General features: G+C 42.2%; 5 protein-coding genes and 1 long non-coding RNA gene across 22 annotated transcripts; 3 read left to right on the forward strand and 3 right to left on the reverse strand.

Annotated features, from left to right (window-relative positions):
- Positions 1-10,060: 10,060 nt before the first annotated feature.
- THAP12 (THAP domain containing 12) lies at positions 10,061-33,128 on the reverse strand. Of its 3 annotated transcripts, none has more exons than XM_077867112.1 (5): positions 32,909-33,128; positions 22,204-22,324; positions 18,703-18,810; positions 14,504-14,540; positions 10,061-12,990 (listed from the first exon to the last, which is right to left on the reverse strand). In XM_077867112.1, exons 1-5 carry the CDS (start codon positions 32,995-32,997, stop codon positions 11,057-11,059), a joined length of 2,289 nt encoding a protein of 762 aa, XP_077723238.1. In that variant the 5' UTR covers positions 32,998-33,128; the 3' UTR covers positions 10,061-11,056. The 3 variants fall into 3 exon arrangements, with proteins under 3 accessions (XP_077723238.1, XP_077723240.1, XP_077723239.1); XM_077867114.1 differs by lacking the exon at positions 32,909-33,128 and adding an exon at positions 30,986-31,003; XM_077867113.1 differs by lacking the exon at positions 18,703-18,810.
- Positions 33,129-33,207: 79 nt separating this feature from the next.
- On the forward strand, positions 33,208-40,680 carry GVQW3 (GVQW motif containing 3). 6 transcript variants are annotated; one of them, XM_077867118.1, is made up of 4 exons: positions 33,208-33,548; positions 33,648-35,060; positions 36,613-36,719; positions 37,936-40,680. In XM_077867118.1, the coding sequence occupies exon 2, from the start codon at positions 34,003-34,005 to the stop codon at positions 34,627-34,629; it is 627 nt and encodes a 208-aa protein (XP_077723244.1). In that variant the 5' UTR covers positions 33,208-33,548; positions 33,648-34,002; the 3' UTR covers positions 34,630-35,060; positions 36,613-36,719; positions 37,936-40,680. The 6 variants fall into 6 exon arrangements, with proteins under 6 accessions (XP_077723244.1, XP_077723245.1, XP_077723241.1 ...); XM_077867119.1 differs by having other exon boundaries at positions 33,661-35,060; XM_077867115.1 differs by having other exon boundaries at positions 33,208-35,060.
- On the forward strand, positions 36,611-178,853 carry EMSY (EMSY transcriptional repressor, BRCA2 interacting). Of its 5 annotated transcripts, none has more exons than XM_077867106.1 (22): positions 36,611-36,719; positions 90,465-90,573; positions 95,782-95,881; positions 97,560-97,634; positions 98,990-99,031; positions 102,521-102,696; positions 104,355-104,507; positions 106,881-107,140; positions 115,499-115,775; positions 128,222-128,476; positions 142,418-142,567; positions 145,134-145,304; positions 152,719-152,855; positions 155,227-155,400; positions 156,799-156,997; positions 163,090-163,254; positions 164,955-165,110; positions 166,357-166,398; positions 168,677-168,828; positions 170,704-171,267; positions 172,228-172,728; positions 176,813-178,853. In XM_077867106.1, exons 1-22 carry the CDS (start codon positions 36,651-36,653, stop codon positions 177,005-177,007), a joined length of 4,122 nt encoding a protein of 1,373 aa, XP_077723232.1. In that variant the 5' UTR covers positions 36,611-36,650; the 3' UTR covers positions 177,008-178,853. The 5 variants fall into 5 exon arrangements, with proteins under 5 accessions (XP_077723232.1, XP_077723234.1, XP_077723233.1 ...); XM_077867109.1 differs by lacking the exon at positions 36,611-36,719 and adding an exon at positions 88,345-88,726 and having other exon boundaries at positions 168,629-168,828; XM_077867111.1 differs by lacking the exon at positions 36,611-36,719 and adding an exon at positions 89,615-89,636 and having other exon boundaries at positions 168,629-168,828.
- On the reverse strand, positions 43,862-89,200 carry LOC144294928 (uncharacterized). Its single transcript, XM_077867121.1, has 4 exons — positions 87,905-89,200; positions 63,820-63,903; positions 54,755-63,229; positions 43,862-48,676 (listed from the first exon to the last, which is right to left on the reverse strand). Exon 1 carries the CDS (start codon positions 88,830-88,832, stop codon positions 88,272-88,274), a length of 561 nt encoding a protein of 186 aa, XP_077723247.1. The 5' UTR covers positions 88,833-89,200; the 3' UTR covers positions 43,862-48,676; positions 54,755-63,229; positions 63,820-63,903; positions 87,905-88,271.
- Positions 178,854-209,129: 30,276 nt separating the features above from the next.
- On the forward strand, positions 209,130-216,458 carry LOC144294929 (uncharacterized). Its single transcript, XR_013362271.1, has 4 exons — positions 209,130-214,112; positions 215,057-215,161; positions 215,767-216,002; positions 216,093-216,458. It is a non-coding gene; the product is annotated as an uncharacterized LOC144294929 (long non-coding RNA).
- Positions 216,459-259,544: 43,086 nt separating this feature from the next.
- Positions 259,545-278,948, reverse strand: LRRC32 (leucine rich repeat containing 32). Of its 6 annotated transcripts, XR_013362273.1 has the most exons (4): positions 274,753-274,965; positions 274,000-274,087; positions 267,566-270,388; positions 259,545-261,286 (listed from the first exon to the last, which is right to left on the reverse strand). XR_013362273.1 is itself a non-coding variant. In XM_077867123.1 (3 exons), the coding sequence occupies exons 2-3, from the start codon at positions 274,081-274,083 to the stop codon at positions 268,484-268,486; spliced, it is 1,989 nt and encodes a 662-aa protein (XP_077723249.1). In that variant the 5' UTR covers positions 274,084-274,087; positions 278,818-278,948; the 3' UTR covers positions 266,402-268,483. The 6 variants fall into 6 exon arrangements, 5 of the variants coding, with proteins under 5 accessions (XP_077723249.1, XP_077723251.1, XP_077723252.1 ...); XM_077867123.1 differs by lacking the exons at positions 259,545-261,286; positions 274,753-274,965 and adding an exon at positions 278,818-278,948 and having other exon boundaries at positions 266,402-270,388; XM_077867125.1 differs by lacking the exon at positions 259,545-261,286 and having other exon boundaries at positions 266,402-270,388; positions 274,851-274,981.
- Between the last annotated feature and the right edge of the window lie 9,410 nt (positions 278,949-288,358).

The raw sequence follows: 288,358 nt of genomic DNA on the forward strand, positions 1-288,358 counted from the left end.
GGTTATGTGGTAAAACAGGAACATGAATATCGGTCTCAAGGTCTATATAACGAACTTTTTGGGGTCGTATTTATTTTGAAGTGACATATTCAGTATTTTCTCACTTCTAAGATACACATTTTCCCCACAACAACTAATGGTTTTGAAACCGAGATGCACCTTAAAACCAATGTGTGTTTATAGTGGAGTTTTTTTTTTTATTATTATTCTCCTAAAAGCTGCTACTTAATTAAAAGTGTGTCTCATAACTAATAGCCTCTTAGAATTGAGCATTGAGGGCTGGAGCTATGAATGTGGGAGACACTAATGGAGTCAGAATGGGAAGGGAGAGAAGAGCAGTGGCCTCCCTGTCTGGGAGGACACCTGGTCTGCTGCCCTGGCTGTCCACCCAAACTCTGCATCCCTCCCTGCTGACCCCTGTCCAGCCTTCAGGACCTACCTCACACCACACTCCTCCAAGAAGTCTTTTCAGGTCCTTTGGTATGAAGCTCATTCTTCCCTAATTTCATCTAGAAGCGTGTTTTCTATCAGAGCATTTCAGTGACATGATAGCATAAATAGCAGACTATTTTCTCCTTAATCATGAAGATATTAGCAGGGTACCTGGGTGGCTCAATCAGTGAAGCATCTGCCTTTGGTTCAGGTCATGATTCCAGAGTCCTGGGATGGAGCCCCAGGTCAGGCTCCCTGTTCAGCTGGGAGTCTGCTTCTCCCCTTCCATCGGCCCCTTACTCCTGCTAATGCGCTCTCTCTTGCTCACTCTCTCAAATAAATAAATAAAATCTTTTAGAAAATCATGGAGATAGTAGTATCCTTGCTTTACAGATGAAAAGACTGAGGCCCAGATGGGGGCAACAACTTGCCTAACCTCTCTCTTAAGGGCAAAGAAGAGAAATTAATCTCCAGGTTCTTATCATCATCAGTACTTCCTGCTTGTTCTGGGGTAGTTTCCCATAACCAGCAGTCAGGTTAGCCAAGCCTTCCCTCAGACAAAGTGGCATTCCAAGCCATGTTGAGGTTTGCCCGTGACTGCACAATGAACAGAGTCAGGAAGATGAAATGGTTTACCCAATGCCATACAGCTCCCAAGCAGCAGTACTGACTGGTTGTCCTCACACCAAACCTCTGCTTCTTATAGCTGGTTTGTCCAACCCTGCCCTTTCTCTTCCTCTGATGCTTTCAGGTCCCAGCCCAGCCTGCCTCTACTCTCATCAGCAGAAAAGAGATGGCAATCTCATCCAGACCTCCCCAAGGAAATGAGCACCCATCTCCCTGCTCTCATTGATGTCACAGGGGTTGTGGTCTGGACCCTCTGGCGTAGCCCATCATTGCTCTAGCTCTTCTAGAGCTGGACTCAAATCCCTCATTTAGCAGAGTGATGTGCATGGGACCCCTTGCCCAAACACCAGACTGAGTAAGAGAGTCACAGAACTAGAGGAGTCATGAAGTTGAGTCTCAGTGGTTTTTGGGACTTTTGGCAAGTCAATTAGGGATGATACCACCATTTTCACAGGTTTTAAGGAAAACTGAGATGACACAACATCTGTGAAGACCCTTGGTACATTCTCGAGTGCTGTGGTGGAGTTGAGACTAGCTGCATAGTGTTTTGTAGAGACACAGGTTCTGGCTTGGGATGGACATGGACCATGTGACTGCAGACAAATGATTTCCTTGAAATTCAGTTCTCTCGTGGGGATAATGTATCAACTTCATCAAAATGTGAGTCTTAAATGAGATTATATACATAAAGTGCCTCATAACAGTGCTTGGCATAAGGAGGCATTAAGTATTAAATTCCTTTCTAAGTATCATATGAAGCATAGCAGAAATCATTACCTTAATTCTATTATTTAAGCAAACTGATAAATCTCATACTATGGGTAGAGACTTAAATCTTGAATGAGCACTGAGATCGCTTATGATTTTAAAGCACAAGCAGCCTCCTTCGTGCTTAATCATCTAGCACCCAGGGAGTCTGCAAAACTGGAAAAGGAACTGCAGCCTGGAGGAAAATGCCACTATATAATGGAGGTAATTTAAAAATGCACATTTTGGGATTCCTGAGTGGTTCAGTGGTTGAGCCTCTGCCTTCAGCTCAGGGCGTGATCCTGGGGTCCTGGGATCAAGTCCCACATTGGGCTCCTTGCAGGGAGCCTGCTTCTCCCTCTGCCTGTGTCTCTGCCTCTGTGTGTTCCTCTTTTTTTTTTTTTTTAATTTTTATTTATTTACGATAGTTACACAGAGAGAGAGCTAGAGAGAGGCAGAGACACAGGCAGAGGGAGAAGCAGGCTCCATGCACCGGGAGCCCGACGTGGGATTCGATCCCGGGTCTCCAGGATCGCGCCCTGGGCCAAAGGCAGGCGCTAAACCGCTGCGCCACCCAGGGATCCCTCTGTGTGTTCCTCATGAATAAATAAATAAAACCTTCAAAAAATAAAAATAAAAGTACACATCTTTTCACCATACTGTTCCAGGTCTGCTCCTTCCCCTTCTCTATAAAAAGGTTGGAGCCGAGACACAAGCAGGTTCTGAAGGGGGTAGTGAAAATTATATGGGTTGTGGTTTGAGAAGGGAAGGAAGAGAAGAAAAAACAAAGCAGAAATTACTTGACTTGGAAAGGAAGGGGTAAGACGGGTGATAAATAAGAGGGTATATATGGCAGGGGAGAGTGGGGAGTCACATGCCAAGGTTATTATTGTGGCAGGGCCTGGTGGGGACCAAACGGATCATGTCTCAAGACTTGGGAGACTACACAAATCACAGATGTTATTAATTATGATTAACAGTGACCAATGTGGAGTTTGCTTTTTATTAGTTCAACTATGTTCTCTCATTTTCTAAACATGCCCAGAAACTGCAGGCTGGACTCTGCCACATACATCTATACACCTATGAAAGACTCTGCTCCTATGGCAGTTCACAAAGGCAAGAGGTCTAGGCTTAGTATCTCTTGGGAGTATGCCCGGACCAGGGGGTGATGGCTAATTCCTGAGCAGGAATTTCAATGGTTTTCAGAGATTGGACAGCTCCACATACCTTTCCATCTTCATCTCCAGTTGCTTTTCCCTCCTCTTAATCCTCTAGCCACTCCAAATTTCCCATTGGTCCTAGAACACATCATTTGCCCATTCCCTCAACAAAAACGAAGCACTTATTACATGCCAGGCACTGTTTCAGGCAGTGGAAGACAATTGCAGTGAGCACGACAAGGTCTCAGCCCTTAGAGAACTTACATACAAGTAATGCAAAGACCAATCATTTCTAGTAAAGGTAGGCTACTTTTTTTTTTTTTAAGATTTTATTTATTTATTCATGAGAGACACAGAGAGAGGCAGAGACACATGCAGAGGAAGAAGCAGGCTCCCTGCAGGGATCCCAGAACTCTGGGATCATGCCCTGAGCCAAAAGGCAGATGCTCAATCACTGAGCCACTCAGGTGTCCCAGTAGGCTACTTTTTTTTTTTTTTTTAAAGATTTTATTTATTCATGAGAGACACACAGAGAGAGACAGAGACATAGGCAGAGGGAGAAGCAGGCTCCACACAGGGAGCCCAAAGTGGGACTCGATTCTGGGTCTCCAGGATCAGGCCCTGGGCTGAAGGCGGTGCTAAACCACTGAAACACCCGGGCTGCCCTAATCATTAGTATTTTGATGTGCTTTCCTCCAAGTCTTTTCATATACATTCTTAAAAAGGTAGGTATTTCCACTCTGAGGAGCAAACTGGTCTACCAGAATCAGTTGGTCAGTGTTTGAATCCTACTCCACCACTGAATGGCCCTGGACAAGTCACTTTTGCATCCATAAAATGAGGATACCAAGAGCTACTGCACCAGGTTATGGTGAACCTAATAACTGATGCATACGAAGTACTTCACAGGACATAGTACATAGTAGGTGCTTGACATACAGCAGCTGCTATTACTACAAGGAAGTTTAAATCCCACAAGATGCAGTTATAAGGAAAGCTTTCAACTTTTCATTTTTTAGGAAAAAGACTTTGCAAATCCATTATCTAACCACATGTCCTCTTCTAAAAAATCATACCAAGAATAGGAATTGCCAAATAAGATGTAAGCAATACCAAACACTTTCAAGACCAAATTTTATGGTAACACAAACCAGAAATGTGCCAAGAACTAACCCCAGACCCTAGCCTGCTTGATAAATCTCTCGCCTATAAAGCTGACATACTTGTAGGATTACCGTTTACATTAGTAAATTTAAAGGGTGGACATTGCTCACCTGCCAAGAAATGATTCCTTCAGGCTTTCCATCTTCAGTTATGTCTGTGTGGTATGACAAAGCACAACACTGTTGGGACACTTCTGTCCTCCCTTGGCCTCCGCCACCACTGAGTGGTGTAATCCTGAGCAAGATGTCCTGTCCAGTTCTCTGTAAAATGAGAGGTTGTCTATATAGTTTCCAAAACTCCTTCCGACTATAAAACTCTACTGCCATGCAGATTTTACAGTTTAATATGTGTAATACTGGTTAGAGGAAGAAATATTATACATCTTAATCAGATATCTTGAAACCTTAAATAGGATACTGAATATCACAATGATCACTTACTCTTTTTTTGGGGGGGAAGTGAATAACATTATTACAGTTGACCACCCTTGAACAATAGAGATTTGAATTGTATAGGTCCACTTAGAAGTGAATTTTTTTCAATGAATATATTGGAAATTTTTTTGGAGATCTGTGGCAATTTGAAAAAATTCAGATGAACTGTATAACTTAGAAATACCAAAAAACTCCCCCCAATAAAATTAGGTATTATTGTAAGAGTATAGTATATAATAACATATAACATACAAAAAATGTTAATCAGCTCTTTACGCTATCACTAAGGCTTCTGGCCAACAGGAGGCCATTGATAAAGGGGTTTTATTTTGTTGATAAAGTTTTTGAAGTCAAAAGTTATACATGATTTTCAAATGGGCAGAGGACTCAGTGCCGCTAATCCCTGCATTGTTCGAGGGTCAGCTGTATATAGTTATATTTCTTTTTTTTTTTTTAAGATTTTATTTATTTATTCATGAGAGACAAAGACACAGGCAGAGGGAGAAGCAGGCTCCATGCAGGGAGCCCAACGTGGGACTGGATCCTGGGTCTCCAGGATCACACCCTGGGCTGAAGGCAGCGCTGAACCACTGAGCCACCCGGGCTGCCCTATAGGTATATTTCTAATCCTAAGATAACAAGTCATGTTTTCATTGAGAAGGAAGAGACTAGCAAAAAAACATTTAGAGTCATGAAGTCCCACATACAATTTTCAAAGGTAGATCTACTCTTAGCAAATGTCAATTTCTCAGGGGCTTCAAACCTGTTCCAACTGGACTTACTGGCAATTATTGGTAAATATCACTTAGTTTTATATACCATCATCAATTAAATGAAGCAATACCTGGGGAAACAAATATTGCTGTTTTTTATAGGTTTCTGCAAAGGCTGTTGTCTACTCTCTACTTAGCTCTATTCTTAGCTCCAAATGGAAAGACATGTAGAAACCACACAGATTCTCACAGGGCTTACATCTATGAAGAGCCAGGCAAGCCTGGGAGCACATGTAAGGGCTACTTGACTCAGATTTCAAGGATAGAGAGCCTCCAGAAAAGTGACAGCTACGCTGAGGACTGGAGGGCAAACAGCAAGGGTGTAAGGGTGATGATTGGAGACAAGAACGGGTCTCACATTTTGCAGTCCAGGCGTACCTGGGGGCAGGGGAGATCACCCCTCTAGTCTGCTCCACTCACACCATGAGGTTTCCTCTAGCTAGAGTGACCACAAGTACTGGTTTGCTCTGGATAGTCCCAGTTTATCTGTTGTTCTGGCCTAACGATTAAAAGTGCTTCCCGAGACGCCTGGGTGGCTTAGCGGTTGAGTGTGTCTGCCTTCGGCTCAGGGTGTGATCCCGGGTCCTGGGATTGAGTCCCTGTGAGGAGCCTGCTTCTCCCTCTATGTCTCTGTCTATCTCATGAATAAATAAAATCTTAAAAATAAAAAGTAAATAAAAGTGCTTCCTTACACTCTCACAAGTACCCTCGTTGGGATGACCTTATACCAATACCCTACCTTTCACTCAGTTCCTGGCAGATCCTGACTTGCTGATCTGGCTTCCCCAGGACTTGGCTCACCAAAGTATGGGCTCAATCTTATCTACCCTTGCATCCATGGCATGGGCTCCATCTCATTCATCTTTATGACACCTAGCTACATGCCTGGGCTAAATAGATTGACCATTACAGCTATTCAAGACAATATTTGAAACTAGCATGAAAAGCAAATACAAGGAACAAATTAGATTCATAAGTCTTTATGTCATGCTAAAATCCTGGTTCCAACTATCACTAGCTATACAACCTGCTCATCCTTACATTTTCACCTGAACAAAGAGGGAAGATATTATCTTTTTCACAAGGTGGGTAATTTTAAATGAGACAATTCCTGGTAAAGTACTTTAGCACAGGACCTAGCATGTAGTGAGCACTGTTAGCAGCAGCTACCACAAACAGTGATCACTCCTCCTCTTGCTACCACAACTGTTTTTGCTCTAAGAAAATCAAACCAACGCCTAACAAACATCCAGCAGGGACTCAGTAAGTGCACACTAAATGAATGCTTGGTCTCATACTTGGTGCTGGCTACAGACCAGATTCTTGGATTACAAGACACATTAATCAAAATTACAGTTTCTAAGTCACAGGGACTTGTAACTCCCCTTAGTCCAGTATTAAGAACAATTATACAAAGCCCACCTCATACCCATTAAGTAAAGAAGCACAGAACATAGCAGCACCATTGGGCCATATTTCAGATATGTTAACAGCATTTAAACCTTATCCTTGTTGTAACTATGCCTTCTTTTAAAAGCTACTCTTCTAGAAACATGCCAACTCAGATATCTGGAGCCATCTCTACTCTCTTTGAACTGTCAGCCTCTCAAGTTTTAAGTGATTAATGTGTATATAGAAAATTAGGAAGGCTTCAGATTGAGTCAATAGTAGTTTTCTTGATCCCCAATTACAATATCCTCTTTGCAATATATCCCCGTTGAACATTTGGAATGAATTAAGACTTTAAACTTCCAGATGTTTAAACTACTACTGTAAATTCAAACTCATTAAAAAGGGCAGATTTACTACCTCTACTTAGTTTTGAAGTCTGTTGTTCACCCTGTCCAAATAATTTATGAAACCAAATACAGTGGCAGGTAGTGTATTCTATTTATATAGTATTCACAGTACGAAATAAATGGCATTTAAAAAAGTCTGGAAATTAACTGCCATTTTAACCAACCTATAGATCACACTTATTGTTGTTTCTAAGCTAGTAATTGTTTCCTGAAACTGATCTAGTAGAGATTTTTATGCTAATCTGTACTAAAAATTACTTTGCTTTTTCTGGCCACAAAAAGCTGGCTACAGAGGAGCATTTGATTACAGCAAAAAGACAGCTGCACTCACTCTCGTGAAATAAATGGACCTGGATCTACAGCCCTTTGTGGTAGTGTCTTGGCAGCCAAACAAAGGTGGCAGCATTTCTACACCCAGTTCGTGAAGTCTCAGAAGTTTCGGGCTTTTTTTTTTTTTTTTCCCCCAAGAATCCACGTCGACTATAATGAGCACATTTTAGAGATGCTGTGCTGAAAGCTGGCAATGGATAAAGCAGGAACATAAAAGGAGCCTATTCCTAAAGCAAATATTTCTTTTATAAACCATAAGAATGAAGTGGCTTTCATAATCAATTTTAAGATTGAAGGATTGAAGTACCTGGCTCTGGCATTTATTAGCTATATAATTTGAGGCAATTCATTTACCTCTGTGAGCTTGATTTCTCAACTGAAAAATGAGGATAATAGTTGCTTGAGTTAGAGAACTTGAATGATATATTCAAAGCCCTCTGTAAGCTCTAAAGTATCATATAAATATTAATAAACACTGCAAGTACAATTTTCCTGTTTTATGAATCACTCACTTTAAATAGAACTTTAAAAGTAGCTGTCCCTAAAATGAAATAAAAACCAGATCCAATTAAGTTACTGCAGAGGAACTGGCCTCAAGAGAGGTCTCTTTCAACTCAATGAATTATTATTTACCTCAAGGTTTTTGTTAAGAATTAAATAAAAATTACACAAAATTACTAATAAAGCATTTGTTCTCATTTATTTTTAAGAAAACAAATCCTACACTAGGCTTCAACTGTGTAACTTTTTTCCCCTCAAAAATGACAGTGGATATGTCAAAAGCAAAAATTTCTCCGATTTCCTAAGTCTTAATTAAATCTATTTTCTAGTATATTTGCAAACTGTTTAGATTTAATATAAATTTTTTTTTAAGCACAGGCTTTTATGGATACCCTACACGTCCTCTTTTAATTTTAGAATATTTGATCCACTTAACTCTGTGTCATTACAAATAAGTACAACTGTAGTCCTATGAACCAACTCAGGAACATAAACTCCAGTGAGTAAGAAAGTGCATCTGCTATTGCCAGCACTTAAACCTGGCACCCATCTAATATTTGTGGAATAAATAGTCACAATGCCTACCACTTTCTATCTAATCTTGTAATAACGACAATCTCTGTTTTGTGTGTGGGGAGACCACCAATGATTCAATCTATCTTCAAACATCAGTTTGTGAAAATAACTTAAATTATGGTTTGGGGGCTTTTAACAAATTCTCCTATTAATTTAGAGGACATACACAGATTATAAAAACAAATGATGGGCATTTGTTTAACCAATGCTAGTTGCAGGACTGTTTTGCATACATTATTATGATGGACAGCAAACAGAGCTGTATTCTGCAGCTCCTCTCATCAAGACGAGGAGTCTGTTTCCTCATCCCTTGAATCTGGGCCAGCCTTATGACTTGCTTTGACCAAAAGAATGTGGTAAAAGTAGTGTTCTGTGAGTTCTTGAGCTCAGGCTTTGATGCTATTGCCTCTGCCTTCTTGATACTCTGAGACCACTATGCCCTAAGCCCAAGATATAAAAGACCACATGGAGAGGGCCAGCTGTTCCACCCAGCCCCCAGCCAATCTGCCAGCTGAATGCAGAGTGCCCACATGAGACTAGAAAAAGAACCAAGCCACAAAACTGAGAAATGATAAATATTTTTTAAGTCACTAAGTTTTGGGATGTTGTTAAGCAGTCATAGGTAATCGATGATGAATTATCTACCCTTTCACAGCACAACCATAAGTGGGGTTTTTTATAGCTGAGGAAACATACCTAGGTTAAATAATCTACCAAGGTCACACCATTTTTTTTTTCCAGTAGATTCCATGCCCAGCACAGAGTTCAATGTAGGGCTTAAATTCATGACTCTGACATCAAGACCTGAGCTGACATCAAGAGTCGGTCGCTCAACTCAAGAGTTGGTTGCTCAACTCAGAATCCCAACCCACTTAGCCCCCCACCTAGGCTCCCCAAGTGTCCTAAGAACTAGAAGCAGGTATTAGAAGGCCAGCTCTGTCTCCTTCATTGTCATCCTGCCACCATGAACCTGATCAGTTCTTTCTGCCAAAGACAGAGGCACTTCTTAGAGCTCTGGCTATAAGATAAACTCTGTTATCTTTTTTATAATGTACATGGGTAATGTGTCCTGATTTGACATATCTGCCAGCCTTGTCCATGATAGGGAAACGCACTGCCGGCTATCATTAAGGCCTGCACTTTGCAAATGCACCCTATTCTGTCTTCAGAAACTCAAGTTAACACTAACATATCCCACATAAAATAATTCAACGACATCTCTGCAACTACATTAATTCATCTACATTTTAGTCATCAACAATTATACAAATCCTGAAAACCTGTAATGGGGTCATATAGCACACATTTAAAAATATCAGTTAGAGAAACCTTATGATTTAGTAATTTCTTAACTGTCTTTTATATACTCCAAGTAGTAAACCATATGACCACCCACTCCACCAAATGCCCCCCCCCCCAAAAAAAACCTATCTTCAATTGTGAAGGTGATATTTTTGAAAAAAGAATTTACCATGAGTCCATTTTGTCTCTCACCAAAAATAATGTACCTGAACTTTAAACAAAATTCACATTTTATTTAGGTTGAAATAAACTATACAAAATTGATTTTCTTCACCAAAAATAACAGCAATATTTTCTGTATTATTCCTAGATAACCATGAAAAACTTATTTTTGTAGGTTTTCCAGGTTTTGTTTATAAATCAAGACGAGGCAGTAGATATAGTCATGGAAAAAGACAGAGGAAAACAGACAAATCAGTTGTCAGTATCCATGGCCTCTGATCCTGTCTTGACCATGAACAGAGGTGTTCAACATACACCTGCTAAAAAGCTTACGAAGACATAGATGTTCAACATATACTTGCTAAACAGCTCATGAGGATGTAGGCTCAACAAAGGAATGTAAACAGCAACAACCCAATGTGGAACAATGGCAGGTTCTCTCATTCAAACTTTAAGTATAACTTGTTCCTTCAAGTTCATTTGATAAAGACAAAATCTACACAGAAATCTTTGCTTGGCAAGCTCACTTTTCTCTCTGTCTGGTAACTCCCTTAACTCCATTATAGATTTTTAACATACTAAAACCCCTACTATTCAAAGGTCACTCATGAGCTTCATTGTAACATTTTACAAAATGTACTCCTTCTTCCAACACCTCTTCAAAATCTATTTTCTCCTAAGAACTGATAGTTCAAATACCCGACAATTGGATCCAGTGATAATAAATGTTATGTCTAAAATGACTTAACTAAAACAATTCCCAAGTGCTATTAGCAGAGATCCCGTAGAAGTGTAATGTGGCACTTTCAATGCTATCTTCTGGAAGAACAGTTATGTCTCCAAAGCACAGGAGTTCAATCAGGGGCCATTTTAAATAGGCAGATTATCAATGGCTAATGTACTTAATGAGAGGTCAATAAGTCAAGATATTCAGTGATTAAGTGGCCGACATACACCTGACAGTTTTTCTTTCTGTAAGATGTTTCAAATTTCTTACAGAGTTTTCCAAATATCAAACATAAGAGAAAGCCTACTTTTAAAGTCTCTTAGGTATTTTCAATGGTTTCTGAGTTATCTGTAGGAAGCTCTGACTTAGTTGTATAGAGTTTGATATATGTGTCTACCATTAAATCCAGATCATGTTTTATATCAAAATTTATGTTAAGCAAAGCCAAGTTACTTGACCTTTGGTCTGTCAAAGTGTTCCTCAGGTATGCTTTGAGACGCTTTCGCCCATTTTCATAGCGTTCATTCTCAACCTTCATCACAGGAAGAATACATAGGACTTTGAGCAATGCATAAACATTAGGAAAAAACTTGATGTCTGGTAGATGTAGGGCTTCATAAATGGTGGATGGAAGCTCTATATCTTTCCCTCTGTGTTTCCACTTGATTCTCCAGCAATGCAGCTCAGCTGAGAGTGTGTCAGGATTGGGCAGGTCACTTCTGTACATGTCAGCATGGTGCTCCTCCGATGTATTAAATTTGAGCTGTCCCATGACAGAGGGTACAAGAGATAAGCATTTAAGAGCTTTGAGGTGCTGTTCTGAGAATATATCTTTCAGTTCCTGAATAATGTGTTCCACTGTTGGAACACTTAGAGTTTCTTTATAGTAACTTTCAGAGGTGAGCTGAGATTCCAGGTTACCTTGCTGCGCTCTGCGGAATTTGCCAGGGAGTTTCATCTGAATATCTAGTTTAGTTGCCAAATTTGTGGCTTCTTCGAACCAAAATTCATGATAAACTTCAATATTTTCCATCACTTCATTTAGAGAATGCAGCACTGCAGTCAAGCTACTGGCTGCAAAGAAGACATCAGAGGTTTGCCCCTGGAGATTTTTCCCAAAGGCTCTTGTAAAAGATAGAACATTCTTAAGGACAACAATGGTAACAATGAAATCAAAATCTGTTACTGCACTACAGAGTACAAAAGCTCGACCAGCTATATAGTTATTCCATCTAATATTTGTATCACTATTTATACCATCTAAACATAGAACAAGTGCTTGTAGGAGATCCACTAAAATTTCAAAAGCATCATGCCTGCCTGTCCACTGAGAATGGCAGATTTCTTTCAGTTCTTTACCCTTTTCCTCATTATTCTGAAAAAGGACAGAAATTACATTGTCAAGCTCCAAAAGCAGTTGTGGAGATCGATGGAAGAACGAACAAACTTCCTCAATTGTTCCTAATGCAACAGATACTCCCACAACAGGCACTGATTTTGCCAACCACATGTTTAAGGCACAGGAAGAACAAAGTGTGTAGACAGCTTGGGGATATTTCTCTAAAAGTCTAGAAGCAACAATTTTCATTTTGGAAGAAAATCCACTAGATACAATGTAAGCCTGACCACGACAATATTCCATATTTAACCCCCACTTCTCAGTTATTGTAGTGTGAAATTTCACAGCCAAAATTTCCGCATCGGCTTCGTAAGGCAGGAAGCCCAAAAATTCCTCTCTCAGGTTATGAGATTCATCAACAAACCTCACCAACACAGGCAAGTGTTCTTCCCCTGCTATGTCCACTACATCATCAGTGATGATGGAAAAGAAGTGAGAATCTCTCACTTCCCTGAGGGTTTCTTCCCGGATGCAGCTCTCACAGATTTCTAGCATCTGTTTCTGTTGTGTTTTTGAGCAGAACAATGTGTTAACTGCTGTTGTCTCAAAACGCTTTCTTAGAACCTCTTCACCAGAATTTATCCGGCACTCCAGCAGTGCTTGAAAGTTATCAGGAGTAAAGAGACCCTCTGGGATTTCATCAGTTTCATGCCCATCCAGAGGTATGTTTTGTTTTCCCATAAGAATCAAAATTTCAAATAAAGATTTTAGGTATTCTTTGTTTTCTTTCTCTTCGAGAGTCAAAGGTAAAATGTCTTCATCCTGTTCTTCACCCCCTTCTTCTGCACTGGGGTTCTGAGCATTGCTGTTGTTTATTTCTTTATGTTTGGGTTCCTGTTCAGAAGTTTCATCAACTAGAAAACAGAGAACTGATTTTATAAACAGGCTCATGAAGAAACATACAAACAAAAAATTATATTTTTGATTGGTTAAATATTTAAAATTCACAAACTCATCCATTCAACATTCACAAGACACATACTGGATCACAGACTTGGATATAGAGGTTAAAATAAGACACATTCTAGTGGAGGAGACAAAGACTGTATACAAATATATTTTAGTCCTACACGTAAATGCTGTTAATAAAGAAATGATAAGCTTAACAAGGCACATCACATAAAACATATACAAAGCAGTAACAGTCTGAGCTCTTAGAAAAAAGAAAAGAGAACTAATATTTATTGAGGCACAGTGTTGGCAATTTATATGGATCACATTACTCCCTCTACAGGCAGGTGCTATCAACCCCATTTGACAAATTGAGGAAAGTAAATAATTGCCCAAGGTCACAGGTGTAGTTAGAAGGATGAAGGTAAAATTCAAATCCAAGCCTGTCTGACTCTAAGGCCCATGCTGATGCAGTTTCTGTGAAATTAAGCTACAGTTTTATATGGGAGAGAAGAGTTACACAAGCCAAAAAAACATAAAGTATATTTGGGCAATTTTTAGGGCAACATTGACTACTAGAATTATCAGCCTAATCTCTTTGTATTTGGATAGGAAAACCGAGGCATTGCCCTGCCCACTGTCATACACACAATCCTGGACCCTGCCTGTGGTCCCTTTTAGGTTCATTTTCTAAACATCGTGGGATATTAGAAGTTCCAATAACAAAGTGAGTATAACTGCCCAAATCAGGCACTCTGCTTCAAACCACTCTACTTCTGCACAAAATACTCTTCCTCCTTTGCCCAACTCCAGGTCTCCTCATATAACAGAGGGGGAAAATAATAGTAATTACTCTAGGCATACTGTGAGAAGTCAATTAAGTAAAGCACTTAGAATAAAGACAGTACAACACAGTTATGTTAATGATAGTAATAATAATAGCAACACAGTAGTAGTAGGAGACAAAGAAGGAGAAATAACAGTAACCACTGACAAGAACAAAAATGACTTCTAGTCCTCATTCTCAGGTGACAGAGGTCAGACATCAGTACCTACAGAAAGACTTCTGGCTCCTACCCTCTATGGGGCTAAGTGTTCCCATAACATGTATTCCTTAAAAAGGTATCTAGAACTTAATATGCACCGCACATTGGGTGGACAAAAATTCTGCTCTTGTCGTTACTGTGGACTCCCCTTCTCTACATTAGGACACTCTGTGTGCCACACTGAGAACCTACCACACTGAGAACACAGCCCTAGTGGGGAGAAGCAAAGTGTATGGCACAATAGCACTCAATCAAGAAACTAAACTAACACTTCAGTCTCAGACAATTCTAGACCATGAGACAATGCCTACTACACTCTTACATCATTCTCACGGTAGGTTTTGGATATAAAACTTATTTATTTGTTCTTACCAGGTCAAGGCCTTTTTAAAAGGCATTCAGAAGTTGAGTCATTAACACTATCACTTACTTTTTTTCTGTTTCAGTGTCCGGATTTCATCTTCACTCTAAATGATAAGAAAAAAAAAACAAAAAACACCTTTAAGAAAGCAACTCTAATTCATCACTATAGATTCATAAGTAAAAAGCATATCTTGATTCAAATTTAATCCCTTTAAGAGCATAAATTCCTTCTAAAGAAAACATTCTTTAAACAGAGATGACAGAAAAGCCAGAACTACAATTTACCTAATAACTCCAAGCTCATGATAAAATACTAGAGGGGAAGGAATACATTGTTTAACTTACTTTATACCTAAATCATCATCATTTTGGGTTATAAGTGTTTGCTGGCTAATAAAAGGCATGAAAGTATAAGATGGGCATTCCAAGGGTCACAAATCATGTCCCTCTCAATCCAATACTGGGGCACGCCATGTAGGGGAGAGTTGTTGGATCCCAGAACCTAACACAAGAGCTATGAGAAATCCCTAGGAAGCAGAGAGTAACACAGAGCCAGTATGGAAAAGAAATGGATGCACACAGCAGCAGAGGGCCAAGTACATACCTACAGGGGTCCTACAGTCCTACAGGACTGAGGAAGAACTTTCCAGTTGTGTCCTTTTATCTCCCTCTGACCCCTCACAATGCTTAAATCACAACCCACCCCATTACTATTCTAGGGCAGAGAAGCAGCAAAACCAGTGACAGCTGGAGTTAGCAGGGTACCTGGTAGGCAATATGGGAACAAGATACTGCTGACAAGAAACGTCAGTAGGCTAGCCAATCTGGAACATTCCCTCCTAATCGTGTGAGCTGCAATAGCAAGGATAGTGGACCTGCAACAGTATGTCTGTAGTAAGGCATGTGAGTTGGGGCAGAATACAGGGAAACGAGAGCGACAGAGTGGTAAGTGGCCCAGCGCCTCACCCCTACTACATATTATTAAGAATGCTGATGTGGAAGACTGTTGTGGAGTGTCAGCACTCATCTATGAGAAATACCAGAAAAACAAACAGAGGGAAAGAAATGTATGAAGAAATAAAAACTGTGGATTTCTCAGAACTTAAAGATATGAGAGATGTGAGTCCAGATAATTAAACCATTTAGACATACTTAACACAAATGTCAAATATAGAGAAAAAAATAAAGACTTTGAGGGAAAAAGCAGATCATCTCAAAAAAGAACAAGAATTGGGCTGGCATCAGACTTCAATAGCGGTAACAGATGCAAAAAGTAGAAAAGCATAAGTATCACATAGACTATATATATCCTCTATGTATCACTTAATAACAAGACTCCAAATAAAAACAATATATATTTTTTAAGATTATATTTATTTATTCATGAGAGACCCAGAGAGAGAGAGAGAGGTAGAGACACAGGCAGAGGGAGAAGCAGGCTCCATGCAGGGAGCCCGATGTGGGACTTGATCCCAGGACTCCAGGCTCACACCAAGCCAAAAGCAGCCACTTAACTGCTAAGCCACCCAGGCGTCCCTACAATATGGTTTTTAAAAATAAACTAATACCTGGAAACTAAAAACAAAAATAATCCTATGTTAAAGAACTAGGGGAATTATAAAACACTCCTGGCTAATCAATGAAAGCTCTCTATGATTGTGGGATACAGCTAAAACACACTGAGCCTTGAATACACATAAATATGAGCTGAACATTCAAGAAGCCAGAAAAAGAGCAAAAAGTAAATCTCCTACATCAAAAAGAAACCAATAGCCCACAAGTGCAGCAATCACTGATAAAAGTAACTACTATTTCTTTGCAAACACTATTAAAACCTTAGTTTCAGAAAAAAAAAACCAAGCATTCCAAAATCCTACATGCAGTTCATAAACTCTTGAAAATAAAACTTAAGAAGAGAAAAACAATAAATAAATCAAAATGGCAATCAAAACATTCCCTCATCTACCCCAAGCCTTCTGATGGTTTTATGGTTTAACTTTCAAGAGCAGATAGTATATACCTTATACAAGTATTTTTAGAAAAATTGAGAGGACAAAAAGGAAAGTTATCCAACTAATTTTATAATAGAATCTTGGTATCATAACTGGATAAGAGGATACACAAAAAGAAAATTACAGGACAACACTTAAAATTATAAATGCAAAATCTTAAATATTAACCAACTAAATCAAAGAGAGATACTGCAATCAATTAGGGTTCATCACAGGAACACAAGGATGATTCAACAGCAGAAAATCCATCAATGTTATTCACTGCCTTAAAAAAGAAGTCAACTTCTCTACTCAACAGATGCAGTGAAAGCTTCTAAGTTCAATGAGTCGTGATAAAAATTCTGAACATTAGGACTAAAAGAGAATGAAAGAAATCTCTTTAACTTGATAAAACTATCTAACAATATCAACAAATGTCACACTTAATGCAACAAGGCAAATGAACCAGCTGTGACATTCCTGGGACTGTTCAACACATTAGGGGATTGACTAAACAGTAACACAGGCAACAGGAAAATTTTAAATTATGAGAACTGGAAGAAGAGGCAAATGTGGAGGATGATACAATCAACTACATAGAAAACTTGGTGAACTATTAGGATGAATGAAAAGGGGACTTCAAAATTGCCAGAAACAATCTCAACCAGAATACATAATCTATACCAACAATAACCATAGTGAATTTAGGAAGTAATTTAAGGAAGATATACATATTGTCCTCATTTATTTATCTGTTCATTCATGAGAGATACAGAGAGAGAGGCAGAGGGATAGATAGGCTCCATGCAGGGAGCCCACTGTGGAACTCATCCCGGGGCCCCAAGATCACACCCTGAGCTGAAGGCAGACACTCAACCACTGAACCACCCAGGCATCCCTATTGTTATCTTTTAAAGAACTGCAGCAAAAATCCTGAAGTTTTTTTAGATTTTTGATTTTGTACACTCCTAAAAGTATTTTTATTTTATTTTAAAGATTTTATTTATCTGAGACAGAGTCAGCACGAGCAGGGAGAGGGACAAAGGGAGAGGGAGGAACAGACTCCCCACTGAGCAGTGATTCCCAGGACCCTCCAGTCATGACCTACTGTAGGCAGACACTTAACCCACTGAAACACCCAGGTGCCTCTAAAAGTATTTTAATCATGTTTTCAAAGAATGAATATTCAGTTTTGTCAATGACTGTTATTACCTGATAGCTGTTTTCTTGTTTATGGATAGAACTAATTAATATTGCAAAAATGGTAATTCAAAGCATTCATGATGAAAATCCCCATACAATTTCTATAACTTGACAAAAGAATTCTCAAATTCCTCTGGAAGAATAAGGTCCACAAATAGCTAAGACAACTTTGAAAAAGAACAGTTATTAAATCACTATATTTGAAAGTAATCTTACTTATTATAAAGCTATGGTAATAAAGACATACAAACTATAAATGGATCAAAGATCTAAATATGAAAGGTAAATATAGTAACAGAAAAGATGAGAAAATTAGATAAATGTTGTCTTAAGAAAGCACACAGTAGATAGACTGAAATGACAAATATTAAATACATTAGCATGGATACCAAAAGGAGGAGAGGAAATGGGAATGGGAATAGTGGGAAGGGGAAGAAAAATAAGGGTCTTGATGGTGGCAACGATGACAGAATGTCACAGACTAAGGAGTCTCAGTAATTTAATGTTGTTCACCTAACATCAACAAAATACAGGTAGGTTTCAATCATTACAACTAAAGAGTATCAAAGGAATATAAAAACATGCATAAATGATGTCATATACAGAGATTTAAAAGCTTTTTCTAACCCTGCCAGTACTTAATAGTGATAGAACTGTTCCCTTTAGATAAAAGTATCCACGTCTTAACTTTTATACTTTCCCTTTCTTTATCCCTTTGTGCTGAATTCTGGAAATATCCCTCAGCTCCACTTTCCTTACTACAAAAGAAAAGGTAGTGTTTTTTGTTATTTTTTTTTTTCCTCCCCAGGAAAGGAATGTACTAGTGGTTTCATGCTGACAGCACACTTTGGCCCAAGTCAATGAGTATCAACAGGCTAAATTTGAGAAAGATTTTCCAATTTAAATACTAAACTAATCATCTTACATCCATGCTACTTCAATAACCACAGCATTCACCTCCCGTGTTACCTTTGAAATAGAGAGTAACTTGGGTTCAATTTAACATTAGTGCCTCTATATTTGATTTCATAGTATTACAGGAATTGGGAAAGCCAAAAGCACATTGACATACCAATTCTTTTATTCGTTTTCTGTGTCTACTATGTGGATTGTTCAAATGACTGGTAAGATCAAATATTGTTGGTATTGCATTATCACGAAGAACTGTCCTATAAGGACTCTGAAAAAGAAAAATGTGTTAATTCAGAGACAGTCTGCAAAAATATATTACACGTAAAGAAAATGCTATGTTAATGACTTCCCTGTACTCCTTCAACTCTAGCTCTAAAGTGTAGAGACTTATAGAATGATGATGTCAGTCTAGATAAGCTTATTATTTCTAACTCTTTTTTTTTTTTTTTTTTTTTTTTGCATTTTTGCCCTTCTGGTAATCTTACTATTTTAAATTAAGGAATGGAATTGATGGTAGGCACAGAAAATTAAATGTATTTGCATTTTGCATATATACTTCTAATTCATCCTCCCAGCAACTCCATCTGTTCTGCCCTTCCATGAGCCACCAAATCTACAGCAGACACAAAAGTTTATCAATCTATCTTTATGTGTTCTTAATAATTCTTTTCTTCTTTACCTGCTGTTCACTCTACTTTCACTATTGTTACTAAGAAGCATCAAGGTACAGTGAAATAATATTGGACTGAGTGGGACACAGGAGACCTAGGAACTAGTCCAAACTCTACCAGTTACTCACTAGGAGATCCTGGCTGAATACTTTTTTCCCTTTTTGGACCTCAGTTTCCTCTTCTGAATGAAATTCAAGTATTGAACCAGACCAGTATTTCCCAAAATGAAATTATTCACATGCTAATGATAATGCTTGCGTACCATCACCCGCACTTTTACATAATCTACTCATTTTTAAGTTAGCATTAAACTATAAAATGATTTTGATGAGTTACTTATATTTTTAACACATACTGTAAAACTCCCAAGATAAAAATTGATTCTCGTGCCACTTGAATCCATTTATATCATGATATGCATAATCGGACTTTTGCAAACATCGAATAGGTATTTCTAATTCTAATGTTTTTATCACTGAAGGATGACCATTCTCTATTCTAATTCCTGTTAACCTAATCCAACCTGGCCAGAAGCTGGATGCATACTTAGATGTTGACAGTCTTCAACAGCCAACCCAGAGGTCAGATAGGGACAAGAGGTTTATTAACAGGAAGAGCAACAGATGAGTAACTGCATACATTCCCCCCAGCGAGTGCAAAGAAACAGTGCCCTTAATTTCTTCACATGTCTGCATTGACAAAGACAAAACATTCTTTTTAAAAAGCTTTCTCAGGAGCAGTGATTGTTTCAAAGCTGACTATTAAAGCATGTTCATATGCCAAACAAAAATAACAACTCCTATGTTTTTTCACCCAGGAAAGGAAGGTTAGGATGATATGAAGAAACATATATAACTAAAGGGAACACACTATCGCGGGTCTTATCTAAAGAGTTGCTAAACACATTTGGGAAGTACTTCTATTCAGATTCAATATTTTCTAGTTCAACCCCACACCTCACAGAAAACACAAAGAAGAAAACAACTTTTTTAAAAAAAATCTATTTCTTAATGACACTCAGCTTCCAGTGCTGAGTCTGGAAGTCCAAGCATCCTGAGTCTACTATGAAGTTTGAATCGGAGATTGATTAGGCATACAACCACTGAAGGGAGCAAAAACTATACTATACCCCAAACATCTCATCTTCCCCATTTAGCAAATGTCACAACATACACAGTCAACTCTTGATATCTTACCAATTTATTCAACAAGGAGAGGAGGGATAAAATGTTCCCAATGAATTTCTTAAATTCAAATCAAATTAATTTGCTATATAAAAAGCAAAGCTATCACAAACCAAAAGATAGAACATGAATTAAAACATGTTGCTTTTCATAAATATTTACTTATAAGTTTATATGCCAAAAAGAACTATATTCAGTTTATGTGCATGATCGTTTTAACTCAGTATCAAGATTTAATCTTTAACTGCTGAACTGAAGTTTGAGCATAAAGCAGTGATGTTACTCTACCATCAAAGATTCTATTAGGCTTTGGTTGAACTAACTATGAATGTCTACTGATGAGACCTTCAACAGCAAACTAATGAAGCCAAAACTCTCAAACATTTGGATATAGATATCATATAAGCCAGCAATAGCAGTAAAAAAAAAATTTACTACTACATGAAGAAGTTCTACACGTGTAGAAAGAACATTTTCTCGTATTTGTGTTAATTTATTCAAGACTGAAGAAACGTGGAGATTTAAAAAACAGTTCTTCTTTCTGTCCTATGCTCTGACTAAACATGAATATGAGTAAACTATAATTTTATATTTCTCACATTAATCTTACTGGAATTATCTATTTAAGAGACTATATCTATTACTAAAATAAAAATGTATATGGCTTGTATTTTAAAATAATAATTTGGGATATTTTTACTTAATGTCAAGAACATAAAAGTAGTTTGCCTTTTAAATACAAGAAATCCCTTATTTTGGTTGATCATTATTACCCTCTTACACAGCAAGGCAAAAATATCCCTCAAATATTTGTGATTAAACTGTTGAACCGGAATTGGCTCACCTCCCAATGACTTCACAAGTATCTGCTTCAATTAATTTTGAGAAATAAAATAACCCAATCATTCTTTAGTTTTCTGATGCCTCTGCAAAATGTATCTGAAAAAAATATCAAAATACATTGCTGCATAACAATATATAGTGTATCTTCAAATCAAGTTTATGTCTATCTCAATATCTGAGATGATACATCAGTTATACCTAAACAAGAATATATTATTTAACAAAACTGTCTTCCTAACTAGTTTCTAAAGTGTTTCAGATCTGCTTTATTTCAATCAAATCTGCCTTATTTGTGTCTCCTATAAGTCACAGCAATAACAGAATCACAGAGGGTTAAAAATGTTAGATCTCAGGAATTACCTCGTTTAATATCCTTATTAGTATCTGGGGCCCAGAAAGGGAAAGTGACTTGGCCAAACTCACATAGTTGACAGCAGTAAGGCTAGAGATCCAGGTTTTGAAATGAAATTGCAAATTATTGATGGAAAATTTTTTTCATATTAATTATATGATTTGCTTCTTGTTGTAACTTGCACATAAAAATTAAGGGTTGATTCTAACAGTACACATGAAAACATGAAAACAAAAAGCTCCATTTCTCAATGAAGATTTCACTTATAAAAAAAGCTCTGGAGAAGCTGCTCCAAGTAAAAACAAACTCTACCTTAAACACTTTAATAATCATCCAAAATTCTCTGAAGGCTGAATAAGAAATGTAAAAATGGCAACCCCTGGTGAGTAGGAATAGGGCATCAGAAACGGGGGTTAAAAAAAAAATCCCAGGTTTTGAAGAACAAAATAGATACTATTCAGTTCCAAATTTGTATTCATTTAAAAAAAAAAGTGGTGGAAAAAAAAAAAGTGGTGGGGTGCAAGGATACATTCAAACATTAATAAAGTTTTACAATTTCCAAACAGATACTGAGATAGAAAACAAAGAATCGAAGCTCTTCTATTACTTACAGTTCTACAGATCATAGAGGTCTCAAAGTGTTTGGCACATAATCGATAATGTTTATTTAGTTGATCAGGTGTTTTATCTTCTAAATCTGCTCTCCTACAATTCTCCACCCATTTCTGGCATCTATAAATAAATCAAAATGCAATTATGAAATATGAGCTTAACATTTATATTCAGCTATAAGACAAATATATATTCCAGGCAATGGATTCCTGCTCCCCTCTCCTTGCAGAATATAATTTGGAGAAGCTGATTGATAACAAAATGAGAGCTAGAAAATCATTCAGTACATTCAATTATAGACAAGATTAAGAAGTAACTTGCTCAGAGTCATGCACAAAATCAGCAGTAAAACTAGAATTTAAACCCGAGTCTTTCAATTCCCAGGACATCTTAGCACCAAAAAAGGACTCAATTATCAGTAGTTCAAGCAAAAAGTTGCAGAACCATGAGACCCACAGCCTAACATTCCCTTCAGGATTTCAACTTAAACAAGGATATAAAACAAGTCATTGCAAAAAAAATCAGTAAACAGATGTTCTATAAATCATTAGAGTTTCCTTTAAAAAACAAAAAAGATTTTATTTATTCATGAGAGAGACAGAGAGAAAGAGGCAGAGACACAGGCAAAGGGAGAAACAGGCTCCATGTTTTGGAGCCCGATGTGGGACTTGATCCAGGGACCTCAGGATCACACCCTGGGCCAAAGGCAGGCACTAAACCACTGAGCCACCCAGGGATCCCTCATTAGTTTCCTATAGGAGCATGATGCTTGTGTTCATCTGCCTTATTATGAACATGATTTATTATCTACAATATGTACAGACTAGATTGCAAGCTCCATGGCTGCAGGAATTGTACCTATACAACTTAGTAACAGAAGGTGTTGAAGATAGTGAATAAAACAAAGTCCATGCCCTCTTGGTGTTTACATATCTGCAGAAAAACAATAATGACAACGAGGATAATGTGTACTAAACACTTAGTATGAACCAGACACCATTCTAAGTCCTTTCCAACAGGGGTACATTATTCCCCTTATGCAGATAAAGAAATGAAGGCACAGAAATGTTAATTTGCTAAAGTTTACAACTAGATCTTTCCTTCATTCCTCAAAGTTCTAGGAATAAAAATTGTCACAAGTCACAAATTTGAAGACATCCACGTTATAATCACATCATAGTATATTATGTCTCAATATCACAGTTTACTCTTCCACACACATACACTCTGATACTTAATTCTCTCCACTCTCAATACGTAAAACCATGGTGAAATGATTATCTAACTGAAATTAAAACCACACCTAAATTGTACAGCATTTCATTCAACCAAGAAGTATTACTGCACAGTAATGATATCAAATGTCCATATTTTAATGTTTTCATAGAGTTGTGCAATATGATTTCATAAGCATTTCATGTTTCAACATCCAAATATTTGGTACAGAAACTGTCTGTCTCACTATAAAATAACTGGCCATACTGCTACAGCTAAGTTTGGCTTTTAATTCTTAGATCTCTGAACACCTTCCATACAGAATACTACTGTCTGTGTTATGTGTTATGTCTAAACTAAGTGGATACAGCTTTCTGATACCACAAGCATTCAGATTCAATCAAGAATAGATTGGGCAGGGGCACCTGGATGGCTCAATCTGTTAAGCATCTGCCCTCAGCTAAGGTCATGATCCCAGGGTCCTGGGTTCCAGCTCTCCATCGGGCTCCAGGGTAGGTGGGGAGCCTGCTTCTCCTTCTGCTCCTCCCCCTGCTCATGCTCTCAAGCTCACTCTTGCACTTGCTCACTCACTCTCAAATAAAGCCCAAATAACTACACATCTATGTCTTCATATCAAATACCTAGAAGTAAATCTAGTGAAAGATGTGCAAAACCCTCTAACTGAAAAACATTTTAAATAACTTAAATAAATGGAGAGATATACAAGTTCATGAACTGGTATACTAAATTCTAAATATATCAATTCTCCTCAAATTGATTTACTCATTCAATCAAAATCCCAAAAAGTTTGTGTGTGTGTGTGTGTGTGTGTGTGTGTGTGTGTGTGAGAGAGAGAGAGAGAGAGAGAGAGAGAGAAATGACAAGATAATTCTAAAACTTTTTATACAGAAATTCAAAAGGCCAAGAATAGTCTATATAATCTTGGGGCAAAAAAAGTTGAAAGACTTACACTATCAAATATTAAGACTTATAATATAAAGTTTAGTAAGACAGTGTGGTATTGGCACAGGATAAAATAATGAAACAAAATGGAGAGCTGAGGATACTTAAGACAAAGGTAGCACTGTGCAGCAGTGAGGACAAAAGTTTTTTTCAACAAATAGTGCTAAGTCAATTTGACGGCCATATGAAAAAAAATTAATCTTGACTCCTACTTTCACAACATATGCACAAAAATAAATACCAAGTGCACTATAGATCTATGGAAAGTAAAATAATAAGCTTCTAAAAATAACACAGGAGACTAACTCCATTATGTTGGCATAGACAAAGACATTTTAAAGAAGGCAACAGAAAGCGCAAACTCTAAAGCAAAAGATGAATTAATTTCACTACTTTGAAGTTTGTAACTTTTCTCCATTAAAAGTAGCCATTGAAGAGTGAAATAGCAACCTACAACTTTCAATAGTGAAAACTTTGAACTTTCAATAGTGAAATAGCAAAATGGAAGAATGTATCTGCAATACATATATCCAACAATAGACTCATATCCTAAATACATGTTTTGGATACGTATTGGCTATGTCTCATTAGCCAATAAATCAGACAATCCAGTATAAAAATGGGCCTCAGATGTGATCAAGCAACTTACAATAAAAAGGTTATCCAGATGGACAATACACATGAAAAAAAGTTCATGAAAAAAAAGGGCTCAATCTCATTAGTCATCAGGGAAGTACTAATTAAAACCATAACAAAATATTACTACATACCTTCAAGAATGATTACAATGTAAAAGAGAGAATACCAAATGTTGATGAGAAAGTGGCACTCTTGGGAATGGGAATGAATGAACTAGCTAGCTCTCACAAACATAATGCTGAGTAAAATGAGCCAGGAGTACATCTATGATGCCTTTTATATGAAGAGAATGCTTTTAAGTACATACATAATTATCTCTCAAACTGACCACTGTCTCCCCTTTCCTAGCTCTCCCTGTCATTGTTCTGTGCCCTATACCCCAGACTCTGTACCCTTTCCTCTTAGCAGAATGAAATGACTCTGAATCCTTCTAACTTCCAAACTGGTCTTGGCCCTTCCCTACTAGCCCCTTTTCCATGCTGAGGAGTAAATGTTTTAAAAAGCTAATTTCAGAATGTTTTGCCCACTTACGGTCCTTTGGTAGCTTCTCACAACTCTTAGAATGAAGAAATAATTCCTCACCTGTCATAAGATCCTGAACAATTTGGACCTTGTCTACCCTTCGATCTTCATATCAAACCACCCTTCTAGTCCCTTTGCCCCTTTACATGCCATACTTCAGTTTCATGAAGTCACTGCAATCACTTTTATCTTCTATGCTGTTTATTCAGCCTAGTATCCTCTTTTTTTCTTGCTTCCTTTGCTAAGGAAAGCCTATGCAAAGATCAACCTTCAGATCTTAATTTAAATGTTATTTCTTGAAGGAAACTTCCTGATTCAGATGTGTATACATATGTATATGAGTATGTATACATGCACACACAGGAAGGATTTCCCTTCCTCTCTGTATATGGTCTCTCAACATCCTTTATTTATCCTACTATATTATTACCATCAGTATAAACACGCCTAATATCTCCTATCTAAAAAATTCTGTTAATCTGGATTCTCTGCATAGCAAGACTAGTTATTTTTCACATTATCTCCATTTTCTTTTTTGTGTGTATTTTTTTAATTGGAGTTCGATTCGCCAACATATAACACCCAGTGCTCATCCCATCAAGTGCCCCCCTCAGTGCCCATCACCCAGTCACCCCATCCCCTCATCCACCTCCCCTTCCACTGCCCCTTATTCGTTTCCCAGAGTTAGGAGTCTCTCATGTTCTGTCATCCTCTCTGATATTTCCCACTCTCCTTTCCCCTTTAATCCCTTTCACTATTTTTCATACAATGTTGGTCCTTCTCCGATTGACTTATTTCACTCGGCATAATACCCTCCAGTTCTATCCACTGTCCAGTTCTATCCAACTGTCTCCATTTTCTTATCTCACATTCTTTCATCAATTCCAAGGAGGCTTCTGCTTTATCTCTTTTCCACTGAAACTGCTCAAGATTATGAATGACTTCCATCTGACCAAATCCAATGGTCACTTTCTATCCTCATCTTAATCACCCTTTCAGTACTCCATTGTTTTTTATTTTTCCCTTTGATGGTTTCCTACTTGCAGCATTTCCAAAAACATATTTCAAGGAACAGTGGTCAACTGTTCCATTAAAATGAAATAAAGTTTCATGGTCAAAAAGTTTGGGTAATACTACATATTTTACCCTGTTCTTGGGGTTTAGGTATTTCTGTGGGACTTTGACCACATTAGTTAATTGTCATCTGAAAGCACAGACTATCACAAAACCTATTGTGAAGATTAAATGAAATAATGTAAATAAGATATGCAGAACAGTGCCTGGCATATAGAATATGAAGTATTCTCTAAGAAATATTATTGCAACTCACAGCATTGGCTACAGGATTAAATGAGATATGAAAGCACTTTAAGATCATATTTTATAGAGGTGATTCTCAAACTTCACACTCTCTTTACACTCTTATTGAGGACCCAAAGAGCTTTTGTTTAGCAGTATTTATCCTTATAGCAATTAAAACCAAGTACATTTAAAAAATGTTTATTAATTCATTAAAAATCACAATCCCATTATATGTTAACATAGATAATATTTTAGTGAAAATTTATGCATTTTCCAAAATAAGAAACATTTAGTGAAAAGAATGGAACTGTTTTCTACCTCTGCAAATCTTTTTAATGTCTAACTTAAAGAGAAGATTGCTAGATTCTCATACCTGCTTTTGTATTTAATCTGTTGCCATATGTGGCTTTGGTTAGAGTATATGAAGAAAATCTGGCCTTAAGCTGCTATGCAATTTAAAAAGTAATTACAATATTTCTCTCTTACCCAAATTACTATGGATATTCTTCTTTAATACTACACCAAAACTCCACAAGTGTTGGTTACTTAAAGATGAATTGTGACGTGGAATTTGAAACCAGACCAATAAGCTTTTTCACTCTATTACACTGAAATTCATTGGTGTATCTTACACTCAGAATAGAGCTTTTATTTGTGCATGTGTTTGTAAAATTATGAATTGGTCAATTTGGAAAATATTAGTTCAGTCAGTTATGCAAATCACCATTATGCAATTTAAGAAGTCACATTTATCAATATCACCATCAATCCCATCAGGAAAGTCTTAAGAGAGTTGTCAAGCTCAAAGTGGTGCATATGAGTTTTTCAAAATTCTAATTTTTGCTTGAATGTCAATTTTCCCTTGAAGTAGCAGGCTTTCATTCATTTCTGAGAAAATGTCTACCAAACACTGGCATGTATATAATCAAACTTAGAGAATTTTAGAAAATACACCAGACAACTTAATCAGAGCAATGATGTTACCATGTTATGGAGCTCTCAGAAACTCCAGTGCACACTCCTGAAAGAATGAATACAAAAAAGCAAATAATGTCAGAGTTATCATGAAATAGTTTTTACCTCGTAGACTCCTTAGAAGGGTCACAAGTGCCCCCAAACCCACTTTTACATTTTACAAGGCAGAGTACATTAATTCTCAATTAACTTTGATTAAACTGCCAAAAGAATCTTAGAACACCTTACTACCTCAGGAATGAGTTAGAACTAATAACCTGAGAAGGAAGAAGAGGGCTTCAATTGTCCAACTTACCCTAATAGGAGCAATTCTTTAGCTCTACTTGTACCTCACTTCATCTGGGGATGAGCTCCACCATGAGCTACCCCCAGGCCTTGAGATTAGTCAGACCATCCTGGGGCCATCCAGATTTAGGCAGGTTTTTTTCTTTTCACTTTTTTTTTTAATTTTTTTATTTATTTATGATAGTCACACAGAGAGAGAGAGAGGCAGAGACACAGGCAGAGGGAGAAGCAGGCTCCATGCACTGGGAGCCCGACGTGGGATTCGATCCCGGGTCTCCAGGACCGCGCCTTGGGCCAAAGGCAGGCGCCAAACCGCTGCACCACCCAGGGATCCCTCTTTTCACTTTAATATTAGGTGAACTGATTCGATTATTTTATAGGTTTTTTTGTTTTGTTTTGTTTTTAAAGGGGGGAAATGCCTGAGTGGCTCAGCAGTTTTGCACCTGCCTTTGGTCCAGGGCATGATCCTGGAGTCCTGGGATCGAGTCCTGCATTGGGCTCCCTGCATGGAGCCTGCTTCTCTCTCTGCCTGTGTCTCTGCCTCTCTCTCTCTTCGTGTCTCTCATGAATAAATAAATAAAATCTTTGGGCAGCCCGAGTGGCTTAGTGGTTTAGCGCCACCTTCAGCCCAGGGCGTGATCCTGGAGACCCAGGATCGAGTCCCATGCCAGGCTCCCTGCAAGGAACCTGCTTCTCCCTCTTCCTGTGTCTCTCTCTCTCTCTCTGCAAAGAGCCTGCTTCTCCCTCTGCCTGTGCCTCTCTCTCTCTCCGTGTCTCTCATGAATAAATAAATAAAATCTTTTAAAAAAATAATAGATAAAAGGCATAGCATAGGGAATTTGGTCAATTGGTACTGCAAAAGCACTGTATGGTGACAGATGGTAGCTACACTTTTGGTGAGCATAGCATAATGTAAAGACTTACTGAATCACTACATTGCATGCCTGAAACTAATATTCAACATTATGTGTCAAGTGTACCTCAATTAAAAGAAAACCATAAACATTAATTTAAAAAGGTAAATAGCACATTAATGCCACTTTTTCTAAACCAATAATAGATAGCATATTTTGAAATTCCACACTGTGCCCTTTATTTTAAATTACTTCAAATAGCTGTTCATAAAAGTGTCCATGCATTTATAAATATAACAAAAAGTGTACTATTTAATAGCATTAAATATATTTATCTTTATTTTTAGTTTTAACAGTAGTTAACTTTTCAAGAACAGATTGGCAATGTCATCTTTTATCAACCTTCCCTACAACTCATTTACAGAAAAAAAATATAATTAATAACCCTAAAAATGCTGTTATTAATTTAATACACACTTCTGAAAACAACTACTTTCTTATACTTAACTCTGGGCACAGTAAAGAAGAAACTATAAAATACAAAAGAATTTGAAATCCTTAGTTGGAGAAGATTTGGTTTGGATAAAAAGTTAGGATCCTGAAAATATTATATTAACTAAAACAAACCAGACATAAAGGACAATTGTATGATTCCATTTACATGAAGTACACAGAATACACAAATTCATGGAGACTGAAAGTAGGTGGGACAGGGTCGGGGGGAGGGAAGGAGTTACTGCTTAATGGTTACAGTTTTTGCTTGGGGTAATGAAAAAGCTTTAGAAATGGATAGTGGTGATGGCTGTACAACATTGTGAATGTAATTAATGCCAATGAATTACATATTTAAAAATGGTATAATGGCAAATTTTATGTTATATGTTTTACCAAAATGTTTAATGCAATATATACTGAATATACAATAATACTGTATAATGTATATTAAAGTGCACTAAATATACATTCTAAATGGGTGAATTGTATGATATGTGAATTACACCTCAATAAAGATGTTTAAAAGAGTTAAAAATAGAAGTTCATAATTTGGTCTTAAAGTATTCAAAGGACTCTGACAGAAAATAGAACAGATTTGCTCAGTGTGACTGTAGGAACAAAACTAGGACCTCCAAAGCATAATTTATAGGGAGGCATATTTCCACTTAATACAAGGAAGAAACAACAGCCAAAGCTGTCCAAATCTTGAAGTGTCCCTTCACAAAACAGAATAGTCATTAGAGGTGTTTCAGCAAAGGCCCTATCAGGAATGCAGAGGGCCCCTAAAGGGTCTGTAAATACCTTGATAGTGGAATGCAAAATTGTGTCTCTGTCTTTTCTCAAGTAACGTCCTTATGTTAGATTCTCAAAGGGGACAGACTGCACTAGATCTAAAAACTCCTTCCAAATTTGAGACTGTACACCCCTATTGGCCATACTCCCCCTCTAAAAAGTGTAATGAAAAGAGTATTCGCTATAGTTTATCAACACAAATGACCTGTGGTCCAGAATCAACTAATGTTGTCCTCATTATGCAAGTGAAATATACTCTCAAGACTGCCCTTGGGCTAAAATTTGGGTAAAAAGAAGATTATGCTTAAAGGGTTAAGGCCCAGTCAGATTCAGGTGCTCACCTTCTCTGCTCCCACAGCTATTCCTCACTCTTCTGAGCTAGCTCTTCCTCACCTCCCTGAACTTTAAACACCAGGAATGCCTCAGGGCTCAATCACCAGACATACACTGTTTTATTTACCCCAGAGCATGACTTTAGATGTCCTCTATAATCTGAGAACATCCATATTTACAATCTAGTCTGAATGTCTCTAAATTCCCATCTTTTTATGGTTTTAGTTCAAGCCCCTCAAACTTCACGTCCCAAACCAAATTTTTAACATGTCTCCACCAAATCTGCTCCTCCCAGTCTTCCAAAGCTCAGTAACAAAGGCTCAAGCTAAAAAATCTTGAGTCATTCTGGACTTCCCTTTTTCTTACAACTTACATCTAAACCACTAACAAATCCTGTTGGCTTCACCTTCAAAACATATCTCAAGGGGCGCCTGGGTGGCTCAGCGGTTGAGCGTCTGCCTTTGGCTCAGGGTGTGATCCTGGAGTCCCAGGATCGAGTCCCACATCAGGATCCTTGTATGGAGCCTGTTTCTCCCTCTGCTTGTGTCTCTGCCTCTCTCTCTGTCATGAATAAATAAATAAAATCTTTTTTTTAAAAAAGTATCTCAAACAGAAGCTTACCACCTCCTCCTCTACTAACCTGGATTACTGCAATTGCCTTAAAAAAAAAAAAAAAAAAAAAAGATTTTATTGAGCCAGGGTGGCTCAGCAGTTTAGTGCTGCCTTCAGCCCAGGGCAGAATCCTGGAGACCTGGGATTGAGTCCCACGTCGGGCTCCCTGCATGGAGCCTGCTTCTCCCTCTGCCTGTGTCTCTGCCTCTCTCTCTCTCTCTCTCTGTGTCTCTCATGAATAAATGAATAAAATCTTTTAAAAAATAAATATAGTCAGTCTGCTCTAAACCCTTGTATGACTTTGTGTCTCACTGAGAATAAAGGCCACAGTGCTTTGCACGGCCTACAATGTCCTACACAATTTGCCCCTACCATACGAATAAACACACGCTTTTCTGGTCTCATTTTTTCCCTTCTCCCTTCCTTCCTTAAACCAGCTCCACCGTCCATGGACTTCTGGCTGTACCTGTTAACATGCATGCCTTGACTTCCCATTTACTGTTTCCACAGACTGGAACACGTTTCCCCTAGATATCTCCATGGTTGGCCCGCTCAACGACTTCTGGTTTTTGCTCAAATTCACCTTAGTGGGGCCTTCTCTGATCACCCTATTTAAAATAGCAATTGTGCCTCCCCTGCTACTCCTTATTCCTCCAGCCTGCAACATTTGCCTTTTTTCCACAGTATTTACCACATGACATACTGTATATACATATTTGTCTGTCTTCCTCCACTAGGATATAAACTTCAGGAGCAGGTACTTTAATTTGTTCATCTGTGCACTAGTGCTTAGAGCAATGCCTAGCGTATAGTAGGCCTCCAATAAATATTTGTGAAACTAAAAAAAATTTGTGGAATATAGGATGCTATATTACAATCGCCTTCTACATCTGTCTCAACAGACTGTGAGCTCTCTGCAGGCAGCAACTCTGTCTCAATTCACGTCTGAATTTCTGACTCCTAACACTAGTGTGTGCACACAGTCAGTACTGGTTTGAAACGAACGAATCAACAAGAGACCGAGGAAAATTCTTCAGACTTCCCGCAGTCCCTACTCTGTCACTCTTTAAAAATAAGTCAGGGCGTGTGGGTTCCCTCTCAAAGAAGAGGGCTCAGTATCAATTCCCACCCCACGCCTCCCACCCTACCCTCCGTTATCCACCCCCCCCCCCCCCGTTAACCAAGTGAGACAATGAATAACGGTCAGAGCCATAATTTGAACCAGGAACATCAAGTCCGCTGTAGGAAGTTAACTGTGACTTGACGAGATCAAAGGTGACCAGACTAAAAAAGCAACCCTGTTGCAGAGGTGGCAGCAAGGAGAGGGAAGGGCCCCGGTGGCCCCGATCACAGAATCCAAGTCCCTCTTTTGACAGCTGAGGAAACTGAAGCCTAGAGAGCGGAGCGGCCCGCCCGAGGTCACCAGCACCCGACCCGGGGCGAACCGGCTCACCTCGCCCGCGCGCCGCCCCAGCTGCCCCTTGGTTCGGGTGGTGCCCGCCGCGCCGAGCCCCCGCCGGCGCACGTGCTCCGAGGGCCCCGGGCGCCCACCGGCCCGCGGCGCAAGGCCTGTGGCCCCCCTCGGGCCGAAGCCGGGGTCGACGACCGCGGCCCACTCCCCCCGCAGCCCCGCAGCCCCGCAGCCCCGCAGCCGGCGGCTGGCAGCGCGCGCCTCGGGGGTGGGCCCGGGGCTGCCGGCTCCGCGCCCGCCGCGTACCTGGCCGGGTCCCGCGGGAACCTGAAGAAGGCCAGGTCCGACTGCGTGCTCTTCCTCGTGCAGTTGGGGGCAGCGCAGAAGTTCGGCATCGTCGCCCACCCGCCGGCCGGCCCAGCCCTCCCCTCCCCGCCTCCTCAGGGCAGCCCGCCCGCCCGTCGGGGCCGGGGAGGGGAGCCAGGCCGGCCGGCCGGCTCGGCCAGGCCGGCGCGCCGGGGGGAGGGGCGGCGGGCGAGAAGCCGCGAGGGGCAGGAGGGGCGCCGCGGTCCGAGGCCGGGCTGGGGACGCGGCTCCACAGTGCTGTGAGCGGCCGGGAGGATTTACCGCCGCCGCCGCCGCAGCTGCCGCTGGTGCACCTCCCGCCCGCCCGGGACGCTGCCGCCTCCTTCCCACAATGCACCCTGGCGCCCGGGGGTGCCCTCTCTTCCCTCAGCCTTCCTCCCCCGCCCCTCCTTTCCGCCGACTTCTCCACAGGCGGGCACGCGCAAAGAAGCGCGCCGGCCCGGGTGTGGCGAGGCGGAGGCTGGGCCTGGCGCGGGCTGCCGCAGTGCGCCTGCGCGCAGCCTACCCCGCGAGGAGTGGACACTGCGCATGCGGGCGTGTCTCCTGGGACTCCGGAGCGGCCGAGCCCCCGGTACCTTCGGTAGGTTTGGCGTGCGCGGGTTTCTGCAGATCTGGGGAGAGCTTGCGCGGAGTATCACCGGCGTCTCTCTCCTTGCTTGCTTCCGTTGCCACCACTTAGGCCTCTGTTGCAGAAATCGCCATAGGCGCTGAAGGGCCGCGGGATCAGGGAAGACCTTGCTGACTTGATTTGCACACTCTCCGCAGACCTGCGTGCGCAAGTTGAACAGAGACGTGCGGGAGATTGTATTTCCGCCAGCTTTGCAGCTACTCCTTGGCCCCATTAGTTTCTCAGGACGGGTCTCCCCAGCCTCGCCCGGAAGCTGAGGGGCGAAAACTCAGGGAAGCAATTACTCTTCCCTGGTGAGGCTTCTGGAGGAGCATTGATAGCGACATGATTCCGCCTGCGGCCCCGTAGAGATTGGTTCCTCTGTCTTCCCCTTACAGTCGTGGTCTTTCAACTTTCCTGTGTCAGAATGAGTGACCGCTATCTAGAACAAAGGATTAGTATCAAATTTTGCGTGAAGTTGAACAAGTCTGCGAGTGAGACCCACCACCTTTTGAAAGAAGCTTATGGGGACGAAGTCATGTCAAGGGCCCGAGTTTTCGACTGGCATAAAAGATTTAAAGAAGGGCGGGAAGATGTTCGAGATGACGCCCGAAGTGGTCGTCCAGTCACCCATCGGACAGATGAAAATATCCAGAAAGTCAAGGACTTGGTTTGTTCAAACAGGCGGCTGACGGTGAGGATGATCGCCGAAGAGTTAAATTTAGATAAAGAAACCGTTAGACTCATTCTGAAAGAAAACTTGAATATGAGGAAAGTTTCTGCAAAAGTTATGTCAGGTATTTTGAAAGAGGAACCTAAACCTCGGAGATTTGACTTTCGGTCTGATCTTTCAAAGGAAAGTAGGAAGAATAGCTCGTGTGTAAGGAAAAAGACAAGTTCTGACACGTGGACTCATCCTCAGTGTGAAGCTGGTGGGGAACTAACCCTGCCCGTACCTCATCCCCAGAACCACTACCCTGCCAGCCAGCTTCTGCAGGCTTCGTCAGCAAGCCTTCCCACCAGGACAGCTCAGGATTGGTTCACACCCTGGTGAAAGGAATGTGAGGTAGCTGAGCCTGAGCTAGAAAGCTGCCTCAGGGTTAGGCACCTTCATACGCTACTCATGCTACTCATCCGTTTTCAGCCTTTACTGCTCTTTCTCGACATTGTATGGCCCTCCTCGTTACTCTTGCTGGACTACTGGGCCATCTTCCAATTTTGAGGAACTTTTGGCTGTTGACTTAGGATACTTGCTTGTTCTCAGTTTCTTTTGCTTAACAAGTTTGGATCTCCTCACTGCCCAAATCTTAGCTTGTTGCGGCTGTCCCTGTTCCTGTGTTCTCGACATTCTGCCTCAGGGGATCATACTATTGAAAGGTGGGAACAGGACCTCCCAGAGTCCTTCTGTGCCCAAGAAGGCATATTCTTGGGAGGACCCCAAAAGAAGACCTACAATCCCAGCCTGCTTCACAGGCCGGACCTGAGGTATGGTACAGAAGGCAGTGGCATGCTGACCTAGTGAGCAATGCTAAGGGCATATCTAGCCCAAATGACTCGGTGGGAACTCCTCAGTACTTAGGGGTTGGCCACCTATACTAACCTTCTCACAGATCTATCTCTTACAGAAGAGCTGGATTTGTTTCATGAATCCTGTGCTCTTGACCCCACCATTTGGGTATCCCCTCTGCTGAAGAGGAGGATTTGGTCCTAGAAAATAGAAGCCGGGGGACTCAGGCCCAGGCTGTGATGTGTGAGGCGGGAAACTAGGTGATACTCCAGACTCTGAATTAAGGGAGCCTGCTTTCTATGCACTGATTCCCACACAGCTTCCTGTTTTTAGTAACTAATGCCAACACTGTCAGGTGGTTTTTGAGCACCTGCAGTTTTTAGAACACTGCTGGGTATTGACAGTGTAAAGGTATAAAACAGGATCACCAAGGGCTGGGTGACGTGCAGGTGAGATGATTCCTGAACTGGATCCATAAGGAAAGGTGAGACAGGAGGGTAGGAAATTAGAGAAAGCTTCCCAAGCAAGGGGAATAGTATGAGGCTTTGAACCTGCATCAGTATGAAAGTGATGGCACTGTTGGCTGAAATAGCAAAGTCTGGAGGAAGATAATGCTGTTGCAGAAGATGAACAATTTGGGATGATTTGCTTTTTCTCCTCTCTCCTAACTATGCCATTGATTTATAAATTGCTCCCCTTTAATCTGTGGATAGGTTTATAAATAGCTCACTTATTTGATTATGTAGTTTTCCCATCAACACCCGCCCCCCTCAAAAAAAAAAAAAAAAAAAAACCCATCTCTGCAAGTTCAAACTCCTTTATCTCTTTCTGCCTCCCTGCCAGGACTTATGGAATGGAACTTTCCCCAAGTGGATTCCAAGTAATACCACATAGACTGGAAACATCTCAGAAATGCCTAATGGAGGGGCAGTGGAAGGATGGGTAGAAATAGCATTTCACAGGATTAGCCAATGTCTGTTTTATCAAAGGGTTTTTCATGTAATGGCTACTATTAGTTAACTATTAAATTAGTAAACCATATTGGTTGATAGAAGCCCAACACTTATTTAACAACGCAGTTGTGTTTAGTTCTCTTCTTTCACTATCTCTATTCCTTTCAAAAAATGACAGGTTCCCTATTAATACCTGTCAATTTTGAGGTACCCTAAAACCTAGACCTTATCCCACAAATAAAAGATCTTGTGCAAGAAAACAGCTTATAGACTTCCACCTACTTAGCCATCTGTAGACATTCCGTTTCAGGACCATTAACATCTTCCACATCAGATGAGGCTCTCATTCCCCACAAGCACTTGCCACCAGGGACACTGCACTTCGGGAACAAAGCCCCCATAGCTGGCCATTGCAACTTGGTGGCGGAACCTCATATTAATTCTTGCTAGGCTCAGTGATGATTGTTGGAGAATTGTATGCTCCTCGGCCAGGGCCAGGATCCTACAACACTATCTCTAAGCCTTATCTCCAACCTGAGAGAACTTACTTCTGGACTTATTCCTGTCCTGTGAACAGGGCTGGAGTGAGCCTTCCAAAGATGCTGGACCAAGACCATGCTGGAGCATAGGGTACCAGAAGCATTGTTGGCCCAGACAGGGTTTGGACACAGCAACTGGAAGCAGGTAATTAAGAATGTGAATTCAAATTGTTACAAGTAGCTATAATAATGAAAAGGACTTAATTTTTTACTTTAGATCATGTGCTGAGTACTAGTCAGTTCAAACCACAGTGCTATTAAAACCCATTGCCCATTTGCAAGACTTCTCAGAAAATATTAAATGAAATGATAATAGACCCTATTATGATGGCTCAGATTTGAGGAAGTAAAATTTCTGCCCTAACACTCATCCACAGCAAACTACCCATGTGTGTCTGCTCAGATTCACTAAACCCCAGGCCAGAGCACGATCTAAGAATATCCCTAGATGGGACAGTTCTCATAAAACAGTACCCCTTATGTACACACTCACCAAATCTGTTTTATTGCTGATACAAAATTTACCCTGAACTGTATCTTGCACTTCCACCTGCCCCACAGGTTTCTTGAGCTCCTGATCCTGTAGTCTCAAGAACCTACCTGTCATCATGTCCCAGGCTCTTGTCTTGGCTTTTCTCATACACCTCTGTTTATTCCCCATCAGTTTGTCTTTCTTCTCTGTTACACAGGTGCTTTGTTTTCTGGTTCAGGATCACACCTCCCTCCCTTCTGGTCAAGATTTTCCATTCAACTTACAACTCTCTCTAATTTTTGGATCCTTTTTCCAGCTCTCCACTTCAGCCCTATAGTCTTGAGCAGGAAAATTGGCCACAAGTTGCTTTCCTATCCTCAAGAAGTAGGGTGGGAGGACATGGAGGGATGTATGCTTGTTTTTGTTTTATCTAAGAGATATACTGGGAAGAAGAAAAGCTCCCTCCCACCCTTAGCCACTCCCCAGAGGCAACCAGTGTAACAAGTTTCTTAAGGAGGCAATTTAGTTATCTCTGGCATTAAGGCGTTGTGAAAGTATTTCAGAAATACAGTATCGAAATCCCATTTTCTCAGGGTAAGCTCCACCTAAATGTAGAAGATGAAGCCTGGCTCTCAGTAAGACATCAGGAAGAGAGCTGGCCTTGACTGTAATTCTCAAGCTCAACACACAGTTAATGAATCTCTTTGGCTTTCAAGCTGATTGTCCTCTACATCCCATTCTGGTTCAAAATCCACATGGAATGTTATATTCCACAGCTGAAAGTCTAGGAGAATAGATACTTTCCAGGGCAGATCATCCCAACAGTGATTTTATCTCATTCTTTCTCTGCCTATCACCTCTCCCTACCTTGCCTTCCCCTGCCCCACAGGTAACGAGCAAAAACAGAATGAAATATTCACCAATCTTTGATTTCAAAAAACATCTGAATTCTGCCCCTGGCTCTGAATCCTCATTGAAAGATTATTGTTTGGGAAAGCTCTGGCCTGCTTTCCAGAGCTTTCTTTTCAGATCCATTTCTTAGAGTTCAGATTTGCCAGTGGAGATGCCTAGATCAATCTGGGTACCAACTGAGTTGAGGACATCTAGTAAAGGACAGTGGGTACTGTTGGGGAACTGTCGGTCTCTGCATCACATACACTGCCCAGCCAGCCTGCTGTTTGGAGACCACTTTGTCAGCAAGTCTCACGAGGCTCCTTGGGATTGGGTCTCACCAGGGTCTCATGTAGCTCAATTAGCAAGAGGTTCCTTTACTGCTGGAACAAAAGGTTCATTTGCTGCTGGGACTATATATACAACCTGCGTTCTCCAACTGCTTCTTGGTTGGATAAGACTTTTCAGATTTTACCAGGCTTTACACACCATCCAAGGCAATTGTATTTATTTGCTTTAGTCTCTACCTTATCAGATTCTTGTGAATACTGTCCCAGTTGCATCACCCTTCTCTCAGTATTAATAACTAGAAATAAAAAATCTATAGTAGGAAAGTTCACTACCTCCAAGGACTCTTGGGTCTAGCGAAGGGGTCAACTTTTTCTGTAGAGGAAATGTCTTAGGATTTGTGGGCCATATAGCCTGTGTTTAACTGCTCAGCATTGCAAAAGCAGACCTAACTAATACAGAAACACATAAACATGGCTATGTCCTAATAAAACTTTATTTATGGATACTGGAATTTGAATTTCATATGGTTTTCACATGTTACAAAATACTATTTTGATTTTGTTTGATTGTTTAAAAACTTGAAAAGCCATTCTTAGATTTCTTAGCTTATACACCAGAGAAAAACAGATGGTGGGCCAGGTTTGGCCCATGGACCATAGTTTGCCTACCCTTTGTCCAATGTATATAAAGTGTGTATATAAAATGACAGATGATTGACCCCTTCCCATCAATAACGTTGTTAATGTCGTATTGATGCAGCAGTGTCTGACAGTTTACAAATGGAAATTGTGGAATATTGAAGGGAATCTTTACAATGCCAGGAGAGTGAACTAGAACTGAATGATTAACTAGTTAATTTCAACCGTATTGACTAAAAATGAGATAAACACAGATTAATATCTATATTATGCCCTTATAATATCTCAGAAACAGTTTGGGCCATACTGCAAATAGTTCTAAGTTGCAACCATGGTATTTATAATCTAGCCAGTCAAATTTCCCTTGAATCCAGGAGTGATTAACTCCTATAGCTGCTGAAAAAATGCATCTGAAAGAAGTCTGTGTTAATTCAACACGTTTTTATCAAGTGACTTTATGTGCCAGACACTGTCCTATGTGCTGGGGTGCAGCAATGGACCAAACAGACACAGGCCTTAGATCTGACAGTCTGCAATCTAATTATGTCATTATTCTTCATTTTTATAGAACTCCTCTTCCATGTGCTCACACTAACTCATTGTTCATTGAATACCCGGCAACAGGTCTGACCTTTGCCAGAGACCTCTGTGCTGCGGTCATGAAGCCTCTCCAACTGCATGAATAATTTGAGGACTATATGTTCCACTTAAATTTTATTATCCTTTAGACAGATCTGTATTGGTAGAAAAAACGCTGGCAGTGTTGGAAGTGTAAATTGGCAACAGCTTTCTGAAAAGCAATTTGGCAGTATCTATCAGGAGGTTTAAAAATGTTTATATCTTTTGATCCTCTAATTTTGCTTCTGGGACTCTTTCCTAAAGAAATAGTCTAAAATGTGGGCAGAATTTATGCTTAACAATCCAGAAGTCCAACTGTAGAAAATTGGCTAAATAAATTACAGTATGACCATACAATAGACTATTATGTAGTCATTATAATTAATGTTTATGAATAGTTAAAAGAGCATGGCAAAATGCTTATAATGTTAAATGAAAAGAGTGGTACACAGGATAGTATATATAAATCCAAAGATGTTTCTTTTTAAATGACTGAAACAGGTATGCTGACTCTGGGTGGTTGGGGTATAAGTGTTTTTTTAAAATTTTTTTGCTTCTTCTCTTTTAAAAATTTCTCCAAAATATTACCACTTTTACTATCAGAATAAAATGGTAGCACCAAAAGGTGTCAATGGAGACAGGCCAAACCTCTAGTTTGGTCCATGAACAATAAACTGGCTAGGTGGACACGGAAGCATTATGATACTGAATTGGTAGCAAGAGTGGGACAGAAGGGGAAAGGGCCTGCCAAGGAGAAGGCGAGTGACCAGAATCCCTACAGAAAAACCAAGGTGAGAGAAGTTAACCATGAGTGGCATGTTCCTGTGGCATAATCTTAGGTAAATAAAAGAACACATAAATCGAGTATGTTCTGACAATGGGAAAGGATATGGAATACTCTCCCAAGCAAAATTAACCTCATTCTTGTATTCTTTCATACAAAGTGAATATTCTCAAGATGGATTTTATCACAGTTGATTCTCTGAAGAATCCTTGAGCCTCCCATATCATTTTTTTAAGGATAGGAATGGCTTTTGATGTGCCAAGCTCTACCTCCTCCCACACTAGGACATTCAAGCAACACGGATGTACATGGGAATATTTGGTATTCCACACTGATAATTCCACAGCATGTCATTAGTCATCCTAATGTTGTAACTTGCAAAAATAAAGTTTGCAAATGTTATTTTGATGAATCTGGAATTGCTGTGCTTTTTACTGTCTGAAAAGTAATCACATCTGAAGACTAATCATGTTATGGGATTTTAAAGTGAGATATGATTTAGATAATGCCTATCCATAGATGAAATTGTTGTTATGTTGGGAAAACTTGTCCTTCATTGTTGCTTTAGCAAAGTGTTTATCATTTAAATGCCAATTTTATCTCTTTGGCAAAACTTCAAATTTTCAAATGAGTATGTAAATCTTTTATAGGCATATATAGATTTGTCAAGTTGAGAGAATTCTTCAAGATCAAAGTGTAAGTCTCTTGGTCTGTAGAAAGAACAGAAGAGTGAGAGTGGGTGTTGGTACTGTCTCCTCAACCCTTGAAGCACTCCAGTTTACTCATCTGTAAAAGGAGGATAGTAACACTTGTCTCGTAGATTTATTCGTTGTATTGGTTCAAGAAATATTTGACTGCTTCTGTATATCTGACACTGTTCTAGACACTGAGAATAGAGCAATAAATGAGGCAAAAGAATAGTCCTCATCCTGAGCATACATTTAAGTGGGGGAGACAGACAAGAGCAAGAATATAGCCTGTTAGTGATTATTAGAGGTGAGGCTTACTTTAAATAATGTAGATGGCACCTAGCACAAAACCTGGCATGTATGTAGTAAAGGACTCAATAGATAGTGATTTCCTTTGCTTTGTCAGTCTTCCTAATGGCTCTTGAATCTCTCTACAAAATGGCAATAATCAGCAAAAAGCCTGACCATTGCCTTCTAGCTCTTGCCAGTTAATAAGGCCTAAACCTATTTTTCCTTAAGAAGACAAATAATTCTTACAGTTGTGTTTTGTACTTCCTGCATGGCAGATTAATCAGGGTGGTGCCTAAACACTGTTGATAGATGGCCTTTTCGGAAGCCAGTTGGCAGGGGTCTTGGCCTGGGGCTAGATGGCAGGTGTTAGGTCCACAAAGACAAATGCATGGTGTCATTGCTGTTTAGGCAGAACAGATGCAGAAACTGTAATGGCTGTTTCTGTTAAAGATGTGTGTCCTGTTCCCAAAGCTGGTGAACTGGGCAAAGTTTGCATTTTTATGGGCGGCCAAGGCATTGACAGAAAGCCAGGAAAAAGAGGGTTTAATGCTTTATGGTATGTTTATATTTCTGCCCCTTTGTGGGAATTTTGCAAGGTTCAGGAATGTTGGGAAACAGCAGCCGATAGTTCACCCCTAGGGTTCAGGTATTTCACCAGACCCATTTCTCTGCCTCATCTTCCTCCAGGAACATCCAGTGGACTTTCATGCACTGAATTCCTTCTTCAGGTCTGAGCCTGCGTGAAGCACAGAGGGTTGGGCCCTTGCCCTTAGGCTGTGCCCAGCCTCATGGCATAGGAAAAGGGCCAGAGGTAGAGAGACCGCTAAGAATGGGCTCCCACCTTAGACTGTCCATCTTTCCCAAAAAATAGCTGTAAGTAACAAAATTTTATAAAGAATTTGGGACAGGAAAAAAAAAGAATAATAATTTGGGACAGAAAGTTAGAATGATCACACATAGGGTGATTGTGGAAATGAGAAAGTAGAGGTATAAAAAGGCAAAACACAGAGAGCAATGGTAACTGGCCTGCTGGTTATTACTATCCCCAAGATGCGGTGTGAAATTTTACCTTTCAGAAGAAACTGGATGTCAGGCTGTGGGCTAGTATCCCTGTACCTTGCTTTAAGAACCTAATAAGTGAAAATTCAGAATTACAACTCAGCTTAGATGAGGAAATTGGCCCAGGGAGGTTGAGTGATTTTTCTTGAATCACACATCTAGCTAGTGGTGGAGCCAGGATAATAAGGCTGAATTTCACTCAGCCCAGTGAGTTTTTTTCCATTACTCCACTGGTAATAATTGCCTTTACTAATGTGTACATTGGTAAGATATCTTTAAAACAGCACTCAACCTCACATTTGATAAATATGATTTACCAACAGTTGATTTACATGCAATTTTTAGGAAACATATTTATAGCATAGAAGTAGGACAAAGGCTTTTCCAAGCTTCCTTGGGGGTATCCAGGCCCTCTGGTCCTCCTTCCAGAGGTGTATATTCATAAGTAGATGCTGGCATTCTGTCATTCATTTTTTCCAGATGTCCTTCCCAAGTGGTAGGTTAGGTTTTATGTTTTTAATATTTCTCATATATATTTTTAAAATCTGGGCACATAAATCCTAATGAAGTTCTCAACTATCTCCTCTCTCAAATCAAATTCCCAGATATGTTTATATTTATGACACGGTGTCTGAAGGCATGAATGCTATCACATCATTAGGGTTTATATTCCCAAGCCATAGACTTATGTTTCTAGATGTTCTGAAAATTCTTTACACTTCACTTGTAAATGCCACTATACTGTGCCATGACATTTCCATAGTAACACATATTTCAAACAGGAAAACAGAGGAAGCCCAAGAAAAGGGAAGTAGGCTTCAAATGAAAAAAAAAAAAATCATTAAAAACAATAGAATACATCAGATGGGGAAGAGAGGTGTAAATTCTGGTTTGGTGTGCTCTAAGAACAGAATGTCCTGCAGACCCACCTTAGGGACATGCAGTAGCCACCACCCAAGTGGCCTAATCATGGAATCAAACTTCTTGGACCCTCACATTCAGTGAGGTCCATGTCATTACCTGAACATTTCTTCGTATTCCTTACTGCAACCAGATTGAAGTGGTTACCCACCTATCACCTCACTGTCCTGAAGCCCATCCCGTACACTGCTGCACATGTGCTGTATGGTTTAGAGTTTGCTGAAAATGAGGCTTTTGGAATCAAGCTTTTTGAGCTTCCTTAGGTCACACCCTCTGTGTGCAATCCCTCACTGCTGCCATCTGCAAGCAAATTCCTACTCGGCACTCAAGACTTAACCTTACCATTGCTGTTCTCTACAATGGCAAACCGGCCACCCTCAGTGTACATACACACTCTTAAGTCAAAGAAACTTTAACACTTAATTGAACTTAATTGTTTGCAGAATGTTTTTTCTCCCTCAACAGCCTATGAACTCAAAAGTGAAGACCATATCTGATTATTCTCTGTATTCCTTACATCCAGAATAAAGCTTGCCTACATTGTTCAATAAATGTTTGAGAGATGAATAAAAGAATAGACTTTTATGGTAATTTTTTTATTGTGGCAAACTTCATATAACAAAATTCACCATTTTAACCATTTTAAAGTGTACATTTCAGTGACAGTGTATTCACAGTGTTGTACAGTCACACCACTGTCTACTTCTAGAATATTTTCATCACTCCGAAAGGAAATCTCATGTCCATTAAGCAGATACTCCCCATTCACCTATTACCCCAAGCCCCTGGCAACCACTAATCAACTTTCTGTCTCTACAGATTTGCTTAGTCTGAATTTTTAATACAAAAGTAATCATGTAATACATGGCCTATGTGTCTGGCTTCCTTCAATTAGCATAGTATTTTCAAGATTCATCCATGTTGTAGCATGGATAAGTATGTCATTCCTTTTTATGGCTAAATAATATTCTATTGTATTGATATAACACATTTTGTTGATCCATTCATCTGTCAATATACATTTGTGTTTCTACCTTTTGACTATTATGAATAGTGTTGATATAAATGTGTATGTGTACATATTTTTGTTTGAACATCTGTGTTTAATTCTCCTGGGTACATACCTACGAATGGAATTGCTTGGTTATATGGTTATTCTGTGTTTAACTTATTGAGGAATTTTTTGCCAATTTTACATTCTCAGCAGCAATGTATGAAGTGAGGGTCCACGTTCTCCATGTTTTTGTCACCAATTACTATTTTCTCTTGATATATATATATATATATATCTCCATCCTAGTGAATGTGAAGTAGAATGTCTTCGTGGTTTTGATTTGCATTTCCCTAATAACTAATGATGTCAAGCATGTTGTGGTGACCTTTCTGGCCTTGTGTATATCTTTGGAGAGGTATCTCTTATACACGCTGTTTGCCCACTTTTTATTTGGGTTGTCTTTGTTGTTGAGCTGAAAGAGCTCTTTATATATTCTGGATACTAGACCTTTATCTGATGTATGATTTTGCAAATATTTTCTGCCATTCTGTGGATTGTCTTTTCATTTTCTTGATAGTGTCCTTTGATACAGAAAAGTTTTAATTTTGAGGAAGTCCAATTTATTTATTTGTATTTTTTTTGGTTGCTTTGTGCTAAGAAACTAGTGCCAGATTCAAAGTCATAAAGATCCCTATGTTTTCTCCCCAAAATTTTATAGTTTTAGCTATTATATTTAGATCTTTGATCCATTTTGAGTTTGTTTTTGTATATGGTATGAGATAAGTGCCCTACTTCATTCTTCTGCATGTTGATCTCCAGTTATTCCTGCACCATTTATTGAAGAGATTCTTCTTTTCCCATTGTCACATCTGTTTTTGAAAGATATTTTCAAATTGTAAGTTGAAATTTTTTTTTCTGTACCTTGAAGTTTTTGCTTCAATGTTCTGGCTTACATTATTTCTGTTGTAACTCTTATTTTTGTTTCTCTATATGTACTGTTTACTCTTTTGCTGCTCTTAAGACTTCTTCTGTATTACTAACTTTAGCAATTTGATTTTATATGCCCTGGTATAGTATTTTTTGTGTTTCTTGTGCTTGGGGCTCATTGAGCTTCTTAGATTTGTAGGCCTGAACTTTTCATGAAAGTTGGAAAATTTATGGACATTATTTCTTCAAATATTTTCTCTGTCCTTCCCTCCTTTATTGACTCCAATTACCTGTATAGTAGGCCACTTGACGTTGTCCCACAGCTCACTGATACTCTGGTCAATTTTTTTCCTTTTCTTCTCTTTCTTTTCGTTTCTATTGCTGTATCCCCAAATTTACTAATGCTTTCTTCTGAAATGTCTACTCTATTTTAATCTCATTTTGCATATTCTTCATCTCAAATACAGTGGTTTCCATCTCAAAAAAAATGAGTTTTTAAAACATATTTTTTATTTTGGAATAATTTTAGATTTACAGAAAATTTGTAAAAGATAGTACTGAGCATTCCCAAATGCCCCTCATCCAGTTTTAGTTTCTCCCAATGTTATCTTACTGTGGTGCATGTATTTATACCAAAACTAAGATACCAACTTATGTGCATGACTATTAATGAAACCCCACACTTTGTACAGATTTCAAAAGCTTTTCCAATAATGTCTTTTTTTATGTTCCAGGAATCTATAAGATATCAGACCTCATTTACTTGTTATATCTTGTTAGTCTCTTCTGACTCATGACGATTTCTTAGTCTTACCTTGTTTTTCATGACCTTGAATTTTTTTTTAAGATTTATTTGTTTATTTGTCAGAGAGAGAAAGAGCACAAGCAAGGAAAATGGCAGGCAGAGGGAGAGAGGAAAAGCAGGCTCCCTGCTGAGCAGAGAGCCTGATGCAGGGCTCGATCCCAGGACCCTGGGATCATGACCTAAGCTAAAGGCGGATGCTTAACAGACTGAGCCACCCAGATACCCTATGAGTTTGTTTTAAGGAGCACTAGTCATATATGTTATAGAGTATCCCTTAATTCGGGTTTGTCTGATGTTTTTCTCATGATTAGACTGGGGTTACGGGTTTTAAGAAAGAAGAAAAGGTAAAGTGTTCTTGTTATTGTATCAAGTTAGGGGACACATGATACCCACATGACATCATGGGTGACCATCACTTTAATCATTTGATTAAGGTAGTTTTGATAGATTTTTCTACTGTGAAGACCATTTTTCCCTTTCCATACTCTATTCTTTGGAAGCAAGTCACCCAGTTCACCCCACCTCAAGGGAAGGGGAATGATTAAGTTCCATCCACTTCCTGCAAAGAGAGAGTATCTGCATGTTATTTGGAATTCTGTATGGAATAACTACCTTTCTCCCCATTTTATTTATTCAGTCAGTTATTGATATCATTTTGGATGTGTGTATATTTATTTGCCATTTTGCATTATACCCCAAAGCTATATTATTTACTTTGTTGCTCATATTGTTCCAGTTTTGGCCATTGGATGCTCTTTCAGGTTGGCTTCTTTGTCTCTTCAACGTATTCCCATTCTTTTGTTTTTGAACACTTCTTCCTTTCTTTCTAGTACTGCTGCATGCTCCAGAATCATCTTGTATTTTCCTGTTCTAGATCTGCAGTCAAAACATTTCTTCAAAGAACTCCGTTTCCTTTCATTGGAGAATGGTATTTAGAAACCAAGATATGGGCAGTGAGTGTGTTTGTTGCTATTGTGACTTTGATGATTTTTGCATCTTCTATGTCTCTAACAATCTTTTCTAAGCTTTTTGATCACATGGAATACAGTTGTTACTGTTTTAATATTTTTAGCTATCCATTCTACCTATCTTGATCAGTTTCAGTTGAACAATTTTGAACTTTTGGAAATAGCTTTTGGCTATTACCTTTAAATATTAGGTAGAGGGACGCCTGGGTGGCACAGTGGTTGAGCTTAATGCCTTCAGCTCAGGGCATTATCCCAGAGTTCCAGGACCGAGTCCCATATCGGGCTCCTTGCATGAAGCCTGCTTCTCCTGTCTCTGCCTCTTTCTCTGCCTCTGTGTCTCTCATGAATGATAAATAAAATCTTTATTAAAAATTTTTTAAAAATAAACATTAGGTAGAACCAGAGCAACATTAGTCTAGGGCTAAATGTGCCTCACTATTGTGGCAAAGCTCATCTAATGCCTTGTGAAATATACCTCCCCCTCTGAATGTTGAGAATAGGAACTGGACCTGGGTAATCTTTGGGAATTGTTCCTTCTGCTTCCTTTGGATGGTTCTCTCTGGTCTCAGGTATTTTCCTCACATGCATGCTGAAGACTAAAGGGGGAACCTCAGCAGATAGCCAGAGCTTTCTTTTTGTGCGGCTTTCTTCTCTTTGGCACTCTTCCCTGCCACCTTGACCTCCCCAGACTCGTAGCTCCATCTCTTCAACTCAGGAAAACTGCTGGGTTCCACCTGGGTTTACTCTCTCAGCATTATAGCCTAGAAACCCTCTCTAGGAGGTAAGTAGGGACAACCATAGGGTTCATCTCACTTGTTCTCTGTGTCTCAGGGATCACTGTTTTAAGTTGCTTGATATCCAATGCCTTAAAAATCACTGTTTCATATGTTTTGTCCAGATTTGTAGCTGCTTTGAGTAGGGAGGTAAGTATAGTCCCTATTACTACATCTTGGCCAGAAGCCGTAATATAAACATAGGAAATTAATAGAGCCAGGGGCTATGATTAGCACACCCGCATGCATATATAAGACTTAAAGAGGTAATGTTGTATCATGGTTAAGAATATAGACTCTGGAACCAAATTGCCTGGGTACACATTCTGGCTTACCATCTTACTGCCTGTATACTCTGGGTCAATTATATAACCTTTCTGGGCCTCAATTTCATCATTTTAAAATGGGGCCTATAATGGTCATATTTCATTGGCATGAGAGGGGATTAAATAGATTAAAATATATAAAACATTTGGAGCAGTGCTTGGTTCAAAATGAATATTCAATAAATATGAGTTATTTATATACTTGTTAAAAGCAGCCAACAAGGATGCCTGGGTGGCTCAGTTGGTTAAGCCACTACCTTTGGGGTCCTGGGATCAAGCTCTGCATTGGGCTCCTTACTCAGCAGGGAGCCTACTTCTCCCTCTGCCTGCTTGTGCTCTCTCTCTCTGTCAAATAAATAAATAAAATCTTTAAAAAGAAAAAAGTGGCCAGCAAATTTGACTGCGAGCTTCCTAATGACCCTAACAAAGTGGAAATATCAGTTACCTGATTCAGTGTCCATAAAATATATACAAATTGGTTGGACATGGCTGGCCCTGGTGGCTCAGCGGTTTAGAGCCACCTTCAGCCCAGGATGTGAACCTGGAGTCCCAGGATCAAGTCCCACGTTGGGTTTCCTGCTTGGAACCTGCTTCTCCTTCTGCCTGTGCCTGTGCCTCTTTCTCTCTGTGTCTCTCATGGATAAATAAATAAAATCTTAAAAAAAAACAAACAAATTGGTTGGACAGGAGAAATACATATTTCATACTATTTCCCCTCAAGATTCCTCATAAATAGAATACCGTATGTGCCTAGAATGATATACCAGCCAGAGTTTCCTAGGATTTTGTCCCTCCAAATAGCCAATAACTTCACACTAGAGCTCAGTGTAGTAAAAGTGCTTCCACTGTGCCTGAAGTATCACAAAACCTTTAGTCTGGCTTAATCCAAAGATAAAATTTATAGCATCAAAATGAAACGACTGAACCACATGTCATTTGGGCAATTCTCCATAGACAGAGAGGGGGTCAATTAGGAGACAATTATAGTGGTTCAGGGAAGAGGCAACTAAAGCCTGAGCCAAGAACTAGCTAAGGATGAAGAAAGGGGATTGGCACAGAACCAACCCACTGTACTGTGAGAATCCACAAATTCTGGCAATTGACTCAGTGTGCAGCAACAGGGAGATGGAACTTTCGAAGCTAGGAGTGTGTGTATGGAAAGATGCAAAGGAAAAGTTTGACTATTATGTTCTTCAAACCTTCTATAGCCTTACAAATATTTCGTCAGCTTAATCAGCTACTGAGGGAGAGGTGTTAAAAATTCTCTCTATGTGGATTTGTCCATTTCTCTTCATAATCTTCATAATGTTTGGAGGCAGTGTTTCTAGTTGGTACAGAGAGGTTCTGGATCATATCTTCCTGATGAACTGTCCCTTTTGTCACTAAAGTATATGACTGTATCTCTAATAATGCTTTTTGCCTTAAAATCTATTATTATTGCAATTACTTCCCTTAGTGTTTACCCAGTGTATTTCCCCCCAGCCTTTTAACATTTCTGGGTCACTACTTTATGAATGTATTCTTTAAATCAACATATAGCTGGAAAAAAAAAAAACAACATATAGCTGGATTTTTTAAAAAATCTGAGAATCTTTGCCTTTTCTGAGTCATGTTTCTATTTCTCATTATGATGATATATTGGGAATTTTCTCCATTGTTTTGTTTTGTTTACCATGTGCTTGCTTTATGCTTTTGTCCTGCCATCTTTGGGTTAGTTGTTTTCTTAACTCTCTTTTTATTCTCGTGAGTGGTCTGGAAGTTATACATTCTAATTCTGTTTCTTCAGTGGGTATTCTTACATTATTAACATGCATACTTAACATTTTTAAATTACCACTATCTCTAGCTCATTGTGAAGATTCCAGGATCCTTAGAATTATTTAGTTCTGGTCTCCACCCCCTTCTATCTTCCAAGTAATTTGAGTTTTAGTGTTTTAGTTCTAACCTACTTTTAAACACCCTCCCCTCCCCATCAGATGATTTAACAGTCAGTATTTATTTAGATTTACAAGCCAGTCTATTGATTTCTTTGCCTACTTTTCTTTGGTCCCTTTTCTTTGTTGAAATATAATTCATGAGGCACCTGGGTGACACAGTCAGTTAAGCATCTGACTCTTGGTTTCAGCTCAGATCTGATCTCAGGATTATGAGATCAAGCTCCGCATCCAGCTCCACTCTCAGCACAGAGTCTGCTTGAGTTTCTCTCTCCCTCTCTCTCTGTCCTTACTCCACCCCCACCCTCGTTCTCTCTCTCTCTGTCTCTCTCAAATAAATAAATCTTAGGGGCCCCTGGGTGGCTCAGTTGGTTAAGCATCTGCCTTTGGCTCAGGTCATGATCCTGGGTCCTAGGATTGAGCTCCGTGTCGGGCTCCCTGCTCAGCAGAGCGTCTGCTTCTCTCTCTCTCTCCTCCTGCTCATGCTCTCTCTCTCTTTCTCTCTCAAATAAATAAATACAATCTTAAAAAAACAACAACAACAACAACAGTTTTTAGGGGCGCCTGGGTGGCTCAATCAGTTAAGCATCTCCCTTCAGCTCAGTCATGATCCCAGGGTCTGGGATGAAGCCCCACATCAGGCTCCCAGCTCAGTAGGAAGTCTGCTTCTCTCTCTCTCCCCCTCTGCTTTGCTCTCTCTCTTTCTCCCCCCACTCTTTTTTTTTTTTTAGATTTTATTTATTCATGAGAGACACAGAGAGAGAGAGAGAGAGGCAGAGACACAGGCAGAGGGAGAAGCAGGCTCCATTCAGGGAGCCAGACGTGGGACTCGATCCTGGGTCTCCAGGATCATGCCCTGGGCTGCAGGCAGCGCTAAACCGCTGTGCCACCAGGGCTGCCCATCCCCCCACTCTTTTTAAAAGATTTTATTTATTTATTTGAGAGGGAGAAGCAGACTCCCCTGCTGAACAGGGAACCCAATGTGGAGCTTGACTCCAGGACCCTGAGATCATGACTTGAGCCAAAGGCAGATGCTTAACCAGTTGAGCCATCCAGGTGCCCCCATCTCTCTCTCTTTTAAATAAATAAATGAAAATTTAAAAATCTTCAAAAAAAAAGTAAAAGATAAAGGTTTTAAAAATAAATCTTTAAAATATATATTTGTAATTCACAATGAAATTCACCCTCTTTAAGTGTACAATTCTGTCATTTTTAGTATATTTACAAAACTGTGCAGCCATCATGACTATCTGATTTTAGAACATTTTCACCATCCCCAAAAGAAATCCCATATCTATTACCAGTCATTCCCCATCCCCTCCTATCCCCCCCAGCCCTAGGCAAGCACTAAACTACTTTCTGAGTCTATGGGTTTGCCTATTCTAGAAATTTCGTATAAATTGAATCATAGAATATATGGCTTTTCATGTCTGGCATCTTTCATGTAGCATGATGTTTTCAAGATTCATCTATGTTGTGGCATGTATCAGTACTTCATTCTTTTTGATGCCTGAATACTATTCCATTGTGTGGATAAACCACATTTTACTTACTAATCATTAGTTGATGGACATTTGTTTCCACCCTTTGGCTATTATGTATAATGCTCCTATGAACTTTTGTTTACAACTTTTGTGGGCATATGTTTTCATTTCTCTTGGATATATATATAGGAGTAGATATAGGAATATTTCTTATATTCAGTAGTGTGCTGATAGATATTGAACAACCAGCTCTTATGTCATAGGGGGTAAAGGGAGCCCTGATTTGTAGCGCCTGTTGATCTGTGGAGTGTAAGTGCTCAAATTGCCGATGTGACATCACTGAAATATGGAGATGGAAAGAAATGCACAGTAACACACCCTTCTGTAGTGCTTCTACTACACAGATATGGATATGAATTACCTCAAGAGCATAGATAATAGCAACACTGTAGTAAAATAATTAAGAAGTGATAGGTTGTGAGGGTTTTTTTAAACCTTTTTTTAAAAAAATAATTCATTTAATTGTAAGTTTATATAACTGAATGCTTAATAATGACCATGTTTAACAACCAATTCTCAAAATTGCTGAAATTTTAGCAGTCGGCTCTCTGGGTTGATGGGAGCTGGCTGTGGCCCTGACCTCACTTGTATCGTGGTCCTTGTAACTTCTTTCTGGACTGAATTTTCTTCCTAAAGTATATCCACTAGTGCTCTTTTCAGCAAGAGTTTGTGTGAGGTAAACTCATTGGCTTTGCTTGTCTGAAAATGTCTGAAAATCTGGCTCTCACTTATGAATTGAACTCTGTATAGAATTCTATGTTGAGATTTATTTTCTTTCCACACTTTGAAAATATTATACTCCTGTCTTTTGGTTTCCATTGTTGCTGATGAGAAGGCTGCTGTCATTGTAGTTAACACCTCCTTTTGGTAATCTGTCCCTGTTCACTGAAAGCTTTTATTTTTTTTCTTGTGGTTTTACATTTCACTGGGGTATGAATGGGTTAGGGGGAACCCAGATATTTGGTCAAACTTTATCTTGGGTGTGTCTGTGATAGTGATTGGGGATGAAACATAGCAGATTGCCCCCCCCCTCCCCCCCTCCCCCCCCCCCTCAAGTGGGTGGCTCTTATCTGATCAGGTCTGACTAGAACAAAAAGGCTGACTCTCCCAATAGGTAAGAAAGAACTCTTCCTGCCTAGCTGTTTGTGTTGAGACATTGGCCCTTTCTGGCCTCTAGATTCAAACTGAAACATCAGCTTCTCTTGGGTCTCAAGCCTGCTAGCTTCCAGACTGGAACTTACACCACTGGCTCTCCTGGTTCTCGGGCCTTCAAACTCAGACTAGAACTATACAATGAGGTCTCATGGGTCTCCAGCTTGCCAACTGCAAATCTTGGGACTTGTCAGCGGCTGTAGCTGTGTAAGCCAATTCCTTATAATGAATTTATGTGTGTATGTGTGTGTGTGCATATGCATATGCATATACACATACACATATACATATCTACACACACATATATTGGTTCTTTTTCTCTGGAGAGCCCTTACTAATACAGCCACAATATTTTTAATAATGACTTTCTACCATTCCCTCCATTAAATCTTTCTGGAATTCCTATTAGATACATGTTTTATTTTCTCTTTTTATCCTTCATATCTCTTAAACTCTTATTCAGGTCTTCTATCCCTTTCTAGTTGTACTCCATTTTGGGTGATTTCCTCAAATCTCTCTTCTGATTCCCTCTTCAGCTAGACCTGATACGTAGTTTAACTCACCCTTTGAGTTTTTAAGTTCAGGGGCTGTTTTTCATTTCTGGAAGTTCTATGTGGATCTCTTTGAAATCTCCCCCACTCTTTCTCTCATACTATTCTGTTTTTTTGTTTTGTTTTGTTTTTTTAATGCCTCTATTCCTTCCCTTATCTCTATTTTAATCATCTGAATTCATAGCCTCTTTGAGATGGTTCTGTTTTTACCCTTTTTCTATCTAGTTTGTTGTGTGTTTTGACGTTCCATTTTTATCATTTCTTTCCACATGTGGCTTGTTACATTTTGTGACCATCTTCCTTGGTTGTTTTTCCTAGTGGCTTCCTCAAGCCCTGGATTGTTAAGCATCCTTACAGGGCTGTTTTGAATACAACTTTAGCCCTAACCTAAGAATTTTAATAGGTCTTACTTCAGCCCTAACCTAAGAATTTTAATGATCTGGGCCAATTTTTATGTTAATTTATCTCAGTAGATGCCTGTCCAAATGGGCAAAGTAAATTTAGACCCCCAAATGCACTTGGCAAAGATTAGAGTTTTTATTTCTCACGAGTGTTATTTTTCCCCACCTAAGTCCTCCTCAGACATCAAGCTTCCTTGCAGCTTCTCTAAAGCTGGGGTACGGTTTTCCCAGTCTCCTTTTCACAGATGAAGGTGGAGCTTCCAATGTCAGGGCTTTTTGCAGGGGGCTCTGTTCCAGCTTCCTCACCTGGCTGGGACTGAAGCCCCATCTCCTATTTGGTGTGTAGTGGAACCTTAGCCTGCAGCTCTCAGGATCTATAGCTAAGTGTGAAATCCCTGTGTGCTGCTAAGGCACATCCCCTGTATCCCTGTTCTGGCTTTGAGTTTTCATTTCTTTTTCATTTCTGACATTTGGGGATTTCTCTTTACATTTTTCAAATTTGGTAGTAAAAATAAAACATTTCTGTTATCATTCACCCAGCATCTCTATGTGTCTGTAGCAGAAGGTGGGATGGGAAACCTATCTGTATTAGCAGAGTTGGTCATGTTTCTGGAAGTTGCCAGATCAAAAGCAATAATTCTGTGAGGAAGACATTTATTGTTTCCAATGGAAAAATATGAAAAGTAAAGCTCAGAACCATTGTCTAAATTGCCAAAGCCATAAAAACTGTTTAAGTGGGGAAACAGGTTTTGTGTTCAGTCTGTCCACAAATCCCATGCAAGACATCTAGTCATCTAAAAGGTAGCCTGGTACCTCCATTGTTAGCTTTTATGGACAATTCACCCATGGCATTTTGCTGAAGCAAACCTCTAGATAAGATTCCTCCTGCTACCTAGGTAAGGCTGTTTGGGAGAGAAGAGGAGGAAGTAGAAAGCAAGCTGTGGAAGCTGGACTCTTTTAAACCTGAGAGCCACTGGTAGGAGCATTTGGCTGGGAGGGTGTGTAAGCCAAAACGCATTTCCCCCACCATCCAGATGTATCCTCAACCTTCCTTGTGCAGTACACAGTGAAGGGGACATACAAGGATCCTGCACATTGTTTTTTGCTTGCCACTGGAAGCAGAAGGCAGCCCAGGTCATGGCAAGACTCACCTGTAAGTTCTGCTGGGTTTCCGTGATGTCTCAGCAGAGACCAGCATTCCATGAACCTCTTTCCCTGTGCATCTTACACGGAGGCCCTGAGTAGGTGCCCTGCAAAGGTGTGGTAGATTGATGGAGATTGGTTCAGGTCTAAAGAAAAAGAAGATACTTCAAGTACGTATAATAGAGGGGCCTTAAAGAGATGGATTGGTTACACAGATAATGGGATGGGAGACAGAGAGGCATTCCAGAACTTAGGAAGAGCAGGAAAGCCTGCCTCCCGTCAGGCAAAGGGACAGAGTGGGGGGCATTGTCACCAGGAGCCAGATGAAGAGAAACTTGAACCTTAGCAGGTCTGTCCGTGAGAGCAGGAGCCATGGACACGTGGACAATAAGTAGCCATAAATGCTAAAAATATTTTTTTAAAAGAGTGTAAATAGAAACCCTTTATTGAGCATCTATTATGTATGGACACTTTTTATGGATATGCATTGGAATATTTCTAGCTGCAAGTAACGATGGTGAGCAATGACTTAAACCAATAGGTAATTTTCTAACAATACCAAGAATTTCAGAGGGGCTCCTTTGTCCTTTCCATCTTGATTACAATATGACTGTAATGCTCAGCCTCATCCCCAAGTTCAAGATAGTGCAGATTCAGCAGTCCTGTTTCATCAGGAAAGCAGAAGCTCCCCCAATAACTCCTAGCAGAGTTCTACCTAAATCTCATTTGCCAGAACAGGACACATGACCACCCCTAACAACAATGGAGAGGTGGTGGGAGGTAGCATAGGAAAAATGGCTTCTGGATGGCCAACAAAAAGATATGCTGCACACATATAAAACACAGTCCTTGACACAGAGGGAAAGTGCCCAATACATTTCTCCTAACAGTCCTATGAAGTCAGATCTTTTACAAGTGATACCTAACACACAGCTGGTAACAGGCAGAGCTAGGCCTCAGACCCAGTTCTTTCTGACTGCCTTCTGAGGGCTCTTTCCATTACCACACCATCTGCTCCCTCCTGTACTAAACTGGCCCTAAGCTCTTGGTCTTGGAGACATGTCAGGCCCAAGCAGGCTTGATGAAGAGAAAAGGTGGAAAGGGATCAGTTCTAACATAAAAGTTGGCACCTAATCCTGGGGCTGTACACAGAGTAACCATGAAGTCATGAGAAGTGGTTCCATCATTACACATGCTAAACTCATGCCTCTGCTGTGTGCACAGCCACTTTGGAACAGTCACACTGGGAGGTTCGGCACTTGTGCTGACAGTGCCACCACTGCCCAGAACTCTGGTGGGACTCCCCTATGCAAGTCATGAAAAGACCTCTATCATTACTATAAAATTAGACTTCATTTCCGACCGCAACTCCAGCTGCAGCTCCTCATTTCATTTACCATGAGTTCCAAATGACTTATGACTATTGCCAAAAGTGAAAAAAGTCATTCTCCAAAGACAGAACTGTACTGCAATTTATTTTTTTATTTTTATTTTTTAATTTTTATTTATGATAGAGAGAGAGGCAGAGACTTAGGCAGAGAGAGAAGCAGGCTCCATGCCCTGGGAGCCCGACGTGGGATTCGATCCCGGGTCTCCAGGATCGCGCCCTGGGCCAAAGGCAGGCGCCAAACCGCTGTGCCACCCAGGGATCCCTGCAATTTGGATGCAAAAGCACAAGTTATCTGCTTTGCAGGCAATTTTCAAATCAAATTACAGAAATGTTTAAAGTAGCTGAAGCACTGTTGCAATAAATATGCCCTCTCAGCTTGATATCTTGGAAGAAGACAACTCTGAATTGGCCGTATAATTTCTGCTGTGTTTAAGAAAAATTATTCACCTTAGGAGCATTGTAAGACCACTGGACTTGGTAAAGATACCAATGGGATAATACCTAATGCAGGTCAGGGCACTGGGACATGGGCCCACTCCTGTATTGGTGGGATTGTAAATGGTATCACCTTCTCAGAGCAATTTGGCAGCAAGCAGCAAGAACCTTTAAAGAGTTTAAACCAGTTAACCTAGAAATTCCCTTTCTAGGCATTTTTCTTAGGGAAATAGTCAAAGATGCAGACGAAGATTTACATATACAGTGATTCATTTTATTTGCAAAATAGTAAAAAGAAATAACTAACCCAAATGTCCCACAATGGGGAAATTGTCAGGTAAGTTGTACTACATTCATTAAAGGAAATAATTTAGTCATTTAAAATGTTGTTTTTAAAGAATCATCAATGATGTTTAAAGATGTTCACATTAGAATAGGTGATATAATAAAACTGTAAAACTACATACATTATATAGACCCATTTTTACTTTCTATATGCTAAAAAAAGGGCTCAAGATATACTCAAAATATTATCAATGCTGGAGTGCCTGGGTGGCTCAGATGGTTGGGTGTCTAACTCTTGATCTCAACGCATCTTGACCTCAGGATCATGAGCTCAAGCCCCACACTGGGCTCCATGCTGGTTGTGGAGCCTACTTTAAAAAAGAAAAGAAAATTTAAAGTCATCTATAATTTTATCACCCAGATAAAAGCCCTGGTAACTCTTTAAAGTAGATTCCAAACCCAGTGTGGAGCCCAATGTGGGGCTGGAACTTACAACCCTGATATCAAGACTTGAGCCAAGATCAAGATTGGACACCCAACCAACTAGGCTACCCAGGTATCCTTAAATTTTCTTCATTTTACTTTTATATAACAGTTTTTTATCATTAACTATAAGTATTAATTTTATAATTAGAAAAATATGTATAATGAAAATTACTTTTTAAGACAGAAAGAAATGGGTTTTACTAGGAGAGAAGAGATCTGCCCCTGAGGAGCTGATGGTTTAATGGAGGAAATGAGACATGTACACAAATAAATTTATTACAAGGTAGTTAGGGGTATAATAGAGGTTTTATAAAGTGTGGAGGGAAGGATTAGCTCTGCCTGGGAGAGTTGAAGTTTGGTGAAAAGAGGTAACATTTGTACAGGGTCTTGAAGGATGAATAGGAGTTCTCTAGGGCTTTGTAAATTGTTAAGCACTGTGTAAGTGTAAGTTAGTTTTTGGCTGTTATTATTACTGTCAAAGCTTACCTCATATAAAGCTCTCTTTCTTGTCTCTTTCCCATGCTCCCTGAAGCCCAGGATCCCTGGGACAGGAAGCAGCAGCAGTTAAACAGTCACACATCAGTGCTCCAGCAAGTGAACTGAGGTGCATCCAACTAAGGAGCAGATCCAGGACCAGGGGACATAAAATTATCTGGGAGCAGGGCCAGGAAGGTGCTAGTGGGTAAACAGTTCCCCCTTATTTGCCACCCTGTGGAAAGGCTGGCTTTGCTTGGGGCCTCCACCCTGAGTAATGGGACTATCTCCACCTGGGGGATGGTAAAAACCAAGAATGAGCATCACACATCAGCCTATGATTTACATTGGCAGGAAATGGCGTGTCAGATGCCCTTACAGTTTCCAGACAGGGTGGAGTGGAAAGTAGGGATGTGGGTGAGGGGACCAGGAAAGGTGGCAAGAGATGATATGTTTGCAAGAAATCTTTAAAAGCTCAATGTTGGAAAGGATTTGTAAATTATCTTATTTAATCCTGCTGATCCTTTTCCCGATATTCCCATCCCTTTGTCACCCTTCTCTGCCCTTTAAGGTGCAGCTCAGAGGCCACCTATTCTGTTACCTCCTCCCTCAATTCCTCTGGGGTATGCTTCAGGCATAATTCATTGTTCAACTTTATGAGAGAAAACTTCAGTGCCCACTGTGCACCACCCACTGTGCTTATAGTTCCTTGATTGCAGTGTGCACTCCTGTGTTTCCTTTTGTTTATTTATGCAACCAACATATATTCAACACCTACACTATGCCAGGCAATGTTCTAGATGTTGTAATAGAGTGGAGAAAAAGACAGCCAAGATCTCATGTTCTCAAGGACCTGTCATTCTAGTGGGGGAGACATACAATAAACAAAGGAACAAATAAGAAAATATCAGGTCAAGAAGGAGGCAGCTTTGGGAATATCTGAGGGAAGAACTTTCTATACAAAGAAAGCAGCTGATTCCAAGATCCAAGGGGATAACCTTTGCTTGCTCTAGGAACAAAAAGACAGAAATTGGCATTGTGTATGAAATACTTTCTCTTGCTTTATCTACAACTGAAAATCTTATCTTTTAGGACTTGCTCAAGCATCACCTGCTTAGGCAAATCTATCCTGATTTCCTCAGGTCAAAGTCACTGTCCCCTTTCTTCCCCATTGTCACTGAGTATACTTCTGGTCAGCATACTTGTAATGATTTGCCATTCCTTCCATACTATAGCATTGCCACTCTCCCAGGGACCTCAGTTGCATCAAGGGCAGAGTTTCCTATCTAAATGGAGCCTCGCACAGAGTCTGTGATCAGTAAACATTTATTTGTTCCTCGAATATATGAGCTCTCACATGGCACTCTATCAGAACCACCCTGGTGACACTTACTCAGAAAAAGCAACCACTTATTGATCAGTGCCAGGCGATATGCTGTGGATTTGCAACTTTGTTCCTATAAGCCTCAAGACCGGCATGTACAGTAATTGTTACTACTCTCATTTTGTAGTTAAAACTCAGAGAATCAGAATGAGTTCTGAGGTGGCTCAGTAATGAGAATCAAAGCTAGGAGTTGAACCCAAGTCCTCTCGATGCCAAATCCCAAGACTTCACCTTCTGTGTGATGTATTCCCCATGCATTAGTTCGTCTGTGGACCTGTCCTCTCTTTTCTTCTAGATAACCATTCCCTTGACAGAAGCTTCTGTACTTTACTCCCTTCTCTGTTCTTCCTGACACCAGAACAGTGTTTTGTATTTAGTAAATACTATGTGTCTCAAATCTCCAGGAAAAGAAGGAAGGTATAAATGAATGTTTCACCCAAAGCCAATCAGCCTCTAATACCAATTCATAGGACGGTGATGGGCTGGAGGCAGAGACATTTCTGAGGGGAGGGGCTTTCCCAGATACCTCTGCGCCCATCTGGGAAAGCTGAGTGTGCTGTCTCTGTACTAAAGCACTCGTTTCTTAGAAATCACACCTTTTGCTCAGTCATACATCTCGGCGGGCAGGCAGGGGTGCAGAGAGGAACATGCATGGCTTCCAGTGAGTTGGGAAAATGAGGTTAGATTTCGATTCAGATAGTTATTTGTGTTTTCTGGGTCTGCACGGTCAATAAATTTTCAACGAGCAGTGATTCTGTTCCTCATCTTTCACTGCTTTATGGGACTTCAGGGAATGAAAGCATAACATCCTGCTTTCCCATAAGTTCTCTGGCTGCTACCCTGGCACCAATTAAAGACATGTCTATGCAATTAATCAAAACCAATCTGGAAGCACTCTGGCGCTGCTCCTCTGATGTGCTGCCTGTTCCACATACAGTAGTTCCTCAGCTGCCCTGATGGAGCCAGGCACATAGGAGCTTTTGATGAACTGGCCGTGCCGGCCCCAAGTGTTAACTATGTCATCTGACATGACTAATGAGGCTCCCAACTTGATCCGTGTGAGCAGAGCAGCCCTGCTGTCTGGAGGAGGCTCAGTCTCTGCAGCCAGCCTGGGAAGAGGCTGCAATGTGCAGGGTACACACTCCATCATGTCAGCTGGAGGCCTGGAGGCCTCTAGTGTCGGAGCTGGGAGTCGTCCACAGGGAAGGTGGTGGACACTGTGGGCCAGGCTCTGTGCTGGGTACTGGTGGGAATGTGACCCCATTTAAACTTCTAGCTCAGCCTCCTCATTTTACAGACATGGAAACTAAGATCCAGCAAACGTGTGGGGTTTTGTGGGAAAGAAACGTGTGGGCTTTTGTGGGAAAGAAAAAGAATAGGCATGGCCCTTACCTTTGAAGAGTTAAGCCCTAGATAACTATGCCTGAGGGTAACAACTGCTAATATATCTTATCAAGGTTTAAGCCACGGGTTTCCTTCTGCCAGTGTTTATCTAGAGGAGGAGAGCCTGTGTCCTTGTCACCTCTATGGTATCAAGAGCATGGGGTTGGAATCAACAGATCCTAGCTCTACTTTGAGTTGGTGGAATCTTGACCAAATCACTTCATTTTTCTGAGCCTTGATTTTCTGGACTATAACATAGGGACAAGCCAAATGCTGCCACCCAGCCTACTTCCTAGAGTCCTGGTGAGACCCAGCAGAGTTAATGGGTGTGAAAGTGTAAGTAAGCATCTCTACATGTGTTAGCTTTTATTTATTTATTTATTTATTTATTTATTTATTTTTAAGATTTATTTATTTATGATAGAGAGAGAGAGGCAGAGACACAGGAGGAATGAGAAGCAGGCTCCATGCCAGGAGCCCGACGTGGGACTCGATCCCGGGACTCCAGGATCACTCCCTGGGCCAAAGGCAGGTGCTAAACCGCTGAGCCACCCAGGGATCCCTGTGTTAGTTTTTATATGTATTATTACTTTAGAATCCCTGGCTGAAATCTCTGGAATATGGATCCACAGATAGCTTTAACTCTCTTCCTCTTCCTGCCCCTTTCAAAATGCACAGGAAAGAAATGGTTATAAAACAAGTTGGTCATCTGTCTACCATCTCAGCAGCCTTCCCAGAGAGTCCATGACATAGAAAGCAGAAGAACTCAACCATAGTAATTTAATGTCATTCCACACATAGATTGAACACCTACCATGTGCCAGAGGTCGGCCATGCTGTATGAGGAGTCAGAGTTAGATAAGACAGGTTCCTTGGCACCTTGAGAGGCTCACCATTTAGTGGGAGAAACAGAATGGATATGATTAACTATAACATGCTACAGAAAAATACAATGGCCATAGGAAAGATACAAATCAAGTGCTGTGGGACCCAGAGGATGGAATGATTCATTCCCCAAAAGGAAACTGGGGAGTTTCATCAAGGAAGTGGTATGAAAGGATGGGCAGCTCTGTCAAAAAGCATAAGAAAGGGCACTCCAGACTGAGGGAAGAGCACAGGCAAATGCATGATATGTGAAAGGAATGGTGGTCTAGAAGTCTCAGTGAAATCAAGTGAAGTATGGGGTGTGAGCATGAACAAAAGCAGAATCATTGGGCCCTAGCTCTGAGACCCAGTCATGGATGTTACTATCTCACTGTTCCTTTTGGTGGCTGGGGCCACCTTGGCCTCTGTCCCTCAATCAGAAAGAATCTCTTACTAACCCTTCCTCCAGCAAGTTTGAACCTAACCCCCAGCAGGAAAGCCCACAGCAAAGGAACATGGAACCGCAACAACCATCAGAGACAAAGAGGCTGGGGCCGGAAAGCTCTGGTCACAGCCACCCTCCCTCAGCTCCAGGGAAAGCTCCACCTGGGATGTAGCAATGACACCAACATCTGGAGCATGACGGCAAAGACCCAAAGCCCCTTGGCGTGAGTCACATGCTAAGTTGCTCTCCTTTCCTCCCGTGAGTCACATGCTAAGTTGCTCTCCTTTCCTCCTTGGTCCAGAAGAAGCCAGCTTCTTCTTTTAGAAGTGCTATTGTCAGAATGGCTTGGAAGGCTTGGAGCTGCAGCTGGACTTTAAGGCATGGCCATGGGCCCACCCCAGAGGCTCATATTTTCCCAGTCTTTCCAGTTTTCACTGTAAATTGGGTTTTATTGTGCAAATAATATGACGATAAGAACAGAAACCCCAAAAATAAGAGAAAGAGGAAAGAGCACCCACTCACACGTTATCCATTTCCATTTCTCCTTGCCCTTTCCTGCTGGTGTCAGTAGTGGAAATTTTTTCTCTTGGCTGCTTTCATCACTGATACAATTACCTATTCTATTTTTATGCTCAACATTGTATCACACAGCTTTTTCCATTTTGCTAATTATTGCCAACCCCTGGTGTCCACACAGACTTAATCTGGTTTCCCCAAGATGGGAGAAAGATGGCCAGGGCATGTAAAAGCGATGCCCCATAGATAATGTTGTCACTGACAACTGACATCATGGTGTAGACGAAAAACATTGACTGCTTTCTCATCACATAGATTGGAATCTCAGCCCTTTACCTCAAAGCCAGATGGACTGAGCAGATCACTGCATCTCTTTGAGCCTCAGGTCCTTGTCTATAAAATGGGGATGGTATTTAGTATCACCTCATAGGATTGCTGTGAGGGTGTAATGAGATACCAAAAAGGAAATGCCCAATGAATGGTAGCTCCCCTTCCCGTGCCCTTGCTGGGGCTGACTGAGGGTCCACTCTGCTTCTACCCTTTCTCTCTTGCCCACATTGGACCTTTCTTACCTCTCCCGGGCCCAGCAGGCCTCCTGAGCTAGCCCATCTAAATTCTGACAGACATACTGGTCTGCATATTATTGATTGGGTAAATGTACCATCTCTTACTTAAATATTCTCCTTTGATGGAAACATTGGTTGTTTTCCAAATTTTTCACTATTTCCAATAATGATGCAATAAATATCTTAACGAATATCACTCACTTGATCCTTTATAAAAAGTAGTCCCTTAGGAACAATCTCTAGGAATCAGGATCCCTAGAACAGAGGTTAGAATCATTTTAATGGCTTCTGACATGTATTTCCAAATTATTGTTCATAAGGTTTGTGCCTTTTACTCTGCCACCAGCTCAAGGGAAAGGACCAGTTGGATTGCATTATAGGTTCTTGCGCTTTTCACAGACTGTTGGTCCTGCTTTATTTCCCACTATTTTCTCCCCCTCAACATGTCTCCCATACTGCAGCCACATGGGATGACTCACTCCCCTGCCCCCCGCCAAATTATTCTCCCATGCTTTTGTGCCTTTGTACTTCCTATTATCCTCCATCACCCTTGCGAGAGAATACAACATGCCTTCTCACCACACAACTCACCCTTTATGGAACTGGAAGCTTTTATACTATCTGCAAGACCTAGCTTAAATACCCCCTTTTTCTCTGAACTAGTTCCAATTCCTCCAAGCAGAGTTAGTCACTCTTGCAGTATGTGGTGCCTTGAAGGACCTTTGGCATTCATCCAAGTGCTCACCAAGAAACAGTCATTCCCTAACCCTAACTATATGCCCTAATCTATGTGATTCCCTTATCTCACTTACTGCACCAGCAGTTACCAAGTTATGTCAACTCACAATGTAATCATAATGTTGGATCCACATATCTCATTGCCATCACCATTGGCCATAACTGCTGATCAGGATTCCTGCAACAGTCTCCTAGAAGTTAAAAAAAAAAAAAAAGTAATATGTACATGGTTCAAAAGTCAAATTTTCTCTAATGTTTATAATAAAAGACTGTAGATTCCTGTCCCATGTGTCCCCCCACCAAGCCCTGCACCTCAGAGTCAACTAGCCAGTTTTACTTCTTCCAGATTTTTGTATTTACTTCCATTCTCCAAATAATATACCTATACTGCTGCTTTGTGATTTTTAAGTTCAGACATTACCTGCTCACTTTGAGCAATGGAAGATTTCTCTAACACCATTTCTCTATCCTATCTTCTGATATAATCGTATCACAATTTTTGGTTAAATCATATGGTATTTACATATCATGACCAGAAATATCATTAAAAATACTTGCCCTCTGAGATGCCAGCTTTCCTCCAGGACTGTTGTCTCTCCTAGTGAGGTCTGAGCCTGTTGGAGGAAGGCAGAACACTTGGGGACAGGGGATGATGTGTAGGAGGTGGGGCAGGCCAGCCATTGGCTGGCAGTCTGATGACTCCGGATGGCTCCCACATGGGGCTGGCTCCCTGGGCCCAGGGAGGTATAGCAAGTAGGGCTGAGGTAAACCTTCTTGGAAAACAAAGAGAGTGCCCAGGAGGAGCTGGAGACTACTTATTGGCACAAGCACTGACTGACCCAAAGAGATGCTGGCCTCCCAGCAGGTTTCTGGAGGCCCTGGCTATGCCAGGTATTGTCTCTAGTTGCTGGATCCTGGGAAGGTTCAGGGAGTTCTAAGACAGGGAGTTAGGATGATTGGAGCTATAGCAGTGGGGTTCTCAGGGAGCTTGGGATAATTATTATTTACTAACCAGTTCAGAAAGATGTCAACAACTCATGAAGTCTAAAATATCCAATATGCCCTGTTGTCCTGATTATGACTGTGTAAATATTATTCACAACCAAGCCATGTAGAGCTTTGTGATTATATCTCCATTTTTGTTAATATTTTGGTTTTTCATAGAGTTAATAATTGCCTTGCTGTTTTCTTTTGCTTAGTTTCAATACACTTATTACTAAATCATCTCCCAAACTCTTTGATAGAATAATATGATGGCCAAATCCATCAAGTAATTTCTTGTTTCCAACTTTATCCCAGGCACTGTACTAAGCATTGGGGATGCAACTGTGAACAAGAAAGACATGGTTCCTACTTTCACTGAATTTATAGCCTAGCAAGGGATCAGGTATAAGTAATTATTCTTGTTTTAAGTGTCACAATGGGAGAAGAATGGGTTCTATGGGAACACATAGCAGAAATGTCTCACCTAGTTGAAGAGATAGGAAAGATTTCAGACCTGAAAAATGACTAGAAACTAATCATTCAGACAACATACATTTACTGAATTTCTCTTACATGCCAGAACCTGTTCTAAATGCTGAGAACGCAGCACCAGACAACACAAACAAGGGCCCTGCCTTCCTTGAGCTTACATTCTAGTGAAACAAGACAGATAATAAATATAGAAGATAATTTTCAATAGAAACAAGGACTATATAATAAACAGGGTGGCTTGAAAGGGAATGTCAGAAAGATTAAGCTATTTTAGGCAGATTGGCAAAGTCATGGAAAGTCTCTCTGAGGAGGTAACATCTGACCTGATATTTGAAGGATGAGAATAGCCAACTATGTGAAGAGTAAGGAAAGGCATGTTCCAGGCAGAGGGAATAGTATCTGCAAGAGTGGAGGAGGAGCAAGAGCATAAGATGTCAGAACAGAATTGAAAGTAGTTCCAGGGGCAGCCCAGGTGGCTCAGCGGTTTAGCGCCGCCTTCAGCCCAGGGCCTGATCCTGGAGACCCAGGATTGAGTACCACGGCAGGCTCCCTGCATGGAGCCTGCTTCTTCCTCTGCCTGTGTCTCTGCCTCTCTCTCTCTGTCTCTCATGAATAAATGAATAAAATCTTTGAAAAAAAAAAAAAGTAGGTCCATATGGCTGGGACATACAGAGTAGGGGGAAGTTGCTAGAAATAAGAATGGATGTAAGCTACAGGGCAGGAATCCTGCCACCCTTAATAATATCATTATTGATTAAAAAAAAATCCCTTCTCTGCAGTTATTTGTCTGTCTTAAGATACATTCCCACCCTTTTTGCTTTCCATAGTATTATAAGACATATGGACACTTGCAAATTACATTTTTTTTAGATGCTCTTGCCAGATGGAAGGTGTTGGCAGGAGACTGAAGGGGTGTGGAGAGAAGAAGCCATTGTTTAGTTCTGCTTTTTTATGGTGTGTCCAGCAGCAGCAGCAGCAGCAGCAGCAGCAGCAGCAGCACCCCTAACAGATCAGTACCTACTATTCGCCAGCCTTTACCCAGGGTGGCAGCACCTTTTTAAGATCCTTTTTTCTCTTCTAATTCTTCTAAGCCGTTCCTTCCTTAGACTACTCCCATGTGCCCAACATCTCTGTAAACAAGTGCCTGCTTTAAATCCTTTTAGGTTTCAGATAATCTAGAGTAGTACTGTTCTATAGCATGTTCTGTGATGACAGAAATATACTGATGTACTGTCAAATACAGTGATCTACTAACCATATATAGCTTCTAAGCTCTTAAAATGTGGCTAGTGTGACTGAGGAACTGACTTTTTAATTCATTTAATTTTAATAATTTAACGGAAATAGCCACAAATAGCTCATGGCTACCACCCTGGGCAGCACAGATCTTGAATGATTTGTTTTTTATTTCATGGAACACTGGCTGATATAGTGGTTGATATGGAAGGTGGTTGTGGAAAATTGACCCTCAAAGAGAGAACTCTGGAATTGTTATGTGATTTGAATGGGCTTGAATTCAGCAATGACCTCATTGCCAGTAAAAAACAGGATACTGTGCCACAGAAGAGCCCCTACCTCATGGAAGATGGCAAGGAGTAACAGGACTCTATGTTGGCTTGCCACACTGTATAGGTGCTGAAAGTAAGGAAACAAGATTCAGCAGATTGGAGAAACACAGTTTATTTCACAGCACTGCCAATAGCAGGGGCAACAGCATGGTACAACTGGGCTCCTTGCCCTCAAGTCCCATGGGACAATGCATTGGGCCCAGATGGCAGCCGCCCATGCAATGCAGTTGCACCATAGCTGAGGAACCCTCTGCCAAGGGCTCAGAACCTTTTATAGCAAGCAGCCAACAAGCCAGTCTTCTTCTTCTGGGGAGTTAATAGTTGTACAGTGGTCATGTTTTGACCACCTGGACCTACTTAATTGCCTTTGAGACTAGTTATGGAAATGACTCAGGGACTTACATGTTAGGTCTTACAGTTTGGCACACTCAACAAAGATGTATAGGGACATTTGGGATCCCTGGTGGACTGCCTCTTCCAATAATTAGTAATCCATGGCATGCAATGGCAAAAGAGTTACTTAGAAGCTATACCTGTGAATTCCTGGGATGAAATGCCTATCAAAAAGCAAGTCTTGGGCAGCCTGGGTGGCTCAGCAGTTTAGCACCGCCTTTGGCCCAGGGTGTGATCCTGGAGACCCAGGATCGAGTCCCATGTCGGTCTCCCTGCATGGGGCTTGCTTCTCCCTCTGCCTGTGTCTCTGCCTCTTTCTCTCTGTGTGTCTCTCATGAATAAATAAATAAATAAATATATTTTTTAAAGCAAGTCTTTGGGAGATCAAGTTGTTGCTGAAATGGACTTTTATGGTAAGAACTGTGACTACAAGGATTTTGAGATGGGTTGACTGCTTCTGACTGCAGTGGAGGGCTTATTGGAAGAAAATTACAAGCTCAGATTTCTAAAGTTTCAGTTCTATACATATTCTGAGAGCCTAAGAACTTCTATGCACATTCTGAGAACCTAAGAGCTTCTACTACGGCTCTAAGGTAATTTTTTATGTATTATAGCTTCAGGACTAATATAACTGAAAATCACATCCAACCTTAGAAACTGTGGCTGTAGAATTATGTTAGAATTCACAAGTTCCCAGGTTTCTTAGATGAAAGTTAAGGCATGAATGGGGAGGAGTGGGACCTTGGGACTTGGAATGGAGACATTTGGTTGGATGTAGACAAATAGGAGAATCTGAATACCTAAATCCTTGAGATCCAGAGAAGTAGAAAAGAAGCTTACGGGTCTTTTTTTCTATCTATCTAATTTCTTGAAAAAGCATGTAAGTATATCAAGTTTTTTAAAAAAATCCTTACATACAGAAGTATGTATGTGAAGTGGAGGGGGGGCGGTAAGAAAGAAAGGGAGAGCACAGAACACACTTGTGCATAAAGGCACCTATACTCCACTAAGCCCATTCAGCACCCCTATGTTTGAAGATAGAATATAAAAACTCAAAGCTCATTCCAAATCAAATGAATCTAGGGATCCTACATCCTCCAAATCACTTTGACTCTGTGTCTGTTAGTATGCTAAAGGCAGGGAAAGTCCATGTGGAAACACAAAATTCTCAATCATAAATCTGACAATCTTAGAAGCATTCATAGCCTCTAGCCAAGTCCAATTCCAGTCTTCCTCTTGGGGGCCTACAGTTCCCTCTCCCATTTGTCCCACACTTTTATTGTTTGTTTATTGAAATGCTCCACTTGCTGAAAGTCTCCCAAGGAAGTTAAGTCATCATGTTATTTTGTTGTGATTAGGATTCTGGGGGTGCAGAGGGAGGGTGGGTGAATGATTCTGTGGTGCCATTGAGGTCCATACAACACCCATGACAACTTCATTGGAAATTGCAGAACTCCCCTTCATTGATAAGACTTCAGTTTAATGATAACACTTTAACACCCTACTCCTCTGAAGATAGAGTAATGAACAAGTTGCAGGACCCTGCCCTCTATTCATGGTCTTATAGTCTAGTGGTAAAAATAAAAGTAAAAGACAGTTACAATCCAGCAATGATCGAAATGTAATGGAAGAAATAAGTACCAGATGCTTCAGGATCACTTGAGCTGTGGACAGGAGGTAGAGAAAGAGATGTTTTCCTGAACCCCATCCTGAAGGATGAGGAGGGGTTTTCAGGCAGGGATGGGAGTAGGGCTGGCATTGATCCTGGCAGAGGAAGTAACAAGTGCAAAGACTTGGAAAGGATAGACAGTGTGGTCTGTCCAGGAATGGCAGGTCATTCCAGGTGACTAGTGGTCAGAATCTGAATCTGAAGGGAATGTGATGAAAGATGAGGGTGCATAGGAGAGCAGGGCCACCTGTTCTGAAAGAGTTTAAGTGCATAAGTGACATGGTCAGCTTTCTCTATCAGAAATGTCATTCTGGAGGGTGACCTTGGGACACAGAAACTAGTCAGGAGGCTGCTGCATTACTCCAAGAGATGTTTGGGCGGGGTGAGGGGGGGAGGTTCTAAAACAGGATGGTGATAGTAGGAAGAGAGAACCCTGTAACAGTTTTAGGGTAATTTAAAAGGTAGAGTTGACAGACCTTATTAACCTATTAGATATGACGAGTGAGGGAGAGGGAAGAGTCAAGAGTGAGCTCAAGTATATGGCTGGCTAGCTGGATGTACTCCTAAGTATGAACCAATGAGAGGTTCAGGCAAGTGCTCTAGAAGCTCGGAGGCTACAGAGACCAGCTGGGAGGGATGTGGGAAGTGTGATCAGTGAGGGTCTCTGACTTCAGAGAGGAGATTAAATGTGTGGATTAAGAGAGAAAGATGAGCCAGTGGAAGAGTATGGGGCTTTGGAACCAGAGATACATGGGTTTAAATCTCTGCTCTGTCACTAATTTGCTGTGTGATTTGGACCAAGTTCTTATTCTCTGAACTTCAGTATTATCATGTGTAAAAATTAGGATACGGCTAATTTCTACCTCTACTGGGAAAACTTAATTTGTAAAAGTGTAAGCTTTGGATCTATGTTAATTAACAGTGTCTTGAAGTGCTGTGTGCACAAATTCACCTTCTATAATCAATTGGCAAATAGTTGTTGAGTAACTACAGGAACACAGCCACCATTTACCATTGTACATAGCTATCATCTAATTAAACCCTTACCAAAACTCTATGAAACAGATATATTATCATCTCTATTTTATAGGTGAGGAAAATGATATTCCAAGAGAGATAAAGAGATTTGCCTAAGGTCACACTGGTGGTAGAGCTGGGATGGGAACCTGGATCCGACAAAGCTATAGTCCTAGGTGGTGTGGAGATGCAAAGGAGACTATAGATGGTTCCTGACCATCAATCTCCCATCCTAAGTTGAGGACTCAAAGGCCAAGAAGTGACATCTACTTTTGGATGAATTGTTGGTTCTAGGCCATCAAATCCTTGTAGTAGGGAAGGCAGGATTGCCTTAGTGCCCTCTAAGGGCAAGAGCACCAAGAGAGTGGGCACTTTAGCAGGAATCGTTGATTACTAGGTTTCTTGAAACCAAGGAATTATTGGACGGGGGCAACCATTCCGAATCTGTGACAGTTTAGGATCACAGATTGATATTCATAACCACAAGTATGGAACATTAAATATTAACTGCTTCTAGTACTCATGCTTTTGGCCTTTTCAGACTGAGGTTAACCCTAGGAATCTCTGCTCTTTGTTGGAGACCTCAGACTGCTGCCCAGTACTCTGGCAATAATTATATACAATTATAATAAATAGTCATCTATTACTAAGCACCTAAGGCTTTACATATGTCACCTCATTTAATTGTATAACTGGCCAACAAATGAGATAATCCTATTCCCATTTTACAGATGAGGAATTGAGGCTCTAGGAGATACATGATTTGAGTAAGTTCACACAGTAAGAATTAATAACAATAGCTAACATATATTTAATGCTTACCATGTGCCAGATTCCAAGTTGCAGTAGACTGTTGGTTACCCACCCAGCAACCATCCCATCTTTCTGCTCACAGAATCCTAATTTTGTTCAGATATCCATCCTTCATGAAAAGGGTCTCTATCTCCAATGTGACTGTGCAAGCCAATCGTTGTGATCTATTCCCTCTTGTCTGTGATTACCAGCTCCAGCAGGCTTATGGAGCTGGGCTTGCGACTCAGCTCCAGCCAAAGATATGGGAGGGCCACCAGTGAGAAAGTAGCATATGTAAAGACTTTGAGGGGAGAGACAAGGGAAATGTTTTCTCACTCTTAAAAAAACATGAAAAAGGGGTGCCTGAGTGGCTCAGTTAAATGACCAACTCTTGATCTCTGCTCAGATCTTGATCTCAGAATGTGAGTTCAAGCTCTGCACTGGCCTCCACCTTGGTCATGGAGCATGCTTTTTTTTTTTTTTAGTTTTATTTATTTATTCATGAGAGACACAGAGAGAAAGAGAGGCAGAGACACAGACAGAGGGAGAAGCAGGCCTCATTCAGGGAGCCCGACGTGGGACTGGATCCCGGGTCTCCAGCATCACACCCTGGGCTGAAGGCGGCACTAAACCGCTGAGCCACCTGGGCTGCCCTACTTTTAATAAATACAAAAGAGATGACCCTCTCTGTTGCATATTATAGTGTCTGGATGTGATGCCTGGAACTGTGGCAGTCATCTTATGACTATAAGGAAATCTAACTTAGGAGAGCCTACAAACTAAGGTTGGTTAGAAGAGTATAAAGATAGAATAAATTTAGATACTTACTGAATGAACCAATCCTGAAGCTTCCCTACTTCTGGACTTCTTGTTACATGAGATAATAAATTTTCCTTATTATTTCAACATTTTGAATTCTTATTTGTTATTTGCAGCTGAAGACATTCTAGCTGATACCCATGTACTTTGCCACTTAATTGTCAGCAAAATCAATGTGAATGGTGTTATTGTCCCTATTTTACATATAAGAAAGTGAACTCATAGAGAAGTTGGGTAATTTATCTCAAGTCACAGAGATAGGAAATGGCAGAATAGTATTTGAACCTGGTTATAACTCCAGAGCCAGAGTTCTTAATTAGGTCATATTAAACAAGACAATGGGGCAGCCCCGGTGGTTTAGTGGTTTAGCGCCGCCTTCAGCCTGGGGCCTGATCCTGGAGACCAGGGATCCAGTCTCACATCAGGCTCCCTGCATGGAGCCTGCTTCTCCCTCTGCTGTGTCTCTGCCTCTCTCCCTCTCTCTCTCTCTCTCTCTCTGTCTCCTGAATAAATAAATCAAATCCTAAACAAACAAACAAACAAGACAATGAAAACAGAATCTGGTCTGGCTGGCTCCAAAGGCCATGCTTTTCCTCCACAGTACATAGCCTTCCAGTTTCTGGAAAGAAATTCTCAGAAACTTGACTCCATAATGTATGGCATTTAAAATATGATGGCCCTCATTAGAATGAGTAGAGGCAGCCACAGGATGTAGGGCAGGGTGATTGCAAGTGAGAAGGGTACAGACTCATGAGTTGGCTCGACCTGGGTCCCCTTGTTACCAGTGGACTGGACCTTTCTTGCCATTGGGGCTTGAGAACATCTGTTGAAATGGACAGCCTGGCTCCCCAATGAGACACAACTGGTGCTTCTGTACATGAAATTCCTCTCTTGCCCTAGGTATTTAGTTCCACCTGAATGGACCTAATTACTTTTTCAACTGCACCAATGGAAAATTGCTTGGCACTAGCCTCTGGCAAGGATGTCAAGAAGAGATTCCTATCACCAAATGCAGGGCTGGACAAAATGACAGCTAAGATCTATTCCTTTGCTGAAAGGTCTAGGATTCCATGAGAGGTATCAGGAAGCTCTTTTTTGAATCTACAAAAAAAAAAAAAAGGGGATCCCTGGGTGGCGCAGCGGTTTGGCGCCTGCCTTTGGCCCAGGGCGCGATCCTGGAAACCCCGGATCGAATCCCACGTCAGGCTCCCGGTGCATGGAGCCTGCTTCTGCCTCTGCCTATGTCTCTGCCTCTCTCTCTCTCTCTCTCTATGTGACTATCATAAATAAATAAAATTAAAAAGAAAAAAAAATATGGTGGGAAGGAGGAACACAATTCAAAGAAGTACTTCTGAGCATATCACATGTACTAGGCCCTGCCTAGGACATGGTGATATAGAGGAACATACATGATCCCTCACATCTAATCTCAGTCTAGCAAGAAGGCTGAGGCATATAATTAAAATGAAGAGACTATGCCTGGAGTTTAACAAGAAAAGCACAATGGGTGGCAGGAACTTCAAGCAAGAAGAGGTGACATGTGACTGGAGCCATTAGGAACATGGAAGGTGGCCTTGAGATGAGATCTGTAGAATGGGTAGGCTTTGGACAGGTGGAAATGATCAGGGAGGAAGGAAGAGAAGAACCAAGGCAAGACAACTCCATGTCTGCAGAGAATGGCAAGTATCATTCTGACTGGAGTATTTGGAGTTTCTAGTGGGAGACAGGCCCAGAAAAAGCATTTGAGGTCTTCCTGGGAAAGGTCCAAAATGCCAGGGCAGGTGACTTGGTTTGAATTTGATGGGAAATGAGGCGCCAATGAAAGCTTTTTATCAGAAGTATAACATATTTAGCATTATGCTTCAATATATATTAATTAATGCAGCAGGTACGAGCAGAATTTATGTGGGAAAAGATGGGAATGGAGAGTTCAATTTGAAGACTCTGGGAATCCCTTCTCCCTGACCACCTCATGAAGGCACTGCTTGCCAACTAGCAGAGCCCAAATGTCTGGCATAGTACAAAAAGGCAGCTTCAATGGCTTGCAAAGAAACTCACACCTCACTCTGAGGGTTCCTGCCTGGCTTGAAACTCACACATGTCATGGTGTACACAGCAGAGGTGCTGACAGAGCCAGAGGATGGGGATCAGTTACACAGGGAGACAAGGTAAGACTGCCAGAGCCGAGCTACAGAAAATCATCACTGAAAACAAGAGGCCCCAAAGGAGCCTAAGGCAGTCTCTTCTCACTCAGCCAGCTGCAAGGAGCTCAGAACTCAGAGCAGGAGTTCCAGGTTCTCAGAAGGCTAGAGGCTGTACCTACATGGGAGTGCCGTGCAGTTACGTAGAATGTGAGGACCAAGGCAGTGTGGGGGTGGGGGTGGGGGGGAGTTCTAAAGTAACCCTCTAAGAAGCTGGGCCAGTTCTGCATGATTATTGGAAGCACCTTAGTCTTTTGGCTCTGGACCTGGAAGGGAGAGTTGCACTGCATTTCCTCCATGTTGTCACTGGCTGCAGAGAACTCCTGCCATTAGCTGCTTTTGGACCATAGACAAACTTTTTTCTGAGTCCCCTCAATTTCTTTCTACTTGATTCATCACCTATTTGAGGCTCTGAGAGTCAGCACTGGCGTCTCTTTGACAAGCTCTAGCCAGATATGTACATGTCTCCTACAACACCCTCTTTAAGACTAACACTATTGGCACATTCCTTCTTGATGGTCTGTGAAACACGGCAAGGTTTTATGAAAAGTACAAGGGCCCCATGAAGTCATCATTCTATGTAGCAAACCTTGTAGGTAACTAATAAATCAGTGAAGAGGACTGAGTTTAAGTGAAAGTTGCAGTCCTCAGATACATTTGTTACTTCACTTCCACAAGAAACATGCTAATCCCAATTTTTGGAATGCCTGGCTCTTGTGTCTAAACTCCACTTCCCCCACTTTTCACAGAGCCAAGAGTGCAAGTATGATAACCAAATAGTGTGGTGGAGACAAGCCAGTTACAAAGCACATATGGTGGGGTCCTTGGCTGGCTCAGTTGGTAGCACATGCAATTCTTGATCTCCGGGTTGTGGGTTCAACCTCCACATTGGGCCTAGAGTTACTTTTTAAAAAGTAAACTTTTAAAAAATGATTTATTTTTTAAGCAATCTCTATACCCAGTGTGGGGCTTGAACCTATAACCCTGAGACCAAGAGTTACATGTTCTACCGACTAAGCTAATCAGGTCCCTAAAATATCCACTCTTTAAAAAACAACAACGAAATAAAACAAAGCATGCATGGCATCTAATAAGGATGAACAACTCTCAGCTCATATGAGAGTGAGAGCCCAGTATGGCCAGATCTTCTGATTTTTTTTTTTAAAGATTTTATTTATTTATTCATGAGAGACACACACAGAGAGAGAGGCAGAGAGAGAGGCAGAGACACAGGCAGAGGGAGAAGCAGGCTCCATGCAGGGAGCCTGACATGGAACTTGATCCCAGGCCTCCAGGATCAGGCCCTGGGCCGAAGGCGGCCCTAAACCACTGAGCCACCCGGGCTGCCCTCTTCTGATTTTTTTAATAGACACTGGAAATCTAGAATTTCATGTGAAATCTCCCAATTTTACAATGTTGGTTCCTCTCCCTCCACTTCTCAATTGTGCTTACATGCTTTTCCTACCATATCAGTGCACCTGTAGCCTCCCAGACCCTGTCTCTCCTTTCTTCACACCTCTGCATTGCTGGGTTCTGTCTTCAATACATGTCCCTCCCTTTCTCTACCTGGGAATCTCTTAAGCAATTTCTCAAGACTCGGATCAATGTATACTTCCTTCTCTTTGTAAGATTAGGTGCTCTTCATTCTTTCTATGCTCCCACAGTACCCTGAACATACCTCAGCAGACCTCTTACCACCCTGTCCTAGAATTGCCGGTTTCCTTGTCTGTTTTTCACCAGCTGGAGAACTCCCCAAGATCAGGAACTTTCATGGTCTCTGACCTGAGAACCTCAGGTAGGATGGTGGGAAATATGCCCAGAAAAGGAAAGTAGTTTAATCAAAGGGGAAATTAAAAATTCAAAAAGACAGAAAGCCAGGGGCCTGAACATTTAAAGTGATAGGTCCAAGAGGTGGTAGTAGGTGATAAACATAAGACAAGCCCAAGAGCCAAGATTCAGGATGATTAAAACAGGTTGGTAAGTGGACTGATTTAAGATAGAAGCTATGGATGAAGTCAGGGTGTCTGGAGCCTGTTTATAGAGGTCACTGAATGTGATAGGGACAGAGGAGTGTCTCACTGCCTTAATATCTTAGTATTGGGCTCCACTGTTGTTAGTTTGATAGTCTGGTGAGTTTCTCTTCTCCATTTCAAGGATTCATCCTCAACCAGCATTTATTGAGCATCTTATTCTGTGTCAGGCACCATTAGACACCCTAACTATAGAGCAGAATCAGATATAATCCCTGTGCTTAAGCCTGTGGTCTGGTGCAGGAAATGGACAGACACATAAGTAGATAATGACAAGAAAACAAAGTAGTTGCTACAACTGAGATAAGCACAGGGGGCTCTACAGTAACACAGGAGAAGGATTCCTGATCCATTAAGGTCTGGAAATGGTAAGTTACCTGATGTCATACATTTAGGGGAGAGGGCAGAGTCAGGATTAGAACCCAGGCCTGGGGCAGCCTGGGTGGCTCAGCGGTTTAGCACTGCCTTCAACCAAGGGTGTGATCCTGGGGACCTGGAATCAAGTCCCATGTCGGGCTCCCTGCATGGAGCCTGCTTCTCCCTCTGCCTTTGTCTCTGCCTCTCTCTGCCTCTCTCTCTGTGTGTCTCTCATGAGTAAAATTGAAAGAAAGAAAGAAAGAAAGAAAGAAAGAAAGAAAGAAAGAAAGAAAGAAAGAAAGAAAGAAAGAAAGAAAAACTCAGGCCTGTCAGACTTAAAAGCCCATTATTTTTCCATTGTAGAAATTGGGAGAAGACAGAAATGACTTTATGATGATGGGGAAATTTACATGTGCCGGCTTGGTTACACGGCAAACTGCATGGCTTTAGGTTACAGTTGGTTTAAAAAGATAGTTGAGATCTGGGAAGCAGAAATAAATCAGCAGCCATTGATCACTGAAGTCATGGACAGATGTGGAGATTCCAGCAAGTTCCAGCTTGTCTTCACTATCCTCCACTCCACACCCAACTCTTCCTAACTGCTAACTCTGCTTGTCAATAGAAACTCTAAGCTCACCACCAGACCCTGGCTGTGGACCACAGCTCTCTCCTGTAGACTTCTCTGTCAGCTTCCCCTTCACAGCCACCCTGCCAGCTGGGTGTGCCTGATTTAGGAATTGACTGGTTGTTGACTCCCCTAACTGCCCCCCTTTCAGGCCCTCCCACAATTGTATAAATCCTAATTTCTATAATAAATCCCTTATCCCACAACTCATAGCAATTCTACTTCCTTAGCTGAATGCTGACTAAATACTGCGCTTTTCCCAAAGATGAAAATAATTGATTGGAGAGAAGAATAGATTAAGTTTAGAAGTGTAGCTTTACCAGTATCTCCGTAACTCTAATGCCCCTGCACTTAGAAGTTCAGTAAACTTTGTTGAATTTTTAGGTTGCTTCTGGTTCTTCATTGATACAAATATCATTGCATAGAATAGTTTCTGGGGAAGAGATTTCTGTTGTTTTTTGTTCTTGCTTCTTTCATTCGTTCCCTAAGATTAATGCAAGGGTATGGAGTCACTTATGGCTCAGGCTCTGAAAGTCTAACCCAGGACATTATCTGTTGTGTTGGCTGTGTGTTCTTCATCTCCAGGGGTATAAGAGATTTTCCTTTGGCTTCAATTCCCCTCTCTCTCCCTCACTTTTGTCCCTTGCAAAAACAGAGAAAAACTTCACTCCTGTGGATTTTCTCCAAAGGAAGTATTTCACACTCTAATCAAATCAGCCAACAAAGATATATTGGGTTACCCTTAGGGGAATGCTCTTCTGGCCTGGCTGGGTTGGAAGTGGGAGAAACAAAGACATCTGGAAGTGGAAGACAGACAGCAATCAACTTTGAACCACTTAATTGCAGGGGAATTTCCTCCTTGCTACTTAGACCATTCAGCACTTGTTGGGAGAAGACATGTTACATGCTCACTTTGCCTCCTGGAAAGCTGGGTTAAATGTTGTTTCAATTAGACAACCATTTATGGAATGTCTGCCCTAAACTAGTCCCTCTGCTAATTGCTGGAAATATTGCTGAGGTGTTTTCAGCCAAAGTGGGAGGGAAACACAAGTTATAGCACAAGTCAACCTATAATAAGTGCTAGAAAAGAGACATGAGCAAAGCACTATGGAACAGAGGAGGGAGCAATTATATCTGAGTATATAACTGGTGGTGGGAAGGGGGAAAGAAGTGTTACAGAATGTATAGGCAGAGGGAAGCAACATTTTTTTAAAAGATGTTATTTATTTATTTTAGAGAGAGAAAAGGGGGTAAAGGGGGAGGGAGAAGGATAAACAGACTCCACACTCAGTGCGCCTGACATGGGCTGGATCCTATGACCCTAAGATCATGACCTGGGCCAAAACCAAGTGTCAGCTGCCCAACCGACTAAGCCACCCAGGTGCCCTGGGAGACAACATATTTTAAGCACAGACCTGAGGGCACCTGGGTGGCTCAGTGGTGGAGTGTCTGCCTTTGGCTCAGGTTGTGATTCCAGAGTCCTGGGTTTGAATGCTGCATCAGGCCCCCTGCAGGGAGCCTGCTTCTCCCTCTGCCTATGTCTCTGTCTGTCTGTCTCTCATGAATAAATAAAATCCTAAAAAAATAGCACAGACCTGGGTTTCATGGGAGAAGGGTAAGGAGGGGAGAGGGCTAATAGTCTCTGATTACCTATCCTGTGCTGCTCACTGAGCTAAGACTGTACTTATGTTATTACATTAACCTTTTCCAAAACTCATCTGGAAAAAACTGAGGTACAAAGAACTGAGGTAACTTGCTCAAGAACTTGAAAGAGGTAGAACTGGGATTCAAACCCAGATCTATTTGACTTCCAAGAACATTCCTTGCTCTGATCTGTGGCTGAATTATTTTCAAAAGACATTTGAGATGGACTGTAAAGAAAGAAGATTTTAATAGGCTTCAAAAGGCCAGAGGGTGCAAGAAGGGATGGCATAAAAGCATTCCAAAGGAAGGATGGGAGAACTGTCTCAGAGCAGGACATGAAGGTGCAAGGTTTGTCTGGAGAAGCTTAGGCCATCTGGAGTGACTGTGGAAAGACACTTCCACATGCCCATACCACTGTCTTTTCAGGTTCCACATGTCATCCAGTAGTTAGTTCACTCAATAGTACTAGAGATTCGGAACTCAATCTCTGTTCTTGAAAGTCTCCAATCAGTCTGGTAAGATGATTGGAGACGGCCTTGTATGCTCCAGCTTAGGTGTGTGTGTGTGTGGGGGGGGGGCACATCCTACAGCAGTATTATTTGGACCATTTCTTTCCCACAATTTCTCAACAAATACATTCCCCAGGCTTTCCATAAGCAGCGTTCCTTTATTACCTTTGCCTTTAGCAAGGCTTGGATTTGAACTACTGGCCTTGACGTGACAAGTTTAAAGCTCATAGCGTCTCAGCAAGTATCCTTTCAACCTGAGAGACTTCATCTGCTCTTCCACGAGCTCCCTTAGAAAATAATGATCAATCCTAGAGTTGCAAGGAAAAGATCTTCATTGGAACTGACAAGAAAGTGGACACCTTGTACCATTTCTCTGCAGACTTCACAGACTTCAACACTTCTTGAAAGAGAATATGGTTCCCAAGCCTTTTGCTCATCTGGCTGGAGTATAGTTTTAAAAAAATGCATTTCATCTCTGGCAAATCACCGCAAAACGTCATAAACAGCTGGAAACTCTCTGAGGTGAAGACAAGTTGGATATTATGTTTGGATTTATAGCCCCCTCCTCCATGATAGCTGATTTCCATTTCCGACAGGCTTATTATTTCCATCTTTATGAAATATCTTGGATCTCACCTTGCATAATTACTGATTATCAACAGCTCCTCACCTGAGGCGCCTTAGCATTTGGGTGAACCTGAAATTCTTTTTTCAAAAATACATACTAGAGAAAACTCAATATGTGATATTATGTCTTTATTTCTATTTTCATTTGCAATTCCCTTTGGTTTTCAAATGATCAAGTCATTAATCAGTGTCAAACACCATCCAGAGCACAGACAGTATTTTTGCCACTTGGGTTCGAATAAGGATTAAATGGCAGTAACTTGTGTTACTCAGTCTGGTGCTCTCTCATTACTGTGGTAATCACAGACCAAAAAACCTTGAGGGTATTCACAAGGTCTCAGGAGCCATCTAAGGTTTTTTAGCCAAAGGTATATATTACAATCTTCGGAAATTTGATAGAGCTCCCTAAATTAGGCTAAGTACTTCCAGTTGAGGACCACTAAGAGTCCAGCATCCTTCATTTTACTCCTTGATGTTGCCATTCTGTGTGTCCCTTTAAGCTTCCAATCTTTGCTTCTTATTTCCTCTGCTGTGGTACTCTTGATACTCTCTCCTTCTTCTCTGCCTGGTAAAATCCTGCCCACTCAAGAGGCCCAACCCAAATGCTACCTCTGCTATGAAGCCTTCTGTGATGAAAACATAAAATATTTTTCTCCCTGACCCTACAGCACTTCCTAAACACCTTTATGAACATTCTGTCTTTTCGTGTTCTTCTATGATATACAGATCTATCTGCAGGTGTCCAACCTCCCCATTCAACTGTGAGCTCTAGGATGATAACCATGTTATCTTACTCATCTTCATATCTTCCTATCTCCAAGGCCTGGCATGGGGCCCAACACTCATTCAATGAATAAATGAAGAGGTTGATACCCAAAAGTATGGACATTGGTCCATTTAATTTAGTCAGATCTGGACTTCCTCAGTTATTCGTTGACTGAGTTGCTTCCAAAAAAAGATGTGCAAGGATCCGCAAGGCAAGGACCTAAAAGGCCCTGATATTAGTTTCTAACATCCTTTTAAAGAACATAACTTTCCCAAAAAGTGGTAATTGCTCCTTTACTTTGAATTAATAATGTAAGGCCAGATATCAACTTGAACTTGAGGATCTGTTTTCAGGAAAACAGACAATCTCACAAAAATCTGTATCTTTACTGATTGGTTCAATCAGTGTAGGAAATGTTGGCTTGAAAATCACGAGACCTGTCCTTGGTTCCTATGTGACTTTATGTAAGTTACTTTGTCTGGGTCTGGTATCTCTTCTGTAAAATGGGGCATTAAACTGAGTATCTCTGAGGTTTCTACTCTAAGGGTCTATGACCTTAATCAGAATCATTAGTAAACTGAGGTAGCAGTTTCTTTATTTTGGTTCTACTCCGTAGTATTTAGGAGAATGGGGTATTCCTATTAAGAGGCTAAGAAATTTTACAAAATCCGTTATTAAATCCTAACAATGACATAAATGACCTAAGAGGAAACTTGAAAAATAAAGGAAAAAGAATCAACCATAGTACTACACTCTAATAAGTTATTGTTTGGCATGTTTTCTTCCATTTTTTTCGTATTTACATGTGTCTTTTTACATAAGTATATGTATATACATGTAAGTACATGCTTTTTCCACTTATCATAAGCATATTTCTTGATATTAACTATTTGTAATTTTCATTTTATTTTTTTTAATCTTTTTTTAAAATTTTTATTTATTTATGATAGTCACAGAGAGAGAGAGAGAGAGAGAGGGGCAGAGACACAGGCAGAGGGAGAAGCAGGCTCCATGCACTGGGAGCCTGACGTGGGATTCGATCCCGGGTCTCCAGGATCGCGCCCTGGGTCAAAGGCAGGCGCCAAACCGCTGCGCCACCCAGGGATACCTGTAATTTTCATTTTAAATGACCACATACTGAGTAGATAAGTGGGATATACAAGTACTCTTCTATTGTAAGATAATTAGGTTGTCAATTTTTTGATAGCATTGCAATTAAAATCTCTGTAAATATAACTTTTCTCATATTTTGGATTATTCCCACAAATGGTAATCTTGTATCAAAGGGTATGAACACTTTTATGACTCACACAGTGCTCTGCCTTATTTTAGTAAGCATCTGTGATTTTGCTGTGTAGTACCCTATTTTTCCTAAGGGAAACCAAGCCCACCCCCACCCTACTTCATGTACTTTGAAATAACTATCACCCAGCTTCTTCTTTCCAGAGATTAACATGTGGATAACGCCTGGCAAGTCAGGGCATTACATTTCCCTGGCCATATTTTAAGGGTGGGCATGTGACCAGGATGGAATCAACAGCAACAGACCAAGACTTTTAAGATTGTTGGAAGAGATGGCATGTGATTTTCTGCTGAGGCTACAAGCAGGGAGGATAAAAGCCTGGAACCACTAAGATTCAACACATGGAACCTGAGAATGAAGCCAACACAATAGAAGAGAAAGCTGAGGGCTGGAGATACTCTAGATTCAATAATACCTATAGCCAGAACTACTCTAAGACTTAGTTTTAAGTAAAGTGAACCAAACGTTTTCACTGTCCCTTAAACATTTTATCTATCCATTCTTTCATTCGACACACACTTTTAGTTGTTTTTTTCCGGGGGTGTCTGGGTGGCTTAGTTGGTTAAGCGTCTGCCTCTGGCTCAGGTCATGATCCCAGGGTCCTGGGATCGAGCCCTGAATCGGGTTCCCTTCTCTCCTTCTCTTGCTCCCCCTGCTTGTGCTATCAAATAAAATCTTTTTTAAAAAATCTTTTTTACTTATGTTTTTATTAAGTAATAAACTTTATTTTTGAGAGCACTTTTAGGTTCACAGTGAAACTGTGTAAAAAGTCCTAACACACCTTCAGCCCTACCCTGGCCCCTCCACTCACCCTCCCCCGCCATAATTTCCCTATCAACATCCCACACAGAGTAGTACCTTTGTTACAATTGATGAACCTACACTGAGGTGTCATTACCAACCAAAGTTCATAGGTTACCTAAGTGTTCACTCCTGGTAGTGTACATTCTACAGGTTTTGACAGATGTGTAATGACACATATTACCATTATAGTAATTTTAATTTTACTGAGGTATAAACTACATGAAGGATATGTAATCTTGAAAAACTTTTACCTAGGCATATTTATTCATATAGCCTCTCCCCAGATCAGGATATAGAACATTCATAGTTCCGTGGTTCCTACATGTTCTATCCAAGTAGTTGCTCCTCTAAAGTTATTTACTATTCAGACTTCTTTTAGAAAACTTAGTTGCTTAGTTCATAAAACTTAGTTGTTTCATAAAATAAAGTTGCTTTTGAACTTTATATATAAAAGGAATCTCACAGTAGGACTGCAACCACTTAGCCTCTTAACAACCCAATGCTGCTGTGGCAATATGAAGAGACTTTGGGGCCTGGAGTGGGCAGGGGAGGAATGAGTGTGTTTTGCATGTGAGGATATAAACTGTTGTGAACAGAGGGCTGACTATGGCAGATGAGGTTTTTAAAAAATGGCCACAACAGTATTTCCGGTTCTAGGTGTTCTTTCGAAACTCTACCACTCTTCCATTAGGAAATGGAATCTATTTACCTTCCCCTTGAGCCTGGGTAGGCTTGACTGTTCCAAGAGTATGGCAGAAATAATGATGTGACTTCCACAGAATCATTCAATTTTGACTTCTATAAAGTCAAAAATAAAATTTTTTATCATAAAAATTTCCATTGTTTTCTTTTGTCACTTTCTTTTCAGTCACTTGCTCTTGGAATTTGGCCACATGTTGCAAGGAAGCCTAGGCCACATGCAGATGCCACATACAGATGGTTCTTCTGATAATCCCAACAAAGATTCCAGGCTACATCTATTGCTGGTCATATGAATGAGACCTCAAGTGATTCTAGATCTTAGGTGTCAAGCTGCCCCAGTAGATGCCAAAGGAGTGGAGATGAACTGTCTCCACTAAGCCTTATCAAAATGAAGATTTGGGAGTGAAATAAATTGTTTAAGTTACAGAATGGTTTGTTATGCAACCACAGATAACCAGAACTCTGTAATATTTGTGTGTTCTTGGTAAGTCTTGTAGTGATAGCTGACATTGTACAAATTACTTTTCTCTCAAGGTCCTGGTTTCCTCAGCTATGAAATGGATAATGATTACTATCTCATGGGAATGTTGGGAGGTTTAAATGAGGTAATGCACACAAGGTGCTCTTTTTATAAATGCTACTTAGTATTATTTCAGCTTACTTCCATCAAGTTGTTCTAGATTTGCTGCTTTGTACAAATCCCTAAAACCTAATTTTTGTCCACACACAAATGGGCAGGCACAACTGCTCTAACCCCTCACTCTCTTTAAGGGAGCCACCTACCATGTTGTGAGGATGCTCAAGCAGCATTATAGAGAGGTCCACTAAGAAACAGACCTCTTCCCTTGCTAAGGTGCCAATCATGTGAAGGAACTACCTGGTAAGCCAATCCTTTAGCCCTAGTTGGTCTTCAGATGACAGCTGCCCCAGCTGACATCATGCCTGCAACCACTTAGATTCCTAACCAGAAGCACCCAGCTAACTTGATTCCAATTAGAAACTGCAAAACCTGTATGAAATGAAAAAAAAAAAAAAAAAAAAAAGACAAAACAAACCGTTATTATTGTTTTAAGCCAAGGTTTGGGATAATTTATTATGCGCCAATACTTAACTAATAGCTATATCAACATGGGAAGGGATGTAGGAGAGGAACTGATCCAAGGTTGAGGGCTGTTTTAGGGTCTTTATGGAAGGACAGAGATGGCTGAACTGCCAATGAGACTGAGTTTGAAATAAATGATCACAGGGCCCAACTTAGAAAGGGAAGAGAGTAAAGCTGGAGGAGGGGAATAAACCTGGGACCGGTAGACTATAAACTACAGATTTCACTGAAGTTGAAGAACAGGTTTGGTGAGGATAAAGGAGTAAAAAAAATACTGGAATAAAAGGAGGTCTTGTTTAGAAGGTGGAATACCTTGGTTACTGATTTCAGAGGTGGAACAGTTCTGGAGAACAAAGTACAGGATATGATCAAAGAAATGGGTGGTAGAAGGGCAGTGCTGGGGGAACGTTTTGTTTTGTTTTGTTTTACCTTTTTGTTGAGGACAAAGGCAGAGGGGATACAACATAAACTAATGATAGCAGGCAGTTAAAAAGCTTCTAAGATCCCATCATCCCCAGAGAGATGGAATGAAGTTGGAATGGAGTTTGCATAGCTTGATAGTAAAAGCCTCAATGCAGAGGCAGCTGGTCTGGAAGTTGTAGTTAACAAGGTGAAGAGAATGTCAGCCTTTACTTCTGGTTCAAGATACAGAAGATGGAGACAGAACTTCATTAGAAAGGGCTTCAAGTGAAGCAGTTTACTTTAGAACAATATCGGATTTTAGGCAAGATAAAGAAGTGCTGGCAGTGCTCTGGGAAAATATTAGATATGGGAAGGAAATTTCTTTGTGTTGTCATGAGTTTGCTTGTAAAAAAGTCGGAACTTTATTCTGTTGGCAACTGGGAACCACTGAAAAGTTTTATGCAGGTTACTGGCATTGTGAGCTTTGTATTTTAGAAAGCTCACCCTCACAGCAGTGGAAATACGGTAGATGTACGAGGCAAGGAGTGTAGAAAAGTTCTATTGGAGGAAGAGGGTTGGGGAAAAGGTCAGCTCCACACAGGTGACAAGGCCTCATCATCAGCCCACTGAAACAATGGGGCTGGCTATTCAGGAAGCAAGAAACTACAGAATTTAATGGGTAGTGAGGGAAAGGAGTTATCACAGTTGACAAGGCAGTGTCCAGATATTTCATCTCCTTTCTGAAGCTATTCCAGATTGTTCAAAGCATTTTGGATCTTCTATGAAATCTTGATATGTAATTGCCAGTCCCCCTCCCCCCGTTTATTTTCCTTCTTTCTTTTCTGTCCCCCAAATCTACTTATCTTGATCTATTATTTTATATTCTACTTATATTACTAATTTATTTTTTTGGTTTTGCTATTCTCATTTTTAGTACATACCTTGGCTATACCATTGTGGTAATACAACTTTCCGAAGGTAAGAATCTAAGGGCAGTGTGGTACAGTGGAAAGAGCAGCCTGTAAATCAAAAGGGCTGGTTGCCAGTCCCAGTCCTGTCGTGAAGTTCCCGTATGATTCCAGTTAATTCATTTGACGTCTTTAGATCTGTTTTTTCATGTTGAAAATGAATATCTAAGGTATTATCCATCTTGACTTTCCTACCTGTACAATATTATAGGGAATTTAACAGATGTTTTCATGATAATTGTGAAATTCACCTTCTACAACACAGCACCACAAAATTAGAATGGTGGATGGTAAGCATCTTGAAGAAGTCTGTTTCCAGAAACCTGCTTAACCTGGTTGGTCAATAGAGGAATAAAGTTTGAGACAAATATCGTACTCCAATACATTTTTCCAGAGTATAGGCAGTTATACTTATGTCTAGTAGGACAGTAAGTCTTAGGTTTTCTTTTTTGAAAGTGGAAGATGGCTCTCATTTATCACACGTTTCCTGGACTCAAAGTGCCTTACCTAAAATCATGGCACTGATACTCAGTAGCTTGTTACCTTAGGTAAACTACCTAATCTCTCTGTGCCTCAGTTTCTCCATCCATAAAATGGGAATAGTATATCTCATAAAGCTATTGTGGAGATTAAGCACAGTAATGTATAAAGCAGCACCTGGAATAGAGAAAGCCCTCGATGAGTGTTAACTATTATTTTTATGTACTAGTCACTGGAGTGTAAAGACCTCTCCTTAAAGAGCTTTGTCTAGTCAGGAAGATTTTTGAACAAATGACCAAAACCTAAATGTTCTGAATTCTGTCATAAAATGTGTAGAAGTAGAGGCAGGAGTCTTATGCTAGAGGGAAGGTCAAGGGTAGGAGAAGTTCTTGAGAGTAAAGTTTTTGTTTTTTTTTTTTAAAGATTTATTTATTTATTCATGAGAGATACAGAGAGAGAGAGAGAGGCAGAGACACAGGCAGAGGGAGAAGCAGGCTCTACGCAGGGAGCCTGACATGGGACTCAATCCCGGGTCTTCAGGATCACGCCCTGGGCTGAAGGCGCTAAACCACTGAGCTACCCAGGCTGCCCGAGAGCTTTTTAGAAATACAGAATTTTAGGTCCGACTCCGATGTACTCAATCAAAATTTGCATTTTTAACAAGATCCTCAGTTCCTAATGAATATGAAAGTTTGAGAACCACTGGTCTAGAGCATCAAGCTGCTTAGGTTTAAGTCCTGGCTTTACCATTTATTTATAATGTGTGACTCTAGGCAAGCTATTTAACCTCCTTCCCATGCCTTGGTTTTCTCATTTTTAATTAGACATAATAAGTTTCTACCTCATAAAATTTTAAGGACTGAATGAATTAATATGTGAGATGCTTATAATACTTGGCTCCAGGTAAGCAGAGTAAGCTATAATTCTTGACTTACATACTACCTTTTATGTTCAGGGTCAGTTTTATAAGCAGCTTGTCTTTCCATTTCTACTCCATTGCCTGTCACCTTGACATCTGTTGTAGAGGAAGACACTTGGAAGCTACAAGACCTGGGGTTATAAAGTCCAGCTCCCTTCAATTCCTAGCTTTGTGAAACTGGGTGAGTTCTTCAATTTGTGTTTTCCACGTTCATAGTGTGTGTGAGTTGGCAGGGAGGGGGTGGGGAATATATCTAAATCATACCTACTTCACTGAGATGCTGTGAAGCTCAAATAAAAAAATGTACGTTAAACTACAAAATCTTCTGTTAAATTTTCTTTTACCATCTTTCCAAAAGTTAACTAATTGACCTGAAAACAGGTGGCACCTAAATTTAGTGGGAAATAGATTAAGAGAATGCATTGTTAAGATCAAAGAGGGAGACAAGGGCCTGGGGTTAACTGTCCCACTTCATGACTTTCCGAAGGTGCAGGCTTGGGTTTCAACAGTAACAATTTTCTAGGACCTCAACAGAGTATTTTTTAAGCTAATGGGCAAATGGTAATAAACTTACATGCTGTTATTTATTTTCTCTTTCTAATCTATAGCTCCATTCAAGAATATGACCAGTCTCAGACGTTTGCACAGTGGTCCACAATTTACAAATAACGTTTTTCTACGTTGTGTATCACAACATCACTATAGGGTAGTATTAACCCCATTTTACATGAAAATTTTGTTATCAGAAAGCATAGTAAAAACCCTCCTTTACTTGGGCGTTGTTTTTTTTTTTTTTAAAACCAGATCCGATATTTCCAAAAGTACACAATTTAAGAGGAAGGGCAATCACAAAACTTGGATTGATTCTTCCACAATACCGAACGCTGGCTTCGATTTTATGGCCCCTTTTCTCGTATGTAAAACAGGGGCAATACCTTCTTCACACATTTGTTCTGTGATTCAGTAAGAACAAAGGCTGAAGGGGGAACCTACCACGTCGCAGGGCCTCTAATAAATACCTTCTCCTCTGGCCTTTGGCAGCTAAAGCACGAGATACCACTATCATTCCCACTTCACACGTGGAGAAACCCGAAGCGGAGAACGCTCGGGTTCGCCTTCTCCACTGGCATCTCCGCTACCCTCAGACTGGGTTCGCCAATTGCGACGTCCGCTAAGTCGGTTCCTGCAGTGTGGATTCTCTCTCCTTGAGTTGCGCCTGGTGGAGGCTGGAGGCCGCTGACAATTGCTCCCATGACTCTGAGGAATCCGATCCTAATCCTCAACTGCACTTCAGGGACAAAGCTGCTTTTCTACCGTCCCTAACCTCCTCTCAGGGTAAAGGTCGCCGCAAAGCGTCAGCTCCAGCTACCGACGCCATTTTGGCCTCTACGTGTGACGCCACACGTAGCAGAGAGCGCAGCCGATTGGTTGGGAGACGGCAGCCGGCGGAGAGGCGCGCAAAGCCTGAGAGGAGGGTATGGAGGAGAAGCCTAGGAAACTACAATCCCGGCCTTCCTTGCGCCTGCGACAGCACACCGAGAGCGAAAGAGGAGGGAGCTTGGGTTCGGACCACAACTCCCAGCACCTCCCGCGATATCTCCTCTTTCCTTTCAAAACGCGGAGGAAAAGGGGGACCGGGAGAATGGAGGCCTTCTGGAGTCTGTTCTCCGAAAGGCGGGAAAGGCGAACTACACCTCCCGACTGGCAGCGCGCGGCTGCGCCTGCGCCCTGATGCCTGTCGCCATCTTGCCCCTTCTGAGGCACCGCAAACAAACCCAATTCCTGGTGTTCCCTAGTCTTGGCGGAGGAGCCTTTTAGATGAGCCCCGAAAGGCCGGGCAGGTGGGTGACTCTCAGACAAGGCGCTGGGAAGAGCTGGCAGGTTAGCCAGGCTGGAGGACCGCCGGGCTAAGCATTTGGTCCCCCGGGTTGGGACGCCCAGCCCCATCCTCCGTTGTCTCCTAACGGGATCGTGGGGCTCCCTGAGGTGTGCTGAGGGGGACTCTGGAAGGCCTGGCGCTGGGATCCTGGGGGTCCGGCTCCGGGAGCCTCCCGGCGAGTCTCGGTCCTCTGCCTGGCTGTCCGCGCGCCTACTTTCTCTCCGTTGCCCTCTCGGCTGAGGGGGGAGTGGGGCGCTGATGCCGGCCGGGGCCCCTGACACCGGCTGCTGGCCCTGCCGGGCTTGGGTAGGGGGCTTGACATCGGGGTCGGCGCCGAGGGGCGCGGGTGAGGAGGGTGGGCGGGCTGCTCTTGTTGTGGTGCTGCTGGAGAGTGCGTGTTTGGGGAGGGGGCGGGGCGGGCTTGCCTCCTTGACACTTGAGCGGGGGCAGGATTACCCGAGCTCCCGGCTCCGGAGCGGGCTCCCGCTGCTGCCGCCCGGATTCCCGGGGCGCCGCGGCCCCGCGGTGGGGTGCGCTGGCGGGGACGCGTCGGGATGCCGTGACGTGGTGCTCGCTTCGGGCGGTCGCCGGCCGCCTCCGAGATCCTGTCGGGAGGCGGGGACTGGCTGTGGAGGGAGCGGATTCCTTTGGCTCTGCCCCTTCCTCCTCCTCCCCACCCCTTTTCTTTATGTCATCCTGCTGGCCGGGGCGCGCAGTCCAGTTCTCCGAGCTCTGGGTTGGTCCGTAGCTGAGAGGACTATGGGAAGTCGGAGGAGGGGGGGATCAGCTCCGGGCTCCGAGTTAGCAGCTCCAGTGCCTGCCGCGGGATATAGCAGTGATTACGGTTCGCTGCCTGACTCCTCGACTAGACAGTGAGCTCCCTCATTCGTTCGCTCGTTCATTCATTCATTCATTCATTCACTCGCTCACTCACTCATTCACTTTACTCACTCTTCTCTGTCTTCATTCATCTACTTAACAAATATTTACGGTGGATCTACTGTGTGCTAAGCAGGTATTGTGCAAGCGCCCAGCGCTGTTGTCTTTTCATCCTCTAGACCAATTCCCAGTACGAAGGAAGTTCCTGACATCTAAACTTTTGGTAAATGATTGTTTAGTGACTACAGGGTGTAAATTCATCGTTCATTGTTTTAAGACTTGAGAAGAAAGTTTTTTGTTAGGTTCCATTAGTCCATCTAACGCGCTAGGAACTTTATATATTTTACCTCTTGTAACTTCTAAGTGAGAGAGCTGACGCAAATGAAGTACCTTGGCGCAGGTCACACAGGGAATAGCACCTATTTTTTAAACAACCTGCCAGCCACTATAAGAACTTCAAATACTTTTCTATAAGCCTTATAACAGATTGGATGATAATACCTCTGTTTTACAGGTGTGGAAAATTTTTGCTCAGATAGGCCACTTTTCCAGGATCACCCAGCCAGTGAGTTGAAAGCTGAAACTAGAAACTGGAGGTGTCTAACTCTAAAGCCTGTGCCCTTTCCACTATCCTGTGCTGGAATAATAAGTTCTGGAATGGTTGTTTAGTTCTTCCTTTGTCAGAAGTTGAAAAGTGAGGTGGTGAAATAGAATTGTGAGATATTTTTACTGGTTTTACTTCTTAGTGTGTAGATCTCCAGGTAAGTGGCATTTTTAATGTACTTTGGTAATTTGATTTTTGTTTCATTTTGTTTTGGTAGGGAAGACAAGCTCTTTGGGGCTACCAAAAAGAAGCAGCAATGCCTGTTGTGTGGCCAACCCTTTTGGATCTCAGCAGGGATGAATGCAAAAGGATTCTTAGAAAATTGGGTACGGTTTGCATTTTTTATGTTTTATGCCTTTCTGTGATAACTTTTCCATTTTTGTTTTTGTCATGGCTGTTTGCCTGGATGTTATATCTCATGCTGCACTAGAAATTATTTAGAGGTGTACTTCCTATCGTACTCCTTGTTATTTCCCTAGTGCCTTGCATAGTGCTTTGTACTTAGTAGGTGCATGGACCATAGTTATAAAAATAGTAGCTAAGAGTTCTTGAGGGGTATTGGGCTATTCTGAGTTCTTTTCATTCAATATCTTATTTAATCGTCACTCAAATGGGAAAGGTAGGGGTTTTTTGTGTGTTTTCCGTTTTACAGATGACAAAACTGAAGCTTAGAACCCAAGGTGCTGCTGATAGTAGTTCATGGAGTCAGGATTGTAACCCAGGAAATATGATTCCAGTCTCACTTTAACATACTTTTAGCCTTCATGAATGTATGTATGAATTAAATACTGTTTCTGAATTCTAAGTAAATATTAACCATGTTGACTTTCCTGAATTGTATTTACTATCAGTAATAAAACACGCTTTATGTTTATAATTAATTATTTTGAGCTCCTTTTCCTTTAGAGCAACCTTTCTCAACTTGTACTTTAAGGGAGAGAATTAAGCACTAATGCTAGGCCTAATCCATTGTATGTAATGAACTAACTTCTTTTTATGCATATAGGATGGGAATAGTTTTGTCTATTCTTGGGAAAATTGAGAGAGTTACTGAAGTCATGTTTTATATTCTGTGGTTCAAATGAGGAACTTTGGTTGAGATCTAATACTTTAGACTATAAGATCCAAGAAGGACCTTGCTGTCTTCTTTATCACTATAGTCCCAGGCTAGCACATAGAGGGTGCTCAGTAAAGGAAAAAATAGTTTGAAAAAGAACACTAAATGTTTTGGAAGTCGATATGAATTATTGGAATATTTATGATTTTGGAGGGGAAAGTGTGGGCGTTGAATTCAGAGGGACCTGGGGTCTTGGTCTTGTCACTCATGACCCACAAGATCAAGGACAGTGTATTTAATCTTCTTAAATCTATTGTCACTTTTGTAAAAGATGCATAATAATATCTGCCTCATAAGTTTGTTATGTGGATTAATTGTATATAAAAGGGGTCTACTGCAGTACTTGACATCAGAGGGTATAGTGTTTTTAGAGCAGTTACTTTCAGACATTTATTTATTTGCAGGTGAATCTTCAAAGGAAATCCTGGTTGGGAATTCTTTTCTGTAAATCTGAAGTGTAGCTGCTGTAGCTGCGTTGGTCCTGTCTGCTAGTAACATTTACCCTTTTTATTTCCCCTCAGGCCACTAGGAGGATTTTATTTTAAACTATTTCTTACCATTGTATTGTAGGATGTTTAGAGAGCTTTTTTGGACAATCCCTCCATTATTATTTTTTTCCTTTAATCTTATATCCAAACTTTTAGTACTAATTCAAGGATGATTTTCTACACACTTACATGAAATTGCTATAGCTTTCTAGCTACCATTTTTAAAGTTGGACTGTTATTTACTTCATAGCTAAAATAATTGCAAATGAACAGATTGCAGCTACAGTAGATTGGATTAGAATTTCTGGGCTTTTGGGACCTTGAGTCAAGAGATTACCTTTAAATATAAAATTGGTAACCTTTAAGTCTAAATTTATCCTTCACTTTAGCCAGAGCTGTGTGGATAATGTTGCTAGAGAGCTGTTTCTATACAAAAGAAAACAGCCTTCCTACAGGGTAATGTCATCTTCTATGACCCTTCACTTTGGGAGGTGAGCCTTGATAGTGATTTGCAGAAGGACTTCCTCCCCACCCGTTGGCTCATTATCATAACAATGAAACTTTTGAATTGCCTTCAAACACTGGTTTTAGGTCCAAAGTTTAGAGAAAGTACTGTCTTTAAGGATTAATTTAAAATATTTTAAGAATTAAATTTGTTCTTTTAAAAATAGTTATAAATCATTTAACAAAAATGCTAAACATTTACATTTTACATGAGTATAAAGACTCTTTTTTTAACAATATAATGAACATACCAGTGATAGATAAATGCTTTCCTCCTTCTATCCTGCCTTTCCCCTAACTTATTTTTTAAAAACCATTCTGGAGCTACAACTCCAGCATGCGACTTCATGCTTCATGTACTATAGTATAAATGAAGTGCTGATTTTTTTTTTTTTTTTTTTTTTTAATGGATGGGTTGAGGACTTTGTATAGTGGCTTGGCAAATCTTTTTGTTTTCTGTGGTGTTTGCTTGTATCTCTTATTAAATTGTTATTTATGTGTCATTAAACACTATAAGAGAATGGTACCAGAAATACCAGAAATTCAATTAAGTTTGATATTTGTCAGGATCTGAGGATACCCTACAAAATGGAAATCAAATGTGAAGGAGGTTGGGCAGCCAGCCAGTAAAGGTTCTTTACAACAAGTGAATTTCTGGAGAAGGTGGGAAGTGCCTGGGGTTGTATGATATTGGTAACTGTGGTCTGAGTCCATTTTGTGTGAGGTTACCACTGCTTACTTTTGTCCATGACCTCTTAATTAGACTTGGAATGAGACTTGAAATGTCAAAAACCTTTGCCACATTTCTTTGGTTAATTTCCCTCTTTTTGAAGTAGTATCTTGATCACCATAAATTGCATAGGCCAAAAGTGAACTTTTTCTTTTTCTTCATACAGCTTTCTCTATCTGACCTCTCCATTTATTTTTATGGTATTGCCCTTCTCCTAAATATCTCGCACACTACAAAACCTGATTCCTTTCCTTGTGCTGTTTCTGCAGTCAACCACTGAGTCCTATAAATACAACTTTTTAGCCTGGAATTAGGCTTCTTTTGGCCCCAAACAACTTTTCCATTTTCATCCTTCTTGATTCCTGTGTATGTGTCTCTTGGATTTTAACTACCTTGAGAATAGGGACTTTGTTTTGTTCATGTGATATTCTGCATGGTACCTTGTAGTAGTAGTAAAGTGCAGCTGAGTTTGGTTTGAGTTAGTGACTATCCAAATACTTTCCCAAAAGTAAAACTCTAGTCACTGACTGTTACTGGAAAGTTGATGTCTATTTGAGAAGTTATTTGCTCTTTTACTCTTTTCCTTTTGCATATTTGCATTTTTTCTCCTGCTTGCTTAGAGCACACTTTCTGATTAAAGCTTATACTTCTAGACTGGATGATGTGTTTCTCCTCTATGCTTTTACCACTATATTATAAACTGTATCATCATTGTTAGATGACTTGTTTCACTGTAGCTTTATTCAGAGTTAACTCCATGAAGGCAGGATTTAGCATACTATCTGGTACATATATAATAGGACTCAGTACTGATTTGTTAAATAAAATATTCTGTAAATGAGGCATTAATTTTTAGTATAGTGATTTCTTAGTTGGTTACCCCCAGTGTCTTTCTGAACTCTACTTTGGGTCCTGATAAAAGCTAAAATATATGTGTTTTCTGGTACTAGGTATTTCCTTTATTACTCAGAGCAGGAAAGCTTTGTCCTTCCAGAGAGACCCCATGAAACATCTACATGGTCTTCAGGATACATTGAATATGCAGCATGTTTACACATGGGATAATTCAGTTGGATTAGACATTTCTGCTTAATAGTCAGCTCACTTTTTTTTTTTGACTCTTAGAATTGTGAATAACATGAACTGAATGAGGCTACTAGTTTATTATTGGTGTACCTAGGATGCAGATATGCCTGCCTTCATTATTTGTATGTCAGACATTGGGAAATGCCAAATACTAGTATCAACTTGAATTGACTAAGAAGGTAACTAGTTTGGACACTTATTTCCTATCATTGTAATTTGCTTGGATATACCTGTCTCATAGTGTTAATGGCTTAAGACAACTATTTTTTCTTTTGATTCTGTGGTTGCTGGTTTTGCCTGAACTCTCTCATGTGGCTGTACCACTAAGCTGGTAGTTTAGCTAGTTGAGGCTCAGCTCTGATGGGCCTCTCTCCATGTGGCTTTTCATCCTGAGCTTCTTCACAGCTTGGTAATCTCAAGGTTCCAAGAGAGCATGGCCCTGTGTGCAAATGTTAGTGAACTTCTGTTTGTATCATGTATGCTGATGTTCCACTGGCCAAGGCAAGTCACATGCCAAGCCCAGAGTTAGTGTGGGAAGGGACTGTATAAAAGTAATACCAAAAAAAAAAAAAAAAAAAAACCACACAATTCCCAAGGAGTGCAGGCATGGTTCATTGGGAGCCAGTGAGGACTTTTTGGTTTTATATGTATATATATTTTTAAAGATTTTATTTATTTATTCATGAGAGACAGAGAGAGAGAGAGGCAGAGACACAGGCAGAGAGAGAAGCAGGCTCCATGCAGGAAGCCCAATGTGGGACTTGATCCTGGGACTCCAATATTATCCCCTGAGCCAAAGACAGATGCTCAACCACTGAGCCATCCAGGCGTCCCTGGTTTTTATTTTAACCAGTGTTGGAAACTGTTTCATTTCATAATGATTGTTGCTGTGGAAAGATAGTGAAACTGTCTGGTACAGGGGTTCAGTATATTATATCTGGCTTGCTATGAGAGCAGGTCATGTTCCCTAACTTCTCTTGGTCATTTCAATAGTAGATGCAGATGATCTTAAATCTGGAATGTCTCTCCTAGATAAAGAAATTAAGGTTCAGGGATAAGAAAGGACTTGCCCAAGGTCACACAACTATTAAGTGGTGGTACTGAATCTGGTTATTTGACTCTTATTCTAGGAGTTTTTCTGTTGTACAGTACTTGTGGTATTTTCAACCCAAGGAGGGAGGTAGAAGGTAGTTTGAGTGCTAGGCAGGGCTAAAGAATTATCTCAAGGATTGGTCAGTGTAGATACCGGTCAGTAAAGCTAAAAATTTCTCTTATTGGCCTTGTATCACTGGGAGCCTGTTTCCAGTTGTTGGTAGCATCTGAGTTAAACATTCTTCAGTGATAAGGTATGAGACAAAATATTTGCCATTGATTTTTCTACTTAAACAATTTTATATATATGACTCCTGGGAGGCAATAAAAAACAAGATATCCAATTATAAAAGCCACATTTCAATCAGTGCTCTTAGATAACATTTTTGAGAGGAAATTTTAAAATTTTGTATATTTATTGATTTCTAGGTTTTTTTTGCCCTGAACTTTCACTATATGTAGCGACAGTATTAAAATATTGAAGGCCTATCTTGATAAAATAATTTTCTTCTTCTAGAATTGGAGGCATATGCTGGAGTTATCAGTGCACTTCGGGCACAGGGAGATCTCACCAAGGAAAAGAAAGATCTTCTTGGAGAACTCTCAAAAGTTCTTAGGTAAATTATCATAAAAGTTTGTGAGATGTGACTCTAGAAATTCATTTTGAGGGGTGTTAGTACTTTTCATTCTCAAATTGAAGACAGAGGTGTTCACGTTGTTGGTACTTAGATATCCTATCCCAGTTGCGTGCTTTGTTACAGAAAGTTATATAATTTATCATTTATTCTGTAGTCAAAGCGTTTAATGCAGGTTATTTTAGGTTTGGGTCACCTGAGAAGGGGAGGTATTTTTGAAGGAAAGAAGAGCTAGTAGCAACAAGATCTAAAGACCTGGAGTGGCCCAGTGGCATTTGTTGGGAGGGAAGAAGGAGATGCTAGGAAGTTGTTGTCTTAGAAATGGGCGGTTTTTATATAGTCATAGCCTTGAGAATAATATATCCCCTTAGCTTCCTGCCAGAGTGGCAATTGAATCTGTTAAAAAAATTCTAGTGAATGGGATTCTTTGATACCTTGTCTTGATCCATTCTAACATCTTGAGCTTTCTCAGAAAATGTTCTGATTTAACTGAGGTTTCCTTTCTACATTTAAAACCATTTTGTCCTATTCTTTTTTTAAATGAAAATAGGGAAGAATCTTTTCCTATATTTGGTTGACATTAATATGGGGATATTATTAAGTCAAATTCTTACTCTTATTGTCTTCATATTTAATAACTTATATATTTTTTGTTTGTTGTTTCTTTCTTTTTCTTTTTTTTTTCTTAATTTAATTTATTCATGAGAGACAGAGAGAGAGAGGCAGAGACACAGGCAGAGGGAGAAGCAGGCTCCATGCAGGGAGCCGGATGTGGGACTCAATCCTGGGACTTCAGGATCATGCCTTGAACAGAAGGCAGACACTCAACCACTGAGCCACCCAGGCGTCCCTTGTTTGTTGTTTCTATTTCCTCATAAATCTGCTTTCCAGCCCCTTAAGTATTTTAGTTGATAATACTGATTTAGCATAAGCAGTAAAGATTACAATTTGAAGAGTGGTATTCATTTTGAGTATTTATGAGTGGAATGAGTATAGCCTTTTTTCACTTGTTTAGTATTAACTTTACATGTATTTAAATAGGAGCAATGTAAGCACATTTTTACTGTAATGGTAACATAGTGTAATGTAGAAGACATACAGCTGAAAGCGGAGGTGTTAAGTATAAGAGAGTAATGTCCCAGTGTCAAATTTCATAGCGTATAGCCACAGGAAATAGATTATCTTGCCACTTTTGTTTCTTTATTATATTCACTGAACATAAAATTATAGACTCTTAAGCTTTAGAAAAGACTTTAGAAGACTTTCTTCCAAATGCCAAAATCCTCTTAGTAGTCATGATTAAGAGTCATTCAGTGGTTGTTTGCATATTTAGATAACAGGAACCTCTGCTAATCTTGAACATGGTCTGACATTTCTGAGTTTTGGAAGTAGTGGCTTGATATCAAGCTGATATGTCTTCCTGTGATTTTTAATTTGCAACTAATTCTCTCTGCAGTTACACAAAATCAGTATGAACTCTTTTCTATGATTTTGGTTTAAAGCATCTGAAGATATATGTTAGGCACCTGTCTATTTCTTTTCACAAATCAGTCTTGTCCCCCCTCCTCCCCAAGCAGAATGTTGACTTAAACATTTAGTAAAAGTATAGAAAAGAGCTGCCTGCTTGGCAGAGTTCTATAATGGCTATTTTTTTTCATAGCATCTCAACAGAGCGCCACCGTGCTGAAGTTCGGAGAGCAGTAAACGATGAACGGTTAACAACAATTGCACATAAGTAAGCCATTAGTCATACAACCCCTGATTTTTTATGACATAGTATAACGTAGTTTTGAAACAGTCTTCCTGTTGTATAGCAGATTCCTGAGACTTTTATCTTAGGAGTAATATTTCTATACTCAGGGATCCTGACCATAGAGGTGTTAACTGTTTATTCAGTTGGTTATGTTTTTGCATTTGGTTAGGCAAGCTTTAAGTACTCAGGTCAAATCCCGTTACAATGTAATCTCTGCATAAAAGGCCACCACAATTTAGCAGATGATTCACTTTTTAAAGTTCAGTGATAAAGTAGTAGGCTCCACTAATTTGACAGCCCCTTAGAGGTTCTTTGTAATGGTATTTGGTATGTATATTGCTTTATAAATAGGCATTATAAATTTTTTATGACTAATATTTCATGTTTTTTGAGATTCAGTAAAAGATAATATATGTTCTGCTTTTAAGAAATATGAATATATCTTAATTTGCTTTTAAAAAGCCAATAAAATAAAATTATGAAGGATTCTTATCAAATTGTTTTTAGATCATTATAACTATTTGACAGATGGGGTGGAGGGTGGTGAAGGACTAAGGGCAGGGATAAAACATTAGTAGAGGATGTATGGAGAGAGTGCCTCCTAAAGAATAGAAAGGAACAACAACAACAAAAAAGAATAGAAAGGAACAGAAATTGTCCTTAAATGTTAATGAAAGATGACAGGAACGTATCATAAAAATAATATACATTACAGTATAACTCATTTGTTTTTTATTTTTATGTTTTAATGTGAAATAAAACTAAAGGAAAAAAATTTAATGCATTTCCATAATGTGATAAATAGTGCATTTAAACCAATTGGCAGTATTTGAATTGACCCTGTAGACATTAGCTTCAAGTTGTGCTTCACTGTTCCTCATTTTATTTAACTTATAAAATGGGGTGCTACCTTTTTAACTGCGTAGTTTGAAAGTTTAGACATTTGAATTTTGAGATTTTTCAGTGATAGGTATGTATGCGCTGTAGGAGTTTGGAATTTTTCCACTACAGACATTAAGTATTTAGTTGTCAGGCCTACATGGTTGAAACATTCAAATGTTAATGTGTTCCTTCTTTAATTTGCTCTAAACTTTTGAATTGGGATGCTCTAAAAATAATAACTGAACCTATATTCTAATTTGAGAAGGTAATAAGAAACTTATGTGCTAGATAATAAAGTAGTAAACAATAGCTTACATTCAGAGGCACTTAGAGACAAAGTACCTTAAAAGCATTGGAAAAATATTGTGGGGCAATTAGTTGTAAGTTGATGCATCAGTTTCATACTTAAAGGATAACACTTATTTAGTCTCCTTTTCCTTTTTTCCCCTTTAAAGAATGAATTTATCCTTATATTTGGGTGAAAGACCAAGTTACAGGTATGCAAATAGGTTATTATTATTTCAGGCTTTTTCTTGTATTATTTCAAAATTGAAGCTCTCAATTATTCAGGGGCACATATTCCCATTTACAAATTAACCGTGCCCTCTGCTTTTCCTTCTCTTCCCCTCCTCCCCCTCCTAATACTGCCCACCCTTTAGCCATTTTGCTGCTTGGGAGTACCTCTAGTCAGAGGGTGGGAAGGGAGAGGAGGTGAAAATTTTAATTAGTCATTTTACTATTTACTTGTTAGTTGTCCTGGAAATGGTTTGGTGGAAGAATTTAAAAGCATTTGCCAAAGTATTTTTGGATAATATGTGGATTTCTTTAATCTGTTTGACCTCTCCCTTTCCCTCCTCTCTCTATTAGCATGGATAATTGAGAGTTGGCTTTTATCTGCCTGTGTTTCCTTTTTTTCTCTCCTTTCTGATTTCCTTACTACATGAATTTAATTTTCTGAAGAGTTTACTTCAGCATATAATTTTAAAAGCTTCTTAGGTCTTCCTATACTCCTGTTTTAATATTTTATGCTGTGGTTTTAGTTTGACTAGGTGTCGTATTTTACTTGTTGAGCCCAGGGTTCGGTGAGTGTGGAATGATGAGGAAGGCATAATCCTGTATTCTCTACATCTCCTCCGCCCTCTTTCCCTCAGAAATAGCAACAGAACCTAGATCCAAAGATTATAGGAGGGCTTCATACTCTGAGCCTGAAAAAAGCGACTGGAGCCAAGTAGGAATGCATCTGAACTGACTGCATTCCCTTTCTCCTTTCCCTTCCCTCCCCCACTCAAAATAGCAGCTTAGGCCAGAAGGAATGTGGTTGAAAGGTGAAGAGAAAGCGGAGAAGATTGAGCACAAAGGAGGTGGAAACAAAAGGAGCTGGGTGTCTGGGATCAAAGAAAAGCCTTGCTTATGGCTTGAAGCATAACACGTGTTTATTATTCGGCACCAGACCATTTATTAAGTTTGATACTTGAATCCAGTTTCAGAACATCTCAGAATATTATAATATTAAAACCTGAAATATCAAGGGACTTCAGAGTTTTTAATTGTGCCACTCTTGCCAGCATTGTCTCTAGCGTTCAAAGAAAGTGGCTATCTGGAATTACTGTTGTCTTAATTCCTTCCCCATAAGCCAAACATTCATAGTTTACTGTGTGAGTTTCTATACGAGGGTAAAAATTTTTTGCCGCTGCGCTGCATACCAAAGGATGTGAGGGCCAAGGTTGTTTCATTAGGATCATGTTAGGTTTCTCAGGAAAGGGGCTGGAGCAAGGTTTCTACCCTCCCTTGCCATATTTAATCTAAATATATTGAAACTTAGATATTCCAGGGAAGCCCTGGACTAAGATGTTTACAAAAATCTGTAAAATTCAGTTTAGATGATTTGTGCAACTAATGCATATTTACATCCTCATTACTAAGCAAAAAGGAATTTTTGATCTAATTCTAACATAATTTCTCACTCACTTAAAAAAAGTTTGAGCATGTTTGCATGAGTAGAAATTTGGAAGATTTACAGATCTTTTTGAAAGTTGCAGTTGTGTCTTTTGCACTGCAAATTCTGTCTTATCAATAGCAAATATTCATGTGTTTCAAATTATTAATCTTCCATAATTTCTGCCACCATTTAAACAATGCACCAGGTAAGTGTAGACATCACTCTACTTATGTGTAAACTCTCACATAGCAAATTTACTGGTGATATTCTAATAAAATGATAGCAAAATAGGCGTAAGCCAAGAAAACACTAAATAGCTTTTAGAATTTTTTTCTTCAACAATTAGCCGTAGCCTAATTCTGTTTCTCTTTTCTTGTTTATACCATTCTCTGTTCCAGAACTAGTGTCAAATTGGAGATTATGTAATAAGAAATTTGTAGAGTTAATTGGGGTTTTAGGAACTACTCTTTCCCTTGTCTTAGGTAGGACTGGTTAAACAGTTTGCAGATTTCTTGTAGTAACCTAACTAGATTCATCAACTTTTAGAAATTACTTTTTGAATTGAACGTAAATCCTTCTCACATTGTAAAGTAATTTATTTGTTCCATTCAGCTAAAGTTGATAATCGTTAGACAAGTGTCCAATTAGTATAAATCAAAGGCAAATGTTAGACATAAAACTCTTTTGAAAAATTTTATACTTCCTACTTGTAATGTGGCAAATAATGTCAGTAGTATGATGTATACATGTTGAAGGAAACATGTATGGTCACACAGTGGCTGTGTGACCTTAGGGAATTTATTTAACCTCTCAGTGACTCAGTTTCTCCATCCACAAAATGGAGATAATATTACCGATTTCATAGGATTATTGAATTATGAATTAATACATAGAAAATGTTTAAAACAGTGCCTGACCTAGAAAAAGTGCTTAGTTGATGTTAACTACCGTCATCATCATTATCGTTATTCCATTTTCCACTAACGAGGGGTTTTGTGTACACTAACTATAAAGAGTCAGTGGACATTAAGAGTCTTAAGCTCTAGATTGGGTTGTAGAATCTTTGGTTTGGAAAAGAAGCAGAAATATTTCTGATTTAGTAATGAGATTGACTAATTGGTTCTGGGTAAATTTTAAGCTTTGACACTTATCATTAGGAAAAGTGATACTGCCATTTGTGGAACCAAATCAAGAGAAGGGACACAATTGTCTTTTCATATTTCAACCATATTTCAGTTGGATTCCTGTGATAAAATTTGCCCAAGAAGTTGAGTAGAGAAACAGAATAGTGTCTGCTTAGGGGGGGATAATTCAATGGCCTCACTTCTTAGAGTGAAGAGTGGTATAAGTAAAATTAAAGTTGTGGCAGGTTTCTTCCAGTGACTTCAAATCAGTCTGTTTTTTAACATGAAAGATACTAATATAACACACTGTCAGTGACACATGCAGTGATATAAAAGACCCTCTTCTATCCCTCCGTACTTAGTCTCCCTCGTTTACTGCCTCAGTTTCCCTTGTTTGAAAGCCTTAGAACCTCTGGCCATGCAGGCAGTTAGATCATTTTTGCAAAGGTTCAGTGAATTTTATCCTTAATTATTAAGGAGAATCTAATTTTATTTTTTTTATTTATTTGTTTATTTTTTTTAAGGAGAATCTAATTTTGAAAGTTACAAGTACTTTTTACCTTTTTAGTTGAATTACAAAATTAAGTTCTAAAAGTTAGTAGATGTACTAGTTTTCATTAGCAATGCCAGATTTAAACTAATGAAAATGTCAATATTTAGAAGGCATAGGAAAATTTTTCATAGTTTCAATTGTGTTAATGATAAGATTCAGATTATAAAATAAAATGTGTAAGAACTTAAGTGTGTGTGAAATCCCTTGAATTCTGATAATCATAATTTTGATTTTGCTTGCTTAAAATAAAGCCTCTCCTACTCACTCAGGATACTTTTTATAATTTAAAAAGTTATATTTGCTTGAGAAAATAGTTGATTCATTCTTAGTGATTGAGAACCCTTGTAGCAGCATTTTCTTTTTTGTTTAGTATGTCTGGACCTAATAGCTCTTCAGAATGGTCCATTGAAGGTCGTCGCTTGGTTCCACTGATGCCCCGGTTGGTTCCCCAAACTGCCTTCACTGTAACAGCTAATGCTGTTGCCAATGCAGCTATCCAGCACAATGCATCTCTTCCGGTGCCTGCAGAAACAGGAAGTAAGGAAGGTGAGTAGAAAACTACTTCTGTGTATAGAGATGACTTTTCTCAGATTCTTCAAGACAAGGTGTTCTGTTTTTCATTGTTTTTAATCCCAGTGTATGAAGGTTGCAAACCACAGTGAGCAACTCTTATTCTGACATTAGAAACTGCCAAGTTTTTAGTCTCAGGCAAAACTAAATCTCCCTGTTGTTCAAAGTGTGAATTCTATTCATCACAAAATTGCAAAAAGCCTTCTTGGAATGAATCTTTTGTATGAATATATCTTGTTAGAAGTGGATAAAAGGCCTTAATGGGTGACATGGAAGATAAATGATAGAATTTAGCTGCTGGAGAAAGATGCCTAACTGATTACTTAGACAATAAAGCTCTGTTTTTATCTTCTGGAATCAATGGTATATTGTATTTTTCTGTTCTAGTCAATGTTCTGAATCTGTTAGACTACCTGGCAGAAGAGAAGACTTTCTTCTTATTTAATCTAGTAATTGACACATGCTTTAAAAATTCTTGAATTCTCTTGAGGTCACTAAGAGTGGTATTAAACTTGAAAGCGCATATTTGGATTGATGCTAGTAGCTTGGTTTAGTGTTGCTTGAAAATAACCCTGAAGATAAGGCAATTTTCAGATTACTTTGGGGAATTGTTTCTTGACTAGCCATGGGTCTTGGGGTAGAATGAGACACTTCATGCATGCCAGGCTCTGTTTTAGGCTGAAGGAAGCTATATTTTGAGCTATTGGTACAGGTACCAATGTACAAACTTGGCCTCCACTGAGTTCCTGTTTTCTTTGTTGTAGGAGAGATATCTTTCTTCTCTTCCTGCTTTCACCTTTTCTATCCACCAACTCTCTGGTGGAGTGAAGAGTATAGGATTTCTAATAGTCAGATCTGTGTTCCTGAGTCCTAGTTAGCCATTTCTTAGCTATGTGACCTCCATCAGCTCTTAGCTTCTGTGAACATTAGGTTCCTCATCTTTAAAATGAGGATGTGGTATTGTAAGAATTAGTGATAATATATAGAAAGCATTTAGCATAGTGCACGGTACTCAGTAAATGGTGCCTTGTGAACTATTCTTGCTTCTTGCTGTTACTCAAGAAATTGACATATGTGTCATTACGTTAGTAGATTGTTGCACTGCTTGAATGACAAGTGATTCGTAAGTTGTTTTATGATAAAGTTACCTTGCTGTGGTTCCCCCCTAGTAGCCAAGTTGGAAATTGCCATGGTTAGGGAAAAATTATGCATCACTCCATCATTGGTTCTGCTATCACTATTAAAAGAGACTACAAATATGTACCTTTTGTCTAACTCCTGCCATGAATGAAAATTTTTTATTTTTCTCAGTATAGTTTTACTTATTTTTTAATTTTTAAATTTTTTCTCAGTATAGTTTTAAACTTGATTTTTTTGTAACTGTGCTCTTCTCCATTGGCAATGTTACCTGTAGATCAGCTATTAAATACTTGAGGAAAACCCAGTGAAGTGATGATTTTCAGGAAGGGTTATTAATACCTTTTAACTTAATGGACCTAATACATAGTAATGGCCTCTAACTTCTGATCACATGAAAATGTTAAAATTGGCCTGCAATAAGAAAATTATTTTTCTGTATATGCGTGGACAGTTTTGGTGAAAGTTAACAGCAAACTTTTTTATCGTTCCTTCAGTAGTGGTTTGCTATTCCTACACAAGTACCACGTCAACCCCAACCTCTACCCCTGTTCCAAGTGGCAGCATAGCAACGGTTAAGTCTCCAAGACCTGCCAGTCCTGCCTCCAATGTAGTTGTCTTGCCAAGTGGAAGTACTGTTTATGTCAAAAGTAAGTGATATTCTCAGTGTTATCAGGGCCTCTTGGCTAAATGCTGCAGCATAGGCTCTGATTAGATCTGCCTTCCTGGATTAAATCATCGGTCCACTGGCTATTAGCAGTGGTTAGTTTTTGAAGGTTGTAAATTCCTTTCTTTACCCGTGACTAGGTATATATTGCTTTTTAATCAGTTCTGGGGGTTGAGAAATTACTTCTTTTTTGTTCTCCTTGGGAAATCTTCCTTGAACAGTGCTATTCTTCAAGTATTCGCTTGTTTTGATTGTCATGGAATAGAAATGTAAATGGAAACTGAAGAAATGTGCTTATGTGATTTATTTAGTGTTTACTTCTATAATTGTAACCTTTGTAATGTTTTTTTAAAATTATTTATATAGCATATCATCCGACTGTTAGATTCAGTGATACATTCTAGAGAGTCCATCTTTTGTATTTCTAGTTGATTGTAAGCCTATGAAGTTTCTTTGCGGTTATTAGCTCCTTGAGTCTATTCTGTGAAGCAGTTTCATGTCCAGGTCATTTTTTGGTTTTAGTTTCTGTTATATCAATACTATTCTGCCTTTGTTATCAGCTGGAGATTATTAGTATTTGATTTTCATTTTTTCTCAGTATAGTTATAGACTTGATTTCTTTGTAACATTTAGAGGTAGAGCTTGCTGTTTTAGGAGTGATTTTAGGTCATTGTCAGCCTTATTTAAATTAGTCTAATAATTGAAGGTATAAGGAGTTATATTTTATTAACAATTCCATAAGTCATGCTGTGTATTTTTTTTTTGTCTGCTCTATAGAGATTTCCTATGTATGTTGTAAGGTTTTATGTTCTTCATTTGATTTAAGAAAAAAACAGTCTACAAAAACAGTTGAGGCTTTAGTTCATAAAGATTGGGATCTATCTGGAACTATTAAGTTTATATCTGATTTCTGTAGGAGTAAGAGATTTATTTTTTTAGTTCTCTTTTTTTTTTAAGTTTATTATTATTGTTTTTAGTAATCTCTACACCCAACATGGGGCTTGAACTCATGACCCTGAGACCAAGAGTTGTGTGCTCTTCTGACTGAGCCAACCAGGCGCCTCGTGATCTATTTTTTGATCATTTTTAAAACATTGAAAGTGAATCCCAAACCCGAGGAAACCTTTTCACATAATATGTAGTTTGAAACAATAGGAAATTTACTGCTTTATTCTCAGGAGTCAGACAGGCAACACTAGTTTGGGATATAATCATTCATTAATCTAGCTTCATATGTGCAAGGCACTATACCAGGGAAACAAACCGATAAGTCTTAGTCATTGCCCTCTGGGAGCCATAATAATGGAAGATGTGCAGACCAACAGCCACATTGCCATGGGGTAAGTGATACAGAAGGGAATATACAAAGTGCTTAAGCTCAGAGGAGATGTGGATTAGTTTTGCTTAGCAGAGTAAGAGAGAGCTTCACTAAGATGACTTGCAGGATGATGAAGAGTTCGTTGATGGTAGGCAGTATTCCCCAAAGAACAATAGCATATGGAGACTCTGGATGGATAGAATGTAGTAAGGTGGCTTTAGGGAATGGTGAGCAGTACAGTATACTAGCATTATAGAGGTGCACAAGGTTGGGTGGAACAGGGTATAGTTAACCCATGAGCAATGTGGGGCTTAGGGCTCTGACTCCCTGTGCTGTTGAAAATCTGCATATATAACTTGACTTCTCAAAAATTTAACTACTAATAGTCTATAGTGGACCAGAAGTCTTGCTGATAACATAAACGGTCGACTAACACATATTTTGTATATGTATTATATACTGTATTCTTAGAATAAAGTAAGCTAGAGAAAAGAAAGTGTCATTCAAAAAGTCATAAGGAAGAGGAAAGAGAAACATTTAAAGTAATGTACTATGTTTATCAAAAAATATGCACATATTAGTGTACCTGTGTACTTCTAACCTGTGTTTGTAGGTCAACTATATTGTGTTCTTGGAAAGCTGTAGAACCTCAAATGATGTAATGATTTAAGTGCCTCGCCTTTAGGGAGATAAAAACTACTTAAGGACTTAAGGCAAGGAGGCATTGACACAATTAGATATGAGATTCTGTAACTGGCAGTAAAATGGAGGTGGTAAAGTAGACTGATTGGAAGCATGGACACCTTTTAGGATGTTACTAAAATACAGGCAGGAGATAAGAAGGCCTGACATAGCTACAGGATTAAAGGAGGAAAGGCATTCAGAGAAAACTTCTGAGGGAGAATTGATAGGACTTACTGTTTGGGCATGAGGCAAAGGGACAGGTCAAGGATGACTGGTGACACAAAGATTTAAAATGAAGTCTAAAATGCAGGGTTAGATTGTGATAAATACAACAAAGTTGTCCTTGCCTTTCAGGTGTTAGCTGTTCGGATGAAGATGAAAAACCCAGAAAACGAAGGCGAACAAATTCTTCTAGCTCCTCCCCCGTTGTCCTAAAGGAAGTTCCAAAGGCTGTCGTTCCGGTCTCAAAGACTATCACTGTGCCTGTGAGTGGCAGTCCCAAGATGAGCAACATCATGCAGAGCATTGCCAACTCCTTACCACCCCACATGTCTCCTGTGAAAATAACTTTCACCAAACCATCAACACAGACAACAAACACAACAACACAGAAGGTATGTGCAGGAGGGAGTCTCTGTCTGCCAATCGCTATTTCCATCTCTTTCAGTCAATATGATTCACATTTAACAAACATGGACTGAGTACTTACTATGTGCTTGGCATTATGCTGGGAATGTTCAGGTCTCTTGCTTTAATTCTGCACAGAAAGCTTTGGGATAAGTATTACTAATTCACTTTTTACAGATAAGGCTCAGAAATGCCAAATGACTTGCCTAATGTCACACAGCAAGCAGATCTTATACTTTTAAGACTTTTGTTCTATTTTATTATTATAATGCCATTTGGAAAAAAATTAAAATACAAGATTTTTTTTTAACCTGTAAATGGATAACTTTACCTTTAGGAACTGAGTTTTTACTTTGCCAGAGTAACAAAGTTGTCAGAAGTGAGTATTTTACAGAAGAAAGGACAGGTACGATTAAATAATTATTGTTGCCTTTTTTTATTCTTTGTATGCTATCATTAGTTCTTTCCTAAATTCTTCTCAGTGTGTTCAAATCATCAGTATTCTGTCAGTTTTATGTTATTAGAACCCTAACTTTTCCCACTAATCTGATGCCGATCACACCCCAGGCTTGTTGCACACCTGTATCTCTGGGATCTCCCTTCATCGTCCTTCTGATATTCCTCCTTCGTTTATTTACACATTTGCTGGAACATCCCTGGTAGCTTCTTGGTGTATGGGTGGATAGAAGGTAAATTTTTTGAAACTTCATGTGGTGGACTGAAAATATCTTTATTTTACTCTCCCACTTTCTTGATGGTTTGGCTAGATAAAGTATTTTTTAGGTTGGAGGTTAATTTTCCCTGAGAATTTTAAAGATACTGGTCCATTAACTGTTGGCTTCAATATTCCTTTTGAGAAGCCCAATGCCATTTTAATTTCTTCTTTTTCTCTTTGAAAACTCTTGGTAACAACTTTCAGAGTTCAGAAATTTCAAGATAGTTTTTCTTGGTGTGGGTCTTTATTTTATACACTGGGTTGCACATTCAGTGGCCCCTTTCACTCTAGACACTCATGTCCTTCAGTTCTGGGAAATTTCTTCAGTTGTTTCCTAAGTTTTTCTCTGTTCTCTCGTTTTGGATCAACTAGGATGTTGAACTGCCTGGATTAATCCTTTTGCTTTCTTATCTTTTCTTACTCCCATTTCTTACTCCTATTTTTTCCATTTCCATTTGCTTTTTCTTTCGGCTATGATGTAGTAGTTAAAAGCCTGGAGTTTTGGAACTAGACTTCTGCATTTGAATCCCAGTTTTTACCACTTACTAGTTTTGTGACTGGGAAAACTAAATTCTGGAATTGAATTTTCTCATTTGAAAAACAGGGAAAACAATCTATAAGGTTTAGGGGTATATGTAAATGAGGTAATAAATATAAAACTTAGACTAGAGCCTAGCACATAGTAAATGCTCTGTAAGTATTATTTTCTTTGTTCTTTAGTGTTACCTTCACTACTTTTCTGGATTTGTCATTTTTGCTATCATACTTTAAATTTCTAGTAACTCTTTCTTGATCTCTGAAAGTTACTGTTTTTTAAAAAACGGCATCCTGTTCTTTTCATAAAATCACTATATTCTGATGATATTCTTGACTTTTTTTTATTCTTTCATGTTTTCTCTCTTACTTTTAAGTTCCTTTTATCTGTTTTGATCTCTGTTTCATTTCCAAGTTTTCTTAAACACTACCTATCTGCTTCTATATGAATGTGGGCACTAAAAGCTGACAAAGCTGTATATATAGGGTGGGACATGTTGGCTAGTGACTTTCATTGTAGCTTGACCTAGCTGGGCTGTTTGGTTGAGAAAAACCCACTGCCTCTTTACCTCTACCAGTTATCACTCTTATTAGGGCTTTCTCATGGACTGGTCAGATTTCCTCAGAGAAGAATTTTTAGTTTCCTGTCTCAAGTAGTTAGCAGTCTGTCAGTATTTGAGGAGTATATGGAATAGGCTGGATAGTCTCACCATTCAGTATGTAGACTTCTCTTAACCCGTTTGTAGTAATAATGCTCAGCTCTCTCAGCCCAGTGTTATCACATTCCCTTGGACTCCATCTTTCCCTCAAAGAGAATAAATTCCTACTCTTCCTTTAGGATGGGGGAGGGTAGCTGTGGATCTAAACACTGCTTAAATAGATTGTCAACTGATGTTCTTCTCTCTAGTGCCACTTTTATTTCTACTTAAGACATAGCTTGTGCTCTCAATTCCTGAGTCTTCCTGGGGTTCTCTGGTTTCCACTTTTGAGGTTATGCTTAATTGGTTACTACTTGTCTATTTTCTAGTTTACTAAACTTCACAGCTGTTGCCTTCTTTTCATTTTGACCATATGAGTTTATATGCCTCTTCCCCTTTAAAAAAATATCTTCATAACATTTTAGAGGGATTTGAGGGAAGGAATGGAGGTACATTCTTATCTTCAGCAGGTCATCTTTTTAAATTTTTGAAAAAACATACTTTATTTATTTATTCATGAGAGACACAGACAGAGAGAGGCAGAGACTCAGGCAGAGGGAGAAGCAGGCTCCACACAGGGAGCCTGATGTGGGACTCAATCCTGGCACTCCGGGATCGCGGCCTGAGCCAAAGACACGTTCAACTGCTGAGCCACCCAGGCATCCCTTCAGCAGGTCATCTTTCCCACCTTTGAACCCTTAGATACACAATAACTTTCATTTAAAAACCTTCTTGAGTTTTGGAAAGATGTCATTATTATAATTCATGAAAAATTATTTTCTTAGTAAACTATAAGTGGTAATGATCTGATCTGTGGAAAATAATTCTATTTTCAGTTTTAGGATGAAGCATTGATGGTATAGTATTAAAATCAGGCAAGAATTTTTGTAGTCGGAGAGGCCTGGGTTGGAGCCCCCACTTTTCCAGTATGACCTGACATAAATTAGTTTCTCCAAATCTGTTTTCCCATCTGTGAGATGAGACTAATGCCAGTCTTAAAAAGTTAAAGGATTAAATGAGACTGGGTATTTCAAAGTACAGCAGTAAGTATATACTCAAAAAAATGTTAGCTCCCTTTCCTTGCCAGTATTTTATATAAGGCAGTGTTTTATTTATTTGTGCTGTTTAGAATGAGCTTCTTCCAAAATGAATTCTTCAGTTAACTGAATCTTATACCCCTTAATATATAGAAATTGATGATTTTTGCTGACTTTTTAAATGGTACATGGAACGTGGTTTTTGCATTTGTATTTGATGACTCCAAGGTAATCCTTTTGAGTATCACTTTTCATATGTTATAATATAGTTAATTGCTTTCTGGACTAGCCCTATATTAAATGTTATCAGCCTGCTATACTCTATGAGTTTATAAGTCTACTATAATTTTTAACTGCCTGTTTTTTTTACTGGGACTTATTTTACATGTAATTTTTCTATCTTCCCCTTTCTCATCTACTCTTTTATTTGGTATTTGAGAACTAGTGTAGCAAAGTTATAGCTAAAAGAGTACCTATCTCCCATCTATGTCTCTCTGTTCCCTTACTCATTTTATTTTTATTATCCTTATTACTGGTTAATATCATATTTAAATATTTATTCATTTCCTTTTTCTCCTATAGAGTATATGTTGCTGAGGGTAGAGACTTTATTTTATTCATCCCTGTATTTCCTAGTATTTAGAATAGTTCATGACATAATAGAAGGTGTTAATTAATGTTTGTTGAATGAATGAACGAATGAAAAAAATGAATAAATAGATCTGATTCCACTTCTGGCTCTGCCACCTCTCTTGAGCCTCAGTTTCCTTATAAAATACTTCCTAGAGTTATCAGGATAATTATATGAGATGATTCATGAAAAGTACTTAACATAGTGGGTATGATGAATACTTAGTAAATGCCACCTAACATTATTAACTTTCAAATCTTCTTTGGTAGGCATATATAAAAATATTTGTAAAAGATAGAAGGTTCACCTGTGAGTGAAGTTGGCGATTTTTTTTTTGTTTGTTTCAGTGACTTTATCGTATATTTATTTTTGTTTTTGTTTTTTCGGAATTGCCAATTGAGAATGGATAGTTGAGATTGTCAGACATATAATGCTTATAAGAGGATGTATTTATCTCCGAGGTTATATGAACCATACCAGGAGATGTCAAGCTCAGAACATTAGATTTATCCTACTATACCTAAAAAAAAAAAAAAAAAAAAACATTTAAAGCAAATTAAATAAAAAATAAGACTCATTCATTCCACAAATATTTACTGAGTATCTACTGTGTTCCAGAGGCAAATCTATACTATTTTATTTCATGTATACCCAGTGACATTGGTTTTGTTAATTCTTGGACAAACTGAGTATGGTAGCACTAATAGATTTTCTTTGGGATTTTTATTTGTTTTTTTGTTTTCCTTCTGGGTAATTGCATTTCTTTGAAATCTCTGTAAGGCTGTTTTCATTATTGCATTCACCTTGGATTTCTCACAAATCCTATTTAAGTCAACTTAGGAATTAATTTTAGGCAAAGTGACTTTTTACACTGAATATAATTATGGATTTGTGGACTTGATATAAATTCAAATAGGTCATATATTTCAGGGTAGACAAATTTCCACCTATGTTAATGTGGTGCCTTCATTTTAAGTTTAACATTGGTACAGCACTTATATGAACAAAGCAACAAAATATAGCTTAATGCTTTCATGTGCTTGATTGATATTTTTCATTTTATCCTTAGGGTGCAAGTCCCAGCACTCTTAAGGAGTTTTTGTGAGTGCTAGAAGGTCAGTAATTTGAATTATGGCCTGAATAAACACTGTTTGGTTCACTTGGTTTCAAAATCCCTTTATTTCCCCTATTGTAATTCATTAACTTTAAAGTACAAGTAAATTTTCTTTAAGGTGGATCTCTAACTTTGGATAACCCCTTTCCAGATCAGATATCAAACATACAGACTGAAATCTGAAAATATATTTTATCAAAAAAAAAAAAAAAAAGAAAATATATTTTATCATTTGTATCTGTAGCCTAAAACATCCTCTTAGAGACTTCTAGATTTATTTTGTTGAAATTTTGTCTTAATTTTAGAAGTCTACATGGATACTCTAGTTTTAACATTTGAAATATTTGACACAAGTGTGAATGCTTCCCCTTCCCTTGCCCATGGCAGACATTGTTAATTAACTGTGGCATGCTTTCCTGCCAAGTCTTGGTGAATCCTTATCTGCCACAGAGCCCTTTTAAACACTGCTCCAGGAAGCTATTACTGTGAGTTCAGAATTGGCAAATGTGAAACCTAATTACCATTACCACTATAATTGGTTTGACTGTGGTAGTAGCTATAAGTTGGATTCTCAGAGGTATCAGAATTTGGGAAAAATATATGTAACATTCTTTAATGAAACAAAAATAGAATATATTAACTATATTTCCAGATTGAATTGATCTATAACACCTTTACTGATATCTTTTTAACATTAAGTAATAGTAAACTAATGACTACTGTTTGTTGACTTCCAAGTATTGACCACCTGCTATGTGCCTAGCACTATGTTAGATGCTTCACATCATTATCTCATTCAATCCTTGTAATGATTTGCAAGGTAGGTATTATTATCCCTATTTTACAGATGAAAATTGGAGTCCAGAGATTTTAACATGTCCAGGGCTTGCCATTTGTCAGTGGCTGAAGCAGAATTAAGCTCAGGTTCAGTGGACTTTTAGCTTCTGGTCTTGTTACCTTATTGGCCTACTGCTTCTCAGTTTATATGATGGCTTATGATTTTTTTTGTAATAATGCTGTATAGGTATTTGCTGATTGAATCTATCTAGAAGTATGCTGGTCAACTCTATGAAGGTGTTTGCTGGCCAAGACTTAGATCTGTCTCTTGACTTGTCAAATAATTAACAAACTGCTTAAAGTAGCGGATATGTAGTTAAATTTTACAATTCTCCACGACACTGCAAATATATAATAAAATGATATAGCCCAAATTTCTTTGAGATGTTGGTACTGAGTGCGGACATTCTCAGTAAATTTTGACTGGCTGATTAAATATCAGGCCTTTAGGACTAATGTGAAAACGAAAGAGAATTTCTCCCTTAATTTTTTTGGATTTTTCAAAACAATTTTCTGCCCTACGTAGGTAGAGGTAATTTTGGTGAAAGAAGAAAAAGACATTCTGCTCTGTTTTGGGTATCACCATACCACCATTATACTCATCCAGAATTAAACTGTGGTACTGTAGGTTTGTAAATGATTTTTGTGTTCTTACCTGTAAAATGGGGATAATAATAGTGTCTGTGTCATAAGATTTGGGGGAGATTTTAATTAGCCAATACACATTAACTCTAGTTCATCTTGATTATGGTATTTTTCTTAGGCCTATTATTTCCCTACATCAACAAGTCCTGTTGACTCTATGTCTTAAAAGAATCTGCATGGGATTACTTCTCTTTATTTCCACTACTAACACCCCAGTCCAAGCAGGCTGTATCATTTCTTGCCTGCTCTACTGCAGTAGTTTCTTTACTAGTCTCACTGCTTCCATTCTTGCAACTCACTACATAGAAGCTAGAATGATCTTTTAAAATATAAATCAAGTTTTGTTGTTTCCCCACTTAAAATCTTCCTATGGCTCCCTATTGTACTTAGTATAAAATTTAAATCCTTTACTCTGGCTTATAAATTTGATCTGGCCTCTCCTTGCTCTGCATGCTTTTTGCTACACCGGCTTTCTTTCTGATTTTAAAAACATCAAGCTGATTCCAACTTTAGGTCCTTTTCTCCGTCCTGTTCTGTTCTCATCTGAAATGGTTTGTCTCCTTGCCTTCTACACTTTCTTACAGGTTAACTTTGAAGTCTCTTTCTTGCTTCTTTTTCCCCCTCCATTCCCTGTATCAAGCTATGAATAAATCCTGTTGGTTTTACCTTTAAGTATATTCAGAACCTGTTTACTTTTCACCACTTCTGCTGTACAAACACTTTACTCATGATCATCTCTGCTTGCTTTAATCCAGGAGCATCCTAGTGTGTCTGTTTCTACTACCTCTGCCCTACTGTACTTTTCATCTAGCAGATAGAGTAATGCTTTTTAGGAAATATTTTTTAGAACAGTTTTAGATTTAAAGAAAAATTGAGAAGACAGTACAGAGAATTCTCATATACCCTATACTCAGTTTCTGCCATTCTTAACCAGTTATATTACTATGGTACTTTGTTATAATTAATGAACTCATTGATGCATTAAGGTCAACTAAAATTTGTGGTTTATTTAGATTTCTTTACCTAATGTCTTTCTCTGTTCCAGGATACCCGTTACACTTGTTATGTCTTCTTAAGTTCTTGGCTGCTGAAGTTTCTCAAGACTTCTCTTGTGTTTGGCAGTTTTAAAGAATATTGGTCAAATGTTTTGTAGAATGCACCACTATTGGAATTTGTCTGATGTTTTTTTTCATGGTTAGACTAAGATTTGGGGTTTTCAGAAGGAAGACCACAGAGATAAAGTGCCGTTTTTATCATATCCAGGGTATACAGTACCACTAACGTGATCTTACATCATCTAGTCCCCCATTACTTCCTTGATTCTGGCTCCTTGCCACTTTCTATGTCATAAATTCCAATCCCATTCATTAGGTCCTTGAAGTTTATTGAAGATACCAAGCTTGCTTCTGCCTCAGGGCCTTTTTTTTTTTTTTTTTTTTTTTTTTTTTGCTTCTTTCTGTAGCATTAGATGCACTTCCTCAAGGTGGCAGCATGGTTCACACCCCTGCTTCTAGTTTCTGCTCAACTGTTAAACCTTACCAGAGAGATTTTCATTAAACACTGTATAGAAAATAACATAGTACTCCCAATATTCTTTATTTCCTACCCTGCTTTATTGTCTCTTCAATTTATCTCTGTATGACATATATTTACTTTTCTAATTTATTATTTCCTTCCCCACCAATAGAATTTAGCTCCATGAAAGTATGAACTTTGTCTACTTTGTTCATTCCACTATCCCCAGCATCTAGAACCATGCCTGGCACATAGTAGATGCTCAACAAATATTTACAAAAGAATGATTATCCAAATTACTTTCTATAAATATTGTGTTCATTATACTCCCTAAGCAGTATATTGAAATGTTTATTTCACTGCATCTTATACAGCATTGAATGTTGTTTTTAAAAATGTTTGGTTGGTAAAAGTTGTTTCTTTTAAGTACATTTTGATAATTATTAGTAAGGGAAAGCTTACATATATTTTTAGTTATGGTTTTCTTTTGATGAATTGTTTCTTCATATTTCATAAGCTATTTTGGATTATATATGAGTCTATTATGTAGACTATTTTATATATGTAGCTATTAGTAGTATAGTGGGTACATGAAAATAACTTACTTTTCCTTCTTTAGGTTATTATAGTGACCACATCACCAAGTTCAACCTTCGTGCCCAACATTCTCTCCAAATCCCATAACTATGCAGCAGTCACTAAGCTTGTACCAACATCAGTCATTGCTTCCACAACCCAGAAGCCACCAGTGGTTATAACTGCTTCACAGTCCTCCCTGGTCAGTAGTAGCAGCAGTGGCAGCAGCAGTTCTACACCATCACCTATTCCTAATACAGTTGCAGTAACAGCTGTGGTATCTTCCACACCATCTGTGGTCATGTCAACAGTAGCACAAGGTGAGTAGTGATCCATTATGTAATTCTGTATGTGTGGTATATGGGAATTTTGAAAAAACAAAAACAAACAAACAAAAAAACCCATGTGCGTGTATTTTTCTGCTTTGGGTATGAAGATCCCTGCTTTTATACCAGAAATTACCACTTTCCTTCCGCCAGTTTGAGAATGTCAAGAAAATAGGTTACTCAATTTTCTTATATTAATTTACATGCTTACTCCAAGATTTTTTTTCCAATTGCATAGTACCTAGTCACTTAGGCAATTAGTATTCACAAAATGTATGTTAACTCTTCTCATAGCAAATTTCAAAGGCATAGGTAAATATCTTGAATATAATGAAGATTTTATTTATTTATTTTAAAAGATTTTTTATTATTTTTAAGTAATTTTTACACCAATGTGGGGCTTGAACATATAACCCTGAGATCAAGAGTCACATGCTCTATTGACTGAGCCTCTCAGGCACCCCCCTGAAGTTCTTAAATGAGGAACTTGAAATTAAAATGGACCTTTGAGCAACGTAGGGTTTAGGGGCAATGATCCCTGGCACAGTTGAAAATCCACATACAACTTTTGACTCCCTCAGAACTTAACTGCTAATAACCTACTTTTGACTGGAAGTCTTACCAATAATATTTGATACATTTTGTATGCTCTATCCATCATATACTGTATTCGTACAATCAAGTAAGCTAGAGAAGGAAAATGTTATTAAAATTATAAGAAAGAGAAAATACATTTCTCATACTGTACTGTATTTATTGTAAACATCTGTGTATCAGTGGGCCCCTGCAGTTCTGTGTTGTTAAGAGTCAACCATATTTTACTCAAGGTTCTTCAGGAGGAACATTACATATACAGCCTCTTCAGAATAAGGTACCCAGTGATAAGTGGGAGGAGAAAGAGGAGGATTTCAAGGACATGTCATTTGCCTTTTCTTCAGTTTCCCTAAGTTTTTCTGTATCGGTGGATGAAGGGAGATGTTAAGAGGAACTAAGTCTGAACTGAAGGACAATTGCTGCTTAATAGCAGAAGAAAGGAAACGTGGAAATCTCAATTCCATGTAAGCCTCAAATCAGTTCAGGTCTCTTTCATATCCTTGTGTTCCTCCCTATGAAGGGCAAATAGCACACTGTCAGCAATCTTCTTCTTAGTGTCGGTGAGTCTTAAGATGAGGATGTGAGAGAAGCATGTACTGAACAGAAATCATACGCATGGTTGGAGTCTATCAAAGGGAGCATAGAGACAACCTAGAACAGGACTTAGTATTAGTTTTCATTGAATTTTATTTGAATAGTACATAACTTAAGATAGAGTGGGACTTGAAAATATCCTAGTTTATGAACTAGTAGTGAATACAAGCACAAGAATAGGAAAACCACGTATTTTTCATAATTTGGTTTAATAATGTTTAGTATGTTCTCTATAACTATGTAGGCAAGGAGGAGGCTACGTAGATGCGATGCAGTCAGTATTCCTTTACTCTATAGCCCTAATGCTAGAATGTAAAAGCATCTGTCATTATTTCCTGGCTCTTATACCTATTTAATGTCTCAATGAATGATAGGAAAATAGCAGGCTTGAAATTTTCTTTTATTTGTTACTTTAATTTTTAAAAAACATTCTAAACTTTCTATTTGCACAGCAGTAAAGTATAGTTTACTTTAGTGTTATTAAAAATAGAAATAATTTTTATACAGAAAGTCTGTTGAAAATGTTGATTGCAAACATGATCCAAATTCACCATTTTAAAATTTGAAGGTGGGAGAAGGAAGGACTACCTCTCTTCTTACCTGAGTGACCCCTGTATCAGAACTGTTATCCACTGATAATCATTTTTCCCTTCCAGTACTCATCATACAGTTTGTTGAAGTTTTATTGAACTATTAGAAAGATTATTACTGTTCTTCCAAAGGAAGATATTATTTGAGATAAAAGGGTATTCTCTTGGCTACTAATGAAATATCTTTAGGCAAAATGAATATTCCATTCTTCTCTTTTTCACACTATTTTTTCTAGGTATCTTCTGAAACTCTGGTAATTTTGGACTTCCCTATTTTTTCCTTTGCTTCTTAGCATCCTGTATCTTTTTGAGCTTCAAGTCGTTATAGTGGAACTGAACAAGATATCTCAGGGGTTTCTTGAAAATTCACTGGAATTCAATAGAGCATGAGAACTATAAAAATAAACTCGTGGGTAGCCTGGGTGGCTCAGTGGTTTAGTGCCGCCTTCAGCCCAGGGCCTGATCCTGGAGACCCGGGATTGAGTCCCATGTCAGGCTCCCTGCATGGAGCCTGCTTCTCCTTCTGCCTGTGTCTCTGCCTCTCTTTCTCTCTCTCTCTCTCCCTCTCTCTCTCGCTGTCTCATGAATAAATAAATAAAAATCTTAAAAAAAAAAAAAAAAAACTTGTAATGCAGATACTCAGGGAAACAATAGGATTCTTTTGAGTCTTTGAGATATTTTATGTAGCTATTATTAGTGCTAAAAAATTAAGGCAATTCCTTTTAAAAAAAGGTAAATGTTAGTGGAAGTGGTAATCTACAGACCAGAGTTTTCATTCGGACTGTAGGGCTTCTGTAGCAGCTTTTGTGTGGCTAGCTGGGGAACAGGGACATTCAGTGTCTGCCTCTGTTGGGGACTAGAGACAGGCTGTTTTAGAGTTAATGTATCTGTCTCTGGTTATTCTTGTAGGGGTAGCTGGTGATAGAGGGGAAAGAGTCTTTTTTTTTTTTTTTTAAGATTTATTTATTTATTAATGAGAGACAACAGAGAGAGAGAGACAGAGACATAGGCAGAGGGAGATGCAGGCTCCTCACAGGGAGCTCGAAGCGGGACTTGATCCCAGATCCCAGGATCACGCCTGAAGGCAGATGCTCAACTGCTGAGCCACCCACGCGTCCCGGGAAAGAGTCTTAATACCAGTAACTTGGTAGGTGATTCCATGTTAATAGGTGTAGAGATGGTTCCAAAGGTATAGAGTTAGGGCAGGGGGGATTGTGTATAGTTGGCTCATCCTGTGGGAAGGAAAAAGAACCTCTTAATATTTCAAATATGGGAATTCTTAAAATTCTGATTAGAATAGTTATTTTGACTTTGTCATCTCAAAGTTTAAAGGATGATTTAATACATTTTTTATTATGGAAGATTCCAATCATATATAAGTAGAGAGACCAGTAAAATAAAACCTTATGTGCCCATTGCCCAGCTTAAGATATGGGCAATATATGGTCAGTCTTATTTCATCTATACATACTATTTCCATCCACACACCTTTAACCTATAATGTTTGGTAGCAGATCCCAAATACTATATAATTTCATCTATAAATACCTTATTATGTATCCTTAGAAAAAAGATCATAACTCACAATGCCACTATCATTAGAATTTTTAGCAATACTTTCTTGATGTAATAAAATACACAGATCCTATCCAAGTTTCCTTAAAAAACCATAAAAAAAATTCTTATGCCATAAAAAAAAATGCCATAAAAAATTCTTTTAATTGGGATCCAAAGTCCACACATTGATATAGTTATGTCTTTTTACTTAAGTCTCTCTTCCTTTTTTTTTCCCTTGGCAATTTATTTGTTGAAGAAATCCGTCATTTTTCATGAGTTTCTTATAATCTAGATTTTACTGATTTTTATACTGATAGTGTGGTTTAACAAGTTCTCCTATTCCATGTAGTTCCATAAAACTGGTAGTTAAATCAGGAAGCTTGATCAGATTTAAGTCTGACTGTTTTTGGAGATAGGGGATTGAACTTTTCAAAAAAATTTTACTTACTAGAGAGAGAGAAAGCATAAGCAGGGGGAGGGGCAGAGAGAGAGAGAGGGAGAGGGACAAACCCACTGCCCCCTGGATGGAGCTCAATTCCAGGACCCTGAGATCATGACCTCATCCAAAGTCAGACACTTAACCAGCTGAGCTACCCAGTGCCCTGGGATTGAACATTTTGTAGGTAGTATTGTGTACTTCCTGTTGCACACCTTAGGAGGCACATAATGTCTGATTTGTCACTTTAATGATACTAACATTGATCAGTAGGTACAAGTATTACCAACTTTTTTTTTTTTTTAATAAAGATTTTATTTATTTATTCCTGAGAAACAGAGAGATAAAGAGGAGGGAAAGAGAGGCAGAGGAAGAAGCAGACTCCATGCAGGGAGCCCAACATGGGACTCGATCCTGGGTCTCCAGGATCATGCCCTGGGCTGAAGGCAGTGCTAAACCGCTGAGCCACCCAAGGCTGCCCTACCAACTGTTTTTTTTTTTTTTTTTTTTTTTTCCTGTACCAACTGTTTTAATAGCTGTTGGTAGTCTTTGCCTAGGTCATTATTTTGTTAGTAGTTGCAAAATAAATTTTATCTTTATTTTCTTTATTTATTAGGTGGAATTCTTAAAGAAGAACTTTCCCTTATTACCATTAGTTACTCTGAGGTATAGTTCATATAGAAAAAGCAGGATAAATGCCTCAGTGTTTCTATTTATATGTTTTTAGATAATGAGTTGGTTCAGTGACCAGTGAAATTTTTATTCTCCATATTATTAAGATTTTTGGTATCTGTTAATCTATTGCAGATACTCTCTTGGTGCTCAAATTTTCCCATACATTCCACTGGGGGTCTCTTGAAGCTGGCTCCTAAATTCTTTTGACAAAACCACATTAATCCTTAATAGTCCTTATCTTGTGATACGACAGAATGTTCTGGATTCGTCTTACAGATTTTCTGCTCTGACATCTTAGTGAGAAATGGTGCTTAAATATCACAATTTCTGGGTACTCTGGGGATTGTCATTATTACTGGATTGGTCATTGTTTCTAAATCTTTTCTGTGGACAGAACTATAGTCCTTTTTTTTTTTTTTAAGGAAGAAATACATCATCAGTTCATACTGATATTATCAATTCCAATTTAGAATTTTGGCGTTTTACTTCTTTGTTTTTCTGTTTGTATAATGTATCTTTGTTCTCCTTATACTGAAAATCCTGGTTTCTAACAATTAATAAAGTTATGTATTTGATTTATCCTATAACATAATAGTTTCAGAATAACAAAACTAATATGACTAACAATATGATTATTGAATAGAATTTAAGAGTTTATTATAGTTCTTAAGGTATTCTCACTAAGGAAAATAGTCAAACTACTGTTTTTTTTTTTAAGATTTATTTATTTATTCATGAGAGATACAGAGAGAGAGAGAGGCAGAGACACAGGCAGAGGGAGAAGCAGGCTCCCCATAGGGAGCTCGATGTGGGACTTGATCCTGCATCCTGGGATCATGCCCTGAGCCTAAGGCAGATGCTCAACTGTGGGGCCATTCAGGCGTCCCAAAACTATTGTATTTTAAAGTCACCTGAAATAACTTCTTTCCCTGTAGTTAAGCTCTAATTTGGTATGCAGTTAGGTTACTTTGCGTAATTCTGTTGTTTCTACTGATTGCAATTTCAAAAATTTTTACTTAATGTATAATTTATAATTGCATAATGTATAATAAAAGTTCATTTTCCAAAGTCAAATCAACAAAACAAAATGTGTTCTGTGAAGTCTATCTTTGATTTGCAATTCTTATACCCTCTTTAGTTTTTCCCTGATTGGTAACCATTTTTTTTCCTTTAATTAGTTTTCTATTTATCCTTCCATTTTTTAAAATATGTAAGCACACATGTGTAAATATTATATATTTTCTTTGTTTGATAAAAGGTAACCTACACATATATATTGTGCACTTTAGTGTTAGGAAGAGATAATTTTTTTTTTTAAGATTTTATTTATTCATGAGAGACACAGGGAGAGAGAGGCAGAGACACAGGCAGAGGGAGAAGCAGGCTCCACACAGGGAGCCTGACATCGTACTCAATCCCGGGTCTCCAGGATCAGACCCTGGGCTGAAGGCAGCGCTAAACCGCTGAGCCAACCTGGGCTCCCCTGGAAGAGATAATTTTTAATTAGGTGTTTGTAAGTCTGGTGCTAGGAGTACAAAAAAAGTGATAGTTGAAATGTGTTTTATATGTATAGAGGGAAATAGTTTATTAGATGACTGCTTTGTATTTGATTCTTCCCCGATTTCCCTTATATATTGTATAGCCTTTATTACCTCTTAAATCTGTGCAACTCTTCTTGTTCCTCATAAGCCAAATAATACGCTGTTGTTCATTACACAGGTTGATTACCATGATGTTTGTATTTTTTATTCTATCTATTTCTCAGATAAATCCTTTTGCCATTGTCTTTTCTCATATTTTGGTGAGAGAAATTTTCTTTCATCTCATTCTTCTAATATTCTTTTGTGGACTTCATGAATTATTTACCCAATACTACAGTGAAATGTCTTCCACTGACCTTTATTTTCCCTCCTTGACCCCACTTCATCTGAGTAACATACTACTTTCAATTATATCCACTACTCCTGTTCTCTTCAGTGTATTGATTTTCTGTAGGCTCTCCCTGAATGCAGTTCTCATTTTCCACTTCTGTTTCATGAAATCCTTTGCTTATGAAATCCCCCAACCCTGTCAATTCAAGTGTGGTCCTTATTTAGCATCTAAATTTTTTAAAACATGAAAGTATTAAGAGATTAAATAATTATGGAGAACAAAAGCCCATCAGTAATCCTACCACTGTATCACAATTAGCACTTTCCATTTTATGTATTAATTTCTTTTTACCCATGTGAATAAGTTTTTTATTTCTTTGGAATAAAAAAAACCCATATTGCATTTAGTATTATACTTTTTTCATATAACATTCTTCTATTTTTCTAAATTACCCTAATTATTTTCAATGCTATTTAATATTTTTATTACTATTGCAGTTTATTAAATTATTCTCTTAGTATTGTGTATTTAGAGTATTTACGATTTTGATATTATAGATTTATGTATAGCAAACATCTTTGTGAGTTTAATTGAACCCTCTCTTTTCTTAGAACCAGCTTTCAGGAACAGGATTACCAAGTCAGGGTGTTGGAATTTCTTTTTTTTTTTTTTTTTTAAGATTTTATTTATTTATTCATGAGAGACACAGAGAAAGAGAGAGGCAGAAACACAGAGGGAGAAGCAGGCTCCATGCAGGGAGCCTGGGACTCCATCCCAGCTCTCCAGGATCATGCCCTGGGCTGAAGGTGGCGCCAAACCGCTAAGCCACCCAGGCTGCCCACGTTGGAATTTTTTATAGAGGTTGCTAAATATATATTTTAGCTCCCTGAACTTTATCATCTTAGAATATCTTACTAGTTTGTCCCCACCATCAAATCTTTGTTCCTCTGATTTATAGAAATTGGGTGGAGGGAGTATAATTTCTAGGATTAAAAAAAATTTTGAATGGCATACTGTTTAACCAGACAGTTGTTTAATATCTGTTTGTTTCTTTTAATCTCTATGAATACAAGACAAAACACAGGTAATATTCTTATAATTACCTATCTTCTTTCCCTTCAGTTATATGACTGTTTTGTTTGTTAGTTTGTTTGTTTGTTTTAATGTGTTTTAGGCTTCATTCTTTCTTTGGGGCTTGTGTTAAAACTCCCAAGTAGTTCATGTTTTTTTTTCGGAATTACCAGTGTAGCCAGAACTGTATTTTAAATTTCTCCAAATATGGCCTATTCTGTTTGCCTTCAGTGGTATTCATTGTAGCCTATTTATTCTTTTGGCATTCAGATGTTTAATTGTTACAGAGCCCTGGGTTATTAATCTGTAAATTGAATTGCAAAATTCAATAAGCAATTGAATGACTTTACATAAATCTGACAGAGCTATTGGTTTTTAATAAGAAAATTTATTATCTACTAAAACTGAAAGTCCAGAAGCAGAGAAATTCCAGTTAAGTTATATAGTAGCTCACTGGAGCCATCAAGTTTCTTTTTACCTTTCTTCTCTGCTTTCCTTGGTGTGTCAGCTCTTTTCTCAGTAGCTCACACCTTGACTGCAGGATGAGTACAACAATTTCATACATCACATCCAGATATGACAGTGGGGACAGGAAAAAGAGACAGTCCCTTTTTGTGAGTCTCTCAGGAAAGAGAAAACCTTTCCCAGAAGTCCCTAGGAGATTTCCCTTATATCTGTTGGCCACAACTGTGTCACACACCTTAGCCTAAAAATAGTTCCTGGTAAGAGGAATGGAACCATCATGACTGCCTTTGATCAATTAGAAATTGCTCTCTAGGGCTGGCCCCAGGCCAGTCCCTCCATAAAATAAATGGCAGTATCCAGGAAGGTGGATCCTTCTGAGGGGAGAAAACCCCTTCTGGGTTTTTGTTAGAAAGGACAAAAGGCAGAGGAGAAAGAAAATTAATCAGGCAACCAAGAATATATACAATATTAGATTATTTAATAAATGGTTTTAGAACAATTGACTTTTTATTTGGTCTTATACATGCCAGTGAGATTAAATAGGTTGATAGAATCTTCAACTATAATTGTGGCCTTGTGCATTTTTCTTTTCAACACTGTCAGTTTTGTCTCATGTCTTTTGATCTCTGTTATTAGGTGCATGCAGATTTAGGATTGTTGTCTTTTTTTTTTTTTTTTTTTTTTAAGATTTTGTATATTTGAAAGAGAGAGACAGAGAGCACAAGTAGGGAAGAGAGAGAAAAGTAGGTTCCCCACAGAGCAGGGAGCCAGAAGTGGGACTCAATCCCAGGACACTGGGATCATGACCTGAACCAAAGGCAGATGCTTAACCATCCGAGTGCCTCAGGATTATTGTCTTTTTTAAGAAAATTGTTATTATTGAAGTATGGTTGACTTTTGTATCTTCTTGATGAAATCACCTCCTTTTTGTAAAGCATTGCTCTTTTTCTCTGGTAATACTTCTAGTTTTTTTTTTTTTTTTTTTTTTTTTTTAAAGATTTATTTATTTATTCATGATAGACATAGAGAGAGAGAGAGGCAGAGACACAGGAGGAGGGAGAAGCAGGCTCCATGCACCGGGAGCCTGACGTGGGATTCGATCCCGGGTCTCCAGGATCGCGCCCTGGGCCAAAGGCAGGCACCAAACCGCTGCGCCACCCAGGGATCCCTTTTTTTTTTTTTTTTTTTTTTTTTTAAAGTATACTTCTAGTTTTAATATCTTCTTTTCTGATACTAATGTAGCCATCCAACTTTCTTATACTGTTTGCACTATATATCTTGTTTCATCATTTTACTTTTAACCTGCCTGCCCTTTGTGTTTAAAATGCATCTCTTTGGTTGCATGGCTAGATTATTTATTTATTCATAAAGACACAGAGAGAGAGAGAGAGAGAGAGAGGCAGAGACACAGGCAGAGGGAGAAGCAGGCACCATGCAGAGAGCCTGACGTGGGACTTGATCCAGGGTCTCCAGGATCACGCCCTAGGCTGCAGGTGGCGCTAAACTGCTGCGCCACCGGGGCTGCCCTTTTTAATACTTTATAACTAGTTGCTCTAGAGTTGGGTCTCAGCCTCCATGTTATGGATGTTTTGGGCCAGAATAATTCTGTGCCATGAGAGGCTAACCTGCACATTATAGGATGTTTAACAGCAGTTCTGATCTCTGCCTACTAGATACTGGTAGCCATAGGCTCTGTCATGACAATGAAAAATATCTCCAGTAGTTGCCACCTATGGAGGTTAGGAGTAAGGTGCCCTAGAACTCAGCTCTAGAGCTTACATTATACATTTTTAATTTATAGTAGTCTGTCTTGAAGTAATAATACCACTTCCCATATTGTGTTAGAATCTTAGAATAAGTACACTGCTATTTTCTCTCTCTCATCCTGTACTATGGTTGTCTTGCTTTTTAATTCTATATGTTGTAACCCCACATTGCATTGCTATTTTTGCTTTAAACAATTTTCTTTTAAAGATAGAACAAAAGAGGAGTAGAAAGTCTTTTATATTTACCAAGCTCTCATCTTGTAGTTTTCCTAGTCTAGCCCTGGGATCAGTCATTTTTCAGACGAACCCTGATTCCTTTTAGTGGAAAGTAAGAATTAGCTAGAATCTGGGTGCTAGATATGCTACTGCTATGTTACATTTGTGTGTATATATATGCATGCACACACATGTACATCTATACACACTCATATTTATATTTGTATTCTGTATGTCAAAAACTGTGGGTTCCTACTGATATATCTAATTTCAATTAAACAACTCTAATTTTCTCTTTTTCCTTCATTGACAGTGAAAAACCTAAATTCCATTATCTTTCATATAGTTACTTATCAGTTCCCTACAATGCAACTAATCATTTGTTGTTGCTGTTGCCGCCACCTTCATGCAGATGCCTTCTTCACTCAGGCTCTGACATCCTGCAGACTCCTCCATCACCCCACCAGTTTCTGACACCCTCCTCACATCACCCTATTGCATGGATGCTAGTCTCACCCTCCTTAGCTTTGACACCCATGGCAGGCTGCCCTCCCACCAAGAAGGTCTTCTCACTTAGTTTGGATTCTGATACTACCTTAGCCATTTCTTCCAGTGGATACTCTGCTCAAGTTTTGAGACTCTGTTAGGTGGCTTATGGTCATGGAACTCTTACTTGGGCTCTAACTCTATATGCATGCTGTCCCCTGAGTTTCTCCACCATGGACACCCCTCCTCATCTTACTCTGATTCCTGTGCTAGCCCAGTTTCTGCAGTGGGCTCTGACATTTCATGCTAAGCCACTCTTCTGCTTAGCTGCCTGGTTGCTTATCTTGCTTTGCATCAGCTGACAGCTTTAGTGCTGAATTGTTGGGGAAACAAAAGGCAAAAGGAAGAGGACCTTTTACTGGTTAAAACAAAAATAGCCTTCATTACTATTTGTAATAATAGATTTGGACAATTATTTGATTATCTTCTCTTGAAACCCTTCTGAAGGTAGGGACTGTTTCATGGATACAGTATAGGTTCCCAAGGATCTAGCATAAAGTATATGCTCAGGAAATTTTTACTAAATGAACAAATACTCAGGTTAAGTACTTCAGTCAGATCATACCACTGTTAATGTGTTTATGTGTTGAAGGCATGACTTGAACCTAGTTCTGATTCTAAAGTTACCTGACTGCTTTTACATCAGATACTTTTACTATAAAAACCTACATGGAGAACAGAGGGAATTTCCCATGTGCACAATTTATCTCAGTTAATACAGGAGTTCATTATAAATTCAGTATAAAGGTGAAAACTTTTAAATAGTTTAAAAATAATATCTTTCCCTTGTAAAAAACTTTATACTCATTGAGTCATAAAATGTTGGTGCATAACGGGGCTCCTGAGATAATCTAGTTCAGCACAACTTAGCAGTATAACACACACATGTCACTAAAATACGAGTATTTGCAGAGGGGTAGGGTTGGGTGAGGTGAGAGAATCTTTAGGGCATGGAGAATTCAACAGGTGAAGGCACTGAGGCCCTGGGCATCAAATGAATTCTTAAAGTTTCTTTTCCGTGTTTATAATTCTCCAGAAACATTTTATGTAGGAATGTGATACTTAAAATTTTTTGTTAAAAAATAATAAAATAAAATTTTTTCTATAGTACAATGTAATTGTCATAATGGGGGTGTGGAAGTAGAAGGTGTGAAATAGCCTAAGAATTTAACAGGCTATTAATTTATAAGTCTCATTTTGGCAGTGGCTCAAAAAGTTGATGAGTTACATTTCAGGTTGTTAGGAAAATTAAATCATTTACAGATAAATAGTTTGTGTTGTTGAAGAATTATAAGAAAATTACCAATAAAATATCTGGGAGAGGGAAGAATTTCTCTCAAATTCATTCATCTTTAGTGGAAGTTACTGGTACTCCTTACCTAGTGCTAGTATTAGCATTGCCCTGAGAAGCAATGTCTTAATACCTTATGTCATCAGAATTGTTTTGCTGTAGATGTATTGAGTATGCCCACTTGTAATTTTCCACGGATTACTTAATGACCCAGTTAGTGTTCTCAAGAAATGACTTTAAGTTATAGATCATTAGAAATGAAATCTAAAAAAATTATTTTGCCATGCTGAATAGTTCAAAAGATGAATGTTTCAATGTGAAATATTTTCTCATGCCTTGTTTAAATTGACTTCTTGGAACCTGAAAAGTAATATTTTAAAAAATGGATTTCCAAATAAGATTCAAAATTTAGTGTGCTTTGTTCTTACATTATTCACATTAAACCTATAATTCCTAACAGGAAATTCATTGAGAGACATATCCTTCCTGATATTTTATCTCTTCCCTCTGTTTTCCAAGGGAAAATCAATTTTTTTGAGTATGAAAGCAATCATGCCTCCTTTGCAAAGTTTGAGGACTGTATATCAGATATATAAAATACCACATATTATTTTTTTTAAAAAAACACCACATATTATATATGACATTTAACAGGTGCTCAATCATTGGTTCTATTGATTTACCTAGTCTTTATCATCATCTATAAGAAGTAGCGTTAAAGTATGCTTTACTATTAAATAAATTCTTTTCCTCTTACTCTTCTGCAGGAGTATCTACATCAGCGATCAAAATGGCATCAACCAGACTTCCTTCTCCTAAAAGTTTAGTGGGTGCCCCAACTCAGATTCTTGCACAGTTTCCTAAGCAGCATCAACAGTCTCCTAAACAGCAGTTACATCAAGTGCAGCAACAGACCCAGCAACAGGTGGCTCAGCCTGCTCCAGTATCTCATCAGCAACAGCCTCAGCAATCTCCTTTGCCACCTGGTATCAAGCCTACTATTCAAATCAAACAGGAGTCAGGTAACTGGAAAATGTTTACAAGATGTAATTCTTTCCCATTCACTACTTCTCTGAAGACTGTGAGTATATATGGATATACAGTTTCCTCAAGCAACAGAGTTTCAATTCCAAAATATATTTTGAGAGCCTCCTGTTGGACATACGTATATAGAAAGAACTGGAATTTTGGAATAGAAATGAGAGAAAAAAGCAATTTGCTCAGCAGGAGCAGTTATTTTTAGTGAATCCTCCAGGGAGATAAGGAAGCTAAGGAAGCAAACACAGGTTTTAGAATTATACTCTGGACAGATTGGGGTTATAGAAAGTAGGTGGTTGAAAAATTATTCTGGAGAGTTTTGTGTTAGAATGCTATATTATGAACTTGGCATAAAACTGTATGGGCAGAGGTGCTAAGATTATAGGACACTGTATACAATGATGGAGTTTGTGGAATAACAATTTAGAAGTTTATTGAAAACATCTGAGTGGCTCAGTTGGTTCAGTGTCTGCCATCATCAGGTCATGATCCTGTGGTCCTGGGACCAAGCCCCACTTTGGGCTTCCTGCTCAGCGGGCAGCCTGCTTCTTTCTCTCTCTCTGCAGTTCCTTCTGCTTTATGCACTTGCTCTCTCTCTCACCTTCTCTCTGTCAAATAAATAAATAAACATAATCTTTAAAAAAAGTCATCTTCAGCTTCTGAGGAAGCAGGACACTCAGTGGAAGCTATTCATAAAAGTATTGAATAGAAAAGCAGGTAGGATGGGGTTTCAAACACAAGGTAATTTAAAAGACTCTTAATATACTTAATATCTTTAAGAAATAAAAATGGATTTTTTCTTCCTTCAATGAATATGAACTTTTATTGGTGATAAAAGAAGCATTTGGAAGATGGTGATATTTTCAGCTTTGTTTGGTTTTGTTTTTTGATAGAAACATTTTATTTAGTTTTTGAGAAACGATTGACATATAACATTGTATTACTTATAGATGTACAACATAATGATTTATTTATATATTTCAAAATGATTACAGTAAGCTTAGTTAACATCCAGTATCACACATAGTCACACTTTTTTTTTCTTATAATGAGAATATTTAAGATTTATTCTGTAAGCCACTTTCTGATATAGTATTGTTAACTATAGTCACCATACTGGTGTGTTACGTTCTCAAGATTTATTCGTTTTGTAGCTGGAATGTTATACCTTTTGACCACCTTTACCCATTTTGGCCAGTCCTCCACCCTCGGCCTCTCACAGCTACCAATATTCTTTGTATTTGTGAATCCTTTTTTTATTTGTTTTTTTAGATTCTACATGTAAGTGAGATTATACAGTATGTGTCTTTGTCTGTCTTACTTATTTCACTTAACAGAAAGCCCTCAAGGTCCATCCATGTTACTGGAAATGCCAGGATTTCTTTCTTTCTTGCAGTTTTTTTTTTTTTTTTTTTTAAGATTTTATTTATTCATGAGAGACACAGAGAGAGAGGCAGAGACACAGGCAGAGGGAGAAGCAGGCTCCATGCAGGGAGCCCGACATGGGACTTGATCCCGGGTCTCCAGGATCACGCCCTGGGCTCAAGGCGGCGCTAAACTGCTGAGCCACCCGGGCTGCCCCATTTTTGCGGTTTTTATTTTAACTTGTTACTTAACATACAGTGTTATATTAGTTTCAGGTGTATAATACAGTGATTCTATAATTCCCTTGTATCACTGGGTAGCTCATCACAAGTACACTCCTTAATCACCATTACCTGTTTAACCCATCTCCCCATCCCCCTCCCCTCTGGTAACCATCAGTTTGTTCTCTGTAGTTAAGAGTCTGTTTCTTTTTCTTTTTTTCTTTTTTTTTTTAATTTAAAGATTTATTTATTTATTCATGAGAGACACAGACTGAAAGAGAGAAGCAGAGACATAGGCAGAGGGAGAAGCAGGCTCTTTGAAGAGAGCCCAATGCGGGACTCAATCCCGGATTCTGGTTTCATGACCTGAGCCAAAGGCAGGCACCCAACTGGGAGCCACCCAGGCATCCTTAAGAGTCTGTTTCTTAGTTTCTCTCTCTCTCTCTCTCTCTTTTTCCCTTTGCTTATTTGTTTTGTTTCTTAAATTTCCACATTTCAGTGAACCTACAGTATTTGTCTTTCTCCAACTGACTTTGTTTAGCATTATATTCTCTAGCTCCCTTCATGTTGTTCTAAATGACAAGATTTCATCTTTCATTATGGCCAAATAATATTCGTGTGTATGTGTGTGTGTGTGTATCACATCTTCCTTATTCATTCATCTATCTATAGACACCTTGGCTGCTTCCATAGTTTAGCTATTGAAAATAATGCTGCAGTAAACACCAGGGGTACCTTTATCACTTCAAATCAGTCGAGATTGTTGCATCATAGGGTAGTTCTGTTTTTAACTTTTTGAGAATCCTTGTAACCTCCATACTGTCTTCCATGGTGGTTGCACCAGTTTGCATTGCCACCAACAGTGCATGAGGCTTCCTTTTTCTTCACATTCTTGCCAACACCTGTTGTTTCTTGTGGTTTTGATGTTAGCCATTCTGACAGGTGTGAGGTGATATCTCATTGTAGTTTGGATTTGCATTTCCTTGAGGATAGGTGATGATGAGCATCTTTTCATATGCCTGTTGGCCATCTGGATGTCATCTTTGGAGGAGTATTTGTTCATGTCTTCTGCCCATTTTTTAAATTGGATTATTTGTTTTTTGGGTGTTGAGTTTTATAAGTTCTTTATATAATTTGGATATTAACCCTTTATCAGATATGTCATTTGCAAATATCTTCTCCCATTCCGTAGGTTGCCTTTTAGTTTTATTGATGTTTCCTTCACTATTTAGAAGCTTTTTCTTTTGACGTAATTCCCAAGTTTATTTTTGCTTATTGTTTCCTTTGCCTCAGAAGACATGTCTGGAAAAAAGTTGCTAGAGGCAATGTCAGAAAAGTTACTGTTTTCCCTTCTAGGATTTTTATAGTTTCAGGTCTCACATTTAGGTTTGTAATCCATTTGAATTTATTTTTGTGTATAGAAAATGATCCAGTTTCTCTCCTTCTCTCCCTCTCCCTCTCTCTCTCCCTCCCTCTTTTTTTTTTCTTTTTTTAAAGATTTTATTCATTCATTCATGAGAGACAGAGAGAGAGACGCAGAGACACAGGCAGAGGGAGGAGCAGGCTCCATGCAGGGAGCTCGACATGGGACTCGATCCTGGATCTCCAGAATCAGGCCCTGGGCCAAAGGCGGCACTAAACCGCTGAGCTACCTGGGCTGCCGTCTCTCTTTTTTTTTTTTTTAAGATTTTATTTATTTGAGATAGAGCCAGTGAGAGACAGAGCATAAGCAGAGGGACAGAGGGAGAAGCAGGTTCCCCACTGAGCAGGGGGCCTGACATGGGGCTCCGTCTCAGAACTCTGGAATCATGACCTGAGCTGAAGGTAGATGGTAAACCAACTGAGCCACCCAGTTGCCCCAAAGTAGTCCAGTTTCATTCTTTTGCATGTTAATGTCCAGTTTTCCCAATACCATTTTTTCAAGAGAGTTTTTCCCATAGGATATTCTTTCCTGTGTTGTCAAAGGTTAATTAACCAACTAATTGTGAGTTTATTTTTGGATTTTTTTGTTCTGTTCCATTGATTTACATGTCTGTTTTTATGCCAGTTCCATACTGCTTTGATAACTATAGCTTTGTGATATAACTTGAAGTCTGGGGGATCCCTGGGTAGCTCAGCGGTTTGGTGCTTGCCTTTGGCCCAGGGCGTGATCCTGGAGTCCCAGGATCGAGTCCCGCGTCGGGCTCCCGGCATGGGGCCTGCTTCTCCCTCTGCCTGTGTCTCTGCCTCTCTCTCTCTCTCTCTCTCTCTCTCTCTGTGTGTCTATCATAAATAAATAAATAAATCTTTAAAAAAAATAACTTGAAGTCTGGAATTGTAATGCCTCCAGCTTTGCTTTTCTTTTTCAAGATTGCTTTGGCTATTTGGGGCCTTTTGATTCCATACCAATTTTAAGAGTTCTAACACTGTGGAAAATGCTAGTGGTATTTTGCTAGGGATTGCATTAATTGTGTAGAATACTTTGGGTAGTATAGACGTTTTAACAATATTTTTTCTTTCAATCCATGAACATAGAATATCTTCCCATTTCTTTGTGTCATCTTCAATTTCTTTGATTAGCGTTTTACTGTATTCAGAGTACAGCTTTCAAAATACAGCTCTTTTACCTCTTTGGTTTTATTCCTCATTGCTTTGGGGGCAACTATAAATGGGATTGTTTTCTTAATTTCTTTTTTGCAGGTTCATTATTGGTGTATAGAAATGCAACAGATTTCTGTACATTGATTTTGTATCTTGTGAATTTACTGACTTTATTTATTAGTTCTAGCAGGTTTTTTTTTTTAGTCTTCCAGGTTTACTATATAGTGTCATGTCATCTGCCAATAGTTAAAGTTTGACTTCTTCCTTACCAATTTAGATGCCTTTTTTTCTTTTTGTTCTCTGATTGCTGTGGCTAGGACTTCCAGTGATAAAAGTGGTGAGGGTAGACATCCTTGTCTTGTTCCTGAACTTAGTGGGAAAGCTCTCAGATTTTCCCCATTGAGAATGATCTTTTCTGTGGGTTTTTCATAGATGGCCTTTATTATATTGAGGTATGTTCCCTCTAAATGTACTTTGTTGAAGGCTTTTATCATGAATGATTGTTGTACTTAAATGCTTTTTCTGCATCTACTGAAATGATTATATGGTTCTTCTTTCTCTTATTCATGTGATGTATCACGTTGATTTACAACTGTTGAATCACCCTTGCAAACCAGGAGCAAATCATGCTTGGATGGTGGTGAATGATTTTGTTAATATGTTATTGGATTCAGTTTGCTAGTATGTCGTTGAAGATTTTTGCATCTGTGTTCATTAGAAATATTGGCCTATAGTAGTTTTTTTTTTTCTGATATCTTTACAGTTTTGTTATTAGGGTAATGCTTGTCTTATCCCAAAAATGAATTTTTAATCATCTCTTGAACAGCAGGGGTGGGAGATACTAAAAAATTTCTAGTGAGCAAGGTATGGTTAATTATACAAAATCTAATATGACTATTAAAACCTGTATGATATTATATATTCATTGTGTTGTTTGAATTCTTTTTTTAAGGTTTTATTTAGTCATGAGAGACTCATGAATAATAAATAACAATAATAACAATAACAATAATAAGCAGGCTCTATGTAGGAGCCTGATGTGGGACTTGAGGAACTCAGGGAAGAAGACGCTCAACTGCTGAGCCACCCAGGCATCCTTGGATTCTCTTTTACTCTGTGTGAAAATACTTATAAAAGCTTTTCTAGATTGACTGAAAACCTCAGTTTTCTAACCTTATTATTCCCATACATCTTAAGTTCCTCAGTTGTAGAGTCTCGTTTCATGACTACTTTAAGAACTCTAGCCATCATAGTTATAGGAGGAATATGTTATTAATAAAATCCCAATAATAGCTCTAGGTTTTTCTCTCACAGTAGATTTTGATTCAGTCTTGTTTATCAGTTTTTCTTTTTTAGAAAGCATTTAAATTCGGGCAGCCTGGGTGGCTCAGCAGTTTAGTGCCTGCCTTCGGCCCAGGGCGGGATCCTGGTGTCCGGGGATCAAGTCTGGCATCAGGCTTCCTGCATGGAGCCTGCTTTTCCCTCTGCCTGTGTCTCTGCCTCTCTCTCTCTGTCTCTCATGAATAAATAAATTAAAAAAAATTTTTTTTAATTAAAAAAATTTAAATTCAATTAATTAACATATACTATATTATTGGTTTCGGAGGTAGAGGTCACTGAATCATCAGTTGCATATAATACCCAGTGCTCATTACATCACATGCCCTCCTTAATGTCCATCACATTGTTATCTCATTCCCCTACCTCTTTCCCCTCCAGCAACCCTCAGTTTGTTTCCTATGATTAAGAGTCTCTTATAGTTTCTCTCCCTCTCTGATTTTTTAAAAAATATTTTATTTATTTATGAGAGACACACACGGAGAAAGAGAGAGAGAGAGGCAGAGGGAGACACAGACTCCATGCAGGGAGCCCGACATGGAATTCGATCCTGGGTCTCCAGGATCACGCCCTGGGCTGAAGGCAGCGCTAAACCACTGAGCCACCAGGGCTGCCCTCCCTCTCTGATTTTGTCTTGTTTAATTTTCCTCTTTTCCCCTATGTGCCTCTGTTTTGTTTCTTAAATTCACAGATGAGTGAGATCATATGATAATTGTCTTTCTGTGATTGACTTAATTTCATTTGGCATAATACCCTCTAGTTCCATCCACATCATTGCAAATGGCAAGACTTCATTTTATTCTTGATGGCTGAGTAGTATTCCATATCTATATATCTGTATCTGTATATATATCTATACACACACACACACATACACCACATCTTTATCCATTTATCTCTCAGTGAACATCTGGGCTCTTTCCATAGTTTGGCTATTGTGGACATTGCTGCTATAAATATTGGGGTACAGGTGTCCCTTTGAATCACTACATTTGTATCTTTGGGTTAATCCCTAGTAGTGCAATTGCTGGGTCATAGGGTAGCTCTATTTTCAACTTTTTGAGGAACCTCCATACTGGTTTCCATAGTGGCTGTACCAGTTTGCATTCCTACCAACAGCACTAGAGGGTTCCCTTTTCTCCACATCCTTGCCAACATCTGTCATTTCCTGACTTGTTCATTTTAGCCATTCTGAGGTAGTGTGAGGTAGTATCTCATTGTGGTTTTGATAGTATTTCCCTGATGCTAAGTGATGTGGAGCATTTTTTCATGTGTCTGTTGGCCATTTGTATGTCTTTGGAGAAATGTCTCTTCATGTCTTCCGCCCATTTCTTGATTGGATTATTTGTTCTTTGGGTTTCAATTTGATAAATTCTTTATAGATTTAGGATACTAGCCCTTTATCTGATGCGTCATTTGCAGATATCTTCTCCCATTCTGTAGGTTGCTTTTGGTTTTGTCAACTGTTTCCGTTGCTGTGCAAAAGCTTTTTATCTTCATGAAGTCCCAGTGGTTAATTTTTGTCTTTTCTCCATGTTTTATTTTCATTTCATTTCATTTCATATGAAATGAGTTTGAACAACTATTATATGTTTCAGAACCCTTGTATTTCATTTTTTGTGTTCAGTTTTATTCATCGTCCATATTTCTACTGTGATATTTTTCTCATCAGTTTCTGAGAATTTTATTTTATTTATTTAATTTTTTTAAAAAGATTTTATTTGTTTACTCATGAGAGATACAGAGAGAAATGCAGAGACATAAGCAGAGGGAGAAGTAGGCTCCTTGTGGGGAGCCTGATGCGGGACTTGATCCCAGAAACCCAGGGATCATGACCTGAGCGGAAGGCAGACGTTCAACCACTGAGACACCCAGGCATCCCGAGAATTTTATTATATCAGGATAATTGGCAAGCCCTTTGTGCAAATCTCATGATTTGCAGAGATTTTCTTCCCAGTTTGTTTGTTGTTGACTTTATTTACGGGGACTTATAATATGTTGATTTTTTTATCGCTATATAGTTGAATTTATCAGTGTAGTCTTTAATGCTTCTAGATTTTTAGTCACAATTCACATTTTTTACATTTAAATATTTTGCAGTTTATCCCAGTATGAGGTATTGATAATGAATTGAAAGTCTTGAGAAATTGATTTGTAATTTTTTGTGTACAGTCTTTGTCAAGCTTTAGTTTAATATTATATGTGCTTTCAATAAAGAATTGTAATGTTTTCTTCTTTTAAGATACTTGGAATTTTTTTTTAAAAAAGCTTTATTGAGATATAATTTACATACCATTCACATAACCCATACAAAGTGTATATAGTACAGTAGAGTTTCGTATATTCACAGATATGTGTGACCTTCAACCACAGTTGATTTTAGAACATTTCACCACTTCGAAAAGTAACCCTGAGACCTTTAATTCTCATTCTCTATACCCTGTGACAGCCTCTCTAGCCCTAGGCAACCACTGATCTACTTTTTGTCTCTGGATTTCTATATTCTGGATTTTCATATGAATGGTCTCATATAATATGTGGTCTTTTGTGACTGGTTTCTTTCACTTAACAATGTTTTCAAAATTCATACATGTATTAGTACTTCATTCCTTTTTATGGCCAAATAATATTTCACATTTCGTTCATACATTTGTTCATTGATCTACATTTGGGTTTTTTCTACCTGTTGGCTTTTATGAGTATATTTTGTGGAAAGCATTCATGTGTAAGTTTTAGGTATTCAGTTCTCTTGTATATATACTTTGGAGTGGAATTGCTCAGTTGTATGGTAACTATGTATAATTGTTTGAGAAACTACTAGACTGTTTTCCAAAATGATGGTACCATTTTACATCTCCATTAGTGTATGGGGTTCTAATTTCTCTGCATTCTTTCTAACGTTTGTTACTCTCTGACTTTTTGATTCTAGCCCTCCTCATTTGTGTGAAATGGTATTTCATTATGGTTTTGATTTGCATTTCTCTGATAACTAAGGATGTCAAGCATCTTTTCCTGTGCTTATTGGCCCTTTTTATATCCTCCTTGGAGAAATATTTATTTATATCCTTTGTCTACTTTTAAATTGGATGTCTTTTTATCACTGAGTTGTAAAATTTTTTTTTAGTTTCTATGTTTTAGATATTAAACCCTTATTAAATACATGATATGCACATATTTCCTGCTATTCTTTTGGTTGTCTTTTCACTTTCTTGATGATGTCCCGTTACAAAAGTTTTTAATTTTGGTGATGTCCAATTTATTTTTTTCTGATGTTGCTTGTGCTTTTGATATCATATTTAAGAATATTTTTACCAAATCCCTAATCATAAAGATTTATCTCTATGTGTTTTTTTAAGTGTTTGATAGTTTTACCTCTTAAAAATTTAGGTCTTTTATCTATTTTGAGTTAATTTTGTTATGATGTGAAGTAAACTTCCCATTTAATTCTTTTGCATATGGCTATCCATTTGTTCCGGTGTGATTTGTTGAAAAGACTACTATTCCCCCCATTGAATGGTCTTGGCACCTTGTTGAAAATCAGTTGACTGCATGTGTGGATTTGTTTCTGTATTCTAAGTTCTATTCAATTAATTTGTATGTCTGTCCATATGCCAATGCCACATTGTTTTGGTTACCATTGATTTGTAGTATGTTTTGAAACCAGGAAGTGTAATTACTATTATCTTGTTCTATTTTTTAAAGATTGTTTTGACTATTTGAGTCCCTTTCATTTTCATATGAATTTTGGAATCAGCTTATTAATTTCTGTAAAGAAGTCAACTGAGATTCCAATAGGAATTGCATTGAATCTGTAGGTCAGTTTAGGGGTATTGCCATTTTAATAATGTTAAATCTTTTGATCCATGAATATGAGATATTTTCCCATTTATTTAGATCTTTAATTTGTTTCAACAGTGTTGTGTGGTTTCTAGAGTATAAATGTTACACTTTATTTTATTTTATTTTATTTTATGATAGTCACACAGAGAGAGAGAGGCAGAGACACAGGCAGAGGGAGAAGCAGGCTCCATGCACTGGGAGCCCGACGTGGGATTTGATCCCGGGTCTCCAGGATCACTCCCTGGGCCAAAGGCAGGCGCCAAACCGCTGCGCCACCCAGGGATCCCAAATGTTACACTTCTTTTGTTAAATTTATTCCTAAGTATTTTTAAAAACTGTTTGATACATTTCTTGGTATCATTTTTTAAAAAATTGTATTTATTTATTCAGGAGAGACACAGAGAAAGGGGCAGAGACATAGAGAGAGAAGCAGGCTCCTCACAGGGAACCTGATGTGGGACTTGATCCTCAGACCCAGGATTACAACCTGAGCTGAAAGCAGATGCTCTACTGCTGAGCCACCCAGGCGTCCCCTAAGTATTTTTTTGAAGCTACTGTAAATGAAATTATTAATTTCATTTTTTGGATTGTTGCTAATTTATACAATTACAACTTATTTGTAAAAATTTTTTTGCAACTGATTTTTGTGTTGATTTGATAGCCTGTACCTTTGCTGAACTCATTTTTTAGTTCTGATAGTTTTAGGTGAATTTCTTAGGATTTTCTATATTTAAAAAAAAAGATCATGTCATCTGCAAATAGAGATGATTTCTGCTGTTATAGTCTGGATGCCATGTATATATTTTTCTTGCCTAATTTTCTCAGTAGAGCCTCTAGAAAAATATTGAGTATAACTTTCAAGAGTGAACATCATTGTTTTCTCCCTTGTTCCTTCTTTTCATAGAATTTCCTTTAGCATCTATTGTAAGGCAACACATTGTTACTAGCAACAAATTCCTTTCTTTTTCTTTTTCTTTTTTTTAATTCCTTTCTTTTTAATCTGATAAAGTCTTTATTTTGCCTGCATTTCTAAAAGATAGCATTGCTGGATATTGGAGTCTTGGTTGACAGATTTTTCCTTTGAACACTTGGAATAGCTATCTTAATGCCTGTTAAACTCCACAGTTTCTGCTGAGAAGTCAGTTATTAACCTTACTGCAGTTCCTTTATATAAGTGATAAATTGGTTTTTTTCTTGTTACTTTCAAGATTTTTTCCATTGCTTTTGACTTTTAGTATTTTTAGTATGATGTATCAGTAGATCTCTTTGTGTTTCTTCTTTTTTTTTTTTTTTTAAGATTTTATTTATTTAATTCATGAGAGACAGAGAGAGGCAGAGACATAGGCAGAGGGAGAAACAGGCTCCCTCTGGGGAGCCTGATGCAGGAATGGATCCCAGGACCCTGGAGCCAAAGGCAGTCGCTCAACCACTGAGCCACCCAAGTGCCCTCTTTGCATTTATTCTGTTTGGAGTTTATAGAGCTTCCTAGATGTAGAAGTTACTGCTTTTCAATAAATTTAGGACATTTTCAGCAGTTTCTTTTGACTATTTCTTCTCTTTTTATGCTGTTCTTTTGGTCGTTCTGTTACGTATGTGTTTGGGCACTTAAGTAGTGTTCCAAATTTCTCTGAGGTTCTGTTCATTTTCCTTCATTCCTTTTTCTCTTAACATTTTCCAGCTTGCATACTCTCAGTTGCTCTATTTTCACATTTGTTGTTTTGTTTTTTCCTGCCAGCTCAAATCTACTCTTGAGCTCTTCTAGTGAATTTTTTTTATTGCATTTATTTTACTTTTTAACTCCAGATTTTCCCTTTGGCTCTTTTTTTTTTTTTTAATTACTACTGCTTTATTTAATATTCTCTACTTGATGCAACTTTATTGTCATAACCTCTTTTACTTCTGTAATCATGCTTTCCTGTACTTCTGTGAACATATTTATAATGGCTACTTTGAAGTATTTTGTTGTTAAATCTGACATGTATTTGCTCTAATAGGGAATTTCTCTTGCCTGCATTTTTTTCCCGTCTATGGGTCATATTTTCCTGTTGTTGTTTTTTGCACACCTCCATGTATTTTATTGGAATTGGACATTTTAGATATCTGTATTAATATTTTACTTAGTTTACTTATTTTTTTTAAGGTAGGCTCCATGCCCAACATGGTGCTTAAACTCACAATCCTAAGATTGATAGTCACATGCTCTACCAACTAAGCCAGTCAGGCGCCCCTTGATATTTTAGATATTAGACATTATATATTGTTATATATAAGTTGCTCTACAAACTAGTCCAAATTTTGTCTTCTTTGAAGGAATGTTTCAGAGGTATATTTGTTCCCACCACAGGAGGATTCCTCTCAGCTTCCTTGTACTCAGTTCTCTCCTGTGAGCCATCTGGCCATTGTCTTGAATGTCTTTTCATTAAATCCATAAATCTTCTTCCATTTGCCTTTCATCCTCTACTATTCTTGAGAGCTTGGATTTCTCCATGCTCCATTAAAAATGAAGTCAGTTCCTTTGGGAAGAGAGTACAAACTATCTGTTTTATTACCTGTTTCTACTCTTAAACAGCTCTGGAGGTCTGGGTATAAGGTCAGTGGCAAGCTTCTCTCTGAAGAACACCCCTGCCCTAGAAGCTGAACACTCAATAAAGGCGGGTGTGGGAGGGTGGGCAGCAGCCTGATAGCCTCTTGGCTTGCTACTGCTAGTGGTAGAGCCACCACCTCACAAACCAGGGCAGTGGTGACCAGGACTCCAGTTTTTTGATAGCATTGTGCCCAAAGTATACCCTTTGTTTCACAAGTTGGGGGCTTGGCAGAAGACGGGAATACCCATTTCTTGACATTACTTGCCTGGGACTTAGCAATATGTTCTAGGGGTAGGATGAGGTAAGCTCAAGCCCTGCTGCTCCTCAGAAGAAAGCCCTCCAACAAGGAGCTGGAATAAGAGGAAACCTTGTGTTTTTGACTACAGCAGTCTGGAGAGGAGTCTTTGCCTTCACTCATAGTGGGTAAGGAGGGACAAGTTTTGGCTTAAATATCACAGATCTCTCCTTTCTTACTGAATTTTTCTACATTTTCTTGAATAGGTATTTCTTCATTTGTCCTTGGGACTATTTCCAGAACTTTTCATTAGTTATCATTTTATTAGTTCCATTTGGGTTAGCAGATTAGCAAAGTTCCTCATGCTCTCTTGTCAGAAATTGATCTCTGGAATGATTTTTATTTTTAATTGAGATATAGTTGACATATAACATTGTATTAGTTTTAGATGTACAACGTAATGATTTGATATATGTATATATTAAAAATAATCACCCAAACAAGTTTAGTTTACATTTATCACCACACAGTTACAATTTTTTTTTCTGGTGATGAGAACTTTAAAGAAGAATGGTTTTATATACATTGAACTTATCTTTTTACAAGACTTTAGAATTGTTCTGTGAAACTATCTGGACCTGCTATTTATTGGTGAAGGGGGAGGAGTTTTTTAAAATTTATTTTAAGGCAATTCTTGTCTTTTCTAAAGTCTGTTTTGATAACTAATATTTTTCTAGAAAATTATTTATTAGATCGAAATTTTCAACTTATTTGTATAGGACTGAACAAAGTAATTTCCTGATTTCATTCAGTTTTTTCTGTCGTGGTTATTTGGGGGTACTTCTTTTTATATGTTTTAAGTATTGTAATACTAGAAAAAGATTTTTTTCTACAACTTTACTGGTTATGATTTATTATAACCAGAGTTTCTTTATCTCTGCAATAATAGTATTTTGTTGAATTCTTGCTATATTTTAGACACTTTACAATTTTGATTTATTTAATCTTTATAACAACCCAAGAACATATATACTGATAGCATCTTTATTTTATGGATGAGAAAACTGAGTTATAGAGATAATAATTTGCCCAGTTCTGCCTTGGTGAAGATCATAATTTAACTTCTTGGTTGGCTATAAGAAATTTAAAGTTATTTAAGGTTGTTAAATAAATAGATTTATTTATTTCCTAATGTGTCACCTAAATCACTATAGAAAAAATTAATATAATTTTTAGTTTATGACAATATACTCTATCCCATGGATTATTTCAATGAAGTTAGTGGTGGAAAAGTATTAGCAAAAATTTCCTTCCTCAGTTAACAATTGTTAGTACTTAAATTTGTAGTTAGCATGAGAGATTCATTTTATTTTTTATTTTATTTTTTAGAAAGATTTCTTTTAAATTGGTAATTTACATTTGGAAAGTCAATGAACAATTATAACATTTAAATAAAAATTTTAAAAAATGTGAAGAAAATCACATCACTAATTTGGTTTGAAAGCTCTTATATGTTGTGATCAGAGACAAAAAATATTTTTTAAATAAATGCTTAATAGTTTCTGTAATATCCTTAATTATATTCTTGAATGAAAGAAATTAGGAAAGAGGAATTTGAGGAATAAAAATTGCATTTCATTAAGTAAAAAGTTTCTTAGGCAAGATTGAGTAAATATGTATAACTACTGCCCTCTTCGGTTGGTATGAAGAACATGTTTTTTAAATTAATCTGTACTGAGATTTCTCTCTCTTCTTTCAAAGGTGTTAAAATCATCACACAACAAGTTCAACCAAGTAAAATCTTACCCAAACCAGTGACAGCAACTCTGCCCACCAGTAGCAATTCCCCTATTATGGTGGTTAGTAGTAATGGTGCAATTATGACAACTAAACTAGTAACCACTCCTACTGGTAAGTTTTCTTGAGCATCAGTCCATTCATTCATCATTTTTCATTGAGTAATTTCTTTGTAAGAACATTGTGCTTGACACTGGAGATACAGAGATTAATGAGACAGTTCTTTAAGAGCCTTTCTTGTCTCTCCTGTTTACCCCCAACTAAAATTAGCTTTCTCTTATTATTGTCATGGTCTTCTTTTCCTTTATAGCACATACTACAGTTTCTAATTACTTCACTCCTTGTTTGTTGACTTAATGTAGTTCACCTTATTAGACCATTAGCTGCATGATAAAAGGACTGTCTCTGTTTTATTCACTGTATATACGTAGAGCTGGTCTGGAAGTAGGTGTTTAGTCAGGATTTGTTGAGAGACTGAAAACACTTTCCCAGCCCAAAAAGACTGCACTCTTAAAAGGCTAAAAGTCTGTACTACACCGCAGTGTAGTAAGCATTACTCAGACCGAAAGAAGCACAGGATGCCATTTTGCCCAGAAATGAGAACAGCCAGGCTATCCCCAAGGAAGTGACAGTGTAGAACATTTTAAATAGTGTCACTGTTTGTGTCCTTGAGCAGGTTACTAATCCCTGTAAATCTTGTCCCTTGTCTATTTAAATGGGATAGCAATACCTGTACCATAAAGTTATTGTAAGTATTAGAGGAAATCAGGTATGTAAAGCCCCTAGCAGACTGCTCAATAGCTATTATTACTAATAAATACTAGAATTAGCCATTACTATTATTTTAAATTTGTATAGCTCTTAACCAGAGTTTTTGAGAAGGGCTAGCATTTAGAGATAGAATCTAAATAGTGTAAAATGATACCTGTCTCAGGTTTATAAAGCTATCATTTATTGGCTAGGATGTAAAGGTCTCTTCAGACATTACACTTTAATCTCCCTTAGGGTTTAATATAATATCTCCACTTTTAGCTGCAAAACAGAGACTTCCGTTAAGCAACTTGCCAAAGTCATGCAGCTAATAAAAAGAAGATCTGGGATTTGAACCCCAATCTGTTTGACTCTAAGACCTGTGCTCTCTTTTTTTCGTTTTAATTGTGATAAAATAGAACATGAAATTTACCATTTTAAGTGTATAGTTCATTGACAGTGCATTCATGTTATTTTGTAACCATCATCACCATTTGGCTTCAGAACCTTTTCATCCTCCCAAACTGAAATTCTATACATTAAACATTAACTCTGCATTACTACCTTCTCCTAGTCCCTGACAACCAGGATTCTACTTGCTGTCTCTGCAAAGCCTATACTTCAAAAATAGTTATTCTTGCATTACATTTATCATACTCCCCTCACCCCCAAAACTTTTTTTTCCATTTAATACAAAGAGTGTAGTGTTATTTATATATGATTTTTTATCTTAGGGAAAGGTAGTGAAAAATAATAATGTGTCTGTCCCTGTGTATCTATGTTAGAAAAAGTGTTTCTATTTTTAAAATAAAAGTTTAAGTGGAAAATTTTTTGTTAAAATTCAGCTGATTCACATTATGTTTGTAGCATGTTTATTACTTTGTTGTACTAGGTTTGCACTAGGATTCAGATATATGTTGGTAACCAATTTAAATTAATTCTACCTAATGTTCTTCCCCTCCTTTTTTTGGGTTGTGATTGTGTTTAGCAATTTTTAAATACCTTGCTAAAAGCATTTTTGCAGGGAGGGGGTTGTTGAAAACAATTATCACACTATTCTAATTATCATGAAAAAATGTGTTCCTGTTGAAGAAGGTGTTATCTTAGTCATCTTCATTCTTCCCCAGGCTAGTAGTTCTTAGTGTAGAAATAGTGTTTCTGAGTTACCAGATTTGTAGGAAACTACGACAGGCTCATCTGGTTAGTTTTTGATTGCTGTGGGAAAAGAAGAAAGTCCTTGGAATAGTGGGGAAGAGTGTAAAATCCTTTGAGACACATGAAGAAAAATATTCTGACGGGTCAGTTAGAGTTGAAGAAATACGTAAATAGTGAACTTTTTAGGCTAAAAGAAATATTCCTGGCAACTCTTGGCAACTTCAACTTTAATCTCTAGTAAAATGATGGAATAACTCTTAAAAGATGGAATTATATTTAGAGAGTAGCAGAGTACAAAATAGCAAAAGTTTATAATATTTTAAGCAAACAATATTACTTTATTTGCTGAGTGCTGACATTGGGTTTGGCCTTGAGACAGCAAAAAACAGATGCAGAGACCTTAAAATCTATAACAGAAATATCTAAAATGCTCTGGCAGGAAAGATGATTAAATTTAAGTTTCTTTTGGCATAGAACTAGTGGAAGAAGGGTAGTGGAAGAAAGGAACATAGTTATACTTTTTCTTGGGGTTAGTAATTTGATGCAACACATCACAAAATTTTATGTGTAAAATTAATTCAAATTGACTTGGCTGTAGTTCGTGCTATGTACATTGAAAACTGGCTGTAAATTGTCACTTAATGTCTTGACACCCTGAAATTCCATTTTCAAGTTAAAGCAATGCATATTATATTGAATTATAGCTATACTGTATAAATTGTCATTCTTCTATAAGTAATGACAAGTTTTTCTTTTGGCTTTTCCCTTTTTATAGGCACACAGGCAACCTATACCCGGCCAACAGTGAGCCCATCCATAGGTCGGATGGCTGCAACCCCTGGAGCTGCAACCTATGTGAAAACTACCAGTGGTAGCATCATTACCGTAGTACCCAAGTCATTAGCTACCTTGGGGGGCAAGATAATTAGCAGTAATATAGTTTCTGGTAGGTATATCTGAAATATGTTAAAGCTATAGATAACCAGTAAGAGGGCAAAACATTTCACTTTCAAAGGATTCTGTTTGATCTCAGTTTTCTGCTTAGAAATCCGGAGCTTTTTTTTTTAGTCCTAATGTTTAGTGATTAAGTCTAGCTTTTTAAATTTCTAGTATTAAATTTTCACACATTAAACTTTTGATAGTTTTAAAATAGAACATTAGGTTGTTTTTCATCAGAATGGAAATACTATGATTTATATTTGTATAGAGATTTTTCATTTACAAGGTATTCTCCTGTTAGTCCTTTCAGAACTGTTAAATCTGAATAGTTGGTATCACCCCCAATTGACAGATACAGATAGATTTGAGTTTAGAGAGATGAAATTGACTTATCCAAGATCACACAAATTAGAGGAAGAAAGAACTTGGATTTATTCATCTAAATCTGTTTGAGGGACCATATCTCATCATTTCAATTACTAATGTCACTTTAGCTTATTAAAAATAAAAATATTTGAATATCTTTATTTTCTTTTCACCATTATGGATTACTTACTTTAAAGAAATATTTTGTAGGGCAGCTGGATGGCTCAGCAGTTTAGTGCCGCCTTCAGCCCAGGGCGTGATCCTGGAGACCCGGGATCGAGTCCCACATCGGGCTTCCTGCATGGAGCCTGCTTCTCCCTCTGCCTGTGTCTCTGCCTCTCTCTGTCTCTCTCTGGGTCTCTCATGAATGAATAAATAAAACCAATAAATAAATAAATAAATAAATAAATATTACAGTAGTGAAAGCTAATATTTATTGGTATTTTGGAACTTTACTTGATTTTTATCTGCTCATTAATTCCTGCAGTATTTGGACTGTGGACCCCAAAGTGGAATGTTAACATAGTATATCTTTTCATTGTTAGTTTTTTTTTTTTTTTTAAGATTTTATTTATTTATTCACAACAGACACAGAGACAGGCAGAGACCTAGGCAGAGGAAGAAGCAGGCTCCATGCAGGGAGCCTGATGTGGGACTCGATCTTGGGACTCTAGGATCACACCCTAAGCAGAAGGCAGATACTCAACTGCTGAGCCACTCAGGCATCCCTCATTATTAATTTTTAATTAAAATGTTGTAAATAATCTCTCATCAGGTAAGGCCTGTGGACTTTAAGTGTCTGCTGTTTTTTGTAGACTAGCCATATTTTGTATGCTGCAGGTGAGTTGTTCTAACATTTTAAAGTGAAGGGATTAGGGGATCCCTGGGTGGCTCAGCGGTTTAGCGCCACCTTCAGCCCAGAGCGTGATCAGGTCCCACATCGGGCTCCCTGCATGGAGCCTGCTTCTCCCTCTGCCTGTGTCTGCCTCTCTCTCTCTCTGTGTCTCTCATGAATAAATAAATAAAACCTATAAAAATAAGAAAGAGAGAAAGAAAGGAAAGAAAAGAAAGAAAAGGGATGAAAGTTTCTGGCACTATATGTTGCTGATAACTTGGGGAGTCAAAACAAAACAGGGCATAGTACTGGTATTTAAAGCTGCGAATATTGGCTCTATTTTTAAGTATAAGTGAGAAAATCCACTGTTTACCAAACTGATGAGGGTGAACTTAGTAGGGGAGGAATCCTTGTATCCCAGCTTAAGAGGATTTTTAAAATAACACAGTGAAAACTTAAATTATGATTTATTACTGACAGTATCTTAATAGTATAGAGCACATTCTCAAACATTTTTCAAAAAGTGACCATTCTTCATTGGTATGTGGTTTTTATCACCGTAATGGTTTTTCTTTATTTATATATGAATTCATAGTAACCTTACAACTTGAAGGAATGTCTAGATGTCATGAGGCTACTGTTTTCAGACCTTCTTTATGATTTAGCTGTTTTGTACCAGATTAGAACAGTACAGTAAGCAAGCACATTTTCTTTACAAGCAGAGAGGTAGTGAGGTATATACCCTATACATGTATTTTATCTACCTTTGTATGTAAATAAAAACAACTCATGGTTAGCTGCATAGTTACATATTTCAAGTATATTGAGTATACATGAGAAGAATTCTTAAAGTTTTCTGGCACTGTAGGATGTACTTGGCACAAAGTTGAAGCAATGCTATTTGTTGCATGGAGCTTGTTTTGTGTCTACCTTTGCTTCACTGACACTTTTATTTTAAGGAATCTATCATTTCTGATTGCTCTAAACTGATCCTTATGTTACATGTCAATATTCTGTATAAAGACAGTTCTCTTATTTTATAATGTTTTTGTTATTTCATGATAGTGGGATTACAGGTTAGTTTATTAGCAGTTTTCGGTCCCTGTTTATCTATTCATAGTGTACTGGTAGGCCAGGTTGGATGAATTTGGATAATCCATAATAGATGCTAGGTTCTAGAGTGTGCCTAACCTACTGCCCTATCCCTTGAACAAAAATGAAATGCTTTTCCTAAAAGATATCCAGACATCTAGTTGTAAGAATAGGATTTAAAAAGAAAAACGATACTTTTCCCCTCATTGTGGGTAATTTGGAAATTACAAAAAGGTACAAAGAAAATATAAAAACATACAATTTTTACCATCCAGAGATACATGTTAAAATTTAAGGGTATATGTTTGTTATTCTTTTTTTCTATTCATTTTTTTGGTTATAAATGTGTGTATTTTTAAAATTGCATTGAGATCAGTATAATCATCTTTTACCCTTTTTTCTTAGAATAATATTATTTTCCTATTCTTATAAACATATCTTATTACCTCCTCTGCCCTCATTTAATGGTTATACAATATTTCCTTATATAGTGCACCATAATTTAGCCATTTTCTCATTGTTGAATGTTTTAGGCTGCTTCCAATTTTTTTTGTCATTATAAATAATCTTGGAATGAACATCATTATACATAAATGATTATGTGAAGTTCTTACTTCCTTTCCTCTAGAAAGCAAGGTCATGCTTCTAAAGTGCTTTCTAGAAAGGTCAAGTTTTTCTTCCTGTTAGAATAAGCAACTAGGGATGTCTGGGTGACTCAGCGGTGGGGCATCTGCCTTTTGGCTCAGGGCATGGGACAGGGGATCGAGTCTCGCATCAGGCTCCCTGCGAGGAGCCTGCTTCTCCCTCTGCCTATATCTCTGCCTCTCTTTCTATGTCTCTCATGTATAAATAAAATCTTTTTTTAAAAAAGGGTAAGCAACTAAATGGGATTATGACCATTTTTACAGTTATTTAACTCTTTAGCATCAGATATTTACTTATATGTGTATATAGAGAGAAACATATCAGATACGTAAGGTTTTTGTGATCTTTATTGAGGGTTGGTTAAGGAACCATGCCTATTATGTGCAGAAGATTGGATCCTTCAGAGATGAACTTAGTATCTTCACTCTAAGGGCATTATGAGAACATGTGACAGTGGCAAGATTTGATTTTGATTTTTTTTTTTAAGATTGTATTTATTTATTCATGAGAGACACAAAGAGAGAGAAGCAGAGACATAGAGAGAGAACAGGCTCCATGCAGAGAGCTCCATGTGGGACTCGATCCTGGGACTCCAGGATCATGCCCTGGGCCAAAGGCAGGTGCTCAACCACTGAGCCACCCAGGCTTCCCGATTTTCTTGATTCTTAGTGCAGTGTTCAGGTAAGGCACTAGTGTTTATCTGTCTTTTCCATTCATTCATTCATTTGCTCATTCTTTGAGCAAAGGAACATAAAACATTACCCAAGAGACCAAATTTTTAGGGTGATATAAAAAAAATCTCTGAATAGTACAATCTGGGCCAATAAATTAGTTTCTATAAGCCATCCTACCATAAATGCTCAATTTTTACAGGAATCTTAAATAGAAATCCCTGGAATGCATCCAGTATCATAGGCCATGATCCAAATGTGATAGTTAATTTCCATCCATTGTGTTTTAACTCTTTATAATTGAAGATTGTATATACAGTATGATCTCTGATATCCTATGAGCCAGATTTTCGGCTGGGTGCTATGATACATATGGATGTACATGGGTGCATTCTCTGTCCTAAAGAATGCCAAACAGGGCAGCCCAGGTGGCTCAGCGGTTTAGCGCCACCTTCAGCCCAGGGCGTGATCCTGGAGACCCAGGATCGAGTCCCATGTCAGGCTTCCTGCAGGAGCCTGCTCCTCCCTCTGTGTCTCTGCCTCTCTTGGTCTCCCTGTCTCTTGTGAATAAATAAATAAAATCTTAAAAAAGAAGGCTAAACAAATGAACTTCTATACATTCTATTGTAGCATGAGAACTATAGACTGACTACTGTGAAAGTGTAGAGGAAGACCTTACATTTTTATTTTTTTTAATATTCATTTTATTTATTTTTATATTTTATATTTTTATACTTATATATTTATATATATGTACACATATTTTTATATATTTAATTATATATATTTTAATGTATTTATTTTTAAGAATTTATTTGACAGCATAAACGGGGAAAGGCAGAGGGAGAGGGAGAAAGGCTCCCCCCTGAGCAGAGAGTCTGATGCAGGGCTTAGTTAGTCCCAGGGCCCTGGGGTCAATGACCTGAGCCAAAGGCAGAAGTTTAACTGGCTGAGCCACACAGGCAGCCCTCATTTATTTATTTTGGAGAGACAGAGAGTGGACATGCCCACAAGAAGGGGGAGGGGCAGAGGGAGAAGGACCTGAGCTGAAACCATTATGACCTGAGCAGAAACCAATAGTCTTATGCTCAAATGACTGAACCACCTAGGCACCCCCAGAGGAAGATTTTTTTTTTAAATGAGTAACACTTGTTTCATCAATACAACATAGTTATCAACTGAAATATAGAAACATGCTCATTGGAATTTCAGACTTTTATAACTTGATAATAGTCATAAACTATTCCATTTTAATATGACACTGTACTCACTTTTCCTTGTGTTATTCCTGTTTTATTCTATTTTCTCCCCATCCCTGATCCTGCATTTTGTTAAGCTGGTGAACTTGATTTGCAGATGTTTCATAAATTGGCAGATCCCCGTAATGGAAAGGATTAGACAGTGATTTAGATACAAATATAATTCACTTTATGTTAAGCAAGTTTTTTCCAAAAAAGTGGTCCTACTTTGGTTAAACCTTGGTTACCATTTCCTTGAGGTAATTTTTAATGCTTACTTTCTGAAAACACTTTTAATTAACCAAATGTTTGGTGAGGCTGTATTGTTGAAGGAGTCATCATAATTAGTCATATGTGGATGTGGGGGATTGGAGTTAATTAAGAGTTGAAGTTGATACATATGAATGATGAGCAGTGTGGTTTTTGTGGCTCTTAACAGCTTACTATTCAAAAACTATAAAGAAAGGGAAAAACTTTGTGAAGCTGGTGTGTGGGTAAAAATGTGTTTTTATGTAACCTGACTGTTACCTTGGACTGACAAGACATTAGTTGATGGCAAATATAAAGATATATAAAGTAATAAGTAATAAGATTGCCAAAAATTGACCAGAATATTCTATTCTTAGTGCAACTTTATTTCTAAAACTTTAGCAAGGAATGCTGTTTTTCTAGTAGAAAAGAATAAAATTTTGTTTAATTTTTCTTCTTGGGAACATATTAATCAGTCATATTTTTAAATGAGTACCTGTTCTGTGTTTAGTCATTTGATAAATAATACACAAGCCCTATGGAAGAAAAGTATTAACTTGCCTGTTTTCATAGGCAGAGGAAATCACAGGCACAGAAGTAGCATTAGGACTCGTATGCTCAACAACCAATGTGGAAACCCAACACATTGAAGGAGAGGTATATATTGATAATCCTGAAAATTAAAGTCTGGCAGAACCTGGAAACCGAAGAGGAATTTGGGCTCTGTGTGACAAGTAATAGGAAGCCCCAGTGAAGAAGTTACTTGTTAGACTAGAGTATGTGGTGATGTATATTATAGAATAGGAACAAGTAAGATCAAAATGGTAGATTAAGGGTCAAGTCATATAGGATTTTGAAACTTAAGAGGGAAAGTTAGAACTAGATAAAATAGGGATTAGGAAGGTTTTTTTGTTTTGTTTCGTTTTAAAGTAATCTCTACATCCAGCATAGGGCTTGAATTTACAACCCCAAGAGTCCCATGCTCTACCAGCTGAGTCAGCCAGTTGCCCTGGGAAGGTTTTTGACCAATTTCACATGTTCTGGATTCTTGACGTAATTAAAAAAAATTTTTTAAGGATGTTTGATATAACAGAAGCATGAGATCTATTTGTATGATAGAGAAACTTGAAATAAGGAGAAAATGTGAAAGCCAAAAGAGATGATGGTTGGTGTGTTGAGTTGACATTGATAACATTTTGAAGAAAGACATACGTTGGTGATAAACTGAGTTTGTTCACATATTCATTAGCAACTATTACTGAATAATTGCCATATGGTTTGTGCTAAGCACTGAGGAATTAGGGATACAAAAAGATAAGAATTTTGAGCTCAAGGGGCTTTCATTTTGTTGGGTGTTATAGAGATCAAAAACAAGGCAAGATTTGCACCAGGATTTCTAATTGTGACAATCAGAAGAATATAGGGTACATGTTTGATAGGTATAAGAGAAGCAGATTGTGGAAGGATGTGGGGAAGAGAGTACGATAATATATCTGGATCAGTAGGTAGAGATCTACTAAATAGATCTTAATTGCTGAAAATATAAATTTATTTATATAAGTATATAAATTGGACTTTTATCCTCAGACTCTTCAGAGAGCTGCAGGTTACAAGAGCATGTATTTAATATGTGCCTTGGTCTATGCGTAGTTTTTTTAAATCACATAAACATAAATGGCTTATTTTCATAAATTTTCTCTCAAGTCTAATGTTACATGAATGTTAATAAGTTATTTACCTTTTTAAAAAATGTTTTTAAAGATTTTATTTATTTATTTATGAGAGACACAGAGAGAAAGAGGCAGAGACCAGGCAGAGGGAGAAGCAGGCTCCACGCAGGGAGCCTGATGTGGGACTCGATCCCGAGTCTCCAGGATCACGCCCTGGGCTGAACGCGGCACTAAACCGCTGAGCCACCGGAGCTGCCCTAATGTCCTTTTTTGAAGAGTTTTCCCATCACACTAGTCAAATAAATACAATACTGGGTTTGGGGAAGCATTTATCATGGAATGTAGATTTAGATTTGTTCCAGTTAACTAGTCCAGAGAGGAATATTGACAGAGATACTGATAGTGATATTTTTAGATTCTGATTTTGGTGTGCAAATTCCAAAAAGATAACTACTATAAAAGTCAATTCTTAATATTCTCTCATTCTAGGACAACTTCTACTTACTGTTCCCAGCCTTCATTTTCATCCTCATGACAACCTTAATGTCATCTCGGGATGACATTGACTACGTGTATTAATTATGTACAGCATAAACAAATAACCAAATATCACTAGTCCTTAACTCAGGCCTCCTTTTCTTCCCCCTTCTCTAAGGAACAACTACCAAAATCACTACAATCCCAATGACTTCCAAGCCCAATGTGATTGTTGTGCAAAAGACTACAGGAAAAGGAACGACCATTCAAGGCCTCCCGGGCAAAAACGTTGTCACAACATTGCTAAATGCTGGAGTAAGTAAGAGCTTGTACTGCAGACTCAGCAAATCCACTGAGAATTTTAAAGACCAGCTATACAAATATTTGCCTAAGGACTTCAGAACCCCACAATGGCCTGTATGGCTTGGTTTACCACTACTGTGATGTAATAACTGTTAAAACACCACCAGCTGATGGCATTTTTCATAGTAATTTCTAAAACATGTTGCTCATAGCGAGGTTGCTTATGACCTTGATGTAGATGCTTAGTTTGGTCCAAATGGAAGAGTCCACTGGCTTAACTACAGGGGGACCTTTTATAGTTTTATAGAAGACAGTTTTATTCCTGCTTCTGGCCAGTAGACACAAGCCCAGTCTGGGCAAAAAGAAATATTTGGGATGAAGAAAATTAATTGACAGGGATTTACTCTCATTTTTACCTCTTTAGGCTTGTAAAAAGAAATAATAACCATTTATAGTTGTGAAGGCAGTTATGCAGAGGTTGGAGTTAGATAAACTTGGGCTTTGTCTCTTAACATCGTAGTTGTTTGACCTTGGCAAATTTATTCAACTTCTGACATCCTTAGTTTCCTCATTTATAAGTTGGGGATGATGATCTTCACCAGTAAATTTGTCCAGTAACTGATAGCTGTTTTGAAAGTGCTTAGAACGGTGCCTGGCACATAGGAAGTCCTCAATAAATAGTTTTTCTCTTACTGTTACTATTCTTGGTAGTTTTAGGCTTGGTAATGTCCCCACTTTGCTAGAAAAGAAAAATGCTATACTTCAATGTAGTAGATCTCTAGTAGCTTCCTAGGTGTCACAATCTATAATGTTGGAATTAGATCTTTTCATCATGTGGGAGAACATAGCCTGAGTTCACTTGGTAAGCCAAAAGTAAAGCCTGGATTAGAATTCAGATTTTGAGAACCCTCTTATAGTCTGGTTTACAGTTTCATAGAATTTGATATGTAAAAAGGGTGCCATGCACCCGAAGTCCTGTGGTCACATACATTGAAGGGTCATGTGTGAATTCTAACCTCTAGGTATATCTAATAGCAACAGTTTAACACAGGAAATGATAGTAAAACAAGCAGATTAGAGTGTAAGACTACACATATACATATATATGCCTGTACTCAACAGCTTGCTTACCTGGGCATGTTTACACGCATGCAACAGAAGAGCTTCTTCAAAAAATAGCCTGCTAGTTGGTTTTGATAGGCTTTGAATGGGTCATTATAGTTGGACAGGGCCCATGAAGCTATTTGATAGAGAGGCATGCCCACTTGCAAACTAGTGACTCTTGGCAAATGAATTAGAGCTCCTTCCAAAGCTGCTACTGTGAAGAGTGTATTTGTATTAAAATAAGTAATAACATGATTGACAGATACTTCAAATCTCCCTTAGATAATCTCCCTTACAGCAGATTTTTGTTATCCTATTTAGCTCTAAATTCATAGAGCTCACCAGGGTATTTTGTTTTTACTGTCTGCTAAGTTTAGATGGCCATACATTTAGATGATGATGACTAAAAGTTAAAAATTAATAAGGTGAAAATTTTTCTTTTCAGTTTTATAGATTTTAACTTTTAAAAATTAATAATTTATTAAAATCACTGTCCTTGAATTTAAGTAAGCTCAAGTATTGGCTCCATGAATAACCAGAAGGTGATACTTAGGAATAAAGCAGACAGAAGTATAAAAAAATGGTGAAAAGTTAATGAGCTTAAGCTATCTAGCTAATAAACTAAAGTGATATTAGTAATATACTAATAATAAAATGTGGGAAATGCCCTAGGTTTGTTTTTTTGTGTCTTCCCATATAGCCTCAGAATGTTAGTAACTACTGATTTCATCTCTTGCCTATGCTTTTTTACATAGACATTCTGCTGTGTGTCTTTATAATTTCATATTTGAAGAGCTTAGCTTATTTGTTTCTATGCATTTAGCTATCTGTATGATGCACAGTAATTTTTCTTTTACATAAATGTCTATTTTGGGTAAATTAGAAAATAAAGGTAATGTTAGAGGAGACATATAATCCCAACTCTTAGAGATAGCTATTGTTAGCATTTTATTATGTATTCTTTTATAATTTCCTGACTATTTTCATATGTATTCTATGAGTGGGATGTGTGTAAGTATCTTATGTGAGATAATTTTTAAAATTCACTTGTCAGGAAATAACTAATGCCTCCTTTGGACTGAAAGTTGGGCAGATGACTTTTAGAACTCTCTCAACGAAGTCTAGGATTTTTGATCACCCTGGAAAAATTGTACTTTGCTATTTAATTTACAGTCCTTTCCCCATTATCCTAGTAAAACCTTGCTGTGGTTTTTCAGTAAAAGGATAATTTTTAGCATTTAAACATATAAATCTCATATATTCACTGACTTTAATTTAGGGAGAAAAAACTATTCAGACGGTGCCAACAGGAGCAAAGCCAGCTATTATCACTGCTACAAGACCCATCACCAAAATGATTGTAACTCAGCCAAAAGGAATAGGTTCTACAGTTCAACCAGCAGCTAAAATCATCCCGACAAAAATTGTTTATGGACAGCAAGGGAAAACACAGGTATGCTCTAAGATATGGTGATTTTTCTTGGCTCTGATTTATTTTATTTTATTTTTTAAAAGATTTTATTTATTTATTCATGAGAGACACAGAGAGAAGCAGAGGGAGAAGCAGGCTCTGTGCAAGGAGCCCGATGTGGAATTCGATCCTGGGACTCCAGGATCATGCCATGGGCCAAAGGCAGGCGCTAAACCGCTGAGCCACCCAGGCAGGCGCTAAAACCGCTGAGCCACCCCAATATATTGTAAATGCCTAAAATTCCACGTTAGAAATTTGAATGAGAACAGTAATCTTTAAAAAATCATATTGTTAAGAATAATGGCCAAATGTGCATAATCATCTGTTTTCAAAACCTGTATTTATCTCTTGTACTGTTTTGTTTTGTTTGATATCTAAATATTTATGCCATGTCATAAGCAAAGATTCCGAGGAAAAGAACCCCCTTGGAATAAAATTTGCTGAAGGGATATATTATTTGAGAAGTAGGTGGTTGAGGGAGAGTGGTAGTTACTCAGAATCTCTCAGAGAAAAGTATTTTTAATAAGCTAATATGGCCTTTGAAAACACTTTATTTTTTTTAAAAGATTTTATTTATTTATTCATGAGAGACACAGAGAGAGGCAGAGACACAGGCAGAGAGAGAGGCAGAGACACAGGCAGTTAGGCTCTATGCAGGGAGTCTGATGTGGGACTCGATCCCGGGTCACCAGGATCACACCCTGGGCCGCAGGTGGCACTAAACCGCTGAGCCACCCAGGCTGCCCTCGATACTGCTTCTAATAATAGTTGTCTAAGTCAGTGTTTCTCTGGCAATTTTGTCAAAGATGACTTAGGTCCCAACCATGTTTACTTTGTGCAGGTATCTCAATTAGTAATTTCATTTGGTTGCTAATGAAAAGAAATCTGAAGAAGAGTGGCTTTCACAAATTAGGATTTTATTTTTTATTATGTTAATAATAGTATGTTAATTATTTTATTATGTTAGTAAATGTTTAGAGGGAGGAAATTCTGGACTGTTATTGTGGCATTGGGAATCCAGGCTCCTTGTATCTTTCATTCTGCAATCTTTACTGTGTGGCTGTCCTTCTACTGCAGAGCCTACAGATTGTAAAATGACTTCTGAGGTCATTATAGGCAAGAAAAAACAGGGGCAGAGCCTTTTGTCAAAATTATGGCTGTTGCAGTCTGACATGTACCACTTAAAGTGTTGTATGTGGCTTGACTCTAATTTGTTCATATATCGAATTAGTCTTTGATGAACAATGTAGTACCCAGAGCATAATAAATGTGCAGAATGCTACTTCCCTTGTCAGGAAAATGTTAGTTCATGATGAGAAGTTTAGCATTTTTAAAAGTGCTCTAAAATTTAAACTGGGTATATTTATGCTTTTCTTCTAGGTTCTTATTAAACCCAAACCAGTGACATTTCAAGCCACAGTTGTTAGTGAACAAACAAGGCAGCTGGTCACAGAAACATTACAGCAAGCATCTAGAGTGGCAGAAGCTGGTAATTCATCTATTCAAGAGGGAAAAGAAGACCCACAGAGTTATACAGATAGTAGTTCTTCTTCTACAGAGTCCTCCCAAAGTTCCCAAGGTAAGATCCACTTTACTTCTGATTGATGTGTTTACTACTGACATAGTGCCCTAGTTCCAAAATAGTTGAATATAGGGGTTTCAAACAAACATATATGCTTTGATTTGTCAGTTCTTTTGATTTTATTTTCTGATATGTAATCAGTGAACTTAAGTTTTGTTTTTGGTAAGACTTTACCATTCTTTCTGGCATGGCATATGCTCATCAAATAATCGGTAACCTTTAGATGCTGATTTTGACAGGTAGGTGTTAACAGACTTGAAGAGTGCTGTGATTCTTCTTGTTTCCTTTTGGGTAAGTAGGAGAAGTATGCAAGAAAGTGAATGTATCTTTTGAATGGTTACCGTTGAACCTTGAGAAAGAATCAGGGTGGCCAGAGGTGGGCCATACATGGGCTGTAGGTAGAATGACCATACATTGCAGTTTGCAGAGGACGACAAGTCCTGGTTTATATCTGTTCTAGCATAATTATTAATAACATTCCTCTTCACTCTCAAAGGTATCCCAATTTAGATTATTTTGTATGGTTGTCCTAATTATAAGGAAGGAGCTATTGAAGCCGGACTCCATAAAGAAAAGCTCTTTTTCTTCCATGCTGTTTTAATTATGTTCACCTAGGAAGTCTATTGAAATAAATTCTTAATCGTAAGCTTTGAGACCTACAAATCTCGTACTCCTATCAATTACCTTGACCATACTTATTGTCACCTGGTAGGTATATTTATTCCTATGCTTGCTTATATGCTCCGATGCATCTAATAAGCAAAGCTGTTTATCTCCCCTGATCATTCCTCACTGATTCCATCCTCTCTCCTCACGTTCCCATTATTCTCTCTAGAGTACATTCCGAACACCTTCACTTTTCTAATGCTGATTCTTCATCTTGTGCACTTTTATTATTTTAATTGTTTAGCAGAGTCTTCCCAGATTAGTGGGAAGTTCAGATTGCTTACATGGTTCAAATTGCTGATTATTCCATTAATTCAATTTGGTAGTTATTTGTTAGTTTATACAATGTACTAAGGATTATGCTAGGCCCTGTAAATGTTGAATAAAATACAGTTCTTGTTAAAATCTAGAATAGAGAATTAAAAAATAAACGTACATCTTCAGTATGAGTATAATAAGTTTATTAGTAACGAAGAAAAATGCCAAAGGCTAGAAATTCCCACTCCAGTGAGGAGAGTTATGATAAGAAAACTTTTCATGAAAGAGATAGCATTTGAAGTGGTCTTTGGAAACTCACCAATTAAAACTAAATAAAAATGTTGATTTTAACAAACAATATGACACTCATTTTAGAGAGTGGATAGTTTTCTTCAGTATAGTATCAGTGATAGTAATATTTTCTGGATCAGTTTGCTGAGAAGATTCATTTTATCATTCTGTATTGATTATGAATCCGTCTTTGTACTAGTTACAGTGAAGTGATGCTGATTCTCTATTTCATTTGAGCTTTATTAATGATTTGTTATTTAAAGATTCCATTCTTCAACACGTCAGCTGCATTTTCCTCTTTTATTTTTATAAGTCTCTGGTTCCTTGAATAATACACACTCCTTTTTTTCTCTTGAGATATATTTTTATAGAGAACAGGTAAACAACTCAGCTTATGAATTTATGCTAAAAGAGGTAGATGTTCTTATATCCACCATCTGGGGTTATCTTTTAAAATTGCTAGTCTTTTCCTAAGGGAACTATAAGCCAATCTTACTTCCCAAACATGCCATTTCATTAGGCGGTCTTAGGTTTTCATTCTAAGAATGGGACAAAAGTTTGGCTATTTTTGGAAGTGATTGAGTTTAAGGTTTTCTCCTTTTCAATCTGTTATTATACATGGCTTCATCTATTTTTATTTATCTTGTATCATTACATATTTCTTTTAAAAGTATTCTGTAATACGGAGAAAGTTAACAATTCAGAATAGGTATATCTAGATTATAAAGCCAGTTTTTATAATCTGCATCTCCCACCCCATATGCTTTGTATACCTTCTTATTCTCACAAAGACTGGGAATATATATGCTATGATTTAAAGAGAAAAGGATAAGATTTTGGTCAGTTTAAGATCATGCTGGTTTCTGAATTATATGAGGGTCATACCTATAGGGAATGTAAACTCTACGTAGCTCATTTCTCCTTTATATTGCCTCTGTAGTTTTTGCCCCTCCCCTATCTTTAGTAACTTTTTCTTGTAATGTAATTTCAAACTTACAAAAAACTTACAAGAGGAATTAAAAATAACCCCTGTGATTTTTTTTTAAGATTTTATTTTATTTTTTTATAAGATTTTGTTTATTTATTCATGAGAGACACAGAGAGAGAGAGAGAGAGAGAGGCAGAGACATAGGCAGAGGCAGAGGGAGAAGCAGGCTCCATGCAGGAAGCCCATTGTGGGACCCAATCCCGGGTCTCCAGGATCACGTCCTGGGCTGAAGGCAGGTGCTTAACTGCTGAGCCACCCAGGCGTCCCTAAGATTTTATTTTTAAGTAATCTCTACGCCCAACATGGGGCTCAGACTCACAACCCTGAGATCAAGAGTCAGATGCTCCAGAGCCAGTGCCCCTTCGATCTTTAAAAAAGAGAAATATTACAGATTTCTTTATTTATATTTTGTTTCCAGAAAGTTAAGGTGGATTAGATAGAATACATGATTATGTGAAGTGAAATGGACAAGAGCAAGGAGATAAAACCAAGGGTAGGGATTTAAAATGGAACAAGAAATGAAGCAAATACAAAAATGCATCCTAAAAAGACTTTAGGAGGCCACAAATTGGTTTTTAGAATGATTTTTCCAGAAGCTTTATGATCTTGGGAGATCATGGTGAGGGTGGGCAATAAATCCAGGTTAAGCAAAACATACTTACTGCAGAACTTTTCAGAGCTATTATGTGTTAATGCATACTGTGAAAGTTGAAGAGTGGAATATATAATGTAAAGTGCTCCCCAATTTTTTTGACCATAGAATCCTTCTTTTGCAGAACATCTTGAGGAACCAATGTTCTCTGAAACACTTTGAGTGATGCTGTCTAGGCAGTTAAATACCGTATAAGCCTTGGGCTTTATGATAGTATTTCAGAGGGAAGGTGCATACTATATCAAAGAAGAGACATAGACATCTTGGGTTTAGTTTAGAGGGGGTGGTTAAGGTGTATAAGGCATCTGGAAATCATTTTATATGAGAAAGAGTTGGTAGAAACAGGACATTTATTATGGAGAAGAGAAGCTGAGGATTGGGTGGAGGATGTGGGAGCTGTCAGTTTTCTTGACTGTGATGCGGAAGAGGGAAAAGAGTTGGTTTTTGTGCATATGTGGACACAGACTAGAACCATTGGATAAAAGTCACAGGAAGCCCTGTTTACATTCTATATAACAAAATTTTCTAATTGTCGTAACTGCAGAAATGGGAAGAAACTGTCTTAGAAAGTAGTGAGTTCTCTGATCCTGCAGTTTCTGGATTGGTAGGGATATTGTGAAGATTTTAGCATAGAACTGGTAATAGCATTAAATGACTTTTAGAGTCCTGCTAGCTGAGAGGTCTTACTGTTCTATGAAAGTGGGATATAAACTCTTTATGATAAAGTCACAGGAGACATTCTTCATAGAGGTACCTGATCTGCCTTTGCATATAATAGTACCATGTGTATTTCTGGTACCTAATATTAGTACATGTCCAGTAAATATTTAAGTGACCTATGGGGAAAGATATATCTGAGGGTCAGCGGGCCACCATCCTTGAGACAGATAGGGAAATCTAAGGGGATAGAGATATATACTTCATAATCAAATGGTACTATGAGATCAGGCTCCTGATATCTCGATCTTTGCACTCTGTCCTCAGCATCAGAGTTAATAAGCAATAGATTTAACTAGTCTAAGCATAAGCCAAAGTAAAGAGGAAAATCACTAAAGGATTAATTTTCACATCTAGGTTCATACTCTCATTTTTTGTCGTAGCTGTTGGGGTTGCTGTGGTGATAACTGTGTGATCATCAGCTACTCTCTGAGTATGGGCAAAAAGAGTAAAGAATCTCTCCAGTCCCTACAGGATAATGTTCTTTGGGCTGATGTCTCTGATAGGTGCTCCCATTTGGAAATTTGTTTTCCTTTTTTAGTCTCTTTCTACCTTCTCTCTCTGCAAATGCAATCCTTGCCTTTTCTGGATATTCAATGACTGTTACAGAATTGGGTTGCAGTCATCCTTTGCCTGTGGGTCCTCTCACCTACCTAGTGGGATACTTATATCACCACGAGAATTTCTTTTTTTTTTTATTTAAAGATTTTATTTATTCATGAGAGAGAGGGAGAGAGGCAGAGACACAGGCAGAGGAAGAAGCAGGCTTCATGCAAGGATCCCGATGTGGGACTCCATCTTGGGACTCTGGGGTCATGCCCTGAGCCAAAGGCAGGCGCTCAACTGCTGAGCCACCCACGTGTCCCACCATGAGAGTTTCTTAAATGTGAGAACTTAGGTTTTATAAAAAGAATGATTTCCTAATAAAATTAGTTCTCTTAAGTGTAAGTTCTGTTCGTCTACTTATGAATAAAGAAAAACTGTAATATGCCTCACATGACATTTGATATTACAGGATAGTGTCCCACAGTCTTCTAGACTTTGGGGAGAAGTTTAATGGAAATTATACATCCTGGTGTGGCATATATTCTATCGGGTGTTTGGGGAATGGGGAATACAGTTTATTAATGGTAATTAAAAATTCCAGATCTATTGTATATTGATTTTCTTTTCTTTAGGAAGGCTGGTTTATTTTTGTTTTTGTTTTAAGAGTCATTTTGCCTGCTCCAACTTTTTTTGGACAACTTTGTGGTTTTCAAAAGCATAAGTTTCAAAGAAGGGTGAATTTGTGTTGAATATATTCTTGTTTTGGGGGGGCTACAGGAATTCTTTTCATTCTTCTGTAATGCTTTCACTGACTAATCCAAATCAAAGCAGTCTTTCTATATATTTGTCTTGTTGTTGCACTAGTCATTTGATTTTACTTAGGAATACAAAGCTATTTGTATGTTTATTTTATGTCTCCTCCATTGTAATTTAAACTTTGGAGTGGGGATTGTGCTTTCATATCTGACATAATTTTTGTCCTGTGTGGTATTCTGCAAAGGAGTTTAGGAACTTAACAATCATCTAATCCAACCTGCTTTTTCTCTAGAAGGGAAACTAATTTGTTGCTTGATTTGATGCATATTTAGTATTTATATGCCTCCCTTTATAGCATAAATATAATAAGCCTTGAGTTAGGGCTATGATTTATTTCAAAACTAACAAAAAGTGTCAGAATCAAGAACTTTTAGGCTACAACAACAATAACATTTCTACTGTCCTTCATAGTTTATGGAGCTCTTTTACATATATTATTTCATTATATCCTCAGAAATCCTGTGAGACAGAGTTAATTTTATCATTGTCATTTTAGAAATAATGGCACTAAAACCCAGAGACTCAAATTGCAAGTAATTGATGGAGCTGTGGCTGTCACCTAAGATTTTGAACTCCAAATGTTATACGTGTCCTATTGTATCAGCTTGCTTCTAGGTCATCTGCTCATTCTTGTTGGTGGTGGGCAGGATTTCTTTTCAGTAATTCAGCCATCAGTAAATGTTGACTGGATGCTCAGGTTGTAATACAGAACACATTTTCAGGTGCATTGGGGAAAATAAGACTCCTACAGCATTTTGTTCTTAACTATACACAAACATGCATCTACTTACACAAGTGCACACCTATTTATTATAGCAATTATCACATTGAATTGTAATTTGTCTTTTTACATGTCTGTCTCCCCAACCAGATTGTGTGCTTCTTGAGCATCCTCTTATAATTCTGTAAGTTCCTTTATAGTCTCAGTGCCAAATATAGACTCCTGCAGATAGATGCCTAGTTTGTTGAATCAGTGTATGAGTGAATGAGTAAGTGAATACAGACATATTATGCCCTCTGGGGGCTTACAGTCTTCTTGGGGAGATAAAGCATGAAGTTTACAGTAAATACAAAGATTAAAAAAAAAAACAAATTGTTTTTTTTTAAGAGAAACTTTGTTTATAGGGTTTTTTTTTTTTAACTAATATAAAACAGATTCCCAGCCTGTAGTTCATGTAATTGCTTCCCGGCGTCAGGATTGGTCAGAACATGAGATTGCAATGGAGACTAGCCCCACCATAATTTATCAGGATGTATCCAGTGAATCACAATCAGCTACTTCAACAATCAAAGCTCTGTTAGAACTCCAACAGACAACAGGTATGAATTCACATGCTCAACTGAATGAAGCATGTTTTCTCTAGAGATGGGTTGTGCTAAAATACTACCACTGTTATATTTTCTTTGTTATTATTTGAGCACATTTCCCCCCTCTGGACTGGTCTATAATCATTGCTGCAGTCTGTCTACTTGTCAGTTGCATAAGATGTGCCCAGGAGTACTGAAGGATAGATTAGTCAGGAAGAAAAAAATGGCAGAGCTCTTTCTTTTCTTGTCTCCTGCTTAAAATGGAAATCCTATAGCTTCTTGCCACAAGAAGGGAGTAGTTTCCATCATTTCTAAGCACAAGGATGTAGTATAGCTGCCAGTTCTATGTAAGAGTAGTAGAAGGTAGATTGAAGGGCCCCTACCATCCTCCTTGATATTGGTGGGGCAGTTTTGTGGACATAACACCATTAATGGCCCTTTCTAGCACTTTAATTTGTTTTATCTTTATATTTCATTGTATAATTTAACCACTTGAGCTTCCATGCAAAGCCATCCTCATTTAACAAGATCCTATCAGTATTTCTGGTTACTAATAAATATCTTCAGGAAACTAGGCAAAACCTGTGTAACTTTCTTGTTACAGTAAGTCAGAGATTGTTAGGTTATTTAAGGGACCTTAGCAATGATCTCATCCAACCCTTTCATTTTATGCATAAGTAAACTGAGATCCAGAGAGGTTACCTAATTGGCTAGTGGCAGAGTGAGACTCCATATCTTATGATTCCCAATTCAGTGTCCTCTCTACTTGTGGGATGACTATGGTATTATTTTGGTTTTGTTTTGCTTTCGTTTTGCTTTCTTTGTTTAAATGATTAGTCTGATTTTATCACATTATATGCTGTGGGGGAATGATCTGCATGATCATTCAGTAGACTTAATTACTGGTAACTATGTATTGTAACATCCACTTTACACTAGCCAAAGAATACTGGCATTTAATATCTTTGGATAATCTTTATATTGGTGTTATTTTTGGCCTTCGGCACTTCCTTAGCTCCTTGTCTTTGACATACTAAGCCATTTCCATTAATGTCTTATAGAAGGTAAAAACTGAATGAGTAGCTATTATAGAAAGTGATGAGAGAAGTAAATTTAATCCATGGAATCCATTCTTGTTTCCAGACCATTCCATAAAACATTTTTATAGGAATAGAGGTCATTTTTTTCTAACACTGAAAATTTTTATTCTTTAAGAGTTGTTGAAGACTTGGTAGCATTTCTTTGGAGATTATCTTGAATTTTTAATAGATCAAATTAAACTGGTCATTGTATTGTGCTATTCTGGGTAGGTATGCCCTAGAGCAACTCATGGTGTATACATACTGCTTATTCACCCTTTGTTTTCAGGTTGGTGAACTCAAGAATACCAGGGACTACCTTCAAGAAGGCTAAAGGAAATGTTCTAAGAGGAGTGTGTACAAGGGAAACAGATTGTTTGGCCTAGTCATAGTAGGGGGAGTAATTTTAGTCTGATTGCATATGAGTCCTTGCTAGGCTGCTAGGTATGGTTGCACAAGTTGTGTACCCTACAACCATACATAGCAGTCTGCTTTTTTCTTTTCAATTCACTATCTCCTTAGTCACTGCCAGTGTGGCACCCCAGAGGTCTGGCTCATTATTCCCATGGACAACTCTGGTTTTGATACTTGTTTGTAATAAAAATTAACTTTTCCCCTGACTTTTTTATGCAGTAAAGGAAAAATTGGAATCTAAACCAAGACAACCCACTATTGACTTGAGTCAAATGGCAGTGCCTATTCAGATGACCCAGGAAAAGAGACATTCTCCTGAGAGTCCATCCATTGCTGTGGTAGAGTCAGAACTAGTTGCTGAATACATCACTACTGGTAGGTGTCCTTTTAAAAAGTAGTATTAAGGTAGGAGAGCTACCTTTTTGGATTTGATGGGATGATTATTTGGGGGAGAATATAGTTTTTATATTTGTAAATCTTTTCCAGTTTGCTCTGAGAGCAAATTCACATTGTCCTTGGGACTTATACCCTGTCTTTAATGACAAGGGGGAAAAAAAATGAATGAGTTGTTGCAAACTGCAAGTAATAAAAATTGCAAGTTGGCCATAAATGATGTCTGTGAATATAGAGTGACAGTTGTAGAGAGAGGATAAAATACCTTTTATATAAGAATAAATATTTTGATGCATCGAATTTTTTTTAGTTTTAGGGGAGGGGAGGTGGGTCAAGGGAGAAGGTAGGTATAAAACCCAATACCTTTTTTAATGCAAAGAAAAAAAATGTGGAAAACTTGAAATCCATGTAAATACTTAGGAGTTCTGGTGGAAAGCAAATTATTTGTTTAAAATGGCCTGGCAGCGAAACTTTAATGAGATTTTGGATGGCATAGATAGAAAAGTGGAGCAGGAAGGATAATATTCTTTCTCTCATATTCTGATGAGACCACACCTGGAATACTGCTTTCTGGCTTGGACACTTCATTACCTTGAGATTTGAAATAGTTCAGAGGATAGTAATGTGAGTTAATATTAATATTAATGTGGGTTAGGAGAGATGACTTACTTATGAGGCAGTATGTCAAGAACACCTGTTTTAAGTTTTCTTAAGCAGTGATTAAAAGAGAACATAAAATTACATATATTTAAAGGATATAAATACCAAAGCAGAAAAGGAAGTATTTGTTTTTTTTTTTTTTTAATTTTTATTTATTTATGATAGTCACACAGAGAGAGAGAGAGAGAGGCAGAGACACAGGCAGAGGGAGAAGCAGGCTCCATGCCCCAGGAGCCCGACGTGGGATTCGATCCCGGGTCTCTAGGATCGCGCCCTGGGCCAAAGGCAGGCACCAAACCGCTGCACCACCCAGGGATCCCGAAAGTATTTGGTATCATTTTAGGAAATATTTTAGATTAATGGGTTAAAATTACCAGAAGGGAAAATCCAGTTAAAGACTATGGAAAGCCATGTAGTATCTTTCTTTAGAGATATTTAGCAGAAAGCTAAATAAAGCAGAGAGCAGTATATTGGGGAAATCACTATTAACCTCTGGGGATAGACTACATTATCAAATGGTAAATAGAGGAAAAGACCTATGATTTCTTCCCTTACTTATCCTTTTCAGAGCGGACTGATGAGGGGACAGAGGTTGCTTTTCCCCTTCTAGGTAAGTGGTGTGCATCCATTTGTAGTATAACTGAAGGTAAAAAATTGTTGTTTTGGGGGGGAACCACTTAAATGGATGCGCTCTACTCTGATCTGGTAGAGGAAAGGTAAGCTCCAGTCAGTGAAAAGGAGACTCCTTTTGCAAGATAGTGGGATTCTTTCTCAGAAATGAGCAGTTTGACATTGGAAAAAATAAGAGCTGTTAAAGAAATAAGTGACTTTTATGCTGTTAATAATGGCCCAGTTGAGGTCACTTCCAACTGTTTTCTAAATATTCACTCTGTGACCTCCTTCCATAATCTCCTCCCCATCATATCCTCAGCCACATTAAGCATTTTCTTTGACTTCAAACCCAGCTTTCTGGCCCTGATCTCTTGTATTATCCTGCAGTAGGTGTTAGTTTTCTCTGACTTTCCTGCACACTGGGTAATTACTAAGAAGAGATTTATAGTATCTTGAATGAGAATTATTCTTAAATGATTTTAGTTGATTTTCTATTAAATCCATTTCTTAATAAAAAGGTTAATGTCCTAATTACGAAAATTAGTAGGGCAGCAGAAATGTTCCATATAATCTGATAATTTCACGAAAAATTATCTTTATTGTTTATTTTTCAAATATTCATTTCTGATGATGCTTCTGTCAGTAAAAAACTTCATTAATTTGCTTGTTTAATTTTAATATTAGTATGATTTGTTTTTTCTCCTACTCAGTCACCTTATAAATTATTTCAGTAGTTTTAATATAAACACTGACTCCCTTTTTTTCAGTTTGGTTGAACACATATGAAAGATTTTATTTAACTCTTATTTAAAATATGCATATAAAACATACTATGAAATGCAGTGAGATACTGCAGTACATTTATACCAGTGATATTGCCTATAGATTATAGGCAGTATCTTATATCACATGTAGGCATATGTAAAAGAACAATAGAAAAACTGTGTGAATATAGACAGGATGAGTTATAAAAATAAATAAAGCTTATTTATATTTCACTGGATAGTTGTAGGTCTGTACTTATAATACCTAAGTGGTACTCTGACATTGATTTCTGTAGTGATCATCTTATCCATGGACATTTCACTATGATTTTTCTGAATATGGAACTACTTGAAATTGAAGATCAAGATATTTGAGCATTAGAATCATGAATTATTAAGATAATTTTTATATTCTCGAAATCCTTAGCTAATTTTACAGAGTAGTTTTACTCTGTTCTTGATTCAGTAAGCTCGTTTCCCAGTAACCATAAGCATTTTTAAGACTGTAGAATAAGAAGTGGTGAATGTTTTACTGTTTAAAAAGTTAAAGTTGAGGCTGGTAAAAGAGACTTTGGCATCAATGTAGATGTATAATTTTACATAGATGCATCAATATAAATATCTAGTGCATTCCTTTGGACTTTTATAGCAAAAGAATAAGAAATTGGGGTGGTTTTCCTGTTACACTATATTCTTACCCATTTATGTCAGATGAGCTAAATTTCGGATTTTTCTGTTCTTTTGTTTACTTTATAAGAGTTAGCAATTTAAGGACCATTTTCAGTCTGTTACTTCATTTGATCCTCTTCTAGAAAAAAATTTTTTATTATCTCATTTAAAAAAAATCAAGCAAACAAAAATAAAACCTCTCAGTTTAGAGACTAATAGAATTTAAATGACCTCTTTAAATTCCCCTAACTGGTTGATGGCAGAGTGGGACAAAATCCAGGTATAACTCTTGATCCAAAAAAAACAAAAAACAAAAAACTCTTGATCCAGTTTTTTGTGCAGTATCATCTTGACCTCTTACATCTTTAGGAGCTATAAGGCTGCAAGACAGTGTCACTTCATGTAAAAGAATGAATGCTTCTGGGTTTTGTATTGCATTTGGAACTGGAACCAAGAAATTAAAGTATTATCTTAGTATCCTTAAAGATTTTAGTCTGGGATTTGATTACTGAAATTCGTTATTGTTTTGTTACCTTAATGGGATAAAGGTCATTGAAGAAATTAAGCACCATTTCATGGTGCTTCCACATTTCTCATCTCATCCTTATAATAGCTCTGTTATTCCCATTTTACAGATGAGAATACAGAGTCTCAGAGAAGATAAGTGACTTTCTCAGAGTCACACAGCTTATAGATGGGCAGACTCTGGTCTTCTGCCTCCTAGTTCACAGTACCACATTTTCTCTCTGTGATGCAATCTCACAGACATTTGTTTAAAATGACTACTGGTTACAGATGCTGTGGTGATTTCTGGAGAAATATCATCACCTCCTCTATTTTCAGTCAGCCATCGCTCCCAGCCCCAACAGCCCTCCCAGCCCCAGCGGACCCTGCTCCAGCATGTGGCTCAGTCACAGACTGCAACACAGACTTCAGTGGTGGTGAAGTCCATCCCGGCATCTTCCCCTGGAGCAATCACCCACATTATGCAGCAGGTTGTATCTCTTCTTTTTCTCCCTACCTTCTGTAACTGCCTCCTTCCCTAAATAAGGTTTAGTTTCATGTAAGAGAGGAAATAACTGAATTGAAGAGCTGTTTATGTAGTTCTTTCATATGTGAGGACTGAGTAGAGGAAATGAATTGAGTCTTAACACTAAAAAGTAATTAAGAAACAGTATTCTTGGATCTTCTGTAAACTTGGAACATTTCAAAAGGATGGGGCTATCTAGATCAATCTGTGACTTCAGAATTGGTCACTGTTTCTATATATTTTGTTGCTACAGAAGTATTTGTTACTGAGGTGAGATTTTTAAATGAAATAGAAGTTGGCTTGTTAGCTGTTTGTTGCTGGGCTTTTTGCTTTTATAATGCATTCTCATGGGAAATATTATAAGTAGGTATAAATATCTGACTTCTTTTACTATATATGTCCAATTAAGAAGGAAGAGACTCAGTGAGAAAGGAGAATGAGTTAATACAAACCAGAATATCTGGTACCAGGGGCAATGAGGAAAAGAAAAGAATATGTTGATAAGCTGATTTTTGTGTCAGATACTGTGCTTTGAGCTTTACATTAATTTGTTTAATTCTCCCTATGATCTACAAGGTGGGTATATTATCCCTCTTACAAATGAGGAAACTCATGCACACGGAAGTTAAGTAAATTATTCTGGGTGGCAGAACCAGGATTTAAATCCAAAGCATCCTGCCTCTATACAAAGTGATATCATAGGTGCCAGATGAAAGCATGACTTATCATTAGTTTTCACATAAATCACCATCGTTTGACTGGTACAGTTAATCCTGATGGTAAGCAAACTAACCTGAATGGCAATAAAGAAATTGTTGAATTAAAAACCTATATGTGCAAGGTCATTATGAGATGAGGAGGGTTTCAGTTGAATCTCCAAGTTTTAAAGTTTAGAATGAGGGAATATCATGACAAGGAAGCGGGAAGGATGGGGTTGGGGTTTATTTTATGTCACTGAGGGAAGCTAGGTGGCCAGAGGTTTAGCTAGGAATTATATCTCAGCTTGGATGCTGACAGGTCCTGAGATTGAGCTTTCTCAAGACACCCAGAGAAGTCAAACCATGGCCCTAACCATGTCACTCAAGATCGATGCCTCCTCCCAACACTGGAACAGTCTCCCTTCCCAGGGACAGGAGTGTTCTTGTACCCTCCCCTAGTCTCCTTCCCTCCTGGCAGCCAAGTCTCTGGGATACTGTTGCACAGTGGGCCCAGAATTATGACCAAAGGGGCGAGGAAAACTAGTACAGAGGGTTATTCACACAGGCCTTGGTGAAGCCTGATAATCATTTCCACTCTAGTAGAGAGGCCCTCTGTGGGGATCCGGATGAGTTTATCCCTCAGATACCAGCTCTTCCCTTCTGGGCAGCATTGGACATAGATAGACATGGCCAGAGTGGCCTTCTCTGAACATTGGCTTTTCCCTGGACACCTCATTCCTGGGTTGCAGCATTCTTTTCTTTGGACAGGTGAACATCTCTGATGACCAGGTGAGAGAGCTGTGTCCTGAGCCAGAGAGCCTCTTCTTTTCCTGTGTTGGGCTGTGCTTGCAGGGCAGCCTTATTCCTCCTACCTATAAATTCTGGGCCCTCTAGGACTTTTCTTATAGCAGTGAGTAGATTAGTTTTTCTAGTACTTAATCTCCAAGAATTGAAATTATAAGAGTCTCAATCTAAGGGACCCTTTAGATTTAGAAAACTTGAGATTTCTTGGTCTTTTTAGTCTCTTCCTTCTGAAAAATTTTGAATAAATCTCATAACCAGGTCTTTTCCAGTTTGAGGAAAATGTAGCAATGTAGGTGTTTTTTCTTATTTCATTCTTACTTTGTGCCTTTTTTACTTAGGCATTAAGCAGTCACACTGCTTTTACCAAACACAGCGAGGAACTTGGAACTGAGGAGGGCGAGGTTGAAGAGATGGACACTTTAGACCCTCAGACAGGTCTGTTTTACCGATCTGCCCTGACTCAGTCACAGTCAGCTAAGCAGCAGAAACTTAGCCAGCCCCAGCTGGAACAGACTCAGCTGCAAGTGAAAACTCTGCAGTGCTTCCAGACTAAACAGAAGCAGACCATCCACCTGCAGGCAGACCAGCTCCAGCACAAACTCCCGCAAATGCCCCAGCTTTCCATCAGGCATCAAAAACTCACCCCTCTCCAGCAAGAACAAGCACAGCCCAAGCCAGATGTACAGCACACACAGCATCCCATGGTGGCCAAAGACAGGCAGCTTCCTACCTTAATGGCACAGCCCCCGCAAACTGTAGTACAGGTGCTCGCAGTGAAAACCACGCAGCAGCTCCCTAAACTGCAGCAGGCTCCGAACCAACCAAAAATCTACGTGCAACCCCAAACCCCCCAGAGCCAAATGCCGCTCCCAGCCTCATCAGAGAAACAGCCGGCAAGCCAGGTAACGGAATATTGGTAGCATGCAAAGTTAAACTTCTCTGTTCACGGAAAAAATGAGAACATCACGACCTGATCGTGATTAGCAGTGCTTTCTCCTGGCAAGAGGAAACTCAAAAGCCTCATTTATGCTGGTATTACTTTACCCCATCAGAAGGTGGCATTAGGGAAGAAATGCACGCATTAACATAGGAAGAAAAAAAAAGCATAGCACTCAGAACTTGATTTTCCAGGCAGTTTTTAATAAAATCACTTCAGCATTGATCAGCAGTGCATAGAAGCAAGATCCCTAAGTTATTTGTAATTTTTAGATATAAAATATTTTTTCCATGCTTGTAAACTCTCATATTGTGGCAGTAATGCTAAGTAAATTACAGTCTTTTAAAAAGCTTCATTGAACATCTTCCTTCGTAGTTACATCATCTAGTTAATAAATTTCCCTTCTAGATTTATCTTCTAGATTGCAGAGGAATTATCTGGATATCCAAAAGAAAAATATTAGGGAAAACCAGTGGCTTTGGAGTGATGTATATGTGTGTATGTGTATATTATAAATACATATATAGAGAATATATTTGTATAGATGTATTTTGAAGCAAAAAATTGAAAATCCTTTTTATTTTTAAAAACGGAAGATGATATGAATAATCTGAGAATGGGTTGAAGGTATACTGTGTGGGGATATACATCCCAAAGGAAAACAAGGCTGCTGTGACTTTTTTTCCCTTTACTGCTACGAACCTTGGCTGGCTAGACAAAGGTTCTTTTTACCCCTCCTTTTTCCCTAGGTTTCTTAAAAATAACCAGATACTTTCCCATCCAGCCCTCTTTAAAACACCAAGCTTCATTCAGAATGTCTTCCTAGTATACAGCACGAATGTTTCTTTTGCCATATTATCTGGGGTGTTTGATAGATTTTCTCAGAGATGTAGCTGTAACACACACAACCCCAATTTGTTTTCAGGTGGAGCAGCCAATTATAACCCAAGGATCCTCTGTTACAAAGATAACTTTTGAGGGGCGCCAGCCTCCCACAGTTACAAAGATAACTGGTGGCAGTTCTGTGCCTAAGCTGACATCACCAGTTACAAGCATATCTCCCATTCAGGCCTCTGAGAAGACAGCAGTGTCAGACATTTTGAAAATGTCTTTGATGGAAGCTCAGATTGATACAAATGTAGAGCATATGGTAGTGGATCCCCCAAAGAAGGCTCTTGCCACTAGTATGCTCACTGGTGAAGCAGGATCATTACCCTCCGCCCACGTGGTGGTGGCAGGGATGGCGAATTCCACTCCCCAGCAACAGAAATGTAGAGAGTCCTGTTCAAGTCCATCTGCTGTTGGCCCTCCCTTAACGACAAGGAAAATCGATGCACCAGGAGTGCCTACGACAGGCCAGTTCATGCGTATTCAGAATGTAGGCCAAAAGAAAGCTGAAGAGAGCCCAGCAGAAATTATCATCCAGGTAAGAATTGGAAGGAACATGAAACGCATTGGGCATCTTGGGGGTTGTGGGTTTCGCATGATTGGGGATGTCATAGGAAGAGTCAAGCCAAGATGACAAAGTACAGCAATTATTTTTGAGATGACATTTGACAGATTTGGTTTACACCTATTACAAATATACACATTTATATTTTCTGGAAGAGAATCTTAGAAAATTGGTGGATGATATCACACAGCACCCCTTAGAGGCAATTAAGGGCCCTGAGCCCAAAAACCAGCTTGATTTATAGATGCAAGACATGCTTGCCAATGTTAACTCAGTAAGTCAACCCAGAAAATCAGCAACTTGTTGGGGTCAAACTCCCTGGTCTTTCTCAAAAACTCCTGGGATATAACTGGATTGTACTTTTATTTCAAGTTAATTTCAGGGACCCTTTCTTTGGAAAAACACAGTTCTTTATCTTGATCCAGATTTATGGTTTTCAGGACACTTTAACCTTAATTAACTACAGTGTCTGGAAAAACATGTTTTAAGAAAATGTTCTAGGGACGCCTGGGTGGCTCAGCGGTTGAGCGTCTGCCTTCAGCCCAGGGCGTGATCCTGGAGTCCTGGAATCGAGTCCCACCCACATTGGGCTCCCTGCCTGCCTCTCCCTCTGCCTATGTCTCTGCCTCTCTCTGTGTCTCTCATGAATAAATAAATAAAATCTTAAAAAAAAAGAAAAAAGAAAAAAAAGAAAATGTTTCTACATAATTTAATTTTATATTTAATTTGGGATTAACCATAAAGCTTTGCTTTTTATTTCAATCATTGTTGAAAAATCTTGTTTATGGTTACTGTCCTGCCTTGGTAAGTACAGGCTAGTGAACATAATGAATTATTCATTGGCAGTAGATCTTCTATGCCTCACATTCCCTTCATTCTAAAACTCATCTGTCATCATGCATAATAATAGATCAAGACTACAGAATTATGGAGTCCAGACCAGCCTTTAGAAGTTGTGTTTTACTTCTCTTTCTCCTTGCGATGTATCGGGTTTTTTTCTTGACACTTGTCATTTGTGTGCGTGTGTGTGTGTGTGTGTGTGTGTGTGTGTGTGTGTGGCTAAGCTGATAGATGGCTTGGAACATTATCAGCTCTTGTTAGCTCTTGTTAGTTAATGGAGAATTTGGATTCACTGAAATGTGGATAATCTAAGATTTACCATAGATTCATTGTTGTGTGACTTGGAAGTTTCTGTGGTAAACTTTCCCTTTACCATGATGCCAGGCTATGAGAGAATGCAAATTAACCAATATTCATCCAAGTACGATATAAATAAGTGTGGAAAAAATGTTTAAAGGCAAATAAAACTGACCATTGGATTATTAAATGATTTGTTCCTCTCTGTAAAAACAATTGTTAGCAAATTAGGTAATTCTTGACAGAGGGATTTGTGTTTTTTTTTACCCCCTAAAGAAGTGGAAAAGGAATGGGTTCCTAGCTTTGCTGTTCACTGTGTGACTTTGGGCAGGGCTGTTTAACCTCACTATGCCTTAGTTTCCTCATCAGTAAAAATGGGAATAAGGAATGCCTACTTTATGTGATTGATGGGAGGATTACACAAAATTGAGATGAAGCACCTAGCACAGTACCTGGCTCTTAATGATTGCCCAATAAATGGTAGCTACTACCATTTTACTAAAATTTTCTGTGGCTCCTGAGGGTTTAAATTGGTAAAATTAAATACCAATAATTTGGGATAACTTATTTGGAAATTATTTTCTGCACTTTATGTACAGGGCTGAAAAGTACTTTGCTTCATATATCAAGGGTAGTATCTAACGAGTAGGCTCTCTACAGAACTCAGAACTAACTTTCAGTGTATTCCATATGCTAGGTGGCCATGTCAGAGGGAAGGGCTTTGTGATGGTTAGGAACTGAGCTTTTAACAAAAGCTCAGTTCCTAACCAGGTCCAGAAACACCCGGATTTAAGTTTCACCTGTACATCTCCTTCCCAGCATTGTGGTTTGACGCAACAGAGTTCACCTCTGTATCTCCATTTCATAGAATGAAATGCCTCAAAGGGTGGTTTTAAGGATTTTGTGGGAAACTGTATGGAATGCAGTCAGTTAAGTGTTTGACACAGAAGAACACTCAATAAACATAGCTCCTGTTACTATTATCATCATGAATATGTTGTTAGGATATTTTCAGATCTTACTAGTTACAGTTAGCTTTGACTGGAAGTACTTGGAAGTACTGATATAACAGATTCAGTAAAATAGTATGAGGATGAATGAAAGAAACCTGCAGAAGTGCTTTGATTCCTTGAAAAATATTTTATAAGAATTCAGCATGTTTAATAATAAATGCTTTGAATGAAAAGCATTGTTCTTTGGAGGTAGACAATCTGCATTTCATTCGTTTGTTCATTCATTCATTCATTCATTCATACCACATGTATTATTTAACCTCTGTGTTCTAGGCACTGTGCTAGATGCAGAGACCAGAGTAAATAAGACAAATAGATCTTCTATTCTGAAGGAGTCTATATATGTGGAACTCATAGAATTTTAGAACCTTGTGGATCTTTTAGAGTATATCTTCTCTAATTTTATGCGAGATGAAAGCTCAGTGAGGTAAAGTGACTTATTCAGAGGTCCACAACAAGTCTGAGCCAGAGCTGAACTAAAATCCAAGTCTCCTGACTCCACCTAAGGTTTCTTCACGGTGATGAACTATATGGAAGAGTGAGAGGAAAACAAATAACAGAAAACTCCACTACCCTAGATTCAGTGTCCTGGCATCTTGCAACATTTTCTTGGTAGTATTAAAATTATATTTATATCCTCCCCCTAGTAGAAGATTGTTTTGGTCAGGTATATTTCCTGATATTCAACTTTGCCCTGGGACTTTTAATGCTAAAGATAGGTTCATTCATTTGAAAATTGATGCAAATGTTTATTGAGCATCTGATGCGTGACAGGCCCTGTTCAGAGCTCTATGCATCAAGTAATGAAAAAAGATATTCAAGATCTGTGCTGTAGTATATACTCTCATGGAGCTTACATTCTAAGGGTAAGAAGAAAAATAACAAACATGATAAATGCAACCAAGAAGTAACAATATAATAGTAGTAGGGATGGGATCTACCCAGTGATCCAGTTTCATACTCATAGAAGGAAGGCTTCTCAAAGCCTTTTACCCTAAGTTTTTGAGCTAAGATGCAAGTGATAGGATGGAACCAACCATGCAGAGCTATGGAGAAAAAGTATTACAGGAAGAGGGGAAGAACAACTGCAAAGGTCCAAGGTATAAGTGAGTTTGACATAAACTTGGAGTCATGGTAAGGAGTTTGATTTTATAGCAAGTACGATAAGAAACAGTTGTAGAACTTGAAGCAGGGGTATGATGTGAACTGATAGACCTTTTTAAAAGGTATCTGATAAAGATGAGAAAGAAGAACCTGACAAGGCAATATGGCCATAATATGTGTTTGCCTACTGGTATTTTTATTATTTAAAAGACAGTTTTGCCTTTTGTCTACTCAAGAAAGAGTATTAGTATTGACCCAAATAAATAACTTCCCCTTTGAGCTACCAAATGGTTACTGAAGGTTACTGAAAGGTTCAAAATATATTGTGGTGTCAGCAAATTAACCATTTATCTTACAGATAATAATGGGTGAAGTCTGACTACATTTACCTTTAAAATTTGCTTAATGATCAAAGGAAAATGTCCTTTAAAGTCTCTCTCTCTCTTGAATTAGGCACAGACTTCAGCCTCCTCTATTAGAAGAGGTGCCATCAGAAAGTGGAAAGATCATTTTAAGTTGTAGAACTTGGACTTGAATCCTGGCACTTTAACTTTGACCAGTTGTGTGACCTTGATTAAGTCACTCTCTTAGTTTCCTCATTTGTAAAATGGGAATAATACTTTTCTTAAGAGTGTTATGGGGATTTAGTAGAACATTATGTGTTAAAGCACCTAGCACAGTGCCTGGCGTGTAGTAGTTGTCCGATAAATGTCAGTTTTCTTGTTTCCTTCCTTAGTGTTGGGGGAATCCTTTCGTGTTTCTTTTTCTTACCATAAAGCCCTTTTCCGTGTCTTCTCTTCCAGGCCATTCCCCAGTATGCTATTCCTTGTCACTCCAGTTCCAACGTGGTTGTAGAGCCCAGTGGGCTTCTTGAGCTAAACAACTTCACTAGCCAGCAGTTGGATGACGATGAGACCGCAATGGAGCAAGACATTGACAGTAGCACAGAGGATGGAACCGAACCCAGCCCCTCTCAGAGTTCTGCTGAACGGTCCTAAGTGTTTTGGAAATAGGAGTGCACTTTAAAACCTACTTGGTTACCAAGTGTCCAGGGAAGCCCTTGATTTTTGATGTCTAATGAGAGCACTTTGCCCAGGCTTAGGCTGTGGACCCCAAAATAGCAGTGTTTCAACAAGAATTGCTGCAGGAGCAGCATTTTAAAACAAGATAAAACTCACAGGGGAATGTACTTTTTTTAAAAAAAGGAAAAGAAAAAAAAAAAAGAAAAAGGAAAAGATGCACATCTACAAGTGACAGAAGACCTGACATTCTTTCTCTGTTGGACCACACCTGATGGAAAAGTTTGTCATGCAGTGGAAAGAGACTTTTCCTGTGAATGTTCCTCAACTGGTTTCTACTGAGCAAAACACCATCAGAGAAGGAGAATGTGAATAGTTTGTATTTTGAAAAGGTGTGTCAGGAACAGTTTTTTAAAAAACCTTTTATGTTTTTTGAAAATCCTTGGAAGTGTTGAATTGGTTAACATTTTACATTTGCTCAGTTTATAGTTTATAAAATAACTAGAAAAATACTGGCATTAAAGAATCCTTGTTCGATGGTGGAAATCAGATCCCTAACCAGTGGGAAGTGCTTTTTGGGTGGCTTGTACATTCTCACCAATTGTATGCTAATTTATTGTGTTGTTGTTTCTTTGTGCTCCAGGCAGCACACTTGCCTTCTATTTATTTAAATGTAAACATTTCAAAGCAGGCCATATTCTTTCTGACAGATTTCCTGTAAACCAGGATTGCCTGCCCTTTCCACCTCCCACCCCTCCCCACTCCTTTAAGAAAACTTAAGAGAAAATGTTTCATTGTGAAGGAGAGGAAAAGAAACATTTTCTGGCCCAAAGGAAATGTTCAGCTATGTTTAGGAAAAATTATTCATATGATGCTATCTTAACATTGAAATTGCACATTCGTGTTGGACTGAGACTTTGAAAATAACTTTTACATGCTTTTGTTTAACCCCCTTTGAAATGTATAAAAAATTCATTTACAGTTCTAAATGTAATGTTTTTAAGCATTCTGCCTTTTTAGGACACAGTTTGTTTTAAGCAATATGTTTGGGTCTTGTGATCACTGTCTGTCACAAGTAGAGTGAGGGGTAAGAGGGTGGGAGGGTAACGGTCAGTTTTGACAAGTTGTGGCAAAGGAAGCAATTCTTTTCATTTTTTAAAAAAATGTAAATAGAAAAGTTTTTAACGGTTTTATATAGATTTCACTATAAATAAGCATTTTAAGACTGACAAATGTTGAACTGTACATACATATATCAGCATAACTGCCCAATTTTTTGGTGCTGAAGTACTGTAAGTAGATTTCATCAACAGTCTCCTAATTTTTGCATCTATATCTAGAAAAAAAACTGTGATACTATAGTTATTAAGTTCCCACTAGAGTGACACTGAAAATTTAAACACAAGCATTCATAAGATGCACTGACCTCTGGTAGTCGCCATCATTTCTCCTGAACGATAACGACTTACCCATAGATGGGGCTGTTGGGTTTTATTTTATTGTACAAATTCATGTTTAAAAGACTTTGTGATTGTTTCTAGTTAAGTAACTTTTTAACCTCTCCAGTCCTAGGCTTCTTTGAGAATCTGATTACACTATGAACTCTCCCCCGGAAGACACAAATGCCAATACACATGTTAGATTTTGCGTATAATCTTAGGGGTCTGTAGGCCCCTAAGCCTAACCACATATTCAAGGTTAAGCCCTCTGTTATGGTCAGTCCATTACTTACAGATGTAAGTTTTTATAAAATAAAATATCTTTAAACATTCATGGGTCAGGTAACAAGAACATACTTGAATAAAGTTATTATGTTCTACTTCTACATATTCTGGCAGCATGGCATACCTGTGTCCCTTTGAGAATTTAGCCTTAATCTGTTTTCAGCAACTGGAATGGCAGATGAAACTTCCACCATCTACACTTTTAAAAATTAGTGTGTATATATTAACAAATTACCAAGTGAGGGATTTAACATTTATTTTTCTTTCAAAGGTATTGATTTCAAGGAGAGCATGAATTCTTTTGTTTATTCAACAAACATTAAACATCTTGTACGTGTCAGGTACTGTTCTAAGCACCAGGGATTCCACAGTAAATAAACAGAAAATTCTACCCTTATGGAGTTTACAAACAGAGAGCTTCCTGCTGATGGAATGGATACAGGGCTGAAGGAAGGAGGAAACAGGAGTGACTCTTAGGTTTTTTGATTAAGTGGATGGATGGTGATGCCATATATGGATCTCCAGGTATCCTTTTACTGAAAGTCTTAGCATCAGCTCTATTTGTATTTCGTACGTTTAAGTCCATAAATTAAATGTAATTTTAAGTCAGTCCTTGTGAAAGATATTCAGAGGTTATACTGCAAATGCTACAGAATTATTAGAGTCCTAACTGTTTTAGGCAGTGATAAGAAAAATCCATTTGGTTTAAAGTAAACTTTGATAAATGCTTTGTATTGCAGAATGCAGTTTATGGTGAACTTAGAGAACTTTTTAAAAAAAGGTTTTATTGAAATTAATTCACATGCCATACAATCCACTCATTTAAAGTGTACAGTTCAGTGGTTTTCACTATATTTACAGGGTTAGGCAGCCATCACTACAGCCAATTGTAGAACATTTTCATAACCCTAAAAAGAAGCCCTATACCCTTTAGTTGTTACCCTTGAAACTCACCCCACCACCCCAGCCTTAGGCAACCACTAAACTACTTCCTGTCTCTATGGATTTGCCTATTTAGGACATTTCATATAAATGGAATCATACAGTATGTGGTCTTCCGTGACTGGCTTCTTTCATTTAGCATAGTATTTTCAAGGTTGTAGCACCGTTCAGTCCTTCAGTAATATTCCATTGCTTTAATAGACCACCTTTTATCCATTCATTGGTTGATGGACATTGGGTTGTTTCTGCTTTTTAGCTATTATGAATAATGCAGCTGTGAACATTTGTGTAGTTTTTAAATATGTTTTCAGTTCTCTTTGGTAGGTATCTAGGGAGTATAATTCTGTGTCCTACAGTAACTATTTTTAATGATTTGAGAAACTACTAAACTCCTTTCTACAGTGATTGTACATTTTAGAGCGGTATAGGAGAGTTCCAGTTTTTCTACATCTTCACCAGTGCTTGCTGTTATTTTTTGTGTTTGTATTATTATTATTTTTTAAATTATAGCCATCTTGGTGTGTGAAGTGGTACCTCATTGTTCTGATTTACATTTCCTGATGGCTAATGATAAGAATCTTCTCATGTGCTTATTGGCCATTCATTTATCTTTGGAGAACTACCCTTTGCCCATTTTTAAATTGATTGATTTTCTATTTAATTATTTAAATTGAGAACTTTTGAAGTACAGGCAATAATACTGCTCTTAAGAGAAAAGTAACCTGTTCTCTCTGGTAATTAATTCATCACCGTTAAAATCTTAATCTTCTTCATCTCTAATATAACAAATTGCTTAACATTCTTAAAACCAAAGCCATATAGAGCTTTATAATTGAAAACACTTTTAAATACATGTCTTTGTGCGGTTCTCTCAGTGACTTGCTAGGATAGGAGACAGTACAAAAGAAATAGTGGCCAAGTGATCTGGATTTGACTCCCAGACTCCTGTTACTGGATCATATGAACTTGAGCAAGTCCTATTCCCCATAGCACAAAGTGACCCCCATGAGATCATTGTGAAGACTGGATGAAACAGTGTATGTAAAAATGCCCCAGGCACAAAGTTAGGTGCTCTATTTTTTTAAGTCTAGTATTTATACATACTCCCACTTTATAAATAGAAAACCGAAGGCCCAGAGACAAATGAAGTACCAGAGCTCACAGATAATATGCTAGTAGGCATCACGCAATTCCCCAAGTTGCTATTTAGGAGTGTGTGTGTGCCACCACACACAGAGAATTGGCCTTTGGAAAGACAGGGGAACTTGATATTGGCCTATAACATGATCTCTTTGTCAGTCTTAGGTGCCTTCACACAGAGGTGCTCACACACAAGTTTGTTTTTTGAGTTCAATTACGTGTCACAAATCCCAGATAAGAGGAAGTAGACTGAAAAAGCACCATATAAGCAAGGCCTTTCCAAGAAAAGAGTGAGAAAATAGTCTGCTGCCTCTGTTTACAGGTTTATAAACTTTTAACTGAGGTTTGATGACCTATATATTGAAAAAAGGATCGAAACACCATAGGGTCAGATTTGAACTTGTGAGAAGTCTTGCTCTCCTTTCTTACCTCTTCCTTGTTCACACAGACTGCAACTGAAAATATGGCACTTACTTTAAAAACAAAACAAGCCTAGGTTTGAATCCTGACAAGCCATGTGAGTTTGAACGAAGTCTAAGAGGCTTTGGATAGCACAAGATAGGATGATTTATGCTGCTGTGTAATCTGCTCCCCACTTTTAAATATCCTTTTTCTTTTCCTTCCAACAGATAGTTACTAGGCACTTTTCTGTGTGCAGATGTTGGGGATATAATGGCTAGGGAAAGAAGCCCCTACCCTCACGGAACTTCAGCCTAATAAAGGAGATAAATTAATGAATGATCATAACTAAATATATTCATCGCTAAGTGCTATGATGGAAAGATAAGTAGTGTCATGATAGTATATAAATACGGAGGCTGAGGAATTTTGCTCAGAATGGAATTCTTAAAATAATCTGAAGGAAGAGGATTCGATTAGGCAAAAAGAATGGAGGGCAGCTGTCCAAGCAGAAGGATAGATGAAAGCCTTTTGGTAGAAGGGGCTTGGGGAGAGAGGAACTTTGAAAGGCCAGTATGGCAGAAACAGCAAATGAAGGCAGCAATTGTGATGGGAGCAGAACATAGAGATGGATCTTGCAGGTTATAGATAACAGTTTGAGGTTTTATTAGAACAATGAGAAATCACTGAAAAGTTTCAAGCCATTGAACCTGGCAAAATGAATTAATAACGTGTACAAAATACTTGGAGTTATGTTAGTTCATGAGAACAGAAAAATATATTTGACCTTTTTTTGATGCCAGTCTCATCTCCTTATGTCCTTTTCTCAAACATCTCTGCTTCCCTAATACTGTAGTATGAGTCTGGCATTCACGGGTCTTAGCCAAAACTTCAATCTACATTTCTAGATTCATAACCCATTTCACTACCCTGACCTACTGCCTGTCTCCCCCGCCACACATACAGTTTATGCTCTGTATTTGAAAGTCTCACTCGTTCCTCAAAGCTCAACTTGAAAACCACATTCTTCACCAAGAATGCCCAGATGTGTCCAAGGAGAGCTTATTCCACCGCACTGCTGGGTTCCTCTAGCATTTGGGGAGAAACACATGTTTACTTAGCACTTACCACTGTTTATCTACTGTGAATTATTTGCAATTTCTCACAGTGTGCTTCTGGGAATGCAGTAGCCTAAGGAGTCATTCTAAATTCTTTCAGCCTAAAGTAAGAGGTGCTGAGCTTTCTGGATTTTTTTCTTTTATGCGCTTGAATATCAAGGCTTCATATTCAAGTTTGTTAGAAAGAGTTTAGTGAGATCATTGATAATCTTGATAGGATCCACTCTCATATTCAAGTCAGTAGCATCCTATTTGGTTCTCCGCAGGATTAACTGCTATTTCCTTGCATGCTAGATCTAGTTCACCAGGGTTTATCATCTGTACTATCACTTTGACCTCTAATCCATATATGGATTAAATCATTGAATAAATATTGAGCAGTTATTATGACCCAGGCACTGTTCTAGGCACTGTTCTAGCCAATAGGGATATAGCAGTGAATAAAACAGTGGAAAAATAAAACAACCTGTGCTATGTATCTTACATTCTAAATAAATATAAATTAAATAGTATCCTATGGTAATTAAGAAAAGTGGGAAAGGAGAATATGAAATTCTAGGGTCTGTGGGTGTTAAATCTTAGATGGAATAGACAAGGAATTTCTGAGAAGGTGAATTAGAGAAAACCTGCAGGATGTGAGGGAGTCCGTCAGGCTGATGTGTTCAAGGTGGAAGGGACAGCAAGTACAAAGGCCCTGAGATCCGTGCCTGGGATATTCAAAGAACAGTAAAGAAAATAGTGAGATAGGGTCAGAGTGAATGGGAAAGAAGGAAGTAGTAGGATATAAAGTCAGAGAAAGAACTGGAAGCTATTCCTACTTTTCTGAGTGTTTATTATGAAAGAGTGTTGGATTTTATGAAATGCTTTTTATGCATCAGTTGAGATTGGGTGTTTCCCTTTGTCCTATAAATATGTAAATTGATTGACTTTCTTATGTTGAACCACTCATTCCTTTTATAAGTTCCACTTGGTTATGGTAAATAATCTTTTAATGTGCTATTGCATTCAGTTTGCTAGTATTTGTTAAGGATTCTTGTATCTATATTCATGAGGAATATTGGTCTGTAATTTTCTTGTGATGTTTTAGCTGCCTTTTGTATTAGGGTAATGCCTCATAAAATGAGTTAAGAAGTGTTCCCTCTTATGTTTTGGAAGAGTTTGAGAAAGATTGGTTTTAATTCTTTAAATGTTTGATAGAACTTACCAGTGAAGCCATCTAATCCTTGACTCTTCTTTGTTGAGAAGTTTTTGATGATTGATTCAATTTCTTGTTATATAGATCTGTTGAGATTTTTCTATTTCTTCTTAAGTCAGTTTAGGTAACTTGTGTGTTTCTAAGAATTTGTCCCATTTCATTTAAGTAATCTTATTTGTTGGTGTATGATCAAAATATTCTTTTAATTCTCATATTTCCACAAAGACAGCAGTAATGTCCCCATTTGCATTTCTAATTTTAGTTATTTGCATTGTCTTTCTTTTTTCTTCATCACTACCTAAAAGGTTGTCAATTTGAGGATCTTTCCTAACAACTGACTTGGTTTCATTTGATTACCTCTTGTTTTTCTAGTCTCCATTTCATTTATCTCCATTATTTTATTATTTTCTTCCTTTTACTAGCTTTGGGCTTAGTTTTGCTTTTCTTCTTTTTCCTTTTTCTAGTTCCTCAAGGTGCAAAGTTAAGTTATTGACTTGACATCTTCCTTCATTTTTCGATGTAGGCATTTACAGCTGTAAATTTCTGAGTACCACTTTTGTTGTAGTCTATAAGTTTTGGTATGTTGTGGGTTTTTTTTTTTTTTTTCACTCATCTCAAGGTATTTTCTAATTTCTTTTATAATTTCTTCAATCATTGTTTAAGAGTTTGATTAATTTCCACTTATTTGTGCAATGTCCAGTTTTTCATCTTCATTCCATTGTGGATGTTCTATCTATGATTGAAAGTGGTGTACTAAAGTCTCCAAAAGTCTCCATTATTGTGCACTGTCTACTTCTCTCTTCAGTTCTATTAATATTTGACTCATATTTTAGAGCTCTGATTCAAGTATATTTATAATTGTTATTTCTTAATTGTTATTTCTTAATGAACCCTTTTATCATTATATAGTCCTTTGTGTCTTGTATCAGTTTTTGACTTAAAGTCTATTCTGTCTGATATCAGTATAGTCACCTCGGCTCGCTTTTGGTTACCATTTGCATGGAATATATACTTCCATCCTTTAACTTACAACCTATCTATGTCTTTGCATCTAAAATGAATCTTACAGATAGCATATTGGATCATTTTCTAATCCATTCTGCCAGTCTCAGCTTTTGATTGGAGAGTTTAATCCATTTACTTTTAATGTAATTAGTAATAAGGAAGCCATTTGATATTTGTTTCCATGTCTAATACTTTTTAAAATTCCTCCTTTCCTCTATTATGGCCCTCTTTTGTGTTTAATTGGCTTTTTTTTGTATTGAAATGTTTTTATTTCCTTCTCATTTCCTTTGTGTACATATTTTAGATATATAGATATTTCCTTTGTGATTACCATGGGGATTACTTTTAGCATCCTGAATTGATATCTAGTTTGAATTGATACCATTTAACTTCAATAGCATAGAAAACTTTGCCCCATATAGCTTTATCCCCCCTTTATGTTGTTGTCATCATAAATTACATCTCTATACACTCTGTGTCCAATAACAGGTTTATAATTACTTTTATGCATTTGTCTTTTCAATTATGTAGGAAATAAAAAGTGAAGTTACAAACCAAAACTACAATAATATTATTGGCTCTTATATTTTCCAATGTAGGTACATTTACTGGAGGTCTTTATTTCTTCATATGACTTCAACTTATTGTCAGGTGGCCTTTTGTTTTGATCTGAAGGACTCATTTTATTTACTTATTTTTTAAAGTAGCCTCTATGTTGAGCATGGAGCTCAACATGAGGCTTGAACTCAGAACCCTGAGATCAAGACCTCAGCTGAGATCAAAAGTCAGATGCTTAACCAACTGAACCACCCAGGCACCTTTGAAGGATTCTTTGTAGTATTTCGTTATGGGAAGATACAGTGGTATTGAACTCCTTGAGCTTTTGTTTATCTGGAAATGTCTTAATTTTTCCCTAGTTTTTGAGTGACAGATTGCTGGATATTGAATTCTTGATTGACAGGGTTTCCCCCCTCCCTCCTTTTGGCACTTTAAATATGTCATCTCATTGCCTTCTAGGCTTCATGGTTTCTAGTGAGAAATTGGCTGTTTATATTATTGAGGAGGCCTTGTACCTGAGAGTTGCTGCCCTCTTTATAGATTTTGTCTTTTGACAGTTTGACTATAATGTGTCTTAGTGTGGCTCTGTCTTTAAGTTTATCCTACTTGGAGTTCATTGAACTTCTTGAATGTGTAGACTCATATCTTTCATCTAACTTGGAGAGTTTTCAGTTATTGTTTCTTCAAATATTCTTTCTGCCCCCTTCTCTCTTTTCCTCCTGGTATTCCCATAATACATATATTGACCCTTTTGATAGTGTCCCACAGGCCCCAATAAGTTCTGTTTATTTCTCCTCCCCCTTTTTCCTTTCTGTTCCTGTATAATTTCAGTTGTCCTGTCTTCAAGTTCACTGATTCTGCCTTCTTCATGCTCAAATTTTCTGTGAACCCCTCTAATAAAGTTTTTTAAAATTTATTTACCAGCATCTCCTCATTTCTCCAGCCCCTGGCAATCACCATTCTACTCTTTTCTGTGAGTTTGACTTTTAAGATTTCATATATAAATGAGATTCTGCACTGTTTGTCTTCTCTAACACACACACACACACACACACACACACACACACCATATTTTCTTTATTCAATCATCCATTGATGGGACACTTAGGTTGTTTCTATATCTTGGCTATTGTGAATAATGCTGCAGTGAACATGGGAGTGCAGATAGCTCTCTGAGATACTGATTTCATTTCCAGTGTATATGTATCCAGAAGTAAGATTTTTGGATCACATGGGTAGTTCTTAATTTTTTTGAGAAACACCTGTACTGTTTTCCATGAAGTTTTCATTTCAGTATCGTACATTTCACATCCAGAATTTCCATTTGGTTCCTTTTATAATTTCTTTTATTGATATTCTCATTTTGTTCTCAAATCACTTTCTGTATTTCCTTTAGTTCTTCATCCATGTTATCCTTTGGCTATTTGAGCACATATAAGACAGTTACTTTAAAGTCTTTGTGTAGCAAGTCCAACGTCTGGGTTTTCTTGGGGACTATGTCAATTTCCTTTGAATAGGTTTTCTGTTTATGTGTATACTTTGTGATTTTTTTTTCTTTTTTTGGTTGAAAAGTGTACATTTGAGTATTATGGTGTGGTAACTAGAATCAGATTTCCCCTTTCCCCCAGGGTTTTTATTTTTTATTTTTATTTTTTTTTTATTGCTAAAGGCTGTAGTGGTTCATTTGTTTACTGACATCTTCTATTTACCCCCCAGAGAATGTATTCTTTTCTTGTGTGGTCACTGAAGTCTCTGTTCCTCAGCATGTATTGAGTTGGTGGTTTGACAGAGATCTCCTTGAACCCCAGGGCTAAGCAAACACACACACACACACACTCACACCTCTTGGTCTTTGCAGATTGGCCTTATGCTGTGGTCCCTCCTCAACACTTATCCAGATGTCCACTGAGCCTAGGGACCAGCCTGAGGTGAAACCTTGAGGTCTTGTCATTTCTTTTCTAAGCCTATATGTGGCTTTCTAAATTCTTATATACAAGTGCTTTTGAATGCCTTAATTTCTTAAAGAAACTCTCCTTGGCTTTTCCTTCCAGGCCTTGGATGGTCTTTTGTGTCTCAACCATAATCTTTTGCCTTAGCTGTCTGCAGATTGTCAGCCTTACAGTGTTTTCAAACAATGTATTCTGCATTTCCAGCATGGCTGAATTCTGGGTTAGGTGAAACAGAAATGACTGTCTTGCTTCAGTCCCTCAAGCAGTCCTGAGGCAGGTTAGGATAAATGTACACAATAATTTGCAAATAAAGTCTGCTCTGTTCCTTCAAAAGCAGGGACCAGGGCCCCACTCTGGCAACATGGGCATTTTTAAGATCATTGCTAAACTAGGGAGAGGATAGGGTCAAGACTAGTAGAAATGCTACAAAGCTTTCCTATTGTTTTGTTTGTCTTTTTTTGTGTGTGGTAAAGTATCCATAAAACTTGCCATTTTCACCATTTTTAAACATACAGTTCAGTGGTGGTGTGTACATCATGTTGTTTTGCAACCATTACCACAGCCCATTTTCAGAACTTTTTCATCATCCCAAAATGAAACTTTGTAGTCATTATATAATAATTCCCCTTCCTGCTTCCCCCAGCCCTTACTAACTACCCTATACTTCCAAAAGTTGCCTTTTTCTTGATTTAGCATTTGGTTATTGCTATATAAAACTTTGACTATTTTCCAGAGTTCTAACAAGATTGGTTCTGGTATTTTATGCTTGTGTTTCAGTTGCTGAAGATAGGATTGGAGCTTGGAGCTATCTACTCTGCTGTTTTGCTGACAGCACTCTCAACACTATGGTTTTGTTCTGTGCCACTTGGAAGAGTAGTCTAGCCATTTACTGAGCTAGGAAAGATTGTGGGAGGATCTAATCTTGAAGGAGAAGGAGAATATCAGGGGTTCAATTGGGGATAAATTAAATTCAAGACACCTATTAGATGTCAAGTAGGTAGGTAGAAAACAAAAGAGCTCCAAGGGCTGATCCCTGGGTGGTCCAGCACACCGAGGTCAGGAAGATGAAATAGAACCAGAAAAAGAGACTGAGAAGGAGTGGCCAAAAGGACTGGAGGTAAAGCTGGAAATTGAGGTTCTAGTATTTTGGAAACAGATAATGTGTTTATCTTAGAAACAGATAAAGCTGCTAAATGAAGTAAGATGAGGACTAGTGGAGTGAGCCATGTGAAGTCATAGGTGACCTTGGAAAGAACAGTTTTGGTGGAGCTGGGGACAAAAGCTAGAATAGGATGTGAAGAGGGAATTAGAGACTGAGAATACAGATAATTCAATGAGTTCCTGTAAAGAGCAGTGATACGGAGCAGTTGCTGGAAAGGCAAATGGGGTCAAGAGGTTTGTTGTGTTTTAATTTAAGGAAATGAGATTCTGATGAGACTGATCCAGTGGAGAGGGAAAAGTTTATAATGCAGAAGAGAGCCCAATTGCCGGTGTACTCTTCTAGAATCCCTTGAAGTAGAGATTTGGGAAGGTGTTGGGTTCATCCATTATAACAGAAAAGAAAGAAAATATGCAGGGACAGAAGTGGGTAGGCGGGTAGCTACATCTGCCTCAATTTTCTAATAAGTCCCAAATTGCTATCTGCAATTGTTACTTCTTCCCTGAGCCTAAGCCCACTGCCTTGAAACATCCCTGGCTGGATTTCCTACAAGTACTTCAGCTTCAGGTTGTCCCAAATGATGGTCAACTCCCTCCTGATTCATGCTTCCTGCTGTGTTACTACCTGTCCATGGCATCCCACTCCATGCTGAGAAGAGGAAAGGTCAGGTTTTGGGTTGGGGTGGAGGCCTTAACAAAACACCCCAGAGCTGAGGCTGGAGGAAGGTTGGCCTTATTCATGGGCAGGGGGGTAAAAGAATGAACAAAGCAGAGCACCCTAAGATGGGGTGCCTGGTGACTAGATGGCAGTAAATTCAGAGCAGTCAGCTGGAGGCTGTTAAGATGACTTAAAGGGCTATTTTTTTTAATTTTTATTATTATTATTATTTTATTTTTATTTATCTACGATAGTCACACACAGAGAGAGAGAGAGGCAGAGACACAGGCAGAGGGAGAAGCAGGCTCCATGCACCGGGAGCCCGACATGGGATTCGATCCCGGGTCTCCAGGATCGCGCTCCGGGCCAAAGGCAGGCGCCAAACCGCTGCGCCACCCAGGGATCCCTATTTTCTTTTTTTAATTTTTATTTATCTCTGATAGTCACACACACACACAGAGAGAGAGAGGCAGAGACATAGGCAGAGGGAGAAGCAGGCTCCATGCACTGAGAGCCCGATGTGGGACTCGATCCCGGGTCTCCAGGATCGCACCCTGGGCCAAAGGCAGGCGCCAAACCGCTGCGCCACCCAGGGATCCCTAAAGGGCTATTTATATTGTTTTTCTTCCTTAGCATTAGATTGTTGTCCTGCTGGAAGAAGAGCCCTGACAAGTCCTTGCACACTCTGCCTTGCATAGGCTGTTCCCTCCTCACACGCAATGCACTGATTATTGACCAGACCCCTTCTCACTCTGCAATTCCAGGGTCACCTGGGATGCTCCCCCTGACTCTCTCCCTCTTTGCCTCCTCATCTGTATCTCCTTTATGGCTGTTCTACATCTCTATAGCTCCTAATTTTTGCTCCAGGAAAGTTTTGCTCTGAGAGTTGGATTTATCTTTGTGGCCTTAGGAAAAAGTACCTGGTGTGAAGGAGGCACCAACAAGTTTGTTGATTGGCTGTGTAGAAAACTCCCAGACTGGCTCTGGGGTTCTGCTCGCAGGTGCACAAATGCTCATTAACTAAAATGCACAAGCAAATCCAGAAATAACATCCCTATTGCAGGTTGTTTTGGGATGAGGATGTTATTGTTGTGAAATGTTTGTGTATCAGCCACTCTGGACCCAGAGGACAGTGCCCATCTCTGTTGTCATTTGTTCTGTCACTTCAAAGTGCAGGAAAACCATGGGTGGTGATTTTAGAATCTTATTCAGAACCCTCAGGGAATGAGTCATTTTGTACTGACGACTTTTCCGGATTGCCACAGTTCAAATAAATTAAGCAACAGGACATTATTGTTGTTGTTGTTAATTTTAACCATTTTAGACGGTAAATTTCAGAAATGCATTATCAGACTTTTCTGAACATGATCCTACCCACTCCAGTTTCTTCAGGATCATTATCATGAGCATAGTTATAATTTTCCATCTCAGCTACAAGAATACAGAGCCTTGCTAAAGGAGTAAGAGGAGGGCTCAGTCTCTCCCTAGAGCAGACGCAGACCAGAGTGCAAAATCTTAAGGTGGAGGCAGCTGAGCTGCCCTAAAAACCAGAGGGCTAAGTGAGGGAAAAGAAGCAGGGCTTGACCTCAATGACAGGACCAGAGAATCTGCTGCTTCAGTGTGCATTTGAACCACCACCTGAAGTTGAAATGCAGATTCCCATTCAGTAGATTGGATTCAGTTCTAGCCGGAATCTGAGTTCTGCATTTTAAACAAGATTTCAGGCAATGCCAGTGCTGCTGAACCGCAGACCACATTTTCAGTATCAAGTCTTTATTTGACCTCCCAGAGATTTTCTTGTGACCTTCAGTGGGTTTTATTGGGAAGCTTATCTTTAGTGACTCTGGGGCAGCTTACAAGTACCAGGTGGCATCTGGTGGTAATAATTCCTCCATATGCTCAGTGCTCTGAAGTTTATAGAGTGGTCTCAGGTTCTCTGTTTCTCTTCACATTCTCAAAGTAGTCCTGAGAGGTAAGTTAACAGCATTTTACCAGCTAGGAAACCAATTTTCTGACATTGCACAGCTCAATAATTGACAGAACCAGGGATCGTGATGGCTCCCACGTTTAGTGCTCTTTTCACTACTGCTTGCTGCCACCACATCTATGCTGTGCGCCATTCCCAGCCCTGGACTCAGCACCGTGGGAATGCTGTGGGGAAAATAGTGCATGTGTATGCACACGTGTGCCAGTATTAAAACAAAAGGTTGATCAACAGCTGTAGCACATGGGACCCATGCAGTCTCAGGACACCGGGACCAAGAATGACATTTCCCCTCCCCTCAAATCTCCATCTCCACATGATGACCTTGTCTTGCATTCTATGGGCTAATTGTTGGAATCCTAGTGACCATCTGTGTAGTACGTGCTGAGATGCTGTCCGTGCCCCCACTCATTGCCCCTTTGAGTCTTTTCATTTCAGGGCAGACTGGCCAACTCCCCCTACCAGCACTGAGCCTCTCTGCCTTAGGGCTTTCTCTGGCCATGGGGCCTGCTCTGCCCCATGCAGGCACTGGAGTGCTGGAGAACTCGTGCCTCTCAGTCAGCCAAAGATCGATAGGAATGGATGTAGAAATAAGCCAGCTCTCTTAATTCAGGATCACTCAGAGGCACTTTCTCCACTCACATTAAGCCCCAATTACCCATAGTGGAAACTTGCTTGATCATGTTGCCTTTATCTGCTGTCTTCCTCTCCCTGCCTTGCTTCTCCACCCCTGTAAGTGTTCCCTGGGATCCTCTCTTTAGTGACTGATGGACACCCTCATTTCAGGGTCTGCTGGGACCCTGAAATCCCAATAAGACACTTCTTTTAACCACTCTTCCGACTGATTAATTTACATCTGGACCTGCATACCTGACTCTCCTGTAGTAAAAATGCAGAAAGTATTCCCGTTCCTTAATAAGGTACACACTACCAGGGACCTAGATACATCCCTCCTTCTTATCTTAAGGATTTCTCTCCTGAAATTATCCCTTTTCTCTGCAGCAGCATCTTCTCTCCCTTTCTGTTTCTCTCTCCTGGATCATTCCAATCTGTAAACATGCCTCAGTATAAACCCCTGAGGCCATGTTCTTCTTATTTCTGACCAATATGGAGTAACAGAGACTGGATTTTTCTTTTCTGCCTGAAACAACAACAATCAAAATACATGAAACAACGGTTTTCAAGACATTAAGCATCAAAGATAGTCTAGATTCTTGAAAGGTGGGAAACAAACACAAGAGAGTTTCCAGGTCGCAGCAAGGGAGGAGAACCCAGGCAGAGCCTGATGGACTCCTTGAGTCAAGAAGACTGAACTAAGAGGTAGATCAAATATGCAGGACAGGGACAGGAATAATGTTGACCAGCCAGTCTGAAAAACTTTGTATTTCACAAGGCTTCAGGTAGAGCACTCAGAAAAGTCTCACCTCAGTAGTTAGGAATAATAAGCCCTGGGCTAAATGCTGCTCTAATCCTGCCCCACACATCTTAAAAGAAATAACCCCAAAGATCGAACTGTTTCTAATATAACTGCATCTCAGAACAAAGTTTGTGAAATATTTATAAATATCCAGCACTCCACAAGGTAATATTCACTATTACTAGCATCAAGTAAAAATGATCAGAAATGCAAAGAAGCAGGAAAATACAACCTACAATGAGAAAAATCAAGCAATCAAGACAGCCCAGGATCACCACAGATGTAAAAACTAGCAGACGAGGACATTTAAAAAGTTATTATAACTGCATATATGTGTTCAAATGTTAAATGGAGCTATAGAAGATATAAAAAAAAATCCAAATCAGACTTCTAGAGATGAAAATTACAATATCTGATATATGTGTCATCATATATATCACTATATATACATAATGAATGGGATTATCAGCAGATTAGGCATTTCAGAAGAAGGATGATATACTTAATGATAGTAATAGAAATAATTCAAAATGAAACAGTATGAAGAAACATTTTAAAAATGAGCAGAGCATCAGGTAACAGTGAGACAACTTCAAGTGATCTAACATGCATAATTTGGTATCCTGGAGAAATAAAAGGAAGATCAAAAAAAAAACAAAAAACAAAAAAAACAAAAAAACACCTGAAAACAGTGGCCAACATTTCCCCAGATTTGATAAAAACTATAAATCCATTTATGCAAGAAGCTCAAAGAACTCCAAGTACAAGAAGCATGACAGAGTATATCAAGAAACTTCACAGTCAATTGCTCAAAACCAGTGATAAAGAGAAAATCTTAAAAGCACCAGAGGGAAAAGACACATTACAATACAATGGAACAAAAATAAGGATAATAACTTTTTTTTTCAGGAAACAATTTAAGCAAGAAGAGAGTGAACAGCACCTTTAACGTACTGAAAATAACTCTCAACTATAATTCTGTACCCACTGAAAATAAGTTTTAAAAATAAAGCTAAAAAAAAATAAAAAAATAAAATAAAATAAAAATAAAGCTGATTTTGACAATACACTGGTTTTGTAGGATTTTATTAAGGGAAGCTGAGTGAGTGTACATGGGAACAAGGAAGAGAGAGGTCAAATAGCAAGATGATAGGTTTAAACCTAACCAGATAAATAATAACATGTAAATAATTTATGCCCAATTAAAAGGCATAAATCATTAAATATAAAATCAAGATGTCCAACTATGTCGCCTCCAAGAAACACATTTTAAAAGTAAAGTAAAAAATAGGTTAAAAGTAAATGGATTGAAAAATATATACAAGGAAAGAAAGAATACCAAAAAAGTTGAATCGACTATAGTAATATCAGATGAAGTAGATTTCAGAGCAAAAAATACTGTCAGAGATAAAGGACACCAGTTCCTGATGAATGGGTCAATTCATCTAGAGGACATAATCCTAAAGCATATGCACCTAATAACAGAATTTCCAACCGTATTAGAGAAAACAGAATTACAAGGAGAAATAGACAAATTCACAATTATGCCCAGAGTCTTCACCATTCCTTTCTTATTAATCGAATACATAGGAAAATAAGTAAAAACTTTCACACTAAGAAAGATAAAAAAAAAATCCCAACACCAAACAGAAAACATGCTAAACGAAAGAAAAAGATGTAAAATTTCATTTATGTGAAATGTCCAGAATAGGCAAATCCATATGGAAAGTAGATTAGTGGTTGCCTAGGGCTTGGGGTTAGGGCTGGGAAGGAATGACTGCTAATGGGTATGGAGGTATTTCTCTCTCTCTCTCTCTCTCTCTCTCTCTCCATGTGATGCAAATGTTGTAAAATTGATTGTGGGGATGCTTGCCTAATCTGAATATATGTGAAATTATGAAAGCAATTTAGTTTTACACTTTAAGTAGATGAATTTTGTGGTTGATGAATTATATCTCCATTCAGTTGCTGCTAAAAAGCAGTTCTAAACTTTGTAAATACCTTTTGGGTTAAGTATCAACCAAACACCTGCTGACTTCTCATTACACTTAGCATAACACCCCAACCCCATCTCTGGTGTGGTTGACCCTTCCTTACCCACCTCTCCAACTTCATCTTTCTCCATTCTCTTCATTCACCATGTTTCAGCCACAGTGTCCTTTGCTCTCCTCTGAACATGGCAAGCAGATTCCTGTCTCAGGACCTTTGCAATTGCTCTTACTTTTGCCTAGAAGGTTTTTCTACCAACTCTTCAAACAAAACTGCTTCCTTTTCATCAGTTCTGTTTTTTTTTTTTAAGATTTTATTTATTTATTCATGAGAGACACAGAGAGATAGAGAGAGGCAGAGACACAGGCAGAGGGAGAAGCAGGCTCCATGCAGGGAGCCTGATGTGGGACTCAATCCTGGGTCTCCAGGATCACTCCCTGGGCTGAAGGTGGCACTAAACCGCTGAGCCACCCGGGCTGCCCATCAGTTATGTTTCATCTCAAATATCTTCTCAGGTCTTTCTAGATTATCCTGGCAAAAGCCTGCTATCTATTTCACATTACCCTATTTTACCTATTTCATTGAACTTAGTACCTGAAACCACATTTTGTTTATTGACATGAGTGCTTCCTATACTAGAATGTAACGTAAACTCATTGAGGAAAAGATTTCTTGTCTTACTACCTACTGTATCCACTGTTCATGGAATAATGCCTGGCACATAGCTGCTCACTGAATAATAGCTATCCAGGCCAGAGAATTTCCAGAAGTATGCACTGATGGTAGAAATAGTGGCACTAGGGAGCAAGGTATGAAAAGTTGCAAGAGTGGGTAAAGATTATGCCTAAGTGACACCAACATTGTCTCTAGCAATAGTGTGGCTGGAGGAGGACAGTGTTCACTGTTTTCTGGAGGTTAGCAGGCTAAAGTGCCTAGAAAGAGGCTAAAATGCTGTAGGAATATGTTTCTATACTCTTCTTTAATACTTTTTAAGTTTAGAAACACATATGCAGAAGAGTGTACAAAACAAATACAGTTTAGAGAATAATTATAAATCAAGTATTCCTATAACGACCCCCCAAGTTAAGAAATAGGATATTACCAGCAACCACACAAGTCTTATGTCATCTTTCTGGGTCATGTTCCTCCTCTCTTCTCAAGAGATAACCACTCTTCTGATTTTTGTTGTAGTCATATAACTATATAACTGTAACTATATATAGTTATAGTTATATATCCTATTTGTTCTGTTCTTCTAGAGAGCCCTAACCATTATGTGCAGTTTTGTTTATCCATTCACCTTTTGAAGGACCTCTTGATTATTTCCTGTTGGAGCAGTTATGAATAAAGCTGCTATAAACATTCATGTATAGGATTTTCTATTTACTTAAGTTTTCAATTTACTTGAGTAAATACCCAGAAGTATGACTTCTGAGTTGTGTGGTAAGTCTATGTTTAACTATAAGAAATTATCAGATTGCCTTCCAAAGTAGTTATACCACTGTGCATTCCCACCAGCAATGAGTGAGAGTTCATGTTGCTTCACATCCTTGTCAGCATTTGATATTGTCAGGCTTTTGGATTTTAGCCATTCTAGTAAGTGTGTATTAGAATCTCATTGTCATTTTAATTTTAATTTTTCTGATTATTAAGCTCGAATTTATTTTCACATATTTATTGGCCATTTGATTTTTCTCTTTATGAAGTGCCTCTTCAAGTTTTTTGCCCATTTTTCTATTTGATTCTTATCTTTTTCTTAATATTTCTATATGTATTTTGAGTGTAAGTTCTTTTCTGGTTGAATGTATTGCACATGTTTTCCTTTCTTTATGGCTTGCTTTTTACTCTTTATAAAGAGACCTTTTGATTAATAGAAAACCTCGTAATTGAGCTACAACATTTACTATTCATATTTAATTTGTATGTGTGTAGATATATTAGATTTTTATATCAATCATTTATTTGTGCTTTCCATTTATTCCATTCATTTTATTTCCTTTTCTCCCCTTTCTCCCCTTCGTTTGGATTATTTGGTGCCATTCCATTTTTCCCTCTACTAGTCTAAGATATACAAGTCCAAGATATACATTCTGTTTTTATCTTAGTAGTGGTTTCTTTAGAACTTAAAAAGATCATCGTGAATTTACCAAAATCCAAGGTAGTTCATGTCTTCTTTTTGAACAATTAAAGGACCTCTCACTTTCTCCTTTCTGGGGTCCAATTACACTTGATTTTTTAAAAGATTTTATTATTAATTTATTTGAGAGAGCAAGCAAGCAAGAGAGAGAGTTGGGGGAAGAGCTCATTAGTGAAGAGAGTGGGAGACAGAGGGAGAGAGAAAAGCAGACTCTCCACTGAGCAGGAAGCCTGATGTGGGGTTTGATCCCATGACCCTGAGATCATGACCTGAGCTGAAGGTAGATGCTTAACCAACTGAGCCACTCAGACATCCTGCAATTATACTTACTTTAGCTCTTGAACTCTGTTTTTGTTGCCAGTCTTCTTTCCTCTGTGTTTTTAATTTGGGTAATTTCTATTGGCCTGTCCTTGCTGGTCCAGTCCGCAGTTATTTTCACCCTATTGATGAGCCACTGAAAGGATTCTTCATCCCTAGTACTGTGATTTTTATTTCTAGAATTTTCTTTAGACTCAATCTTATAGTCTCTTTGCTGAACATTTTCCATCTGTTCTTGTGTAGTATCCACTTTTCCCACTAGATTCTATAGCATATTACTTTTATTTATTTTATTTTTTTAGAGATTTTATTTCTTTATTCATGAGAGACACAGAGAGAGAGAGAGAGAGAGGCAGAGACATAGGTAGAGGGAGAAACAGGCTCCTCACAGGGAGACCAATGTGGGACTCCATCCCCAGATCCTAGGATCACACCCCGAGCCACCCAGGCATCCCCTATTTTTATTTATTTTAAAGTCCTCCTCAGACAGTTCCAACCATCTGGATCACCCCTGAGTCTGGTTTTATTGATGGCTTTGTCTCTGGACAATGGGTCATTTGTTTCTTGCTCTTTGGATATATCTTATGTTTGTTATTAAATGTCAGACATTATTTGTAGAATAGTAGAGACTGAGATAAAAGTCTTTACACCTAGGAATGGGCATGTCTCCTATTCTGTCAGACTGTTAGTGTGTGGGATTGAGTTGATCTGGTAGGGAGTTGAGCTGGGTTTGGGTGTTTGTCGTAACTGTAGTTATCTTCAGTGTATCACAAGTGTCACATTCCCCTAGAACTGCCTCATGTTTAGTATTAGAAATAAGGTGCTGGGGGATTTTTTTTTCAGTGACCCCACTCCTCAGACTTCAGCCGTCCTTGCGCTTCTTCACCACAGAAGGGTTCACACTACATTTTTCTCCTTCCCCAGTAATAGACTGATTTGTGTGTTACTCTTACAAGAGGCTTGTTGTGAGCCCAGGGAAAGATTTTCTTTGTTGTGCCCCTGCCTCCATCTTAGGCTGGCCCTGTGTGCCTGGGCCTCAGAGGTGGGGTTTTCTCAGCGTTCTTGTCTCCTCTTCTTGTGAAAGCCACTCTCTGCCTTATATCTGTGGTGAGTCTTGCACTGGATAGGATTTCCTGCCTTCTTCTAGCAGTAATAGACTAGTGGTATCTGTTTAGGATCTTGGACAGATTTCTGCATTCTACTAATATAGATTTTTCCTGTATCCTTCTCTCATCAGCAATGGGATTTTGCCCCTGCCCTTGGGAACAAGATTTGCTGCCCCTGCCCAAGTATCTTAGGGCTTTGTTCCCTATGACAGAAGGGTCTTGGCAGGGACTGTACTTTCCTCTATGACTCCTCCTGCACATCGGTACTCCTAGAGGTGGCTCTCCACAGTCTCTCATGCTTCCTCCATTATTTCTTGTAAGTACCTGGTAGACGCCCACAGGAAAGAGCCCTCCTTGAGTCTAGGGCTCTATACTGTCATGTTAGCTAACACTCAGCCATCAGCAGTTAGGAAACTTGTAGCTGTTTTCTGCTTATCTGCCTGTATGGTGGCCACACAATGTCTAGCTGTGTCTCAGGTGAGCCAGTCCCCCCTGGTTTCATCTCTCCTTGCAGGGGCCTATACCTCCAAAGGAGTCAGAGTGTCCTTGGCTATCCTCTGACCTCAGATCTTTGATGCATTCAAGAAAAGTTCTGATTTGTAGTTTATCTGACGTGTGTGTGTGTGTGTGTGTGTGTGTGTGTGAGAGAGAGAGAGAGAGAGAGAGAGGGAGAGAGGGAGAGAGAGAGGATGGGAGCCAACACTCCTTTCAGCTTCCTACATCTTAGGGAATAGTGGAACCTCCTAGGAAACAGGCTTCATTTCTTTTGTCCAAGTCCTTCCCCTTCCTGCCACCCTCTGATCTGGCTCTTCGTTGGCTGCCCTCCCCAGCTCCATTTCCATTCCCAAAGTATAAGACCCTATCTTGCATTGCAAGAACCCCCTTACAGGGTAAGGATGGGAAGGAACAGGAGGGAAAAGGCAGAGGCTTGTCAGTGGACAGGGTTTAGGATCAGGCCTTGATATTCATGCATCAATCATGTTTGTCCTGCTGCAGCTTTAAATAATAGCAGTGATTGCGTTGGGCCTCAGGGATGCAGGATCCCCATCCTGCCAAAGGGAGCTGTGTGAGGGACCCTGCAGTCTTCTCCCTTATTTTCCCTATTGTTGGAGAAGAGGCTGAGTTGATCCATATAATAAAGTATTGGGGGCGAGGGAGGAGGAAAGGTGGGACATACTGGATAGTCCAAGGTTAAAGTTTTCAGAGCATCTGAGGAGAGATGAGCCAAACCAGGCAGAGGATAGACACAGACAAGAGAAGAGTGGATTCTGAGAGCATTGCATGGACTGTATTTAGATTTATTTTCTCTTTAAGAGAATTAAGTAAAGAATGACTTATTTTAGATTATTAGTATTTAATAATATTGTTTAGAATATTCTAAAGGCTTTATTTAGGAGCAACTTTTTTTTCTTTTCTTTCTTTTTTTTTTTTTTTTTTTTTTTTTTACGGAGAACTTGTGCATGAGTTGGGGAAGGGAAGGGGCAGAGGGAGACGGAGAGAATCTTAAGGAGGCTTCACGCCCAGCTCAGAACCTGATGCAGGGCTCTATCTCTTGACCCTGAGATCACAACCTGAGTCGAAATCAAGAGTCTGACACTTAACAGACTGAACGACTCAGGTGCCCCTAGGAGTGCTTTTTAAATGCAATGCCACTCCGAGGCTGAGCCATGGGTATCTCTGGCTTCATAAGGGTTACACTGCAGGTTTCATAGGTAGGCACCAAGCTGCGTTGAGGACTTTACAGGTCAGGAAACTGAGGGTCAGAGATGGGTGCCGTGCTGCCTGTCACACAGCTAAAAGATGTTAAGCTTGGACAATAATCCAAGTCTCACCTTCTAGCCTGAGGTCTTTCAGTCTTGCTGCTCAGGCGGCTCTCCCTGGTCATCTACTGACCCCAGCTCATTCCTGCTCTGCTCATACTTGCTGCCCTGCAGTTTGCAGGGCTCAGCCTCACCTCAGGGCCAGGCTGAGCCTGCACCCTACCCAGCTTCTGCTGTATCAACTTCTAGAGACATATCTTGCTGCTCAGTCAGTGAGGAGAGAAAGTTCTTTGCTTCCTGACACTCCCCAGACAGCCGGGCCCCAGGGCTTGCAGCCAAGTGGAACCCCTCCGGGTGCCCCTCGCCTGGGCTCTGGGTGTGCTCCCCGTCACAGCCCAGGAATGTGGGCATCTAAGCATCAGCAGCAGACACGCTGGCTGTCAGCCGAGCCAGGGCCCCTGGTAACTGACAGGAGCTAAAAGAACCATTACAGAGGACGGCCTGGTCATGGGGCACGTTTCAGAATTGCCAGCGCTGTGCACAACAGTGTAAGCAGCCAGAGCTGGAAGCCTCAGGGAAAACACTGCCTTGCAGGCCTCAGTTTCCTCATCTGTAGAACAGTGATGAGATTTCTCCGCCTGCCTCCTCTCCAGGCAGCTATGAGAAAATGAATGTATTACCTGATTGTATTGCCTACTCCAGCCCATCTCAGAGAACCACAGAGGAAACTGAGGCCCTCACAGCACTGATTACACCATGAATTGGTTACAGAGCTGGAACCAGACTCCAGGACCCTTACCTCCTTAACCAGGGCTCTTCCACTCCAGTTTCAGTCGTTTCTCTTTTGAGTGCTCCCAAGGAAAGAAGACAGCTTCCTGCATGAGGGACCAAGAAGAGGTGGGGTTAGTCCCAGGACCCCTGATAGGGCCAGAAGTGTATGGCTCCAGGCTTAGCACTGCCACCCACGTGCTGTGGGAAACTGGGCAGAGGGTTTCTCCTCTCGGGGCTTCCATTTCTTTATCATAAAATAAGGGCATCACCATGAACAGTGCTTCTCAGACTTGTATGTGCTTATGAATCACTGGGATCTTGTTACTAGTCTGGTTCTGATTCAGCAGTTCTGGGGCAGGGCCTGAGAGCCTGCATTTTTAACAAGCTTCCATTATCTGTGGATGCTGCTGGCGCTTGACCACATTTTAGGTAAGGGTCTAGCCTTCTGTAAGCTTCTAGGGCTTCCAGGTCTAGCCTTCTGTAAGCTTCTAGGACTCTCTAAAATGCCACCCTTTCCCTCATCTCAGCACTTCGCAGTCCTCAAGCTGTTCAGAGGTTCCCTGCAACTCCTCCTTGGGAGCACTTCCTCCCTTCTCTGGGACTCTCCCCTCTATCTGCTTCTGCTTCATCTTCAGGACCAAGAAGTCTCAAGTTTCTTCTTCCTCCTTCCAAGACTGCTGCCAAGAAGACCCTCCTCCAGCCATTTGTAGGAGACAGAGCCCCATCAGCACCGGGGATGTAGGGAGCTTGTTACATAGGTTCCCAGCTGCCCTGTGAGGGCTGGAAGCACCCAAGAGCAGGGCTCCTAGGAGCTTCCCATCCCGGAGGCCTGGCTCCTGTTACTGGCCTTTCCTGCCCCCCTTCCACACCCACCCTCCACAGCAGCAGCCGCTGGAGTGAGATTTATGTGGATGCCGTGGGGATTTTGCAAAGAAAAGAGGGTGTGTGTTCATAAGGAAGGAAGAATACCAACATTTATTAAGGTCCTATTGTGTGGCGGGCACATTCACAAACATCACTTCCGCCGACCCCTTGGCCCTGGAAGGCACATTTGCCTTGAAGGTCATTGCGAGGATGAAATAGGACGAAGCATGTGAAAGTCCTGAGTGACTCGTCAGCAGTTTGAAGAGTGCAGAGAGGTCGGCCTGGCTTCAGAGCACAAGAGGAGGAGGCTGCAGTGGGCGGATGAGGACGTCTGGCTCAGAGGGGGCCTGCAGACCTCAGATGGAGTTGGCCTTCTGTCTGGGAGCAGTGAGAGCTGGTAGGGGATTCATCAAAACAGCTTGGCTCTCCAGACGTACAGTGTGGCCACTGAGTGGAGATGGACGTGGCGGCGGGGGGGAACGGCCAGGTGTGTGGAGGCCAGGGGGTTGCTGAGGAGTCCCCAGTGAGGTCCTCTCCACTTGTGAGATCTTGAGCTGGACCAGTGTGTGGCAGTCCTGTTGTTGGCTTCCACATCTCTACAGCACGTTCAGAGCCATGATCTGAGTTTTCCAGTCAAAATCCCCAGGAGGGGGCAGTACAGGCCTCAGTCTCCCCTTTGGGAGACAAAGTCCAGGAGCACTAAAGGTTTCCCCAAGCCCACCCTGGGATGAGTCACCAGGCTGGAGTTGGAGCTGAGGCTCCCGTAGGCTGCGTTGCTGCCAGGGCTCTGGCGGGCCTGGGAGGGAGAGAGGCCGGAAGCCTGGGGGCCCAGCCCGGGTCAGCCAGCGTCCATCACTGGGAGCATCACCCGGCTGGCCTGGCTCAAAATAGCTCTCCAGACGCAAGGAAATATTTTATCCTACTCTGTTTTCCCACCAAAAATAAATAAATAAATAAATAAAATAAACATTTCCAAATCTCAATGGGGCCAGACTCCAAAGAGGGCGAAAGGGAACAAGAACGTGCCTGGCCGCCTACTGGGAAGTCCAGTGTCTGTCCTTTTAATTCCTTTCTTGAGGGTCAAGACTTTGCTTCATGACATGAGTGTGGAGACTCCCACGGCTTTCCCAGTGGTGACTGGCTTTTCTCTTGGTGTCAGGCTGTCCTTTCCCAGGAGTCACTCATCTCAGACGTGGTGACACATGAGGGATCTAAGAAATATATGACATAACTTTGTCCTCAAGGGGCTTACAAGCTGCGGGGTGGCCAGGCCAGGCTTCCTCTCTCCCCAAAGCACTCTTTGAAACTGGGGGAGAGAGCACTAATATTTAGGGAGCTAAATATTACCAGGCACTTCCACCAAACATCATTCCTTTCGACCCTCACAGTAAGCCTTTGCGATATAATAACTTCCCATTTTACAAATGAAGAAACTGAGGCTCAGAATGGGCACGATCTGTTCAAGGTTTCATAACCACTGTGTGGCAGACCTGGGACTGGTTTTTATATTACCTGGCTCTAAGACTGTGTTTTGCATCCTTTTGGCTCTCATAAGGTCCACATGGAGGCTGGTGTATGGACTGAATGAGATCCAGGCTCACTTGTGCCCAGAGTTCCCCTTACCCATGGACTATGGTAGCCCCAGGTCCTGAGACACCAAGACCCCACCAGGGAGGCAGAAGTGAGGCTGGTGTTGTGGGTTGAATTGTATTCCCCTTCAAAAGACATGTTGAAGTCCTTAGCCCCGTACTTGTGAATGTGACCTTATTTGGAAATAAGGTCTTGGCAGGTGTAATCAAGTTAAGATGAGGCTGTTAGGGTGGGCCCTGATCCAAGATGGCTGATGTCGTTATAAGATGAGGGAAGACAGCTGTGTGAGGACAAAGGCACTGGGGCCATGTTGCCATTAACCAAGGAATGCCTAGAGCACCAGAGGCTGGAAGAGGCAAGGAAGGAACTTCTCTTGGAGGAACATGGAGAGAACATGACTGCCAACTCCTAGATTTTGTACTTCTACCTCCAGAACTGTGAGAAAATACATTTCAGTTGTTTTAAGTCATCCAGATGTAGTCCTCTGTTATGGCAGCCCTGGGAAACTCCTACAGCTGAGGTTGTCCCCCTGGCCTCCTCAGGATGCAGGACCTGGGACAGAGCAGAATTTGATTCTCAGCTTCATGAGGGGAAGAACTTTCTCCCAGTCAGAGCAAGTCCTCGGAGGAGGTGTCTTCTTCTGGAGAGCGAGAGTCACATCACCAGGCATATATATGAGGGATCGGGGGGCCATTTGATGGAGATATATGGTGTCTTACTGAGTTTGAGAATTCATAAATGTATATAAAGATCGAAAAATAGATTGATTGGCCTACCAGATAATAAATTTGTTATTTATTTTGTGACTATGCTCCCTAGTTTGGGACTGGTATGTTCATATTTGCTATGTCTTGTAATGAACAGAGGGCCTTCATTTTTATGTTATCAAAGTTACCCATCTTTTTATGCTCTATGCTTTATAGTTGTCTGCTTTCAAAACCACTTTTTTTCTCAAAGTTATAAGAGAGGCTCCTATATTTTTCTGAAAATTTAAAATACTTCCTCTCACATAACTTTTTTAATTCATCTGGAATTGATTTGTGGTAGGGCATGAGGTAGGGTGCTAGTTTTGTTTTTTAAAATATAGATAAGCAACTGCTCAGCATCAATCTATATTGCTTGGACTTTTGTCTTCTGTCTCCACAATACCACCTCACAATGCTATTTGCTAGAATTTTATACTTTTTTTTTTTTAGATTTTATTTATTTTTTCATGAGAGACAGACAGAGAGAGAGAGATATGCAGAGACACAGCCAGAGGGAGAAGTAGGCTCCACACAGGGTGCCCGAGGTGAGACTTGATCCCGGGATGCCAGGATCACATCCTGGCCTGAAGGCAGGCGCTAAACTGCTGAGCCACCCAGGGATCCCCTATACTAAGTCTTAATATCTGGTAGAGCAAAACTTCCCCAGCCTGTTCTTCTTCTGTAATGTCTTTGCTATATTTTTTGTATCTTTTAAAGATCCTTGAAAAATTCTTAGCACTGTTCACTTACATAAAATTTCTCTGAACATAATACTAATATGAATGATTTACTTTAAAATTTGTGGAACAAAGACAGGGAGAATTTGACAGTTTGGTATATATCTTTATAAAATGTTTTCAGTGTAGATATCAACACACACACAATGTATACACTTATGTATACATTATGATAAAATTATTCTTCACATATTGTTCTTCCATTTGGCTTTTCAACTAAGAAGCATGTTAAATATATTTTAATATCAGAAAAATAGAACTGCCCCATAAAGAAAATACCTGCAGAGTATCCTCTTTTAGAGAACATAGGGACTCTAATATAGTCAACCAATTCCTTATTGAAGTATGTTGGTATTTCCAACAGATAATTTTTCAAAATCATTCTACTTCAATAAAAAAATCACTCTTCAAGAAGATTGTAGTGATTTATACTCCCACCAACACTACATCACACTGTGGGTCATTAGTCACCAACACTGTTTTGTTTTTTTTTAAGATTTTATTTATTTGCTCATGAGAGACACAGAGAGAGAGAAAGAGAGAGAGAGAGAGACAGAGACAGAGACACAGGCAGAGGGAGAAACAGGTTCCATGCAAGGAACCTGACGTGGGACCCGATCCTGGGTCTCCAGGATCATACCCTGGGCCAAAGGCAGTGCTAAACTGCTGGGCCACCGGGGTTGCCCACCAATACTGTTTTTAAGGAAATAATTAAACAGATACAATAAAAGTAGACCCAAGAACACAGTAGGCACTGTGTATCCACCACTCATATTTGCCACATATTTTTAAATAAAGATTTGTTTATTTTAGAGAACGAGTATGTGCATGTGAGCTGGGAGAGAAGCAGAGGGAGAGGGACAAGCAGACCCTGCTGAGCGTGGAGTCTGGTGCAGGGTTCAATCCCACGACCCTGAGATTATGACCTGAGCTGAAACTAAGAGTTGGATGCTTAACCAGCTGAGCCACCCAGGAGCCCCATTGGCACATATTTATAACATCAGCTTTTTCTTGCATTTTCTTTGGAAGTAAAGTAAGGAAATTTCACACATATATAAAAATAGAGTGAATGCTGTAATGAACCTCCTCACCCAGCTTCAACAATGATCAATTCGTTGTTAACTATGCTCCATTTAGATTCCCAACTCCAAATTATTTTGAAGAAATCATACAGTTTTATCTGTTAATACTTTAGTAAGTCGCTCCAAAAAGTAAATACTTTTATACCTTAAAAATTAATGATTTTATAATACAATCATTCAATGTATCAAAATTTTCTGTTTACCTTTTTTACATATATGTATGTGTGTGTGTATGTGTGTGTATAATGTCTGCTTGAATAAGGATCCAAACCAAGTTCCAGATGTTGCTCATTGCTTCCGATTCTGTCTCAAATTTTTTTTTAAATTCTGAAACAGTCAAAAACACAGAAAAGCTGCAAGTATGTTACAAAGAACTTTTTTCCTGTGAGCCTTTTGAGAGTGAGTTGTGAACCTAGTTTTCCATCAGCCACCTAATCCATATGCAGTTTTCTACAATCAAGGATTGTCTTTTCTATAACTACAGGACAATCATCAAAGTCAGGATGTTATTACGGAATCATTACTCTCATTTATTCCTCAGACCCCATGCAAGTAGCTAATTGCCCCAGTAAGGTCTTTTATAGCCAAGGATCCAGTTCAGACACATGTACTGTATTTAGTTTCCTCCGGTCTGGAGAAGTTCTTCAACTTTTACTTGACTTTTAAGACCTTGACATTTTGGGGGCGCCTGGGTGGCTCGGTTGGTTAAGTATCCAACTCTATTTCAGCTCAGGTCCTGATCTCAGGGTCTTGAGATAAAGCCCCACATCGGGCTCTGAACTGGGTGTGGAGCTTGCTTAAAATTCTCCGTCTCCCTCCCCCTCTGCCCTACCTCACCACCCCGCTCTCCATCTCTCCTCCCCTCTAAAAAAAAAAAAAAAAAAAGACCTTGATATTTTGGAAGTTATTTTGTAGATCTCCCTCAGAGTGAGTTCATCCAATGTTTCCTCATGATTATACATCTTTCACACAATAATCAGGAAAGTTTCCCTGGGTATTCCTCATTGCATCTCCAGGTGGCATGCAATCTTGATGTGTACCATTAGTGACGGTGGTTAAGGTGACATCTGCCAGTCTTCTCTACAGTGAAGTTACTCTTTCTCCTTTGTGATTTTATAGAGAGATACTTTGAAACTGCAAATATCTCATTCCTCCTCAAACTTTTAGTGTAAAATCACTTGTTTATATCAGTGTGGACTTAGGTTTACTGTTTTATTTAAAGGGTTATAAACTATTACTAACATTACTTTGATGCTCAAATTGTTCCCAGTCTGGCCAGTGGGAGTCCCTTCAAGAGGGCTTCTATATCCTTTTGAAAATTCCCCATCATTCTTTAAATACTTCCTTACTTTCTGGCACAAAAAGAGGTTCTAGTTGTATCTTGTTCTTTTCCTATCCCTATCCTGTGGTGAGACATTATCTAAGGAAATGCAAAATGGTGATATTCTAATTCTATTTTTCTCTTTGTTTATTAGCTAGAATTTTTTTTTATTCCAAAACAAAAAATTTCCTTTCCATCAATTATACTGGTTCATTTCCTTGAGATACAGTCAGGATAAATGTTGGAGTCTTTCCCTTTACACTCCAATTTTCATAACTATGAACTAGTTTTCTAGCATCTTCCAAAGGCTATCAATAAAGATTTTTTGTTTTTTTTTAAATAAAGATTTTTTAATAGTATTACTGTGAACTTACTAATTTTTATGCATTTCGATCTATTTGTCATTATTGGTATTGATGTTCATATGATCCCATCTCTGATCAGTGGTAGCCTGTCTTGGGCTTTTACTCTTCCAGATGAAACTAATCATGAGGAAATAAGAGACAAACCCAAACCAACTTTTCTTCCATTGAGATTTTGGGAATTTTGTTTGGGATGGTATTGAATCTATAGGTCAATTTGGGGAGAATTGACAACTTCAAAATAGTGAGGCTTCCTGTTCATGAATGAGGGGGTGCATCTCTGTTTGGGTCCCCTCTAATGTCTTTTAACAAAGTTTTATTAGCAATAGTGCACATCTTTTGTTAGATTTATTCTGAGATACTGTATATTTTTATTGCTAGTACAAAGTGTATTTTTTAGAAGTACACTTCTAACTGAAAAAAAAAAGAAACAGAAAAATGGTACCCAACTATTGTATATTGATTTTACATCAGAAAAACTGCTAAACTCTTTTATTAAGTCCTAATAACTTGACCATAGATAGCTTGCTTTTTTATTTGGAAATTCCTACTAACTCATAACACAAATCACAGCCTAGTTCTGTTTTTTTCCTTTTCAGTCCTTGTAATTTTATTTCTTTTTTTTTTTTTTTATCTTACTGTGTCTTTGGAAGCTTCTAGTTCAATGTAGAACAGAAACAGCAATAGTAAGCATCCTTATCTTAGTCTTGTTTTTAAAGGGAAGGCTTTCAATGCTTCAGAATTTGTAATGTGTTTTGGTTTTGAGAGATACAAACTTTAGAAAGTTTATATTACTAATTTGCCAAGAGTCCTATTTTTTTTCCATGAATGGATATTGAATGGATGATCCACATAATTATTGAAATAATTTGAATTTTTGCCTTTAATCTGTTAAGAAAAAGCAATTTATTTATAGACTTTTCTAATGTTGAACCCTGTGGTCAGAGAACACTGATTGTATGAAACTGATTCTTTGGAATATGCTGGTGCTTGTTTGTCAGAGAACACTGATTGTATGAAACTGATTCTTTGGAATATGCTGGTGCTTGCTTTGTAGCCTAGTCTATGACCAGGATGCAGAGGTGATTCCCTATACTTTAAAATCAGATTCATTTCCAGTCATTGGATGTGAGGCTCTATATGCATGTATTTGGTTGCTAAAGTCTTCCTAATGATTCATTTAAATGATCTATCAAATCCTGATACATCTCCCACTATTCGTTACACATACACACACACACATACACGCATTACTTGAAAATAATAGATACAAATCTTGGTGTTGTGATTACTGGTGTATTCGATTTGTTTGGACCATCTAGCACATAGTAGGTGCTCAGGAAATCAGTCACTGTCGACCCTGGTCTCTTGGAGGGCTTTGGGGGTAGGGAGTGGGGAAGGGAAGGGAAGTGAGGCCTCTTCTCACATAACCCCTTAGTCTGGGGAGCCTACGGACATGGTTTTCCTGAGAAAAGCATGGCGTTTCCAGAAAGACTTGGCTGAGAAAACCCCAACCTAGTCTGAGGCCACATAACTGTTTCCTAGAAACAAGATGTGAGTGAAACTCGGCCGGTGCCCGAGTCACAGCATACATTTCCTGTTTTTCATCCACGAGCTAATAAAGTTATTTCCTTCGTAGGTTCTACTGCTGAGCAGGAAGGCCCCGCTGCCTCAAGGCTTGAGGCCGGCAGTTATCCACCACGGGGCTCCAAGCAGAGGGAGGAAGTGGCCTGGGCTCCCCTGGGGGAGGGGCTTCCTCAACTCTTCTCCCGCACGTGCGTGGTCCGCTCAGCTCCTTGGTGGCACCAGAGCCACCTTTACCCTGAGGGTATCCAAGGTCCTTTCCCCAGCCTGGAGCCCTCTGTGGATCACCTGACCCATCTATCTGCTTCCTATTTCTCTGGAAAGTCTCCCTGGATGTCTGACCAGCACCTCAGACCGCTACGTGTCCCACACAGGTCTTCTCTTGTATCACCTGGGTCTTCTGGATGTTCCTCATGTGCCCCCGCCCTCCCCCCCCCCCCCTGGAGCTGTCACCATACACCCAGCTGCTAATCAGAATTAAGGGCATTACTGTGCACCCTGCCCAATCCTTCTGGCCCCCAGCCAGACACCTTGGTCTGGGCTTCCCAGCCTTGGTCCAGACTCTGTTCACGACAGTGTGGGAAGGGCTTTTGTCTGGCCCAGCTGTCCCCCACTCACTGGGAGTTCTCCAGGGGCAGGTTGGATTCATCTCTGTGCCCCCATGTCCAGCAGAGTGGGACGTGGGAAGACTCAAGAAAGCTTGTTTAATAGACAAATGAATGCATGAATGAGTCAGCCATTCTTCTGGAACTTCTCCAGGATAACACTGTACCACCCCTCTTCTTCTGACCATCTTCCCTGATGGTGGTTTCTAGAACCCTCTGCCTCCTGCCCCCTTCCTAAACCTACTCCAAGCCTCGACTTTCCTCCCCACATGTGAACCCCAGGTGCAAACCTTGTCCTGGTCACTCCTCTGGAACAGCATCCTGGCTCTGGCTCTGGGGGTGGCACAGTCCTGTACATGCAGTGTTGACTTAACTTATTTCACTGGGTCACTTATTCTTTATTTATCCAAGTCTTTACAGAGCCCAGAATATATGCCATGCATTGGGGATACAGCATGACAAAAACAGATAAGGTCCCTCCCATTTTGAGGCTCACTCACGAGAGCAGGGAACAGAGGAGCCAGTAGCCTCCAGTCAGTTGCTGGTGTTGTCCAGGTGAGCTGGGGCATCTGCAGGGGTATAGTGGGGATATCCCCACCATAATAGGATGGGAGGGCTGTGGGCTCCCATAATAGGATGGGAGGCAACAGCCCAGACAGCAGGCTGAGTTGCAGGTCTCAGTCTAGCTCCCAGAATGAAGTGTGTAGAAGGATGGAGGGCAGTGAGCGTCAGGGCTGGGATTCACGACACATGATGACCCAGACAGGTGGTGAAGTGGCAGGTCATGATTTGAGAGTCCAGCAGCCCTGACACACCAGCAAGGTCACTCTCTGAGCTCTTCCTTTTCTGAAGAATGGGTGTTAATAATCCCCACTTCAGTAGAAGAGGAAATAAATGTCTACAGGGAAGGCCCCCTGGCACAGATGAGGGGCTGAAGCTGGGGCCAGGGACTGCCCTGAAGCATGGGGTTGGGGCCAGAGCTGCTCAAAGTCCTCCTGTCTTCTTCTAAGGGAGGTCTTGAAGCTAAGATGAGGCCAAGGTGGGAAGGTGGACGGGCAGCTGTTCAAGAGGATTAGGGCAAAGGGTGGGGGGTTGGGAGAGATTCAGTTTTGAGTTGGGCGATTGATGTACATGACTAAAATCCTCACAAGCCTAAGGTGGAGCACATCTCACCCCGAGGAAACCGAGGCTTGTACAGGAAGTGACCTGCCACAGGTAAGTGCAGAGCTGGGCTCAAATTCAGATTCATGAGAGCCTTGCACTCCTGCCCCGATCTTACACTGAGGTTAGGGGCTTTCTGGCTCTCCCCTCCTTTCTCACAGTTGAGCTTTGGGGTCATGAGCTGGTCCTCCCCTCCATGATTGTGACCTGTGGCATTAAACAACTTCTCTGTCCTTGATCTTCTTCATCCACTGTTTTCAGGACAGTCTGGAGTCCTGCAGGAGCCCAGCTGTGTGGTCCAGGTTCTACAGTAGCTTCTGTGCTGAGCACATGGAGGGCTGGGGCCATAACGCCTCATCCAGGGCCCCGCATGGAACAGGAACCAGGCAAGTATTTGCTAAAGAAGGAAGGGGCAGAGGGTGGCCTGGGATTCCAGAATGCCCTGAATGGGTGAAACTTCCCCACAGTGCAGAAGGGAAAGAATATCGACTATCAAGTGTGGTGACTCACTGTCCCAAATGTGAATCCCACCCTTGGCCATCGTTTTTCAAATTTCAGTAAAAGAAATAATATAAAATTTGCCATTTTAATCCTTTTTGAGCGTACAGTTCGGTGTCGTGCAACCAGCACCACCATCCATCTCCAGAACCTTGTCATCATGCCAAACTCGTGGCAGTTTCTGCAGCCTGAGTGCCCTTAGGCAAGTGAGTGCCCTGGCCCTGGGCCTCTGAGTGCTTATTTACACACCAAGGAGTGCCCTGCCGCAGGGCTTGTTGTGGGGCTGAAGCAGATGGATGCGGCCGAGCTTCCTGGGCCTAGTGGGGTGCACCCAGGAGTGGCTGGTTTTGTTCCCACCATCAGCACAAGTCAGCCCCTCAAGGACACTCGCTAAAGGGCAAGACTGCATGTAATGATAATGGTCCTGTGGCACGGGCCTGACACTGCATGGAGGAGACCCACTGGTGGGCAGCTAGGAGACCTGGATCCTAAAGCCACCCTGCTGCCCACTAGCTGTGTGGCTTTGGCCAAGTCGGCCTCCCCTGGGCCTCTGCTTGTACAAAGAGCAGGTGCACCAGGGGGCACTCTTGCACGTGGTGCCCAAAGCCTGTTCCGTTCCCTTAGTCCTCAACCTCAGTCCTCATCTGACTCCTGCCAGGGCTGGGAGACCAATGAGCAGTTACTTGTGCATGTGGAAGGGGAACCAGTGCTAGGCTGCAAGACCCTCAGGGATGGAGGTCCTGGCTCTCTCTCATTCACACATTCACTCATTCATTCACTCACATGTTTGGTGAACCCTCATCTGTGCTAGGCCCCAGGCCGGACTGGCTATAAGGGACCTTGTGCCTGCCCTCCAGGGGCTCCCAGTCCAGCGGGAGGTGCCAGACTTGCAGGGACGAGATGATATTCTCGGTATCCTCTAACCTGAGGAGGGGCAAAGTGGTGCGAGGCCTGCGGTGTGGACGGGCTGCAGCAAGTGCTCCCTCAAGCTCTATCTACTCATCTGCAAGGCAGGTGTGCATAATGCAGCCACCCTTCGGGTCTGTGTGAGGAGCAAACAAGGGGGTGCTCATAAAGAACGGAGCATTGCTGCTCAGAAAACATTCGGGCTCATGCAAACACCACACAGGTGCGGTGAACCCCACAAGGAAATGTTGCATGTGTGTGTCCGTCTGTCCCTCAGCCAAACCCTTCCTGGCACCTGTTGGAACAAAGCATTTTTCAGGTGCTGCGTTGCAGACCTCCCATAAACGGGGCTGCTCAGTTCTGTGTGGTACTTCTTGAGAACCCGTAGAGATGCTTATCTGCGCTGAACTGTGGTTCTTAGAAGGGATCTACTGTTGGTTGAACATAAACTTTGGGTCTAGGGACACAGAAGAGCAAGATGCAAGCCCCTCCCTCCAGATCCTTGGTCTTGTGGGTAGAAGACAGGTGTGAAACTTCAAGTGGCCTGCCCTTTGCGGGGTGGAAGTGTGACCCCAAACCCTGCCCCCTGTGCAGGTGGGGGTGGGGTATTGAGTGGAGAGATTGACTCGACTCATGGATAGAAGGCAGGACCAAAACTGAGGTGAAGGACTGTTTTTGGTCACTTCTGATGTTTCTTCTCAAAATACCACCACCACCACCACCACCACCACCACCACACAACTCACACGTGCATATCATTTAGGTATTAAATCTAAAATTCCCATTTTACAGATGCAGATGCTGAGGCTTGGAAACCTCATCCATTTGCGGAAGATCACGCTGCTAGCAGGTGCCATAGTCAGGAGTTGAATGCTCACACATGGGGCACCAGAGGCCACCACAGCACCCTCTATTGCATCAAAGAAACTTTCTCCCTTTGTGGGTACCTACATTCCCCTCCTTCCCTTTCTACCATCCTATTCTCTGATGTCCTCAAAATTTCACCTTAAAACCACAGGACCAGAAGGCTGCATCCCCTTCCCTGGCACAGACCATCAGACAAGGACTTCTTGGCTGTGTTTCTCAGGAAAGTGGTAGCTCCGCAATCCCCATTTACCTGCAGCACCAGCCTAGGGACAGCCTCCTGCTTAGGGAGCGCCCAGGTACACAGGCTCCACCCTGGGGTGCGGAGCTGAGGACACAGCCTCTTTGTTCTCTTATCTGCGCCCACAGCCACTTGGATGTGGGGAGGGCTCTGGGCAGCTCTGCCAACCAAGCATGGGTTTGCCAATGAGCCAACTGAGTCCAGGTATCCACAGATGTAGTACGTGGGCACAGCAGAACCACCTGGGAGCTTAGAAAAAGTCCCCACCCCAGACCAATGAAACCGGAATCTCTGGGTGGGGCCTGGGCATCAGCATTTTATGAAAGCTCCTTACCACATTCCATGATGTGTAGTCCGGTCCGTCTTGGTTGGCCATAATGTGGTCCTCGTGGTCATGGCAGGGGGCCCAGTTTGGACAGTAATTTGCATTGATCCTCAAACCTCCCCTGCAACAGGTTTTATATGATCTCATGTTATAGGTTGAATTTTGTCCCCCCAAATTTATACGAAGTCCTAATTCCTAATCCCTCAGAGTGCGACCTTGTTTGGAGATAGGGTCTTCACAGAGGTAGTCAAGGTAGATGGGGTCATTGGGTGTGCCTTAACCCAGCATGACTGGCATCTCTCTATAAAAGGAAATAGACCGGTACAGGGCAAATGCCATGTGAGAATGGGGGGCAGAGACTGGAGAGATACATCTAAAGCCAAGGAACACCGAAGATGCCTGCCAACCACCACAAGCCCAGGGAGAGGCGGGGAACGGGTTCTCCCCGCAGCTCTCAGAAAGAAACAGCCCCTGCGACGGCTTGATCTTGGACTTCCAGCCTTCAAGACTGAAACAATACATTTCTTCCTTTAAGCCACTCAGTTTGTGCTACTTTGTTACAGCAGCCCTCAGAACCAATTATCTTCTTTTCACAAATGAGCAAAACCAAGATTATGAAGTGACTTCCCCAAGGTTACCTGCGCACAGTGACCCTCTTGGGTGCTTATTTCTCTGCCACTTCTTAAATGTGGATCTCCGCCCCTATCTGAGCCCCCCACCCCCCACCCTAACCCTGTGCCCTCAGCTCTCCAGGTGTTCATCCATCCATACACCTTGAGGCAGACAGTGTGCTGTGCACAGGGGCCCAGCAGAAAAACAAGCAACAGACACAGCCCCCACCTCCACAAAAGGCAACAGACAATATGCAAAGTAAGTGAAATCCAGGTCAATAAATAGTATGTTACATAGTCTCACTGCCACGGGGGACATAGGGCAGGGAAGGGGCACAGGAAGTGTGGAGGGGATGGGGTTTTGAACAGGATGGTTGGGAAGGGTAACCCAGAGGTGATGGTCTGGGTACCACTGCACCCCCCCGGGCTGCATCTCCTACTGAGACACACCTCCCAGACCCTCCCCAGTTCCTGCTCCCCTTGGGGCACCTCCCTTGGGACTCATGCTGCCCAACCTGAATTCAGCCTTTGCCTCCACGTGCTCCACCCCGGGGGCGCATCCCAGCAAACGGGATCACCATCCACATTCAGCTGCTCAAACCAGAAGCCCGGAAGCCAACTAGATTTGCACCCCTCTTCCCCTTCACCCATCCAACCCTGAGAGAGAGAGGTGTTCCTTCCACAGGTGCTGGGGCTGCTGGCTCAGCTGCCTCTCAGCTGGGGCAGGGAGGGCTATTTCTCATAATGGTGGACCCAACACCATTCTAGTCACTGGTAGACCCACCTGCTACCTTTGGTGGCTCCATCTGCAGAGGCCATAGTTTGGGCCCTGAGATCTGTACATCTGCCTCCTCTTCTGTATCGACCAAATGCTGTACCCCTTCCAGGCTTCCGGGGGGCCTTCAGTGACCTGCCCAGGGAAAGCCGGCAGGAGTACCAAGTTCTTACCCTTTCTGGGCCTTAGTCTCCTCATCTGAATAATGGGCACAAATCCCTGCAGGGCTAGCCTCTCAGGTTATCCTGGCTGAGCCAATGGAAGTGAATGGCATTGCTCTGAACAGCAGGTACCCATGGATGGGCTAGCTGAGGGGAGGATGGGGTGGGATGCCATATGTGTCAATGTGAACAAGCCAGAAAGGGCAAAGTGATCCAGGCTGACCAGTCCTCACAACGTGCTCTCTCCTACCCTTGGTTTCTCTACAGGCCTCTTTTCTTCTGCCATCATCCTCTGTAAAAAAAATTCTGGCTCAGATGCCTCCTTCCTCTGGAGGCCACATTGTACAGGAGGCAACTCATCTTAATAATAAGGTATGGTCTGAAATCTGGGATCTTGGGGTTTTCATGGACTTCCCAGGGGTGCTAGAGGCTTTATGGGGGAAGAGAGGGAGATCTAGACATGTTCCTCAAACTGCAACATTGGACAGAGCCTTCTTATTCTCTTGCCTCTGAGAAGCTCCAGGGCAGAGCAGCACAGGCCCCAGGGGGATGGGAGGGAGAGAGAGCAGTCTCTGGCCAGATGACCACATTTGGGTGTCCCCTAGGCCTTGACACAGAGTGGATGCTCAAGGCAGAGACGTTATATATCTGAGGTGGGGTGGTCAGTGGACTTTAGATCTTGTGTGATGCTTTTAGCTGGTGACTCAGTTTCTCCATCTGCTGAATGGAGCTGCCTGCCAGTCCCCTATCCAAGCTGAATGGCACCCCCTGCTCTACTCTGTGTGTGTGTGTGTGTGTGTGTGTGTTCGTGTGCACGCACATGCATGCCTGTGTAGAATAATGGGGAAGGAAGGGGAAAAGCCACATCCTAGTTGGGCCTTTCTGGCACCATCCCTACCAGCCTTTGACAGGGCAAAATAAAAGAGAAACAAACTGTGCTGTCCACCCCCTTTCTGGTTTCTCACTTCCATGTGAAGGTTGGTGACTGAAGGAAGTTCCCTGGTTGTGCCTGTTCCTCACTTGGTGGCCCAGGAGATCAGTGAGTTCAGCGATCCTGGGGCAGGGGATCCTCCTCCACTCATCTGTGCTCCTGATGTGGGCTGGGCTGCAACATCCTGTCAGTGCTGGGGGAGGACTAGACTGTCATCCTGCTGTGTGACCTTGTGAGAGCCACTTGACTACTCTGGGCTGGCTTCCTCCGCTAGCTAAAAGGGTAATCATACTTACCTCATGGGATTGTTGAGGGGGGATTAAATGACACATGACCAGTACCTAAATCCCTGTTGTCATTTCTGGCCCCTAGCCTGGTCCGCACCTTCTTCACTCCAACTTGGAAAGCCAGTGTCCTCAGATGACTCCTGGGCCTCTGTAACTGTGCTCTCTTATTTAGTAGCTGCTAGCCACGTGCAGCCGTTCAGCATCTGACGTGCTGGCTTGTCTGAATGCAGATGTGCTGTAAATATAAAGTATATATCAGATTTCAAAGACAATATAAAAAAGGAATTAAAATATATAATTAATGGGGGCACCTGGGTGTGTTTCAGTCGGTTAAGTGTCTGCTTTCGGCTCAGGTCATGATCCCTGGATCCTGGGATGGAGCCCCACATCAGGCTCCCTACTCAGCAGGGAGTCTGCTTCTCCCTGTGCCCCTCCCCCAACTCATGCTTCCTCGCACTCTCTCAAATAAATAAATAATAATAAATAAATAAAGAATCTTTTGAAAATGTGATTAATGATTTCAATACTAATTAATATTAATTACATGATGAAATTATTAAATTTTTTACGTATTAGGCTAAAATATGTGAAAATTAACTTCACCTGTTCCTTTTTACTTTCATACTGTGGTTACTAGAGAAATTTAATTAAATGTATGGCTTGCATTATATTTCATTGGGTAACACTGCTCTAGAACTTGAAAGGCCATTTGCAGGGCATCTTCCTAGTGGCTCTCAGAAAAAGCAGCCTTTGGAATTCCCACTGAATTCCACTCAACCTCAGCCACTGAGGAATGTCTGCTTTCCAGACAGGCTGTGGGTTCTGGAACCCACTCTGGGTGGCCTCACTCACTTCTCCTCGATTCCCCAAGCATCATGTGGCCTCCCAAGAGGCTTAGACCCAAATGAGGAACCTGTGCCCCCAGGACAAGTGTGGCCAACAGAGCCTGCAAGCCCTGCCCTTCAAACCCTATAGCTATCCAGCTGGTCAGAACCTCCAAGCTGTGTGGGAATCTGCCTGTGTCGCTTTCTCCCCCCGCAGACCCCAAGGATGTGGCTTTCTCACCCCAGGGCCTGAGTCGGCTCCAAGGAATCTCTGTCCTCTCAAGAGGATAATGAGGGGGGAGAGGCAGACCGTATGATGCTGGAGAGCTTGGCTCCAGGAGCCAGAGAGAGCCATACACCAGATGTGTGGCTGGGACAGGTCCCCTCTTCTATACACCTCAACTTTCTCATTTCGAATGGGCATAGTCATTGTGCCTGCCTCATGGCGTTGTGGGGGCACTAAATGACACCATCGGCATGGCCTCTGGCACAGTGCCTGGTTCATAGCACGCTGTAGTAGTGAGAGGGACAGGAAAGAGTTAGGGATGTGGCTTTTGGCCACAGCCTCCTTCAACCAGCCACAGGAGGAAGGTTCCAAGGGGGCGGGGTCAGGGTGGGAAGGAGGCAGTGGACCATAGTTCCCTTTAGACTTTGGGCTATATGAAGCCCGACATGTAGCCCAGCTGGCCCATTTTCAGATGAGAAAACTGAGGCTCATTGCAGTGAAGTGACTTGCCCAAGGATGGCACTAGGGCTGCTGTTGGGGGCTGCCTGTCTCTAAAACCTGTGCCCTCTCCCTTCGACTGCACTGTGAAATCTGAGCATGGTCTTGGGGGTAAGAGGACTTAAGAGAGCTTAAGAAGAAGCTTGAGCTAATATGGCCCCTTTCTCACTGTGACACTGAGTCTTTGAAAGAAAGAGATCCCCCCCTCTTAAAACTGGGTTTCCCCAAAGCAGGCCCTAGGGTCAAGGACTTGGGTGTAGGTTGTTCTTTTGGGAGGTGACCCTGGGAAACACTTGGAGGGAAGGAGAAATGAGATGGGGAGGGAGAGAGCCCCGGAAAGTATGTTTGATGAGCAGGGCACCCTGCGAGCTGGTGTACAGAGCACACAGCAGAATTTTCAAACTAAGGAGCTGAAGGCTGGAGTGTCTCTCCAGCTTCCTCTCATGATTGAAGTTTGTCCCTGGGGGTGTGAGATTTCTGGCACTCTCCTGCATGGGCTGAACGAGGTCCTTTGGTGCCAGAGGAAGTCCTTGGGTAAAAAGAGAGGAGCAGGGAAACAGACAAAATTGGGCTGGTATTGGGCATGGCGTCCATGGAGTTGGCCGGAGTGCCCCATGCCTGCCCATTCCTCTTGAGAAAAGCTTTTAAACTATGCAATGAGATGTGTGTGACAATTCAACATATATATATATATATATATATATGATAGTGGATATTTCAAGTAACTTAAATATTCAGCAAGAAGGATTGGCCTAGTAAATCATGGTGCCTTGGTGAGACAGAGTATTCTGTAACCCAGAGTGAAGACCCTGTTGCAACATGAAAAATATTCGGGGAGGAATGTTAAGTAAAAACCGGCACAGGCACACAGTGTCCCCGTGGATGGTGCATCCTCAGGGCTCCATCAGGGAAGCAGAATCACTAGAAGGGCATGAGGGCTGGCTAGGCAAGTCTGCAGGACAGCCTGGGCTCTCCTGAGGCCACGGAGTCTGCAGATCTCCAGCTGCATCAAGCTGACACTGCTTTAACCTGAGGCTAGATCTTTCCAGAACTTCCTCCCTCTACCCCCCCTACCCCATATAAGGTGGCAGGGTGGGGCCACTTTCTCTTCTGTTTCTCAGCCTTGGCCTCAGCATACATCATCTTTGGGCACTGTGCCTGGACTGACACAGCACAGACCCCCTTCCCCCTCTTATCTCCTGGACCTCTTGAGGCTGGGCCGGGAGGTCTGTGGTGGGGGACAAGACTTAACACACAGATCCCATCAGTGACCTCACCCTGAGTGGCCATCACTAGACTTTCCCTGGCCTAGGAAAGGGCTGGCTTGAGGCTGCCCTCACCCTGGGTGTAGGATTTGTACACTCCAGCCCTCCTGGATGGACCAAGGCAAAATAGAATATGAGTCAGGCTTTGATTGGCTGTGTTACCTTGGGCAAGCCGCTCTCTGGCCACTCTTCACTCTCCCATGGAAAGTGTTTGATATGCCGGTCGGTGGTAGCTTCTGTGCCTCTTGGGGCTGTGTGGACGTGGGGGTTGGTGAGTGGCATGAGCTAGGACCAGCCGGCCTGGGGCAAGGGCATTTGTGGCTGAAGTCTACCCTACTAGTCCCAGTCTCAGGCCTGCAGACTTGCCTAGCCAGCCCTCATGCCTCCTGAGGAGGAGACACAGGGGCTCCCTGGGCCTGAGAGGGTGGCCAGAGGGTGGGAGTTCTTGGCAGGCAAGGCTCTGAGAGGCCAGAGGCTCCTGACTGCCCTGAAACTTCCCGCTCGGCTGCCTGGGAGTGCTCCCAGCCCGGCTCCTTCACCTCCTCCTTCCTCTCTGAGGCTCCATCTCTCCATGCCTTTCTCTCCCTGTTGGGCTATATCCCTGTTGCTCCATCAACTCTGCTCCGCCACGGTCACTTCAGCTTTAGTCCTCATCTTGCCCAGCTCTGTCTCCGAGTCTCTCTCCCTGTCACCTTTGGTCTCTGATTTTCTCCTGGCTTCTGTCTCATGCTCCCTCCTTCAAGCCACCAAAGCCCTGCCTGCTGCTCTGGACGATGCCCCCCCACCTTCTCCCCACGCCCCCCCACCCCCCCGTCTTGTGCACCTCTGGTAACAATTACTTTGGGCTGGAATGGAAACCTCCAGCGCCCCAGACAGACCCACAGGCAGCACATGGGGACCAGATGGTGACAGATTCTTCAAGAAACTAACTGCTTTGGGCAGGGGAGCAGAAGCCCAGGGAAGGCCAAGCCAGCCAAAGAGCAAAGACCCAAGTCCTGTGACAGCCAAATCCCACCCAGGAGCCTCTTGGGCTGCTCTGGCCACTGGGCTGGGATGCACAGGGGTAGTGCTGGACACCCAAGCCACCGGCACCAGAAGGCAAAGGAGCCAAAGGCAAAGCATCGGGGCAGCTGGAAACCAAATAGTCCTGCCCATAGCTGGAGAGGCTGGAGGTCAGAGCCCAGATCTCTTCAGTGACCTTCTCAAGGTCACCAGCACCTGGGCAATAGGCCAAAAACTCTGAGTTAGAATCCAGACTCTGCTCTCAGGAGTGGATTGTTTCGTCTTTGCTGAGTCTTACTCTGGAGCCAGACTGCTTGGGTTGCAGGCCCAGCTCCATGGGTACCTGAGCCTCTCCTTGTCTTCCCCTGGAAGTCGGCAATAGTAGTACCTGCCACAGGGGGCCCATGGGAGGGCTTATGAGTCAATATGCCTAAAGTACTAGCACAGGGCTTGATCAGCTGGAGGGTTCAATCGAATGATAAATAAACAATACAGTATAATTATAATAAACAATTACGATATATTATAATAATAATTATTATTATTAATCTTTCTGAAGTACAGCTCAACTCAAGCCACTACCTGCTCAGACACCTGCCACCATAGACACCCCCCAGTATCTATGGAATAAAGTCCAAGAGAGCTACAGCGATTAATCTTCTGCCTTCATCTTGTTCAACTTAGATACAGAGGCATTTTGTTCACCGGGCCTGGGTCTCTGCCCACCCCACCGGAAGCTTATTGTCCCTCCTCTGCTGGGGATGCCTGACCATCACCGTTCACCCCTTTAGCATGGCCAGCACCTGGGGCTTTTTCCACGCACACATTCCCTTGGCCATCTCAGGTAGGCAGTGGCTCTCCAGGTCATCAGACAGCAGAGATGCCAATGCTCAAACCTGCAGGCTGGAGCCCTCCCCTGGCTCCCCAGCTGCTCCAGATGAGTGTCTCATTGACCTTCACAGTTGGCTCCACTAATCCACAACTTGCGATTTTCTCCCTCGATCCTTTCCCTCCTCTGTCCCTCCAGCTTCTCCTGACCTCATGGCCACTCTTCAGTGCCTCTCACACCTGGCATCCCAAGCGTCAGCAGATCCTTAAGCTCAACCTTCAGAAATACACTCAGGGCCACCTGGGTGGCTCGGTGGTTAAGAGTCTGCCTTCGGCTCAGGTTGTGATTCTGGGGTCCTGGGATCGAGTCCTGCATTGAACTCCCCACAGGGAGCCTGCTTCTCTCTCTGCCTGTGTCTCTCATGAATTTTTAAATAAAATCTTTATTTTTTTAAAAAAGAAACACATATCGAAGCTGCCCGAGCCACCACCCCTCATCCTGGCCATTCCAACAGCCTCTATCTAGCCAGTCCCTCTGTGGCCACGTTTGCCTCCTCCAGCCTTGTCTCAACTCAGCAGCATGTGTGACCCCCTTAAAAGCAAAACAAGAGGTTTACACGATTGCACACATTTGCCAAAACTTGCAGAAGTGTACACTAGAAAGGGTATATTTTACTGCATGTAAATTACACGTTAATTTAAACAATGGAACAAAAAGCAAAACAGATCATGTCACTCTTCTGCACAAACCTGTCCAATGGCTTCCAGCTCACTCCTTGCAGTGGGCTCTATGGCTCTATGCCACTGTTTCTCAAACTGTGGGCCGTGACCCTTTAGTGGGTCAGGAAATCAACTGAAGGATCATAACCAGCATTATTTTTTGGATTAGATAAAATAAAATATATATGATATAAAATAAAATATATACAGATGCATACATATAGTAAAGCTATGTCTTATGAAATGTTTCCTTTGGTGTTATTTTTGTACGTACATGTTCATACTGGATTATATTATAAAGTTTATGTCTTACTGTAGCTTGTAATCAACAAAAATGTAAAGACACTGGGGGCGCCTGGGGGCTCAGTCGGTTGACCATCCAACTCTTGATCTCGGCTCAGGTCATGATCTCAGAGTCGTGAGACTGAGTCCCACCTCAGGCTCCACGCTCGGCACAGTCTGCTTCTCTCCTGCTCCCTCTGCCCCTCCTCCAGCTCACATGTTCTCTCTCCCTCTCTCTCTCTCTCTCTGTCTACAAAATAAATAATTTTTTTTAATTAGAAAAAATGAAACGGCGCTGTTCAGTCTGCTTTGCCCCTCAGCCTCCGTTACTCCCATGCTTTCCTTCTCTCTCCCCCTCGCCCACTCTGCCACAGCCTCACTTTCTGGTCCTGCGCCACTCCTCGCACACTCTTGCTTCAAAGCCTTTATACCAATTGTTTTGTCTGGAACATTCCTCCTCTAGATATCCCCACAGCTCCCTCTCTCACTTGTTCCAGGTCTTGATCCAAATGTCAACTTTCAGAGGGAGGGTGTCAACATTCCAGACCAGCCTGTTTATCTATTTATTTATCTTATTTTCTAAAGATTTTATTTATTTATTCATGAGAGACACACACAGAGAGGCAGAGACATAGGCAGAGGGAGAGGCAGGCTCCCTGTGGGGAGCCCAGTGCAGGACTCGATCTCAGGACCCCGGGATCATGACCTGAACCAAAGGCGGATGCTCAACCACTGAGCCACCCAGGTGCCTCCCTCCCGCCCCTTTTTAAGTAGGCTCCACACTCAGCACGGAGCCCAACGTGGGGCTTGAACTTCTGACCCTGAGATCAAGACCTGAGCTGAGATCAAGAGTCAGACACTTTTTAACCGGCCTGTTTAAAGCAAGCCCCCCTCCCAGCCCTTCCTGTAGTCCCCTTTCTTCACTTCATTTGCCTTCAGAGCACTCATGGCTTCCTGGGATATTATATGTTTACGTGTCCACTTCCCTCCACTAGAATGTCAGTCCCAGGAGGGCAAGGGCTGTGCCGGTTTTACTCACTGCTGTACCTCCGTGCCTAGAACAGTGCTCGGCATAGGGTGCACATACTGAATAAATTTCCGTTGAATAATTACCGTCCTTGCCCTGATGGAACATGCGGTCTGGTTTAGATGGCAAAGCTCCTGGAAGCTGCCTCCGACCTCTGCTGAGAGGAGAGCGGGCCCCCCCGGGAATTCAGGGGGTTTCACCGACCTGGAGAGACCTGACTATCCTCTGGAGGCTTTGCTGCCTCCCGGAGCCCAGCGAGAACGGGCTCCCTGTCCGAGCTCCAGAGCACCTCTGCTGGGGTTTCTTATCATCCTGCCGAGATCCCGGTGGTCCGTGTGGAACTCCTGGGCCTGTGCCCTGTCGAAGTCAAGAGCGTGGAAATGCTGTGGTTGGGATGTCTCATTCCAGTTGACAAGACTTGCCGGCTGAACGCCCCAGCGGAGAGGGAGAAACCGGAACCAGATGGCTGGTGACGCAGAGGCCTCCTCACTTGGGAGGTTTGGAAGCCAGCCCCACCCCAGCGCCCCATCCCAGGGGCACCAGCCAGAGAGCCCGGCCCTCGGGAGCCCGCACCTGCCTCAGTGCCGACTGGCTCTGTGGGGCAGGATGGTGAAAGGAGGAGACCGCACCTCCAGGAGCTAGAGGGCCAGAGCGTGTTCTGTCTTCCAAAATGACCTTATGCCCCCAGATGGTGAATCTCAGGTTTGGCCTCCGGGGAGCCCCAAGAAGTCATGTCCTACAACTTCTCCATTTCACAGGCAGGGAGACTGAGGGCCTGACAAAGGGATTACACCCCCCAAAGCCACACGGTAAATGGAGGCTGGAACCGCCTTCCTCCAATCATCAGTCTGGGCGTTTTGAACCAAGCAGAAGTTCCAGAGAAGGCAAGCCCAGGGACCAGGGACAGAGAGCTCTGCCCCGAAGCCGATTCCCCTGAGCCCACGGCAGAGGAGGGCCTCTGTGGGTCAGGTAGCATTTGAACTGATTTTTTGCAGACTGGCTGCATTTCAACAGAGAACAAAGACATTCCTGGGGTGCGGGTGGGGGAGGTGGGCAGCCCTGTGCCCGGTCAGGATCTAAGTGAACAGTGTGGCTAGTGTTGGGGTGGCATGGTGGGGGGAGTGGTGGGAGATGAGGGGCACGGCTTTATTCTGGAGTCCAGTCAGCCTTAACGCACAGTGGAGGAATTAGAGGCCAAGAACTGTGCTCAGAGAGGATCAGGGAACTCAGAGTGTGCAGGCTGGGAGGTTTCTTTCCAGGCGATGCCCCCCTTCCCGCCGCCCCAGGCAGCTCTAGCCCTACAGGTGGCCATCTCTCCTTGCCAAGTGCTGATGCTATTTTGGGATGCGGAACCTGCCAGTGGAGGGGGGCCTCAAGCTTGGGGCCCCACCTCCTGCAGGGATTCAGAGGGTCTGGGAAGCAGGAGCAGGGCCTGGGAAAACAGGCCATCAAAGCTGCCCGGGCAATTCCCTCCGGCCATGGGCAGCGCAGGGCTCCAAGGTCACAGCAGAGTGCTAAATATAGGGACACTCGGAGGTGGAAGTGGTTCCTGCCGGCCACAGGGGGCTGTCCAGTTCCTTCTCAGAGGAGCAGGGGTGAGGCTCTTGGGAATGGTGTTTGTGGCGGGCTCAGGTGCTTGGAGGGCTCAGCCTGGATTTGGCTCATGATCCTCGTCTACAGCTGGGGTCATGGTGTGGGTTACCCCTGAATTATTTGTCAGTTCCCACCTTATCTATCGGCCCCCTAATCTGGGCTAGGACCTCCCTACTCTTAGGAACAAATGCTTTCCTGGGGAGACAAACTTGAAAATAGCCAACGACCTGTGGGTAAGCAGCAAAAGGACTGACCCTACAACATCAGCGTCTACCCCACTAGAATGCCAGGTCCCAGAGAGAGGGATTTTTGTCTGTTCGGTTAACTGCTATATGCCCTGTGGCCTCTAGATCAGTATCTGGCATATAGTAGGTGCTCAGGAAGTATTTGTTGAATAGTTGAATAAGTAAATCTGGCCGGAGAATCAGACTCTATAGGCGGGTGGCCTGGGGCTGGCTCTTGAAGAAAGGATAGAGTTTTGAGCTAGTCCACTGGGAATGGGCATATCAGGCAAAACATCTTGTACTAGAAAGACACAAAAATGTGCGATGTACTTGGAAACACTGAATCTAGTTTTGCATGGGAACCAAGATGTGAGAAAGACTGACACAGATCCTGAGGAGCTGTGAACACATGGCCAAGGACCCTGCTGTGCAGCCAGAGGGATCCAAAATGGGGTGCACAAGGTGATCCACTCATGTAGAAAGAATGTTCTAGAACTTTCATGCAGACTTATTTTCACCTTTTTTAAAAAAGGAAGAAAAACTGAAGGTCTACTAACATTTAATAAATAGCCTGGCAGGGCACCTGGGCGGCTTAGTGGTTGAGTGTCTGCCTTTGGCTCAGTGTGATCCCCAGGTCCTGGGATGGAGTCCCACATCAGGCTCTCTCCGCAGGGAGCCTGATTCTCCCTCTGCCTGTATCTCTGCCTCTCTCTCTCTGGTTTCTCATGAATAAATAAATAAAATCTTTTTTTAAAATAAATAACTAAAATCTTAAAAAAAAAAAAAGTGTCTGCCTTCATCTCGGGTCATGATCCCAGGGTCCTGAGTTTAAGTCCCATCCCATCAGGCTCCCTGCTCAATGAGGAGTCTGCCTCCCCCCCCCACTCATGCTCCCTCTCTCTCACACTTGCTCTCTCTCTCTAATAAATGAATTTTAAAATTCTTAAAAAAAAAACCAAAATGAAAAAAACAGGGAAATAGAATTTTATAAGCTGTTGTAAAATCTTTTAAGAGTTTCAGGGGGTGGGATCCCTGGGTGGCGCAGCGGTTTGGTGCCTGCCTTTGGCCCAGGGCGCGATCCTGGAGACCCGGGATCGAATCCCATGTCAGGCTCCCGGTGCATGGAGCCTGCTTCTCCCTCTGCCTGTGTCTCTGCCTCTCTCTCTGTGTGTGACTATCAAAAGTAAATAAAAATTAAAAAAAAAAAAAAGTTTCAGGGGGTTTTGAATTTATCAAAAATATCAAAAAATAACCTCATTTGATTAGTGTCCAATTACCAACTGATCTCATTTAAACCAAATTTCAGCAAAAACCTCTGCACAGAACTGAAAATTGCACTTGCAATCTAGTCAGCATGGCAGCAACACACTTCTTCCCTGTGGTGCTTCTGCTCTTGCGAGGTGTATTTTTCAACTACAACAGGCATTAATCCAAGTGGAAAATGTGGAGTTTAGTACCAGATTCTCAAATGAGTGCATCGCATCTTTAAACCTAGATTCTTTTAAAAAATGAAATACACTGGGAGCACCTAGCTGGCTCTGTTGGTGGTGCATGCGATTCTTGATCTTGGGGTTGTAAGTGCAAGCCCCATGTTGGGTGTAGAAATTACTTTAAAAAAATAAAAATTTAAAATAAATAAACAACAAAAAAAACACACTTAATCACAATTTTGGGTAATAATATAGTTAGAGCAAGAAGCTTTGTTTAATGCTATTAAATACAAAGAAAACAAAACATAAATAGGCATTTACCCTTCGATTTTTTTCAGTTTCTATTTTTTGGTATGTATTTTATTATTTATGATATTTGTATGGTGGCACATGTATATAATTTATAAATTATTAAGTGTTAAAAAAATAAATTATTAAGTGTTTATATTGGTTAGACTGTATGAACTTTGCTTTTCCTGGTGGGGGAGATGGTGAGATTCATCCCTGGCTGAGAATGATGGAGACACACTTTAGGGTCTGGAGGCCTAGAGTCTAGAGGGAAGGCTGAGTTTTGATCTAGATTGACTCAGGGAGCCTGAGCTGGGCCTGGGGCTGAGGGCAGGGAGGAGTGGGAAGGAGAGAACGCCAGAAGTTCTGGACAAGGCAGAGGTACAGGCTGTGTGATGGATGGGGTGGTGAGGGAGAGCTGGGGAGGTGCCTATGCTGCTGCCCGGCACCCTGGTCCATGCATTGAGGTGCCCTGCGAGGTCCCTCCAGGCTGAGCCGGCCCCAACGGCCCAGACATCTCCTCCCCGAGCCTTATTCTCCTGCATAGCCCGGCGGAGCCAAAGAGGGCTGTACTGTAATGCTCATGCCAGCAGCCAGTACGGGGTGGCCAAAGCCCCAGGTCCCAGGCCGCTGGGTCTGGAGGTTGCCCTGGCAACGGGTTCTGTTTTGATGCTTCCCAGAGCCAGGGGCTTGTTAGTCAGAGCCACACAGGAAGGTCCCCTCTGACCCTGGCAGGCCGGAGGCCAAATCCAGACTCCCTTGGGGGTGGTCCAATGACTGACCATTGTCTGGCCTTGCTGCCAGGCCAGGAGAAGGGCAGCTGGTCAAAGAGGAGAGCTACGTCCAGCAGGGATCAGAGCTCAAAAATCAATCTATTGCCCATTAACAAACTGTACTCAGCCTTCGGGTAAATCAGGTCTTACCTGGGGTGGGGAGGAGGGGGGAGGATCCCCGAGTGCCAGGTGAGATGCTATAACAGAGGTGGCCCCGGTACCGGGACATGCCCTTCCAATATGCCTCGGCCCTTGAACCAGTTCCCTTGGGAGAGTGCAGCACTCATGCCAGTGATGAAGCCAGGTGCCTACATTTTGGGACTCCGAATGGGGGCTGCTTCAGGGCCACAGGAGGAAGGCAACTCACTTCAGCTCTGGGCTGCTGTATTCTAGTTGAACCTAGAATAGACAACCCCCTTTTCCTGGACCACGGTCTCCCTGTAGTATGCCAGCAGGTTGCCCAGGACACCTGCCCCCTCACCCCCGCAGAGCCCACCTTCCTCACCCGAGCACTACAAGCCTGCATTCCACACTGAGCTTTGCCCGGGCCACCGGTCTCACCCCCACATCATTGCACATGTTCCTGCAGTTTACTGTTCCTGCTATAGGGCCTGTGGGGAAGGCAATGAGAGACCCTATGTCCAGCCACCCCTCCCAAGACTGGATTAACGTCCCCAGGCTGTGGTTTCCTCCCTGCTATGTCCAGATCTGCCCCCCCCACACACACACAACACACACAGATGTCCCTCGGGGCACAGTCTCTACATGACTGGCTTCGGTGGAGCCACTTCTCTCCGTGAGTCTCAATTTCCTCATCTGTGGAAGGAGGGTAGTGAGAGTGACCTCACAGGAAGGAGTGACACGCAGAGTTAGCTCCCATGCTTCTGATCACATTTAAGGAATTATTTTTATTAACGTGGGCGTCTCTTGTTGGCCTCTTTGGGTTGTTTGATGAATAATTTGGGCATGGGTCAAACCCCACTTCCCTTGATCCTCCTGTGGGTTGAGGAGCTGCGGGGGTGGCGGCTGGGAGGCCACGCCCTCCAGGAACCTGCCCCTCAACATGATGTCAGGAAGCTGTGTCAACAGCTGAGCTGACCTGAATCACGAGGCCCTCCCCATCCCCTGGGAACTCTGAGAATAGATCCAGGAGCCCTTCCCAGATGCGGCCCAGAGCACTGGGGCGGCAGACAGGCCCCAGTTAGAATCCTGCCCCTGTGGATGACTCAGAGCAGGTCACCTGAGCTCCCCGCAAACTCAGCTGCATCCTCACCCCTACCTTCTTCCTGGACTCCCCTCCATGAATCCCCCCACCCCAAAGGCTCCCATCTCTGCAGCCCTGTGGTTTTCTGCTGCCATACTCTTTTCCTTTTTAAATTCAATTTATTTAAAAGAGAAGAGTTCAGGGGTGGCTGGGTTAAGCAGTTAAGCATCTGACTCTTGGTTTCAGCTCAGGTCATGATCTCCGAGTCTTGGGATCAAGCCGCACTGGGCTCGGTACTCAGAGCAGAGTCTGCTTCTCCCTCTCCCTCTGCCACCCCCACGCCCTGCTCTCACTCGCCCTCACATGCACTCCTACTCTCTCTCTCAAATAAATAAATAGAATCTTTTAAATAAAGAAATAAACAAACAAAAAGAGTACCCTCATTTTTACCACACCTCACTTTGCCTATCTCTGGCAACCAGCAATCTGTTTTCTATATCTAAGAGCTTGGGTTTTTCTAATTATTATTATTTTTTAAGATTCCACATACAAACGAGATCATACAGTATTTGTCTTTCTCTGTCTGGCTTATTTCACTTAGCATAATGCCTTCTAGGTCCATCCATGTTGTCATCACGACAAGATTTCATTCTTTTTTCTGATTGAGTAATACTGCATTGTATACATACAAAGATACACTGATTTATATCTACATAGATCTCATCTTCTTTATCCATTCATCCACTGATACACACTTGGGCTGATTCTGTATCTTGGCTATGGTGAATCATGCTATAGGGAACCTGAATATGCAGATTATCTTTTCTAGTGTTTTCGTTTTCTTTGGGTAAATACCCAGAGGTGAAATTGCTGGATCATACAGTAGTTCTATTTTTAATTTTTATTTTTGACTCTTTTGGAGGCTCTCCATACTGTTTTCTTTTCCTTTTTTTTTTTTAAGATTTTATTTATTTATTCATGAGAGACACACACACACACACAGAGGCAGAGACACAGGCAGAGGGAGAAGCAGGCTCCTAGCAGGGAGTCTTATGCAGGACTCGATCCCGGGACTCCAGGATCACGCCCTGGGCTGAAGGCGGCGCTAGACCACTGAGCCACCCGGGGGTCCCTCCATACTGTTTTCCACACCAGCTGCACTGGTTTACGTTCCTGCCAACAGTGCACGAGTTCCTTTTTCTCTACCTCCTCGCCAACACTTGTTATTTTTTGTCTTTTTGATTCTGGTCCTTCTGACAGGTGTGAGGTGGTAGGGGATTGTGGTTTTGATTTGCATCCCCCCCCCACACACACACACACACACCATGATCAGTGATGTAGAACAGCTTTTCACATACCTGCAGGCCATCTGGGTATCTTCTTTGGAAAATGTCTCTTCAGATCTGCCCATTTTTTTACTGTTGAGTGGTATGAGTTCTTTCTATATTTTGGGTGCCAGCCCTTTATCAGATAGATGATTTGGAAATATTTTCTCCCATTCAGTAGATTTCCCTTTCATTTTATGGATGGTTGCCTTTGCTGTGTAGAAGCTTTTTATACTCTCACCTTTTTCTGCTTTTGTTGCTTGTTCTACTGCCATGCTGTTGCTTAGGCTGTTGCCTCTGTCTTCCAGATCGTCCTGGGCCCAGCCACTGCCTCCAGGAAGTACTCCAGGCTCCCCGAGGGGGTGGGGGGCTTTTCCTCATCTTGTAGGAAAGCTTTAAAGGCTTTAAAGGCTCCAAAGAGGAGCTCTGACTGCCCATGTTCGGAAGGGAGCAGTGCCTTTCACGTGTAACATCTCATCTTCTATTTTACAGATGAGGAAACTGAGGCTCAGAAGGGTCGACTAACTTGCCCTGGAGTTTGCCACACTAGGATGCACTGCATGGGGACACAGAAGCCCCTGTGCTTTTCTTAGCTGCTCCCATCACCCCCATCCCACACATTCCCATTTCTATGCCCTCTTTGTCTAACCAGACTATTGAAGATAATGTCCTCAAGGAAATCGGAGTTGAGCGACATTAAAATTTAATCCAAAGTGACTCCCCAATTCACCGATGACTCTTCCAAGTTCATTCCTCCAAACCGCTAGCATTATAAACCTCTTTTTGATTCTGGTGGAAATAGAGTTCCTAAAACAAAAGACCCTCCACAAACTCAAAGACCTGAGAGAAATATGGAAGCCAATTATCCCCTCTGTAGGGCCCTAGATCTGTTCCTCACAGGGACTAGGCAAGGGCCCCAGCTGACAGCTTGCCTGGCACTAAGGACAGTGTGACAGCTGCATCCGTGCAGGGCTCAGAGGGCTGAGGTCCTTGCTCATTTCACCCTCACGGCAACCCATGACCCTCACAGCAACCCAGCCATGTGAACACCGTGACCCTCATGGCATGGGACAGGGGAGACTGTGGGTCAGAGAGATTGTGGCCACCCCAGCAGATCTTCCTAGCTCACAGCTCATGTTCCTAGCCCACCAAGCGGAGACCTTGCCTCCCACCATGGCCAGGGATCTCTTCCTGGGTGAAGCATTGAGCCTTCTGCCTTTGAGAAGCTTTGGCTTCTCTTGGGGCTCTCCCTTCTCCCAAGGGCTGCAGAGCTTGGCTACTGCCCAGCACCTTCTGGTCTGGTCCTGCCCCTGTTGTCACATGGATGGTGGCTCTTCATAAGTGCACTGGAAGCAGCTCTTGAAGGGAGAGTCGGACTCAGAGTCGAGAGCCTGGGGTTTGAGTCTTTGCTCTGCAACCTATGTGCTGTGCCACGACCCTGGATGAGTAACTCTCCTCCCTAGGCCTCCCAGGGATTGTCTCCCAGGTGAAATGAGGGTAGGTGACTTGGGCAGGAATATAGCAAGCCTTCCTGGAAGGGGGCTGGGTCTGAGATCAGGGTGGAGGGACAGGCAGGAGAAGGCTTGGTCCAGAAGGCCAGGCCATTCCAGGTCTGGGTCAGGAAGCTGAGGGGGGAGGGAAGAAGAGCAAGAGAGCAAGGACGTGCTTATCAGTGGTGTTCAGGCAACCTCAGGGAGCATCACTCTCCTCCCATGGACAGAAGGAAGAAAGAGCTTTCCCCTTTGGAATGTGGCCCTCCGCCTCCCCCACGCCACAAGACACAGACCTCCAGCATTTGGGCTGAATTAAGAGCCTCAGACATCAGCTGCCTCTGAATCACGGCTGCTCTAAGCTGAGCCTGGGAAGCATGTAGGAGCATATCCTGGACAGTGATTTTCAGTGTGTCCTGTCTGCTTTGGGGGACCTTGGGTGTGCAGTTCCCTTTATTTGTGTTCTATATGGGGTTCCTCTTATTTCATTCAGGTGAAGAGAAAGTCCTGCATCCCCATAAAGGAAAGCAATGAACCACCTGTGTAGCCAATGGGTTGGTTTAGAGTACCAGAGAAGTCACACAGCCAGAGTGCCCTCTCTATGCCAGGCATGGTGCTGACCCCGAGGATTCAGGGGAAGCCACAACAGATAGGATTCCTGCCCTCAAGGAGTTTAAGGTCTAAGGAGATGATAGTGATCACTCAGAGCTCATACATTCAACCTTATTACCCCCTACAATGTCCCTTACATATATCAACTCCCACGACAACCTTATCAGGTAAGTGAATCCTCTATTCACAGATGAGGAAATTAAGGTAGACGAGGCAAAATGATACAGCAGGCTGCTAGGAAGAGGCAAAACTGGGATTTGAAGCTTAGCTGTCTGTCTCTAGAGGGTGTGCTCATGACGACATTATATGGACCTATAAATATCATTTATAACCTACAGTGCTACCTATGTGTTTTGTATCTACTGGGTAACCTGGCTAAGCAGAGATTGAGCATTATCAACAGAAGCTTCCCCGAGGAAGTGATGCTTGGGTTCAGACAAACGATGACATTGACAGGCAATTGATTTTTGGCATTGATGCCCAGACCATTCCATGAAAGAAAAGACGGTCTTTTCAGCAAAAAGTGCTGGGCAAACTGGACATTAACATGCGAAAGAATGAAGTCAAGCCCCTATCTCAGCAAATACAACATACACGAAAATTACCTCAAAATGAATCAGTCATCTCAATGTAAAGACTAAAACTACAAACTCTTAGAGGGAGACATGGTTGTAAGTCTTTGTGACCTTAGATCAGGCAAAAATTTCTTGGATATGGCATCAAAAACATAAGCAACAAAAAGAAAATTAGAAATGTTGGATATCATCAAAATTAAATACGTTTGGGGTGCCGGGGTGGCACAGTTACACATCTGACTCTTGGTTTCAGCTCAGATCATGATTTCTGGGGCATGAAACAGAGCCCTGTGTTGGGTTCTGCACTGAGCACGGAGTCTGCTTGACATTCCCTCCTGCTATCCCCCCTGCTTCTATGCTGTCTCTCTCTCTCTCCTTTTATGCTTCAGAGAACACCATCAAGAATGGGAAGACGTGGAGGGCCTGGGTGGCTCAGTGAGTTAAGTGGCTGCCTTCAGCTCAAGTCATGATCTCAGGGTCCTGAAATCAAGCTCCATATCTGGCTCCCTGCTCAGTGGAGAGTGTGCTTCTTCCTCTCTCTCTCTGCTCTGCCCCCATCCAGCTCTCTCTTGCTCTCTCATAATCTCAAATAAATAAATAAATATGATCTTTAAAACATTTTTGCAAATCATATATCTGATAAGGGATTTGTATCTGAAATATATCTGGAATTCTTAAAAGTTAATAACAAGAAGACAAATTTAAAACTTGGCAAAGGATCTGGATAGTTATTTCTCCAAAGAAGGTGTCCACATGGCTAAGTACATGAAAAAAATGATCTGATATCATTAGTCATTAGAGAATGTAACTCAAAGTCACAGTGAGATACCGCTTCACACTCACTACAATACAAAAACAGATAATAAAAGGTATTGATGAGAATGTGGAGAAATTGGAACCCTAACACCCTGCTAGTTGTAATGGAAGATGATGCAACCTCTGTGGAAAACAATCTGGCTGTTCCTCAAAATATTAAACATAGAATTCCCTTATGATCTAGCAAGTCTACTCCTAGGGATACATGCAAGAGAAATGAAAACTTATGTCCACACACATGAATTTGTGCATGAATGTTCATAGCAGAATTATTCACAATGGCCAAACTGTGGAAACAACCCAAATGTCCTTCAATTTGTGAATGTATAAATAAAACATGTTATCATCCATGCGGTGGAATATTATTCAGCCATTAAAAGAGATGAGGTCCTGGTATTTGCCACAACATGAGTGGATCTTGGAAACACTATGCCAAGTGAAAGAAGCCAGTCCCTAAAGACCACATATTATAAGATTCCAAATAGTATGAAATGTCCAGAATAGGCAAACCTATAGACAGAAAGCAGATTAGTGGTTGTCAAATGAATGATGTGTACGTGTGTGTGTGTGTGGTGGGGGGGGGGTTGCTGGGAGACAGTGACTGCTGAGTATATTTTAGAAGGGGATGTAAGTGTCCTAGAACTGATTGTGGTGATGGTTACCCAGATCTGTGGATATACTAAAAACCATTGAATTTTATGTTTTAGATAGGTCAATTGTATGATATATGGATTACATATCAATAAAGTTGTTATTTTAAAAAGATGGACGGATAAAGAGGCATTAGCTGTGGACATGGAAGGGGTTGGGGCTTGGGGCATGCCTTCTAAACTAGGGGAACTGCATATGCAAAGGCCCTGTGGCTGGAAGCTTGGTATGTCTAAGAAAGCAAAGAAGACCATGTGGCAGGAGCTCAGGGGACAAAACGGGAAGAAAGGAGAGAAGAGGCCAGACAGCCAGCTGGGCAAGGCGGCCCGAGGCCTTGAGGGCTCGGCATAGCCTCAGGTCCATGCGGAGGCAGGGTAACAGGGTGAAACTCCCACATTGGTGCAGGTGATGGCAATATGGTATGCGGCTCACCAAGCTCAGGTTGTCCTGCCTTCCTTCTTCCTGACCTCTCCCATCTGCCTGGGGGACCCTAGGATAGGATGTGAGTTCTGGAGGAACTGTGGGAATCAGAGTCAGAAGTCTCTGCAGATGATGGGTTTTGTGGCAGAGCCAAAGTCTGAGTCCCAGCTCCATAACTGCTGTGGGACTTTGGGCAAGTTCTTTCCTCCGAGAGCCCCAGTTTCTGCATCTGTGTAGTAACAGCTCTTCCTTCCTGTTCTACCTTCCTCAGAGGACTGTGGCCAGGGGGCTCCATGTGAAAGAAAAGAAAGTTTAAAAACCCAGACAAAGGTCATTGTCTATTTGCTGCCAGCTGCCATCTTTCTGAATTCCAGGGTGTGCTCAGAGTCAGCACACCCCTGCTCTGGGTTTGATGGCAGTTTTCTTTCTTTTTTTTTTTACATAATTTTTTTTTTAATTGGAGTTCAATTTGCCAACATATAGCGTAACACCCAGTGCTCATCCCATCAAGTGCCCCCCTCAGTGCCCGTCAGCCAGTCACCCCTGCCCCCTGCCCACCTCCCCTTCCACCACCCCTAGTTCGTTTCCCAGAGTTAGGAGTCTCTCATGTTCTGTCTCCCTTTCTGATATTTCCCACTCATTTTTTCTCCTTTCCCCTTTATTCACTTTTACTATTTTTTATATTCTGATGGGGTTTTTCTGAGGAGCTGGCTCTAATCCTGAGATTGGAGGGAAAGCCTCAGGCCTGCAGGCTCCTCCTCTCTGGCTCCAGGGCACTCAGGGGGGTCAGGGAGCTGGAGGGCTGGGAGCAGACAGGCTGTGTCCATGTCCTAGGAGCTGACTAATTGAGAGCAGGGGGCAGGCCAACTGTCCTGTGAGGCAGGGCTGAGTGTGGACTCCTGGAGAGGAGCAAAGTCTGGGGCTTTGGCAGCTGGAATCTGCTGGCTTTCTCTTTGAACAAACACTGAGGCCCTCTGTGCAACCTTAGAGATCATTCCTGTCTAATACAGGCTCTGGATTAGAGGCAGCTGGGGCCCAGAGTCGGGGGAAGCCTTGTATAATGCTGCACGGTCAGTAAGGGCCAGAGGGAAACAAAGAAGCTGGAAAAAGTCAGAAAGGGAAGCGGCTTGGAGGTCTTCTAGTCTAACCCCCACACTGCACACACAGAACAGAAGCCCATATAGCTCAGATCATCTACAATTATAGGGTGAGGTCAGCTTGTGGATGGAAGGATGGGCCGAGCCACCCATGCTACCCACAGGTTTCTGTTATCCTATCCCTGAAGCCTCCTCTCCAGACCCTGGAGAAGACACCTGGGACATCTTCCCAATGTCTCATTCCTTGTCCTAGTCACTCCCCACTACACTCCCTCTGCAATGGCCTTTCTCATCCCCTCCCCACCCCCACATCCCATTCCCATGCTTGAAGTGGAGCCTGCCTGCCCTGAGCCCAGGATCCAGCCACCATATAAGAATGCTTTGTGTGTCCCAAATAGAACCTGTTTCTGGACCCCAGTAACACTACCACTTTCTAGCACCTGTCAGTGATGACACCATCACCCACACTGTCCAAGCCAGACACCTGGGGTCTCCTTCCCCTGATAACCACCCGAGCCCCGAGGCCTTCCCTTCATCTCTGAAATAGCCCCTCCTTGCCTACTTCCCTTGACTGGGTTCTGGTCTCCTCTCTTGCCTATGTCTCTGGTGCCCTCCCAGCCTCCCATCTCCCCACTCTGGCCCAACCTCTAACCTCTGAACTGCAGCCAGAGACACATTTTGGACGCACTGTTCTGATCACACTCCTCCTCGCCTCAAAACCATCCCATGGCTCCCCAGCACCCTGAGGGGAGAGCCCAGGTTTCCTAGCCTGGTGTTCCAGGCCCTTCCTCTTAATCCTCTGGCTCCTGCCTCCTGCTGACCTGGTGAGCCCCTGGGTTCTAGCCATCCATCCTGGCTGGACACACACTCTCTTTCAGATTCCCACCTCCAGGCTTTGGCCCTTAGCTCCCTCTACCCAAGGCTTTTTTTCCTCCTTCTCCCCCAGTCTGCCTGGCAAACACCCACCCATTCTTCAAGGGCTATGTCCCCAGGGATTTTCCCACAAGGAATCTTGACCCCTCTCTCACTCTGTGCTCCCTCTTTCACTGTATCCAGTATAGACCTTGATCTGAGCCCCTGTGACACAAAGCTGACAGCTCCCTGCCCAGCCTGGGGATAAGATCTAGTTGGGCTGGGAGGAGGGTAAAGCAAGGGAGGCAAGCAGGGAGGAAAGGGAGAGGAAAGATATATATATTTCAGGTTCTTGCTCAATGCCTCCTCCCCCAGGAAAACCAGCAAATGGCCCCTTGCTTGCATTTCTGTTGGTTTTGACACAGATGCTCAGGTTCACACAGTCTGGAATGTCAGAGCCCAAGGCCCTGGAAGAGCTTCTAGACCACACCTTGTTCCACAGGTGGGGGAAAATGAGGTTCAGGGATGAGCAGGCCCTACTGAGCATCGTTCTGCCAGATTGGAGCAGAGCCAGAATTTAAACTCCCATCTCTTGGATTCCAAACCCCAAGCCCTTTCCCTGCTCCCGCTGCCTGATGTGGGCACCTCTGGGTCCTGGGAGCACATCGTGAAGGGGCCTCATTGACCTGGGAGCCCCAGGCCATAGGTCCCAGCTCGATGGGCACAGCAGGGGCCTGGGAGCAGGTGGTGGGGAAGGGGCCTGAGCCTTATGGGGCACGCACTCGGGGCTGACCCCTCTCCATCTCACTCCAGCTCAGCCAGCAAGGGCTATTTATGGTCGGAGCCCCTGATCACAGCCCTCACCGCACAGTCTACAGAGCCAGGCCTCTGGGGCTCGAATCCCAGCTCTGGGAACTTGTGTAAGTGCTGTCCCTCCCTGTGCCGGGGCTTCCTTCTCTGGGAAAAGGAAATGTTAACAAAGTTACTTAAAGGGCTTCTCATGATTTCAGTGGGTTGATGGGAGCTGATCACTCAGCAGGGCACATGGCATAAGAGTAAAGGACCCCCAGGCCACTGGGGAGGCTGGGATTCCCTCCCCACCCCCCAGCACAGGGTTGCAGACTGAATGGGGGCAGGGACAGGGGCCACCGCCCTGCGCATCTGCTCTGTATCTTCCCAGGGCTGGCTCATCACAGGGCTGCGTGTTTACATTCCCAAGTACCCCAGACGACGGCAGCCTGATAAGGATGTCTCTGGCCTGGGAGCCTCTGCGGTGACTTTATCTCCCTAGATAGAGCTGGGCAGCCGGGGTTGGGGGGAGGGAGGGCTCCCTTCAGTTTCTGAGCAGCCTCCAAGCCCACGCACAGGTGCGGTTGAGCCCACCTGGCTCCGGCGGGATTTCCCTGTCCATCCTTCTAGATCCTGCTCGCTGTGCCCTCCACTACTTCTCTCAATCATCCTTGACCAGATCCTGCCACACCTGCCCAGCCCCACTCCCCTCCTTCCCATAGCTCCATCAATCTGTGAGCGAGCTGAAGGCCACACTCCTGCGGACCTGGTCCTGCAGGGAGCCCGGCTTCTCACCCGTAATGCAACCAGAACTGACCACTTTTCAGCCTCCTGGAAACACACTCCTCCTCCTCCCCTTGACCAAGTCAGAGACTGGAGCCACATATCATCCTTCCTCTCTGGCCTCATATGCCTGCATCCACCTAAGGAGCACTGTAATGAATCCCCCAGTCTCCTGGGAGGTACTATTGCAGTTCCCATGTGACACAGAGGAACCTGAACATCACAGGAGTTGGTGACTTGTCCAGGGGCACGTAGCTGCAAGTGACAGAGCCAGGCCCAGCAGCTCTGTCACTGAGGACTGAGGTCTGGTTTTGCCTGCAGGGTGGGAGTGGGACACGGGGAGGGGCTCACCTCTACCTGGCTGGGGTGACTCCGAGGGCTGCCGGGCTGCCAGGGAGGAAGAAAGCTCTTCTCCTTACTCAGTGCTGTGCATCCAAAACTTAAGTGCTTGAAACAATGACATTGATTTTATTCTCAAATCTGCATTTGGGCAGGGTGTACGGGGGATAGTTCATCTCTGCTCCACTTGACATTCATTATCTGGGATGGTAGTGGTCAGGAGCAGGAACCATTTGGAGAATTTTCCATGCATTTGTCCCACATTGAAGCTGGCCTCGGCTGAGACCTTAAGTGAGGTTGTTGGCCAGAGCACCTCTAGTGGCCTCTCCATGCGGCCCGGCTTCCTCATAATATGGCTGCTGGATTCCAGAGAGAGATGGAGACAGATAGATAGACAGGGAGAAGCTGTATCACCTTTGAAGATTTAGCCTGGGAAGTTATGCAGTGTCACTTCGGCTCTATTCTGCTCACTGAGGCAGTCACAGAGTTAGAAGGGGCAGGGCAATCAGCTCCATCTCTTGCTGGAGAATGACAAGGCCCCAGTATGTGGAACTGGGCAATACCCCTGAGGCCATGTTTTGGAAAGTATGCTGGACCTCCTTTCCTGTGTGTCTCCAAATGTCCTCTCCTTGCCCCTCACAGCTGTCCCCAAGCTCAAGATAAGGAAGGGGTGAGAGGGTGAGGGACTAAGAACATGGGCTTTGGGATCAGAACAACTGGGTTCTCACTGGAGACCTATGACCTTAGGTGAGTCACTTCATGTCTCTGTGCCTCCATTTCCATATCTGTCCAATGGGGTCATAACCTCTATACCACAGATTTTAAAAACAAACCAGTGAAGTGAAGGAACCTTGTCACCAGGTTGGCACAGCCTCTGGCACGTCATACATGTGCCCAGAGCATCCAGCGCCCCCCCACCCCCAGACAGGACCTGCGCATCTGTGGGCCAGAGCAGGCTGCGGCTGCCTGGGGGATGGGCATCCTACCACTCACCAAGGGGAGCCCCCGGCTCCTGGTGGCTAAGGGCGGGCAACCACAGAACCACATGTAGGGTTTACCACGGCCCGGCCAAGCCCGGAAGAACAAGAAAACACATCTGATGACAGCGGTGGACCTCTGAAGTCAGGTTGGGCCCCCGCTCTTTCCAACATCGCCAGGTCGATTTGAACAAAGTGGGAGAGCCTCTACGGGGCTCTGTTTCCTCACCTGTAAAATGTGGATGACTGTAGGCACAAGAGCCTGCCTTTTGGGGCTGCTTCCCACGGGCCTGATGTGGATGGGCCACCTCCTGGCATCAGTTCAGGTGGCCTCACATGACTCTCGCCTTGAGGGAGGCTAGCAGGCAGAAGTAGCCCGGATAGAAGAGGAGGCAGGGGCGGAACCAGGCCAGTCCTGGACACTACGCTGCTCCCGGCCTCCTCAAACAGACTCCAGGAAGTGTACAAGGACGAGCTGAGATGATGGATGTGGGTATGCTTTGGAAACTGTAAACCAGAATGGAAACTGAGCAGGCCAGGGACAGCCTAGGCTTTGAGTAGAACCGTGTTCCTGGAACCTCTCCTGGCCTCGCAATCCCAGCCGTCAGCCACATGCCTCCCACTTACCCTTCTGCTTTCCACCCAGGAGGTCCTGCTGAGATGTTATGTTAGCTCGATGAGAGGAAAGAAGAAGAAAGAAGAAAAAGAAACAGAAGGAAAGAAAGAAAGAAAGAAAGAAAGAAAGAAAGAAAGAAAGAAAGAAAGAAAGAGAAAGAAAGAAAGAAAGAAAGAAAGAAAGAAAGAAAGAGAAAGAAAGAAAGAGAACGAAGAAAGAAAGAAAGAAAGAAAGAAAGAAGAAAGAAAAAAGAAGAAAGAGAAAGAAAGAAAGAAAGAAAGAAAGAAAGAAAGAAAGAAAGAAAGAAAGAAAGAAAAAAAGGCTTTGAAAGCCACCGAAGTGTGGGCTGAGGCCTCAGGGTGGCAGTAACACTCCCCAGGGCACACAGCAGGCACTGAGGTCCCCATGTGTCCCCACTCCCTCAGCAACCTGGTCCACAGCAGTGACCCTTGGGGCCTCCACCCTTGGGCCACCTGCTTCCTCACTCACGGGGGACCTCTGACATTGGTACCCCCCAGGTCCAGGAAACCATGTTCCTGGAAGAGCTACCGGCCATGGTTAGGACTCAGAAGCTCTGTAATCCCCCAAGAGGAAAGCAAAGCAAAGGGCAACAAGGGAGGGTTTGTATGTGCACACACCTGCAGCCGTATGTCCTCGTACATGCCACACACATCACACATGCAGGGGCACACACCACATGTGAATTCACCTGTACACACACATTTGCGGATCTACGTACACACACCTGCTCACAAAGGCACCTACAAAACACCCCCACAGGCACCCATACCTCCACACCACACCTATCCATACTCCTACGTCAAAGTGTGCCTCCAGAATAATATGCACCCCACACATACAGGTGTATCCCATACACTCATATGGATGAACATAAATGCACAGTGTGTATTTATGCAAACAGCACAAATATGCACACATACATCCCCAATCATCATACACTCCCATGGATAAACAGATGCATATATTCAACATACTTGCATTGTGAAAACTTGTGTATAAGTGGATGCTCACACAAACACAGCCGTGCCAGTAGGAGTGTCAGTACACATATGTTCTTCATTTATACGTATTCAGACACAATAGCAATCAACACAGATACATAAGCATCTGTATCTACATAACAACACATCGCAGCTCTCCCTACACCTGTGTGCAAACACACCCGCACACCTGCACATTTGCGCACACACACTCCCCTTGCATGTACATGTGTGAACTCACACTGCCGCGTGCCAGGTATGCACACTGCCTTTTCTGGTTCTGTTGTTGCCGAGCGAACCTGCAAAGATGCAGAGACATAAACACCTAGTTCCACTTCACCTGAAAACCCCCTGCCCCTGGATGTGTGGGAGGGTGAACCAGACGCCCTCCCTGCAGGGGACATGATGGAAAGTATGACCCAAGTTGACTTTTGCAATAAGAGCAAAGGTGAGGGTTTTTTCCACCGTTACCTCACTGTGTCAGGGGATGACCGGAGCCACCACTGCTAACCCACCTCCCATCACCCTCTCAACCCTCAAGGACGTTCAGGTCCAACATCAAAATTCCCTATCTTTAGTTTATTCAGCAATTAACTTGCCAATGCCTGACCCCATCGTGTGCCAGGCCCTGGGCCAGGCACTTGCAGCAGAGGGAAGAGCTGGGCCTGGCCCTCCTCACAGTTAGGAGGAGGGGTGGAGGAGCTCTGAGTCAAGTCCCTGAAAATGTATTCACTTGTTGGCCAATTTACCAAGTGATCAATCTTTTTTTTTTTTTTTTTTTTTAAGATTTTTTTATTTATTCATGAGAGACACAGAGAGAGAGAGAGGCAGAGACACAGGCAGAGGGAGAAGCAGGCTCCATGCAGGGAGCCCGATGTAGAACTCGATTCTGGGTCTCCAGGATCACGCCCTGGGCTGAAAGCAGCACCAAACGGCTGAGCCACCAGCGCTGCCCCCAAGTGATCAATCTTTCAAAAGACTGGTTTGCCAAACATACCAAATTATCAATTTATTACTAATTGTTTCTTTCTGTTCAAAAGTATACAGCAATTTTATCCGATGCATTGAAATGTGTTTTTATTTGGTTTTCATAATAGCATTCTAAGGAGTGTTCAGATGTTCAAAAGCTAAGAGTCAGGGAGTGGTTTGGTTTAATAAAGGCACTTAATAGTTATAACTGTAGCAGTGCATTCTGGGAGCCCTGTGGCATGGCAGGCCTCACGGGCCTCTGACCTCCAGTGTCTGTGACCTGTAACCGGGTTCTCATCTGATTTCCCTGTGATCCTGGCCATGTTCCTTCTCCTCTCGTCTATAGGGCCTTGCTGACATTTAATGAGCCCCCAGAGCCCCCTGTCACCTCCGTCTCTGCGTGTGGCCTGGGTCAGGGCCCAGGAGCTGGAGACAGTGCTGACTCTGTTGGTGGTGAACTAGCGCGGCTCGGAAGTCAGCACTGTGACAGTCGGCACTCACCCATACTGTCTGAACCGTGGCATTTCTGGGTCCTGTCCCCCGCTCCAGCAGGAGGGCCTGGTGTGCCGTGGGGGGTGGTGGGGGAGGAACGTGGGGCTGCAAAGGGTGGGGCCCAACTAACTTTCCTTTCCTGGTAACACGCTTGCTAACCTCATTTCCTTTTTCTGAAAGGAAATGCCATTGACATCACACAACTGGATTTTCAGTGAGGCTAAATGAGAACTCATGACCCCCTCGCAGGCAAGAAGGATGCACACATAGGCTGGCTGCAAATCTGTCTGGGATGGATGCTCTCAATGACCTGTACCCGCCCCCACCCCCGTCTTCCCCTGATCTGCCCCTTTGCTCCTTCAGTGCAGACATTACTTGCCATCCCCAGACTGTGGAACTTTCCTGTACTGGCTCACACTGTTCCCTCTACAGAGAACTGCCCTCCCCCCCCATGCACGTTCCTGCCTGGGTTCACTCTGGAGGGAGTCAGCCCTCCAGCTCTGCCCCAACCCCACCTTGGAGGGAACCAGCCCACGTCTTCCTCTCCACTTCCCTGAGAGCAGCAAAGACATCTTATTGTGGAAAACTCCAAGCACACACAAAAATGCACACCAAAAAAGGCATATTCCTCAGTCAGATTCAACCCTCACCAACTCGAGGCCACTCTTATTTCGCTGATAACCCCGACTCCTCCCGCACTGAATTACTTAGAGCAAATCCAAAACATCAAATGATTTTGTCCACAAATATTGCAGCCTGTGAAAGATCAAGTCCTAAAAGAATAGCACTATCATACTTTAATTTCAATAACAATTTTTTATTTTCACCCAATATTCACTAGTGCTTACACTTCCCCAATCTGTCTTGTAAATGGTCTTTTGAAGTTGGTTTGTTCAAAATCGGGATCCAAATGAGGTCTGTACATTTCACTTGGTTGCTGGGTCTCTTAAATCTCTTTCAATGTATAGGTTTCTCCTCCCTCTCTTATTTCGTCTTGCGTTTATTCACTGACTAACCAGGTTGTCTGTCCCCTGTAGGTTTTCTGCATCCTGGACTATCCCCGCTGCATCCTCCATGGTATTGTTTATCATATTCTTCAATCCCCTTTTCTACAAATTAGCAATTAGATCTAAAGACTTGATTAGGGGTGCCTGGGTGGCTCGCTTGGGTTAAGCATCTGCCTTCTGCTCAGGTCATGATCTCAGGGTCCTGGGATGGAGCCCCGCATGGGGATGGGGGGTCCCTGCTCAGCGAGGAGCCTGCCTCTCCCCCTCCCTCTGTCCCTGCTCATGTGTGCTCTCTCACTCTCTCTGTCTCTCAAATAAATAAATAAAATCTTAAAAAAAAAAAAAGACTTGATTAGATTCAGATTCAAAGTTTTGGCACAAATACTTCCTAGGAGGTGTGTGGCCTTTCCTCCAAGGCACATAATGTTTGGTTACCTGTCTTTTTGCGTTTTCAGATGACTTTGGTGATCACTGCCTCGATCTGTATTTGGCTAGAGATATCGTTTCTTCTTCATTTATTAGCTGGAATAGTTCTGTACAAAGAAACTCCTCTCATCAGCTCTGGTTTCTCTGAGGTACAATTTATTTAGGAAAAGCAGGATAAATGCTGGATGCTTGCACCTTGTTTATCAATTTTCAGAATAACAAGTTGATTCTCTAACAACTTCTTTGAAGATATCCAACAAGGATTTTGTTTTTGTTTTGTTTTTTTTTTTTTTGTATCACGGTTATCTCATAGTTTGTAATACATTCGATATTTCTATCCATTTCAGTTAGTATCCTTGTTATCCCTCAAAGTGTCCCGTGTCTGGCCAGAGGGGATCTCTTTAATTGGCTTCTGAGTCCTTCTGACCTGACCCTGGCAGTGTTTATTTGCTTCTGACTTTCTAGTATGATGAGATGTCCAGGTTTGTCTTGTGCATTTTCTGCCCAGACATGGAATCAGTCAGTTCTCCAAGAGGCTGTGGTTCTTTTAATGAGAAATGGTATTAAAAAAAATAATAATAATAAAAAAAAGAAATGGTATTTACAGACCACGAATCTGGATGCTAGGAGTGCTCAGTGCTGCTTGGTTGGTCGCTGCCTCTAGCCTCTTTGGTGTGCAGAGCTGGGAGATGTTTTTTTTTCGTAAGAAAAATAAACATCAAACGTTCATACTGATATTTTAAATAAAAGCTAAGGCTATAGGTTTTTTAGTTTACTTTTTTGATCTTATATTTGTATGTCCTTTTCTTTAATACTGAAAAGCTTTGCTCCTAACTATTAACAGGATTACTAACTTGTTTTCTCCTACTCTCTTTACGTATTACAGAAACTTCAGAACAACAACCTACCAGTAGTATTACTAACTATATGATGACTGAACACATTTATGATTTGTCTGCAGTTCTTTTGTCTTCAGAATGCATACACTACTGGTGATCAGCAGTCAGGGCACCAAGTTTCCAAATCACTTGAAATAATTCAACTCTGCATGGTGAAGCCATCAGCTCAATATACAGATTCATTTATTTCATTTTGCTTTTGATTTGGAGGGGATTGCTTTAGACTTTATTTTGATTTAATCCTGCCCTATTTTTATGTAAAGTATATGCCAACCACATTCTCAGGTGAATCTACACAATAAGGCATACTCAGAGGGGTCTAGCTTCTGCCTCAATTCCCTTTACCATATTTCCTCTCCCATTAGATAAAGAACCATCTTAATATTTTATGTTTTACATTTTAGCTGCTTGTTTTAATAAAGAAAACATGCATTTTTTATATTCCTTTCTCTTTCTTTCATAAATGATGATGTAGTATACACATTTTATTCCATCTTGCCTTTTTACTTAACATTGTACCCTAGAGATGATTTTATCACAGCCCCTTAGAGATCTTCCTCATTCCCTTTCCTAGATGTAGAACTGTCCATTCTATAGTCAGCTAATCCCTACAGATGGGCATTTAATTGGTTCCTAGGGTTTTCCTATCAGAAATATGGTGCTTTCATGAATAGCTTTATATATACTCTTGTCTAATTTTGCCAGTGTATCTTTGGGATAGATTCCTAGACGTGGATTTGCTAGGTCAAAAGGTAAACACATAAGTAATCTTGCTAGAAGTTACCAAATTTCCCTTCAGCTGGGCTTGCACTATTTTGTACTCCAACCAGGTTATCTATGAGAAGGTCTGCTTCCCCACAGTCCTACCAACGAAGGGCATTGTCCAATTTGGGGGTTTTTGCCAACCTGAGAGATAAGATTTTGTGGCTTGGTTTTAATCGGAATTTCTCTGCTTATGAACAAGTTTATGTGTCTTTTTGATATGTTTAGATTCTGATTCGCTTTCAGGTCCCTAGTGCCTAGCTGGCTCAGGTGAGGCTCTTAGGAGAGATTTCTAGAATGAAGGAAAGAAGGAACGAATGAACAAACCAATGAGGAAATTAAGTCATGAAGAGAGTGGTTGACTTGCCCAAGGCCATGTGTCCAATTATCACCAGAGTTGGGACTAGAATTGATCTCTTTTCTCCCCATCGTCTAATTAATTTTTCCAGCTATAAAATGAGTGTTTGTATGTATGTATATGTATGTATGTATTTATTTATTTTTAAAGAGATTTTATTTACTTATTCATGAGACACACATAGAGGGAGGCAGAGACACGGGCAGAGGGAGAAATAGGCTCCATGCAGGGACTTGATCCCAGGACCCCGGGGTCATGACCTGAGACACCCGGGTGACCCCCAAAATGAGGAAATGTTTACAGCAGAGGTTTTCAGACAATAGAATGAAGACAAGTTTACAGTAGAAATTTTGGAGAGTGCGGGGAAGTTGAAACCAAGGAAAAATTGTAATCTTTCCACCACAGGTCAACCATTTTTAGCATTTTAGTCTATTTCCTCCCGGTCTGTGTGCATTTTTTTCAGTTATGATCGTACTACACATATGGTCTCATACTCTGTTCTTTTTCACTTAATGCTTTTCCGTGCTAAGAACAGCTTTCAAAGATAATTTTAATGGCCACACAATATTTCACTAGCTGAATATATGTTAATGCATTTAACCTTTCTGCTAGTGCCAGACTTCTAGATTGCTTCCAGATTCTTGCTATTACGAATAAGTTTTGCCATGTTCATCTTTGTTCACATTCTAGATTTTTCCCCTTAGGATTAATTCCTGGAAGTGGAGCTCCTAGAATCCCAGCACTGAGTTCCAAGTTCAGGGCTTTTCTTGGCTGCACTCAGAGAGGACTGTTTGTTAAGATTTGCCCCTGTAATATCCCAGAGTCCCGGGCCTGGCTTGGTTTTCAGTGTCTGTGATCCTGAGTAGAGAGAGAGAGACACTCACACCCAAGTCAGATTAGCAGATAGGCTGAACCTGGTGCAGGGTGCAGGCAGCCAGTGGTGTTGAGTGGACGTGTCTCTGTTTTGGAAGCGTTCACCATCCAGTGGAGCCAAACCATCCCACCCTGAGAAGGGCTCCAGCACAGCACCATTCAGAGATGGAGGGATCTGGGAAAGTGCCTGGAGGAGGCATCGATTGAGTTTAGTAGTAAGGAAGGAATACAGGGCTTGTTTGACAGGTGAGGTTAGGCAATGGCCAATCCGAGGGGCTTGTAAGCTAGGTTATGTATCCTGGATCTTGTCCTATAGACGGAGAAGCAGGGGACAACAGAGTTAGGTCTGTGTTAAGGACAATCCCCCCAAAAAAACAAAACAAAACAAAACAAAAAAGGACAATCCCTCTGGCTGCTAGAGGAGGGAACAGCAAGATTACAGGTGGAAACTGTATAGACTGTTAGTTAGAATGAGGCCAACCCTCAGGCAAGAGGGTATAAAGCCTGAACCAGACCAGTGGCCATGGGGATGGAAAAGAAGGATCAAGACAAGAGACACCAGGTATATAGTCGATACTCAACACAGAAAAAGCTGTGTCAATGTATAACCTTCCTCTAGCCTATGGGAAAGACTCCTGGACTGAGAATCAAGGCACCTGGGTTGTGACCAGGTAAATTTTCTTGCTTTTGTCTGGGCCTCAGTTTCCACTTTAGTACACCAAGGAATCTGTACTGGGTCATCTCCGAGGGGGTCTCATGTTCTAAAAATTCTATGATCTGAAGGCTGCAAAGTGGCCACGGTCCCTGCAGATGAGAGGAGGGGAAAAAAACCAGAGGCTAAGCAGAGGGAGAAGCTGGGGCTGGGGTCTCGGGGTCCAGGCTCTCGGTCTCCCCACCTCATCAATCTTGCAGCATTAATGTCAGTGGGCCGGCCTGGGCTGAGGCAGAGGCCAGCTGCGGAGAGGGAGGAATTGTCTCTGGCTCAAGGAACAGAGAGGAAAGAATGCAGAGCTTCCAAAAAGCCGCGAACAAGTCGTCAGCCCTGGCCGGGAGCCCAGAGGTTTCGCAACTGTCTTCCCGGCTTAAGTATCCAGAGGGAGCCAACGTGGGGAGGGCAGCTTGTTTCCCCTCTGTGCATCAGAAGCTGCAAGGTGATGAGGAGCGCTGAAGATGCCTTTGGCTGCAAATAAGAGACAGCTGCCTCCAACATCTTAATAAGACACGGAACCTCATGTCCCTCCCCTGCAAGTCCGGAGCTGGTACCAGCGGCAGCTCCTGCAGTCCTGAAGAGCACAGGCTCTTCTAGTTCTCTCTTGTCCGTAGTTGACACCCTGGTGGCCCCATGATGGCTGTCACTCTCCTGGGAGTGGAGACACTGCTGCCAGTGGCGACGGAGGCTACGTGCTTCCCTGTGCATGTCGGGCAGGAGATGGCAAGAGCCTTATCTCCCAGTCCTGGACCATAAGACCACCTCTTCCGTCTGGATAGGACAACTGGGTCATGTTTGCAATCAGTAACAGTCTCTGGGGACCTGCCATGTGCTGACTGGCTTAAACTAATTGGGATCTTGTGTTGAACCTGGGGGTGGGAGGAATGAGCAATATTGGGGTCCTAGGAAGAAGAAACTGGTGTTGGATGGGCAGCCAACGCGTCCAGGTGATGATGAGCTTCCGCTCCCTATCAGTTCATCTGATTCCTACCCACCCCGGGCCTTGGCAGAATGGACATCTCCAGATGACCACCGAGGTCACTGAGGTAGAAAAAAGTGGACTGGCTCCCTCAGGTCATGCTGGGTAAGTGGCAGAGCCTGAACCAAGAAAAATAAATGCACAGCAAACAAACCAAGCAGCCAGCTCTTAAGTCAAGCTCCCGACTCTACTCTCCCAAGCTCAGGGCATGCTGCTCCCCTGGGCTTCCGCAGCGCCTGCCCACCAGCGGCCCTCTGACTCAGAGCCCACCTTGCAGGGCTGGGTGCTGCCTCCCTCCTTAGCAGGCACACTCTCCTTCATGGTGTGAGGCTTCCTGAGAGCTTCGGGATACAAGGTCAAGGGTGTGGGTTTGAATCCTGTCTGAATTTCTGGGCCGCACTCTGTGCAAGGGGACTGTGCACCCCACCTATACCTCTTGGCATAACTATTGGGGGAGCAAATGAAATGAGGAGATGACGCTTAAATAATTGTGAAGCTCTGTAGAGCCATCGGGTTTCCCGTCTTCTTGTGAAAAAGGGTCCTTCCATGGGCTCATCTACACTGGAAGACACCAAGAGACAGGCCACCAGAGAGCCCCATCAGATGGCCAGATGCGGATCTGTTCAACTACAGATGCATAGTTTGAATCTGTCATTTGACAGATGAGGAGATATGTCCAGAGAGGGGTGGTAATCTGTCCAAGGTCACACAGGACTAGAACCCCACCACCCTGGCTCCCAGCCCTGTCCTCCTTGACCAGACCCCAAGGATCGGGTGAGGTCCACTAACCAGCCTGAGGTGGGGTGCTGCAGCTGGAACATTGGTCCATGTTCATCAGCATGTCTCCGAGTTTCTTGGGGGCCACTCTTCAGGGGTTTGCTGAGGTGAGGCCACACTTCCCCTTGGGCGGCTTCCTGTTTGGGCCAAACAATGACTTTTGCTGGGACCTAGTGCCAGCTGGCTGCAGCTGTTGCCAACGCCTCAACCTCTTGCATGCAGAGAGAGGAGATCCTGGCTCTCCAGGATCTGCTGTGGGCCTTTCCCAGCCAGGAACCCTACACTCGGATGGGTCTCACTGAATTCAGTCATCCCTTCATGTACTGATCACACACACATGAGCACCTTCTGTTTGCCAGGCTTCATCTGGATACTCAGGATACAGTCCATGAGGCAAGAGTAGAACAATTCTGCAAATATTTATCCTCTACCCATGAGGCGGAGGAGGACATTGTACTAGGCACCAGTGATGCAGACGTGAATAAGATACACCCTATAAACTCACTGACTGACTCATCTGCTTGTCCTCCCTGTCCCTTAAAGAACTCAGAGTTGGTTGTTGTTAGTCATTCAGTTGTGTGAATTAGTGAAGGCAGCTCCTTCCTGAAAGAATAACTCAAGGGCACATGGGGAAGGGGTAATAAGGAATGTGGGTAAAAATAATAAGATGAAATGTTTATAATGACTTTTTCTAATGGGCGAGAAAAGCAAGATGCAGATATGTAAAGGGAGTTGCTAAGGTACGGGATGGCGCTAGGACCCTGACCCAGGTCTTTAGACTCGAAGCCTTGCACACCAAGATGCTTCGGATCTAATTTGAGGATTCACAGGACTGGAGATGCTGTAGGGTGCCCGTGGGTACGTGGGGTGGGAGGCTTGCTGCTGAATAAAATGTAGGGGGACTGGATGACAGAGGGAGTTATGGAGGGCTTGTATGTATGTGACCGGCACCCAGCCTCTTGCGGTTGTACCTATTCCCCAGATGCCGAAAGTAAAGAGGCAGAAAATCTCCCTGAGCATCTGGAAAGCAGTGCGGCGAGCACTTTCACCCAGGTTCCATGCTGTGCCGGTCACCCCCATCTGCCCCAGTCTGTCCCGTGCCCTGCTCTGCGTCCTAGGGTGCTGACTTCTGTGGCTGCTTTACTTTTCCAGCAGGTTTGGCCAATGGGAGGCTGTGGCAAGAGACCAATGAGAGGGAAAGACAAGTCCACGCATTGCATTTGGTCTCCCTGCTCCTCCCTGCCTGGCCACACTCTTTTTTTTTTTTTTAATTTAGTTTTTATTGGTGTTCAATTTGCCAATATATAGAATAACACCCAGTGCTCATCCCATCAAGTGCCCCCCTCAGTGCCCGTCACCCAGTCACCCTAACCCCCTGCCCACCTCCCTTTCCACCCCCCTAGTTCGTTTCCCAGAGTTAGGAGTCTCTCATGTTCTGTCTCCCTTTCTGATATTTCCCACACATTTCTTCTCCCTTCCCTTATATTCCCTTTCACTATTATTTATATTCCCCAAATGAATGAGAACATATAATGTTTGTCCTTCTCCGATTGACTCATTTCACTCAGCATAATACCCTCCAGTTCCATCCACGTTGAAGCAAATGGTGGGTATTTGTCGTTTCTAATGGCTGAGGAATATTCCATTGTATACATAGACCACAGCTTCTTTATCCATTCATCTTTCCATGGACACCGAGGCTCCTTCCACAGTTTGGCTATTGTGGACATTGCTGCTAGAAACATCGGGGTGCAGGTGTCCCAGTGTTTCACTGCATCTGTATCTTTGGGGTTAAGAAGTGGAATTGCTGGGTCGTAGGGCAGGACTATTTTTAACTCTTTGAGGAACCTCCACACAGTTTTCCAGAGTGGCTGCACCAGTTCACATTCCTGCAGTCTTGACAGCTCCCCCTTCTAGAGCTCCAAGCGCTCCTGGCCTCAGAACACCATTGCCACCTCTTGATCCAGTAGGAAGGTAACGGCTTCCTGCTGTTGCTTGTCCGGGTGCTCCTCCCTGTCTGTTGGCTCCCTTCACTCTGTCCATCTGTTCATTCATCACTCTTCAGCCCCTCACTTTGAGTGGCCCCATTTCCTGCTGGGGTCCTGCCTGCCAGAATCCTAGCCAGCCTGAGCTGGACCCTTCTCCCACCATCCTGCCTTGTGCTCAGTTTCCATTAGGATGTCCCCCACGACCCCATCCACACCCGCCTGAGACAGGGCAGTGACTTGGCAAAGCCTGCTTCCCCCTGGGCCTCTTGAGTTGTTTCTGGGCTGGTGCCACTGTGCAAACAATGAGAGGCAGGCTTCCAAGGGCTGGGACTGGGTCTCTCTGTGTCCCCCACCCCCTGGGACAGGCTGGATGTCCCCGGCTCTAGGCTGAGAAGAGGCAGAGAGTCCTGCTGGGGGATCCTGGGAGAGTAGAGATCTGGACCTAGTTTGTTCATCCTCAAGTTGGTGGTGAGGAAGGTACCAGAGACAGGGGAGCTGCAAGACCATTAGGAGACATCAGGGCAACCCCTCTTGGTTCAGCAGCAGGAAGAGGCCCAGGAGTGACAGACAGCACTGAAGTCCCTAGGTAGACACTGCCACACCTACTTCAAGCCCAATCTCCCTCCCAGGAGCAGCACACAACTCAGATACCTTCATAACCCATGAAAACCCACACCCAACATGTCCCCATCCTCCCCGACTCCTGTCTCACGTCCCCTCCAAGTTCTGACCAAGTGCAGAAGTTTGACCTTCTAAACTACCCTTGACCCCATCCTCCTCTCTCCCTCATCTGGGTCTCATCATCTACACCTGTATGACAGTGGCCTCTTAGCTTGTCTTCCTGACCCCAAATCTAAGCATGTCTCTTCCATGCTTATGTGAGTCCAGACCCTTTATCTTTTTTTTAAAAAGATTTATTGATTTATTTGAGAGAGATGAGAGAGAGAGAGAGAGAGGGAGAGAGTCTCAAGCAGATTCCCCGCTAAGTGTGGAGCCTGACCCAGGGCTCGATCCCACCATCATGAAATCACAACCTGAGCCAAAACCAAGAGTTGGATGCTTAACCAGCTGAGCCACCCAGGCGCCCTGAGCCTAGACCTTTTCACCTGTGTGCATGCCAGGCCCCCCTCTCCAACTGTCCCTCTACAGCAAAATCCTATGAGCTGAGACATAATCCACTTGACTTTCCTGGCTTCCTGCTGTGTGGCTCTGAGCCCGTTGTAGACTGGCCCCTTGGAAGGGGCTCCTCCTCATCTCCTCCTGTGCCAGCACCACTATATTAGTTTGGGTTCCTCTAAAAGCAGAGTGTTATGCCAGGTCTTGGTGTGAGTATTTTACCAGGGTGGTGAACCGGCAGTGGGGAAGTGGGGAGAGCAAAACCGGGAAGGAAGAAAAGCCTGTGCTAGGGCGTGTTGCATCGTCTCCACAGTGGGTGACGGGGCTGCATTCCCCAGGACCCCGTGACACCTGCAGAATGCCCCCCAGAACCTGCCACCTGCAGGACGGGAGCTGGATGTCTATCTGCTGCCCCACTCCCGTTCAGGCAAGGCCCTTCAGACCTCTTGGCTGTGCTCGCCCGCCCAAGCCAACTCCTGTGATGCTCAGGAGCCTGGGGCTCGAGCTTGGGGTCAGATGCTGCCCAGAGGAGGTGAGCTTCTGCTGAAGTCCAAGGTGAGCCAAGGGATGTGACCATGGCTTCGGAGGTGGCTGCGCGACAACAGGCCTCCATCCGCCCATACCTCTGGCCTGTTGGAGCTCAGCTGTGCACGAGGTCCTCCGGTGGCCGCAGGGAGGCTGTGGTCAGAGTGCAGCCGAGGAGCTCTGGAAGGAAGATGGGCTTTGCTGTTGAACTTCCTGGGTTCAAAGCCCTCTTTGGCTGGTACCTGCTGAATCAAATGCACCCTCAGAAGTGAACACGTACGGCAGAGTCCGATGCCAGATACAACCAGCGGTGTCTGTTTCTTCTTCCCTCACGAAGCTGCCGCCCTGGACCTTCCTCACTCCACTCCCTCCATCAAGAGCCCCCAGCGCCGTGGGTGTACCCACGTTACCCAGGGGCCCTGGCGCCCGGTGGGCAGCACCGATTTGGCCCGGTCCCGCCTTTGAGGCCAGCACGTGTGCAATCCCCTCCCCTACTCCGCTGTTCAGAGCATAAATAGCTTTTGTGGAAACACGGAAGAGTAGACAGTGCATACCACACAGCAATAACTTTTTATTATTTTTTTAGCCTCCATGAGCTGATTCTGTCTTTCTCCCAAATCCCTCTTCTGACCTGGCTGCCTTTCTCACTTGGGCAATTGCGGCTTGAGCTAGCACCTTCCATTCTATTCCTCTATGCTCATCCCTGCCCTTTGGGCCCTGGCCTCTATTTACCTGTTACTGGTTGAATTTCATCCCCCAAATATTCATATGTTGACACCCTAACCGCCCCCCCCCCCCCCCCCCGACCTCTGAATGTGGCCTTATTTGCAAATAGGGTCTTTGCAGATGTTGATTAATTAAGAAGAGATCCTACTGGAATAGGGTGGGTCCCTGACCTCATCTGACTGACACCCTCGGGATTTGGGGCGGAGACAAGCACACAGCAGAGGGGGAATCCCTCTCCAAAGACTGGAATTATACCGTCCAATCCAGGGAACAACAGAATCAAGGAGTGGAACCTGGAGCGCCTCCTCCACTCATGCCTTCAGAGGGAGCCTGGCACCATCTACACAGTGACCTCGGACCTGCAGCCTCCAGAACCAGGAGACAGAGATTTTTGTTGTTTGAAGCCACCTAGTTTGTGGTATTTTGTTCTGGCAGCCCTGAGAAACTCATAGACCACCTGAAAGGGCAACTTAGTTTTTCTGCTACAAATAGCATTTTCCAATCCTTCCCTTCAAGTCCCATTGTGTCTGTGTTGATGGGCTTATCTTTCTCAGCTCCCTGGTGGATGCCCGTGTCACCCTCACTGCTGTGCTCTCAGGGCCCAGGACAGACCCCAGCCCACAGGAGCCCTCCAGTAAAGTCTCTCTGAAGACTTCTTGAAGGAGGTGACTTTGATGCTTGCCCTTGAAGCGCAGAGCTGTCAGGGGAAGGAATTCCAGTGGGGAGAGCAGTGTGGGAAGGAGCCAGCAGGCTGAAGATAGGAGGCCAGGGAGGTCAGGAGGCCACAATCCAGGGGCTCAAACACTTCCCAAGGCCTGAATCCACCAGCCGAGAGAAGATGAGAGACACAAAGGAGGATGAAATGTGGACCTGATGACTGATCTGAAGCCATTTCCCCTTTGACGTGCCTGCCTCCAAGCTCCTCCTCCTTCTGAAGATGCCATACTGAGAATTTCCATGATGTCGGCAGGCAGTGACATATAAGTCACCCTGCTTCCGGTCCCCTGTCTGACAGCTGGCAGTCTTGGTGAGGGAGCAAAGGAATGAGCCACCCCCGGCCCAGGCTGCTGAGGTTTCTGGTCCACAATTCAAAATGTCAATTCATGGAAGCAAGTCATTTTTCACCTTTTTAAAAAATATCATTTTTCTCTTATCGCTCCTGAGTAAGGTAAGTTCACTGTATGTATATATATATATATATATATATATATCTCAAAATACAATGTCCCTGGATCTTAGGAGCACAGGGTGAAGTTGCATTCAGCGAAAATGATTCTGGATAATCCCTTCAGTGGAAGGACCTAGGATGTTAGAAATTCAAAAGACAAAGATAACACTGTGTAATTTTCTTTACCTCTTGACTGTGACCTCCTTAACCCTAGAGCACCAAAGGCCAAAGTGCAGGGGGTGAGAGGGCAGGGTTTGGAGGTGGGGGGTGGCTGGATGCAGGGTTTGCTGGATGCGAGTCCAATAAACACGTAAGTCAAAGAAGGAAAGTAAAAATCACCTGAAATCCCCCTCCCACTCTTATTTTTTGGCCACTATCCTCCTTCTAGTCTTTTCTCCCCCTAATATATAGTAAAAGCCACACTCAGTGATGAGGGGCCTTCTGAAGTGGTGACCGGAGAAAAACAAACATCACTTCTGTGACATTCCTGTCCAAAAGACAGGATCTGACAGACGAAATGTCAGACAAAACCGAATTGAAAGCCAGTCTACAAAATAATTGGCCCAGACTCATCACAAGTGTCAATGTCATAAAACACAGTGAAAGACGAGGAGCTGTTCTAGACTAAATGAGGCGAAAGAGACATGGCAACCAAATAAATACAGGATCCTGGATTATGTCCTGGATCAGAGGGGAAATTGTTAAAAGGACATTATTGGGGCAAGTCTGAAATTTAGATCTGGCCTGAAGATTAGATGATAGTATCATAGCAAGGTTACATTTCCGGGATTGATAACTGTACTGTAGTTACATAAGAGAGTGTCTTTTTTCCTTCGGAAATAACATGTTAAAAATTTGGAGTAGTGATGTATGCAATTTACTCTCAGATGGTTTGGGGAAAATGGGTATATTTAGAGAACATGACAAAGCAAAATGTTAACAATTGCTAACAGCTGGGGAATCTGGGTGAAAGCTCTATGGGCACTCTTTGTACTATTCTTGCAATTCTTCTGCAAGCCTGAAATTGTTTCAAAACTGAAAGTTAAAAACAAAACAAAACAAAAACAACTCAGTCCAATTCAACTGAAACTTCAGTCTCTGGGAGAAAATATTTGCAAAAGACCTATCTGATAAAGGACCGCTCTTAAAAAAGTCTGTCTGTAAAAACAACAACGACACATACACCCACAGAAGAAACTTCATTCTCCCACTACACTCCTATTAATTAGATCCATGAACAACAATACCAACTGTTGGGGAGGATGAAAATCAACTAGAAATCTTACATGTTGCTGATGGGAATTAAACATTAAACAATCATTTTGGAAAACAGTTTGACATTGGCTTTGAAAGTTAAACATACACCTGGCTTAGGATCCAATAGTCCCACTCCCTGGTTTTACCCAACAGAAATGAAAACCTTATGTCTGAACCAAAACCTGTATGAGAGTGTTTATTGCAGGTGTATTTACAGTTCTAGCCAAAAACTGGAAACAGCTTAATTGTTCTTCAATAGGTGAATAATTACACACCTCATGGTACCTCTTTTTAATGAAGCCCCGTTCAGTACTAGGAAGGAACTTTGATCCTTTCAACAGCATCGATGAACCTCAAGTGCATTGTACAAAGTAAAAGACTCAAAAGGCTACATACTGTATGATTTCATTTATATAACATTCCGGGAAAGACAAAATTATAGCAGAAGATAGATCAGTGATTAGTAAGGGCTGGAGATGAAGGAGGTGGTTGATTACAGAGGGTCACAAGGGAACTTTCCAGAGGGATGGCCATGTTTTATATCTCAGCTGTGGTGGTGATTACACAACTGTAGGCATTCGTCAAAACTCGTAGAACTCTACACAAAGGGTGAATTTTACCATATGTAAATTATACCTCAATTATACAAGCCAACAAATGAACAAGCAAACTGGAGTTTCTCAAAGCTTCTCTCCTCCCCTACTGCTCTCAGCCAGAGTTCAGAAACCTGCGGTAAGGAAAGGAAGGATCGTTTGCCTCTCCTTCTGTTCTGCATTTTTGAATCAAGGCTCAGAGTTTAATGGAAGTTGGGGGACGGTAAAGCAAAGTGCTAGGTCTGCTCAGAATGGGGTTTTGTAAACCGATGTTTGAACCCTCTGGGTGGCAGATGCCCAAACCCTGGCCCTTGCTCTTATGAGGCAAACACTTTTGGGGGTGCATAGACCCTCTTCTGTGGTCTCTTCCCACTAGTGGTGGGCTTAGGGGAGCTTGGGGGAAATACACCCGGCTGACCACCGGAGCCTGTCCTCTCCACGCCTGCTGACAAGTCCTTCTGTAGAGACAGGACAGACATCTTAGGCAGAGATCTTTCAGGCTGACTCACACTCAGCTATCATGCAGCTGGAAATGTTCTTTTACTGTCAAGCTCTGAAAGCACAAGCTACTCTTGCAGCAGCCCCCATCCCCACCTTGGGCTGGCACCAAGGCACCTGCCACCTTGTTCTCATCTTCAAATTTTTCCATGCAAGAGGTGGACTCAGGTTCTGTGTCCTCTAAGCTCCAGAAAGCCCCGGTTGCTTGGCTTGAGCCATGTGGGGTGGTGTCAGGCACTTGGATAATTGACCCCCTGGAAAGCCTTAGCTACCATCCTCCTTTCCTGGATCAGTGCCTACTGCAAAGTTAGAGGGAGCTGAGGCAGGTGAGGACACTACTGTCTCTGCTCTAGTCCTGCTGGCTTGTGTCTGGTGCTACTTAGGAGGCTCTGGGAGACAGCAGCAATTCTGAGACAGGACAAGTCCCATTTAACACCCTATTACACGTAACTAGAATGTTATTTTAACAAACTGGGATCCTACATATATTTTATAACTTGTTTTTTTCATTTCATACTATGTTTTGAACATCTTTCCATGTCAGTAAATACACCTCTGCATTCATATCATTTTAGAGATTTTTTAAAAAGATTTATGTATGTATGTATGTATGTATGTATGTATGTATTTATTTATTTATTTATTTATTTGAGAGGAGAGAGAGAGAGCATGGGGTGGAGGGAAGGACAGAGAGAGAGAGTGAGCATCTCAAGTAGACTCCCCACTGACTGCAGAGCCCAGTGTGGGGCTTGAGCTCACAACTCTGAGATCATGACCTAAGCCAAAAACAGGAGTTGGATGCTTAACAGACTGAGCCACCCAGATGCCTCTCATATCATTTAAATAACTGATCAGGGGATATGTGGGTGGCTCAGTGATTGAGCATCTGCCTCCAGCTCAGGTCATGATCTTGGAGTCCTGGGATGGAGTCCTGCATCAGGCTCCCCACAGGCAGTCTGATTCTCCCTCTGCCTATGTCTTTGCCTCTCTGAATAAATAAATAAAATCTTAAGAAAAATAAATGATCAGTATTCCCTTGTATAGATATACTATAACTTACTATATCAAACTCCTAAAAAAAAAAAAAAAACTCCTATTGTTGGCTGCTTTAGGTTATTTCTAATTTTAGATTATTATTGCTAATGCTATGATTGGGTCAATTTATGTGAAGTTAATGAAGCTTCAGTTGCAGGGTCTCTCTCAATTGTAGAAAGTCAGGCCCCACAAAAGCTGGATGTGCACTTGGCTCTGTTAAACATCCTCACACTCAATTTTCCTTTGGCTACATCTTTATTTCCTTAGGATAAACTCCTAGAAACAGAATTGCTAGGTTAAAGCAGATGCACATTTTTAAGATTCTTGGAACATATTGCCTAAGGGTCCTCCAGAAAAAGTGATCTAATTTACACCCCAACTCCACCCTAAACGAGAACACCCAGGATTGGGGTGGTTTCTATGGGATTATGTTTCTCTGTTATTGTGGCTCTATCGTAATTGTCATTAGCACCTTCTTCCAAAAGCAGAGTCCTTGAACTGAGATCCAGGGGACCCATGGTAGAATTCTTGAGGTCTATGACCTCAAATGAGAAAAAAAAAGTGCATTTTTATTTCCATCGTTATCTTTGAATTGAAACATAACAGCTCTTTCCATCATAAGTGTAGGCCTTAGGCCTTGTACAAACCCCTGTAGTATTAGCAGTAGCAGTCCCTTCGCCAACAAAAATCACAGGTGTTTTCATGCCTTATTACAGTGCTTTCACTGTGATCACTTTGAGTAGTCACTTTGAGTGCTGCTGCAGATCACTCGAAATATTGTTTATGCTCATCGGAGCTTTGATTTTACAGTGGTTATTAGACCTACCACTAGATCTCATTATTTAATACATTAATAAAAAGCATATATTACTCAATCACGATTATTTTCTTAAATATTTTGATAACTGCGTTCAATAGAATTTATTTCCTTCGTAATCATATGTATTTTTTGTCTTGCAAATTAAAAAGCCTCATTCTGAGAAAACGTCCATAGGCTTCAACAGATTGCCAAGGGGTCCATGGCACAATAAATGTCAGAACCCTTACTGTAAGAGACTCTTACTTCACAAGTGCTTGAAATCTATGCATGATACTGAACAAAAGAAATTGAACTTTCATGACCCCTGCCTGGAACCAAGCTTTGTGTCAGGTGCTGGAGTACAGAGGGGACAGGATGACACTCAGCTTTTGAGAAGCTCATAGTCTAGGTAGGAGATACGGCACAGCTTCTGCCTCTCATTGCCCTGTTGGCTGGCATCCAGTTTCTCAGATTTTCCAGGATTTTAAGAAAAATCAGAAAGCCAGATTTTATATGCTCTCATATAAAAAACCTTCCAATTTTTAAGTGTTGGCAATTAAGCCAGGTTTTAATAAACCACTATGTGGGCCAAATAAAGCATGCCGAAAGGCTAAATCTGACCCCTAGGCCACCAGTTTTCAACCTTTGGTCTAGGAGAAGGATAGAATTCCAGTTGGGGTAAAACAAAGCAGTAGGGATTCTGAGCGCCCCCGACCCACACCTCCATTCTGCCCCTGCAAATCAGGGAGACAGAGGATGAGACCCTTGAGTCTTGAGAAGAGAGGCCCTAGAAGAAAAAGCTCTATGGTGGGCAGTGTGTGTACATGTGTGTGTGTGTGTGGGGGGGGGGTGTCCCTGGAACCTGCTGTAGGCCAGGCAATGAGAGGCCTGGCTGAGGCAGATGCTGCTGTGGGGAGGGTATCAAGGGAGCTGTGGGAACAATGAAGTCATTAAATGACTGTATACCTAGAAAACCCAAGAGTCTCTAATAGAGAAACAGAAAGCAAAAACACATGCAGAAACAAAAGAAACAAAAGACTTTATTTGAATGAAGAAAAAAATTGATAAGGTTATTGGGTGCAAGGTAAATATTAAAAACCACTTTTCTCTGTTTTGAAAACAAACACATAAAAATGGAAATAGAAAAATATTCCATTGACAATATTGCCAAAAAGCACAAAATAGTTAGGAATAGATTAAACAAGAAAGGCACAGGGCTAACATGAAAAAAGCTTGTCGAAGGATTGAAAACAAGTTCTGAACAAATAGAGAGACATACCATAGTCTTGGATGGGAAGCTTTGATATCCCAGAAATGTCAAAACTCCCCAGATCAATTCCAAACAGCATGAAATGTTTATTTGGAAGAATTAATGCCTGAAAATAGCCAAAAATTTATGGATGATAATAGCAATGCAGGAGGACTTACCTTATACATCTCAGAACAAACTCTAAAATCAATCACTAGAGCACTAATAGAGGAATAGATCTAGATCAGTGAAATATACAGAGGAGGAAATCCAGAAATAGACACCAAACATATATCAGAATTTAATATTTGATAGAGTAACCTTTGATTATTTAGTAAATGATGCTGGCACAATCACTCTTCATCTGGAAGCAAAATTTGACCAATTACCCAACTGCATAATCAAAAATCCATTTCAGATTATTTAAAGATCTAAGTGTAAAAAAAATAAAAGAAGAAAAAAAATTTAGAAGACTATACGAACAATCTGAGTGAAACAATTGAATCAAGCTACAAAGGAGAAGTGAGGCCGAAAAGCATTGTGGGGCAAAGATACACAATCACAGTCAACAGACAAAGGAGAGCTTTGGAAAACATTTGTTATAAAAGTGCTAGATAAAGTTGAATAACTACAGTGTACAATGAGGTTTACAAATCGACAAGGAAAAGATAACAGAAAAATGGGCAAAGGATAAAAATGGATGTTTCATGGAAGAACCCATCCAAATGGCAAACAAGGAAACGAAAAGCTGCTCAGATCCAGCAGTAGAGAAATGTGATTTAATGTAACAATGAGAGGGCCGCCTGGGTGGGGGTGCCTGGGTGGCTGGCTGCCTTGGGCTCAGGCCAGGATCTCCTGGGATCAAGCCCCAAGTTGGGCTCTCTGAGCTCAGCAGGGAGTCTGCTTCTCCCTCTCCCATGGTGCTCCTGTTCTCTCTCTCTCTGTCTCAAATAAATAAAAATAAATCTTTAAAAAAAATAATAACAATGAGAGACGACTCTCTAGACGTCTCTCTTTATATCACCCGCATTCTGGCAGGGAAGTGCAGAAAAGATACTCTCATAAGTTGTTTATGGAAGGGTGAAACAGGACTCTTTTTAAAAAGTAAGCTTTATTAAAATCATATACATCATATATATAATATCTATCCATTGATCTAGAATTTTACCTGTAAGAACTTATCTGACAAATACAACTCCCAGAGATATGGGCATATGAACAAGGATGTTTTTGCAGCATGTTTATAGTTGAAAAAAAAAAAGATTAAAAAGTGAATGTTCCATTAAGTGGTAAACAGCTGAATAAATTATGGAATATTCACACTATGGAATATTATGTACCGTCAAAAATGAATTAGAGGGGAGGATTTCCTTGAAGTATTGTTCAATTAAAAAAGCAAGATGCAGGGGCAGCCCGGGTGGCTCAGTGGTTTAGCACCGCCTTCAGCCCACGGTGTGATCCTGGAGACCCGGGATCCAGTCCCATGTTGGGCTCCCCGCATGGAGCCTGCTTCTCCCTCTGCCTGTGTCTCTGTCTCTCTCTTTGTGTCTCTATGAATAAATAAATAAATAAATAAATAAATAAATAAATAAATAAATCTTAAAAAATAAAAGCAAGATGCAGGAAAACATACTTACTATGATCCTATTTTTATAAAACTATGATACATGTATGTGTGTATTCGCAAATAATTTAAATGTGTCTGTCAATGATAATTATGGAGAAAACACACAGGTGTTACTAAACCCACATAGATATGAGAAGGTTTGAAGTTACCTAGGATGGAAGAGAAGGGTTGGTCCAAGCTAATATGGTTAGTGCCGGAATGGAGGAGGGCGCCAAGCCCATGCTACCTGCCTCCCCCACCGGTCCCAGAATTCAAAAGCAAGGGTCTTTGGAACTGGACTCTCACCCTGCAGCCTAGCCCCCCCACCCCCACGCTGCTTGACTCCTGGGCCCCCTCCCTTGGCGATCACTCCCACTAATCTGTATGTGGCCTTTCCTATTTTTCTAGTGATTCTAGAATAGCACAGTCAACGCATTGAGAGGCAGAGAAGACAGAGAAGGTTTCAGTGGAGGGGGCTGCTTTCAGTGCATGAAAACTGGCCTCGGGGTCTAGCACGCGGCTCTTACCCTCCTGGGCATTCTGGCAACTCCACAGGAAGGAGGGCCAGAGGCGAGAAGGACTAATACTAATCCACTCTCTCAACAAGTCCTCCTCGAGGCTCAGCTTCTAGCCGGAGTCCTCAGGGAGGACATCTCAGCCTGCCCATCTCGACTACACCTCCCTGCTGTGTCCGGCATAGGACTCATCACAGGTGCCGTGCTGTCTTGATCCGAGTGCGCGTGTGTGCGCGTGCAAGCCCCGGTGTGAACGTGCATCTCCTCCAATAGGCAGCGAGTGCGGCGAGGGGCGGGATCGCGTTTGCCCAGCACCTAGTGTGAGTGAAGCCGCTTAAGAAACGTCCCTTGAATGTAGTAATTCGCTTACTCACTTGTTCTCCTTCTCATTGACTCACTCTTCTATTCATTCCTTTATACATTTATTCCCTTGTTCATTCCAGAAACATGTGCTATTGGCCAGTGATTTTTCCCTTGATCTGAGTCTTCCACTTTCTGGGGTGGCTTTCGGTGGGGCGCTGGAGGGTGGGGTGGGGTTGGGACATGACTGCCGAATTCCAGGAACACATCCACGGCTTGGATGAGTCCGAAGCTCTCCAGGGAAGGAAGGACGATTCCAGGAGGCTGGAAGGCTGGGATGGAAAGTGCTGAAGGTCCAGAGAGGACAAAGTTGGGAGTCTGGGGAGGAGGCTGGCATAGGCACACTCTTGTCTGCCCAGTCCAGACCCGAGTTTGCTTGGCTCCCGTTTGTTCTGCCTGGAAGAGCCTCTCCCCACCTCCGTGAGCTGAAATCCTAGCCTTCCCCGCCTGGCCAGCCCAGATGTGCTCCAAGCCTCCCTTCACTCCTCCAGCTGGAAGGGCCGCTCCCTGCTGCAAACAATCTTCCAGAGCACAAAATCTGGACCTCCCTCACGGCGCTGACCACTTCCTGCCTGTGATGTGGTGTGGCCTCTCCTTCCACCCAATAGGCAGAGGCCCTGTCTGGCTGTTCCCAGGAACCCTGCAGGGCCTGGCACAGAGTGGGTGCTCAAGCGACTCGGGCCTACAATGTGAACAGCACTGTGCATTTGGTGGGCAGTGACTATGACCCCGTTTTCGGGATGAGGAAATGGAGGCACAGACAAGTGGCGGGACTTGCCCTTACACCCAAAGCAGAGCCTAGACTTAGCCCTGCATTTCTGGTCCTGGAGGCGAGGCTCTTTCCAGGGCAGAGGGAGGTGGGAGGAGGGTGGGGTGGGGTGGGAGCTGGGTCCTGAGAACCAGCAGGCCAGAGAGATTTGAGTTCGAATGGCCAAGTTCAGGAAAAGCACAGCTGGGGAGGAGCCAAGGTATTTATTATGCTTGGTCTCCTGCTCCAAACAGAGCTGATGGATGGAGCTGCTCCAGTTCCTATAAACAGCTCGGGCCTCACTCCCTCTCTCTCCCCTCTGCTCCTCCCCACCCTCAGCTACCACGGCCCCAACTGCTTCTGGGTTAGGAGGGGGATGATCAAGGGAGGGAAAGGAGAGATGAAGAGGGGGAAGGAGGAAGGGAAGAGAAGGTAAGACAGGGTCCCAGAGGCAAGAAGAAAGTGGAGGGAAGTAGAGGATGTCGAGAGAAGATTTTTCCTTTGCCTCCTCACTGGTCACTGCTGCCCTGGGCAGACCACATCCTGCATCCCCCTCTGTGTCCTCCACGTCCCCTGCACCTGTCTGAGAAGCCCACGACCCCCTTCTCTATCTGAGGGCCGATCTTAATCCCTACAAGTGTCTAAGTCCTGCAGGGCTGGGGTCCTGCATTCAGGAAACCTTTTCTGAACTCACAGTCTGTGTTGGCTCACAGGGCCTGGGGACACAGAGAGGGCTGGGGTAGAACTTCCCTCCAGGAGTTCTTAATTTGGTGGCATATCAGGCAGAGATCCTCATCACTGTGGCCCACAGCAGCCTGGGGCTGTAGAGGAAAATCAGGGCAGACTCCCCAGAAGAGGTGGTACAGGCCAGGGTTGACATAGGAGTTTGGCAGGTGGGTCAGGGCGGGTGAGACATTTCAGGTGGAGAAGGTGGGAGAGAGCCTGGTGTTGGGAGGTGGGGAACCCCATGGTTAAGATTGCTGCTCTGGAGCAGGGCATACCTGGGTTCCAGTCTCAGCTCTCATGCTTTACAGCTGTGGGACCTTGAGTCTCAGTGTCTTTATTTTTTTAAGATTTTATTTATTCATTCATGAGAGACACAGACAGAAAGAGAGAGGCAGACACACAGGCAGAGGGAGAAGCAGGCTCCATGCAGGAAGCCTGATGCAGGACTCGATCCCGGGACCCCAGGATCACGCCCTGGGCTGAAGGCAGGCGCCAAACCACTGAGCCACCCAGGGATTCCCCAAGTCTCACTGTCTTTAAAATGAGGTTAATAGTAATAGGAATCTCTTCAAAGATGATAAGAATTGCATATAACAATGTACATCAACTGTTTGGTGTAGGGCCAACCCGGAAATGGCCAATAATTGTCAGCTCTGAGCACAGGGGCGGAGGTGGCCAGAGAGAGATGGACTGCAGGGTCCTTGTGAGCTGCCTGAAGGGCAGGGGCACAGAAAGCAGACCTTGCCTCCCTGGAGGGTGGGGGTAGGGGTGTGACAGCACAGGGGACCAAGAAGTTGAGGCAGTTCGTGGGCCCTGGGTGCTGCCTTCCTTCCCTCCTGCCCACCAGGCCTGTAGCCTGGCTCCTGCGGGGCCCCGCACCTCCAGGAGCCCCATAACAGCTTACTGAATTGAATGGGCTGGGTGACCTGGCACCGCAGGCTGCGACATGGGTAGCCGAGGGCCTCCCCTCTCTCTGGGACTTGCCGGATGCTCTGATGACCTAGTTGGCAGCTGTGTCCATGTTTGGCTGAAAACAGGAATTTCTGCCTTGTTGGGGGTCTTGGCCAGGTGAACAAACTCCCCTGTTTGCCAGGAAAAGGGGCCAGGGACCTGGTAGGCTCCAGCTGGATTGGAGGTCTGCAGAGCCCTGGGCTGAGTGCAGCCTATGCTCTTGACTTCCCTTAGGCCTTCACTGAGCACCTGCTGTGTGCCAGCGAACTGAGTCACATGCCTTCTCACCCCCCAGCCCCATCTATGAAATAGGCATTTAAAATTATCCTTTGGAGTAGGAACTGGGAGGGGAGAGGTCAGGGCCCAGAGAAGCTGCCATGGAGAAATCTCCAGGATGTTTGGGGGATAAAGGAGGTGGAGCATCACTGAGCTGGAATTTGTGGGAGAGGAAGTAAGGAAGGGAAAGTAGGTGCCGCCAAAGAGGGCAATGTCTGGGTGTCAGGCAGCTGAGATGGGGAGACAGGGCCACATGAGGACAGGCACAGGGGTCTGCAAAGTAGAGGGTGGGGAATGCCCTGCCCTCTTGACTCCACCTCAGAGCCCCTCAGCCCCACCCCCACCATGGGTGAAGTGGCTCTTGTCCCTTCCCCAGACCTCACAGCCCACACCCTCACCCTCCAGCTACCTTCCAGGAACCAGGAAAGCTCTTCTTCCTACCCTCACCCCCTGCTCCCTGGCTCTTCTTCCAAGGTCAGTCTTGAACTGCGGCCTGGCCACTCACTCAGTTCTCTGGCCATTGGGAGACCTTTAGCTCTCCAGCCGGGGAGGCCTCTGGGATTCAGGGTATCAGGGCCAGATGCTCAAGGCCGGCTGGGGCCGGAGCCAGAGATGTGGGCATCATTAGAGCAATGGAATGGCTATGACAATGAGGGTGATGACATTCCTGAGGGAAGACGGCCTGGGACAGAGTCCTGGTGATCGCCATTCAGATGGCTTGAGGAAGGTGATCCCGTAGCAGAGTCTGAAAAGGAGTGGACTGAGAGGAAGGCAGAAACCACGTGTGGGAGGCCTGGATGCCAGGAGAGTGTGCCAAGGGGAGGGCATGGGTGACAGGGATGATGGAGTGAGGGACCCCTGCAGCGAGGGGTCGAGAAGGGGCAGTCCAGAAGGTGCACAGAGTTCAGCAAAGGATCTTCTTGGTGACCTCAGCCAGGCCAGCGTGGGGGTGGGGTGGGTAAAGTTACCCCAGGCGAGTTGAGATTGGAGGGGAGAAGGAGGGGGCTACTTCGCCAAGAAGTTTACCCATGAAATAAGAGAAGGAAAGGGAAAATGGCTTAGGGGTCTTTTTACTATTTTTCAGATCGGCAAGTCTTCCACACAACCACTATGGGAAAGGAAATCACGGAGAGAGAAGAGAGCCTGCAGAGGGGGCCCCAGAGGGCGGGTAGGACAGACAGGATGGCCTCTGCCATGAGGCAGGGGGCTGGGCACAGGGGCTGCCCAAGCAGGAAGGGCAGGGTGGGGTCAGCACTGGTTGAGTGAGAGGATCAGGGGGATGGCAGAGGAATGAGGGCTGAGGCCCCAAGGGCAAGGGCGGTGAGGATCCAGAGCCTCAGTCTCCCCTCAGCGGCCCTCAGCCCATCTCCCCAGGGGTTTGCCATGAAGATTCAAAGTCCCGGATGGAAGTAGAGGGAGCAGGGTTCAAGTGGATGCAATAATGCCCATGATCCGCAACAAGGAGGACGCTGACAGGCCCCACTGTTTCTCCAAAATTATTTTTTTAATACATTCATGTGGGTTATACAAAGAGCTGGTCCCCAGGCCAGACTGTGGCCTGGCTCCTGGAGGTGAGAGCAGCATTGTGTAGTGTTTTCAAAGATCAGGCCTGAAGGGGCCCACCCCGTCACTCCAGGCCTGAGGAAGAGTGTTTCTGTGCAGTGAGCACCTGTGGTTGTGATTCCCAACCAGGACTGGGTCCACCTGGCTGCCCCACACACCACCAGGGCCCCAGGCTGGGGCCAGGACACCAGCTTCTAGCCCCAGCTCTGCCACTGACTCCCTGAGTCCTTGACCCTCTCTGGGCCTCAGTTTTCTTGTCTGTAAAATGGGGCAGAGAGAGGGCTGTTTTCATTGTCTCACACTTTACCAAGCACCATCATGAGCCAGACCACGGGCCAAGCATAGGTAAGATAGTGAAGACAACAACAGAGGGTCTTGGGCTACCCCCAGGGCTTCCTAGACAGCCCATGATTCCAAGGCCATGAGGAATAGAGGGTTATATCTAGATGGGTTTTTCTACCACTTTTCTAAGGGAAAAAGTCCCTGCATGATGAGGACCCAAAAGTGTTTGGGGCCAGCATTATCTTGTCATATGACAGCTGAGAGAGAAGAAAATCACTCAGGTCCAGCTCCCAATTTCCCTTGACACCCTCAATGAGGTCTGAATCCACTTTTGTCACAGGCTTTGCCACTGGCTCGTGAAGCTCTGAGCAAACTCCATTCTCTTCCTCAGTCTCAGTTTCCCTATCTGTACAATGGGAAGGTTGGACTCAATGGTCTCAAACTGCCAGCTGTGCTCAATAGAGGACCAGGGAATGCAGGAGCAAGAGAAAAAGATGAACACACATCGGTCTACAAAGGAGGGAATAAGGGAAACTGAGGCAGAGAAGGAGAAGAGAGCCTGTGTCTGCCTGCCTGGGAGAGAGGAGGGAGAGGAGTGGGTGGGAATGTGCAGCACAGGATGCTCCCAGGCCCTGCTCCCTCAATGTGGGGCCGTTTCCTGTCCACCTAATAGCAGACAGCCCCCGCAGTGGCAAAGGGCAGGCCCTGGAGACAGGAGGATTTTAGCCTGAATCTCAGGTATGGCATTTCTTAGCTGGAGGACCCTGGAGGGAGTTTTTGTAAAATGGGTTAAAATACCAACCTCAGAGGGCTGTCCGAAAGAGGCTGCCAATGTTCCAGCTGCCAACAAGCCTGGTGCAGAACAGAACCGGATCGCTTAGGTTCTGACTCCTGGCTCATCAGCCGGGGTGGGGCTGGGGATGAACAAGGGGCCTGCGTAGGGAGCTGGGGGGCTAGGGCAATTGTGTGCAACCCCAGCATGCTAGGCAGGGAAAGAGCCTGTCAGGAGCAGGAAATGGAATGGTCCAGCACAGGGCCAGAACCCGGGCAACAGCCTCTTAATCAGGCTCTGCTGGAGCCGCTGTGGCCTCAGAGCTGAATCCAAGATGTACTCATGTGGCTCCAGTTCTTTTCCGGTCACAAGCTCTACATGTTCCAAAGAAGCTGAAAGTCATTATTGGAAGATGTGACAAACAGTCTGCTTGGAAACGTCTCAGACCAGTCTTGTTGGTCTTGTCCCTCCTGTGCTCCGGCCCCACCGGGGCAGGACTCTCCATAACTCAGCAGCCCTGGAACTTCCACACTCGGCGTGGTCACTGCATGGCTTTGGGACCACCTCCCCACCAGGACTGGGGGACACTCGAGGGCAGGGATGTGTCTCATTCACCAGCGTCCCCAGTGCCCAGAGCAGGATGTGGCACAAAACATGCTTGGCAAACATGTGTCGGTCAGATCTGTCAACCTTATTCTCTGTCACTCCTGAAACTGCCTGACTTCCGGCTGCCACAGCTGGACCACATGTGTGGCCTGGGAAGTGGGTTGCCTACCAGTACAGCACGACATAAGGGAAGGAGCCCTGGGCGGGGAGTTAGAGACCAGAGTTCTCAGACTCTGGCTCACTGTGTGACCTTGGGTCAGTCCCCACCCTTGTCCGTGCCTCCGGCACCCCAGCTGACCTGGGAGGTCTCCAGGCTGAGCTGTCCCGCAGCTCCTGGCTTCCCTAAGCTTTGTACTGTTGGTTGAACTTCTGCCGACGGACGCAGCAACAAGTGGCCAGTGTGGTGAGGAGGATGGCAGAGACCAGTGCAAAAGTGAGGATGATAATGAGGTTGACATTCTTGAGTCCCCCTTTCTCACAGTCCTCAGGACGCACGTGGCTCAGGGATACCTCCTCCTGGGAGCCAAAGCGGCAGGTCAGGTCCTGGGTGGCATCCACGTCCACACGGCCCTGGTGCAGCTGGGCAGCCAGCCAGGCATTGCCACAGCAGCTCAGTGGATTCCCCTGCAGGTAGAGGCGCCGGAGGCTGGTCTCCAGGCCGCCCATGGCGCTGCCCGGCAGCAGGCTGAAACTGTTGTTCCGCAGGTCCAGTACCTCCAAGGACACGGCCTGTGTCCAGGCAGGCAGGTGGCTCAGGCGGTTCTCGGCAAGATTGAGCTGCTTAAGGCAGCTGAAGCAGGGCAGGTCTACTTGCAGGATGGCTAGCCCATTGCCCTGCAGGGCCAGGACCTCCAAGGAGGCCTCCAGGCCCGCCAAGGCCCCCGTGACCACATCCAGCCCTGGGTTTGCAGAAAGGTCCAGCTCGGTAAGTGGCGTGTGGAGGAAGGCACCCGCCTGGAGCATCTCCATCTCATTGTCCACCAGGTTCAGGACTCGGAGGGAGGAGATGCCAGAGAAGGCCACACATCCTGAGGGGCTGGGCTCACCTGGCCCCCCACAAGGCCTGACCCGGTTTCCCTGAAGGTTAAGCCTCTGCAGATTGGCCAGGCCACCAAAAGTGTAGGGGGGCAGGTCCCGCAGGGCATTGTCCTGGAGGAGCAGCGTCCGCAGAGACCCCAGGGCCCTGGAGCCCAGCTCTAGCGTCTCCAGCGCGTTGTGGCCGATGTCCAGGTACACAAGGCAAGGCAGGAAGCCCGCGCGCTGCACCTGGAAGGCTCGCAAACAGTTCCGGCTGAGATTCAGGAAGCGAAGGGAGGTCAGGTGCTCGAGAAAGCCCTCAGGAACCAGCTCAATCTCATTGTAGCTCAAATCCAGGTTCAAGAGCTGGGAGAGGGGGTGGGTGCTGGCGTTGCGGCTGGGGTGGGAGAAGGGCAAGGCCGACCAGCCCTCTGAAGGCGCGTGGATGCCCTCGCCCCCCTGGGATGGCCCTGCAGGGAGCCGGATGAGGTTGTTGGACATGTTCAGGTAGATGAGTCGCGGGAGCGCAGCCAAGTCCGGGAAGCGGAGCAGTCTGTTCTCCCGCAGGTCGAGCCAGGCCAGCTGGTACTCAGCCTGGGGCTCTGGGGCCACCTGAAAGGCCTCGATGCTGTTGCAGCTCAGGTCCAGTACCCGCAGCTGCTGGAGACTGAAGTCGGAGATGCAGGTGAGGGAATTCCTGGACAGATTCAGGTGGGCCAGGTGGGGTAGGGCCTCGAAAGCACCGTCCTCGATGTCCATGAGCACGTTGCTGTGGAGGTCGAGCCGCTCCAGCGCGGGCGTGCCCCGGAACGTGTGGCGGGCCAGGCGAGTCAGGCTGTTCTCGGCCAGCGAGAGGGTGCGCAGGGCGGGCGCCTCCCCGAGCAGCTGCTCCACCAGGCCACTGTACAGGCTGTTCCCGGACAGGTCCAGAGATGTCACATGAGGCAGGGGGCCCAGGCTGGGGGCGTTCAGCATGGTGCCCACTGCCAGGTTGTTGTGGGCCAGGTTGAGGTGCTCCAGGTGGGGCAGGGCCTGGAAGACCCCGGTGTAGATGAAGCTGATCTCATTGGTGCTCAGGTCCAGGCGTCGAAGTGCTGTGTAGAAGCCCAGGGGTGAGGCCAGGATGCTCTGCAGCTGGTTCCCAGATAGGTTGAGGGCCTCGATGTCCAGCGGGAGCATCGAGGGGACCTGGAGCAGGCCAAGACCCTGGCACAAGACCTCCTTGTCTACCTGGGGTGGGTTGGAGAGGTCAGGGAGAGCAGTGGGCATTAGTGGACACAGTAAGGGGAGGAACCAGACACATCTTCTAGGAAGGATGTCTCAACCCCAACCCCTACCCAACCCCCAGCCTAGCTTAGCTAGGCCTCTCCTCTGGCTCCCAAGATGCTCCACATTCCTCCACCCCAGCCCAATCATCTCTCATCTGGATGATCCCTAGCTTTCTCCGTGCCCCTGTCTCTGGCACTCAGTACTGTGCTGGGTATCAGGGAGGGACTTAAGGAAGTTTGATGGATACACAGACATAGAAATGACAGACAGACAAGAGGACAGATGAACTCACAAAACACCCTACACTGACTATTGCCCCATTTTACAGGAAACTAAGCCATATATCACCCAGAACCACCCCAAGCCAGAGAATAATAGGACTGAGCAGGAACCTGGGGCCTTCTGGTTCACATCCTGGGTTCCTTTTATGTGCTCAGATAGTTAAATTTACCCAACTGCTGTTACACCAGAAACCATTTTGGGGGAGAAATGTTTCCAAAATGCAATTTGCACTCCTCTCAACAGTTTTTATTTGGGCCTCCTACCCTCAGACCTCATTCAAGCCCTCATTCCATGGGGCAGAGTCCCGGGTCCTAGTGCCTGCCTTTCTCACTGCCTATCCCCAGATGAGACCTCCTTTTTGCTGCTGCTACCTGACCCACTTCCATCAGTGGCCTTGCCCACCATGGCCTGGTCCAGACTGGCCCCTGGAGAGGGGAGGGGGTAGGAAGCAGGGGAAACATGGCCAGGGTCCCAACCCACCTTCTTTGGTGACAAGACTAGGATTTTGCTGTGTGAGCCTCACCAAGTCACATTACCACTCCAGGCTTCTTATCCACAGAGTAACACCTTTCCCCAGCACTGACTCAGTGTATTACATTTTATTTAGCTCGTTCAGGCCCACTGTCTCACTGGAGCCTCACAAAAGCAAGCCCATCAGATATGGTCACCCCTCTTTTCAGAAACCCAAACTCAGAGAGGGTAGGGGGCTCTGAGATCACTCAGCTGAGGAGGAGCAGAGCTGGGGTTTGAACGTATATCTGTTTTAGAGCCAAAGGCCAACTTTGTCCTCCTAGCACATGTGACTTCGAAGGAGCCCGAGTTTTTCTTTTTTTTCTGTGCAAATACAATCTCCCTCTCATCTTTTCAAAGAGCCCAGGAATCCAGACTTTTCCAGGAAATGGTCTGACTTCCACAACCACCCAGTGCAGGCCCACTCCTACCCCGGACTCTCTGTATCCACAGACCCCTTCTGACCTCTCCAACTGCCAAATTCCTGGCAATTGCTACAAGAAACCTCCTCTCCATGCTACTCTCTGCTTAAACCCTCCAGGGCAAGTCCAGGACCCTCAGCAGGTTTTAAGGCTGTTTTTAGCCCCTGCAGACCTGTCTCCTCTCCTCCCAGCCCCCTCCAGCCCAGCCCTTGCTGCAGTGACCACACCTGACCACTGCCCTCTGTGCCCTCCCACACCTGCCTCTGGGCCTCCTCCCTGCTGGTCCCCACTCTGGTTATCCTTACCCCTCCCCACCCAGATCTGCAGGGCTTGAGCTTGGTGTTTGGGGCACTGAGCCTGGAGGTGGGGAGCCCTCCCTGGGCTCTGAGGGAGTACCACAGCCCTGTGCTCCCTCTCTCATAGCTCTGGCTCCTGACTGTGGCAGTCTGGGCAGGACATGCTAGGCAGGGAGCTCAGAGTCAACAGGGGTCGGTGTGATGGATGTGGATGCCTTGGACCTGGCCCACTAAAGGTACTCAATAAATTTTTTCAATGAATGAAAGAGTCACGGACACCACAGTGGCTTGGTAAAGGGCTAAGGGACTGAATCATCACCTTTCTAAAAGGAAAAAAAAGAGAATCCATGTATTCTAACCAGAGTTAAAGACCAGTAGAGTAAAAAAGACTCTGGCTTGCCCACTTCCCAGATGGGGAGACAAAACTGAAGACAGCAGTGACCAGCACAAGGTCACAGTGAGTGGCGGAGTCCATGGAGCAGGAACACCAGCCTGGGCGCTCCCTGCCGGCCCAGCTCTCAGCTCCTTCCCCAGAGCTCCAAGGTGTGTGGGAGGGCGGGAGTGGGATGGGGGGCACAGACCTGCCCTCATGGGGCACCTGACTAATCAGTTGTCCTGGTCCTGGCAGTCCAGTCACTTGGCCCTAGCACCTCCAGCCAAGCAGCATCCTCGAGGGTATCGGGCAGCTGAATGCCCCTCTAAACCACATACCTAGCCCGGCCACCTTGCCAGCCCTGCCTGGCTCTTGCCCCTTGTCCCTCACAACGTCTCCACCAGCTTGGGCCACTAGGTACAGCCTCCTCATCCCTATCCTCAGCAACCCGGCCCATCCTGACTTGAGAAAGAAACAGCAAAAGGAACACCATGACCACCACTGTCATGGCACACTAGTTCTGTGGCAGGCTCCATGGCTGGGTACACAGACCCCTTGCCTCGTTTAATCCTGGCATGCATTATTTACCCTGTTGAACCCACCTAAGGAAACTGAGACTCAGGGGTGAGCTTCCCCTGGATCAGAGAGTCAGAGGCGCCCAAGTACCAGTGCAAGTTCCTTTTCCTACTGTTCTTCAGCACAGTATATAGTATCAGCCAGCACTTACTGAGCATTTGCTGGGGGGGCACTGTACTGGGACCCTCGTTACCCCCACTCTGCCTCACCTCAGGATATTAAAAGCTGCCAGGACACCAGCCTCTGAGAGCTGAGCCAGGACACAAAGCTGGCCAAGCCCAGGGCCTAATACTTGCTTTCTACCCCAGTGCCCATGAGGCCCAGCGGGGGCTGCTGGTAGGCAGGGCGGCACTGGGCTGCCCAACCAGGAGGAAGCTTGCAGGCCAGGGTGGCTCACAGAACTTGGTTTCTAAGGGTGCCCACTGCTCCCTGAGCTCTGAGCTTCCAGACAGAGCCAAGTTCAGAGCTGCCCTTGGACAACCTGCTACCCAAGAAGAAGTTCTTGGTCCAGCAAGTGAGACAGGCTTGGATGCATTCACCAGCTATCCCATTTGCTCAGTATGAGAGTCCAGGACGGGGAGCAAACAGAAGCACATCAGCCTGGGAGCGGTCAGGGTGGGGCTTTCTGGAGGAGGCAGCTTTGGATCTGAGCAGCAATGAGTGAGAGGTGTCCCACCAGGAAAGCAGCATTTGGGCCCAAGTCAAGAAAAGGGGATTTGGCCCAGGAGGGACCCCGCTAGCCAACCTCTAGTTCCCTACACATACACATATTCTATATCACCCAGGGGGTCTGCTGCCCTGCAGGGGCAACTTGGGGAAATAGAGTCCAATCTCAGCCCCACTGGTCCTAGCCGGTTGAACCTGGACAAGCCATCTAACCTCTCTAAACCACAATTTCCAATTCTATCAAATGAGATAGAATGGTACTTACCTGACAGGATTCAGAGTACATAATAAAGTGCTTAAACATCCTAGCAGGTACTCATTAAATGCAAGGTTTAAATGTGTTCAATGCATTCCCTTTCCTCTTCTAACTCCTCTGACTTCTGGCCTGTAGGGCTGGGACAGGAGGACAGTCTCGGGGGCTTAGCCCACCTGGGTGGGGCTGCTTACCATCTTACAGGGCACCTTGTCTCGTTGGGAGGTGGCCAGGCCCAGGGTCAGCAGGGCCAGAAGCAGCAGGATCTGGTGGCTCATGGCTCTGCAGAGGGTGGGGAGAAAAGGGGAACACTGTAAGACCACTGGTTTCCACTGCCAGCCCCCATTGCTCCCATCCTTCAGGGAGCCCCACATCACAGCCAGAGCTGGACAAAAGGTGCTGTGAGTGAGGCAGCCATGGGTGCTGGGGTCTGTAGCCTATCCCAGAGGGTCTCTAGTGCTGGGCCAAGGAGCTAAGCTGTCACTCCAGACAGCGAGAGCTTTGAAGCAGCGGTGACTTGGTCAGATGCAGGTTTCAAAAGACCCTACCTGCTGGAAGACCACCTGGAGGGGGTGAGCAGGAGACAGAGGGACTCTAAGGGCTGCCCTGGGCCAAGCTCAGGGCTGGGATGGGGTGAGCTGGGTAGCTAGGCCTCTGACTACATTTCCACCCAGGTCAGAAGCAGATCCCCCATCTTACTTTCTTAGGCCCTCGAACGGAATTCCTCAATCCCCCCACCCCTGGACTTTTATTTTGCCCTTTTTCTTTTGATTTTCTGATTCTGGAGTCCCTGCCATTGTTTGAAGGCTGGGCCTGGAGCCCTGACAGGAAGCTCCGCCAGGAGGCCTACCCTGCCCCCAGCACTGTTGCTGTGGACTTCCCCAGGAGTAGGCTCCAGGCTCTTTACTTTCACTGAAGTTACCGCCAGTGCAGGGGGCCACTCAGACCTGCTGGTGTCTTCTCTGTGTGCAGCTGAGGTGGAGTAAGGGCAACCTCACAGGCCCTGAGCAGAGTTGATTCCCTGTGCTGTTAGGGGCTCACTCACTGAGGACCTGGGCCAAGTGCTAGGAGTACACATCAAGCCTTTTCTTTTCTTTCTTTTTCTCTTCTCTTCTCTTCTCTTCTCTTTTTCTTTCTTTCTTTCTTTCTTTCTTTCTTTCTTTCTTTCTTTCTTTCTTTCTTTTCTTTCTTTCTCTCTTTTTCTCTTTATTTCTCTCTCTCTCTCTCTCTCTCTTTCCTTCTTTCTTCCTTTCATACTTTAACTGAATGCCTCCTCAAGTTTGGCTCTGTCCTCCGACCTGGGGCCATAATTAAATGCAGAGAAGTGTCAGAATGCATACTGAGTGTTAACAAGGGAGGACACATAAAGCCTTCCAAGAGCACTAGACTCAGTCACCCGTAACTGCTCTCTTTCCCTCCACTGACCTGCTCCTGCTCCTATGGGGCCTTGTACAAGTCTTGAACCTCAGTTTCCTCTTTCCAGGTTAATGCCAATTTGCCTAAGTTTTGCTAAAGATCAAATGAAAGTGCCCTTACAAAGCCCTTATCACGCACCAGGCACTCTTCTCGATACTTTACATGTATTAACTCACTTAATCCTCATAGTAATCCAAGGACTTGGTTCTAGGATGACGATTCCCATTTTGCAGATGGGGAAACCGAGACTTGGAGAGATCAAGTAGCAGGACCAAGGCTACACAGCTTACTAGTGGCAGGCCCAGCAATCTGTACCCTGAACCTCTACGCTAGAAGGTTACTCAATAAATGAGAGCTGAGTTGCAACTCTGAAGGGTGCTTTAGAAGAAGAAGCATCTATAGGACCTGTGAGGGCTAGGTCTTCGACTTTTAGGATCCACTACTATCCTTGTGATGAATTTTAAGTGAAGATGGCTACTCTGAGGCTCTTTCTCACCCAAACACACACGGGCCACCATGCTGTGTTTTCAACCCCATTCCCTGGGTTCAGCTCGGGGCCTTGGGCCCCCTGCCCCCCACAGCTGCTCGCCTCTCACCTGTGTTCACAGGAAATTTGGTTCTGCTGTTTAAAAAGCAGAACATCACCACCCATTTGAAAGCTAGTGTGTTCAGAATTGAATGGAAACCTCTCACTGGGACCTTTGAGGCCCTTGGGGAGCGTGCCTGCCCAGCCAGCTCTTCCCCCTCGGCTTCACTTCTCACTGTCCCCTCTCCCACTCTGGCTTATGGCAGCCTCCTATTTCCTTCGGTTCTGTGAGCACCTTTTCACTGCCCTAAACCTTCACTTCCTCCCCTCTCTTGTGCTGAATGCCTCCTCATCCTCTGGGTTTCAGCTTAGATATCACTTCCTCCAGGAAGCCCTCTCTGATTCCCCAAGGCTGGCCGATGTATAGCTCATCCTCCAGGTTCCACAGACTCTGAGGTTCCAGTGGGCACAGCACTGAGCTCTGCGGGGTTAGTTCCTCTGACCCACTCCTGTGGGAAGTGGCCCAGGGCAAAGAGGACTCAGTCTCCCCTGGGATCCATCTCACATCACCAGGCAGGCCAGGGAGCCACTGAGAACTGACACAAGGTGACGGTGGCAAGAGCACTCCTTCTGGACTCTCCCTTCATCTCCCAGACACACTCCTTCCCATCAGCAGGTTACGTCTGCCCTACCTGAAAAACAGACGCTGGGTCGGCTACCTCCCTCCTCCACCACCGCTCCGCACTGAGGTACCACCACAGCCCTGGGCTCGAAAGCAGCAACAGCCCCGCTCCCACCCTGGCCCCTCCAGGTTGTCCTCTATACACAGCCAGGCTGATGCCTTTAAATCATGTATTGGAGCGTGACTCTCACTGCTTGAGCACTTCCAATAAAATCCAAGCTTTACACAATCTCCTCCCTGACCACATCTCCCATTTGCCTTGCCCTTACCAAATTCTAGCTTTCTCACCATTCCTCAAACATAGCAAGTGCATTCCTACCCCAGGGCCTTTGCCCCTGCTACTCTCTCTGCCTGGAATGCTATTCTCTGGATTCTCACACATTTCATTGTTTCCTTGCATTGATCACTTCCTGCAAATGTATTTCTGATTCTATGAGAACAGGGGTCTATTAAGTGGTGCTCACCAAACATCTATTGAAAGAATGGCAAAGAGAGGGGTAGAAGCTCTACTTCAGGGGGCTGTGAGGTCAGGACAGGAGGGACCTGGCTTAGTTCTGAACCTGAAGGCGGTGCTGCTCAAAGGCGCCCTCACCAGCCCCTCTTCTGCCTGCCAAATCTCTCCCCACCCCCAAGGTGGGCATCTGTGCATCCTGCAGAAGTCCCTCTAGCATGGGGAAATCTGCCCTGGCATCTCATCTGTGGGCACCCTTCAGGACTGCCCCAGACTCGGTGTGTAGCATGTGACTTTCAATAGGGAAGACTGTGGTCACTTAGACCCAGGCTTACATCCAGACACTACTGTGTATTGCGCTCCCCAGGTAAGTCCCTTAACCTTTCAGGGCCTAAGTGTCCCATCTGTACAGCAAGTCTCCTGGTGGCTGTTCTGCCACTGGCTTCCCCTAACCATTGTGATGATAAAGCTGAGAATGGTAATGAAGGTGTCCTGGACACACGGTCTTTCCCACCTGGGGCAATGACCCAGAGGGCCAAACGGCACAGGTGAGGCATGCCGAGGATAGGGGCCCCAGGCCTGCAGACTAGTAGCCTAGGCAAGAGAAGGCAGGAGACATTTCAGGACTCTGGGAGGACCAATACCAGAAAATACCCGAGTGTGTGTGTGAGTGTGTGTGTATGTGAGAGAGAGGGAGGGAGAGTGTGTGTGTCAGGGGGGCAATGCCTACTATTGTAATAAGCCTATCCCTACTATTTCAGGGTGTTAGACACTCTTCTAAGCACATGATCTGTATTATCTCATTTGAAGTCACAACCCAATAAGGTGGTTACCATAATTTCCATTTTACAGATGAGAAAACTGACGTTCAGAAAGAGACCTAGCACACAGTTAGCCGGCTCATAAGCATTTGAGGGTGGGGGTGGGGGGTTAGCCCAGGTCTACATGACCCAAAGGCTGTGTTTTCTCCATCAGGTGCCTAGTAGCCTGCTCCCTATAGAACTGTCCTTATTTTGCCCATGAGGAAAATGAAGCTCAGAGAGGTGACTTACCCAAAGTCACACAGGCCGTAAATAGATGAATTCAGAATCTGGTCGGTCTGCCTCCAGAGCAAATGTTTCCACTACAGCAGGCCAAGATCTCCCTCCCTAACCACATCCAGCGACCCCCCACCGGCACCCCTACCACCCCTACCGACAGGCAGGCTCCCAGGGCTGGGCTCTGGGGTGCTCCTCTCCCTCCTCTCAGCCCCAGTCACCAGCAGAGTGGGGTCCTGGGAGAGCTGCTGTGGACGTTCATACCAAGCAGTGAATCACTAAGGGCAAGCCCCATTCTGGAGACATGTGCATCCCACGGGGGAATTAGACCTTAACCCAAAGGAATGTAGCTGTGATGGCGGAATTTCAGGCAGCTCGGGTGGGGGTGGGGGTCGGGGTCCCTCACATCTTACCACTCACCAAGGAGGCCGGCTTGCGAGCCCCTCGGGGAGAGGTGGGTGCCCCTCCGCCCGGCCCCAATCCCACCCCAGAGTCGGGCCAGCTGCTAGGTGCGGTGCGCGGGGACGCGCCCGGCCGGCGGAGTCCCGCGGCGGTAAGAGCCTTGGATTCAAATCCTGCTCTGCCCTCGACTGGCTGTGAGTTCCCGGGAAAGTGCGTGCCGGCCCTGCTGCCGCAGTTTTGCCATCTGTCAAATAGGAACGCCGGCCTCCGCCTTCGCGGGAAAGAGCAGCTGCGACGGGAGCCTCGGGGGCGAGGGCGGGTCCTGCCGGGCTCGGCGCGTGGGGGGGGGGGGGGCGAGGCGCCCGGGATGGAGCCGCGGCGGCCGGCGCTCTGCAGGGGCGCACGGCGGGGTCCCCCGGCCCGGCCCCGTCCCGTCCCGTCCCCGTCCCCGTCCCCGTCCCCGTCCCCGGGCGGCACCTCGCCGGCGGGCGCTCCTACCTGGCTCAGCGCGGCCGCCGCTCCTCTGGCGCGCAGCCCCGGCACATCTTGCGCAAACCTGCCGCCCAGACCCCGGGGTCACGGCCCGCGGCGGCCCGCGGCTGCTCCACCGCCCCACGGGAACCCGACCCGCGAGGGGGCGGCTCGGGCTCCAATTTAAATACCTCTCCCGCCGACCCGCCCCACCACGCCCCCCCGGCCCCGCTGCGGGGTCCTAGCGCCCGGCCGGCGCGCCCCCGCGTGACTCGGTTTCTCCGGAACGCGCGAGGCGGCGAAGCATCTTCCCGCTGGAACCCGGCTGGGGGGGCGGGGAGGCAGGGGGCGGGATGGAAGGGCCGGGTGGGGGGCGCTGGGGAGGCGCCGGCGGGCGGCGGGCGAGGCCGCCCCGACCGCCGCACGTGCAGCTCGTGGCCCCGCGGGGTCCGGAGGGGAGGGAGCGGGGGTGGGGGGGTGGGGGGGGCTCTAGGAGCTGCAGGTCCGCAGAGGAAATCCGGCCTGGCCCCGATTTCCCCCGCTGCCGGCGCCGCCGCACTTAGGGGTGGGCAAACAGGAGAGGTGCCGGCGGGGCTGAACGCGGAAGGAAATGACCCTTCACTGGCCCTGGGGCGGCCACAGGGTTCCCCACGCCGCGGCCACCCCCTCGGCCGAGTCCTGGCAGGTCACTTCCCCTCTCTGATTGTGCTCTTGTATCCACGCTCGCCTTCCTCCATCAGCTCCGGGACCCTGAAGCAGTCCTGTGAAATGGTACCGTCGAAGTCCCCAGTTCTCAGATGGAGAAACTGAGGCTAGGGATGGGAGGGGAAGCATAGATAAAAACCAGTTGTCTGGGACTAGTAAGGTCCCCATTTATGTTTGGGGAAACTGAGTCTCAGGAAGGTTACATGGCGTACCTAGAGTCCCACAGCCTGTTAGAGCGGGGATCTGAGCCCCATCTGTCCACAAAGCTAAGTCCAGGCCCATCTGGGTGCTCTCTTCCAGGCACCACCTTGCTCAGGTTGGTTTCCAGTGCCGAGGGAAAGTGGCCTGGTGGTAGTCTTGTCTTTTGCATTAGAGGTTGAGGCATGTCTACCTCTAAAGCCACCCCTTCTCCTAGATGCCTTGGCCCTCGGTAGTCACAGGTGCTCTGCCCTGCTAGGTGTTGACCCAAGGGTGAGGGTGCCTGGGAGACAAAGCTCATGGCCCTCCTCTGGGCCCTGGTTCCAAGGATAGAATTGTTTCCCTTCCCAGCCCTGAGTGTGACACAGGGTGCCCCATTTTACAGATGGGAAAGTGACCACCCAAAGCCTTGTGGTAAATCAGGGTAAAGCTGGGAGTAGAAGCTGGAATCCCTGAGTCCCTAGGTGGCTGCCATCGTTACTTCCTCCCAACTGGCTCACTGTGGGTACAGGCCTGTGTAGATGGGGACAGTCCAGAGAGGACAAACTTGATAGCACGTGGCCCAGGAAGGAGGTCAGGGAAATCTTCCCTAAGGAGAGGCCTGAACAGCAATGAAAGCATGAGTAGGAAAGGGTGCAGGAACAGGGAAAGATGTCTAAACCTCCCCCCCTGTCCCTCTTGGCCACTGGAGAGCTCAGATTTATGCGCATGGAGGTCCCAGCTCCTCACCCCAAACCTCTCTCTGGACTCCAGTGCTCTTCAGGTGAACTGGAGCCTCTGTATCCCTGTCTGTGAAGTGAGGAAGATAGTAGCTACTTCTTGGGGTTGGTGCCAGAATGAAGTATGGCGAACCAGCCTGGAGCCTGGACCCGGTGCATGTCAGGTAACTTCTTGCTGTGTTTATTGGTGATACCTCTACTGGCTTCCTTTTCCAGATCCTTGTCCAAGGGGCCAAACATCCAGAAAGTACTTCGTGACATCCCAACAGCATGGGCAGAGCATGGCTGAGCCGGACTCAAGCATTTCCCAGGTTCTCCCTCATGACCTGCTCCTGCCACATCCAGGCCCAGGCCGGCTGAGAGCCAGCTTATTTTTCCTGAGCTGCTGCCAAGCAGAAACCACTGGGCTGGCACAGAGCTTTGACTGGTGTTGGGGTAGGGCGGGGCTGGGGCTCTGACAGGCTAGGGGACAGCAGTCGGCCTCCCACACACCTCCAAAGGCTGTGGTTGTGGTTAGTTAGTTCATGGGGTTCCACCTCACTCAGTGCCCGGATGGGGCTCCCCAAGAGTTGGAGACGGATGGGCAACCAAGTGTGCCTACCTGCCATAGGTGCCCCTTGGGCCTGGTGGCCAAAAGCCAAGAACGCACGTGCTCAGCCACCCCTCCCTTCATCTCCTCACTTCTTTGGCAGTCACGTCACTGTGTGACTTTTGGCAGGTTGCTTGATCTTTCTAAACGCAGTTTGCGGATCTGCAAAGGGAGACTAATAGCATCTGACGTCATGGCTTGCTGTGTATGTAAAGTACCTGGTCAGAGAGGCCTGGCCCACGGCACTTGCTAGGTAAACATGACCTCCTTGCCCTGATGGGCCGCAGAAAGCTGAAGAGTAAAAATGTCCAGAACCTACCCTCATGGAGCTCACAGACCAGACGGGAGGCAGATGAGAATGGAGGACGGTTGAGTTCACAGGCCTCGAAGGCTGAGTTCAGGAGTCTGAGCTTGATCTGAGGCGGGGAGGGGTGGGAACTCCACAGAGTCCGGGCTGCCTGGCAGCCATGTAGAGAGTGGCTTTCTTTAAAAGGCCACCGAAGCCAGCTTTCCATCCCTGTTCCTGGAGGTTCTCCTGAACGGCCCATCAGTGGGCGGCTCTGCCTTGATTGTGTTGGTATATTTGTGACTATGCTTCTGTTCCTTCATGCATCTGTCAGCGAAGACAGTAGATGTGTCTTTTCCAGTGTCCTTAGGACTGCCATGCCCAGCTGAGAGGACCCTCTCAGGCACCGAGTCAGGCTCGAGGCTCCCCAGGAGGGCTTCACCTCAGGCCAAGATGAAACCCAAAAGTCTCAAGTGTAGAGCAAGTAGCCCCTGAGACCACACAGGATGGCCCAGGAAGGCAAATGATGTACACATCCTGTGTGACCTTGGGCAAGTCGCTAGACCTCTGGGCCTTGCTGTCCTCATCTAACTGTAAAAATGGAATGGAAAGGACCATGGTGCCTTGGGGTCTCGATTTGGTTTCCACTGCTGTTTGCTGGATACCCACTGTGGGTCAGTCTGTTTCACCTCACGTGGCAAATCAAGATAAAGACAAGCAGAGACTGCCTTTCAGTTAGGTGTCTTCATTAGCAATTACTGACTAGGAAGCAGGTTTAGAGAGGTTAAGTAACTGGCCCAAGTCACACAGCTTTAAAGTCAGGAATTGAGCCCAGGTCTGTGTGCTCCCAGGCCAGATCTCAGTGTAAGGATATAGCTGTTCTCACTCCCTGCCCCTGCTTAGCACCTCTGTGGGCCCCTGGGAGTCAGGAAGTCCCTTATCAGCCCCTCCTGGGGCCCTGCCTTCTGGGGCAAAACCCTGGGTTCCCCGGTTCTTTTACCGCCAACCCTCCTTTGCTCCCTAGGGCAACTGGGTCAGACCCTATCAGCTATGGGCCATCTCCTGGACTTACAGTAGGAGAGGAAAGCAGACATTGCTGGGTGTCAGCTGGAGGGAGTTTGAGAGCCAAAGGCCAATGTTGGGTGCTTGGGAAATTAACACTTATAAAGGGACGAGAGGCGTATCCCTTGCTCTGGGGAATAGCTGATGTGTTAAATGCGAATAATGAGGGCTTGCAAGACCAGGCCTGGGGCTAGGTACTATACTCAATGATCTCTTCCTCATGGCCATCCCACTAGGTAGAGACTACTGTTGCCCCCCCTTTTACAAAAGAGAGACCGAGGCTCAGAGGGATGGTGTGACACAGCTAATGGGGCAGGCACAGCAACCATTGTCATCGGAGTCCTCGGACTCCAAGGCCCTCAGAGACTAGCTTGGCCAGGCTTCTGTGCTCAGCGGGGGAGTGAGCGATACTGGGGAAGGCGAGGGCCTGTGTACCCCTCCGCTGCCACACAGGAGGCTCCTGGCTCTGAGTCTGCTCAGCAAAAACTGGTTCTGAGGAGTCTGGAGGCTCTGGGAGGCCCCAGGGGAGAGGGGGATGGTAGGCAAGACATTTCGAGACTGGGCAAAGCAGGCAGGCAGGATCAGAAGCGTCTCCAGAGCTTGACTGGGCTGTGCCGTGGACCATGAAACCACAGCTCTCTGCGGCACCCAGGCTGCTGAGAACTTGAGGGTTTGTCCCTTTGAGCCACACAACTTTCTCCTCCATAATTAACCATTTGAAGGTTAAACCTGATGCAACCTCTTCCCGATGATCCAGAGTTATCAGTATGGGCTTGGGTTATAGTCCACGATGTCATAAGGTATAATGTTCCAGTTTCCAGCAGCAGCACAGCCAAGCCTGGGGGAGGGCCGAGACGACAGCAAGCCTATGAGCGTCCCTGAAGGCAGCATTAGGCAGAGGCCAGGCTGCCTCGGGGACAGCCCGCCACAGGCCAGCTGGACTACCTCGGGCAAGTCCTTCTTCCCTAGTAGTCTCAGTTTCTCATCTGTGTACTGGGGACCGTCATTCTGCCACATTTAAGGGACCGTTGAGATGATACTATGGAAAGATGAATGGAGTAGGTGTTGGGTCAGTATGACTCTTGATGACATCTTCATCACCTGAGAGGCTGTGACTTTGGTTGATTGAAGGGACCTGCTGTTGGCAGATGAAGCACTCAGTGATAGGAGACAATGACTGGGAGGGGCTGAGGTGGAGGGATCCGAGAGCTGTAGGCAGAGATGGGCCCTGGGCTCCTCAAGCAAGGCTCAGCTCCCATGAGGGGAAGGGCTGTGGCCCAGGGAGGGCATCCCATGAGGGGTGTACCCTGCATCCAGGGGTTCCCTGGAGGTCCCTTCCCAACGTCGAGTTCCCCACTGTGCTGAGATCTCAGCAGGCTCTGGGCTCCTGTCTCCCTTGGGTGGGGATGGGGTGGGGAGGGTCAAAACCCCAAGGTCTGGCACAGCTTCTAGAAACTGGTTCACAAGTACCCAGATGACCCCATAGATAAAGATCACCTCCTGAAGTTTCAGAGACTCTTGCTTGCCTCTGCTACTTCCACTCCAAGAGAAACAGCAGATTCTAGGCCCCAAGAGGGTGCTGAGGGGGTGATTCCTCTCTCCCACCCTACTTTCTTTGACTTGCCCCTTAAGAGGTACTCCTGGTTTCACACCACAGGCTTTTCAGAGGTCTCGCCTAGCTTCTCTCAAACTGTGGAGACAATGGGAATCCCAGAGGGCTTGATAAAACAGACTCCCGGGTACCCCCAACACTCTGGTTCAGTAGGTCTGAGTGGGGCCCGGAAGCTGAGTCTCCCGCAAACCCTCAGTGGCGTGGGTGCTGCCTGGCTACAGGCCGCCCTCGGAGAAGCGCCACACCTGTGAGGCAGCGGGCGGCCTTCGTCCTCTGTGGGACGGAAGTGACCATGGCCCCACGTCACGGAGCTGCCGAAATGAAGGCATGGAATGGACAGCTGTGGTTAACAGGATTATGAGTCTTTCTTACCATGAGTGAAATTCTGAGACCAGTGTGGGACCTCTGTATGCTTTCAAGTTGGGAAGGGAACGGGCTGACCCAGGCAGTTTTCTAATGCAGCTTTCCTAGTGTAACTCGTTTAGTCCTACAACACCCAATGAGGTCCATATTATTATTATTATTATTATTATTATTATTATTATTACCTCCATTTTATGTAGATGAGATATGAGGAAACCCAGAGAGGTTAAGTGATTAACTCAAGCTTGCACAGCCAGTACAGTCGAGTCCAGGCAGCAGGGCTCCATCACCTACCCATTTAACACTTTAACGTATTGTCACTTGATGGGACGTTAATTAGCCAAAAGAGCAAGTGATCTAAAACTCTTTAAATTTACCATGATGCCCCTTGTGTGGAATTGTATTTTCTCCCCTCTTGGGTGGGATGAGGAGTGGCCTGAGGAGGGCAAAGCTGAGGGAGAGAGCCCAGATTTCAGAGAGGGGACCCACCTGGGTTCCCAGCCTCACTGTGCTGCCCACGGCTGTGTGGCTTTGGACCGGCGGCCTCACCTCTCTGAACACATTCCGTCTCTGTCAGGTGGAGCAATGATGGACCATTAGGGCTGTTTGAAGAGTGCGCTCCTTTGTGTCAGTGCCTGCCCCTGCCTGTGGCATTCATCCAGTCGATGGCACTGCTTGTGACTTCCGGCTGGTTATTGTTTGCTTTTTTTTTTTTTTGGCAGCAGCTCTATCTTCTTCATGCCGGTTTTGTTCAGGGAAGGAGTGAAGTGGTTTGTGAAGTTTCCCCTAGCTGTGCTTGGAAGATGTGGGGAGGGAACCTGTCTAAAAATGTATCTGTGGCCACCCCCAGGCATGAGAGTGAATGGCATCCCCATTCCTCAGGGGGACAGGTGGGGCCTTCAGACGTGGGCCCGGGGTCAGAGGTCTAGGCACACTCAGCTCTTATTGGTGCCATCTTCTTTGGCACAGGCCACTGTGACCCCCCCATCTTGTCCTACTCACCTGGCCTTCCTCATGATCAGAAGGCTTCCCTAGAATACTTCAAGTACTGGTCTTTGGGGGGGAATCTGAAGCTTGAGGGGGCAGTGCTAGCTCATGTCACACAGCCAGGAGATGGCAACGTGGAAGCTATAAACTTTGCCCGTCTCTGCAGTGTTGGACTGTCCTGCCTCCCGCCATGAAGTCCCTTCACACACCACAGACACAATGCACCTGCAAAAGCACATGCCACACTCCCTAAGCACACACACACACACACACACCCTTCATATATCCCCTCGACAACCATACAGGACACAAAGGGCTACAACTCATGAAGACAACATGCATCAAACTTTTTTTTTTTTTTTTAACATGCATCAAACTTACACAAACATTTCACACAGGTGCACACTGTCCACTAACATTTCAAACATTCCACAGAGACACCCTTGAAAGTCACATCGTCACAACACACAGATACCTACACCCTCGCAGATTCAACTCTTGTGTCAGCACTACGCGTGCCGCACACATCACACACAAACGTGCATATGTGATGTGCACACATCATCAAATGCCAGTCACAAACACATCGTGCACATTGCCCACAAACATACTTCATATCCTATGTACACAGCAAAGACTTAAAATACCCAGGCTCCCAAACCCAGGGCACATACATAGACACGTGGGCTCATGCGTGGGAACTAGGCTGTGACCTCACATCTCTTGTGACTCTGATTTTCTCCAAAGCAGATCAGACACGAGTCAAGTGGCTGATTTCCTGGGAGTGAAAGTGAAGAAGGGAAAGGACACAGTCTGACCGAGAGTCATGGCCTTCAGGGGAGCCGGTGATTCATCCTGATGGGAGGCTGTGAGCTCAGGACCCCGGAAGGTTAGAGGCTGGGCTGGGGCTGCAGGATGCAGAGGGCTGGATCCTGTCTCCTAAGAAGTGGATGCCTGTCCCTGTCCCCAAAGCCAGCCCCTCTCACTGGAAGCTTGGGAAAGGGTATTCCATCCTACAGGCTGCGGTTCTCTGGGCTCTTCTGGGCTGTGTGACTTCTCTCTGCTTGCTTTCCCTCTCCGTGTATGCTGAGGGTGGGAGACCAGGCCTTGAGGCCTGACCCGGACCCTAGAACTAGAACCATCCTCCCCTCTTGCATCAGGGCTCACCTGACCTCCTGGGGGCTGGGCTGGGCTTCCCGCTGGCAGGGGCCCTCTCTCCAGAGAACTGCGCAGACCCTCTCCCCACAGGCTCTCCCATCAGCAGGGACACTCCTCTATTTCACGAACCCCTTCCAGGCTGACCCATGTCTCCTCCAGCTACTGCCCGGTCCTTTTGCCTCCTAGTGAGACCTGCCCGGGCTGCTGCCTACCCTTGCTGTGTCTATCCCACCTGTCCCCAACCCCCTCCCGCACACACATGCCTCACTTCTCCCTCCGCCTGTCTCCAGCCTCATCACTCCAGCCCCCTCATCCCCAGCCTCCACGTCCAGAACTGCTGCGGACACACACTCTTCTATCCCTAGGTCCCTCGGTCACTTGGTCACTTGGCTGCATTCTTCACAGCTGCCCACTCCCTCCATCCTGAATCGCCCTCTCCCATTGGCACCTTGGGACTCCCTCTCCTAGCTCTCTGGCCACCTCTCCAGCAACTCCTCCCAGATCCTTCTCTGGCCCCTCCTCCTCTTCCATCTGATCTTTAAACGTGGAAGCTCCTGGATCTGCCTCTGCCTTTGGCCTGCCTTGTCTTTCTCCTTGCCCTCCCTCCAGGAGACCTTCCTGCCCCAGGGTCTCCCTTTCCTGTTCATCCATCCAGCCATTCATCCTCCACGTGGCGGCCAGATGGAGTCTTTCCAAAACACAGATTTGACCAGGTCACTCCCTGCTGAAAACCCTTTGATGGCCCTGGGGGATCCAAGCACATGTCAAATTTCCCATTTTCCTGTCTCTTTCACTACTCACAGGGACCAGATTCCATATCACGCACCCACATACATCCTCCATCGGCTCCTTTCCTGCTGTCTCCCAACTGTGCTCAGTTATCTCCGCCACACTCCTGCTCTCCCTGCCCCCCACTCTCCCCTGCTCTTCCCCATTCCTACTTCTTCCTTGTGTCTCTGCCCCTCTCTACATTTAGAGTTGTCAGAGGACCACCCTCCCTAGGGCTGCTTGCCTGGAAGACATCCTGCCCAATGCCTGGGAGGCCCTTCGAAGGCTTCTGGATGGCCAGAGTTCATTGGCGCCCTTGCTATTTCATTCTCCAACTGCCCTATTGACACCTCAGACACGGACCTTGACCCCTGTCCACAACACACTCTGATGTCTGCTGATTCAGCTCCTCCATCTGCCATCCGGACACCTGGCTGTTGGCCTTGGCTTCACCCGGGACCCGGCCTCACCTGCTTGCTCCTCTGGACCTCACCCAAGAGCTCACCCCATTTCCTTTGGCTGGTCCCACCCTGTAGCTGGCGGCTGGGCCACCACCGTGTCCACGTCAGCTTTTTCCATGTAGCATGTAACTGTGGCCAACAAAGCAGGCAGGATGGTGCATGTGGTGGGGGCTTTGAAGTCGAGGCCTGGCTCTGCTGTTGGCTTGCTGGATAACCTTGGACTGAATCTCTAGAGCTTCATGGAAAATATGGGAGAATAACGCCTACCTTGCACAATCCTACTAAGGCTTCAAGCGCAGCTATTCATCCATGTCAGTTGTTTCTTTTCAGTGGAATGAAGACCCTCCCAAGGGCTCCCCACAGGCAGGTGAGCCTTGAGGACAACTTGCCCAGTGCCTGGGCAGGCCTGATTCAGCCCTTTAAAAGGCTCTTGGGCCTTTGATCAATCTTATAATCGCTCTTTGGGTAGCTCCCAATGAAGCAGGAAGCAGAGGCTGGGTGCTGGTTATCTTGGGATAATGGGGGTTTGGGGGGTAGGGGCTGAGCCTGGGGAAAAGGAAGGGGTGGCTCTGCCAGGGAAGAGCCTGGAGGAAGAGCTGAGAGGCTGGGAGGGGTTCACAGAGCCCAGCTGTATGATGTGCAGTGATGCACTCTCTTCTC

This window comes from Canis aureus, chromosome 23 (genome assembly GCF_053574225.1).
Source record: "Canis aureus isolate CA01 chromosome 23, VMU_Caureus_v.1.0, whole genome shotgun sequence".
Taxonomy (NCBI): Eukaryota; Metazoa; Chordata; class Mammalia; order Carnivora; family Canidae; genus Canis; species Canis aureus.

What these genes read in the sequence shown, in the direction of transcription:
- EMSY (XM_077867106.1), top strand. Translation starts at nt 36,651, where the DNA reads ATGCTGGAGCATAGGGTACCAGAAGCATTGTTGGCCCAGACAGGGTTT. An exon ending in AGAAACAGGAAGTAAGGAAG is followed by an intron (nt 102,697 to 104,354) that starts GTGAGTAGAAAA and finishes TCGTTCCTTCAG; the next exon opens with TAGTGGTTTGCTATTCCTAC. An exon ending in AAGTACTGTTTATGTCAAAA is followed by an intron (nt 104,508 to 106,880) that starts GTAAGTGATATT and finishes CTTGCCTTTCAG; the next exon opens with GTGTTAGCTGTTCGGATGAA.
- GVQW3 (XM_077867115.1), top strand. Translation starts at nt 34,003, where the DNA reads ATGAGTGACCGCTATCTAGAACAAAGGATTAGTATCAAATTTTGCGTG.
- LOC144294928 (XM_077867121.1), bottom strand. Translation starts at nt 88,832, where the DNA reads ATGGGGCTGGGCGTCCCAACCCGGGGGACCAAATGCTTAGCCCGGCGG.
- THAP12 (XM_077867112.1), bottom strand. Translation starts at nt 32,997, where the DNA reads ATGCCGAACTTCTGCGCTGCCCCCAACTGCACGAGGAAGAGCACGCAG. An exon ending in GAAAACGAATAAAAGAATTG is followed by an intron (nt 14,541 to 18,702) that starts GTATGTCAATGT and finishes CTTATCATTTAG; the next exon opens with AGTGAAGATGAAATCCGGAC. An exon ending in GACACTGAAACAGAAAAAAA is followed by an intron (nt 12,991 to 14,503) that starts GTAAGTGATAGT and finishes TCTGTTTTCTAG; the next exon opens with TTGATGAAACTTCTGAACAG.
- LRRC32 (XM_077867123.1), bottom strand. Translation starts at nt 274,083, where the DNA reads ATGAGCCACCAGATCCTGCTGCTTCTGGCCCTGCTGACCCTGGGCCTG. An exon ending in ACAAGGTGCCCTGTAAGATG is followed by an intron (nt 270,389 to 273,999) that starts GTAAGCAGCCCC and finishes AACCCACCCCAG; the next exon opens with GTAGACAAGGAGGTCTTGTG.